General features: G+C 36.8%; 3 protein-coding genes and 1 long non-coding RNA gene across 6 annotated transcripts; 1 reads left to right on the forward strand and 3 right to left on the reverse strand.

Moving 5' to 3' along the window:
- Positions 1-3,485: 3,485 nt before the first annotated feature.
- Positions 3,486-146,454, reverse strand: KIAA1958. Of its 3 annotated transcripts, XM_081282457.1 has the most exons (5): positions 145,878-146,454; positions 74,373-75,567; positions 40,106-40,189; positions 18,135-18,307; positions 3,486-4,641 (listed from the first exon to the last, which is right to left on the reverse strand). In XM_081282457.1, exons 2-5 carry the CDS (start codon positions 75,541-75,543, stop codon positions 3,835-3,837), a joined length of 2,235 nt encoding a protein of 744 aa, XP_081138583.1. In that variant the 5' UTR covers positions 75,544-75,567; positions 145,878-146,454; the 3' UTR covers positions 3,486-3,834. The 3 variants fall into 3 exon arrangements, with proteins under 3 accessions (XP_081138583.1, XP_081138582.1, XP_081138581.1); XM_081282456.1 differs by lacking the exons at positions 3,486-4,641; positions 40,106-40,189 and adding an exon at positions 17,375-17,424; XM_081282455.1 differs by lacking the exons at positions 3,486-4,641; positions 18,135-18,307; positions 145,878-146,454 and adding an exon at positions 119,291-119,603 and having other exon boundaries at positions 36,607-40,189.
- LOC308641483 (peptidyl-prolyl cis-trans isomerase A-like) lies at positions 101,411-101,926 on the forward strand (the record flags this gene model as incomplete). Its single annotated transcript, XM_081280180.1, has 1 exon — positions 101,411-101,926. The coding sequence occupies one exon, from the start codon at positions 101,411-101,413 to the stop codon at positions 101,924-101,926; it is 516 nt and encodes a 171-aa protein (XP_081136306.1).
- A 4,807-nt stretch (positions 146,455-151,261) lies between the features above and the next one.
- Positions 151,262-221,331, reverse strand: HSDL2 (hydroxysteroid dehydrogenase like 2). Its single transcript, XM_081282460.1, has 11 exons — positions 221,175-221,331; positions 206,183-206,346; positions 205,107-205,205; positions 202,769-202,883; positions 200,116-200,219; positions 198,084-198,182; positions 179,036-179,230; positions 176,124-176,198; positions 166,836-166,985; positions 163,155-163,283; positions 151,262-152,783 (listed from the first exon to the last, which is right to left on the reverse strand). The coding sequence occupies exons 1-11, from the start codon at positions 221,189-221,191 to the stop codon at positions 152,671-152,673; spliced, it is 1,260 nt and encodes a 419-aa protein (XP_081138586.1). The 5' UTR covers positions 221,192-221,331; the 3' UTR covers positions 151,262-152,670.
- LOC308658569 lies at positions 212,325-214,159 on the reverse strand. Its single transcript, XR_014024198.1, has 2 exons — positions 214,077-214,159; positions 212,325-212,510 (listed from the first exon to the last, which is right to left on the reverse strand). It is a non-coding gene; the product is annotated as an uncharacterized lncRNA (long non-coding RNA).
- Positions 221,332-236,372: the final 15,041 nt, after the last annotated feature.

The following is a 236,372-nucleotide window of genomic DNA, read 5'->3' on the forward strand; positions in this document are numbered from 1 at the left end:
CATTTAGAGAAAAGGAAGTAACTCTTTTTCAAAATCTTCACTGTTTACATTCATTGATATCTTAAGTTAACTGGTTACTAGCTCAAAATTATTTAGTAATCCATATCTCATGAAAGCAACAAAGTGTTGCATATTTGATAAGGATAAATTTTAAATGCTGTTTATTTAAGTAATAACAATGTGGCTAGTATTAACCTAAACTGAGAAAATTAATCAACATTCTGCTTCTTAGATGGTAACATTGTTCACTGTGGAGATGATTCATTCCACTGATCGCACTTCAGAGCTAAGGACAGTGACACCAGAATTTGCCTAAATGAAGCAGTCAAGCAGCTCCCAGTAATCTTTTAACTTCATCAAGAAGCTTCAGTTTCTACACAAATAATACTTCATTTAGATTATGTTAATCACTGTGTCTATGAACATGCAGATAATGCTTGATGCTTTCAATAAGAACTGAATTAAAATAAAAATGAGAGTAACAGAGTTTCACATTTCTTCAAACACCATTTATCAGTTAGGGCAGACTAATGAATACAATCCAAGGAAAGCTGGACAATGCCACATGACCAAGAAGACCATTTTTTTTTCACAGCTTTGGTTAGATTACTTCCATAATATTCCTTTTTTGTTGTTGTTTTTGCAAACACACAAAACAATGGAAAAACTTTTCATAAAGCCTCTTAAGGCATCTCTGTTCTTTCTTGTTTTTGCTTATATGTGAGGTATCAGGGCTTGGTTGTGTGGAGGTAGAATTCATGGACATAAATGCATTAACTTGACCAGATTACTGAGTTTGATTTCCTCTTCCAAGTTTAGCAGTTTAAGAAAGAAAGAATCTCCATAATGAAAGAAGTAAGTGGCCTAATGCAGATGAGCTGGAAAATATTAATTATTGTGAGGAGTTGTAACTAAAAAAGTGACACTGCATGCTTATGATGTCTGTGTTGAATTCTTCATGTTTAATCAGATCTTACCCATCAAGTGACACCCTATCATCTCTACCAATCTATGCTCCTAGCAGGAAGGCCTACTGCATTCTGGGAATGTGGTACCCAGAGCTCCTTTTGGAGCAGACACAGAAGGTGCTACAGGTATAGGCTCTCCATAAGACTCCACAGGTCCTCTCCTACCATACCTCCATTCCCCACGCAGGGACAGAGGCAACTTGTATCTAGGCACATTTGCAAGTTCTTGACATTTATTCCAGCTGGAGAGTACAAAAACCACAAAGTGGAGAAAATGTCTTAACCTCCCACTCCTCTTGGAATCTTTCTTTCTGCCTAGGTCAAGAGCAGAAAATCAAGGTATTCAGGGGGAATGAATGGTAGAGAGCCAACTGGAAGGACAGTACAACTGCCTGAGCTGAACAGCTAGAATAAGCTCTCCTAGCCCCTGAAAGTCCCCTGAGGACAGGCATGGCCATACGCATGGATAGGTGCTTTGCCAAGTTAGCAGGCTTGCCAGGCTTTACCACATGCAAATCTGAAGCGTGTGTACACACACACACACACACACACATACACAAATACACAACAGGGAAAGTACCTCGTACAGTGGGTGGCACCTAGTAGCAACAGGTGGATGTGCTTTCTTCCTCACACCCACTCCCCAGGGAGACAGGTGATGCTGAGACAGGCCTTTCATTCCATCAGCTGTCACTGAAGATTTGCCCTCCTGACTTTTTATTATAATCCTTCACTTCAGAACTCTGGGGATTTATAATACATCAAATAAGTGATAAACAGCATATCTGGGAAGAGATGGTTATTGAGCTGACAGACACCTACAAACAGGACAATTACAACTGCTGGCTCAGTTATTGCTACTTTTGGAAATGTAAAAATCTGAAAAGATCCCAGTGATTCCTAATGGCAATTTCTTCTTGAATCTATTTGAAATAAAAATGGAGGCTTTATTTAATTGGGCTGCAGGCTCTGTCGAAAGTTCACATAGGTTAAACTTCAGTTTAAATGCAGAACTGACAAGAAAATGACCATTTGCTTTCCACCAACAAAATATCCTTTGGGTGTTTAGCAAATGAAAGGAAACCATTCCTAATGTTTTGTGTCTATTTCTTATTAATTAAAACTCTAAAATCACTATAAGAAACCATGACAGAACAGTATGTAATATCAAGCTTTAACAGTGATTATTAACTATTACCTGTTATTTATATACAGATGAAGATACACCAAAACTAATCTCAGGAAAGATAAACTAGTAAACAAATTATAAATGTGCACTAATTACAAAGGGAATAACTTTAGACCTTAAGGCAGCATTGGTTGAGTCTTCTCTGGTAAAGTATCACATATTTTAATGACCAATGAATGATTTTAAAAACAATTAAAAATACTAAGATAATGCTTTAAAAAGAAATAGGATTTTAAGACTCCTACAAAATTGGAATTTTAATTTGGAATTAGAAAGCATACACAGGAACATAATGGTATAAAGTTAGAGCAGTCTTTACTTGAATACAAATAAAGATACCTAGAACTTAATATTATTATCAATTAGCACTCTTTGGGTTCCTTTTTCACTTCTAGTTTCATTCAGAATAATTGTTAGAAATTTCTGATATTAAATAATATGTAGTCAGGCTGAATTTGACGTGAGTGAAATGGTTTCAAACTGCATTAATAACCTATCATTATGCTCTGATTTTACCACTACATCTTTTCTGTTGGGTTTGCTTACCTTGTAGGTTTCTTAAATTATAGTGTTGCGAGCATTGGTGCCAACCTAAAATGATGACATTGTGGCTGAAAAAGTCATACTTGGATTAAAATTATCTCAAACCTCTTAGTAAACACATTTGGGGATCTGTTTCCTTTGCAGCTTGTTTTGTTGAATTTTCCTAGGTGGGCCTGAATGTTACTGTTAGTTGTTTACAAATCCAGTGCTATATGCTGACAGAACAACTGTATGATAAGAAGAAGGGGTTAAAAAACACTAAATATGTTCACACAAAAAAACACTCTCATGTAGTGCTGAGAACTAAGACATAGGCACTTCTGCGTCAGGAGGTTTTCACATTTTGATCACAGGTGGCTTTTCTAAGTCATTTTCTTTCACTACTAGAAATTCCCTCAAGGTATGAACCATCTAGTTCACTGAAAACCTTGTTCTCACAAACACCCTTTTGGTGCATTAATCTTCTTTTCATAAAATTGTCTACCTTGACAGCAGAGATCGATCCTTTCACTGCATAGAGCAGCCTCCGCCTCCCTGGCAGGCACTCTGGAGTTTTCTCTAGCAAGGCTGCCTGCTTTACACAACCAAGTTATCCACCAACAAAATATAAAGGAGTGTCAGGTGCAATTTTTCTCTAATGTGTCTGTCTCTCTCTTTCTAATTCCTTACTGTGAGTGTAATTCAACAAAGTGTATAGTCTTCCTAACAATCTAAAGCTACTGGGCTACTGGGATTTTTTTTAATAACTATTTAATCAGTATCCTTTTTTTTCTTTTCCTCTTTTTTTTCTTTTCCTCTTTTTTTTCCAGAAAACCTGTGCTAAAAAGGCACTAGATAATATGAATTTCCTCATTCTCATATATAGCAATTATACACTGTGTTTTACAATTTAATAAAGGTAACACACATTTGGATAACACATCCAAATTATTCAGATTTATCTACTTTCATTCAAAAATCAAACTCCAAGTCAGAGGACTAGCAGGCCACACTGATGGAGACTAGTCTAAGCCTGGAGTTACACAGGGTCAGCAGCTGCCTCCTCAGAGCTCTGGGTTGCTACTGACTCTGGCTTGGCCACCTGGGGGAGCTCTCACCTACAAGGGGGAGTAGGGCAGTGGCCTGCACCCAGGCTCACTGGCAGCAGCTGTGGGAGCCAAGTTTCCTGGAGACCTGAGTAAATGAGACGAAGGTGAAGTTCTCACAGTTTTCCAGCTTGACTTTCTTGGCTAAGTTTGGGACAATTCCTCGAAGAGAACGCAGTCCCATCCTCTGCTCCTCATACCACACATTGCCCATGTCTGTGGCTTCCTTCCTGGCAGTAAGGTAGAAGGGGGACTTGGCCTCCATTTGGGTGGGCGGCCGGTGGATGTACATGTACTTGTAGAGGAGGCAGTAGGGGCACTGCTTGTGTCCTCTGGAATGCTCATGGTAGATCTTCCCATGACACACTCTAGTGGATCCACTCCGACTCTCCCGCTTGACACTGTCTGTCCGGGCAAAGTAGGGCTGGTTTTGTGGGTCTTTGAGCAGCTCTATATCACCGTACATCAGATCTGCATGCTCCTGCAGCGTCCGCATGTTCAGGTACTGGCTGTTGTACTTGACCACAGTGGACAGAAGAGTGATGGGGCTGTCGTCCCCCAGACACCCTGCCTGCCACATCTCCTCCTCATCAGAAAGGGAGAAGTAGACGATATTTCGAGAGCGGGCGCCCGACATCCCCGCCTTACTCAGCACCCACAGCTTCTCCTTGAGCTTCTTGGTAGAAGAGCTGAAGGTGCTGCTGGTGATGGAAAAGCCCACACCTGCATTCTTCAGGATGCGGTCCAGGCCCCGGCGAATGGCATGGAGTGAGGTAGCCAGGAAGTCTGAGCCGTCACTCTTCTTGACAGTGACATAAAAGTTCTCCAGCAGCTCATTCAACTTCACTGCAGGGATCTCAAATGAGACAAACACTGAGGTTACTCACAGAGGACACCCAAACAGCCGGACCCTTCCTCCCTTCTAATCCTCAGTGGGAGCTCTACTATGCCGAGGACACACTGTGGCCATTAGAGGGCTGACCCTAAGCATGACATGGTTGAAAGAACAGTGAATTTCAAGTTATAAGATCAGGGTTCCATATCTGGCTCCCTAATCTCTTTGAACCTCAGTGTTTCCATCTGCAGAATAGGGCAAAATAATGGAGACCACCACAAAGGACTGCAGTAATGCTTAAAGTAATGGACCATGAAAAGGTTTGTAAATAGTAATGAACATACACATACACACCTATGTCTGCAAGTGCATACATACATATAAACTATTGTTATTACTGGCCTTTAGGAACTTTTTCTATTCCTAAAAGGTACTTTTTTCTCTTTGCTGCAAATCATTTTCTTCCTTCCCCTTTACTAAAACTTAGTCATTTTCTCTGAGGGATTCCTGAACTAAAGCTCCAAATCACTCTAGCATTAACTTCCTTGATATCTACGCACACACTTGGTTATACTGTGTGCGCAGAAATGTAGTGCTGTCGGGAAGACAACTGACATGGCCATTTTGGGTCACAAATTAATGCTCCTTGATTTTCCACTCCTTGATTTATCTGAATAGGAACTGAAATATCTCTTGCTTAATACTCCACAGGGTCTCAATATCAATAATGTTAAATGATAGGAAAATCATAATGGCTATAGTGATAGAGTGGGCTTCTTATTTTAGTTTTATGGGAAGAGAAGAAAGCTTGGCTAGCAAGAAAGCTTTATTTTCAAGAGGGAACTATATAAAGAAAAAAAGAAACCTTGTTTATCATCAGGTCAGACTGAAACATACATTCCTTGGGACAAAAAAACCTCCAAACAAGGGCTGGGGTTGTGGCTCAGTGGTAGAGCGCTTGCCTAATGTGCGCAAGGCACTGGGTTCGATCCTCAGTACCACACACACAAAATAAATAAATAAATAAACAAACAAACAAACAAATAAATAACGGTTAAGTTCTTTAGGGAAAAAAAAAAAGTCCAAACAGAAAATTTTTAATGAGTAAAATTGTAGAGTTAACATTTATTTTTCTAATAGCCCTTGTGTCTGGGTCAAAGAGAAAATAAAAGGTGAATTATGCATTAAAAATGAACCCAACTAGGGCTGAGGTTGTGGCTCAGTGGCAGAGTGCTTGCCTAGCATGTGTGGGGCACTGGGTTCAATTCTCAGCACCATGTATCAATAAATAAAATAAAGGTTCATTGACAACTAAAAAAAGAATCTTTAAGAAAAAAGGCTTTAGTTTAAAAAAAATGAACTCAACTAAAGACATTACATATCAAAATGTATGATATTATTAAATATACTCCAGTACCATCATGATTTTGAATGACTTTCTTAGAAAACCTTATTCTCAATGAGCAAATTCATTATTTAGTTCCAAGAACTATAAAAAGTAAACCAAATTAAAAAATAGTAGAGTAAGCCAATATAAATAAAAATAACTTAATTAAGTAGGAAAGATAAAATTAGGATAGGTTTAAAAAAAAAAGAAAAAAGAAAATATGCCATCTTTGAAAAGAATATTTTTATAAAGTTGCCAAACTTCTAGCAGAAAAACCAAAGGCTGAATGCTCTCTCTGATATGCGGATACTAATACATAATAAGCAGGGGAGGGAAGAATAGAAGCTCGTTGGATTAGACAAAGGAGAATAAAGGGAAGGGAGGGGAATGGAAATAGGAAAGACAGTGGAAGGAACAAGATATAACTTTCCTATATTCATATATGAATACACGACCAGTAAAAATGCCACATCATGTACAACCACAAGAAGGGGAAGTCATACTCTGAGAATGTATAATATGTCAAATTCATTCTACTACCATGTTTATCTAAAAAGAACAATAACAACAACAAAAAAACAACTTCTAGCATAGACAGGGGAAAAGAAGCAGAAAGGAAGTATACATTTAAGCAATATTAGGAAAGAGACTATGGAATTAATAAAGAATATGAAAGAATATCACACATTTCTTAATTTGAAAAATCTACATAATCCAAACAATTTTCTAGCAAAATATGGATTACAAAATTCATACTATTCAATGAGAGGTAAAAGATCTAAATAACTCCAAACAAGAGAAGGGACTAAAATGATTTTGAAAAATGTATGCTACTCCTAAAGAGATGACTTTATGGAGTCAACTCAGCTTTTCTTTTGTCTTTATTTAACATTTTATTGTTATTTTTGTGGTGCTGGTGATTGAACCCAGAGTCTTGCATGTGCTTACTTCCTACTCTACAACTGAGCTTACTCCCAAGTCCTTTGAATTTAAAAAGTTTTGGGGCACATGAAAAAGATATGTTCTTCATTTTGTTTCTAACTCAAATTTGATCTATAGTATACAAAAAACAAAAGCAAAGCGTATGAATATAAATGTAAAATTTCCTAAGTAAAATACTGCAACTCTCATTTTGCATATTAACATGTCAAATATAATGTGCGTACACTGGTACCATACAAAGTGAGGAATGGCTGATATGCAAAAGTTCCAGGTAATATGGCATCTTATAACATTGACTGTATTATCAAGTCACAGTCAAGACCATAGCATGGATGGGCTGGGATTGTGGTTCAGTGGTGGAGCGCTTGCCTAGCATGTATGAGGCACTAGGTTCGATTCTTAGCACTGCACATAAATAAATGAATAAAATAAAGGTCCATCAACACCTAAAAAAAAAAAAGAAAGAAAGAAAGAAAGAAAGAAAGAAAATATATATGAATGACTACAGCATGGAAATACTCATCAAAACAGAAGGGAATGATTAAAGTACAAGGATGATTGAGCGTTAAAATATTTTAATAGAATCGACATTCATACATTATGAAGAAAGGTAATATGAACTTGATATTGAAAATTTATTTGAACAAATGTGATATCCATTTCATATTTTAAAAAATAAATTAAAAAAATAAAAAATAAATTGAGATTGGAAGGGAAAAAAACCCTTATTATAATGAAGAGTAATTTACAGACAAGAACTATAAAAATCATACCCACAATGAAAACATTAAAATCTTTCTCAGAAAGTTACACGCAGGATGAGCTAGGTGCAATAGTGCATGACTATAATGCCAGCAATTCAGGAAAGTGAGGCAGGAAAATTGCAAGTTCAAAGGCTGGACACTTAGCTCATTGGTTAAGTGCCCCAGTAAAAAAAAAAAAAAAAAAAAAGAAAAGAAAAGAAAAAAAAACAGAGGTAGGATAAGCATACTGAATATTGAATATTATTGTTCTTATACAACACATTCCTGGAAGTTCCAGGCTATCAGGTAAGACAAGAAAAATAAATATCTATGTCTACCTACCTACCTAACCCTGCCTTCTCTCTTATATACACATACACACACACACACACACACACACAAACATACACACACGTAGTATACAGAAAGGGAAAATGACAAAATATAATTATTTTCTGATAATCTGTTAGTCTAGGAAACTCAGATTCAGTTCAACAGCTATTGGAAAGAGTAGGGCAACTGTATACAAAATAAGAGAATAGTTTTCTTATATACTACCAATAATCAGTTAAAAATACTTTCCTAATGACCATTATACTCAAGTTCAGTTACTTTCAGATGTTTATATTGTCATTCAGAACTCCCTATCATAAAGATGATATAATGATATAACTTCTCTTTATATTAATTGGGACTCCTTTTGGTGCAAGAGAAATATCAAATTTGAACAAGCCTAGCCAAAGAGGGATATCAGTATTAAAGTAGACTCCAAGTTTATCGGACTCTCTCTCATCACTGCTTCTCTTAAAGACTGGCTTTCTTCATATAGCTATAAAGATAGCCCATTAACACTCCTCAGGTTTTAAAAGGAGACCAGCTCTTATTTTCATTATGGAAAAAAAAAAATCTGAAAGGATTCTATTCAACCCACTCTTAACCCAACAACTCATGAGAAGGTGTTCCACTATACTTAATGTGATGGCTTCTGCTGTAACCATGTGGACTGCAGGAGAGTATCGTTCCTAAATAAGTGGTGCTAAGCAGAAAGATCTTAAAGTTCAAAACTTAATACTCTCATACCTCTACCTCATATCACATATACAAATGTATATTACTGAGTATCCTCACACCTACTGAGTATTCTCCTCCATGCATCCTGAGGGATTTTTCAGTCTGGCTGGTGAACCACACTGCTTCCAATTCTGTGTGCCAGGTACTGTTACTGATCCTTTCAGATAGTTCTTTTCGAGTATCAAGTGGTCTCCTCACATGCACATGCTGATAGTATTCAGCTAAATATTTGATGAGATCATCTTTAAATATCTTGGGTTTTCTCTCTGTTCACCCCTCTACTTTTGAGTTCTGTCATGACAACTCTAGCCACCTTGGTCTCCCTGGACTCTCGGCTCCAATTTTTCAACTCAGTGAGTCTGTTGGGCTCTGTTTGAATTTCCCTCCATGCACCACAGACTTGTTAATCTTTGAAGTCAGAAAACTGGGGCACTCATAGGAATAACCTTGTTTGTTTCCTGTCTCTGAGATCACTGTCATTCTGTGCTTGCTATACAAAGTGCTATAAAGTTCCTTGAAAAACATCATGTTTTACTTTTATATTTTTGTTAGTTTTTTTGTTGTTAAAAGCATGAAGGTAAATCTGGCCCTTACAATTGGCTAGAAGTAAAAGATTTAGTTGGGATCTGGGGCGAACAGTCTGGGCCTCTCAGAACACACACTGAGCCCGGATCGGCTGAATTCAAGCTCACGTTCGCCTGCTTCCCGAAGACAAACAGCTGTGACTCAGCACTAATCCATCCGGCTAAAACAACTGGTCAGCCCTTCTCATCCTACAGAGGTAAATGCCTACCGAGCCTTCATAGGTAGTGGCCACAGGTTTGAAACGGGGCTTGGGAGAGACAGTAAGGACCCACCCGTTGCATTGGTCGCCCGGCAAAGGGAAACGAACTGTTGCCATTTGCAAGAGATACCACCATGGCAGAGAACTGACGTCACCAGACTGCGGCGGAGGAGATAACCTCATTGAAACCTGCGGCTACAGTTGTGTAATTCCCTAGCCTTCCCTCTCCACACATGGGGGAAACCTTAAGAACCCCTCCCAGCTCTCCCGTAAGGGCCCCTCCCAGCTCTCCCGTGAGCACGATAGCCAGACCAAGGGAATCAGAGGTGGTGCAGGACCCGTGGCGCGGAACTACCGCTCCCACCAGTGCTGACAGCTGAGGTCTCTTGCACCAGCTACCAGGGGCGTGGCTACCAGAGGGCAAGTAAAATTCGCTGAGGATTCTCAGCCCCAAGCTCTACAAACTTAGGGTCTGAGGGAATGGCAAACGGGAAGAGTGTGCCCAGTCATTCATGAAAACAGGGCTCCCGGGAGCAGCAGACCTGGCGTGTAGCCAGTATTGTGGTGAGCGGCACCCGTGAGAGGGGCCTGGCTAGAGGAAAAGTGGGAAGTGACTAGACACAAGAGGAGGCCCTCCGCACTCAGGATTGGAGACTCGCCCAGTCTGGGAGGAGCTGTTGCACAGTGATTGGTTCCCGCGTATTGACAGGAGAAACTTTGCCTGGTGGGCACAGTGCGACCTACTGGAAGAGAAGTTAATCAAACTCTAAGACTGCATTTATTAGTTTTTTTTTATTTTTTTATTTTCTTTTTTTTTTGATTTGGGTTTTTCTTTCATTTTCATTTTTCTTTCTTGTTTTTTTAAATTTTTTTTACAATTTTTTAAAAATTTTTTTTCTTCTAATTTTAATTTTTTTAAAAAAAATTTTTTTCTTTTTCTATTTCCTATTTTTTTCTTCTTTTGTCTTTTAATTTCTTTTCAATTATCTTATCCCCCCTTCCTTGAATTCTACCTGCTTACTCTCATTCTCTTTAGTGACTTCTTCCCTTCCCTTCTAATACCTTTCCTCCCAAGCATCAAATAAATTTATAGGAGTAAACAGTAACTCAGGAGTCAAACAGAACAAGAAGTAACATGAGCAGCTTCAAAAAGCAAGGAAGAAAAGGAGTACAAACAATGCAGGACAGCCTAAATATTCAGGAGGACCTAGAGTCATCAGAAAAATGGTCATATAAAGAACTCAAGGAACACCTTAGACAGATGGAATGGAACCTTAAAGAGGATACAAGACAGCAAATTCAACCAGCGAAAGAACACATTGAGAATGAATTACATAAACAGATAAAAGAAGAAGTTAAGCATTTTTATCAGGAGATAGAGATTATAAAAAATAATCAAACAATAATTCTAGAAATGAAGGAAACGATAAACCAAATTAAAAACTCACAGAGTGGAGCAAGTAGAAGCCAGAACGTCAGATAATGAAGACAAAAATATATCATCTTGAAAAGAGTCTAGCCAACTCAGAAAGGCAGGTAAAAAATCACGAGAAAAACATCCAAGAGTCATGGGATAACATTACAAAACCAAACTTATGAGTCATCAGGATAGAAGAAGGTATAGAGATTCAAACCAAGGGAATGAGTAATCTGCTGAATGAAATAATTACAGAAAACTTTTCAGAAATAAAAAAGGAAACAGATATACAAATTGAAGATGCATACAGGACACCGAGCACACAAAATCACAGTAGACCAACGCCAAGACACATTGTTATGAAGATATCCAATATACAGAACCAAGAGAAAATATTAAAAGCCACAAGAGAAAGGAGACAGATTACATTCAGGGGTAAACCAATAAGGTTAACAACGGATTTTTCATCACAGACACTGAAAGCAAAAAGGTCATGGAACAATGTATTTCAAACACTGAAAGACAATGGATGCCAACCAAGAATTCTGTATCCAGCAAAATTAAGCTTCAGGTATGACAACAAAATAAAAATCTTTCATGATAAACAAAAGTTAAAAGAATTTGCAGCCAGAAAACCAGCATTGCAAAGCATTTTGAGCAAAACACTACACGAGGAAGAAAAGAAAAACAATAACCAAAACCATCAGTAGGAAGTGCCTTGGTAAAGACAGAGGGCGAGGAAAAAGATAATCATGGAGAAACAAACTAAATTTTTTTAAAAAAGGATAAATAATCAAACATGGATGGAAGTACAAACCATATATCAATAGTAACTCTGAATGTTAATGGCTTAAACTCTCCAATAAAGCGACATAGGCTGGTATCATGGATTAAAAAAACAAATCCAACAATATGCTGCTTCCAGGAGACACATCTGATTGGAAAAGACATACACAGGCGGGCTTGGGATGTGGCTCAAGCGGTAGCGCGCTCGCCTGGCATGCGTGCGGCCCGGGTTCGAGCCTCAGCACCACATACCAACAAAGATGTTGTGTCTGCCGAAAACTAAAAAATAAATATTAAAAATTAAAAAAAAAAAAAGACATACACAGGCTGAAGGTGAAAGGATGGGAAAAAATATACCACACACATGGTCCTCGTAAGCAAGCAGGGGTGGCCATCCTCATATCGAATAAAATCGACTTCAAGACTAAGTTAATCAAAAGGGATAAAGAAGGACATTATATACTGTTAAAAGGAACCATTCACCAACAAGACATAACAATTATCAATATTTATGCACCAAATAATGGTGCTGCGACATTCATAAAACAAATTCTCCTCAAGTTCAAGAATCAAATAGACCACAACACAATAATTATGGGTGACTTCAACACACCTCTCTCACCATTGGACAGATCCTCCAAACAAAAGTTGAATAAAGAAACTATAGAACTCAATATCACAATCAATAACCTAGACTTAACTGACATATATAGAATATATCAACCATCATCAAATGGATATACTTTTTTCTCAGCAGCACATGGATCCTTCTCAAAAATAGACCATATATTATGCCATAGGGCAACCCTCAGTAAATATAAAGGGGTGGAGATAATACCATGCATTTTATCTGATCATAATGGAATGAAACTGGAAATCAATGATAAAAGAAGGAAGGAAAAATCCTACATCACATGGAAAATGAACAATATGTTACTGAATGATCAATGGGTTACAGAAGACATAAAGGAGGAAATCAAAAAATTCTTAGAGATAAATGAAAATACAGACACAACATATCGGAATCTATGGGACACAATGAAAGCAGTTTTAAGAGGAAAATTCATCGCCTGGTGGTCATTCCTCAAAAAAAGAAAAAACCAACAAATAAATGAGCTCACACTTCATCTCAAAGCCCTAGAAAAGGAAGAGCAAAACAACAGCAAATGTAGCAGAAGGCAAGAAATAATTAAAATCAGAGCGGAAATCAATGAAATTGAAACAAAAGAAACTATTGAAAAAAATTAACAAAACTAAAAGTTGGTTCTTCGAAAAAATAAATAAGATCGACAGACCTTTAGCCATGCTAACGAAGAGAAGAAGAGAGAGAACTCAAATTACTAACATACGGGATGAAAAAGGCAATATCACAACAGATGCTACAGAAATACAGAAGACAATTAGAAATTATTTTGAAAACCTATATTCCAATAAAATAGAAGATAGTGAAGACATCGATAAATTTCTTAAGTCATATGATTTGCCCAGACTGAGTCAGGAAGATACACACAATTTGAGCAGACCAATATCAATGGATGAAATTGAAGAAGCCATCAAAAGACTACCAACCAAGAAAAGCCCAGGACCGGATGGATATACAGCGGAGTTTTATAAAACCTTTAAAGAAGAATTCATACCAATACTTTTCAAGTTATTTCAGGAAATAGAAAAAGAGGGAGCTCTTCCAAATTCATTCTATGAGGCCAACATCACCCTGATTCCGAAACCAGACAAAGACACCTCAAAGAAAGAAAACTACAGACCAATATCTCTAATGAACCTAGATGCAAAAATCCTCAATAAAATTCTGGCGAATCGAATACAAAAACACATCAAAAAAATTGTGCACCATGATCAAGTAGGATTCATCCCTGGGATGCAAGGATGGTTCAATATACGGAAATCAATAAATGTTATTCACCACATCAATAGACTTAAAGATAAGAACCATATGATCATCTCGATAGACGCAGAGAAAGCATTCGACAAAGTACAGCATCCCTTTATGTTCAAAACATTAGAAAAACTAGGGATAACAGGAACTTACCTCAACATTGTAAAAGCTATCTATGCTAAGCCTCAGGCTAGCATCATTCTGAATGGACAAAAGTTAAAGGCATTCCCTCTAAAATCTGGAACAAGACAGGGATGCCCTCTATCACCACTTCTATTCAATATAGTTCTCAAAACACTGGCCAGAGCAATTAGACAGACGAAAGAAATTAAAGGCATAAAAATAGGAAAAGAAGAACTTAAATTATCACTATTTGCAGATGACATGATTCTATACCTAGAAGACCCAAAAGGGTCTACAAAGAAACTACTAGAATTAATAAATGAATTCAGCAAAGTGGCAGGATATAAAATCAACACGCATAAATCAAAGGCATTTCTGTATATCAGCGACAAAACTTCTGAAATGGAAATGAGGAAAAACACTCCATTCACAATATCCTCAAAAAAAATAAAATACTTGGGAATCAACCTAACAAAAGAGGTGAAAGATTTATACAAAGAAAACTACAGAACCCTAAAGAGAGAGATAGAAGATCTTAGAAGATGGAAAAATATACCCTGTTCATGGATAGGCAGAACCAACATCATCAAAATGGCAATATTACCCAACGTTCTCTACAGGTTCAACGCAATGCCAATCAAAATCCCAACGGCATTTCTTGTAGAAATAGATAAAGCAATCATGAAATTCATATGGAAAAATAAAAGACCCAGAATAGCAAAAGCAATTCTAAGCAGGAAGTGTGAATCAGGCGGTATAGCGATACCAGATTTCAAACTATATTACAGAGCAATAGTGACAAAAACAGCATGGTACTGGTACCAAAACAGGCGGGTGGACCAATGGTATAGAATAGAGGACACAGAGACTAATCCACAAAGTTACAACTATCTTATATTTGATAAAGGGGCTAAAAGCATGCAATGGAGGAAGGATAGCATCTTCAACAAATGGTGTTGGGAAAACTGGAAATCCATATGCAACAAAATGAAACTGAATCCCTTTCTCTCGCCATGCACAAAAGTTAACTCAAAATGGATCAAGGAGCTTGATATCAAATCAGAGACTCTGCGTCTGATAGAAGAAAAAGTTGGCTCCGATCTACATATTGTGGGGTCGGGCTCCAAATTCCTTAATAGGACACCCATAGCACAAGAGTTAATAACAAGAATCAACAAATGGGTCTTAATTAAACTTAAAAGTTTTTTCTCAGCAAGAGAAACAATAAGAGAGGTAAATAGGGAGCCTACATCCTGGGAACAAATTTTTACTCCTCACACTTCAGATAGAGCCCTAATATCCAGAGTATACAAAGAACTCAAAAAATTAGACAATAAGATAACAAATAACCCAATCAACAAATGGGCCAAGGACCTGAACAGACACTTCTCAGAGGAGGACATACAATCAATCAACAAGTACATGAAAAAATGCTCACCATCTCTAGCAGTCAGAGAAATGCAAATCAAAACCACCCTAAGATACCATCTCACTCCAGTAAGATTGGCAGCCACTATGAAGTCAAACAACAACAAGTGCTGGCGAGGATGTGGAGAAAAGGGTACACTTGTACATTGCTGGTGGGACTGCAAATTGGTGTGGCCAATTTGGAAAGCAGTTTGGAGATTCCTGGGAAAGATGGGAATGGAACCACCATTTGACCCTGCTATTGCCCTTCTTGGACTATTCCCTGAAGACCTTAAAAGAGCATGCTACAGGGATACTGCCACAACGATGTTCATAGCAGCACAATTCACAATAGCTAGACTGTGGAACCAACCCAGATGCCCTTCAATAGATGAATGGATAAAAAAAATGTGGCATCTATACACAATGGAGTACTATGCAGCAATAAAAAAATGACAAAATCATAGAATTTGCAGGGAAATGGATGGCACTAGAGCAGATTATGCTTAGTGAAGCTAGCCAATCCCTAAAAAACAAATACCAAATGTCTTCTTTGATATAATGAGAGCAACTATGAACAGAGCAGGGAGGAAGAGCAGGAAGAAAAGATTAACATTAAACAGAGACATGAGATGGGAGGGAAAGGGAGAGAAAAGGGAAATTGCATGGAAATGAAGGGAGACCCTCATTGCTATACAAAATTACATATAAGAGGTTGTGAGGGGAATGGGAAAATAAACAAGGAGAGAAATGAATTACAGTAGATGGGGTAGAGAGAGAAGATGGGAGGGGAGGGGAGGGGGATAGTAGGGGATAGGAAAGGTAGCAGAATACAACTATTACTAATAGGGCATTATGTAAAATTGTGGATGTGTAACCGACGTGATTCTGCAATCTGCATTTGGGGTAAAATTGGGGGTTCATAACCCACTTCAATCTAATGTATGAAATATGATATGTCAAGAGCTTTGTAATGTTGTGAACAACCAATAAAAAAAAAAAAGCTAAATTAAAATAAATATAGATCTCTCTTAAAAAAAAAAAAAAAGACTTAGTTGACTTTTCTCCTGGGAATAGATCAGATATTCCTATGTTTATGTCAAATCTGAATGGATGCTAGAAATTATGAAATTTACACAGTTTATATTTTATCAGTTTTTTCCAATGAATTGACATTTCTTGCTAGTGTACTCATGTCCTCAGCTTCCTCAAACTCTAATTTAGTCTCAGAAATAATGGCTCTTTTCTCAATTGTTTCCTCTGTTTTAAGGATCACATCCTGTGCTGTCTATTCTGTTTGAAAAGAATTATTTCATGTATTGTATCTAGTTTTCTAGTTGTTAAAACAGGAGGTTAATTTTGGATGCTTTTTTCTCATGGCCAGAAGTATAAATTTCAAGTCATTTTCAAATTTGCTGGATCATTTTGATTGGTATGTTGTTGAATATTTTATGCTTTCTGTTATTTGTATAAAAATTTCATACATAGTTAAACTATAATTTACTCACTGAAGTCTCTGGTATCTCAATCTGTTTGCTGTTTTTACTCATCATCATTCATCATTTATTTCCTGAGTGACTGGTGAATTTTAAAAACATGCACATATTTAAACCTGTAAAAACCCCAATTAATCTGTAGAAAGACCCAATACCTATAGGTTTTGTATGGTTCCCTTGAGAGATTATTAGCCTATAACTCTGCTAGGATCCAGGGTGTGCTACTGACATGGACCCTCTTTAGAACCCTTTCAGGGTCCTCGCCTTAATCAAGGATTCTTCAGTTCATCTACCACTCTTCCTTCCTTACCAATGTTATCAACATGCACACTCAGGAAGAACCCTCTTTCATGTGTGCTTATTGTTCCTCTTTCACCTTTTTCTCTCTCTTCTCCTGGAGGATGTTCCCTTCCTGAGGTATAAGAGAAAGGTAGCTCACACTACCAAGTGCTCAGTAGTGTCAGATAAAGAAAACTGGGTTTCCTATTTCAACTCTTGATAATTCCCCTGGTACATTACTCAAACTCTGAGATCTTGCCTGCCCTTGGGCTTCAATTATGACTCTATTTGCAAGACCTTTAAATCTATACTTGGAGCTTGAGCATCTCCAACAGGTTTTGAACCTCACAGTTCCAGCTGTTTACTGGACACATCCATCTGGACATCTGATTCAGAATCAGTATGTCTAAATCAAAACACGGTAATTTTTGCTCCATCACCACATGTCCAAGATTTTATCCTGCCATTCACAAACCTGAAATATTTCAGAGAAAAGATTTTAAGAATTTCACAAAGAGGTTAAATAACTTTTTACATATCATTTTCCAATTAATTTCTGTTTCATATACCATTTCATTATGTTCTTTCCTCAAATGACTTTAATGTTTTCCTTTTGGTCTCATTCTTAAGATGCTTGCAGCTTTGATGGTTAGACCCTACAACAGTTCTTTCAAATACAATCTGTCCTTACCAAAAATAAAATCAAGAAAGAAACTTCAGTGATTTTCCAGTGTTTAGGCCTTCAGCGTGGCACTTAAGGGCTATCACAATTGTTTATAGTCTACTATACCCATATATGAAGTCTTTGCTGTAGGCAGGTGATCCATCTCAATTTTTCTCTTCCTCACACCATTCAACCTACAAAACTCCCATCCTTGTTTAATCCTATTGAAATCCACTTCTCCCTCAAAATGCGGATTAAATACCAATTCTCTCTATATACTCTCACCAAGCTGAAATTAATTTATCTGTATTTATTTTCAGGCATTTCTTTTCTGTAAATTCATAAAAATGTACTAAATCCTGCTCTGTATTGTGTATATTTTTCTTTGTAGTTTATGTTCTTTTCAAGTTTCCCCATTAGAAAGCAACTGTTCTCTGTTTGCCACAATGCTTAATACAGTGGCCGACACTTGGAAGCTCAGTGAAGTTGGCTGGAAGACAGTAAACTCGAGAGTCCCTTACCTTGGTGATATCCGTATGATCTTTGAGCCCGTTGGTCATGCACCAATATCGCCACACATTCAGGGCGTACCGCGTGGCTTTGGTAGTGTTTGGGCTTACTGCACTGGTACACAGATCATTCAAGTCATCATTAATATTAAATACAGGAAATTTGTTGAGCTTAGTAGAATAAGCTAGAAACAAAAACAATAAAAGCATTAAAATAATTTGCCATCCCCTTCTTTAGAGAATTACATCTTGGGGTCATATTAAATAACAGAGAACTCCTAAATTATGACATTTTAAAAAGTGAAATTTCAATCAGTGTACACATATTAGAATAAATAAAGCAGGGGACAATGGAATCAAAGCCGTTGCCTTGCATTTAATCCCAACCACTTTACTATAAGTGCTAACTGACCACTGCTGCAGACATTCCAGCAACTGGAGGAAACAATGAAGGCTCTAAAACAAAGAGTATACGCGCTCATTTTCCACCAGAAACAAAACAGCTTGTCTATTCACAACAGCAAGAAAAAGAGGGTGGAAGGAAGGAGGGAAAGAGAGAAGGAAGGAAGCAAGCAAGCAAGGAAGGAGGACAGGCAGGTGGAAAGGCAGAACCAAGATCACACATCCTCAGCACAGGAAGAACACTTCTTTGTGATACACAGTCTCAGTAACTTGTGTGCTATCGTGGGCAGCCTTGAATTAGGTGGGGTTAACATATTTCTTTAATACTTTTTAGAAATAAAGAGAGAGAGATTTAAGCATTGATTCCACAACCCTTCAACAAGTTCTAAATAGAACGGAAGGTCTTCTTACTAAGGAGAGAAGCCTTAGGGGAAAGGAGGAGGAATACCACAAATGGGCTTGCCTTTGCTCAGAGGAGAGAGAACATATTTGAAATTGCCAAAAACAAAACTAAGTCTATAACTATTAGCTGGTCTTTTTTTATACTCTGTGATCTGATAAAATCTGGATTAACTTGTGCAAATTCTCATTTTTGGATAGAAGAAAAGGCCAAGGGAGACCACCTCAAAGTATAAATATTGCTAACCTGTACCTTATCTAATGGGTCTGACCCACTCTGGAATGTTAGCATATTCACTCAAGGAACTAATTGGTTAGGTCTTTGAGAAAGAGCAAAATGAAGTTCATGCAATTTCCAAGGTGGCCTGCAAAGGGATTTTGCTTCCCCTAACCTACCTCACCTTTCACAGCCTGCAGAGGGCTCCTCTCTACTGCACCACCAGGTTCCTGCTGACCCAGGACACCAGCATGTCTACATGACCTTTCCACACACTAAGCCAGCTCCTGCATCCTCCTCCTCAGGACGTGCCTCACATTTGCTTTATTCCTTAGGAGTGTGCTTCAATTGTGTCAGGACGGTGGACAATTGTCGCACTAGTTTGTATGCTCTGTAAGACTGTGCCCGCACCCTTGAAATCCTGATCCAGCCCCAAACTGTGGAATAATCTACAAGTGCTTCTATGAAGAGGGGAATGAATGAGCAAGTCTGTTGGTGCATGCCTATAATCCCAGCTATGTGGGAGGCTGAGGCAGGAAGGTCACCAAGTTCAAGGACAGTCTGGACAACATGGTGACACCCTGTCTCAAAATAAAATATAAAAGGGGCTGGGGATGAAGCTCAGTAGTAGAGCACCCCCTGAGTTTAATCTGAAAAAACAAAACAAAATGCTATCTGAAGCACCTGGACTGCACAGGTAATTCTTCTCACAGACCCCTGAACCCAGCAAACTCCTACTTATTTATAGAACTTGCTTGATATTAATAAAAGGATTCTGTACACAATTCATTTTTATCATACCTAGCACTAACTGAATGCCTACAATATGCCAAGAGGTTTTACATAAATTATCTGTAATTCATAGGTAAGCACGTTTTTATGTCTATTTTACCGATAAGGAAACCAAGCCCTGTACATTTAAGTAATTTTACATGTTCGCTTGTCCAGTATTTACCAAGGTACCTCTCTGTGCCAACCACTGGGCTGCTAGAATCCAGAAGTGAGTTAATGGTGGGGTCAGGATGTGGACTTGGGTCTGCCTCTATGTTCTGGCCACTACAGCAAAGGAAATCAGGTCCTATTGGGATAAAATTCTTTTTTTTTAATTGATCTTTTAATTAATTAATTTATTTATATGAGGTGCTGAGGATCGAACCCAAGGCCTCACACATGCCAGGCAAGTGCTCTACCACTGAGCCACAACTCCAGCTCCAGGATAAAATTCTTGAAAAAAAATACAATTCTTTAGTATGAAGAATTTGCTTATAAAAAATATCTTGATCCCTTACATCTACTTGGACTAGCTCTCACCAAGGACAAGTGATTTATTTATTTATTTATTTACAACTTGGGATTGAACCCAGGGCTTTTGGCATGCTAGCCAAGTGCCCTACCTCTGGGCTATGTTTGCCAGCTCTTATTATTATTATTATTATTATTATTATTATTATTATTTTGAGATGGTATCTTATGCCCAGGATGGCCTTTTAAACTTGTGATCCTCATGCTTTAGCCTGGGGAATAGCTGGGATTTTAAGTGTCTGTCACTGGGCCTGGTTCTAAGTAATTTATTTTTACAGTTTTCAAGCAGATAGGATGATTAATTATAACCTTAAACAATTAAATTTTTTCATTTTTACCACAAGACAGAGACTATACACTGAAAATGGAAACCAAAATTCTATTCCATCATGAAACAGATAAGGAATACTTGTGATGCTTAAAGAGAAAGAAATTATATGAAAATGACTGAATATAGTCACTGAATACAGTCCTTCATGATAGTATTTAAAAGTTAAATTATTTTAACAAACTGCTTTTCAAATATCAGAGACAGAAATGGTAGTATAATGTGGCTGAGGAAATTTTTAGGAGACTATATGGATTAGAGAAAAAGGCAAAATGAATTTAGAAAAAAAGGGGGACCTGGGTCTGCCTCTATGTTCTGGCCACTACAGCAAAGGAATCTCCAATCTCCACTAAATACAGATTTTGAGTGTTCTTTTCCCACTAGAGGACAGGACAAACTCTCAGGGCCAAGTTAGGAAGAACTGGGCATGGAAGCGGGAGTAAACAGTGGGCCATGGTAGTCTAAAGACTGCCAAATATGAACAATTATCCTGCTCTCTATACATCACTTATCAGAGCACAGGTGTAGGCAAGCAAGGTCATGTAAAGTGATGGGAGTCTGCCATGGAAGGCTACCCTCAGGGTCAGAGAAGAAAGGGGGAATTGCCTTAGGTAATTCTGGGAAGTCCCAGTGGACATAGGGGAAAAAGAAAATTGACTAAGAAAAGCAAAGAAATCCTTGAATGCACACCATCTTTCAGATGACACCTTCCCTGCATCTAAAATTGACAGAGTTCCCAGTTTCCCAGCTGGTTTCCAGTATGTACATCTTAAGGGAAGTCTACTTGTGGGCACTTCTTCAGCCACGTTACAACTGGGTGAGGTCCACTTGCCGAGCACTGTGCTCAATTACTACCTGCAGAAATGAGCTTTGCCGAAGTGGCCACCTTAGCAATGTTTAAGGAAATTCCTATCAGCTACCAATGACAATCAATCCAGACTTGAATTTTAAAATGTGAGTGCACATACATCACCTGGCAATTGGAGGAAATCAACAGTATGGAAGTCATCAATCTATATAAGCAGAACAATTAATCTCACGTTCCCTGCTTAACCTGCTAAAAAGAGTTAATTCAGAAAATCACAGAAAATTTCAAAACATCACAAATATGTCATCAGATTTGTAAGTTATAATCCATCCTTAAAATGAGAATAGCCAGGCTGGTGCTGTGGCTCAGTGGCAGAGCACTTGCCTAGCACTGGGTTCGATTCTCAGCACCACATAAAAATAAATGAATAAAGTAAAGGTCCAACAACAACTAAAAATATATATATAAACAAGCAAACAAAACAAAACAAAACAAAACAAAAAACCCCAACCAAACATCCAACCAAACAAACACAGCCATTGCTGTAAAAGGAGAAACAGGAAAACAAGAAAGACACTAGAAATCTAAAATACACTTACATAATATTGTCTATGAATATATAAACACAGTACATATAATAATAATATCTCTTTTTCTGGTCAAAAAACAAAATCCACAGGATTAGAAAATATTTCAAACTATCAGTAATGACAATACAGCATGTTAAAACTGGTGGCATTAAATGCATAGATTTAAGAATGTGGAATATGAATCACATAAGGAAATTACTAAAAGAACAACAAATATACTCAAAAAAGTGGAAAGAGGCAATTCAATTAAGAACCAAAATCAATGAGATAGGAGAGAAATTTGCAATAAAAAAGTAATGCTATTGGTGGCAGTGGGGCACAAGAGGCTGAGGGAGGACAACTGTGGCACAGAAGATCAGCCTGGGCAATAGAGTGAGTCCGTCTCAAAAAGAAAGCAAAAAGGAATTCCAAGAGAAGAATCTAAAAAGACTAACACAAACCCCGCCCCCTAGTACTAGGGATTGAACCCAAGTTCTCATGCATACGACTGGGCTACACCCCCAGCTCCAAACAAAGAAAAAAATTAACAACTAGCAAAATAAAAGGAGTGAAGGGAATAAATTATTATACCAGAAATGAAAAGGGGGTTACCATTACAGATCCTATAGATAGCAAAAAACGTATGATGAACCAATAAATTTGAAAATCTGGATAAAAGGGACAATTACCTAGAAGAGCCTAAACTTACAAAATAAAACAAGAAACATAAACTTTGAATAGACCTCCATTTATTAAATAAATCAAATCCATAATAAAATACCCACAAAGTAAACTTCAGGTTCAGATGAATTTCACTAGTAAATTCTTCTAACATTTAAGGAAAAAACAATGCCAAATCTCCAACTCTCTGCTTGTGAAAAGAGAGGAAATACTAGTCAACTTCTTTTATAAGACAGTATATTTTTCTATAAAATATAAGAACAACAAAATAAAAGAACATATAGGCCAACTCAGTTCATATACACAGACACAAAAATCTTCAAAACAATACAAGAAAAATGAATCTCTGCTTCATACCATAAACAACAACAATCTCAAATGGATCATGAACTAAATGTGAATGGTAAAACAAAAAACTTCCAAAAAAATCACAAGAGACTACCCTTTTGATCTCAGAGTAGCGAAATGTTTTTGAACAGGACATCAAAATCACTATCCCAAAAGAAAAAGATTAATAAAGTGGATTGCATGAAAAACTAAAAGCAGACATTCAAAGATCAAAACACCTCATCAAGAGGTGAAAATGCAAGCCACGTGGTGGGAAAAGACATTTGCAGTGAATTTATTGGAAAAATCAGAAAACAGTCCCATTAAAAATGGACCCCATGTAAAATTACTGATATTGTAGGAGAGAGACATTAAAATATACTCACCAAAATGTAAAAAATTAATTAATATAAGTTATGTCTAAGAAAGATAATACTGCTTGCTTATCAAGTGTTGGCGAGCAGCACTCTTACAATTTCTACAACCATCGGCAACCACTTTGGAAATTAATTGGCACTATCAAACATATGCCTATTCTGTGATCCAGTAGCCCCTACACCCAATTATATGCTCAACAGATGTACTCAAGTGTGTACATATGTGTACCATAAAGCATGTATGCATGAGTGTTCGTTCATAAAACCATAATAATAAATAGCCTCAGTGGAAATTATTCTAAGTCTATGAATAATAAAATGCACATGAAATTGTAAAACAGTAGTTTTTATTCTAAGTCTATGAATAATAAAATGCACATGAAATTGTAAAACAGTAGTTTTTATACAGTAGTGATGATGATGGAAGGGGGCTACCAGAATGAACTACAAACAAAACATAGAAGAATTCCACAATATAATATTAAAGAAAAGAAGCCAGACACCAAAGAGTATATTGAAAGGATCCATATAGAATTAAAAAACATAAAATGACTCAATAGTGGAGTCAGAACAGTGGTTGCCTCAGAGAGGTAACAACAGTTGAGAACACTAGAGGAAAGCTTCTGGCATTCAGGTACTGTTCAGCTCTTCCTCAGGGTGGTGTTGCAGCAATGTTTTCACTTCATAAAAATTTAATCAGGATGTCAAACATAGTGGTACATGCCTTAATCTCAGCAACCTAAGAGGGAGGCAGAAGGTCATGGGTTTGAGCCAGTCTGGACAACATATTGAGACCCTGACTCAAAATAAAATTGAAGAAGGACCAGGTATATATTTCAATATTAGAGTGCTGGCCAAACACACATGAGCCCTGAATTCAATCTTCAGAACTTCTCCCCCCCAAAAAAAATACACTAATGATTTGTATACTTTTCTAATTCAACAAGAAAACTTAAAAAATCCTTAAAATCAAAGATGTATTTCTGGTAAATGAACTTAGACCATGTATCTGGATGGGAAGGCTCGATATTGCAATGAATTAACTAATCTTTAATTCAATATAATTCTAATTTAAAAATCCTCCCTTTTTGTTGTTGTCAGGTTGATTCTAAATTTAGGAAAGTAAATGCATTAAAGAAAAAGGCAATTTTGAAAATAATTGGGACATACTACCCTGAAAGATATAAACATGTACTAGAAGAATGCAAATTTAAACTAAAAGTTGCTGGTGAAAAAATAGACAAATCAATGCTACAATAGAGTCCAGGAAAGGTGTGTAAATATGCAAATTGATTATATAATAAAGATTCTAATTCAAATTGTTGGGGAAAAATGGATTTTTCAACATATGGCTCAAGATAATTGGCTATTGAGTTGGAAAACAAAAACAAAAGCAAATCTAGATTCCCATTTCATATACCACACACAAAAAACATATTTCTAAATGGCACTTTAAAAAAAAAGCTATTTCCATAAGGCAGATCATTTTCATGATTTTGGGAGTGATGAAAGTAAGCATTTCTCTGCATGACACAATCCAGAAAGTATAAAAAATAAATGAATGGATCAGATGACATAAAATTTTAAAATCCCACACTGAACAAAATTTAAAAGGCAGTAAATAGAGATGGAGAAAATACTTTTAAAACATCAGTGACAAAAGACATATGAAAAGCTTCTAAAAAAATGAGAAAAAGATAACTCAGTAAAACATAGGCCCAAGATTTGACAGGCAATTTTTCACAGAAGAAATACAAATAATGAAACACATTAATAATAGTCAAGACTTTATAATTAAAACAAGATATAATTCACTTATCAGATTGGCAAAATACACAAAGGTCCCTATCTAAATATTGTCCAGGATATGAGAACTGTATTCTTAGCCAATGTTATATGATGTTTACAACTTTTTGGTTGCAATAAATATCATAACTGAAAACTGTGCTGCCTTCTACATGTGAACATGAAAATATGTCTACAATACATGATTAAAAAGAAAAGTTCATTTTAATATGCACAGCATGATTCCATTTTTATCAGAAAAATAAAATTCAATTGATCTACTTATACTTTCAGAGAAAAAAAATGTGGAAGGGTACACTTACATTAGTAATTAGTTCCAAGGGACTTTCAGTTTTAGTGATTATAGGGATATTATTTTTGCACATTATAAAAATCACTAGAACTTTGGAAATATGAAGGAAAAACAAAATGTTCTTTTTATTTGGCCCAAGAATTCTTTTAGAAATTTATCCTAAGAATTTAATCAGAGATATGTACAAAAATGTAGCTTAAAATAATTTTCTAAATTTTTTATAAAAGTGAAAAACTGGAAAGAAATCCAATGCAACAAAAGCATTTTATTGCACATTTGTACAATAAAAAATTATGTAGCAACAATAATCCATTTTCAAATATTAATTTTTTACATACAAAATAATAAATACAATTTAATAAAAAATTTTTGAAGTATATTTGTAGATGGGAAAGTTCTAAAATAAAACACCAAAACGTTAAAAGTCTTACTGATGGATAATAAGTTCTGTCTTTTTTATTACCTATTTTATATTTATTAGTATTTGCCAAATTACACTGAAAATTTGTTTTAGCATTTTTAAAACACTGTAAAAGCATTAATAAAGTAAATGCTGATTTTACTTACTTTTTTAAAACAATAGTTCATTCTGTGAAAATGTCTGCTACCAAATTCAATGTTTGCTTTTAAAATTATTCCTCCCACCCCAGTACTGGGGATTGAACCCAGTACACTCTACCACTGAACTATACCCCCAGCCCTTTTATTTTGTAACAGGGTTGCCATAGTTTCCCAGGCTGACCTTGAACTTGAGATCCTCCTTCCTGCTGCAGACTTCTTAGTCACTGGAATTTTGGACATGCATCATTGCACCTAGCTTTAAAAACTGTCTTTTAAAATAACATATCACCAACATTAAGTATTTTACACATTAACCATTTTAGTCACATGAAATTCTCTTAAAAAGATGATAATGAGCTGGGCACAGAGGTGCACATATCTAATTCCAGTTACTTGGGAGGCTGAGGCAGAAGAATTGCAAATTTGAGGCCAGACTGGGCAATATAGCAAGATGCCATCTCAAGAAAATAAAAATTATTTAAAAATGTTAGGGATGGAGCTCAGTGGTAGATCATTCTTGGGATCAATCCCTGTACTGTTAAAAAAGAGAAAGAGGGGGGAGGAAGGGAGGGGAAGGAGGAGGGGGAGAGGAGAAGGGAGAGGAGGAGTGGGGAGGAGAAGGGAGAGGAGGAGGGGGGAAGAGAGAGATTTCGAATAAATTTAAATTACAGCTTTTTAAAAAAAGAAAACATTTCTGATTTGCAGGTTATATTACTTCAATTGTAATATCCTTTCCCTATCACATACAATTTGTCACATTTTAACGTATAACTTACAAACATATTTAAAGATGGGCTCCTTGTTAAAATACTATGAAAAAATATAAGGTTTTGTGATTTTTAATGCAATCTAAATTATTATACAAAAATAGCCTTTCAATTTGGAATATTCAAAGAGTATATTGAAAGGGTGCATACAGAATTCAAAAACATAAAATGACTCAATGCTAGAGTCAGAAGAGTGGTTGCTTCAGAAAGGTAACATTAGTGAGAACACTTGAAGGAAGTATAAGGTGGATAGATTACTTGGACATGAGATATATTTACATTTCTGCAAAACTGCTGTCTATGAGAGAGGACATTCAGGTGTTTATCATGTTTTTTATTATTAAAAAATTTTAGTGACACAACAAAGATATCTGAAACTAGCCAATTTGATTATAATTATTCTAAGCACCAGTTCCTATTCTGCTTAAACACTGTTAAATGTGGTGAAGTAATGAACATGGAGAATTGTGTCTAAAAAGATTTTCCTGAAATTGGTAGTCTAGAATCCAATATCCATTTAGTTTGGTATATTTGGTATAATTGTGAACCTATTTTAAAAGTACCGGACAAGGGATTACTAGAGGTGAAGAATGACAGAACTCCACAGAGAGGATAGGGAGTTCGCTGCTTGTAGTGGAGCTTTCTGTTCCATAAGCAGGATTTTCAGGTCTTGAGCTCTGAAAGTCTGTAATTAAATCAGGAATATACTCTTTACTAAAGAATTTTATTACCCAGGGGTGGGGCTTGAACAGTCACCTACAGAAATACTTCTCCTAGCAGAACTGCCCCTCCCCAGTGACATAACACCACAGTACGTGGAATACTTGGCTCAGTGTGCACCAGCTACATCCTGGGTCCCCCACAAACAGACCAAGGCAACAATTTTTTCCCCTCAAAATATGGTTTAACTTGTGTTTTTAAAATATTTTTTCTAGTTATACATGGACACAATATCTTTATTTTGTTTATTTATTTTTATGTGGTGCTGAGGATTGAACCCAGTGCCTCACAGGTAGGAGGCAAGCACTCTGCCACTAAGCCACAACCCCAGCCCTAACTTGTTTTTAAAAATTGTTTACTATAGCTACAAAAATCAGCCAGCTTTTCAGAAAACAATTTATTAAATGAACGAAGACTGGTCATCATATGCAAATACAAACAAAATAACTGACTAAAGCATGCGCTCATCATAGAGACATTATTGACAAATCTTAGCTGATTTTTATTGGATTGCTTTCCCTATTTCCACAAATTTTAGGCTGTACCAACAAATACTGAAAACAGTAGAAAATTACACTACATTAGAAGCAAACATTATACATACAATGGAACAGACTTTAGGGACACAAAACTAGAATTTTATTTACAGCACAAGTACACAGACAAATATGAAGCAAAACCAGAGAACTGATAAAGACAAAAACAGCTTAGTGTAAACGATCAGCGAGCCACAAAATAAAAATGAAACCAATAGTACACACTCTTAGTGAGGAAGCATCTATATTATTAACATGTATCATCTGCAGAGGGTTAACTGACCAAGAGCATCACGGTCACACACCTTAACATATTCAAAGAAATTTCCTTCTATTTCAATTCACCTTTCTCTTCTTCTTTTCACAAATTATAATTGTAGCAGCTTTTTAAAGTTTAAAAATATGACTTAAGTGAAAACGACACACTTGCTTTTCTTTACATAAGTCAGTTAAAAGCTAAGCGGCCAGAAAATACATAGAAAAATAACAACCTACTAACTTGGGGAAAGTAAATGTATCCTAAATACATTCTTATGATTTATAAGAAAAAAAGAACTCATCAAAGTTGAATACAGTGTTGATTCTACCAACTCATTTTAACAGAAAGATGACCCTCACATAGTGATTCTGTTGAATCCAATGTCATCCAGTCATTCTCTCACCAGATTTCAGGCCTATGGAATTATAGTTCATTTTCATATTATAAAGTACAAACTATTACTTGGGTTAATCTGGCAAATTTATGTCTAAATTTACCACTGAAAATGTTTAAAGTCATGGGAAGATGCAATGTCTATAAATTAGAAACATAATAAACTTATATATATTATTTGGTTAAAAACTGCTCTAGGCATAAGGGCCTCAGGACAGTTAATACAAAATATAAAGACCCAAAGGTGGGAAATAAATCCAAGAGCAGGATCAAGCACATGTGCTCACTGCTATCCAGTAGATGATCATCAGGATATAATAATGCCGGAAACTTTGGTGTTCAAAATGCAAAAGGAATTCTTGATACAAAGGTTTTGCTTGAAAATCCTGGATGTAGGAATCAAGAAACACTTTTGTATGATGGATACCAATGGGCAAAGCTTCTTCAGACTACACATGATTGAATTCTTTTTATTGCTTTATCATCTTATTGAGGCAAACGTTTAAAGAATATTCTAGAGGAAAGGCTCTAAGTTAAAATTTGCCTTTCTTTTCCTCTAAAAAAAGAAGTGGTGGGGAATTTGATGAATTAGTTTTAATATTCTGAGAATTAAATCAGTAATTTCAGCAGCAATGCTTCCAAATACAGCACTGGCTGTTGCTATGTATCTGACAGCCACACAAAAAGCCTCTATATAATTCAGGAGATTATCCTTTGATTAAAGAACTCTTGCAATTACAAACCCATTGAAATGACAGAAGAAACCCTGCTAAGGGAAGAGTTTTGGCATATTGGTGCAAAAAGAGTTTTAGGAAGCAGTTTTCTTTTAATATTTTATGATGGTTTCTCCTCCATTTTAAGAGTATAAATAAAAGTATAATGATAGTTTCCCCATGTTTAATTAACAAAATACAGTAGAGATAATCTGTTGAAACACTTCTCTCTCAAATTCTAGTTTGTTTGGAGCTATTGAGGCAACACAGAAACACTAGGAACCACCAACTAGACAGGGGGGCATGAAAAGATCCTGAGGTCACAAGGCAACCAAACATTAAACATGCCTATGCAGGTAACGAATGTAAAAGTTAGCATTTGGGAACTGTGAGGTTTCAATGGTCCCTTATAAAGAAAATTACTAAATATCCTTATTAAATGTAATTCAAACAATAAATCATGATAACTAAGATAATGTATGCACTCACAGTCTTGTGCTGTTTTACTGTGTGGCCTAAAAATGTCTAGATCAAGGCAAATTATGCTGTTCCATGTCATTCTACTGTATTTTTCTGTAAGGGGCTCAGGTATCTGAAGAAGAAAAAAGTATTTAAAACTCTAGGGGAGAGAGTAGTGGAAAAGTTCATAATTTTTGCTTTCTTTTTCTTTTAGCAAATGTTTCACTTTCAAAGAACTGGGAAAACATAGAAGAAAAGCTGACCCATCCTGGAATGACACACAGGAAACAAGATTTTCAAGTTTGGCACCACTTGACAACTACAATATTTCCTTCCATAGAGGTTACTAACTGCTGGCTTGAAATATTGAACAACAAAGTACAAACTTTCTCAAGTCACACATACAAATGTTGACCGGCACAGTCTTTTAACAGTTATTCAGGTTAACTACAATATATGACAGCAGCAATGGAGAACAATTCCACATAAACACTACAAACACACATCTGAAAGAGCACCTATAACAACATGCAGAACCTCAACAGTGACATCACTGAATATTTCACAATGCATAGAAGTTGTAAATGGTTTTTGGCAAGATTTTTTTTTTTTTGTAACAAGTACTTTATAAAACAAAAGTTCTTTAGTTATAAATGCTATTTAAAAAGCTGTAATCTAATGGATTGAAGATATAAAAGTTCAGGTAATCTGAGTGGATCAATACTAAACATGGACCTGCTACTTCATCCAGTATAAATAATCAATTATAAATTAATTTCTAGTGAAATTATACTAAGTATTTGATTTATAAAATGTAAGAATTACAGAAAATAAAAAGGCATAAAAATCACTAAAATATTGTAAGCACAATTATTGTTAGGATTCTGTATTGCTGATGTTGACTTAATTTTTCTTACCACAAATAGATTATGCCAAAGCATTTTCAAAGCTCTCACTGAGATGAATGCATAATGGTAAAAATGCCAAGTCTAGTCTAATACCATGACAAACATTAGATGTCTGGCAAAATGTAATATTTTGCAAAAAGACAATATATTGTACCTTTAAAAGAAATCCTAGAATTTGACCTTTTTTCCCACTATGATCTGGTGAATATAATTTAAAAATAAAAATTTATAAACATTATTATATTTATGCTTGAATTGTTTTTCAGAAGAGAAAGCAAGACAATAAGAGAAATATTTCTACTTCTTCCTGCTATGGGCTTCTTTCATTGGCTACCATTGTTTCCTTCTCCTATCTCTAAATAAATATCCTAATAATGTTAATAGAATTGTCATCCTCCTGACTGAGGATATATCCCAAACCTTCAAGTATGGTTTTTAGAAACTTCCTATCAACTAAGAGGACATTGTAGATTGTATCCCAAACCAATTATATAGATACTATGTAACTGAATATCTAAATGATACCAAATTAAACAGAAATTTACTTTTTAGTTCATAATCTGTCATTAGAATTCAAATACTTTAAGACCATGGATCATTTGTTTCCCCTTCATAACTGAAAGTTAAATATAAATGAGGTAGGCTGAGATATACGTTAGAACAAAAGAAAACTCTTATATTAGAGATCATCCAACAAATTTTACAATGAGAAGCTGCTAAAACAAAGATAAAACACTACTTCTAATAAAAATTTGAGGGTTTAAAAAACTAAAACTTGGAAAACAAGATACTCTTTTCCAATTCAAGGTTAACCTCCATGTAGGATTCTTCTTCTTCCCTAAATACTCAGTAGATAAGAAGTCAGGAAGCCTAGGTGCCAGTCTTGGCTCTAATCCTAAGAATGTGTGAGCATCTGGGCATTCATCTCTTCTCTCTAGAGCTGTTTCCAAACTTATTTTCTAGTCAGCACACCTGCAGGATACCTAATAGAGGTAGGCACAGCTAATTAAGTTTAGTGAGCCTCAAAGAAGACTGGAGCATAGAGAACAGGAGAATTCAGGTGGGGTGGGCATTTGAGGCTGTGTCCTCTTTGTTGTTCCCATCTCCTTGCCCCCCACCCCAGAGGACATGGTAGCATCAAAAACCACTGGGCTGTATGACTCTTGGGTTCTTTCCAGGGCTAGCCTCTATGATTATAATTCAACAAAAAGACAATGGCTCACATTCATACTCTGACCCAATTAATATTCTAGTCAAATTAGGGCTCTGACCTAATTAATAACTCTGATTCTAATGCATAATGACATGGTACATTTGGGTAATGACATGGTATACATAAAAACTCAATTTAATATATGAAAATGCTATCTCTTAAAAAGTAACACAAAGTTCAATACCAAATCAGGCCTTTTGTTCAGTTTAGCAGGCCCACTTGGTCAATTTACAAACAGGTTGGATTATGAGAAATTCTATCTTCTTTTTTTCTTTAGAAGAGTGAAATCAGAGTTGTTGGTAGTTTCCCAGGAGCATGCCCCTTTCTACTGTTATATCACTAGAAATACACTAGCCATCAAAAGGATGATATCTGCTGAGAACTTCTTTATCTCAGCTCTATTTACTGGTAAGGATCTCTAAAATTATTCTAGCTCTATCACTTTGCCTTATGAAAAGCTATGCACTCACATAATCTCAATCAGAGCGAAGTGGGGAGAAAAGCAATGTTTGAATACCATGAATTAAAGGAAACACAAACAAAAATTGGGGCTGGGTGCAAAGGTACACACATGTAACCCAGGCTTTTCAGGGGGCTGAAACATAGGGATCACAAGTTCAAGGCCAGCATTGGTAACTCGTAAGTCCCTGTTTCGAAGTAAAATTTTTAATAAAGGGGCTGGGGATGTAGCTCAGTGGTAGAGTGCTTGCCTAGTATGTGGGTTCAACCATAGTGCCATTAAAAAAAAGAGAGAGAGAAAAAGGAAAGAAATTATGCCTTTGCCAGTGATCTATCTGCAACATATCTATGGTAGACGTGCAGAGATATTATCTTGTGCAAAGAAATTCTATTTGGGAAAATTTATTAAACATTGAGGGAGCCGGGTGTGATGGCACACGCCTGAAATCCTAGCTTGCGGGAGGCTGAGTCAGGAGGATCATGAGTTCAAAGCCAGCCTAAACAACAGTGAGGCACTAAGCAACTCAGTTAGACCCTGTCTCTAAATAAAATACAAAATGGGGCTGGGGAGGCAGCTCAGTGGTCAAGTGTCCCTGATTTCAACCCTTGGTACTGCACATACCCCAAAAAAGTGGAATGCAAAATGGTACCCCCCCAAAAACACTAAGAGCGAGAGAACTTCATAATTCTATAGTATTTACAACTACTTTGGGGGGGGGGGGTGTTTGAGATGGTGGGGATTGAACCCAGGGCCTTCAGCACACATTCTATCACTGAGTTATATCTCCCATGACATTTTAACAATTAGCATTGAAAAAAATTTAGTTGTAGATGGACACAATGACTTTTTAATTTATTTTTATGTGGTGCTGAGGATCAAACTCAGTGCCTCACACTTGCCAGGCAAGTGCTCTACCACTGAGCTACAAACCTAGTCCCCTATGTCTTCTTTCAAATGAATGGACCTCTAAAAAAATATCCTACTATAGGGTTGGGGTTGTAGTTCAGTGAGAGAGTGCTTTCCTAGCATGTGTGCGGCACTGGGTTCGATCCTTAAAAAGAAACCACATAAAAAGACCACATAGAAAGAAACAAATAAAATAAAGGCTTCTGTCCATCTACAACTACAAAACATTTTTTTTTAAATCTTACTGCAATAAATTATCATCTATTCACCTCAATTTTTCCTCTAGGTTTGGAAATTTGTTTTCTTGATTATATGATAGTTTATATTTATAGATGCTATGTATAACTTTATTTTGGCTAGAGACTAGGAAAATCAAAATACACCTTTCCTTTAGATAACGAAAACCAGTCAGAAGTAGGCCGAGTAAAATTAGAAGTGTTTCTGTCATATTAAATTGTGGATATAATCAAATGAGAAAGAAATCTGAATGAGTTCATAGTCTATCTCTAATTCTGGGAACAATAAGGACCATAAGTTACTTTTTCCTTAGAAAGCTTTCTGCTCTAGTAATCGTAATAACAAAAACAACAAAATGCTCTACTTAATACTGTTAATTTTCTGGCAACAAATCTTCAGGTGAGACCAACCTCCCCAGTAGACTGGCAACCACTATTTAGTACCCACTTAATGACACTACTAACTTATGGGCCTAAGAAAGGTGCCTCAACCTAGAACCTACCCCCTTCTCTGTCTGAATTATAGGATTTCTCTTGAAATTGGGTTTTTTTTTTTTTTTTTACTTGACTTGGGGGTAAAAATAAATTAGTCACTTAAATACACCATTCCTTGTGCACATACACACCTCCAGGACAAAGTTAAGTATTTTTTAAAAAGTGACACAAACTTCTGTTCTCTATTAGTGGCAAAGCAGGAAACAAACTCTGTAGAAGGTCTCATCTCAAATTAAGTACAATGATGGGACCTAAATACTGCTATGCTAATAAACATGCTAGGTGATAGCACTGATCTTAATCAATTCAGAGTTAAATGGATAGTGATTTTATTACACAAGAGATCTCATTTACAATTTATCACTTCAAAGGGTCTACTATGGAAGCACAGCAAATCACTTCTTGAACAAGTAGCTATAGCAGAAAAGCACAGGTTTAATAGAATCTGGATCTAGTTTCAGATACTGATGCTCTTATGCATTAACCATGACATGTGCAATCCATTTGACGTCTCCTGTTTCTTCATCTACATATGTGAGATAACTTACCTAAAGGAATTTTTTGGTAAGAATTAAGAAAACAATTTACAAAAGCACTGAGCACAAGGGCCCATTGTAAGTGCATAATAAGTGATAGTCTTTGACGACAGATATGTACATTCCTATGTATATGTGTACCTATATGAAAATCATGGATGGTAATAGAAATGGCTTCACCCTGATTTTTAAAACAAGTTCTAAGGAACATTCCCCACATGACATTCAAAGCAGTATTATATAAAGCAAAGCAACATACTCAATAAATAAATAATGGAGAAAACTGCAGGAGAACAAAGTTAGGAAGAAAATCCAAAATAGTGTCATCACAGAGGTTTTTGCTGGGCTCTCAAAAATGAGCTTTTCATCACAGTGTCTTTTATAAATTCTATGAGAGCAGAAACTACCTTATACATCTCTGCACCACTCCCACTGTCTAGATATCTATCCAAAAAAATTAGCTTACGTGACTATACATTTTCATCTCGTTAAGTCACTGCTTATGGAATCAGGAAGCAGCTAAGCCATGACTTAGACAAGTTAAAGCCACCAAGTTTCAGCTAACAATGATCTGAAAAACCAAAGAGATCTGATCTTTGCCAGGAACTTTTCAGCCCATTCTTTTGTAGATCAGGCAGTGACTCAACAAAAGGAGAGTGAAGAAACAAGGAAAATAAATATAAAATATTTTTAAGAATAGATATATATTTATGAAATATGTTCATACCAGCCCTAATAGCCATAATAAATGAAATCCTAAGAATAAGCTGTCTTATGGGGCTGGGGTGGTGGTAGCTCAGTGGGAGGGCATTTGCTTAGCACATGTGAGGCACTGGGTTCAATCCTTAGCACCACATAAAAATAAATAAACAAAATAAAGGTATTGTGTCCATCTGCAACTAAAAAAGTTATTTTTTAAAAAGTAAGCTGTCTTAAATAAATACCCTAGGCATCTCTAGTCTTTTCAAATATCCTGATTTTTAAAAAAATTGCTAACATCCATGGTTTTCAATAAACAGTCACTTAAATGAATAATATAGAGACTGAATATGTAACACTGTAATCCTAATGCTGATGTATAATAGGTTCATAGTTTTTTTGTTAAAGAAAATGCAAAACTTCCAGTCATATGAGGGGCACTGGAGAATTTCTTACTGACACTACACTGATCTTAAAAGTGTAAATTTTGCAAAAATTGTTTTGTTTCCATATAAATTAGGACTGTCCAAGGGAGGGCAGCACATTCAATTATATTGAACACCAGCCGCACTGTTGAATTTTTTCTAGAGTACAGTAAAATTTTGGCATCCATCTCTGCCACAGTGTGAATTATTTTTAATTAAAATTCTGAATAATAAAAATGGAATATGGCTGTGGTATGTCCTTAGTACTGTTTAGATAAAAGTACAGGGGCTGAGGATGTAGCTCTGTAGCAGAGTGCTTACCTAGCATGTGTGAGGCCAAATTTGATCCCCTGCAGAACAGGAAAAAAAAAAAAAAAAAAAAACTGAGGTAGTTGCACATTGTTTCCTAATTTAATCAACTCAAAGAGACATTATAATTTGGCTAGCACTTTCTCTAAGCCATTCTTCAGAAAACAGTTTTCTGAATCTAAATGTCACAATGTTGGGGCTGGGGATGTGGCTCAAGCGGTAGCACGCTCGCCTGGCATGCGTGCGGCCCGGGTTCGATCCTCAGCACCACATACCAACAAAGATTTGTGTCCGCCGAGAACTAAAAAATAAATATTAAAAATTCTCTCTCTCTCCTCCTCTCTCACTCTCTCAAAAAAGAAATAATAAAAATGTCACAATGTTCCTATTTGGTTTGAATTATCACTGCAAAATATAATGAAAAATAATTCTCAGTTTAATTGTGTTTGCCTAAATGAAAATGCAACACGATTAAGCAGGACAGATTTTCATTTTACCACCTCAACAAACACAAATAAGGACTACACATTTTCTAGTTCTGATTTCTCAGTGCATTCCAACTAGCCTTCTTCCCCAAGATAAACTTACTTTGCTATTAAAAATGTATCAAGAGGCTGGGAGTGTAGCTCAGTAGTAGAGGGCTTGCCCTACCATACATGGGGCCCTGAGTTCTATCCCCAGCACCACAAACATGTCAAGAATTTAGAAACTATGTCCACAAAAAGGTAAAATACAATAACATTAAGTGTTTTATAAAAAACCTTTTTAAAAAGAAGAGAGGAAGCTCATATAAAAATAACCTTATTTAATAGAGTTCCCTTAAAGTAAGCTGTCTTGTACACTTATAGACTAATTCTAGAATGAGGAGAGCAGGAAGGTTTTCTAAAGAGAACTGAGAAAGAGGTGCTGGTTTAAAATGAACTTGGGTGGAGGCAGAGGACAGAGTGTGCTGCCATGAAAACTCACTGAGACAGCCTTCATAGATGGAAAGACACTGTCCCTGTTTGTGGTTCACATCACTGAAAACTAATTACAAACTGGTACTGAAAAAGGTGATGAGAAGTGGCTCTGCAGTGAGATGACCAACACCAGCTTCCTTGGCTATGATCTGGCTGACTTATGATCTCACCATAAAATGGACACAGATAACTCATTTTCTTTTCAAAGTTGTTAGAAAGACTACAATAATGTGATAATGTGTATAGAAATATCCTCTCCTTTTTTTCCTCTTTCTGAATGTACAAAAGGATGCCTCTCCATTGGTTGGAGGAATAGTCATGAAAATGAAGTTAATCCCACTACACAAAGCCACAGCAGACTTCCAACTTCTGCACCAAATATGGGCCACAGCTCAGAGGAAGGCATCTTTATGTGCTTCTGACTTTGAGTTGGAAAGAGCTGCCAACCAGGGAAAGCTGAGCTCTGTGACAACTTAGCAGAGGGAAATCTGTCCTGGTTGTACAATAAATTAACACATAAAATGCCACATACCTTCCTAGCTAATGTGAAATATGAGGTTGCCCTGAAGAACAAATACCTCCCAATAGAATGCTCAGATCCAGCCAACCAAGATTTGGAAGTGTGCTAATGATTATACAAAAGAGGAACCTAGCTCACCTTTATTGTGGTTCTAATGTCTACACTTTAGTTTATTTTTTGAAGCATCTTAACTAATAATTCATCACATCCAGCTTTCAAAACTTGAAAACAGAGACCTTGGGAAAAAAACATAAAAAAAAGTTTGGCCAAAATTATTATTGTTATTACAATTATTGCAAGATATTACAGATATTTATATTTACTGTAGAAAAAACTTCTACATTTTCAAGAATGCTTTGAATCAGCTAAACCTAGTAACAAAATATTGTTACTTAAAATGAGTGTCAATATTCCTTTGATCTCAACTGCAGAGACTGAAGTTTAATACTTATAAATAAATAATTCATGAGCTTTGAGCTTTGAAGAGATGAGGTTTACTGTTGTTGTTGTCTTGACTAGTACTTTTAGATTTTTATTAAGACTTATGTTTTCTTCCTTCTCTTCATGTTTGATATACAATCTAATGCCTGGGATAATTTTCAAACTTTTGGTAGTTCTAAGTTTCTTGTAAATCTGATAATCAAACTTCATTTATACTAATTTCTTAGAGCCAAAAAAATTTCTAACTGGGTTCAAGCAAACCAGTAAAAATGAGCTATGTAACAGTCTTTTTTTTTTTTTGCCACATTATTAGTTTGCATATTATTTAAAAATTACATATCTTCCAAAAAGAATGGCACCTTTATTCCTTCTTTTACTCCCTTTTACCCCTAAGAAAAGTTAAATATGTGCATTTTCCTACACTGTAAAAAAACGAGGCACAGGACCTGAAATTCTAATTAAGTTAAAAAAGAATGGGTAAATAATTTGATGTCAGGTTTATACCACTCACATTCTATCTGGCTGAATACATTGTGTGAGCAGTAAAGTTAGTGTTGTCTTCTCCATAATTAATACAGAATTTTAAAAATTAAAAATATAAAGTCATTTCTGAAGGAGACTAATAAAAGTGAGAGGTGGGTAAGAAGAAAAAGCAGGAGTTAAGAACACAGTGTCTATGATGACTGTTTCTTTTCTAACAGGTTTTTTTAAAACGGAATTCTTTCTCAGTACTGCCTGAGAACCACTATGGTTTTGTAAAGTCTGTAACAGTAATTACATGTAATCACCCACAAGTACATTTATTTGTCTTAAGCCTATAAATACTATGTTAGGAATACTAAACTATCTCCATTGGCTTATTTGTAAAAAGAAAAATATATTATATATTTATATTTTTATAAAGTTAACACTGAGGGCAGAGGAAAGGAAATGAGAAACAGTGTATAATCAGTCTCTTGGGACACAGAAACCAAATTGGGGTCTTGAGGCCACCTGGGTCAAGCAGTGTCCGAGGAAGAGTCATAAGAGGCGGAGACGATGAAATTGCCGCTGTTGGAATGCCCAGCCACTGACTGGGCGGCCTGCTGGCTGAGGTTGTTACAGATAAGCACCAGCTGGTTGCTCTGGGCCTCAGACAAGGTGCTGCAGCTCTGATACACACTGAAGTTGGTTTTCCGCCCAGGGATGTTGCCCTTCTCACACATGGTCTTCACCATCTTGGCCAGCTTATTCTTGCCAAGGGCCTGGCAGTTGTACCAATGTAGAGCCGCCAAGTTCACAACTGGCTTGATGGACAAGTAGAAAGGGGCATCCTCGTAGCGCATGGCAGGGGGCCGCCTCTGGGCATACTCTTTATAGTCCTGTACAGGGCAGGTCTGTGGGGCATGCTGGGTGGCATACACCCGCGAATCTGTTCCCCCTCTCTTGGTTTTGGCATTCAGATCACCAGTGTCTTGACCCATCCACTCCAAGTACTCCAGTCCTGTTTCTGTTACTCGGAGCCGGATATCACCCCATTTCAAGGTAGATCCATGGAAGCCTGTGCAGTGACCAAAAGCTTTTGTATTATTAAGCCAGACCAGGTTGAGGAGACCCTCAGGGTTATATCGGCTTAGCAGTCCCCTTTTTCGCAGTATGAGCTCATCAGCAAAGGTGAGCTTCATGGACTTGTGTGGCTTATTTCCTTTTCCTTTGCAGCGGAGTTCAATCTGCTTCTGTTTGAGGGCCTCCTGGGAACGCTTGAATTCTTTATCCCTGGTGATACTGTAGCCATACCTGTGTTCTTTTAAGTACCGTTCCAGCCCACACTGGTAATTCGCCAAGCTGTTGGGTTCATACTCAGACCCATCCTTCTGCCTAGCATCAACAAAGAAAGAGGCAAGGTAGGCATCCAACTCCTTGCAAGGGATGACATAAATCTCTCTTGTTTCAGAAGGGTACTTCGAGATGAGGAACTCACGGAAATTGCGGAGCGCAGTCTGTGTGCTCCGGATGGTTTTCTCATTCTGCTCCCTGCTGAGCTCAGCTGCTCTTTCATCCTGGTCTGCAACAAATTGGGGAGGGGAGGGATAGAGAGGGTGTTGATGAGTTCAGACAATGCACTTTCTACTCTGAAATAAAGTTTCCTTTTATAATGAAAAGGGAAAAGAAGGAATCAATTGTACAGAGATCACTGATATAATGCCATTTACATGCCTGTCACAGTATAAAAGCCAACTTCAGTTTCACAAATGTACTACACAAGAATATAGCCCATTACAAAGTGAATATCTTGTGTCACTGGCACAGTTGTTTATGAAGGTTTGAGGCAACAGTGAGATTAGAGGTAGCCTTCTTTTTGGGAAAAAGAGGGAACAGAAATGTGCTATTTTTCCTATGCAGTATGTGTGGGCCCCATGAGAACTGATCCATTCATTCTGATGATTATCACTTCATTTGTGAAACCAGATGTTTTCCTGGTTCCATTTTACGGAATTAAACTAAAATACCCGAATTTGTTATTTTAACACATCATTAGAAATATGTATTTAAAAATGACTCAATATCTTTTATGGGCATTTGATACTTGCTCTTCTATAGCAATTCAGGTAAAATGTAAGTATTCAGTACATAACTGCAGAGTGGTTTGTAATGAGTGATTTAAAAACATTTAGCATTTTGGAGGAAAGCTTCATGACTATAAAAAAAGGAGAATTAAATAAGAATTGTCAACTAGGGGCTATGGTTGTAGTTTAGTGGTAGAGTGCTTGCCTAGCATGTATGAGGCACTGGGTTCAATCCTTAGTACCACATAAAAATAAATAAATGTGTCTATCTACAAAAAAAAAAAGAGAGAGAATTAAAATTCAAATATACAAAAGCATACTTTTTGCTTCAATGAATTTGTTTCACTTATGCCATTTTTTTTTCAGTTGAAATTATTTATATATCAAAAATAAAGCCACTCATCTTTCCATCAAAAACATGGAAGCCACAGGTTGAATGTAACCTTTCACCAGCTGGCTTCCATGACTATTTATATGTAAAGCCAAAGGGGCCAGCACATTGTTTATTTTGGCTCCTTGTTCAAATATCTATCACAGCTGTTTTCAAACTTCAAGCAAATACTTTCTAAGAAATAAACATTCACAGACAACTTTAAGGTAAAATTTTCCAGTTCCTCAACTTTCACATGGGATCTTTTCTAAAACTTACTTATCTGAGAGTCTGAGCTTGTTGTCATTGCAACCCTAAATCTTCCGTGCTGTGGGGTATCAAAGACTTTTGAGAAGCGAAGCATAATTTATATATCAATGATTAAACTCCTAGCATTTCCTGTCCTTCTCTGTCTTACACAGATTGTGATATAGATGAAATCTGCCATTAGATATTGGGTGTGGGGCCTGAATTGAGGTGCTCTGAATTCAGGACATCCGAAGAGGCTTTATAGGAGAGGCAGGGTAAAACTGGAATATTCTATACAACTACCAAATGATCAATATAATGAAGAGGCTTAAATTTTTATTTATTTCAGATTGATTGTGCTTTAATTCACAAGGTACTTAATAACTATTACCAAATCTTATGAGAGACTGACTTCTTATGCTCAATCTTCATTTTCATTTAATAAAATATTCAATAATTTCTACTTACTCTTTACAAAAATAAACATGCTGAAAATCTTTGGGTGTCAATTTAAAAATGAGTGAGTGGTATAAAAGTGTCTAAGGTTATTGGAAATAATTAAGCAGTATTGGTGGGTCTGCTGAAATGAGATATGGAAGGGGCTGGAGTGTGGGCATGGGCATATCACGAGTGACGGTACCCTGGTGTGGCAGCCAGCTATCCCACTTCTGCCTCTCTTCCACATTTATTACAATGAGCCAACCCACTCAGAGTTGATGGACACATTCACACCTCTTCTATTCATCTTAGCCTGGCCTTTTTGTCATGACTTTACCTCCTTTCTACTGGGCCTCAATCGGATTAGGAAATGTTACACTATCTTAAGTCTTTCCCAAGAGCTTGGAATGTAGAGAGGCTAGAAGGGCAAAGCTACCCTATTCATTTTACATGAATAAGGGCAAGGAAATGGTTTTAAAAATCAAGTAAAAGGGTATTTTTTTAGCTAATATCAAAATCAAACAAGATCAGAGAAAACTGATAATAAAATATACAACTATTACCATTATCTTGCATGTATCTCTACTTTTAGAAAATCTTCTGATCCATTCCTTTTAAAAAACTTTTTATTGGGTGTAACATACACATAATACAGCAGACTAGTCATTAAGAGCATGTGATTTGTTTTAACAAATGAATACACCTGTGAATTCAGGATTGAATCAACAAAAAGAACATCACCAGCACCCCCAGAAGCCTTTTATTCTTCCAGTCTTTCCCTTGCACCAAGAAAATGGCTATTCTGACTTTAAACATCACAGGTTTGTTTGGACTATTACCATAGCACATGTGAATGGAATCTTAGGAGGCTTCTTTTGCCCAACCTTGTGCTTGTGAGCTTCACTCTCACTGCTGTGTATCTGCAGGCAACACATACTCATTGCAGTGTAACATTCCATTGCATGAGTTTATCACCATTTATTTTCCATGCTGTTGTACATTATGTTTTATTCATTTTCAGTTTGGGGCTTATTTCTAATAAAACTGCTATGAACATTCTAGTAGCAATCTTTTGGTGATCCTGTGCCCTCATTTCTGTTGAGTATATAGTTAGGAAGTGGAAATTCTGAGTCATAAGCAATAATATCCTCAGCCTTAGCAGGTACCAAAAATCAATATTCCATTGGTTGTGCCAGTTTACTTTTCCCACCATGACTATGTGAGTTCAGGTTGCTCCGCATCTTCAACAATGCTAAAAAATGTCAGTCTTTTTATTTTATCCATTCTGGTGGGTGTGTAGTGGTATTGCATTGTGATTTAAATTTTTGTTTCCCTGATGACTAATGATGTTGAACACCTCTTCATATATTTACTGGCCATTTGGATAGCCTATTTTGTGAAGTGCCGGTTCCAAGTCGTTAGCCTATTTTTCTATTAGATTGCTCTTTGCTTACTGTTTGGTTATGAGTCTTTCTTAGATATATGGCTTTCAAATATATTCTGCAGTGTCTTGCTTTTTTACTTTAATTGTGTCTTTTTAAAATTATTATTATTTCTTATATACATGACAATAGTGGAGTGCATTACATTCATAATAACTGTGACTTTTAATGAACAACAGTTCTTAATGTAGTCCGATTTGTTGGTAGATATATATATGTATACATAACATTTTATATATATATATATTGTTTATTCCAAGGTCATGAAAGATCTTCTATTTCTTCCAAAAGCTTTAACTGTTTTACTTTCCACATTTTGATTTGTCATCCACCTAGAATTAATTTTCACGTTTCAATCTGTCATTTACTAGAATATCATCTACATGTTCAGAGAAATTAAGATTATTTTTTTAAAATATTTTTTATGCATTTGATTTTAATTAACGAATATTCAATCCCCAACACCAATAAATAAGCAAATAGGCAATAGAAGCTTCTGGTACAGTAGTCTAAAAGGGACAAATGGGCACAGAGTGGAGGGTAAGTTAGTTACCCTTCCAGATCAACTTCTGTTACTGTTTCCCTCTGCAATCAATATTACTAACTGATTAGGTACAAATTTTAGGTTCATCTTTTTCTTTCAAGATGGAGAAATAAATATACTATGCATCCTATTTTACACCTTGCTTTTACCATTAACAATGTATTACAGATAGCTCCACAGTATTTTATATGGATATGCCATAATACATTCATCCAACTTATTAATTCCCTGCCGAGATGCATTTGCATTATTTCCATCAGTTACTATTACATACAATGTTGTAACTGTACATAGAAGCTCCCATACATGTGTAAATACATATACAGAATGAATTTCTGAAAAGTAGAACTGCTATACTGTTATTGCACTGCAATTTATACTCTTATAAGATATGAGTATTAGGGCTGGGGTTGTGGCTCAGTGATAGAGCCTTGCCTAGCATGTGCAAGGCACTGGGTTCAAGTCTCAGCACCATATATAAATAAATTAATAAAATAAAGACCTATCAACATCTAAAAAAAAAAAACAAACTATGTGTACTAGTTTAATCACCTCTCCAGTTAATAATGCATTACCAAACTGTTTAATATTTGCTTATTTAATTGATGAACTATTCCTTGACTTATTTTCCATTTCTTTTTTTAACTTTTTTTAGTTGTAGTTGGACACAATAGCTTTATTTATTTATTTTTATGTGGTGCTGAGGATTGAACCTTGTGCCTCCCACGTGCTAGGCAAGTGCTCTACTGCCGAGCCACAACTCCAGTCCTCCATTTCTTTTTATCAGTGAGATTTAATATTTTTTCAAATATTTATCAGTTCCCTGAATTTTCTCATTGAATTTTTTGTCCTATCCATTTTCTTTTATTATATTGATTTATAGGAGCTCAACTACATTTAGAAATCTTTATATTTACATGTAAGAAGTTTTTATACCTACATAGTCTTAATTCTTTTTTAAAAAATACCTTTATTTTATGTGGTGCTGAGAATCAAACCCAGTATCTCATATGTGCCAGGCAAGTGCTCTACCACTGAGTCACAACCCCAACCCCTTAATTCTTAATATTTATTAACATATTAGCCTTATATTTTATAAAGTGGATTTAGCCCTCTGTATTACATATACAAATCAATATACATACACTATTATACATAAATACATACATGTAGAAGTTCTAGAACCATGTTACCATGCTAAATAATAATGATAGTTGTTGCTCATTACTGATACAATGAAAAAGTCATCTAGTATTTTCTCTTTACAGAATAATGTTAACTTTGGGGTTAAATGATATACATAGATTGATAGAAATCTATTAAAGACTTGTTAAAGAGCTATCTTCCAATTCATATTTTAACAGTGTTTTTTTTTTAATCAAATGGGTTTCCAGCACCTGCAACATGATGATATAATGTTTCTTTTGTGGTATTAAAAGATTTCCTACTATAGAAGCATAATTTCATGCCTGTTATGAATCCTACTTGGTCCGCCAGTTCTTCAAAAGTGACTGTTAATTTTGCCCTTTGGTGTGTATCACTTCAGTGGAAAACGGAGGTCTCTCATATCCATCATGTCTTGATATCACATCCAAATCCCCATCTGATTACTACATTCAGCAGCCCTTCTTTATATGGGATTTTGGGTTATTGAAAACTTCTAGCTTTATTTACAAAATGTTTGTTTCTATTTCTCTTTAAGGTGATTTCAAAGAGAAGTAGTTGGCTAAGACATCTTTGCTATGTGTTCTCAAAGCCAGAATTACTGAATGCTTTGTGATCAAATAATATCTACTCTATGAAGGATCAAATTCCTGAAGATTTTGACATTTACCAATAACTTAGTAGTCAAAACTTACTTAGAATTTTGTTTGAATGAATGTACAGGGTAAGAAATAATTTGTGTTTTAATAATTGTTTACTTAATGCTGGTGGATAAACAAATTTTCAATAAACCAAATAAGATACACTATAAAGACAACTCAGTTTTCTGAAGTATGTATACAGTTCAGCAGGCAAACCAAATGAGTCACTGTTATGAATGAAAAAAGTACATTATTATATTATACTAGGGAAGTTGTGATTAATAGGAAATTTTAAAAAAATATGGGCAAAATACCAAAGGCCTAGAAAACTGGATGGATACAATGTACTCAGACCTAGAATGTAATTCAGATCTTAGGATCTGCCCCCACAAATTTCCTCTTCCACCCAGTCAGTGTCGGCTCAGTTAACCATGTGCCAAAACCTGAAACCTTGACACCATCCTTGATACTTGCTCTCTCCCTTCTAAGTCTAACCCATTCAGGCATGCTTACTGAGCACCTGATCCAGGTCAGAACTGAGTGACACAATAAGTAAATTTTAGACAAAACAGCACAGGTGCTGTCAAGAAAAATAGCAAGGTGTTGTGAGAGAGAATAAGTAACCCATTTAAGAAGGGAGCTTCAGGATAGCTATCTCAAAAGACCTAAGAAAGAGGAGGCAGCCATGCAAAGAGTAGAAGGGGGAATAGCAGAGGGGCCAGAATGTGGGAAATTCTTGAAATCAAAACAAAATTTGAGAAAATGAAAGGAATCCAGTGTGCCTGGAGCAAAGTGGTCAAGAGCAAGAGTGGTGTGAGGAAGAGGTTTGAAAGCCCATGGGGCCAGATCACACCGGGCATCTTGTATTTTATCCTAAGAAAACTAGTGTGTCATACAACAACATGGTCAGATTTTCATGCTGTTATCATATAAACCTACTCATCTTTTCCTATGCTGATAAATTTTCAATAAACTGTCTTATACAAGTGGGGCTTTTTCAAGAAATAGAGTGCAGAGGCTGAGTTCATATCTGGATGACCTGTTACAAAAATATTCCCAGATAACAAAATGATTCTTAGCCTGGCTATCTCAGAAGAAGCAGGTAGCCAGGGCCAGAGGAACTAGGGCTACCCAAACCTACCTGGCACCCTTCCCCATGTAAAGGAAAGGTATCAGAGTTTGTAAACATTGTGGGATAAGGTTTGAGAGATCTTAAAGGGTCAAGAGACATCAGCTAATAAATGGATTACACTCACATTTTCCTGCGTTATCTTTTTTATTCTGCCTCCCTCATGTTAGACTGTGACTTCCTCAAAGGGAAAGGAATGCTTAGAGATGTTTCTAACTAACGTACCATATCCCAGAACGTTAATTATTTTTTGTGTACGTGTCATCTGTGAATCCTGGGAAATCAGTGTATGTCCTGGCACATCAGAGCTACACGATAAATGCATAAAGACTGACTGAATAAATTACACAGACTGCTAATCAAATTTCTAATCCACAGATGCTCAACATGTATTTCAAATAATAGAACATCCCAAGCATCGACCCAAGTATGGAAAGGAAGAACTTCCGGACATGCTTAGCTTTCAAAATGCATTTTTAAAATGTTTCTTTCCTCCAGAACATACACTGTTCACACTGGCTAGGGGTTTTAGTGATCTTTGCTGTTACTGACTGTATCACAGTATGGTTTAGGTTATAAGTAGGGAGGGCAGATGAATTCTGTGTAGAAGGAATGGGTAGCATTAATTCTTCAAAGGAATGGTCGCTCATTTCTTGACAGTACCATTCACAACAGCCATGATACTTATTACTTAAACTTTCTCTGAGCATCTCAAAAGCAGCTGTAAAACCCAGGACAGGGAAGTTCACTTTTAGTAAATGTAGCCAACAGACCAAAAGGTTTTCAATTATTGACTTTCAAGAGATCTATGTGACCTGGAGATGGGTTCCAGAAAAGCCTTGGCATTGGCTCAGGAATGCTTCCAACAGCTGGAGTCAAGTTTTTATGCAGCAGCTTTTCTGTACTTATTTACACTGTCTCTCTGCCTCATTAATCCAATTATTTCCTCCCTTGTTAGGAGATGGCATGGAAAAACACATAATTAGTGCAGTATCTTATGTTCTCATTTAATTTGAGGAGATTTATGTTAGATTTAAATTCAGATCCATTTGCTTCTATTGCTGCAGTACCCAATTTAAAATAAAAATGAACTTAGCTATCACATCCCTGTGTGATTTTATTAAAGTAATACATCTGAAGCAATAAGAAACATTCCCTGATGTTTAACTTCTCTTTTATTATTTTCATTTCAAAGAAGAGTATTTTGTCTCACTTTCCAGTTGGTAGAAAAAAGAAATGATGTTCTAATTCTCTTTATAAATCAGTGAATGATAAATCCATGAGCTTATTAAGTAAGAATATATTTTAAATTTGAAAAGCAAAAAGAAATCTGGTGAGACTTATATTTATAAAGCTGAGGTTGGAATTAATATTTAATCCACACTTGTGAGTGCCCACCATGCCCCTAGCATTTTTAAGAAGACCTATGGTGTGCTGTGAAAGACAAGTTACTGGTTATGGTTACGAAGATTATATCATAGCTAGCTAGACAGATGACTAACTCATAAAATTAATTTAAACGATGATACATGGCACTATGCAATTAGGTATTAAGTTTGTGACACAGGCTCTAGGTCCTGCAGGAATTCAGAAAGAAGAAAGACAAAGTGAGAAGTCAAATAGAGCTTAAGCTATCCTGGAGCGATAATCCACAGGCTGGGACTTGGGATGGTTTTAATGGTTGGGTGCCACTTAGTTAAGCTGAATAGGAGGTAAGGATATCCCTGGAAGGAACTGCTTGAACAAAGGGAAAGTTTGACTTGTGCTCATGAGGACTATAAACATCAATCCTGATTTTGGAGTGGAGGGGAAGGGCTGCAGCCAGACCAGTGGGGTGGCTACATGGAAGGCTTTCTATGGTAACTGCAAATGTGTAAGCAGAGAAGAGATTGACAATGTTAAATGCAAAGAATCTTCAAATTTCAGAAATTTGACAGAATTGCTTAAAAAAAATGAACCAATACCCATTTCTTCACCTCTAACATCCCTCATTCCTCTTTTACTGTTATTTTCTTCCATAAATCTATCACCACCTGACAGATTACATATTTATTTGTTTTGCATCTGTCTCCCACAGTGGACTATTTGCTCTATAAGAAACAGGACTTCAGAGCTTTATTCCCAAAACTGGAAAAGCACTTAGAAATAGTAGTATTCAATAGCTGATGGAATTAGCATCAATCTTATTTGTTACAAAAATCATATTTGCCAACAGTCATGTTTCATTTTTGAAAATAGGAATAGCTATTAATTACTGCAATTTGTTCGGGGGGAGCAAACTATATTTACATTAGAAGTGGAAAATAAATTGTGATAACTTGTAATTGCCATAAAATATAATAAAAAGTCAGTGTCTTCTCTATCCTTTAAACACCAACTCCTTGCACATTTTTATGCTTTCTCCTAGAACTTTAAAACTAGGCTATTTTCGAGGATTGTTAACATCACTAATTGAAGCCAGACATGTATGTTATTATAGCTATCTGACAAGCAAATTATTTTTATGCTCAGTTAATCTTTTCCAATAGTAGGAGTAAAGTATATTTCTCACATACATGTTCAGGAACACTAAAATTTAGAACAATAGTACCAGCTAGTCCAGTATGATTTTTTATAGTATTTTTCACTAAAGCAGAAATCACTTAAATAAACATTAGTCATCTGTCTGTTTCTCTTGGATGTATGCTCTGTGACTCCAGAGCCTCTGAAGAAATTTCTTCTTAATAAAAATTTTAAAAATAGAAATTAGAGCACAAAAAATACTAGTATTTATTAAACCAATACAAGATTGGGAAAAGGCCTACTTCTCTTTTTTTACCCACACCACTTGTTATCTCTACACATGCATTAAATCAGGCCAATGAGCAAGGTGGGGGTGAGACATCACATGCATAAAGGAGACAAAGCAAGGACCTTGCAGATCCTCACAACAGGGAATTAATTTACTGTCAATGAGGGGCAGAAATCTGCATTTTTAGATGGTTCTAATGTAGGTGTAATCTACAAGGCCACGTTTTGAGAAACAGTTCTCCCTCTCTTCCCCAGTAGGCCCAGACAATGACTTTTCTTCCTTCAGTAAGCCTCAGCCTGAGCCCTGTCCCAGTTAGAGTACCTGCCATGCTACTGAACAAATGACAGTTTTCCTGGTCTGAAAATGTTTATTTCTCAGGCAGAACAGTTGCTGAAAACAATAATGGTTATTTCAGTGATTTCTATTTAGTAAAAAATACTATCAAAAATCATACTAAACTGACTGGTTGTATGATTAGACAAAATAATGGTTGAGTTAAAAAATTATTGCCCTAGAAACCAACTAGATATACACCTTTTTTTTCATTGACACAATATCTTTATTTTTTATTTTTATGTGATGGTGAGGATCAAACCCAGCGCCCCGTGCATGCCAGGCGAGCACGCTACCGCTTGAGCCACATCCCCAGCCCTAGATACAGATCTTTTATTTTGTAACTTCTCTGAAATCATCCTTAAGTTCAACACTGTTTTCCTAATTGCCAAAGAGTATTTTTAAATCTTTGTTGACCCTTTTCACCTGACATAGGTGGTGTGGCCAATGGCGCTAGCTTTGCCAATAAGAATTCCTGGTTTCAAATCCCAGCAATACCATTCACCAGCTATGTGAATCCATGTATGTTTTTTAGCCTAATTTTTTTTTTTTAATTGTAAAGTGGGTATAAGTGCTCTTCTCTCTTAAAAGTTGTATTAGGATTGAGTAAGATGGAAAATAAACCACTTAGCTCTGTGCTGGACACACAAATCATCAAGTTAAACCTTTTAAATATACTGCTGCTTAAAAAATGTGTTCCAGGGACTGGGATTGTGGCTTAGTGGTGGAGCTCTTGCCTAGAACACAGTGTGAGGCTCTGTGTTCAATTCTCAGCACTGCATATAAAGAAATAAAGGTCCACTGACAACTAATTTTTAAAAATGTGTTCCAAATTCACTAAATCAGCCTTCCCAATTCACCTGAGCTCCTCCTCTACTGATGCCTTAATTTGTAGCAAACACTTGGTAATTCTTCCCAACTATAGTCACCCAGTTAGGCATTCATGCATAAATGAATATCCAGTCACAGACATGTGAACAACTGCAGTTAATATCTACATCTAAAACAGCTCTTCAGAGACCTCCATTCCACCAGATTGAGCGTCATATGTATTATGAGCTTACTGTGTTGCTGTAAGGGACACTGTGAATCTGCAAATTCAGTGCAGTATTAAACAAGGGTACAGCTATGGACTTCTCTCTTCTAGGACTGCTGCTTTTTTGAATTAATTAATTAATTAATTAAGAAAATAAGACAGAAAAAGGCAATCTTCTGGCAGGGGTGAAAAGAAACTAGATGGAACTCCTTAATCTCAACGTTAATTCTAAGCCACGAAAAGAAATTAAGCATTCTGCAGCAAAGTAAAGGACAAAGAAGAGTAGAACAAGAGAATAAATATTGTATTATATTCATCACAATAAGATGCATTTTGTCTTGGCCAAAATATATTCTTAAATCAACTTTAGAATGTGGCTGCATTTGCAGGCTTAGCAGCATGAAACCCACATGACGGTAATTAATGTAATAAATCATCCTGTGGACTTTTCTACACAATCTGACAGTACTCCTTGATATATTGCTTATTAGGGACTATAGAAATTTTTCCTCCACTTTTTTATTATACTGCCAGAGACACTGAATCAAGAGTACCATCTTCTGATGGGCCTGAAATATCTGCTGCTGGTATAATACATAAAATATACAGTGAGCTGCTGCCATCAGGCTTTGATATTTAAGACATCATATGTGATTTCCAAGAAGAATCCTTTTTAACTCTATGATCATATTCCTTGACTTCAGTTAGTGGTAGAAGATCATTAGAGATGTGACATTTACATTTTCCAGTTTTGATAAATAAAGCCACAGCTACACATGTCTACTCCTCCTTAGATCATTCTTTAATGATTTTATTATAGCACAGAATATTTTAAACAGACATTAATTACTTTATCAACCCATACACGCTCTTTCATTGTTTTCAACATCTGATTCTTCACATAAAAAAAATTTTATTGAACATTTAATCCTTTCCAAAATTAAAAATGAGTCCTTGCACAGTTCAGGAATATAGTTTTGACTGCCCTGCACACTCTTAAATCTGCTGTGCTTAAATTGCTTCTAATTTATAATTTATACCTGAAGTTTAAAAAACAGATAATTCAAAGGGTAACTTCACATAAGGAAAAGGTTGTTTTATATGTATTTTTCTTCTAATAAATTTGATTAGTTTTATCATAAAATAAGCTAACATAATCCTCCCCCCAAAAAAACCCCAAAGGGTACAAAGAAGGTAAAAACTGTTAAGTCCGTCATTCAAAGACCGGATACATTTTGGTACGTATCTTTCTAACTTAAATATTCCCCCTTCAGTGCTGGGGATCAAACTGAGTCTCATGCATGCTAGGCAAGCATTTTAATTAAAAATATTACTCTTGTGGGCTGGGGTTATAGCTCAGTGGTAAATGCTTGCCTAGCACGTGTGAGGCACTGGGTTCAATCTTTAGCACCACATAAAAATAAATAAATAGAATAAAAGTATTGTGTTCATCTACAACTAAAAATATATATTTTTTAAAAAATTACTCTTACCAGTGCAGTGATGCAAGCCTGTAATCCCAGTGGCTTGGGAGGCTAAGGCAGGAGGATCACGAGTTCATAGCCAACCTCAACCACTTGGCAATGCCTTAAGCAACTCAGTGAGACCCTGCATCTAAATAAAATACAAAAAGGGCTGGGGATGTGGCTCAGTGGTTGAGTGCCCCAGGTTTAATCCCCTGTGTGTGTGTGTGTGTGTGTGTGTATGTATGTATGTATGTGTGTGTGTGATCACCAAGAGTCTATTTAGGACAGAATGGACTAGATATGCCCTTCATTTTTCTTATTTTTCTCAAAAAATATAGCCTTATCATATATTTAAGAGAAAAACTGTTAACACAGTTATGCTTAAAGAAGTTATTATTTTTGACATATTCCCCCCCACACTTTTTTTGTACTGGGGATTGAACCCAGAGGTGCTTAATCACTGAGCCACATCCCCAACCCTTTTTTATATTTTATTTACAGACAAGGTCTTGCTGAGTTGCTGAACTCAAGATCCTCCTGCCTCATCCTCTTGAGCTATTGGGATTACAGGCATGTGCCAACGTGCCCAGCTTGGTATATTCCTTTTGATCATCTAAAACTATAGATTTGAAGACCTGAATAGGCTTTCACACTGAACTTAGTGACAAAGAAATTTCTTCCTTAGCTCCTGGGCATTCCCTATGTCCACTTCTGCTTCCATACCACAATCTAAGTGAACCTTTTAGATCCCCCACCTGTCCCTGCCATTCCTTTGCTCAATGTCCTTCCATGAATCCCTATGGCCCTTCCTTGGTATTTCTCACAAGGCTCTGGTATCCTAACTCGCCAATAGAATCTAAAATCAAACTGACCTGGTTTCCTTCATTCCAGTCACAGTGGCTCCCATCCAATTTTCACATGTGCTCTTCTTTCAGTATCACAGGAGTGCCTACTCTCAAAAAGTTCGCACAAGCCAACCGTCCATCAGGAATACACTGTAGGTTTCCATTTCCTAACCACTCATCCTCCATTCTCAGTTCAAGTGTCTCTTCCTTAGGGAATTTTCCAATACCCTCCCCCTACTCTAACTGATCCTTTGTTCTTTACTATCACAGCATTTCTAACAATTTATAATTATCTGTTTGCGTGATTATTTGACCAATGTCTGTAACATAAGCTCTAAGAGAAGCTGTGAGGTAAAGGACTCTCCCTCCCATGAATTCATCCATGTTTAAAGAAATGAATAGCAGGCACTCTTAATATTTGTTAAATGAGTGAATTAATTTGACTATTAGAATAAATACATTAAAACTACATAAGGAAAATATTTGACCATTAGAATAAATATTAAGCCTACATAAGAAAAATATAAAGCCAAAAGAAAACTCAGAAAAGTAAATCTTTTTGTTTTTAAAAATTTTACTGTTTGTATGTGTGCTTCAACATTCAACAAAATATAGTCACGGCCTCAACGTGGGAGGCATTGTTTTAAGTTGTCCTGTTTATGTCTTTCTCAGTTGTTAAATACATCTTTATTCCTTCCTCTGAGGACAAACAAGAGCAGCTGGAAAATGGAACTAGAAAAAGAAGAGCAATAGTAGTTTTGACAGTGAAACTGTTGGAGGAAAAAAGCAAACTGAGGGGAAGCTGGTCCTGGGCCTAGAACAGCACTTCCAATTAAGATGGAGGATGTGAAACACTCAAGAGAAGCACTGCAGTAACAAAGTGAGCCTTGTGGTTAAGAGCACAAATGAGAATCCCAGCTCTCCTGCTGCCTGAGTAACTTTAATCTTTCTGTGACTTAGTTTCTTCTTCTGTAAAATGAAAGTAATTATAGTCCTAACATCACAAAGTTGTGAGAACTGAGTTAATGTAAGTAATTAGTGAGATAATTAGCATCCAAGAAGTGGTGGCTAGTATTATTGCTATTTTGAATGCAGTAATGAAAGGGAGCTAACAACATATGACCCTGTGTCCTGAAGAGGGGTTTGGAAGTTAAATAAGAATCGTCCTTTGTTAACAGTTCATCAGTATGACAGTCAGAACTGGGTGTTTGAGAAGTGCTTTTCATGAGTTTACTGAAATTTTCTGGCTTCAATGACTGAGAACAAACACAAACAACATACAAGGTAACATCTGATGAATTCATGACATGAAATGCTATACCCACAATAGAAACAATTATTACAAAATTTTGATTAGGAACCATTTCTTCCTTTAAATTTATATTCAATTCACAATTGCATATCCTAGTAAGGATCAAAATATGGAGGCATCTTGTACTGAAAATGCAAAATGAAATAAAAAACAAAAAGGAGTTATAAATCAACTAGAAATAAAAGATATGGCACATAAAGCAAAAGGAAAACAGATAACACATAAAAATGGAAATGTACAAAACTCTAATAAATTACCTTCTTCTCTTCTGAGTTAGGCTATTAATATTCATTAAATTCTACCCAAGAAGCAATAACCTAATGGACAGGAGGATGTTCATTTCTCTAAGTGGGTCAGTGGATAATAACAAAACACATTTTTGAAAAATTAATTATAAAATAAAAATCAGAGTATTTTCCTATGTATTAGCATTCTATTACCCATTTACAAGTATAAGCAAAACAGGAAAATGAAAGCTTTTCTCTTAACAATGAGATAGTTGCTTTCCATAACACAGAATCATAATTCAGTAGCATTAATTATAATAACATACAAAGTGTTAAAAAGCCAGTGACCTATAACATAAATCCTAGTATACTCTAGAGACTAAAATTATTCAGTAAAATATAATCCCAGGCATTATTTTTAAGGAAAATATATTTATATTCATTAATCAAACCTTAAAGTCAAATTCACAGAAACAGTAGCTACTATAAGGATTCTTTATTTTCCTTGCTGATTAAAGTTCAGGGTGTAAAACTAGGTAATAAGCTTTTATTTTAAAAAAGTTCTCAACTATAATCAGTCATTTCATTTTTTGTCTTTCCAAGACTTTCTGATTTTATACCTCTAGGTAAAAATGATTTTTGAATAGCCCCCAAATACGTATATTTATTTACATGATGTATATATCCTACTGCCGATCAAGACATTTAAAGTTAGTAAAGTTTAATTTATTTCTTAGTTTAAATAAAAATATAGGAAATCTAGTATTTTCTTCTGGCACCACAATGGAGAGCACTGAGCCACATCACTCAGTGACAGCTCCCTCACTCCGTTAAGTATCATCTTGTATTTTTACCTATTTTTCTGTATTATTATACAATTATTTATACTTCTATGGAGAAATTAATAAAATTGTTTCTATCACTTTAAGAGATGAGGAAAGGAGGTCAATAACAGATTTACTTATGCATGACGGGTAGAAATGACAGCAAAAGTACTAAGATTTACTGGTCAGTCAGTGCTCAGGGAAAAAAAAAACATGCACACTCCTAACGTTTTAAAACCCTCATATTATTCTGACAGAAATACCCAAAAATGACACTAGGACTGTCAGTTCTTACATAAATGCAAATTGAGACAACAATGAGATCTACTTCTCACCCAGTTCTGATTAGGCTATAATCAAAAGGCAGATTGAAACACATGTTTGGCAATGACTTGGAGAAATTAGACCACATACACTGCTGGATGGAAAGTAAAATGGCATAGCCACTTAGGAAAACAATTTGGCTATTCCTTAAAAAGTTAAACAGAGAGGTACCATATGACCTAGCAAGTTCACTCCTTGGTATATAACGAAAATTGAAAACATATGTCTAACCCAAAATTTGTACATGAATATCCATAGCAGAGCATTTTTTCATAATGGTCAAAAAAGTGGAAAAAAACAAATGTCCATCAACTGATGAAAAAAATAAACAAAATGTAGCATGTCCATACAATAGACTTTTTTCAGCCATAAAACTGAACGAAGTACTGATAATGTGGATGTGTCTTGAAACACTATGCTAAGTGAAAGAGCTAAGTCTAAGAACTGACAAAGTTTGAAAGGAATGTTTCAATTTGGGGGCAAGACACTATATGTTTGGCCAGAGGTGAAGGAGTAAGATAGGATTCTATTTGTATAGTGAGTTAATTAAACAAGTTGTCAAAATCCAGAACCAGGCAGAAACTGAAGACTTCAAACAATTCTTGTGGCAGAAAATCTTACTGCATGATTCTTTATTGAATGTTTTCACTTATATGAGACATCTGCATAGACAAATAAACAGACACAAAAAGCAGACTGGTGGGCTGGGGATGTGGCTCAAGCGGTAGCGCGCTCACCTGGAATGCATGTGGCCCAGGTTCGATCCTCAGCACCACATACAAACAAAGATGTTGTGTCCGCCGAAAACTAAAAAATAAACATTAAAAAATTCTCTCTCTCTTAAAAAAAAAAAAAAAAAAAAAGCAGACTGGTGGCTGCCAGGGCTGAAGTTCCTGAAGGGAGTGGAGAAGCAATGGAGTAACGAAACATTCAGGAATTATAGTGTGGTGATGGATGCACAACTCTGAATGTACTAGAAACCACCAAACTGCAAACTTTAAAGGAGAGAATTTTATGATATATGCATTATGTTTCAATAAATGAGAAAAAAAAATGGCAGAAATTGCTGGCAGTCCACCAAAATCAGAACTTCTAAGCTATACTATACTGACAAATCTCACTCAAAATTGGTGCCTGGGTAAGGTTTTCTGCTCAAGAATTACCTGAAGGCTTTGGTTTCTGCCTGACTCTGGTCTTTAACCACCTGTTTAATTTGCTAACTTTACACTGTAGTGTGTCAATCTATCCCTTTACCCCGGTTAGACACATTTTATCTATCCAAATTAAAGACCACTCCTTTCAAATTCTGTCAGCTCTGAGACCAATAATCTGAGAGAATAAATGGTGGGCGTGGGGTCCAGCTACTGCTGAATCTGCCATGAACTTTTATAAAGATAATTTTCAGCTTTTGTTGATCTCTCCTTGATTTCTGAGTCTGTGGCTGGCAACTGGTGATGGGCCAAGCTGTATAAATCTCAGTCAGCGGAGTCAGGGTTCTGCAGCATACCCTCCACAGGGATAGGACTGTAGCCCTGACAATAACAGACCAGTGTAAATAAGGGATGTATAAGTACTTCCACTTTTTTCATTTAAAAATATTTTGTCATTTTTAATTTTTAAAAAACTTTTAAATGGTACAGACACAAGACCTTTTTATTTTTATTTATTGTATTTTAGTTGTTGATGGACCTTTATTTTTTATTCATTTATTTATAAGCAGTGCTGAGAATCAAACTCAGTGGCTCACACATGCCAGGCAAGCACTCTACCACTGAGCTACAACCCAGCCCTATTTTTAATTTTTAAATTCATTGTAAAATTTTAAACCAAAAAAGCACACAGAATAAACAGTAGGAAGTTGTTCCCTTCTTCTCTCACTTTGAAACTGTTTCCTTAACATCCATTCTTCAAGAATAGCTACAATAATCAGTTAGTGTGCCCTTGCCAACCTTTTTCTAAGTGTATATTAAAACACAGGATATCTTTTACAAAAGTGGTATGTTATATAGTTCTGTTACTGAAACTCAGTCCTTGTCCCCAATGTTGACCCAATAACAAGGTCGTGGTTTTGAGAAAACTGAAAAAGAAGGTTTATTGCTTTGTTAGCCAAGAAGAAACACACGAGACTCCTGTCCCAGAGGCTGCATGCAGGCTGAACATCATGGCAGAAGAGTGTGGCAGAGGGAAGTAGCTGACATGATCAGAAACAGAGGGATTTTAAAGGACCTGTTCAAAGGTGTGCCCTACCTTGGGGGGTCCCAATTGTGTCCTGATGGTATTTTGAAATTCACTTGTTAACATGGGAGATAGATAGGCACTCACTTCCTAGACCTTCTGGTGATTATCCTTCCTGTGGTGGGTGTGTGCTCAAGGATAGATAACTCAAGGTAATCTTGTTTTCTTCCCCCAACTTAGGGAGGAAGAAAGGGAGAAAAGGAAAAAGAAAAACATATCCCCTTTAAAATAAGCAGCAAGGGTTTTATTCAAAAAGTGAAGTGAACCACTATTACATTTAATTTTGTTACCAAATATTCCTTGTGAGACCAGGGCAAAGGACAGGCAGCTGATTATCAAAGAAAAGGAAATGGGTAGACAGCACTCCCCCATCAACCAGTTGCTAACACCTCAGGGAAAGGGGAAGGATCACACTTTCCAACATGAAGCAACCACCCCTGGATGCCTTTTGGTCACTAAGACCTGAAAAGAAAGGAAACCCAAAACCTATAAAGAGACCAGACACTCCTACTTCCAGGGCACCAGCTCTGGGTCCAGGCTCCTCTCTGGGGGACACACTCCCTCTCACTCACTCCCTCCCTCTCTTACCCCCTAAATAAAATTTACTTTCTACTCTTGCCTTGGCATTTCTTGGGATGTTTAATCTTGAACACTTGGGGAACAAGGATCTGATCCTGATCTTTCAAGATGGGTATCACTTGTTCCCAATGCCAACACAATGATGAGGAAATGGTTTTGAGAAAAAAGAAAAAAGAAGCTTTATTGCTTTGCTAGCAAAGGAGAACCACAGCCTCTGGGACAGGAGTCCCCGTGCTTCTCCTCTGCTAACAAAGAAATAAACCTTTTTCCTTTTTCTCAAAACCATGTCCTCATTATTGTGTCTAATCTATTTTAAAGGTTCCCAACTGTTGGCCATGGTTTGGGGGATCCTGTCTGTCTCTGTGTTTTTTTTATACCTGTTTTTTTACACCTGTTTCTGGCCCTTTAAAACATGGGCAATACTGTGTTGATTCTATAGATGGTTTTTTGGGGAAAGATCTTGGCTGAATGATATAAACCTATCTAAGAAAAAGATGATGTTTTATAGATTTACAACAATCCAGCCTTTGAATAGTTTTCTGAATTACTGTACAATCTCACAGTTGAGTTGGTCTGATAGAGATTAAAAAAAAAAAAAGGAAGGAAGAAATTCTGTAGGTACAGACATGTATGCAATTGCATAATAAGGAGCAATCAAAAACTAAGTTGGGGGTACAAAAGGGTGCTGTCTCCAAAGTGCAAAGATAACAGGATACTAGAAGAAAGGATTAAAAAAATTTTTTTGATCCTTTCAACCTAGTGCTGACAGTCCAAGTACTACTTCTCAGCCTGGCTCCAGACAGCTGTGAATTATCCTGCTGTAAGTCAGGGACACTATTCATGGGCTAAAGCAAAAGAAAAATCCCAAGAAAGCTGGGTGGAGAAATGGGCAAAGAAGATCTGGCCTCTACCCTGCTTTCCAGCCACTCTTTGCCCATGGGAATAAAATCAGAGTTTGTGGGGCTCAGTTTGCTGCTTCTGCTGACAAATGAAATTTATGTGGGCTGTAGGCCTCACTGATTTCTTTCTGGGTTCTTGTCTCATAGGTTTAAAGAATGAAATCCATGGATGGTGGCAGAGGGTTAAAGTGAAAGAAATAAAATTTATTTGAATGAGAGAAGAAAAGGTGGAACCCCAATGATGTAAGTGAGAAAACTGAATGAAAGCTTTTCCATTTGAGTATACTAGTTTGGGGCCTTATGGTTTGTGGATAAAGGCATCAATCATAGTCCATGCTGAACAGACATTAAAAAGCACTGGGGGAAGTGGGGCTGGGGATATAGCCAAGTTGATACAGTGCTTGCCTTGCATGCCCAAGGAGCTGGGTTCGATCCCCAACACCACAAAACACACACACACACATTCAGCTAATTGTTGGATCTATGCTGTATAGGTGTTGGGAGGGTATCAAGGCTACTAGCCTGGCCCATGACTTTCTAATTGGCTGTGCACTTTTTAGTCCTTAAGTCTGAGATTTTTTGTAACTTCCATTTGGGTCCACTCCCATTTGGCTGCTCTGAGAAGAAGGAGTGGACTAACACGCTTAACCTCACAGGAGGGCCTTTACATTTGAAAAAAAAAAACATAATTGGGGCCCATTATCCTGTCTAATAATTAAGGGGGTAGGAAAGGGGAGATGAAAGCTGCAGGTCTTAAAGAACACCATGAGTGTAAGCATCTGTGTTTTGGCCCTGCTGATTTCTGCAGAGAGGTCCCTAGCAGTCTCTGTATGAACAATGTGACCTTCATTGGACAGTACCCCAGAGATAGATTTTATATATAAAATCTAACATAAATATATAAAGTGGGATGTCCATCGAGAGAGAGAGAGAGAGAAAATGTGTGTGTGTGTGTGTGTGTGTGTGTGTGTGTGTGTGTCCAGGTACAATAGACAGTGGGGAACTTGCTTAAAGTTGATGGCATTTTGATAATAAGGGAGACTCGTCAAACAAAAATATCCTGTGATCCAATCCCTTGAATGAAAACTGGAAGAAAAAAAGATTAATGCACAGTTTTTTTGTACATGCCAGACATACCAATCCCTCTACTGGGATAAATTTTGTTATATAAATTAAATGTAGAGATAACATACCCCTTAAAACAACAACTTCATCTGCAAATGCATCCCAGGAAAAGGAAACAAGCCTGCTCTGCTGGAGGTCTTTGGCCTTTTAGGCTAAAGGGTCCCTAAGAAAGGTGATCGATGTTATCTTAACCAAGATTTTGTTTCAGGAGGAAATAACCTACCTCTGGAGGTCAAACAAACAAACAAACAAATAAAAATAACCCCTTGAGAGAGAGGCATTAATGGAGATCCATTCTCTTCTGGACAAATGTTTAAAACATGAATTGAGTCAGTTCAGCCAATATATAGTATATATACCCTATACTATACCTATTCTGCCTATTAAAAAACCTCACACTGGTGAGTACCAATTTGTGTAAGACTTGAGAGCTACCAATATTTATTAAAGTATGATGTCCATTACTTTTAGGATTTTTCTTTGTCAGAAAAAAGACAACTTAAAAATGTTGACCAGGACTGATTTTTTCATGAATAACCAAAATATATGTGACTCTTTATATAGCGAGTAAATTTATTTATTCATTCATTCATGTGGTTTTGCTTTCTGTTGTATTGACTTTTTTAAAAGTTTGTTCTTTATAGATATACATGACAGTAGAGTATATTTTGACATATTATATACACATGGAGTATAACTTTCCATTCCTGTGGTTGTACATGATGTGAAGTTTCGCTGGTCACGTATTCATATTTGAATACAGGAAAGGTATATCTGATTCATTCTACTGTCTTTCCTATTCCCAGCCCCCTTCCCTTCCCTTCATTTCCCTTTGTCTAATCCAATGAACTTCTATTTTCCCTCCTTTGCCCCTTATTGTGTGTTAGCATCTGCATTATCAGAGAGAACATTCAGTCTTTGGTTTTTTTGGGATCAGCTTAAGAAACAACTAATTTAATTGGGGATTTTTTTATGTCATTTACTGTTCTGTAGCTAAATAAAGTAACATGTTAATCATTAAGAATATATATATATATATATATATATATATATATATATATATATATATTGAAGAGCTATCTTAACTTCTTTGAGCAGAGATAAAAATCACATATCTTGAGCAATCTATTGTGTGATAGTTCTCAAGGTTAAACCTAAAATCTCCCTGGCTATCATACTTAAGAGAAGACCGCAAGGAATTCATGGGTGGCTTCCCACAGTTTCCTTTAGAGAGCTGGGATAATGGGGTGATGAGAATTAAGGTGAGAGATAGCTACTGTTCAGTCAAACCACTTTATGACTTGCCATGCACAAATATTACTGTGATTAAAGAAAATTTAAAAAGAATAAAATTTAATGTTTTTGTCTAAGAAATTCATCCTATATATTTTAAGCAGTGAGAAAAAAACAGATTGATATATGTCTCAGTTAACAAAACAAATAAGGTGTTTCAATCACTTGTCCTCACTTAACATAAAGCTTAAAATTCATTTGTAGCCATAGAAGCATAACTTTTCATTTTGGCCATGCTCTATAAATACTTCTCCAGGTTCTAATATGTTCTTTTAGGAACACAAGCCATCATAAATGAGAACTAGATAAGCAATTATCAGTGGGCCTAGAATGAAACAGATCATCTGTACTCTGTGCATCTCTGCCAAGACCCAAGGTAGTCAGCAGCTTGGGCCACGGGATGCTAGACTAAGACTCAGTACCTTTACTGCCTTGCCTGCCCTGGGGTTGTACATTATCTCATCTTTTCAGAACACAAGGAATGGGTAATGAGGCTAGAAAATCAAGGCCAATGCCTTTTCAGTTTTGAGCTGGCTCCTGGTTTCCTGGCAGTCTTAATCAAATCCAAATTCACTAAAAAGAAAATTACAATCTGAGATTTACATCTCTTTGTTAGTTTGCTGTGTTTGGGTATGTTTTACGTATTTGGAAGTCTCAGTAATATGTAGGTGAACTTTATATGTAAATAACAGTTTTTATTCCATTCATGTAATATTTTAAAGAAATGAGAAGCCACTTGGGAAGATTTTCTTGTGAATACTAAGATAAATGATACTAAAAAAAGGATGTATGAGCATTCAAAACAAAGCCATTACAACACAATTTCTCCAACTCTATTAGGAGTATGTACGATGCATAGCAGTTAGTTTGGATTTTCTAATTTTGCCTTTCAGAAAACTAGTAAATGATTATATTTTTAATTCTTAAAAGATAGGACACTGTCCACAAAAATAAGCAATGCTACAATTTTAACCTAAGCAAGCTTATTATTTGTAGCTGAGTAGAAAGTGTTTAAAATAAATTATGTAGAATGAGTTGCCTGTAAATTCTGCACTTCTAATTTCCAGCTAAAAAAGACTTGGCTTTCATTTATCATGGTGGCTTAATTGTTCATCTAACCACTGTTAGTCATATATCATCCTAGAAACAGTCCTAATGAATGTGTTATCTAAAGGCAACCAATTTAGTCTTACAAAGTCATGCACAGTATGATTAACAACATCTCAGTTCAAGAAATATTTGAAACATGGGTTTGCTTTTTATTAAATTGCAGTGTTTTGAGAGGGCCAGAGCTGGATATCTTTCTCCCGATTAGAGTGTGGATAGCATGAGAACAGAAACTGTATTTTTAACTTATTTGTGGCTGTATCTGCAGTACCCAACCTGAACATGGCACTTTGTAGGCTTCCAATGGATATTTGTTGAATGAGTGGGTGAATGAATGAACATGGTATTCTTTAGAACTCTTCTTTACATGGAAGACTTCACTATAGATCTTTGTGCTCTGAAGACTTTTTGGTGTTACCTAAAACAATGCTGTGTCTTTCAGACAGTGAATGTGTGGGTGGCAACAGAAATTCTCAGAGGTCTGCAAGCTCTACACTTTAAACTCCTGAAACATTTGTCTCCTCTCCAAGGTCTTCATGATGACTCACATGTACACTTATTGCCATCTCTCATGTGGATTACTGTAATGCCCTATAAATCAGCTCTTCTGTCCCAGCCTCTGCTTCTGCATCACTATGAGCATGATCTTCTACCATAACAAACTAACCGTATTCCTTTCCTTCCCACCTAGGACATTTCTGACATCACATGCTCAGTCTTTCACAGGAGGCTCCAGTCCATTTTTCCAACTGCAACTCCTCTTTGCACCCTTGAAGTCTACTATCAAGTCACACTCAATTCCTTATTTCTCTAAGCATTCTGCATATGTTCACACCGTAATGTCTTTGTTCATGTCATTTGGTCTACCCAAAACACCCCTCCATGTGTTCTCAAAGGCTGAATTAACTGCTCCTTATATATGTTCCACCACATTTTTATATATCTCTTTCTATATAGTTGGAGTTGAAGTTGTTGGTTTTTGTCTCCTCTCTAAATCATGGTATCCCAGGGCCAAGAAATTTGACATTCCTCTTTGTATTTTCACCAGCCCAGCATAGGGCTTTGTTATACAGTTGATCCTTAAAAAAAAAGTGTGATAAATTGAAGTGCAAGTGACTTGTCCAGATGCTAGTGGAAAAACACTAAGACACATGTCTCCCTGTCCCTAATACAGTCAAGTCTTTTATGAAACCCTGGGTCCTTTCAAAAATGATTCTTAGAAAAACAAATCATTTCTTTAGAATATAATCTAGCTAAACTTTGGATAAGAAGGGGGAGTGGGAATAGCAGTTTAGACTATTCCTGTAATAAGCCAAGCAGAGACAGGGACCATGGCACAAGCAGCAACCCCACCCCTCTTAGTTAGCAAGACCAGCTTTCTCCCTAATGAAACTCCAAATGAATCATCTAGTTTCTCTGTGGCTCATTTCTCATCAGCAAAATGAAGAAAAGAACCTCCTCCTTTGTGGAACTCAGGCAATGTTGATCCTGGAAATAAAAGTGCTAAATAGAGAATACAGCAGGACATTTCATATTTGTGTTTTTTTAAAAACATTCCCATGGCAGTATCCCATCAGAATAAGTAAAAAAGCCAATGATGAAATCTGTAAGAACAATCCACACAATCCGCTGGGTGCAGTGGTACTGTAATCCTCCAGAATCCAGAGGGTGAAGCAGAGAAATTGCAAATTCAAGGCCAGCCTAGGCAATTTAGTGAGATCTTGTCTCAAAATAAAAATTAAAAAGGGCTAGGGATGTAGTTCACTGGTAGAGTATTCCTGGGTTAGTCCCTAGTACTATAATTAAGTAAGTAAATAAATAAATATTTCACAATGAATTATTTGTGCTCCATGATCTATATTTTTTTTAAGGAAATATACTTTAAACCACACAGAAAAGTATACAGAATAATACTAGCTAGAGTATGTTTACCATGAACCAGTGGGCTTTGTATAACTTAATTCTTTTAGTCTATCAGCCCTATAAAATATGTTATTATCTTCATTTTACAGACAAAAAAGCTAAGCTACTTGCCAAAATCACCCAAAAATGGGCAGAGCTGGGATCTGAACCCAGGCAGTTGTACAACTGGAGTTCCAGCTGAAGCAAGAGGCTTATGCTGCCTTGTTAATATAAACTCATGTTCTTGCCTCTCAGATTTAATAAATAACACCTTGTCATCTATTTACTTTTTTTTTTTTTTAAGAAAATGTTACAAGATATAGTTCAAGTTTCCTGTGTAGCCATTCCCATTCCTTCTCCTCCCTAAAGGCAATCCCTATTACCTATCTGGGGTGTCTCCTTCCACTGTTTCTTGAGTTTGTGCATGCATGTTTGTAACAAATGTGATCATGTTCATGCTTTTTTAAAAAGGTGTAATATTCTAGCAATGTATTAATATATAATAATATTCTGCAACTTTGTTTTCCAAATTTCTCCATGTCAATAAGTACAGATGTGGCTGATTTGACCTAGTCCACTGGAAAACACATCACAAATAAATTATCTATGCATCTGTTGATAGATACTCAAGTTAACTGACTACTCCTGCCCTTGTTATAACAAAGATGTTGTAAGGTATATCTCTGTAAAATATCCCTTATATATCTATGGAAGTATGAGGAAGACGCTTAAAAACTGAATTCCTAAATTATATGATATACATACCCTTATTAGATAAACTATAAACTGCTCTCCAAAGGAATTGTGCCAATTTATATTCCCCCCAGTATGTCCCCATTTTTCCACTCCTTGGACAATACTTGGGAAAGTTAAAATAACCTTTCTGATATAAATAGAAATGTATCTCATTACTGTTTTAATATGCATTTCCCTGAATTGGGTGAAGCTGCATTTACCTGGCAAAGCTGATGGTCACAAGACTTGGTGAAATACAAACTTGGAAAACAAGTTTCTGGCCTCTCCTATAGGGACATGCAGATGCACAAAGGAAGGAATTCTCTCAGGAAGTGTTCAAAGTTACTTGGTACCTAGATGGAACAACAAGGTGGCGTATAATGTGGATCCTGCATTCCCTAGATCACTGCTTCTCAAGCTTTAATGTGCATGCAAGTCTCTTGGAGAGCTTATTAAATGCAGATTATGATTCTGCAGGTCTGGGACAGGGCTTGAGATTCTGTGTTTCCAATAAGGTGACGTTGATATTTGTCCATATACCACATTTTAGTAGATCAATGGGCATAAAATCAGAATCTACGAGAGTATTGAGAATGATCTAATAATGAAAGTAATGATGATAATGAAAACAAAATATTAACACGGGAGGAAATTATCCATGAATGTTTTACATATCAGGACTTCTCTTTAGTGTTTTACCTACCTATAGTTTTGCATTTGGTCCTCACAATAACCCTGCAAGACAGACATTATCATTACTTTACAAATGTGGAAACTGAGTCTCAGGTTACAAGATTGGCAGGAGATGGGATTGGGGGGCATCAGTTCAGATACATCTGATTCTAAACTCCAGTAGCCAGGCTCTATTCTCAATGCCCACAACTGCATGCCACACAATCCTCATATAAGCACACCTTCATGGTAAGGAGGAAAATGCTGGCACAGAACAAAACAAAAACAAAAAGAACGTAAAATTTTACTTTCTCTTAACTTTCAAAATTTACTTCTTTCCTATACTGCAAACTCCAGGAAAAGCTATAGCTAAGAAAGTAAATTTTTTTCTTGTTCATTCTTGAATGAGGATGCATACACTTCTTGTGAAATAAAGAAATACACGAATTAATGTGTATATGCACAAGTATGCATATACATACGAATATAAGAATCCAAATTTAGGCCAGGCATGGTGGCACGCCTGTACTCCCAGCGCTCAGGAGGCTGAGGCAGGAGGATAAAGAGTTCAAAGCCAGCCTCAGCAAAAGCAAGGTGCTAAGCAACTCAGTGAGTCTCTGTCTTTAAACAAACAAAATACAAAATAGGGCTGGGGGTATGGCTCAGAGGTTGAGTGTACCTGAGTTCAATCCTTGGTACTTACCCCCCAAGAAAGAATCCACATTTATACATATTTGCATCCCTCATATTAGAACATGGTTCTAGTATACTCTGTCTTTGAATGATATACACAATTCTTCCTATCAGCCCAATCAGCCCACATTAAAAAAAAAAAAAAAAACTAAATGCTCAAAACAAACTGCAAATAAATAGTAGTAAATACCTCTGGTGTGCTGCCCCTCAAGAACAAAACATAAAACAAAAACAAAACAAAAAATTAGAACTTAGAATGTTCTTGGAAGAACATCCCCCCATAACCCTCACACCCAGCTATGTGGTATTTGTAGATTAGACCTCAATGCTATTGTCAGGGTGAGGAACTGATACTCCTATGATACTCCAGGTTCAGGGGTTAATTCAAATGCTATGACACACATTCTGTCTACTGCTAGACTGGGCAGCACAATGAACTTCATTTCATGTAGGAATCAGTGAATCAAAATGTTGTACCTAGGAAGCCAAGGTGACAAATGGCAGAGAAACTAGATATCTGAACCCCAGATGAACACTTCTTGAACATCTCTCCTTGGTCTATAAAACAATTAATTCTGGGGCTAGAGTTGTGGCTCAGTGATAGAGTACTTGCCTAGCATTTGTGAGGCACTGGGTTCAATTCTCAACACTGCATATAAATAAAAAATAAAGGTCCATCAACAACTAAAACAAACAAATACATACATAAAATTTTTAAAAAATTAATTCATTACTTTTAGTTTAACTCAGGGTTTTTGCTTATGACAAAAGAAACCATTACTTATTGTGTCAACACAAACCAAACAACTAGAAATAATATATGTCTTAATAAATTTTTAAAAGCTCACTGAATTCAATTTTACATTAGTAATTTTAAATATATTAAATAATTTAGACTACATTCCGTCTCTCTACATTGTCATATAAAATATAATCAAACAGTAAAATTAGAAAAAATAAAGAGATCAATAAAAATAGAAAAGAGAAACGGATCCAATTATACACAAAAATGTGGTATATTAATAAATTCAATGTAGAATAGGAATTATTCAATAAATAATGCTGAACTCTTGCAAAAAGAACAACATGAGATTATACCCCCAAATATGTTCTAGTTGTAGAGCTAAATGTCAAAAATGAAAGAAAGAAAAGGAAAGGAATAGAAAACAGAATTATAAAAGAACCAAAAGAAAATACAGATAAGTTTAATTTTTATGATGGGATTGAATCCAGGGCCTCATGTGTGCCAGGCCAAGTATTCTACAACTCAGCTACCTCCCTACCCCCTGGATAACTCATTATTCTACCTTACGGTAGGGAAAGGACTTCCTAAAGAAAATAATGAAGGAAGAAAAAATATTATAACTAAACAGATGTTGAAAGATTAGTCTTCATAAAAATTAAGAAAATCCACACATCCAGAAATGCTACTGACAAAATTAAAAGCTAATTTATTTCCAATATACATAGCAGGCTATGAGTTACTATTTCTAACACATTCATGTACCACTATCAACATTTTGGTCAATGCCAGACTACACATGACAGTAATGGAGCTGAAAAATTCCTATTATCTACTTACTGTGTATCTATCACAATGCTGCAGCACAAGGCATCATCTATGGTGATGCTGGTGTAAGCAATGCCAGCCTACTGCTACTGGGTTACAGAACTGTACAGCATATTACTATACTGAACATGTGGGCAACTCTAACATAATAGTATCTATATAATTAAACATAGTTAAACACAGTTATTACACAGAAACGAAAAAGAATGGTCTATCTGTACAGCACATACAATTATGTACAGTACATAATACTGGAAGATACCAAACACCACCTCGGGCAGGTCCCCCCAAGAGTTTCCAGATGAAGGCACTATTGTCACAGGAGAGGACAGCTCTTCATGTGTTACTACCCCTGAAGACCTTCCAGCAAGGCAAGATATGGAAGACAGTGATACTGATGATCCTGCCTCTGTGCAGGCCTAGTTTTTGGCCAAACTAGTTAAATGTTTAAAATATATATATTTTTAAAAATAGAAGACAACTTATAGAATGAGAAAATATTTAATAAGAAAATATATTTGTACAGTGGTACAAAGTATTTGCCTTTTAAACTAAGTATTATTACAAAAGAATCAAAGTTAAAAAATATGGAATAAAAAAATGTTACACCAGGCTAAGGTTAATTTATTATTGAAGGAAGATTAAAAAAAATAAATTTAGTGTTGCCTAAGCATAGTATTTACAGTGTAAAAACAATGCAAGATAATTCCCAGGCCTTCATATCCACTCACCACTAACCACTCACTGATTCAAATGGGGCAACTTCTAATCCTGCAAGGTCCACTCATGGTAAGTGCCCCATACAGACTGTACCATTCTTTATCTTTCATATTCTATTTTTACTGTACTTTTTCTTTGTTTAACTATGCTTACATACCCAAATGTTTCCTATTGTGTCACAGTTGCCTAAAGTATTCAATGTATAAGCATTCTAGCCAGATCTGTAGCCCAGGAGCAGCAGCAGGCTATACCACACAGCCTAGGTATACAATATGCATTTCTCAGAATGTATCCCTAGCATTGTGACCTATGACTGTGTATCAAGAACACATATGAATCTATTAAAAGATTAAAAATATATATATATTCAGAAGAGGAAATATATATTACAAATCTGAAGAGCAAAAATTGATTGCTTGCTATCATAAAACTTCTGGGAAGAGATGGTTAATAAAAGGGATCCTTTGCACAAAATCTTAAAGGAGGCTATATATACATATATATGAATATATGTAAGAATTACACATACAATATGCAGAAAAACCTAACTCATGATGCAATAAGGATTCAAATTTTTAAATACCCCAATGTATATAAAAAATCAAAAGTTAATGAAAAAATGGTGAATAATTCTTCTAATCACATATCCTCTTTTTTTGTTGTTGTTGTTGTTGTTGTTACTAGAAACTGAACTTAAGGGCCATTTACCACTGGGCTATAATTCCTTGTTCTTTTTTTTTTCTGTATTTTTTGTTTTGAAACAAGGTCTTGATAAATTGCTTGGGACCTCACTAAATTACTGAGACTGGCCTCAAACTTGTGATCCTCCTGCCTCAGTTTCCCTAGTAACAGGGATTACAGGTATGCTCCATGGTGACCGACAATACATGCACATCCTCTTTACAAGTTGCTAGAAACTTAAGAGTGAGCAGTATGGCAGAGATAAAGTAAAAAGTCATTATTTTATTCACACCTTGTTTAACATTTTATAACTTTACAAACTCAGTTATAAACAGAAATAAGGATGATTTTTCATTAGGGAAAAAAATTAAGTGGCATTAGCACAATTAAGCAAAATGGATCAATTTCTCTTTATTCTGCCTCATTCAGGTCATTTGTCAAATTATTTATTTTAAAAATATCTTTTAAAGTCAGGTGCAGTGGCACATGTGTGTAATCCCAGTGGCTGAGGAGGCTGAGACAGGAGGATCAAGAGGTCAAAGCCAGCCTCAACAACAGCAAGGGGCTAAGCAACTCAATGAGACCTTGCCTGTAAATAAAATTTTAAAAAGGGCTGGGGATGTGGCTCAGTAATTGAGTGCCCTGAATTCAATCCATGGTAACCCACCACCACCAAAAAAAAAAAAAAAAAAAAAAAAAAAAAAAAAAAATCATTTAAAGATATGCAATATTTATGCAATGACCTGCTAAAGACTCAAGATTCTATGCCATCTGTTTTAAAAGAGCCTGATCAGCTTTCAGCAAGTTCTTTCAGAATCTTTGTTTGTTTAGTCTCAAGTGTGCTTTATACATTAACTGTGGAAGGTCCATTCATCAAGGCAATCACATACATTTGGGCATGCTGAATTATTTTTTTCTAAATCTCTACTTACAATGGAGATTATAAGAATACAAATGCAAATAAATAAATTAAACTTTAGAACACAGAACCTAGCTTGTGCTCTAGGAAACCAAGGGAAATTATACATTAATTTTAAATATCTCTCAAAAAGAAAAATGTCAATCAGGTTTTTATTTGTCTCATTGCTCTTTCCAATCCAAGTAGTATTTTTCTAAAGCTAATGATATGTTGGCAATATATCTTTCCACAGAACAATGGATCAAAAAATGAGAATGATTCCTTAGAAAATTCCATTACTAGTTCCTTACAAAGTTCTTGAGGGTTCAACTCCAAGACAAACCAATCCTCCTTGTTAGAATGAAGTCAAATCACAGGTCATGACTGCATGTTATGTGGTATCCTTGGTCATATCTACTTTTTAAGCTATTATAAGAAGCCTCCAAAAGTCCATAAGAATGTAAAACACACAATAATACAAGGATTTTTAAAATTACTTCTTTTGCAAATAGGCTGAATTTCTTTTTCGAATCATTATACAAGAAGTGGTTTAGAGCTCTGTGTCATGCATTTGGCTTTGCAAGGTAAGGTAGTGAAAGGGTGTGTGACACAAGTAACAGTCTTATTGAACTGCTTGAGTATACCACTTTTGTAAAACACATTTGAGAATTATATTCTCAAATGTAAACTGAGAATGTAGAAAACTTGGCCAGGCTATGTCTTCAACTTATATTTAAAAAAAGGCAGGGGTCGGGGATGGGGCTGACAAACAAACCAGATTCACAAAAGTACTACATGGATAAAGAGTAGATTTCCTAGTACAAAGATGTTACCCAGTCTAATAAAGACAATGCATCTAGTATATGAAGAATAGCCAATACACAGTATTATTCAATGATTAAAGTAAAAATATTTTTTTTAAAGAGAGAGAGGTAGAGAGAGAGAGAGAGAGAGAGAGAGAGAGAGAGAGAGAGAGAGAATTTTAATATTTATTTATTTTTAGTTATCGGCGGGCACAACATCTTTTGTTTGTATGTGGTGCTGAGGATCGAACCCGGGCCGCACGCATGCCAGGCGAGTGCGCTACCGCTTGAGCCACATCCCCAGCCCCATAAAGTAAAAATATTTTAAAAGAAAGAAAAAGACAACCCATAGAATGAGAGAAAATAGTTGCAAATCATGTATCTGATAAGGGACTTACATCCAGAATACATAAAGAACTTTTATAACTCACCAATAAACAGATGACCTAATTTAAAAATGGGCAAAAGATCTAGACAGACATTTCCCTAAAAAAGATCTATAAACAGCCCAAGCAGCACACACAAAAAAAATGCTCAATAGAACGACACAAATCAAAACCATAACGATACATATTTCACATACCCAACACTATAGCTCTAATTATTTTAAACATGGAAAATATTAAATGTTAGTGATAATGTGGAGAAATAGTAACCTTTGTGCATTACTGGTGAGACTAAAATGGTGGAGCTATTTTGAAAATGGTTTAGCAGTTCCTTAATAAGTTAAAACAGTTGCCACAGGACCCAATAATTCTACTCCTAGGTAGTTTCCCAAACAGGATAAAAACATATACCCACACAAAAATTTTTTGTATATAAATGTTCATAGTAGCAATATAATAACAATAGACTGAAACAACCCAAATGTTCATCAGCTGATGAAAAGAAATGGCATATTTGTACAATGAAATAAATACGGCATATTGTACAATGAAATACTATCTAGCAATAAAAAGAAAAGAAATGCCACAATTGGGATCAAACTGGAAAATATTATGTTAAAAGCAAGAAGGTAGTCACAAAAAGTTATATAACATGGGATTCCACTTACATATGACATCTGTAAAATAAGTAGATAAATTAGATAAAAAGCTGGTTGCCAAGAACTGGAGGGAGGAATGAGTTATACTGGTAAGCAAGAGGTTTCTTTCTGAGGTGATAAAAATGTTCTGAAATTATATAATGGTGATGGCTACACCAGGAGCATTCTAGTTATACCCCCAGCCCTTTTTAAAATTTTTGAGATAGGATCTTGCTAAAATGCCAAGGCTGGCTATAAATTGTGATCCTCTTGCTTCAGCCTCCTAAGTTGCTGGGATTACAAGTATGTACCACTACTCTCTATTTGAACTGTACACTTTTTAAAAGTGAATGTTACAGTATATGAATTATATCTCAATAAAGCTGTTATTTTAAAAAAGAAAGAAAAATGAATAAACTGAAAAGGCATAGTTTTATAATAAGGATATGAATATTTTCAGTATATATTTTATTAATAACATCATGACTATGCTAGAAAAGTAATAAATGTAAACTTCCTTTTAGGGATCTTAATGTTCACACTGAAATTGGAAAAGTGTGTTTGTAAAGGAAACGTAAAGGAAACGTAATTTGGGGAAGTTTCGGGCCAAAGGGACTGGTGCCTCAGCTTCTAGGAAGCTTTTCCCAAAATATATGACTATTTTGAGATTAAAAGAGACCAAAATGACCACAGATCTCTGCTTTCCATATTCTTTGCATGTCTATTCATTCTTGTTCATGTTTTAATTTCTGGCCTATTAGATTTAAATCATGAACTCAAACCCCTTTGTTATGTAAATAAATAACAATATTTACTGTTAAATAAATAATGAATGTTAGAACTAAAGAATATTAGGGCTGGGGTTGTGGCTCAGCAGTAGAGTGCTTGCCTTCCACATTCGAGGCCCTTGATCCCATCCTCAGAACCACATAAAAATAAACAAATAAAATAGAGGTACTGTGTCCAACTACAACTAAAAAATTTTAAAAAAAGAACATTAGAACTACAGGTGTAGAGTTCTAATATCATTCTACTCTCATCTCAATTCATTACAGTTAGGCTCATATATTGCAAAAATATATTATCTGATTCTTTTAAATTTTGAGAGAAAAGATCTAACACTTCTTTTAGAAATGTCTGTTGCTGTAAAAAAAATATTTCAAGCTATCACATCCACTAAAATGATTACCAATGTGAAGTTGGTTCAGATAAAGCTGGTTCTAATGGCTGGATCTATTTTCATCATATGCCTTATCAATATCATGTAGCCTGAAACAGCAACTAAATACCTTGATACTTAGAGGAGAGCATTTTAAAAAACTTTAAAACCAACTTCAAAAAAATTCAGCTTAAGGTCAGATATCAATCTTAAATCTAGTCACATAGAATCAATAACACATTCTCAAAACTGTCCTCTCAGCCCTGAGGTATATTAACTGGATGAATGGCCTCAATTCAGATGAACTTCCTGAATATTATCACCTGGATGAAATGTATTTCATTATTTCTAGCTTTCTGAGAATGAAAAGGACTGAAGCAATAATCTTGGACGGCGCAGAATTCTCTGATGCACATAGATGAGGGACTCACTATCGCCTCATGTGCCATACCTGGTATGCACTGCGCTGTGGCCTCAGTGGTTATAGTTGGAGCAACTGGAGGCTGCTGCTGACTGGAGCTCACTTCTGGCTCTGGGTTAACTGAGGGAGAGAGGGCTACCTCACAGGATGAGACCTGGCTGGGCAGATGAGACAGGAATTCTTCAGAAGCAACTTGATCATCCTGTCCAGGCAGCTGCAGGGCAGACAAAGGGATACTGATCTGTTTGTTAGGATGGGATGTGCTCACAGGCATCTGCATGGCCACCTGCTGGTTGGTGCCATGGGTACCAGTGGGTCCTCTGTTTGGTGAAGCCAGAGATACCCTAGCAGTCTTTGGGACAACTGGTCTGGAGATCACAGAAGGAGATGCAGACATACCATGTGGGTCTAGCTCCGTGTTGATGGCAGATGTTACATGGGAAATCAACTTAGCAGACCCCACACAGGAGGGACCAGCATGAGTCTGAGACTTGGGTTTTGCCATCTGAGTCAAGGACAGGGCTGGTCCATCTACCCCTCCAGTCAGCTCTGCATTTGCCACAATGTAATAATCTTCTGGAATTTCTTGTTTGATTTTCTTGATGATGACGTCATTGCTGCATTCATCAACCATCTGTGTCTGGGAACTTGAATGGAGGGAAGACGGAACAATTCCTGGCCTTTTGCGAGCAATGCTTTGAGGTCTTTGGGTTTGGGGTTCAAAGTCACTATCCTCATCTGTAACAGAAGACTCACAAACCATATCAAACAGGGTGTTTTCATCCTCATACTCTTCAACAGCTTCATCCAGTTCAGAGGGCTCACTGCAATAAGAGAAGTCACAAGAGTCTCTGGTCCGGTTACAGTCTAGCTTTGCTTTCACTGGTCTCCCAGGGTACCTTTCAACGGGGCTAGTTTGTGTCTCAGAAGGCACCCCAATTATACTGGGACTATCAGAGTTAAAACTTCTGTTGTCCTGGAAACAGACCCTTTCTTGGGACCCAGCTCTACAAGTAGCTGTTAGTGGCCAATGATAAGCATGGCCAGCACTACAGCCCCACATTGCGGTCAGGTTCCCATGGGAACCTTCAGAAAGCAAGTGTTTTAGGTTTGGAATGAGGCTGCAAATGGTCCCATGGCTATGGGCCCAGCTGACCAATTTGGACAGATTCTCAGATGAGGTATGAAGACAATCCTCCATGTTACAGGATCAGCAGTGTCTTTCCTAAAAGGAAATAATCAAAATAAGAAACCATTATTATCCGACATTCCCATATCTCAATTAATTTCTTCCAACTATGATCATCTGTCATAAAAAAAAGAAATGCACTTCAGAGTTGGGCATGGTGCCATATGCCTATAACTCCAGCAACTCAGGAGTCTGGGACAGGAGGATTGCAAGTCCAAGATCAGCTTTAGCTACTTAGTGAGACCCTATCTCAAAATAAAAAATAAAAAGGGCTAGAAATGTAGCTCAGTGGTAAAGTTCCTAGGTTAAATCCCCAGTACAAAATCAACATAACAAACAAAGCACTTTGAAACTGTACCTAGTTAGTATCACTGCTTTGGGGCAGCAACCGGAAAGAAATATGGAAAAAAGTAAAAACAATGACTTATGGAGACAAATTTTGCCAGTTTCCTTATAGCTATAATAATGGCTACACAAAAGAAAAAAAAAAGAGGGAAAGAAAGAAGAACTAATTAAGCAATTAAAAAGAGAGAGAGATAAGCTTCTTTATGGTACATTTCCTTTCCAAAGTGACAGAGAGGTTTAGTTAGCCCCTTAATACTGAAATGTGTGTAGTGTATTAACCAAGAAGATACCCTTCCACTGCTATCCTCTAGAAACTTCATTACTAAAAGCAGAGCCAAAAAGGTGGTTTGAATCCATTCTAGGATGGATGTCAGAGAGAGGGAATCTATGCTCTGCTGGGTACCAGAAAACAAGGGAACTGAAATTCAAGTAGAGAATAAAAATTAAACTTAATCAGCAGGAGAAGACTCTCTGACAGGGCAAGCTGTAGACCATCAGTAAGGATAGCCAGAACAGGGTCAGGCACTGGTAGAAGCAGGATTCTACCAGTCTTGGCTATCTGAAATTTCTGAAATATTCCAATTTATTACACAGAGGTAAAAGGCATGTCTGAAGTGTTCCACTATCCAAGGGTCCCGTGAACCCAAGGATAAGCAACTACCAAATAGAAATAAGTCATTTCTTATTTGGCAGGACTTGGGATCACTTATATGGGTCCTGGGCTGGGTGAGAACAGTGAAGACAACATGATGGGCAGGAAAGTGAAAGGGGTATGTGGAGTCTGCAAACACTCTGAAAAGTTAACAGGGCTCTGTCAAGAAGGAGATCCTGGAAAGCTGGGCAGGGAGGCGCAAGGATCTTTATGAAATTATCAATCTATCTGTGGTGCTAGGGATTGAACTCAGGGCACTCGACCACTGAGCCACATCCCGGCCCTATTTTGAATTTTTTTTTTAGAGACAGGGTCTCACTGAGTTGCCCAGCACCTTGCTTTTGCTGAGGCTGGCTTTGAACTTGCCATCCTCCTGCCTCAGTCTCCCAAGCTGCTGTGATTACAGGAGTGAACCACCGTACCCAGCTAAAATATTTAACAGTTTGGAAAAAAAAAAAAAAAACCTGCTTTACAGGAACAAAAAAAAGGTTCAGGTATAAAAGTATTATATCAGTTTTCCAAAACCTGACAAAGCTAGTTTGGAGCCATGTAACAGTGAATGCCTGGTTGGCTTCTACCTGAATTCAGTTCCCACAATCTGTACAACAGTCCTTAAAAGTGTTACTCCTTACAAGGTTCTGAACTTTTCAAAGGGTTTGTTTTAATACTATTAGATCTCAATTGCTGATGGATGATAAACTTTCTACAACAGAAACTGATAACAGAACAAAACAAATCAAAACAAAACTTTTCTAAAAGAAAGCTCAAATGGTTTCATGGTTAATTCTGTTAATTCACGTGGAAACAATAAAAAATAATGCAAGTATTTTCAAAAGAGAGGAGGAGGGAGCACTCAACCTGTTTGAGAGCAACATAATGCTTATACCAAAACTGTGACAAAGCCTTTACAATAAAGAAAACATTCATAAAGAATATTGATGTAGGGGTTGGAGATATAGCTCAGTTGGTAGAGTGTTTTCCTCCAATGCACAATGCCATGGGTTCAATCCTCAGTACCACAAAAAAAGCAAACTGAACCCAACAAGGTACATATAGGTAATACATTGTTTTTCTTTTATTTGTTCTTTTTAGTTTTACATGACAATAGAATGATTTGGACATGTCATACATAAATGGGGTATAGCTTCCTATTTTTTTTGGTTGTACATGATATGGAGTTATACTGGTCATATATTAATATAAGAACATAGGAAAGTTATGTCCAATTCATTCTACTGTCTTTCCCATTCCCATCCACCCTCCCTTTCTCCCAGTGAACCTCCATCTCCCCCTCTCCCATTGTCAGTTAGCTCCATATATCAGAGAGAACATCTGGACTTTAGTTTTTTGGGATTGGCTTATTTTACTTAGCATAACAGTATCTAATTTCATCATTTACTGGCAAATACCATAATTTTATACTTCTTTATGGCTGAATAATATTCCATTGTGTACAGGATAGGTAATACATTGTGACCACATAAAACTTACTCCAAGAATACAAGGCTGAATGTTCAAAAATCAGTGTAATTCAATGTGTTAACCATCCATGGGAGAAAAACTACAAGGTCATTTCAAAAGATAAAAGGCAACTCAATATTCATTTATGACAGAAACAGACACACCTGTAACCTGTAATCCCAGCTGCTGGGGAGGCTGAAGCAGGAGGATCATGAGTTCAAAGGCAGCCTCAGCAATAGCAAGGTGCTAAGCAACTTAATGAGACTATGTCTCTAATAAAATTCAAAATAGGGCTGGGGATGTGGCTCAGTGGTTGAATGACACTGAGTTCAACCCCCTTACTCCTCTCCCAAATTAAAGAAAGAAAAGAAAAGAAAAACACAACAACAACAACACTTAGCAAACTGTAACAATAGGGCAACATCCCAAATAGATAAATGGGCACCTATGAGAAATGCACAACTAATATTATACTTATATATAAGACTGAATTATTTCTAAGATTAGGAATAAGTCAAAAATATTCTTCTGTAACACTTCTTTTTTTTTTTAAAGAGAGAGTGAGAGAGGAGAGAGAGAGAGAGAGAGAGAGAGAGAGAGAGAGAGAGAGAGAGAGAGAGATTTTAATATTTATTTTTTAGTTCTCGGCAGACACAACATCTTTGTTGGTATGTGGTGCTGAGGATCGAACCGGGGCGGCACGCATGCCAGGCGAGCGCGCTACGGCTTGAGCCACATCCCCAGCCCTATCTATATTTTTTAATGTGGTGCTAAGAATCAAACTCGGTGCCTCACATGTGGGAGGCAAATGCTCTATCACTGAGCCACAACCCCAGCCCAAGATGTCAAAGACTTCTATACCAAAAATTAGAATAATGAGTGAAATTAGACTGATCAAATAGATATACTCTATTAGTGAAGAGTCAACATTGTAAGGTTGGTATTATTCCCTAATTGATCTGCAGATTTCAATACAATTCCAATCATGAAGGTCTTGCAGGTCATGCAAAATAATTTGAACTTTGTTACACAGTTAATAAAGTATATAGTTTTAAGGAAGAAGGTAACCGGAATCATTCTGATTATAGATGGAAGAGAGATGGACTAGAGGAAATTTTGGAAATTTGATACAGCAATTCAGGTAAGGTATAATAGCAACCTGCCTTGAATAGCAGCAGATGGATGGAAAGAGCACAGATCTGAAAAGAAGATAATGGAAGACTGGATATGGGAGATGGGAAGAAGGAAGATGTTGTGATGCAGCTCACCATCTCTCTGGCAAATTGACCCAGGCTATGTCCTTACTTGAAATATGCATTCATGACATACAAACTAGATATGCCTTTGCCAGGAAAACAATTGATTTTTGAAATAATTTTTAGTTAGGTTTCTACTGTCATGGAAAAAAGTTGCCTGAGTTAATTTGATACTGATATTATATTAAAAATGCTTCAAAAAATATTAATGCTTCTAAAATATTCATTCATAAATACCTCAAAATTCTCAACTCTCCCTTAATTTCTATAGCATATACTGAGTGAGTTTTTACTATATACTGTCAGAAGAGGATTAATATTAATTTTAATGGCATTCCATTCATTCAAATTGATCTAATAGCAATATTATTCAATCACGTGTAAAGTGGTATTCCCATCAATGGGCATGATTTGACATGATGATTCATGCTATAGTTCACTCAAAGAAAAACAGTAAATAGAAAACCTGAAATTTCTGTCTCAAAGTGAATGACAAAATAAATAAATAAATATATATTTTTTAGATGTAGATGGACACAATATTTTATTTATTTTTATGTGGTGCTGAAGATAGAACCCAGTGCCTCACACATGCTAGGCAACCACTCTACCACTGAGCCACAACCCCAGTTCACGATAAAATATTTTAAATTGCCTTTAAATTTATATAGCTTCAAACCAGGCATGATGGCACACACCTATAATTCCAGCAACAGAGGAGACTGAGACAGGAGGATCAAAGCCAAGCCTTAGCAACTTGGTGAGGCCCTGTCTCAAAATAAAAATTAAGGCATGCCTAGGGATGCAGCTCAGTGGTTAAGGCACCCCTAAGTTCAAACTCCAACCCACCTCACCCAAAATTTAGCTTCATTCTTTGATGGCGTTTCCCAAGATGTAACAGGATCTATAATAAAGAATCTGTATGGAGCTGGGGTTGTAGCTCAACGGTAGAGCAATCGCCTAGCGCGTGCGAGGCTGTGGGTTCAACCCTCAGCACCACATAAACATAAATAAATAAAAAATAAAATAAGGGCTGGGGATGTGGCTCAAGGGGTAGCGTGCTCGCCTGGCATGCGTGCGGCCCGGGTTCGATCCTCAGCACCACATACAAACAAAGATGTTGTGTCCACCGAAAACTAAAAAAATAAATATTAAAAAAAATAAAAAAATAAAAATAAAAAAATAAAATAAAAGTATTGTATCCAACTAGAAAAAAGAATATATTTTAAAAAATGATGTATCCTATTTGCAAAGGCACAATAAAGTTGCATCTTATACATTATAGGCAATAAACAATAAACCCAACTTAACACACACACACACACACACACACACACACACAAAGAATCTGTTGTTGGGTGAATGCCTGTAATCTCAGATACGATGCCTTGTGGTGGTGCAATGCCTCAGCCTCATTTGTTCCTCAACTCTCCAACCTGCCAGTTTCTCATAGGGTCTTAGGAGTGTACCTGGTGACTAAAACTACAAATGAACTCACATACTAAAATGAGGCACTCCTTCAAAATGCTGCCTGCAGCCAAGCTCTAAAGTAGATGATATCTGCAGAGGAGATACTACCAGCAATCACATCTGTATGTCCAAACCAGGCCTGCTGCCCTGATTTGGGGACAGTGTATTCTTTCATCCATTAATTTTTCTGGAAGTGGTGAAAGGACATTTTTCCTTGACTGGTGTTGGGTGCTCAGCATTAGATTCCTTCCTTTCTTTTTTTCCCTCTGTCTTTTGGTACCAAGGATTGACCTGAGGGGCACTTTCACTAAGCAACATTCTCGGTTCTATTTATTTTTAGACTAAATTGCTATGGCTGGACTGGAATTTGAGACCCCCTGCCTCAGCCTCCAGAGTCACTGGGATTACAGGCCTACCAATTAGCTTTCAGAGTAATCTGAAAAATCTTCCTCCCTTCTTCCTGTTGAGTGTGTGGAGATATTCTTTAATTTTTTGTAAAAAGGCGGGGATGAGGGGAGGGTCCTCTTTAGTCCTCCTTTCTTGGTTTCCCAGAGATTTTCTTTTTCCTTAGTTGGCATTTCACTTGGTTTTAAGAAATGAGTAAAACTAGCTGGGGGTGGTTGGGCACACCTATAATCCCTCCACCTTGAGGCAGGATGATCACAAGTTCAAAGCCAGACTCTGGGTTGGCTTGTAGCTCAGTGGTAGAGCACTTGCATAGCTCTGGTGAGGCCCTGGGTTCCATCCTCAGTACCACATAAAACAAAAGTTTCAATTCTTAAAAAAACCAAACAAACAAACAAATAAAAGTCAGCCTCAGCAAATCAATGTAGCTCTATGCAATTCAATAAGACCCTGACTCTAAATAAAATATTTTAAAAAGCTGGGATGTGGCTCACTGGTTAAGCGCCCCCAGGTTCAATTGCAGGTACCTAAAAGAAAAAAGAATAAAACCTTTGGCTCAGTTGACTGAGAGCCAATGCACAACTAGAGAGCCATTTGCAATAGTAGTTCTCAAATCAAGCTGTGCCCTGAAATTACCTATGGTTCTGATTAGAAAGTAGAGGATCTGCTTCTAGCTCAACCTTGGAGGTTGACCAAGAGGCTGCGTGTGGGAATCTGTATTTATATCTAGTGTTTGCAGACAGTTTCAATCTGCACTTGAGAATCATGAATCTACATGACTTTTAATGTTGTACATAGTATAATTAACCAAACCTTTACTTTTGGACACTTTGCTTAGCTTGATTCCAATTATTCATTAATATAATGGCTATAATGAACATGTTTTTATATTAACCTTTTTATCTACCTCTATATCATCCTGATAAACACCTAGACATAGAATCAAAAGTAGAACTTTAATTTTTTTTTTAGTCAAACTGTCTGTAAGGTAGGCTCTATCAGACTGCTCCCACATACAGTATACTAGAGTGTCTATTTCCTTATCTTCTGCCTACATAGGATAGTATTACTTTTAAAAAAAAATGCTAATTTTAGAGGAGAAATGATATCTTACTGCTTATTAATGGCATTTTATACCTATAAAATTACATTCAATATACATTTCTTAATAATCTACCAGGTCATTATGAACAATCTGTGCAAACCCAACGTGGTTCTTACTCTCATTTTTATAGAAAAGTAATATTAATCCAATAATCAACCAAGTAAACCCAATAAATGGTAATTAATATCAAAACTGTGATAAGTGGTACTATTAGATCTTCTAAAACAGTAATCTATTTAGAAATGTTGGTGAGGACTCCCCTGAGAATTGAAGTTAACAATAAAGATAATGAGAAGAGCAGGCGACACTGAGGCCGGATCGGCTGAATTCAAGCTCCCGTTCGCCTGCTTCCCGCAGACAAACAGCTGTGACTCAGCACTAATCCATCCCGCTGAAACAACTGGCCGGCCCTTCTGATCCTATGGAGGTAAATGCTAACCGGGCCTTCATAGGCAGTGGCCACAGGATTGAAAAGGGGCTTAGGAGAGACAGTCAGGACCCATCCTTTGCATTGATCACCCGGCAAAGGGAAACGAACTGTCGCCATTTGCAAGAGACACCACCATGGCAGAAAACTGACGTCACCAGACTGTGGCGGAGGAGATAACCTCATTGAAACCAGCGGCTACAGGTGTGTAATCCCCTAGCCTTCCTTCTCCACACATCGGGGAAACCTTAAGGGCCCCTCCCAGCTCTCCCGTGAGTGCCATAGCCAGACTGAGGGAATCAGGAGTGGCGCAGGACCCGCAGCGCGGAACTCCCGGCTACTGCTCCCACCAGTGCTGACAACTGAGGTCTCTTGCACCAGCTACCGGGGGCGTGGCTACTGGAGGGCAAGTAAAATTCCGTGAGGATTCTCAGCCCCAAGCTCTACAAACTTAGGGTCTGAGGGAATGGCAAACAGAGAGAGTGTGCCCAGTCGTTCATGAAAACAGGGCTCCTGGGAGCAGCAGACCTGGTGTGTAGCCAGTATTGTGGTGAGCGTCACTGGTGAGAGGGGCCTGGCTAGAGGAAAAGTGGGGAAGTGACTAGACACAAGAGGAGGCCCTAGGCACTCAGGATTGGAGACTTGCCCAGTCTGGGAGGAGGAGCTGCTGCACAGTGATTGGTTCCCGCGTATTGACAGGAAAAGCTTGGCCTGGTGGGCACAGCTCCACCTACTGGAAGAGAAGTTAATCAAACTCTAAGACTGCATTTATTAGTGTTTTTTTTTTAATTTGGATTTTTTTTTCATTTTCATTTTTCTTTCTTGTTGTTTTTCAAATTTTTTAAAAAATTATTTTTTATTTTTTTCTTCTAATTTTAATTTTTATTTTTTTATTATTATTTTTTTTTAATTTTTTTCCATTTTTAATTTCCTATTTTTTTTCTTCTTTTGGCTTTTCATTTCTTTTCAATTTTCTTATTCCCCCTTCCTTGAATTCTACCTGCTTACTCTCATTCTCTTTAGTGACTTCTTCCCTTCCCTTCTAATACCTTTCCTCCCAAACATCTAATAAATTTATAGGAGTAAACAGTAACTCAGCAGTCAAACAGAACAAGAAGTAACATGAGCAGCATGAAAAAGCAAGGAAGAAAAGGAGTACCAACAATGCAGGACAGCCTAAATATTCAGGAGGACCTACAGTCATCAGAAAAATGGTCATATAAAGAACTCATATAAGGAACACCTTAGACAGATGGAATGGAACCTTAAAGAGGATACAAGACAGCAAATTCAAGCAGCGAAAGAACACATTGAGAATGAATTACATAAACAGATAAAAGAAGAAGTTAAGCATCTTTATCAGGAGATAGAGATTATAAAAAAATAATCAAACAATAATTGTAGAAATGAAGGAAACGATAAACCAGACAGAGTGGACAGAGTGGAGCAAGTAGAAGCCAGAACGTCAGATAATGAAGACAAAATATATCATCTTGAAAACAGTCTAGCCAACTCAGAAAGGCAGATAAAAAATCACAAGAAAAACATCCAAGAGTTATGGGATAACATAAAAAAACCAAACTTACGAGTCATTGGGATACAAGAAGGTACAGAGATTCAAACCAAGGGAATGAGTAACCTGCTGAATGAAATAATTACAGAAAACTTTCCAGAAATAAAAAAGGAAACAGATATACAAATTGAAGATGCATACAGGACACCGAGCACACAAAATCACAGTAGACCAACACCAAGACACATTGTTATGAAGATATCCAATATACAGAACAAAGAGAAAATATTAAAACCTACAAGAGAAAGGAGGCAGATTACATTCAGGGGTAAACCAATAAGGTTCACAACGGATTTTTCATCACAGACGCTGAAAGCAAGAAGGTCCTGGAACAATGTATTTCAAACACTGAAAGACAATGGATGCCAACCAAGAATTCTGTATCCAGCAAAATTAAGCTTCAGGTATGACAACAAAATAAAAATCTTTCATGATAAACAAAAGTTAAAAGAATTTGCAGCCAGAAAACCAGCATTGCAAAGCATCTTGAGCAAAACACTACACGAAGAAGAAATGAAAAACAATAACCAAAACCATCAGTGGGAAGTGCCTCGGTAATGACAGAGGGACGGGGGAAAGATAATCATGGAGAAACAAACTAAATTAAAAAAAAAAAGGATAAATAATCAAACATGGCTGGAAGTATAAACCATATATCAATAGTAACTCTAAATGTTAATGGCTTAAACTCTCCAATAAAGCAACATAGGCTGGTATCATGGATTAAAAACACAAATCCAACAATATGCTGCCTCCAGGAGACACATCTGATTGGAAAAGACATACACAGGCTGAAGGTGAAAGGATGGGAAAAATACACCACGCACATGGTCCTCATAAGCAAGCAGGGGTGGCCATCCTCATATCGAATAAAATCGACTTCAAGACTAAGTTAATCAAAAGGGATAAGGAAGGACATTATATACTGTTAAAAGGAACCATTCACCAACAAGACATAACAATTATCAATATTTATGCACCAAATAATGGTGCTGCGACATTCATAAAACAAATTCTCAAGTTCAAGAATCAAATAGACCACAACACAATAATTATGGGTGACTTCAACACACCTCTCTCACCATTGGACAGATCCTCCATTCAGCCTTTGGTGTTTGGGGATTGACTTATTTTACTTAGCATGACAGTCTTTAGGTTCATCCATTTACCAGCAGACACCATAATTTCATTCTTCCTTTTGGCTGAGTAATATTTAATTGTGTAGATCTACCATATTTTCTTTATTCATTCATGTGTTGAAAGGCACCTAGTTGGTTCCATAGCTTAACTATTGTAAATTGAGCTGCTTTAAACATTGATGTGGCTGTGTCACTATAGTATGCTGATTTTAAGTCCTTTGGGTATATACTCAGGAGTGAGATAGCTGGGTCAAATGGTTATTCCATTCCCAGTTTTCTGAGGAATCTCCATACTGCTTTCCAGAGTGGTTGCACCAATTTGCAGTCCCACCAGCAATGATGAGTCTACCCTTTCCCCCACATCCTCATCAACATTGTTACTTGTATTCTTTTATTTATTTATTTGTTTTCAGCGGACACAACATCTTTGTTGGTATGTGGTGCTGAGGATCGAACCCGGGCCGCACGCATGCCAGGCGAGCGCGCTACCGCTTGAGCCACATCCCCAGCCCCTGTTACTTGTATTCTTGATAATTCCTATTCTGATTAGAGTGAGAATCTCAGTGTAGCTTTAATTTTCATTTCTCTAATTACTAGAGATGTTGAACATTTTTTCGTGTATTTGTTGACCATTCATATTTCTTCTGTGAAGTGTCTGTTCAGTTCCTTTGCTAATTTATTTATTGGGTTATTTGGTTTTTTAGTGTTAAGTTTTTTGAGTTGTTTATATATCTTAGAGATTAATGCTCTATCTGAGGTGCATGTGGTAAAGATTTTCTCCCATTCTGTAGGCTCTCTGTTCACATACTTGATTGTTTTCTTTGCTGAGAAGAAGCTTTTTAGTTTGATACCATCCCATTTATTGATTTTTGATTTTACTTTTTGTGCTTTAGGAGTATTGTTGAAGAATTCAGTTCCTAAGTTGACATGATGGAGAGTTGGGCCTACTTTTTCTTTTAGTGCACAGGGCCTCTGGTCTAATGCCTGGGTCCTGATCCACTTCAACCAACCTATTTTTCTTAACTCATATCCTGCTACTTTCCTGGACCTATTCTGTTCTTAAACAAATGAAATATTTGCTAATCTTTATATACTCTGAATATCTTATCTTTTTGTCTTTCCTTATTATTGTTTTCTTCCTGGACTTCTTACACTATGCATCTTAAGTCAGGTTTTTATTGAGGCTACCTTCTATGCTGGAAACTGCTAGGAACTGAGAGTGTAGTGATGAGTGAAACTATAGGCCTCATGCCCAAGGAGCAAACACTAAGTGGGGTGACATAGGGCTACTGGGTGCAAATGGGGAGTCACCTAACCATTCCTTGGATAGGGATAGGGAAGGAATTGCAGAAATTATTTTGAATTACTGGTTCTCAAGTGGGGAAGTGATGTAGGAAAACATTTGTCTGGAGACATTTTTGGTTGTCATGACCTGAGGGGGCGGTACTACTGGCATCTAATAAGGATGCTGTGAAACATCCCCCCCACAACAAAACATTATGTTGCCCATAGTGCCAGTAGTGCCAAGAGTAAGAGACCATTCTGCAAATCAAGTTGTAAAGATTGAGTAGAACGATGTTTAATCTGGCAAAAAATGGCAGCAGTGGCAAAGATCTGGAGTTGGAGATATGATAAATTGGTAAACTAGAATGAGTTTCAGGTGGCTAGAACTCAGTGTTTCAGTGGGGAGGAATTAGGATTAGGAGGTTAGCCTGGAAGAGTTCAGATTCAAAGACTTCAAAGCCATGTTGATAAATTGGGATGTTTACCTCTGACCACTTGGAGTTTATTGTGATTTGGATCTGGAACATCCCCCAAAGACTCATGCGTTGAAGGCTTGGTCCTCAGTGCAGCTATGTTTAGAAGTGGGATTTTGGGGAAGAAATTGGGTCTTACGACTCTAAACTCATCATTGGATTAATCCATTGATGGAATCATGATTTGATGGCCTTGTTGGGAGGTGGCAGAAACTGTAGAAAACCTAATTGGAGGAAGTAGTTCACTGGAGTATGTCCTTGACAGTTATATAGTGTCCCCTTTCCCTTCCTGTCTCTTACTCTTTGCTTTCTGACTGTCCTGAGGTGACTAGCTTTACCCTACTACACCCTTCTGTCATGTCTCTCTCACTACAGGCTCAGAAACAATGGAGCCAAATAACCATAGACTAAAACCATGAGCCAAAATAAATCTTCCCTGCTCTAAGTTGATTTTCTCAGGTGTTTTGTCACAGTGACAAAAAGCTAACTTAACAGAACTTTTGCTAAATAGTGCTATTTACTATAGCTAAAACCCAAATTCACACTAATGTGAATATTCCAAAAGTAAGCAGTTCAGGCACTCTAGTGCATTGTAACTAGTGATCAGTATGAGTTTATCATACTGATGCCCATCCTAAAGTACTATTCTAATAGCAAGTTTAAACTTTTGGTAACCCATTTCTTAAGGATCATAGACAAAGCTACATAAGGGAGGTCTTTTTTAGCTGTGGATAGCTGACACTGAAAGAGCTTTTAAAATGAATCCAGTAAGGTCAAAAAGTTTATGGTAGATAGTGAGGAGACTTGATTGGGGATCAGTGTAGGGTTTCCCCAAGTCTAACCCTTGCCCAATGAAGAAGGACTCACAGAACTCAGAAAGCTGTTAAAATCATGTCCACTGCTTATTACAGTAAAATATACTGATTGAAATCAGTAATGGAAGAAAAGGGAGACGGGTAAAGTCCAGGAGAAGCCAGATGTAAGGTTCTAGGTTTGCTCACCCAGGAGATTTACACAAGAATACACTTAATTCTCCTAGCAATAATGCATGATAAAATGTGAAGGCCAGCCAGAGGAGCTCTCCTGAGCTGTGGTGTCTGGGGTTTTGTCAGTCATGTCACCAGCAGTACCTGTGTGACCAGTGTTAGTCAGTGGTCAAACTGATACGTTGTGGCTGCAGGCTTCAGCTTACAAAAACACTGATCAGGCAATATATTCAATGAATTTGGAGGTTTTCTCCCAGGAACCTATCAAGGGCCTGTGTTGCTTCTTTGAATATGCCTGGTTTCAGCAACCCTGGCCTGCTGAATAACCATTTACTGCACAGGACTGTTTTTTTGTTTGTTTGTTTGTTTGTTTGTTTTAAGGTAAGGAAATTCATCTTATGACTGTTTTACTGTAAATTTATTAAATTATGGTAAAATGTACACAATGTAAAAGTTACCATTTAAATACTCATTGTGTGTGCAGTTTATTAGCACCTGTACATTCACACTGTTAAATAACCCTCACCGCTATTCATCTCCAGAACTTTTTCATTATCCCCAAACTAAAAATTTAGTGTGCCCATTAAAAAATAACTCTATTCCTGTTTCCCGCATGTATCCACTATTCTACTTTCTCTTTGAATTTGACTATTATTGGGATATCATAAAAGTAGAATCATAACTGTATTCGTCCTTTTGTATCTGGCTCATTTTACTTAGCATAATGCGTTTAAGTTTAATTTATGTTGTAGAGTATATCATAATTTTATTCCTTTTTAATACTGATTCTGCATAGATTTTAACTTAAAAATAAACTCAAAATTATGAAGTTTTCAAAAGTCTTATATTTAGAATCAAAATTTAATAAGCCTTAGGATGAACTAGAGTGTTTTGAATGCTCTTTTTAGGGATATGGTTTTTCTGACAAAATTATGTAAGAATTATGTACCATGCACTGTCCTTCACTAGGTACATTTCATTCAGCCAGGTCAAGAAAAGAGAGAAAATTTTGCAGAAATATTCATTAGTTTCTTTGGTTTTCCTAAGGACCTCTCTTAGTTCTTAGAGAATTCTATTTTTAAAAAATATTTTGTTTTAGTTGTAGTTGGACACAGTACCTTTATTTTATTTTTATGTGGTGCTGAGGATCCAACCCAGAGCCCCACATGTGCTAGGAGAGCACTCTACCACTGAGCCACAACCCCAGCCCTGAGAATTCTATTTTGAAGTACCTATTGTATCATCCTTGGGAATGCTCCATAATTGCTACTTGGTCTAACTGCTGTCTTTCCTAATCCTGCTAGGCATTCATTTGTTAAAATGAATTTGCATATGATTACATAATATTCTAGCATTTTCAACAACTTCTTCAAATTCTGCACCTTTGGCAAACTTTGTAGGTTTAGTTTACATCCATCCTACTTTTATGTAGTCTGATGTTTTCAAAACTCAGAAATCAGAGAGTAGAATAAACTGGTTCCCAGAAAGTAGACACTAGTATTTAGAGGGTGCATTTGAATGGAGACTGGTCAAACTTAGGTATGCTAGGATTGTGCCTTGGCTGTAGCTCTGGAAGTGAGAGAGATATCTATCCTAATATTCTTTGACAATTCTTAGGAGCTCCAGGTTGGCTTGGGGCTCGTGTACCATTCCTTTGAAGCAGAGCAGCACTGGGCCTGGTGTGGCACAGGGTTCAGGAGCATCACCTGAAGATGGTGCATATGGAAGTTAGTAGACTGACACTGGGGCAGATCACTTTGGTTTGAATCCTGACTCCTTTATTTGCTAGTTACATGACAGTGGAAAACCATGTTTTCTTACTATTAAATGGAGGTAACTACACTTCCCCATAAAAGTAGGTGTATTACTGTACCTAATGTGCTTAGATTAGAGCCAGCACATTGTGAGTGCTGTCAGTGCATGCTCTTCTTTTTTTATTGGTTGTTCACAACATTACAAAGCTCTTGACATATCATATTTCATACATTAGATTCAAGTGGGTTATGAACCCCCAATTTTTACCCCAAATGCAGATTGCAGAATCACGTTGGTTACACATCCACAATTTTACATAATGCCCTATTAGTAACTGTTGTATTCTGATACCTTTCCTATCCTCTACTATACCCCTCCCCTGCCCGCCCATCTTCTCTCTCTACCCCATCTACTGTAATTCATTTCTCTCCTTGTTTATTTTCCCATTCCCCTCACAACCTCTTATATGTAATTTTGTATAGCAATGAGGGTCTCCCTTCATTTCCATGCAGTTTCCCTTTTCTCTCCCTTTCCCTCCCATCTCATGTCTCTGTTTAATGTTAATCTTTTCCTCCTGCTCTTCCTCCCTGCTCTGTTCATAGTTGCTCTCATTATATCAAAGAAGACATTTGGTATTTGTTTTTTAGGGATTGGCTAGCTTCACTAAGCATAATCTGCTCTAGTGCCATCCATTTCCCTGCAAATTCTATGATTTTGTCATTTTTTAGTGCTGCATAGTACTCCATGGTGTATAAATGCCACATTTTTTTAATCCATTCATCTATTGAAGGGCATCTGGGTTGGATCCACAGTCTAGCTATTGTGAATTGTGCTGCTATGAACATCGTTGTGGCAGTATCCCTGTAGTACGCTCTTTTAAGGTCTTCAGGGAATAGTCCAAGAAGGGCAATAGCAGGGTCAAATGGTGGTTCCATTCCCATCTTTCCCAGGAATCTCCAAACTGCTTTCCAAATTGGCCACACCAATTTGCAGTCCCACCAGCAATGTACAAGTGTACCCTTTTCTCCACATCCTCGCCAGCACTTGTTGTTGTTTGACTTCATAGTGGCTGCCAATCTTACTGGAGTGAGATGGTATCTTAGGGTGGTTTTGATTTGCATTTCTCTGACTGCTAGAGATGGTGAGCATTTTTTCATGTACTTGTTGATTGATTGTATATCCTCCTGAGAAGTGTCTGTTCAGGTCCTTGGCCCATTTGTTGATTGGGTTATTTGTTATCTTATTGTCTAATTTTTTGAGTTCTTTGTATACTCTGGATATTAGGGCTCTATCTGAAGTGTGAGGAGTAAAGATTTGTTCCCAGGATGTAGGCTCCCTATTTACCTCTCTTATTGTTTCTCTTGCTGAGAAAAAACTTTTTAGTTTGAGTAAGTCCCATTTGTTGATTCTTGTTATTAACTCTTGTGCTATGGGTGTCCTATTAAGGAATTTGGAGCCCGACCCCACAATATGTAGATCGGAGCCAACTTTTTCTTCTATCAGACGCAGAGTCTCTGATTTGATATCAAGCTCCTTGATCCATTTTGAGTTAACTTTTGTGCATGGCGAGAGAAAGGGATTCAGTTTCATTTTGTTGCATATGGATTTCCAGTTTTCCCAACACCATTTGTTGAAGATGCTATCCTTCCTCCATTGCATGCTTTTAGCCCCTTTATCAAATATAAGATAGTTGTAACTTTGTGGATTAGTCTCTGTGTCCTCTATTCTATACCATTGGTCCACCCGCCTGTTTTGGTACCAGTACCATGCTGTTTTTGTCACTATTGCTCTGTAATATAGTTTGAAATCTGGTATCGCTATACCCCCTGATGCACACTTCCTGCTTAGAATTGCTTTTGCTATTCTGGGTCTTTTATTTTTCCATATGAATTTCATGATTGCTTTATCTATTTCTACAAGAAATGCCGTTGGGATTTTGATTGGCATTGCATTAAACCTATAGAGAACTTTTGGTAATATCGCCATTTTGATGATGTTAGTTCTGCCTATCCATGAACAGGGTATATTTTTCCATCTTCTAAGATCTTCATCTATTTCTCTCTTTAGGGTTCTGTAGTTTTCATTGTATAAGTCTTTCACCTCTTTTGTTAGGTTGATTCCCAAGTATTTTATTTTTTTGAGGATATTGTGAATGGAGTGGTTGTCCTCATTTCCATTTCAGAAGATTTGTCGCTGATATACAGGAATGCCTTTGATTTATTCGTGTTGATTTTATATCCTGCCACTTTGCTGAATTCATTTATTAATTCTAGTAGTTTCTTTGTAGACCCTTTTGGGTCTTCTAGGTATAGAATCATGTCATCTGCAAATAGTGATAATTTAAGTTCTTCTTTTCCTATTTTTATGCCTTTAATTTCTTTCGTCTGTCTAATTGCTCTGGCCAATGTTTCGAGAACTATATTGAATAGAAGTGGTGATAGAGAGCATCCCTGTCTTGTTCCAGATTTTAGAGGGAATGCCTTCAATTTTTCTCCATTCAGAGTGATGCTAGCCTGAGGCTTAGCATAGAGAGCTTTTACAATGTCGAGGTAAGTTCCTGTTATCCCTAGTTTTTCTAATGTTTTGAACATAAAGGGATGCTGTACTTTGTCGAATGCTTTTTCTGCATCTATCGAGATGATCATATGGTTTTTATCTTTAAGTCTTGATGTGGTGAATAACATTTATTGATTTCCGTATATTGAACCATCCTTGCATCCCAGGGATGAATCCTACTTGATCATGGTGCACAATTTTTTTGATGTGTTTTTGTATTCGATTCGCCAGAATTTTATTGAGGATTTTTGCATCTAGGTTCATTAGAGATATTGGTCTGTAGTTTTCTTTCTTTGAGGTGTCTTTGTCTGGTTTCGGAATCAGGGTGATGTTGGCCTCATAGAATGAATTTGGAAGAGCTCCCTCTTTTTCTATTTCCTGAAATAACTTGAAAAGTATTGGTATTAATTCTTCTTTAAAGGTTTTGTAAAACTCCGCTGTATACCCATCCGGTCCTGGGCTTTTCTTGGTTGGTAGTCTTTTGATTGCTTCTTCAATTCCATCCATTGATATTGGTCTGCTCAAATTGTGTGTATCTTCCTGACTCAGTCTGGGCAAATCATATGACTTAAGAAATTTATCGATATCTTCACTATCTTCTATTTTATTGGAATATAGGTTTTCAAAATAATTTCTAATTGTCTTCTGTATTTCTGTAGCATCTGTTGTGATATTGCCTTTTTCATCCCGTATGTTAGTAATTTGAGTTCTCTCTCTTCTTCTCTTCGTTAGCATGGCTAAAGGTCTGTCGATCTTATTTATTTTTTCGAAGAACCAACTTTTAGTTTTGTTAATTTTTTTCAATAGTTTCTTTTGTTTCAATTTCATTGATTTCCGCTCTGATTTTAATTATTTCTTGCCTTCTGCTACATTTGCTGTTGTTTTGCTCTTCCTTTTCTAGGGCTTTGAGATGAAGTGTGAGCTCATTTATTTGTTGGTTTTTTCTTTTTTTTGAGGAATGACCTCCAGGCGATGAATTTCCCTCTTAAAACTGCTTTCATTGTGTCCCATAGATTCCGATATGTTGTGTCTGTATTTTCATTTATCTCTAAGAATTTTTTGATTTCCTTCTTTATGTCTTCTGTAACCCATTGATCATTCAGTAACATATTGTTCATTTTCCATGTGATGTAGGATTTTTCCTTCCTTCTTTTTTTTTTTTTTTAAAGAGAGAGAGAGAGAGAGAATTTTTAATATTTATTTTTTAGTTCTCGGCGGACACAACGTCTTTGTTGGTATGTGGTGCTGAGGATCGAACCCGGGCCGCACGCATGCCAGGCGAGCGCGCTACCGCTTGAGCCACATCCCCAGCCCTTTCCTTCCTTCTTTTATCATTGATTTCCAGTTTCATTCCATTATGATCAGATAAAATGCATGGTATTATCTCCACCTCTTTATATTTACTGAGGGTTGCCCTATGGCATAATATATGGTCTATTTTTGAGAAGGATCCGTGTGCTGCTGAGAAAAAGGTATATCCACTTGATGATGGTTGATATATTGTATATATGTCAGTTAAGTCTAGGTTATTGATTGTGGTATTGAGTTCTATAGTTTCTTTTTTTTTTTTTTAAGAGAGAGTGAGAGACAGAGAGAGAGAGAGAGAGAGAGAGAGAGAGAGAGAGAGAGAATTTTTTAATCTTTATTTTTTTAGTTCTCAGCGGACACAACATCTTTGTTTGTATGTGGTGCTGAGGATCGAACCCGGGCCGCACGCATGCCAGGCAAGCGCGCTACCGCTTGAGCCACATCCCCAGCCCTGAAAATGTTTTCTTGATATCTCTAATAACACTATATAAATCTGCCATTCAGATATTTGATATCATGCTTACATTTGTCTGCCAGGGCTGTCAGAAGAAAATGCCACAGATTGGTATTGAACAACAGAAAGTTATTTTCTGGACGCTGGAGGTCAGCAAATTGTCAGCAGGGTGGGGTTCTTCTAAGGTCTTTCTCCTTAGTTCTTAGATGAACTCATGTCTTCTAAAGTCTCACCATCTGTGTGTGCATTTCTTTGTCCAAATTTCCTCTCTTATAAGCACACCAGTCATACTGAATTAGGGCCTAGCCTAAAGACCCCGTTTTAACTTAATTACCTCTTTAAAAACCCGAGACCAACAAAGAAACAAGCAAAAAACAAGTATTATCCAGAAGGAAACCCACCCATCTAATTCATCTCCACGACATGTCACAAGTAGAAAAACTCACTCCTGGCAAGTAACAGCACAAATTTCAAGTGTTAAAGTGATGTTTCAAAAGAATGAAAGCATTTTCATTTGTGTATCTCTCTGTTAAGTAAAAATGACAAAGAAAAAATGAACCTATCATTTCATACGAAATAAAATATAAAATATACACATTTTAATAGAACAACATATAGGAAATCACACTGACTTGGCAGGAGTTTCTTTCCAATCTTTTCATTCTTTTCTCCATTCTCTCTTAATATTGTTTGAATTCTGATAGCAGAGCAAATATGAGTAAGGGAAAAGCCATCATGCAATCAAAAGGTGAGTGCAGGGGCTAGAAGCGTGGCTCAGGGGCAGAGCACTTGCCTTGTACATGTGAGGTTCGATCCTCAGCACCACATAAAAATAAATAAACAAAATAAAAATATTGTGCCTAACTAAAAAAAATTTTAAAAATAAATAAATAAAAAAGATGAGTGCAGGTAACAGCGGGGAACATAGTGTAAAAGACAATGTCCCCTGAGGTTATTCTCCAAGAAAACCATCAGTAACAAGTTTCTATGAATATGCAAGCTTATCATTTTGTGCTAAACAGATTTAAGATCCCAAATGGAGGTCAAGAGATCAAAAAACTAAGGATGAAGCTGAAGGATCATGATGATTCTGGAAGATATTACTGGATGCTGTTGTTTACGGGGGTTTTTGGGGCCTCGAGCATAGTAGGTAAGCACTCTACCGCTGAGCCACATCCCTGACTCTGGAAGATACTATTTGAATTAACAAAAGTCCTTTATCAATAGTTCCTGAGGTGTTGTAAGCATCTCTTTAAGAGTCTGAGTACCTGAGGTTAATGAACCTAACCTTAAACAGAATTTTTTATTGCTAGGGCATGCAATTATTTCAGAAATATTAAATTTAAAAATAAGATTACAAATAAGACTGCAACTGCGGAAAGCTTTTTTTCCATAAATTTGATGGGTTTTTTAATCAAATAATTTCTCATTTTTCTGATTGTACAGGTTGCAGAATAAATTTGATGGTTTTTAAAAAAAAATTTTTTTTAGTTGATAGACCTTTATTTTATTCATTTATTTATATGTGATGCTGAGAATCGAACCCAGTGCCTCTCATGGGTGAGGCAAGTGATCTACCACTGAGCCACGACCCCACCCCAAATTTGATGATTTGATGCTTTTAATAGTACAAAAGTATCTTGTAAAGGACTCCTTGCAAAAATGAAGACAGCACATTTTCTGATGTTCCCCTGGTTAGCTGCTTTCTGTGTATCCCCCCCCCCCCTCTGTATATTGAAAGGCACTGTGTGAAATAGATGTCACAGAGCCTGGAATTACACTTAAGGAAAGTAATCATTGCCACAGACCTTTGCAGACTGGAGGAGTAGATAACGAAACTCTTTTAGTGTACTGAACTGGACTGAGCAGCTCCTCCCTGCGGGCTGTCTACTAAATGGCTATGTGACTTTGAGCAGTCCCCTTTGCCAATCTTGATTCATTTATTAATTTCTTCAACATCAATAAGTGAATGCCTATTTTCTTCCAAACACTGCTCAGTTCCAGAGATACAGCATTAAATAGACACATAGCCACTACTCCCACCATTTAAAGTCTTACTAGAAATACCTATAGTTGAACAGCAATTATAAAACTGTGCAGTTTTAGTTATGGTGAAGAAGTAATTACAATTCCAGGTTCTTCATCAATAAAATAGAGAAGCTGAACAGTGGTCTCTCAGGCCCTCGCAGGCTCCATGTTCATTTCAAGTCTAACAGTAGAGAAAAATTTTTAAATTTTTTCATGTCACTAAATACTTTCCCTCTAGTTTAGGAAGAAGGCTACATTAAAAAAAAAAAAAAGCCTTAAGAAATAAATCTAATACACTGTGGAACTATAGGAAGGAGGATATTAGTGCACAAACATCAGGCACACAGAAAAGAGGACATGTTTACTAGGACAAGAAAGACTGAATAGGCTTAACAGCCACATCCTTTACTAGTAAATGGGAAAAATCACAACATAAATAAGGAAAATATAAATATGATAAGAAAACTTACTTTTAATGATTTCACATTTCAATTAAAATGTCTTATAAATACTATGATAACCGAGACTAGGCGGGCGCTCTACTGCTGAGCCACAACCCCAGCCCCTTACAGAATTCTTTATACAAACAAAAATACCAAGATCTGTCTCATTAAGCATCCATTTACATTTATGGTTAATTTTTGCTTAGATTAAGTATGTCAAGTACCTATAAAATGTTAAAAGATGAGCTGGGGTTGTGCTCAGTGGTGGAGCGCCCACTTAGCATGTGCGAGGCACTGAGTTAGAGCCTCAGCATCACATAGAAATAAATAAATAGAATGAAGGTATTGTGCCCAATTACAACTAAAAAATAAATATTAAAAATGTTAAAAGAATTAATAATATTCAAATCTTTAGTTTTTTCCAAGTGCTATACCTGAAGAGAGAGAGAGAGAGAGAGAGAGAGAGAGAGAGAGAGAGAGAGAGAGAGAGAATGCATGTGTATTGTTTTGTTTTAAATAAACTGGGCTGAACAATTTGGATTGTTGCTGGCCGGAAGCACTGTTCAAGTTGCCCTGAGCCTCAACCTGCCCACAGGTGGAAACGAGTCATGAAGAATGCTTGATTTATGAGACATCAGGCTAGCAAACTGTCTGAAGGGTCAGAATTTCTTTCTAAATTACCGAAACAACATGATGAAGTGAGAAGTACATATAGCAAATCACATGGCTTACCACTTTCCCTTCATTTTGAGTAAAATTAAACTATTTTGCAGATGTAACACACAGTAGTAGAAATGCTCCTTAATATCTAGTGGGTATTTAATACACATTACATAATTTGATAGTGAAAAGATTATCATCAAAAAAGACTGAGAGGGCTGGGGTCATAGCTCAGTGGTAGAGTGCTTGCCTAGCATGTATGAAGCACAGGGTTTGATTCTCAGCACCACATGTAAATAAATAAAGATCCATTGACACCTAAAAAATATATTTAAAAAAAAAAAAAGACTGAGAAATGAGTATATGTGTCCATGGAAAGCATAAAAATTTCAATAGTAGTCTTATTCCTAATAGCCAAAATCTGGAAACAATCCTAAATCAGAAGAATAGATTAAAAATTTGTTGTATATTCATAAAATAGATAGGAATAAAAGAAAAGACAAACAGCCAGGAATAGTGGCACACACCTTTAATTCCAGCTACTCAGGAGGCTCAGACAAGGGGATTGCAAGTTTGAGGGCAGCCTTATCAACTTAGCAAGATCCTCTCTCAAAAAATAAAAAGGGCTAGGGAGGGGAACAAAGTACTGATAAACAAAACTACAAACAGTGAACCTCAAAAATTACATTCAGTGAAAGAAGACAGATATACTTAAATATACAAAGCAGAGTCCATGTACATGAATTTAAGAACAGAACTATCTATGGTGATAGGAGTCAGAAAAATGGTCACCTATACAAAGTAATGGCTAGGAGTGGGCAAAAGGAAACTCTTTGGAGTGAAAGAAATGTTCTAATTTGATCTGGGTGGTATTTATATGGGATTTATATGGGTGTATACATATATAAGAATTTATTAATCTAGGTACTTTTAAGATTTGTATTTTTTATTGTATATACACTATACTTCAATTAAAAAAAAAAGACTCAAGGTAGAGGGCAGTCTAACCCTAGAAACAATCTTCATCATGAAACCATATAAGGTTTGGAAAGTGAATCCAAATTGCATTTAAAAACCTATGCAATTTGTAAAAAAAGCAAATAGTTCCTTATAGGAGGAACAGGAACTTGAAATAAAAGTGCCTACCCACATTCACTGCCTGGCACACTTGTCTCACTAACCCAAACACTTGGCTCCTTGAAGGTCATGCAATGGCTTGAAGCTCTCCCTTCTAACAGGTACCACTACTTCTTTGGTATTATCAGTCAGTCTTTTCTGAATACACAGACAGCCCAGCTATTTCCAAAATCTCCCTCATTTTTGTATTGGTTTTCCCCAAAGTAGTTCCTGTAATAAACAGTGATTCATCTCATACTGAGAAAGGGGGGGCTCTAAATTAATTTGCCAAAGAACTATTCACTAGAAGCCAATTCATAAACAGATTGATTCACTATGACAAATTTATACATTTTCACTTTTTCAAGACGTCAGTGAAATTTTAATAGGCTCACTTTCACATTCATTCATAGTTGCATTTAAAAACCTATGCAATTTGTAAAAAAGCAAATAGTTATAGAATGATCTTACAAATATAAACTTGAATATATTCCATAAATGTGAATATATTCTTTATAATGATTATATTCATGAATATATCCTCCTTATGAATATATTCATGAATATATTCTTCTTTGCCCTGTTGGGAAAACTTTTTAATACAGTTTAAAATTAATGAATATGAATATATTCATGAACATTTTTATAACTTTATATTCATATTCATGAGCTATGTTCTTGACCATATTGGGACATTTCTGAACCTAGTTTAAAATTTAATGAATTTCAATATATTCGCTAGGAATATATTCATATTTTCATCAGCATAAATTCATATTTATGGCCTGTATTCTTGACCATACTGGAAAATTTTGAACTCAGTTTTAAATCTGATGAATATCAATAGACTCATTAAGAATCTATTTATAAGAACACATTCATAATCCTTACATATATATATATTCAAGAAAAGTACACTTTCAAAGCAACTAATTCATTCAATAATTTTAACCTTTGATAAAAGTTTTTTAGGAAAAAGCAGTGCTAAGTAGATCATATTTGGTAACACTTATTTTTGGTAAGCCAGCATACTCTCTTGAAGAAGAGTTTTTATCTTTAAGCACATACATATCAGCCAGGATTTACCCAATGAAACTAACTCATTTAGTTACATACTGGTAGTAGTTATTTCTCAGAAATCATAGGTTCCTTAAATCTTTGTTTTTCTTGTTTTTTTAACATACTAATTTGGGATGCATCTAGGACTAACACCTTCCCCACCCCATCCCCATGAACTTAGGAAATTCTGTTAGTTCCATCACATTCTTATCATGCTCTACCTTCAGCTAACATTTCTGCTGTACCTTTTTAGCATTATTTTCCATTAGATATATTTTTTCATTTAAGTCCGTTCATTACAGAAAAAGGCTGTTACCCTACTATAGACTTAATCTTTAAGTTCTCCAACTCTGTTCTTCAAGATTGCTTTCCTGGTTCTTGACCCTTTGTATACCCACAGAAATACTAGAATTAATTCATTGATTTACTGGACACAAATACATGCACACACACAATTCTCCTATAATGAATTGGGATAACAGGACCTATAGATATAAGGATAATTTCTATCTTTAAAGTAGTGATAGAGCATATCCCAAGATCTACCATTTCCTGGTCCTCACTCTGGCTTGGGGTCCAAAATATTCATGGGAGAGAAGGCCTAGTATCAGTTTCTCTTATACTCACTTCCAGTAGAGCTAAGACTTCATTTACATAAAAATGCTCCTGGAAACAAGCAGTCCATTTACAGATAGTGGAAATGAGGAAGGAAAATAACCAATTCCATTATGTTCTAATGTTTACAAATCCCTCCTTATACATAACAATTATGACACAATCTACTAAAGCCACAAATGAAGTGAGAATTGACTCTGATAATTTTGAAAATTTCTCAACAGTAAAAAAAATTGTCACAAACAGCTAACAAATATGTGTTCCAAAAATCATCAGAGAAATCCAAATTAAAAGCCCAGTAAGATATCACCTCATACCTATTGGAATGCCTATTTACCAAAAAGATGAAAGGTAACAACTGCTGGCAAGGATGTGGAGAAAAGGACACCCTTGCACACTGTTGGTGGCAGTATAAATTAGCAGTCATTATGAAAACAGTAAGGAGGTGCCTCAAAAAATTAAAAGTCTAGGGCTGGGGTTGTGGCTCCGAGGTAGAGCGCTTGCCTACCATGCATGAGGCACTGGGTTCGATCCTTAGCACCACATAAAAATAAAATAAATCTATTGTGCCCACCTATAACTAAAAAATAAATATTAAAAAAATTAAGAATCTAACTACCAGCAATTCTACATCTAGGTACATAAAAACAAACAGACAAAAAGAGTACGTTTAAGAGAATTAAGCACCATCACATTTACTACAGCACTATTCATAACAGTCAAGAAATGGAAACAACTTAAGTATCCATCAATTGATGAATGGATAAAGAAAATATCGTATATACAACCAATGGAATGTCACTCAGCTCTAAAATAGGATATACTAGCCAGGCATGGTGGTACATGCCAGTAATCCCAGCAACTCAGGGAACTGAGACAAAAGGATCTCAAGTTTAAGGACAGCCACCTCAGCACTTGGCAAGACCCGACTCAAAAAATAAGAAGGGCTGGGGATGTAGCTCAGTAGAGGAGCATACCTGGGTTATAACTTTAGGAAGTTATTCTAAAAATAAACATCAGCAACTACGGAGGATAGTGGTGAATGCCTGTAATCCCACAATTCATGAGGCTGAGGCAGGAGGATCATAAGTTTGAGGCCATTCTGGGCTACTTGGTGAGCCTCTGTCTCAAAATAAAATAGACTGGGGTGTAGCTCAGTGGTAGGGCACCCCTAGCTTCAATCCCCATACCAAAACCAAAAGCACAACCAAGAAACTTTATATAAAAACATTTATTGACACATTGTTTAAAATAGTAGTAAGTGGGCTTTCAAGACACCGCTGTTGCCTGTGGTCATTCTCTGTTAGCCATGGTCAATCTCACCGTGTATTTCAACATCACTGTCGATGGACAGCCCTTGGATCATGTCTCCTTCAAGCTGTTTGCAGACAAAGTTTCAAAGAGAGCAGAAAATTTTCATGCTTTAAGTAGTGGAGAGAAACTATTTGATCTTAAGGGTTTCTGCTTTCACAGAATTATTCCAGGATTTATGTACCAGGGTGGTGACTTCACACACCATAATGGCACTGGCAGCAAATCCATCTATGGGGAGAAGTTTGATGAGAACTTCATCCTGAAGCATACAGGCCCTGGCATCTTGTTTATGGCAAATGCTGGGCCAAATACAAATGGTTCCCAGTTTTTCATCTGCACTGCCAAGACTGAGTGGTTAGATGGCAATCATGTGGTCTTTAGGAAGGTGAAAGAGGGCATGAACGTGGCAGAAGCCATGGAGTGCTTCGGGTTCAGGAATGGCAAGACCAGCAAGAAGATCACCATTACTGACTGGATAACTCTTAACACATTTGACTTGTGTTTATCTTAACCACCAAACCATTCCTTCTGTAGCTCAGAAGAGTATCCCTCCACCCAATCTATTCACCATATCCCATATCTTTGCGTTCTCACTGCAGTTATTTGGGTTCCATATTTTCCTTATTTCCCTCCCAAATCCAGCTGGATTGCAGAGTTAAGGTCATAATTATGAATAAAAACTAAATGACAAAAAAATTAAAATTAAATAACATGGTATTAAGTAGAAACTATGTATTGTAGCATGACATAGAGAGTGAAAATGCAGGTTATATATATAAATATAGTCATATGTATAAACTATATATGTATATATAGTCATACACATATATTTCATAAATCTGGAAGGATATACTTAAATTTGGAGGTATAATGATTTGGTATTAGAAAAAAACAAAATACTCATTTAAGATTTATATTACCATGTTTCATTTTATATAACTGTTTCTCAATTTTGAAAAAGTTTTGTTATACTTGTTTTTAAGGACTACTTTGATTGCCATTATTAGGAAAAGATATTACACTTTTGCACAGTTCTTGATCATCCTTTTAGTGTACTGATAACTCCCACTATGAAGAACTCATGGGCATGCTAGAGAAAGGTACACTAGCCTAACAAAGCATACTGTGCACAGTGGCTCCAGGAACTAATTCCACTAACACCATGAAGTGAGACTGACTGAATGCCGACCCAGTTGTTAAATGTTGTAAGCCTAACTTGAGAGCAGGGCTATCAAATACTGTGGTAACCCCTGTACTGTTTATACACACATCAGAATGTTCTAATAAAACATACCACTTCCAGGAAGCAGTCAGAGAAATGATCACTCCAGTCCCTAATCTTGTGCATATCATGATACTTCCCAGTCACAGAAAGGTGAGAGGTAGGGTACTGGCCATTAGGGACAAGGACCAGTTTAGAAAAATGATTTTTTTCCTGTTTTAAAAACACAGCAATAACAACAATCACCTTTGAATATATTTTTAAATGCTCAGTTAAAAATAAAAGTGTTGTTTATTTTACTTTAAAAAAAAAAGCTTTACTAAAAGATTTAAAATACATCTGCCCAGGAGGATTACAAGTTTGAAGTCAGCCAGGGTAACTTTGCAAGACCCTTTCTCAAAATAAGAAGGGCTGAGAATGTAGCTCAGTGGTTCAGTACCCCCTTGGTTCAATCCCCCATCCCCTCACCCACAGATGCATTTGCCTTTAATTGTACTACTTTTGCAAATTATCTTAAGTCTAGAATATCTTTTTAAACTATAATTTTCTATTTATGACCCAAGGACATACTGAGACCAAAGCCTGCAAAAAGCTACTCTGCAACTTCTAAACCTGAGTCATGAATTCAATTCACCTCCCCCTTATCACCAGAAGCTCAAAAAATTAGAAGCAGCTAGACAATGCTGGGTATTTTTAATCTAAACAGGCTCCCCAAGGTATCTATTGAGGCCATCAGTCCCCTATGAGAGGAATGTGAGGCCATCCTTCAAAATGAGGTTGAAGCAGCCTTAGCACCAGGGCTTTGCTCACTGGGCTTTAGGATGCCCAGATTCCAACTCTGCCCCAGTTGGGCAGAAATTAGTGAAGTCAAGTTTTCACTACATCAACAATGAGTGGTAACTCTTTTACCGTGATCCATTTATATATATAACTGAATTGAAAATCCATTTGATACAGATTTTTTAAACTAAAAAAGGTATAAAACTTTAAGTGTTATTATAAAAATAAGAACTGGCTCACTCGTCAATAATTCAGAAAATCAATCTGAATGATGGAATTTTTTCAAAAGACCTTTTAACTTTCAATATCTAGAATGGAACAAACAAATTAGTACCTGCTGGAAAGCCCTGCAAAATATAGTTCTTTTCCCATTTAAAAAATGCCTATCTTTTCCTCACTAAACAAGTAATGGATGCCAATTTATTAGAAAATAGAAAAATATCAAAGATAATATTCATTGTTAACATTCTGGTATTTTTCTTTTTAGTCTTTTATTTGTACTTGGGACCACATGTTCCTTTTAAACAAAACTGTAATCAAATTAAATATTACTATTTACATTCTATTAGTTTATGCGTTTTCTATGTTGTTGCACAATCACGTTGCTATGTATTATTTCATCCACTGTAACTCAGAATAAATGAATATAAAATATATAATGGAATTATTGACAGTTTCCTAACAGTCTGAATATTTAGTTAGAGACAAACATATTAAGAATTCCAGGCTTCTAAAAGCTAAACTTAATTTCTGGCAAGCATGACTGGTAATTACAACCAAAAGCCAAATATTATGGAGTCCTTTTTTTAGACTAAGCAGTTTTGCCACTCAGCATGTATAATCACTGAAACACTTCCAGCATAATGATATCTGTTCAGCTACTGGCAACCATAAATGTTTCTGAAAGCTAGAGAAATGTGAAAATTCTCTAATATGACTTGCAAAGTGAAAGTACATGTGAATGAATTTCAAGTATAAAACTGTGATCATAAACACTATGGTATTCAGAGAAAATTCATAATCATATATATTTTTCACCTATGAGAAATAGCTATGCAAATCATCATAAAAACAAAACCCAATATTGAAAAAATTTTAATCCATACTAGACCTAGTTCATATAAGCACAAAGTATTTTCATATTCTATATGAAATTATTGAGGGTAAATCATTTGAATTTCAAAAATAGTTCAAGACAAAGCACCTTTGTCTTGACAATTTTAAGAACTACTAGTATGGTATTTCACAAAATAAAAGTGTCACTTAATTTGGGTTTGTCTGATATTTTTCTCACAACTAGACAGGAATTAGACAAAAATAGTACCAGAAAATAAAAAAGTACTCAAAAGGAGTATCACAAAGGGACACAGGAGTCAACAAAAGAGCTCCCAATGACTAGAGCTAGAACAATTTGAGCAACAAAATATTGGGTTCTAACCCAAAGTATATAATAAATACCTGTGAATTTTATTGATATGAATAAATGATTAATGAAATAGGGAAAAAAATCAGACCAATCCACTGAACACAAGAATTCCAATTTATGTAGACACTGCCTCCTCAAGAAGGTGGGGCACCATTCCTTATCCCTTTGGTATGGGCCGCTCCATCCAAAAAGCAAAGTGGGGGCGGAGAAAGAAAACAGTGTAAAACATCTGATAGATACCACCTCAGTCAAGTGATAAGTGCATCAGCAGTGATAATTCATGATGACATCACATACCATCACATATGCAGTGATAAGAGCATTTAGCTGGGTGCTGTGACACACACCTGTAATCCCAGCTGCTTGGTGGGAGGACACTGGAGCAGGAAGATCACAAGTTAAAGTTCAGCCACAGCAGTTTAGGAAACACTGCCTCAAAAAATAAAAAAGATCTGGGGATGTAGCTCAATGGTAGAGCACTTGCCTAGCACAAGCAAGGTCCTGGGTTCAACTTCCAGTTACCCCCAGACCGCCAAAAGGCATTTTATCACTGTATTCTTACAGTTAAGAACCCATAATCCCTGTCCAGGTATGAGAAACATATCAGACAAACCCAAATTGAGGGATGTCTTATATTCTGTGGAATACTTTACCAGTACTCCTTAAAGCTGTCAAAGTCATTTAAAAAAAAAAAAAAAGGTAAGTCTGAAAAACTGCCACTGTTCAGAGAAGCCTAGGGTATGGTGACTAAATATAAGGTGGTTTTGTGGATGAAATCCAAGACAGAACAGAGATACAAAGCAAAAATGAAAAATACATAAATAAAGACTTCAGTTGATAACAATGTATCAATATTGGTTCTTTATTTGTAACAGACATCTCACATTAATGTAATATGTTATTAAGGGAAACTGAATATGGGGCATGCAAGAACTCTGAGCTGGCCTTCCAACTTTTCTGTAAGTTGATCAAACTACTCTACAATTTGAAGTCTATACATTATATATATGTACATATATACACATATACATGCATATTAAACTGATAGATATTCAGGCATAGGTAGATCACACACACACACACACACACACACACACACACACCTCAGTTCCAAGAGGGCAGGGATACTGTTTTGTTCACTACTTTGTATTCGCAGTTAGACCATCTCCTAGAACTCAATAAACACTTTTGGCACAAACAAGCATGTTTTATGACACTGGTTTTATTTCAATACTTCCTCATTATTCCTTTATTTCTATAAATCTACCAAAAAATGTTATGAAGAAAAAGTATCATCTAATTCTGGTCAAGAAATTAGCAAACGTTTGTGTTGGTGTGTATAGCTCAGTGGTAAAGCATTGCTTAGGATGTCCAAATCCCTGGGTTTAATCCCCAGCACTGCCCCTGCAAAGGGCAAATATTGATTATCAGAGTCATTCAACCAACATTTGTTATATCTTCACCACAATCCAAAATTGACACTGGGTGCTGGGGACTCAAAAAAAATTAAAACACATTAAAACACACACACACACACACACACACACAGCTTAATTGTGAGGCAGGAAGTTGGGAGGCTGGCTAATACACAGATGATAATGATACAAAACGATTAAGTGTGAGATACTTGCTTTGGGTATCCTGGGATAGTATAGCAGGATCATCCAGCCCTGCATAGGATGGTAAATAAATACCAAGGACTCAAGAGCAAAGAAAGGCATGTGGGCCCCAAACAACTGTTGTGTGGGCAGACAGAGTAGAGCTCAGTGATGGGTGGGACTGGAGAGATGTGGTGGCATGCTGGTACACCAGGCCATCAAGAGGCCTAGAGAGTCACTGGGGAATGTTTTTTCCCCACATTCTTTTTTTATTGGCGCATTATAGTTGAACATAATGATGGGATTTATTGTTGTCTAACAATAAATACATGTTAGGCAACAATAAATCCCATCATTATGTTCAACTATAATACACCAATAAAAAAATATGTATAATTCTTTTTATAATATAACAATATAATTTGGCTAATATCACTCCCCGACACTTCCCCCACTCCAGGAATAGTTTTTAAGAGGGCAGTGGAATGGTTAAGATGGTGACTTCAATTGATCGCATCTCTGGGGCAGGGATTAGGCAGAATGATCAATATGAAGTTATGAAAGCAAAGGTGTTCAACTGCAATACTGATGAGCTAGAGATGAGAACTATTTTAGGAAGTAATAGAGGCAACTAGGCAATTATTAAATAGCCATGCCTCTTAACTCATTTTTACATTTTATCTCTTTCCCTCTTTAAACAATTTCCCTCACAGCAGACAGAATTATCTTTTTTTAAAAATACTTTTTTTAGTTATAGATGGACATGATACCTTTATTTTTATTTATTTTTATGTGGTGCCGAGGATCAAACCCAGGGCCTCACACGTGCTAGGCAAGTGCTCTACCACTGAGCCACAACCCCAGCCCTCTTTTGAAAACATAGAGCAGCCCATCTCAGCCTCAGTGAAACCTGTCAATGGCTGCTCATTATCTTCCAAAATTAAACTTAGTGTAGTCTCTTAAAAGCAATATAATCACATTCCTGCTTTCATCACCTTCATCCTGTGCTATCCTCCTCCAGCCATACTCTGTTCAATTCCTTAAAACTATCAAGCTCCTTCCTGGTTAAGAGCCTAAAATATTGTTTTTCTTATTCTACAGATCTCAGCCTACATGTTACCTCCCAGGAGGCCCAACTAAAGAAAAGGTATCTTTCCTATCACACCAATCACTCTCCATCACAGCACCCTCTTTGTACTTAAAATAATCTGCAAGCAGAGTTGATTCTTGTCATGTGGGTTAGTTATATTCCACAAAGTCACTGCAAGCCCTTTAACATTGCTCCTATGAGAAATCAGAAATACTTTACCATTACCAAGTAGTCAAATACCTCTTATCATTGCTCCTGGAGGAGGAAACCGAGGGTTAGATTCTTGCAAATCTCTGGTCATATCATGTTTTTGTTTGTTTGTTTGTTTGTTTGTTTGTTTTTTGGTAGTGCATTCTGTCTATTTTTATATGGTGCTGAGGATCGAACCCAGAGCCTCATGCATGTTAGGTGAGAACTCTACCACTAAGGCACAACCCCAGTCCCCACCCCAAGTCCATTTTTTTAAACTTTGAGATAGGTCTAACTTGCCCAGGCTAGCCTTGAACTTGGGATCCTCCTGCCTTAGCCTCCCAAGTAGCTATAGGATTACTGGCATGAACCACCACACTTGGTCACATCATTTTTTTGACAACCAATCAATATATAACCTAGTTTCGTGTGTTTCTGCTTAAAGAAGTCTTATTCAATATACTATATATTACTGGTTAACACTAAACTCACAGCCAAAAGCATTGTAACAGATGCCAGAACAGAATTTATCTAAACAAACATTTTCTACATAAGGCACATCATAATCTTCTTGTATTCAGGAACACTAGAATTCTTTAGCAGTGAAGCACTTGGGGGCCACTGTAAACAGCAGAATCACTTAAAAAAATTACTAAAATGCAAAAAACAGAGAATTCACAAAAATATTAGTTTACAATATGAGAGCTAACACAAGTGTTGTCTTGCTGTAACACAGCTGAGAATGTATGTATGAGATCAGTCAGATTTTTCAATACTTTGCCCATATCCATGAATGACTGCAGAAGTGCTGCGAGTACTGACTCTGGAGTTACAAATTAATTTTAGTGAATAGGTGGATTCATAAATAAGGACTCTGTAAATAATGAGGGTCAACTGTATTTGATAACCATTATTTGCTTTATAATTTATAAACCCACAAGTTCAGGGGACTGTCTGTCCTCTTAGCATCTGACATTCAACAAATATTTGAGAATAAATAAAAAGTATAAATGCACAACAGGAAGGTTGGTATATAAGCCTAAAGGTCAATAATGGGAGAAGTTTAAGATAAAATAAAGAAGCTAAATAATCATGGATGTGGTTAATTTCTGGAAAAGAATCTGAACAAGGTACAAAGATAAAAATTACAGGATGGTTAGGTCAGACCTTTATGAAAAGATGATTCCTAAGCTGAGAACTGAGAAATGCAAAGGAGCAAGTTATGTGAAGCAGAGTATATAGAAATTCCAGGCAAACAGAACAGCAATGTGAAAGGGCTGAAATAGGAAAGTGTTCTAAACACTGTCTATTTGAAAGTTAAAATGAAAAGCTGATATATAACATTGTCTGAGTAACTATCACAAACTCTCCTAGGCTTGTAGAAGAAGTAACTTCAACTTGTTAAGCACACAGAGTAGTCTAAGAGGGTTTACTTCTGAAAGCCTTGTTTTTAAAACAAAAACAACTTAGATAACTACCTAGACATTACTATGGTTTGAATGTCTGTTCCCTCCAAAACTTGTGTTGAAGCCTAATTGGCAATATAACATTATCAAGAGGTGGAATCTTTAACAAATGATTAGGCAAGAGGGCTCTGTGGATTGATGCCATTATAAAAGGGCAAGTTTGTCCCCCTCTTTCACCCTCTTGCTTTCCACCATGTAGTGATATAGCCAAAAAGCCCATGCCAGATGTCAATATCTTATTACTGCACTTCCCACCCTCCAATACCGTGTGCTAACAAATTTATGTTCATTGTAAATTATCCAGTTTCAGGTACCTTGTTATGGTAGTACAAAATAGACTAACAAACATACCAAGACCTGGCAGTCATGAATTTGATGGAGCTGGAGAATTCATCAATGGGGGTACACAAGAACAAAGAATGTGGGCTGGGGTTGTGGCTCAGTGCCAGAGTGCTTGCCTTGCACATGTGAGGCACTGGGTTTGATTATCAGCACTATATAAAAATAAACAAACAGTGGTACAGAATAGAGGACACAGAGACAAACCCACATAAATACAGTTATCTTATACTAAAGTGCCAAAAACATTCAAATGGTGCTGGCAAAACTGGAAACCCATATATAACAAAATGAAATTAAACCTCTGTCTCTCACCCTGCACAAAAATCAACTCAAAGTGGATCAAAGACTTGGGCACTAGAACAGAGACCCTGTATATAACAAAAGAAAAAAATAGGCCCAAATCTTCGCCACATCAGCCTAGGATCTGACTTCCTAAACAAGATTCCTAAGGCGCAAGAAGTAAAATCAAGAATCAATAAATAGGATGGCTTCAAATTAAAAAGCTTCTTCTCAGCAAAGGAAACAATAATGTGAAGAGAGAGCCTACTGAGTTGGAGAAAATCTTTACCACATGGACCTCCAATAAAGCATTAATCTCCAGGATATATAAAGAACTCAAAAAACTTAACACCAAAAAATCAAATAACCCAATCAATCAATGGGCTAAGGAACTAAACAGACACTTCACAGAAGAAGAAATACAATTGATCAAAAAAAATATGAAAAAGTGTTCAACATCTCTAGCAATTAGAGAAATGCAAATCAAAACTACTCTAAGATTTCATCTCACCGTGTCAGAATGTCAATCATCAAGAATATAGGCAACAATAAATGTTGGCGAGGATATGGTGAAAAAGGTACACTCATCTATTGCTGGTAGGACTGCCAATAGGTGCAACCACTATGGAAAGCAGTATGGAAATTTCTCAGAAAACTGGGAATGGAACCACCATTTGGCCCAGCTATCCCATTCCCTGGTTTATACCCAAAGGACTTAAAATCAGCATACTATAGTGATGCAGCCACATCAATGTTTATAGCAACTCAATTCACAATAGCTCGACTATGGAACCAACCTAGGTGTCCCTCCATAGATGAATGGATAAAAAAAAATGTGATACACACACACACACTTAATGGAATATTACTCAGCTTTAAATAAGGGATGAAATTATGGCATCTGCCATTAAATGGTTGGAGTTGGAAAATATCATACTAAGCGAAATAAGCCAATCCCACAAAACCAAAGGCCAAATGTTTTCTCTAATATGTGGATGCTAATTCTTGATAAGGCAGGGGAGCACTAGGGAAGAATAGCGTTACCTTAGATTAGGTGAGGGAAGTGATGGGAGGGGAAGGAAAGGAATGTGGGGATAGAAAAGATAGTAGAATGAAACAGACATTATTACTGTATGTATACATGTGACGACATGATCAATGATTCTGCAACATGTACACTCAGAAAAATGAAATTATATCCCATCTATGTATAATATATCAAAGTGCATAAATGTGTTCTACTGTCATGTATAACTAAAACAAATTAAAAAATTTTTTAAAAGAATTACAAGGAAAAGATGAAGAACAAAAAAATAAACAAAATAAAGATATTATGCCCGTGTGTAATTTAAAAATATTAAAAAAAAAAAGAACAAAGAACATTTAACAGGAGCTTTCTGACTTCTCCATTCACAAGGACTAGATCTTAACCCCTTTGGCCTGTTGCTTTCTTCTGTGCTCATTCACTTTCAATAAACCAAAGAGTATTCATATTTTGGTTATGCAATATAATAAATCTGCAAAGTGGTAACAGTAATCAAGGACATGACATGGCTTTTCTCACTCTGAGGAAGTAAAATTGTAGAACCCAGTGAATACTAGAAAACCACATTAAAAAAGTATCTAATAAATTTTCCTTCATATAATAGGTACTAGGCAAAATTACTTTTACATGTGAATAATTACAGTAATAAACACTGATAAAGCAGGAGGAAATTCACCATTAGAAACAGCAAAATTATTTAGGCAATGAACAGACCACCAGTGGTCCCCACCATTACTGGGAATATATTATTATGAATAATGAAACCACAGGAAAGGCTCATTTCCTCACGATATGTATACTTACAGAGAGGTCAACTACTGTGGGTTCCAGGAGAGAATATATTTCTAGTGCTTAAAGCACTGAGAGGATGGATTATGGGTGACTGATTAGAAATTAAGAGGAGAAAATAAGAAATATTTTAAATATCAACTCATGTCCAGCAGAGTAAAAGTGTTCTCTGGTTGGTCATTATGTAGAACACCTATCTAAATCTATCTAAATAAAAATAACATAGCCAACAAAAAATTTATTATTCCTATGAGAAAATGCAACCCTCGTTTACCACAGTGGCTAGCCTTGACTTCTTTGGACACCTCAAAGCACTAACACTAGAGAGCTTCAGGGCCTTACTTGGTCCTCAAAGACTTGCTGGGGAACACAGCAGACATAGCTAAAAATGGTAGGGTGCTTACCTAGCTCAAGGCCCTAGGTCTGATTGCTAATACCACCAAAAAGGGAGAAAAAAAAAAACTTACTAATCCTCTTATACAGTGGCTATTTAAAAATTCAATCTATTGAGAGTGCTTATGTTAATGACTACTATACTGGACAGTGTAAAAAAAGAGAATATTTTCACCATTGCAGAAGTCCTACTGGACAGTCCTCCTCTTTTTAAGAAAAAAGGTCTCTCACTTTCTATAGCATCATAAAAGAAAGCAATGAATGTACATAATGTCACTAAATTATATACTTAAAAATGGCTAAGACGGAGGGGCGGGTGTGTGTGCTGAGGCTGGGAATCAGTGGTAGAGGACTTGCCTAGCATGCGTGAGGCACTGGGTTCGATCCTCAGTACCACGTAAAAAAAATAATAATAAAATAAAGATATTGTGTCCACCTATAATTAAAAAATAAATATTTTTTAAAAATGGCTATGATGGTAAATTTTATGTTATGTGTTCTTTACCACACATTTTAAAGGCAGCTGTTAGACTCTCTCCATATATTTTGAGGTATGACACAAATTTAATAAGAACTTCTTCAAAAGCCAAAAGTTGTAAATAGCTGAAAGTTCACAAAAAACAGCTAATTCCTATAGGCCAGTTCTATTGCCCATGAGGTCAATAAGTAAAAGCAAGCCATCTGAATCAAAGTTAGGACTATCTTTAGGACTTCAAAAGTATAAAATAGGGAACTAGGTGTAATTCAATGTAGAGTGCCCCTTGGTTCCATCCCCAGGGTTGGGGGAAAAAGAAAAAGAAAGGAAAAAAACCCAAGGAAAACAGGTAAATCAGTGGACCCTAGGAAATGAAATTGCATGCTTTTATTTAAAAATGTCTTTAAAAGGTTGAAAAATAAACTGAGTATTAAGCTCAACAAGCTTGAAACATGATAAAAGAAACTAAAAGAAAGGACTTATAATAGGAAAAGGAGAAATTAACAAAAGACAGAAAACAAAAAGGAGAGAGCATAGACTGTACCATTAAGAAAAAAAGATAACATTATTTATTCCTCACTCCCCGCACTTATGCCAGGTGCTAGGAACAGAATGTTGAAAAGAACCAACATATGCTATCTGGATCCAAACCACAGACAGTCTTTTAGAAAGAATTCCTAGAAGGAAAACTTAGGACATCAGTATTTCTAGCTTCCATTTTTATTCTGTATATTTTGACTTTGTTCGTACTAAGAACTAAAAATTAAGATTGTATTCAGTATTTTCCTGACGATCTGAATTTTCTCTTTTAGAATCACAATACACAGTTATAGTAGAAAAATCTATATATTTCTCAGTTTCAACACCCTGTTCATTTCTCTATTTCTTTGTGTTTTTATTAGTGCTTCTCCCTCTGTCATCCTATCTGTAGTTTAAGTTTGTGGATGTTAATTTAGACAGAATACCAAAACTCTTATGGGGGCCTGTTGGGAGGGGGGGACTTAGGACCAATATACCCCCTCATATGGAATACAGGGAGTATCATATAAATGGATGGTGATAAAAGCATCAAGCATATGCTGTTGCTTTATCACATGATAAATAATTTACAACTAACGTAAGATATCAATTTCATTCTGTCTCTAGTTATTTGATACTACATCACATTCATTATCTTATCACAACTGAAGGTAGTACTTCTGCTCAAAGCCATGTGGCTAAAGACTAAATTATATTTTCTTGGTTGTAATATGCATGTAGCATGTTCATTTACTTCTATCTTTTCTATTTTCCATCTTAAGGGTTTTGAAAATATAAAAGAAACTAAATTTGCAAGTCTTCTTTCTATTAAACAGTCTAATTAATCAACCAAGTATAAAATGACAAAGAACTGTTTTCACTTTGTCATTTTCTCAAACAGAACATAAGAACTCCTTGACCTTAAATTCAGATGACATCATTGAGGGGCGGAACTCGCTCTTTCCTATTGTACTGGTCCAATTTTTGTAATATTGTATAATTAGGAAAAAGCGACAAGACATTTACATCAGCAGTTAATGAAATACTAACTAAATGCTACAATAATCTAACAATTACATAGATATAATCCACTAGTATCAAATTATTACTATATAGTTACTATTTGCTTTATCAAAATCATGTTAGTACAAAAATATCTATGAGCTTCAAAAAGAACACCAGCATTTTTCACTGCAGAAGCAACAATATGTCCCTGCTGGAAATAGCTAAAAGAACTGAAGGATTTGGAATTTAATTTCATGATCCCATGTCCACTTTGCCTCTTTTAGACAATACTGATTCATTCAATATCACTGAGTATTTATGTTCCAAGCACCAAGAAAGCCAAACTTAGGTATGGTAATATTTATCTTATTTTTTAAATACTTTTTAGTTGTCAATGGACTTTTATTATTTTTATTTATGTATATGTGGTGCTGAGAATCGAACCCAGTGCCTCACAAATGCTAGGCAAGTGTTCTACCATTGAGCCACAACCCCAGCCCTAGGTACAGTAATATTTAGAAGAGACAAAGGATAATTCAAAATTCCTAAAAGTCTAAAAATCATCTATATTTGTTTGTTTGGGGGGGATGTAATTGGGGATTGAACCTAAGGGTGCTTTACTACCGAGCTACATCCCAGTCCTTTATTTTGCCCAGGCTGGCATGCAACTTTCAATCCTCCTGCCTCAGCCTCCTGAGTCACGGCACTTATAGGAATATAACACCATGTATATATTTTTTAAATTTTTAAAAAAATTTTTTAGTTGTAGATGGACAGTCCATCTATGTATGTATGTGATGCTGAGGATCAAACCCAGAGCCTCACGTGTACGAGACAAATATTATGCCACTGAGCCACAACCTCAGCCCATGTATTTGTTTTTAATAAGGTTTTTTAGTGTAAAATTATACTTAAATACTAGAAATGTGATGTCCTGGCAATAACGTATAAAAACCAGATCACAAAACTTCTATGTAGATCCTGAAAACTGGGAAACTAAGAGCCTAAGTTTAGACATCACAAAGAAGCATTCAATTTGTGTTAAATCTCATGTTAGTACAATAGTAGCAATATGCTAGTAAAAACCATGTTTTATAGAGAAATCAATAAGGAAATGATGAACTAAAAGCAGCAAAATATTGGTTCCAAAAGTCATTCAATAGTAGGCTTTTGTTGGTTAGGTTCACTGTTCCTAGTATCTGCTTAATAATATGCTCTATTTCCCAAATATGTCTTATTACATTTAGCTATCTTCTGTCATATTTCTCTCTTCTATTTTACTTTTCAAAGAATCGCTTTATTATGACATAACTGAAATACAATGAATTGTATATTTTTTAAATGCACAATTTGGACATATGGAAAAAATAATCGAGAAACAAACTATCACCATGACCAAAAAGATAAATATATAATCACTCCCAAGTTTCCCGAAGATCTGTTGTTATAGCTCCTTCTCTTCCTACTCTTAAACCTCCTCCCAGGGCAAACACTTATGTTTCCATCTCTATAAGGAGTTTTCATTTTCTAGAACTTTAAATAAAAAGGAATCATAGGACAAGTGTTTTATAGCCTGGTTTCTTTCACTTAACATTAAGTATTGTGAGACCCATTAATATTGTTAGGTGTATCAATAGTTCATTCTTTGCACAGCTGAGAAATCTGCTATTATATGTATACATCATAATTATTTTATTCATTCACTTATTAATGGACATTAGATTATTTTCAGTTTTAGTTATTACACGTAAGGATCCTATGAACATGCATGTACATACAAGTTTTTATATATATACACACATTCCTTTTTACTAGGAAAAATACTTAACATCATATGGGTAAGTATATAATTTTGATTTTTTTTTAAAGTGAAAAATTTCCAAAGCAGTACCATTTTATATGTCTACCAGCAGAGTATGAGAACTGCAGTTACTCAATTCCTAGCCAATACTTGGTATGGTGGTTTAATTTCCATTTTTTAATAACATCAAGAATCTTATGTGCTTATATTTGGCACCTGTATATATATTCTTTAGTGATGTGTCCAAATCTTTTGCTCACCTTCTTTATTTAGAATTAAGAAGTCTAGATTCAAGTCTTTGGTCAGATATATAACATGTAAAATTTCCTTCCAGTCATTGATTTATATTTCCATTCTCAGGCATTTAAATTTTATTAAATCCAACTTACCAAATTTTACTTAGGTGGAACTTGGTTTGAATCACATCTAAGAAATCTCTACATAACTCAAGTCACCAAGATTTTGTCCCAATACTTTCCCTAGAAATTTTAGTATTAGGTTTCACATTAATTATATGATCCATTTTAAGTTAATTTTCAGATACCATAAGGTATAGAGAGAAGGTATAGACTGAAGTTCACTTTGTGCATACTGATATCCAACTACTTGAGCACTTTTTGCTGAAAATATTATCCTTTTCTCACTGAATTACTTTTCGGCCTTTGTTAAATAATGGATCGTATCTGGTAGGCTTAGTTATAAACTCTATGCTCTTCCACTAATTTACCTTATAGAAGCAAGACTGTCTTGATTACTGTGACCTTACAGTAGGTCTTAAAACAAGGAAATAAGTACTACAATTTTATTCTTTCAAAATTATTTTGCTGGGCTAAGTCCTTTTACATTTCCACACAAATTTTAGAATCGGTTTCTCAATTTCTACCAAAAAGCTTGCTGGGATATTAAATGAGATTGCACTGAAAGTATAAGAATTAATTTGGGGGGAAATGGCATCTTAATAATAATGAGTTGTCTGATCCATGAACACAAGAGTATCTCTTCATTTACTTGTTTTACATTTCTATCAGCAATGTTCTGCAATTTTTAGGGTACATCCTACATGTATTTCGTTAGCTTCATCTCTAAGTAATTTTTTATGCTATTGCAAATAGTATCTTCCAAGTTCAATGTCCAACTGTTTGTGGCTAATATACAGTTATAAAACTGATTTTTACATATTGAACTTATTCTCTGCAATCTTACCAAACTAATTATTCTAGTATTTTTTCTGTGGATTCCACAAGATATGATCCATTTTGTCAGTGAATAAGTGTTAATCCCCACCCCCCACTTTTTTGGGGCTGAAGATTTAATCCAGTGCCTTATAAATGCTAAGCAGTACCACTGAACTACATCACTGGCAATTCTTCCTTTCCAATCTGAATGTTTTTTCCTCCTCTGATCTGAATGCTTTTTTTTTTTGTTGTTATATGTAAGTTATCAAATTAATGGAATAAGATTGTTTATAATAGTCTCTTTCTATCCTTTTAACAACTGTAGAACTCATATTGTCACCTTTCTCATTCCTGATACTATTAATCTGTATCTCCTCTCCATTTTTCTGATCAGTCTAGTAGAAACCCCTGCTATTTTATTTTCAATGAGCTAGCTTCTCAAAGAACCAGATTTTTATTTCATTTATTTTTCCATTCTTTTCTATTATTTCTTTCATTTATTTTTGCTATGATTTTTTGGGGGGAGGGGTTCTTTGGTTTTAATTTTTTCTGTTCAGTATTTTTTTAATATGGTTAATTAATTAATTTATTTATTTTTATGTGGTACTGAGGATGGAACCAGGGCCTCGCCTGTGCCAGGCAAGCACTCTACCGCTGAGCCACAACCCCAGCCCTCTGTTCAGTATTCTAATTTCATAAAACAGAGACTGAGATTATTGTTTTCATTTGCTATATATAGAGTTCCCTCAAATAGGTGCTGGGATGTAGTTCAGTGGCAAGCATCTGCCTTGCATTCACAAAGCCCTGGGTTCAACTCCCAGTTCCAAAAAAGACCAAAAAATATATATATATATACACACACACACACACACACACACACACACACAGTTCCCTCAAATCACTACTAGCTGCATTTGAAAATCTTTGATGTGTTTTTTATTTAGTTCAAAACACTTCCAAACTTTATGTAATTAATCCTTAGAGAACACTTCCCTCAACAACAGCAGGATACATACCTTCAAATGCACATGGAACAGGAATAAAAATTAAAATAAACTACATATTAGTGGCTTAATATCTCAATAATTTGGAAAATTCAAATCATGCAAAAAAGATTCTATGATTACAGTGGAAAATAAAGATATCTGGGAAATCCCAAATACTTGTGAAAGCAGTAATTGTTTTGTATAATACATGAGTCAAATAATAAAAAAGGGATGGCAAATCTGCTCCCAGTCACTTGTTCTTGGCCTACAGAATACCTAATGTATTTTAAAGACAATATTATATTATAAGACAAATAATCACAATAGTCATAAATACTTTTTCCTTCCTCAGTTACAAGACTTATACTTTTGTCATATCCATGAAGTAAGTCCCACATGAATAAAATATAAGCTATAAAAGAGGAAGAAAGGTAATATGGAAAACAATGGAGGTCTCACACTACGAGAGAGAACTCCATAATTCACAAACCATTTTTTTTTTTTAGCATTTACTTATTTCATGCTCTAAAGAACTGTGAGGCTTAATTGTTAATTACTTCTAGTTCCATTATACAGATACTGAAACTGGTTCAGGGAGATTAAATACCTTACCAGAGACCAGATAAAAGTAAGTGTAGGACTCGAATGCAAAACTTTTAACTCAAAATTACTTGTTCTGATATAAAATTCTAAAGTCAAGAAACATTGGTTATGAAAAGGGGAAATAACTGAAATTTGGAATCAATCAGATCTGTGTCAAAATTTCTTTCACTAGCCTGTTCTTTAACCCAATTGATCCTTCCCTTTTTTCATTGTCCCCACAAGCCCTGACCTTATTTCTTTCTTTATGCAGCTTAGATAGTAGATCATTTTAAACAATCCCTTACACACACTCAATTCCCTAATCCTTTTCTTACTTCCACATAACATAATAATTGTTTTCACATTAAAGTTAAGACCATTAAACTCAAGTGGGTCCTCAGTGCTACCTGCTAATTATACTTAGCTCCCTAACACAAATGTTTTTGGGCCTAACCCAGAGGGACTGTTGAAACACCCCTAGAGTTTCTAATAGAGGAGCTCTAGAATGGACCCCACAAATTACATTTTCAACACATTCTCAGGTGAGGTTGGTGCTACTGCCCCAGGTTCACACTTGGCTCAAATTGACATTCACTTTCCTACTGAACATCTCTTCACATCTCCAATTCCTTCTGCCCATTCCTCACTCTCAGAGAGGAAACAGAAGCAAGCACAAGATAATGTCCATAAGCTCCCAACAAGTCACCTCTCACCTCTCTGATGTCATCCTCACTTAGTTGCTTTGCTCCATCTGCAAAATCTTCCCTGCTCTTCCTCAAAGAAACACTTGAAAATACTTGAAAAAGTACTTTGTGCTGTCTACTTGGAATGGTCTTCTCCCCAGATGTCTGCATGTTGTTTCTTCACTTTATCTGCTTAAGTCTCCATATTAGAAAGGTCCTCCAAGACAGCACTACAAAAACTAGTAAACAGGGCTGGGGATGTGGCTCAAGCGGTAGCGCGCTTGCCTGGCATGCATGCGGCCAGGGTTCGATCCTCAGCACCACATACAAACAAAGATGTTGTGTCCGCCGAAAACTAAAAAAAAAAAAAAAAAATTTTTAAATTCTCTCTCTCTCTCTCCCTCTTTAAAAACAAAATTAGTAAACATACCTGGAATCCCTATCCTCCCTACCTTGAAATACATTTCTCTCTGGCACTTACTGTCACCTCATAGTTTACTTATTTATTTTCTCACATCTATGTTCAGCTATGCAGAAACTGAGTAGAACAGAGGTAAAAGCAGTCAAAATCTCTGGGATTAGGGAGACAATGATAAGAGAATAAACAGCAACATAACCTATTTATTAGAGAAATAAGGCTGTGAAAGAAAGGAGAGAAACAGAAACAAGTAGCAGTAGGCTCAGGTAGAAGCTTCTCAAGATGCAAAGGTAGACCTAGAGACATAGGATGCAAAGAGAAAATGAAAAGAAGACGAATACTGAAGATAGGTATTGGAGACAAGATTGCTATTTGAAGGAAGTAGGCACATGGGGATTACTGCTTTTCTTTTAAAAATATATTATCTACTAAGAATTTACTAAATCCAAGGCACTATGGAGAAATAGTTCATACCTATTGTGACATCTGATTTAGTCAATTCCTCATAACAACCCTAAAAAGAAGTGAATTATCATTTAGGTCTCTTTGTACATATCAGAGTCATCCAATTGATAGACTTGCTCAAATTAAAATACTACACAGGTTTCTCTTCCCAAACAATCTTATCTTCCTTTCTCTCTTACCTTCCTTACAATTGACCATATAGTTTTCAACACCAGAGTCTCATGGAGTAAAACATCAGAGCTCAGAAGCAAACCCCTGTGGAAGGGGCTGAACCAACTCCTTTAACCACTCAAGTTGTTTACTAAGTTGCACACATACAGCTCAGGCACTGCTTATGCTCACAGAATCCAGAAGCCATCCTGACTCACAGGGACCAACCTCCTCTACTGGCTGATTCCAATGTCTTCATATTTACTCTCAGTTGAACTCTTGGAGTTATTCCAGGTAATCTTTTTTAAATATTTATTTTTTAGTTGTGGTTGGACACAATACTTTTATTTCACTTCTTTATTTTTATGTGGTGCTGAGGATCAAACCCAGGGTCTTGCACATGCGAGGCAAGCATTCTACCACTGAGCCACAGCCACAGCTCCCCCAAGTAATTTTTTAAAAATTGTAACAGCTGTTCCAAATTCTTTCCTCCCATGCCTCTTACTTGCACAATTTCATCCTCAACCTTTCCACTTTCAGCAGAAAGACATCATTCACCAAAAACATGGCAGGCACACAACAGAGAATATTTCAATCTCCCCTCCCTCCACTTTGGACTTTCATCTTATTCTCAAAAATGTTCATTTCCTCTAATCCATCACTATTTTTGCAAATGGTGATCAATATAAGGCTTTCTTTCCAATATCTGTATCTCTTTTTCTTCTCTTATCTTACCACACTGATGGGACCCCTAAAACAATGGTCATCACAGACATCTTTTCTTGTTTCAGATTTAATCTGCGGGCCTTCAATGTTTCCTTACTGGCACATATCCTCAGTGTTTCCTCATTAAGAATAGGCCTGGGGGCTGGGATTGTGGCTCAGTGGTGGAGCACTCGCCTTGCAAGGCGCTGGATTCGATTCTCAGCACCACATAAAGATAAATAAATAAAATAAAGGTATTCTGTCTAACTACAACTAGGAAAAAAAATTAAAAAAAAAAAAAGAATAGGTCTGGCTATTGGCTTCTCACAACCATGTTTATCTTAAATGTCTCAAGGAAGAAATGTCCACAAAGAGTTTGTCCCAGGTTCATCCAAAACCTCTTCTCTATGATAAAGCTTTTCTACACACTATTCTGAGGACAAAGAAGACATTAAACATCTATACTATCCTTTCTAAAAATTCTTATGAGGAGGCTGGGATGTGGCTCAGCAAGTGGTAGAACGCTCACCTTGCACATTCGAGACCCTGGGTTCAATCCTCAGCACCACATAAAAATAAGTGAAATAAAGGTATTGTGTCCAACTACAACTAAAAGATAAAAAATATTTTTAAAAAATTCTTATGAGGGTGGGTTGTAGCTCAGTGATAAAGCACTTGCCTAGCATGTGTGAAAACCTAGGTTTCATCCTCAGCACCACATGAAAATAAATAAATAAAATAAAGGTTCTGTGTCCATCTACAACTAAAAATTTTTTAAAAAATTCTTATGGCTGACTGGGCACAGTGGCACATATCTGTAATCCCAGAGGCTCAGGAGACTGAGGTAAAAAGATCACAAGTTCAAAGCCAGCCACAGCAAAAGACAGGTGCTAAGCAACTCAGTGAGACCTCTCTAAATAAAACACAAAATAAGGCTGGGAATGTGACTCAGTGTTCAAGTGCCCCCGAGTTCAATCCCCACTATCCAAAATAAAGGAGAGGGGCGCTGGGTCAAATAACTAGGAATGGAACCACCATTTAACCCAGTTATCCCACACTCCTTACTATAATTCCAAAGAATTTTAAAATCAGCATACTACTGTGATACAGCCATATCAATTAATATACTGCACAATTCACACTAACTAAGCTATGGAGCCAACCTAGATGCCCATCAACAGATGAATGGATAAAGAAATGGTGGTGTGTATATATGTATATACACAATGGAATATTACTCAGTCATAAAGAAGGATGACTTTATGATATTTGCCAGTCAATGAATTGATCTGGAGACTTAGCATGCTAAATTAAATAAGCCAGTCTCCAAAAACCAAAGGGCAAATATTTTCTCTGATATGTGAAAGCTAACCCACAATAAATGGGGGTGGAGATGAACAGATACTCAGAGGATTAGACGAAGGGAAAGGAGGGGATAGGAAAAAGAAAGACAGTGGAAAAATTGAACATATTCTCCTATGTACATATATGAATACACCACAGTGAATCCCACCATCACATATATCCACAAGACTGGGTCCTTAATCAGAATAAGATATATTACATGCATGCATACTACCAAAATGTACTCTATTGTCATGTGTAACTAAAAAGAACAAATTAAAAAAAAAAAAAAGGAAAAGGAAAAGAACAGTGGAGGCAAATCTCATGAAAATCAAAGGGAAACCAGTTGAGGAAAGGGCCCAGGGGGTGGGAGGAAGGGAGGGGGGGGGGAAAGTGTTCTGGAGTGATATTGGCCAAATTATATTTTTATATTGTGTGCATGTACAAATATGTAACAATCAACCCCATCATTCTGTATAACTATAATGTACCAGTAAAAAAAAAAAAAAAAAAAAAAAAAAAACAAAAGGGGGATGCAAGGCTGGTTCAATATACGAAAATCAATAAATGTAATTCACCCCATCAATAGACTTAAAGATAAGAACCATATGATCATCTCGATAGATGCGGAAAAAGCATTCGACAAAATACAGCATCGCTTTATGTTCAAAATACTAGAAAAATTAGGGATAACAGGAAACTACCTCAACATGGTAAAAGCTATATACGCCAAGCCTCAGGCCAGCATCATTCTAAATGGAGGAAAATTGAAGGCATTCCCTTTAAAATCTGGAACAAGACAGGGATGCCCTCTCTCACCACTTCTATTCAACATAGTTCTTGAAACACTAGCCAGAGCAATTAGACTAAAGAAATTAAAGGCATAAATATAGGAAAAGAAGAACTTAAATTAGCATTATTTGCCGATGACATGATCCTATACCTAACAGACCAAAAAGTTTAACCTAGAAACTTCTAGAACTAGTAAATGAATTCAGCAAAGTGGCAGGATATAAAATCAATACCAATAAATCAAAGGCATTCCTGTATATCAGTGACAAATTCTCTGAAATGGAAATGAGAACAACTACTCCATTCACAATATCCTCAAAAAAATAAAATAAAATACCTGGGAATCAACCTAACAAAAGAGGTGAAAGATCTATACGATGAAAACTACAGAACCCTGAAAAAAGAAATAGAAGAAGACCTTAGAAGATGGAAGGATTTACCTTGCTCATGAATTGGTAGAATTAATATTATTAAGATGGCCATATTACCAAAAGCACTTTACAGATTCAATGCAATTCCCATCAAAATCCCAATGACATTCCTTGCAGAAATAGAAAAAGCAATCATGAAATTCATCTGGAAAAATTATGGAAAAATAAGAGACCCAGAATAGCTAAAGTAATTCTAAGCAGGAAGAGTGAAATTGGTGGTATCACGATTCCAGATTTTAAACTATACTATAGAGCAATAGTAACAAAAACAGCATGGTACTGGCACCAAAACAGGCTGGTAGACCAATGGTACAGAATAGAGGACACAGAGACAAATCCACAAAATTACAACTACCTTATATTAGACAAAGGTGCTAAAACCATGCAATGGAGAAAGGATAGCATCTTCAACAAAGGGTGCTGGGAGAACTGGAAATCCATATGCAACAAAATGAAATTGAATCCCTTTCTCTCACCATGCACAAAAGCAGACTCAAAATGGATCAAGGAGCTAGGAATCAGACCAGAGATTCTGTGTCTAATAGAAGATAAAGTTGGCCCTAATCTTCATCACGTGGGGGCAGGCCCCAAATTCCTTAATAAGACACCTATAAAACAAGAATCAACAAATGGGACAAATTCAAACTAAAAACTTTTTTCTCAGCAAAAGAAATAATATGTGAGGTGAATAGGGAGCCTACATCCTGGGAACAAATTTTTACCCCTCAAACATCAGATAGAGCTCTAATCTCTAGAGTATACAAAGAACTCAAAAAGTTAAACAACAAAAAAACAAATAACCCAATCAACAAATGGGCCAAGGACTTGAACAGACACTTCTCAGAAGAGGATATACAATCAATCAATAAATACATGAAAAAATGCTCACCATCTCTAGCAATCAGAGAAATGCAAATTAAAACTACTCTAAGATACCATCTCACTCCAATAAGAATGGCAGCCATTATGAAGTCAAACAACAGTAAGTGCTGGCGAGGATGTGGGGGAAAAGGTACACTCATACGTTGCTGGTGGGGCTGCAAATTGGTGCAGCCAATTTGGAAAGCAGTATGGAGATTCCTTGGAAAGCTGGGAATGGAACCACCATTTGACCCAGCTATTCCCCTTCTCGGACTATACCAAAAGACCTAAAAAGAGCATACTACAGGGACACAGCCACATCAATGTTTATAGCGGCACAATTCACAATAGCTAGAATGTGGAACCAACCTAGATGCCCTTCAATAGATGAATGGATTAAAAAATGTGGTATTTATACACAATGGAATATTACTCAGCACTAAAAAATAACAAGATCATGGCATTTGCAGGGAAATGGATGGCATTAGAGCAGATTATGCTAAGTGAAGTTAGCCAATCCCTAAAAAACAAACACCGAATGTCTTCTCTGATATAAGGGGGGGGGGGTGACTCAAAATGGGATAGGGAGGAAGAGCATGAGAAGAAGACTACCACTAAATAGGGAAGAGAGGTGGGAGGGAAAAAGAGGGAGAAGGGGAGTTGCACGGAAGATGGAAGGAGAACTTCATCGTTATACAGAATACATATATGACGTTGTGATGAGAAAAAGAAAAAAAAGTGTGTCACATTAGAGTGGATAGAGAGAAATGATGGGAGAAGAGGGGAGGAGTAGGGGGGATAGGAAGGGCAGCAGAATAGAATAGACATTATGATTGATGTATGTATATAGGTGACTCTATGACCAGTGTGATTCCGCAATCTGTACAATTAGAAAAATGAGAAATTATACCCCAATGATACAAATGTTTGAATTGCCAAGATCATTGTAATGTCATGTGTAGATAATTTTAAAAAAAATATATAGGGGAAAAAAAAGAAAAACGGGGTGGGATATGTAGTGGGAAAATGTCTCCAGATTCAAACTCAGTACCAAATAAATAAGTATTCTTAGCACAAATTATCTTTCTCAGCACCAATTTCTGAGATTAAAAAAAAAATTAGTTGTAGAGGGATATAATACCTTAATTTTATTTATTTTTATGTGGTGCTAAAGATCGAACCCAGTGCCTCATATGTGCTAGGCAAATGTTCTACCCCTGAGCTACACACCCCGAGCCTTCTTAGCACTTTAAAGACAAGTCAGCTATCTGTTGAAATATTTATTTTAGTACCTTTTTTATGACCAAATAATGTTCTTTGTGTAAGAACTATGAATTCAGACTGTTTGCTTATTTCACAAAAGTATAGGTAAATTTTTTTTTACCAAAGTAAAATAATAATAATAATAATGGAACCATAAACACTGACTAGTGGCCAACAGAGCCAAATAATCTTATATAAAAATCTTATTAGGAAAAAAAATTAGACAATCAGCTTTATAGCGCAAACCAGCCAACATAAAACTGATTTTAAAATCAATCCATAGATGTTTAATAATGTATATTTTCATGACATGACGTTCAGCTGTTGTTTCACCTTCCAGCTACACTGAATTGGATTTTAACCACCCTTATGGCATTGTACATATGCAGGGAGCAAATGCAAGCCATTGAAGTGAAGCAGTGTGTGTAAAAGGGCTCAATTAAATAGTGGAATGCTCTTGTAAATTAAAGCCCTACTGAATAATCATCTTCCATGCAAATTATCTTTCTTGGGGTATTCTGACAATATGCCATCATCATATGTAGCTGCTTTAATACATGCTTATTTGTAATGCTTAACATAATGAATTCTCCCTCTTTATTCCCTTAGCAATGAAAATGAGAATTTAAGCTTTTTTTTTTTTTTTTTTTAAAAGAGAGTGAGAGAGGAGAGACAGAGAGAATTTTTAATATTTATTTTTTTTTTTAGTTCTCGGCGGACACAACATCTTTGTTGGTATGTGGTGCTGAGGATCGAACCCAGGCCGCACGCATGCCAGGCGAGCGCGCTACCGCTTGAGCCACAACCCCAGCCCAGAATTTAAGCTTTTTAATTTTCCCTTACTAGACCACCTTTGTGAACACACTAGTAGTGAGACTATTTTTCCATAATATACATTGCAGAAGAATGATTTAACCACACACAACACTGCAAAACAACTTCATATTTTTCCAGAAAAAAAAAATTAAATGGATTTCTGATGGAAAGATATCATGTTAATCTCTCCTCCCTCAAAAAAAATAAAATTTTCAGACACTTACTCTCCCAATTCTTACCTCAAACCTTAAAAGTATCTATCCTTGGGAAAATCATATGCTGAAATGCAAACACACAAAATAAAGACTGTTAGCATAATACATCAGGGAAGTCCTCATATTTCCTAAAATGAATACAAACCTGTATGTTATATGTACAGATGTGCATTTTCTGAGAAGAGTCAAAGATGTTACCCAATTCTCAAAGGGTAAAAGAAAAAAAAAAAACATGAAAAGATTAAGAATTACTGAGTAAAGCTAAAAGATAAAGCATCCCAGAGTCACATTTTGATCTTACGGATATAAAAAGTGTAAGTGATATCCCAATAGGTACATATTTAGTTCCCTTGGTGCTGCACATGTATAACACAGAACAAAAATTTCCATTTGAAAAAGTCAAACTGAAATAATCACAGTGATTGCTTAAAACCTTCGATTCCACATATCCTTCTTGAGCATTCTTATGTGCAGATGATGTATAACCTAAGCCTTAAAAAAGAATTACTGGCAAAGATCTTATGGGGAATCCAAGTCATATGCCACTTTTTGGACCAGAACCTGGTTTATCAGCAGAGGTGGGAAAGAGACTAATTCAGAATTTAATTCATGAGGGGCTACGAAAACAAATGGCTTTGCTTCATGTACCCCCCAAATGCTCTAAAAGTCTCCCAATTCTTACCTCAAACCTTAAAAGTATCTAAATAGCTTAGCTATTTGCTTAAATCATAAATATTGCATTGCACTTAAAAAAAAAAACTTGTCAGAGGGCTATTATACTGGAGTAGGAAAATTCCAAGTGACTTTCAGGTTCAATTAAATACCACAGTTGCTACAATATCAATAACTACTGAATATGAAAATATCTGAGACCTGTTTGTTAGGAATTTACCACCAAAACTACCACACCTCTAGTTAAGCTTAATCTCAGCTTCTATTCAGAATTAATATACACACAAAAAATCCTATATTATAAGCCATGAGTCTGCAAGGAAGGCAACAACTTTCTTATTAAGCTACTGTGGCAGAAACATGCAGACTATCTGTATTTATCCAACTATATGAAAGGGGAGGAAAAAAAGGGAAAGGGGAAAAGCTGAACAAGTAAAAATTGTAAAGGTTTAGTGCTAAATAAATAAATAACATTGTAAAAAATACTTCATTTTTCCCAACAAAAAGTAACAGAATTTTGTGCAATCCCTTAGTGGTAACAAACACAAAATACACCAGGAACACACTACAAATACAAAATTATTCGTAACTACACAAACAAAAGTAAGCTAATATTTGTTTTCACAAATTGTTAGAGTATTCTATAAGTTAAATTTCACCTTTCCCATACTTCAAATTTTAACAAAACCTTTACCATACATTTAAAAAATGAACTCATTTTATTTAAAAATTGTTCATTCTTAAGTATGTCCATTATTGTGAGTTCAGTGGTCTTTACCCTCTGAGATTAGGGGACTCAAATACCAGAATTTTGGTGGCATACTTCAAAAGATAGGGTTACACCACACTCACCCCTCTCTATTTGATCCCCCTTCATGACACTATGTGTCTGTATAAATCATGCTCTTTACCACCTGACCTAAATACTTCAAAAGCAAAGTTCCTGACTGCTCCAGGAAGCAAGTGCTCTTTCTCCTAGGGCTGCCTGGACTGGACACTGTGCTTGAGCTTTTAGTAACTCGCAAGACACTGTCTCTAAATAAAATATTTAGAAGGGATGTGCCTGAATGGTTAAGCGCCCCTGGGTTCAATTCCTGGTACCAAATAAATAAAGTACTCAATTTCTTCTGTAGCACCATTGGAAGTTTATGGAAATTTGGGGAGGTGGAGGTTGATGAGCTGATGTGCATGCATGCCTGAAGGCTGTATTTGGTCAGGGCCACCTGCGCCCCGCTGGCTTCTTAGCTACCAAGGTGAGAAGTTTTGCTCTGCCACACCCTCCTGGCCAAGATGTTATGCTTCACCACAGACCCATGCAATAGGCCATGTAACTACAGATAGAAACCTTTGAAACTAGGAGACCAAAATAAATATGTCTTCCTTTAAGTTGTTTTTCTCAGGAATTAGGTCCCCCCAGGTATTTTGTTGTGACTAACACAACAAAAGAAAATACGTGTGATTCATAACTGTAGTATATTAATACTGTTAATATTTTAGGACATTTTCTTCCAATCTTTTCCTTAGGCATGGCTTGAAATCATTTCCTGATTAGGGAGGGAAAATGGAGGACCTAAAAGTTATCCTTTTTTCTCTTCACTACTTGAAAAGTTTAGACAGGAATTTTTCATTTTGCTATAAGGTTCTACATGGTCTGGCTTCCTTACCCCATCACCAATCACCCGTCCAGCTTCTTGCTACTACTGTCCCCTTCACACTGATGTAATCCTTGACTCCCTGCTGTTTCAAGAACACATCAGGCGCATTCCTAACTGGCCCTTTGTACTTCTGTTCCCTTTGTTTCAAATGCTCTTCCTCCAGACACTTGAACATCAAGCCCTCACTCTAAAGTCACTTTCTCAGTGAGATTTTTCTTGCCAACACTATCTAAAATGTCAAGCCCTCATCCTATCCCTTTTCCCTGCCTTTTTTCTTGATCACTTATTCTTTTTTAAAATATTTTTAGTTGTAGACATACATGATACCTTTATTTTATTTATTTTTATGTGGTGCTGAGGATGGAAGCAGTGCCTCACACATGCTAGGTAAGCACTCTACCACTGAGCTACCACCCAGCCCTTATCACTTATTCTTTATATGTTATTTTACTTATTTATCTTGATTATTCTCTATTTTCCCTATTCAAACCAAAGTTCTATAAGGGCAGCTATTTTTGTCTTTGCTGATTTCCCAGTATCTAGAAAAAGTACCTAATACATGGCAATTGCCCAATATTTTCTAGCTGAATAATCTCCACAATCAACCTTTGTCAATGGCTATATCCAATTCCACAATAACTTATATAATCAGTACCCTATGGATGGGTATATTGGTTACCACCAATCTTTCAGTACAAGTAATGCTGTAGAACAGGAGGCAGCAAATGTTTTCTGGAGAGGGTCAGATATTTTCTGTTTTGCAAAGTCTCTATCATAACTGTTCAATCCTGCCATTGTAGCACAAAAGTAGCCACAGACAATGAATAGTTTGGGGTCACAGCAGGCCAGATTTAGTCCGCTTCAATAAATGTTTCCGTGCACATATCTTTCTCTATCTTTTAACTAGCAAAATTTCCAGACACACTATTATGAACATATTTATGGCCCTTGAAACATTCTGTCAAATTGCTTTTCAAAAGCATAATTGTGAGAAGTAGAACTGGAACACACACTTAACTGGTGGTGTGAATATAAACTTGGGAAACCAGGGGTACCAACTAAAACTAGTCATATACACATGGCTCAGCAATCAGCCAGGATATTTATTTTCTGTGTTAGATACTGGAAAGAGCACAGAGGTGCCAGTAATATCCTGTTTATTTATCAGAATGGTGGTCAAATATATTTCATTTGTAAAAATTAATATACAAAGGCATATGTTCATTTTTATATTATACTTCAATTTTTTAAAAGAAAAAAATAGGGTTGAGGTTATGGCTCTGTGGTAGAGTACTTGCTTAGCACATACGAGTCCCTGGGATCCCTTTTCAGCACCACCTAAAAACAAATAAAGGTACTGTATCCAACTACAACTAAAAAATAAGTATTTTTAAAAAATAGAAAAAAAAAATACCATATTCCCATCAGCAATACATATGGAGAATAATTGCCTATTCTCCTTTTTCCCCCTCACCAGCAATGAATTTTTACTTAATTTTGTATTTTTACTGATTTGATAAGGTTAAAAAAACTGTTCCTGGGTTGCCATAGTATTTTGTGTTTAATTAACAGGGGATGAACATTTTTCTTCTATAAATTGTTTTTTATTTTATCTATTATTCATTGGAGTTTTCCTGGATTTTGCAAATCATGAAAAAAAACCAGCAATACAATACCATAAAGATATCATTCTTGTCTATCATACTGCTGCCATACTTTTTCTATACTGTTCCTTCCCTTCCATTGTTTTAAGTTTAAATTTTTTTACAGTCAATTTGCTTTACCTTTGTTATCAGTGTACCTGTGTCTCAAAAACATTATACAGAACTATAATCTTTCATTTTTAGCAAAATATTGTTGTATATTACATATTATATAAAGAAATGCTTACTTCTTAGGCTAATAGTATGCTCTTACACAAAATATCTATAGCATGATTAACAGAAAGAAATCAATAAATGAAAATGCTATTAAGGCAAATTAATAAGATGAATTTTAAGGCTAAAAATAATTTTTAATAGGAAAATCTCTCAACTTTTGAGTAATTACTCCATTAGTGGAAAAATGAAGTTGTTTATTGTTGTTTTAAGCATTGGGCACTTTGCCACTCTGCTACATCCCCAGCCCTTTGCACTTTCTAGTTTGAGAAAGGGTCTCACTAATCTACCCAGGTAGGCCTCATATTTGCAATCCTCCTGCTTCAGGTTCCCATGTTGCTGGTATCACAGGCATGAGCCACTGCTCCCAGCTGAAAAATACAGATCTTCTACCTTAATGTATAAACACATCATTATCTTTATGGTCTGGGAATCCAACCTAGAGGCTCGTACATGCTAAGCAAGCGCTCTACACTGAGTTATTCCTAAGCCCTTGTATTAAGTAAGACTTGACTGTGGAAGGAAGCCAACCAGTTGACTAAAAAACAACTTAAGAACATACACATAACAGGAAGATAGTTTTATACTAAATATATTCATAAGCAAAATAGATTCATAGACAGAATATTACTTATGAGCATATACTTTTCATTTAACATATTCATATTCATTGACTATATTCAAAACAGAAATATAAGACTACAAAATTATATGATGCTTAACTTTCAAAAGTAGAATGTTCCTTAAAATGCTGCTCTGAAGGAAGAATGGGAATACTTTCAGCTAAAATTTCACAGAAATCTCTGAAAGCTGTTCAAATAAGATTTCAATAAATCAGTAAATTTCATAGATTTGTCAGTGAGGTGGATTGATCTTTTATTGAATTGGATGCAAAAAACTAGATTAAAGTTCCAAACTTCAAAGATGAAAAACTTAAAAGAGAATTTTCCTTGTAGGAAAAAAATAATCTTGAAAATTTCTCTGTTGGGTTAATCCAGATGACAGAAAAAAATTCCTTTCACAGATTTCCAAAAGCAATTGCACTGCCACATTCACTTAAACATTTGGGGACTCTTTTCACAAAAAATAATTAAAATCCATAAATATATATTAGATAAATTGGAAAAGCAGGTAGTAATCAGATTATTGCATACATTGCACATTTCTACATTTGTCCCCTTTGATTAACAGATAAAAAACAATCTTCCAAGATAAAAAAAAAGATAACAACAAAAACCTTAAGAATAAACCAAGGACTTTTCCAAGCATGCAAGAGGCAAAGCAAGCAAGATGGTGGCAAAGGCTCAGTTCTGTACTCTCCTCAAATCCAATTACATTAACAAATTAATCTAGAAATAGACCCATACAAATAGGCTCAACTGATTTTACAAAGGTGCAAAAGCAAATTCTAGAGAGGAAAGACAGCCTTTTCAACAAATAGTGCTGCAGCAATTGGACATCCACAGGCAAAGAGAGGAATCTCAACCTAAACCTCACAACTTATTTAAAAATTCGTACAAACATAATTATAGACTTAATTATAAAATGTAAACCTACAAAAGTTGTAGAAAACAAAATAGAAGAAATCTCTGAGATGTGGGGCTAGGCAGTTCTTAGACTTGATACTAAAAGCACAATCCATAAATGGAAAATTGATAAAAATAAAAAATATTTTATTCTGATGGGCTGGGGTTGTGGCTAAGTTGTAGAATGCTTGCCTAGCATGAATGAGGCACTGGGTTCAATCCTCAACACCACATAAATATAAAATATTGTGTCCACCTAAAACTAAACAATAAATATTTTTTAAAAATATTTTCTTCTGTGAAAGCCCATAAGGAAAAGATAAACTACAGAATGGGTATCTACATAGCACATAACCAATAAAGGATTAGTATCTAGAATATATAAAGAGCTCAAAACTCAACATTTTTTGGAGCTGGGGATGTGGGTCAAGTGGTAGCACTCTATCCTTGCATGCGTGAGGCACTGGATTCAATCCTCGGCACCAAATAAAAATAAAATAAAGATATTGTGTCCACCTAAAACTAAAAAATAAATATTAAAAAAACATGTTTTTAAAAATCCCATTAGAAAAGAATCAAAGAATAGGAGACATTTCTTGGAAGACACATATAGATGCCAAATAAGCACATGAAAAGATATTACACACCAGCTATTACGAGAATGCAAATTAAAACCTGGACGAGATAATACTACACACTCACTAGATAGTGTACTTAAAATAAAACAGTGACAACCCCAAATGCTGACAAGGATGTGGATAGACTATATCACATATACATTGCTAGTGAATATAATCACCCTGGAAAAGTTTGGCAGTTAATTGAAAAACTAAATATGCAATTACTAAATAAGCCAGCAATTAATACCCTTGGTATTAAAACCTATGTATCTCTGAGAAAAACTATGTTCATGCCAAAACCTGTATATAAATGTTCATAACAGCTAAATTTGTAATAGTGAAGACTAGAATTAGCCCAGATGTCATCCTTCAGAGGATAAACTATGGTTCACTCAGGAACTACTAGTCAGTAATAGAAAGAAACAAAATACCAATACATGCAATAACTTTCAAGTGTTTCCAGAGAATTATGTTACACAAAAAAAGCCAATCCCAAAAAGTAGCACACTGTATGCTCTCATTTACATAATAGTTTTAAGTTAAGAAATTTAATGGTTTTTATAGAGTTTAGCAATGGGGTGGATGGGGGCAGGGTGATAATGGAGGGACGGTAAAAGCAGGAATCTGAACAGGTGTTAGTTAAACTGTATTGAATTTAGCACATACACAAATGAGCATCAGTGAAATGGGATATTTGAACAAGTGTGGTATTAGTATCAATGTATTAGTTTGCTAGGGCTGCTGTAACAAAATACTAGACTGGATGCCTGAAAAAACATAAATTTACTTAAGTTTCTCTCCTTGGCTTGCAGATGGCCACCTTCTTGTTATGTCCTCACATAGTTTTTCCTGTGTGCATTCCCCCGATTTCTCTTTTGTCTAAATTTCCTCCTCTATAAGGACACTAGTCAAACTGGACTAGGGCTCACCCTAACAGCTTCATCTTAATCATCTTTTTAAAGGCCCTACTTACAAATACAGACATATTCTAAGGTTCTAGGAGTTAAGGATTCAACATACAAATTGGAGGAACATAATCTGGCACAGTAACAGTCAATTATCTGGTTGTGACATTTTAAGTAGTTTTGCAAAATGTTATCACTGGAGCAAAGTAAGAAAAATATGCAAAGAACTTCTCTGTATCATTATCTTACAAGTACAAGTAAATTGACAATTATCTCAATAGGAAACACATCACATGTACACATGCTCATGCACACACAGAGATGGAGCAAACAGAATAATGTTCAACAAAATTAAGTGATAAGGTAACCCCATGAATACTAAATAAGTAGACATAGCTGAAACATCCACAAAAATATCTACACATGATCAGCAATTGGGCACATAAGGGAGCAGAGAGAAAGCCTTCTAGTGGTTTTAAGAGTTAAGGGGGAAAAAAACATTTTCAAAAAACTATCCTCAAAAAGAGAGGTCCCATTTAAGAGAAACTGTGTCTAAGAACAATCAAAAAAGCTTATCAGGCTGCTGGAGGAGACCACAAGGCCATGAAGATCTACTAAGAGGTCTTCTTTGGAAGAAAACTATGGCCCTAGAATCCAAATCAACCAGAGAGGTTTACCAAGGGATAAAGGAGAGAGATATCAAAAAAGACCAACCTGGGCTGGGGATGTGGCTCAAGAGGTAGCGCGCTCGCCTGGCATGTGTGCGGCCCAGGTTCGATCCTCAGCACCACATACAAAGATGTTGTGTCCGCCGAAAACTAAAAAATAAATATTAAAAAAAGACTGCCATTCTAGAACTTACTTTATATACAAAGATATGAAAAATTGTGCTCTACATGTGTAATAAGAATTGTAATGCATTCCACCGTCATGTATTAAAAAAAAAAAAAAAGACCAACCTGAGAATACCATTGAAGAGGCTACATAAAAGGCCTTATTTTTCCTTTATCTTGAAATATACAAAAAGGTAAGGGAAGAAATAATAAATGAACAAATAGATGAACACCTTGTTGCCATTTCCCAACTTTACAAACAGAACAAATTTATGTATTTCAGGGACCAGATCAAGAAAAAGAACATTTCCAGCACCTGGGTAGCTTCCACTTTTCCCTTTCCTGTCACTAATCCTCCAGGGGTAGCCACTATTCTGACTTCTAACGGAACAGATGGATTTTCCCTATTTGGGGATATTATATATGTGGAGGCATTTATCGTGAACTGTATCTGGCTTCCTTAGCTCAACATATGTCTGAGACTTGTACACACCACTGCATGCAGATGTAGACTGTTCATTCTCGTTGCTCTACGATACCATATGTCAATATACCAACATCCATTTATTCATTTTGAGTCAGTTTAATGTTGCATAACAGGCCACCTGACATTTTGTGGCTTAAAATGACTTCTTATTTCTCACAATTCAATAGATTATTTCACAGCTACTTCCCTGACTTTATCTGGACTTATTCATGCAGCTACTTTTAACTGTTAAAGTTAGCTAAGCTATAAAATCAACGATAGCCTCACACCAATGACTTACAATAAATGCTGGTCTTCAGCTGGGGCACCTCGATTCTCTTCCATGTGACCTTTCTTACTTCAGGACTTCCTTTCATGGTAGCCTCAGGATAGGATTTTCCCCCTCAATGTGTAAGCATTTATAAAGCCTCTGTTGTATAAAACTTAACCAACTGGTCAAGTTACATGGAAAAAATCAAGACTCACTGGGAAGGGAGACAACATAAGATGCTAGGACATGTGATTAATTTGGGCCCAACAATGTAACATTTGACTACACACTATACTGATGGTCACTGGGCAGAGTTCAGTTCGGTGATATTATCAATACTGCTATGAACATTCTAGTACATTTATTTTGGTAAGTATATATTTTCAAGTGGAATTACAGAGCCATAAAATATGCATGTCTAACTTGAATAGATACTGCCAAATAGCTTTCCAAATTGCTCGTACCAATTTAGATTACCATACCAATTTACACTTCTAATAGCAGAGCAAATTAACAGTCTACATTCTCACAGCATTTGACATTTTTTAAATCTTTTTCCATTTAGCTATTTTAGAGGGCACACAATGATTCTTTTCACTTTGACTTAAACTGAGTGGCCTTTATTTCTTCCTGGTGCTAGGAATTGAACCCAGGGCCTCAGCACATGTTAAGCAAGCACTCTACCAGTGAGCTGCGCCTCCAACACTTTTTTTTTTTTTTTGAGATACAGTCTTGCTATGTGACCTTGGCTGGCCTTGATCTCCTGAATTCAAATGCTTCTCCTGCCTCCTACATGAGTATACCCCAACCCCCAAATGGCCATATTTTAAAATACTTCACATAAGCAACAAAGGAGAAAAATCTTCAAACCATGAGACTAAGAAAACTAAAATACAGGCAAATCCACCTAACTTAAATATGAAAAGAAAAAGAATTAGTTTAACCTTATGAAAAGGCACAATGAGAAGGAAGATTAAAAAAGAACCAAATAATATACCAATAACCAATGAAGGTACATCACAAAAAAAAAATTTTTAAATGGCCATAAAGCAGGGGCCAGGGTTGTGGCTCAGTGGTAAAGTGCCTGCTTGGTTATCATGCATGAGGCACTGGGTTCAATCCCTGGCACCACATAAAAATAAAAACAAAATAAAAGTATTGTGTCCATCTACAACTAAAATATATATACATATAAAATATATGTATATATTTTTAAAATGGCCATAAAGCAGATAAGGATAATAAATTAATATTTCAAAATGAATTAAAGGAATTTAGAAAATGATAAAAGTTATGAAAGAGTAGCATAAATGAGAAACAGAAGAGTTAAAAAATTAGACTAGGGGATGGGGCTGTAGCTGGGGCTGCAGCAGAATGCTTGCCTAGCACGTGTGAGGCACTGGGTTCAATCCTTAGTACCACATAAAAAATAAATAAAATAAAGCCATGCTGTCCATCTACAACTACAAATAAAAAAAAAAAAATCAGACTAGCTAGATATACAAACAGCAATGACAGAATCCAGGATACAAAAAAAAAGAAAAAAAAAAAGAAAGGTAAACAAAACTAGAAGGAACACTAGACTTAATAGATATCATGGAAAGTACACTGAAGAGTCTTAAATATAAGTAGGGGAAAGTACAAATATAAACATAAAGCAAACACAAAAACTGAGATAAAAGGAATTTGAAGAAGGTACAGATGTAAAGACAAGCACCAAAGATCCAACATACATATAATAGGATACCTGAAAAATAAAAATAATGAAACAATACTACAGAACTATAACTAAATGAAAGTATAAAAAATATATTGAGGCTAATACAATAAAATGCATTGTATATATGGGGAAATTAATAAAGAACAGTCAACATGCAGACATATTCTAGTAAAATTATTGCCTTTAAAGATAAACAAAAAAGTACTTTTGGCATCTAGGCAAAAAAGATAGTTATTTACAAAAAAAGAAAAAGAAAATCATGTTGGTTTAGAGTTTGAAACACATTTCACCACCAAAATACAATCAAATAAGACCTGATAAGACAAGTAATGCATATTTTCTTTCATATGTATGGAAACTAAAGCAAATAAGCAAAAAGGATGACTTCAAAGTAAAAGAAGGACTGTTAGTGTACAGGAAGGAGGTGGGGGGAGGAGGACACCAGCAGGATGGACATGATCAAAGCACTATGCATGTATGGAAAGGGCACAGTAAAACCCTCAACTTGTATAACAAATATGCATTTAAAATTATATTTTATTTTTTGGAAAGGTTCAGTCAACTATGACTAATGGACCAAATCCAGCCCACTGCCTGGTTCTAAAAATAAATCTTCATTTTCACACTTTCTATGGCTACTCTTGGGATGCAATGACAGTTAAATAATTGTGACAGAGATCTATAACTTGAAAACCTAATTACTGTCTGGCTTTTCTCAGAAGTTTGCCAATCCCTAGAATAAAGTACATTTTTCAAGCTACTTGATGGAAGAAAAGGTGAGTCAAGTATTTTTATTTGGCCAAACTGGCCTTTCAAGTATAAAAGATACAAATGAACAGTTTTTCATATTAAAAGGATATTTTTCACATGAGCCATTTGTGAGGATTTGATGCACTTCAGACAAGTAAATAATTATAGGAGCTTTATCATAAGGACTTGTGTTGCACAATGAATATATTTAACTGCAGAATTAAGACTTATTACAAAGGTAGCAGCTAGGGTCAAAGAGAACTGAGAAATCTTGGGGAGCAAGAACAGACTGATCTAGGAGTTTGTGAACAGAAAAAAGGATTGAGAATAACAGAGGAATCACTGAAACTCCTATGTATCTAGGGAAATGGATGGGAAAATGGATGGAAGGTGGTACCATTCACTGAACTGGGGAGTATGAGAGAAGACACAGATTTGGAGAAGAAGATATTATGTCAAGTTTGGGACATGTCAAATGTGAAATACTTGTGAACTACCAAATGAATATGCCTGGTTGGTAGTTGGAATCAAAAGATTCTGTATTTCAGGAGAGGCCCTATTAAATTCTCAAAAAAGGAATGAGTGAAATGACGAGATGAACTTATATAAAAGCAGCAAGACCAATATCTGAAATAGACAATGGAAAGAAACATGTCCTCAGAATTCACAAGAAAATAGCATTTCCATTGAATTTGACCATCATGACATTCTCTAGTGTTACAAACCAACTAAGAACCTTCAACTCTAAACCATTCAAAATATTTTAAAATAATGAATATGAAAATTGAAAAACAAAATAAAACCTTTAACCATCTACTTTAATTATTTTTAATAGCATATTATTGGGTTGATCAGATTGCTCCATTTTGGGGCCTGACAATGACAAACTGCCAAAAGAGTAATGATTTATAGGCACAGAAATGTGCCATGACTAAGGAGATGTGCCACAACTTCTACAACTGCAAGAGTTCCCACCCTGTCTAAACCATGCCAGCACCTCCCACAGGAGACGTTACAGTCAGCCATGTGCAACCAAAAGGTGGGGATCAAAAATGCAGACATGTCAGAAGTAATTCAAAGACAGTAGAGTGCACTATTCAAGTGTTGGAGAAATATAACACACTGATGCTATGGGCATAACAAGGAGTTTAACAAGTACAACCCTACCTGGCTCAAGCATCCTGGGGAGGAACTTTGGTAAGTATGTTAACACACGAACCCAAACACTTTACCAGTTTTTTTCTAGACCCAAGGTAGAATCATGAACTAAAGTTCACAATATCACACAACAGAGACTAAAATCATCAGCTTTGCTGAGGGAACACTTCAATCTTTGAATCTGTTTCCCCCCTCTCCCCCAGTATTAGAGATCAAACTCCAGGCCTTGAACATGCTACACAAGCTCTCTATCACTGAGCTACATCCCCACCCCTTTAAAAAAAAATTATTTTGAGAAAGGTCTCACTAAATTGCCAGGGCTGGCTTCCAACTTGCAATTCTCCTGTCTCAGCCTCCCAAGTAGCTAGGATTATAGGTGTGCAAAACCACACCACACCCTGCAATCTTTGAAACCTTATTTTTTTGCACAAGGCATTCTCTGAACTTGTCTGTTGTAGTTATAAAACAATGAGCAAAACAGCTATATTTTCATTTTCTATTATATACTTCTCTGCTCTGTGTTCCTTTAAAAAACAAATTTGTTGGAGATACGGGGGAAAAATACAACATAAAAGATGAAATCAGAGAAATCACACATTTGAAATGAAGTATGCATGTATATACATAAAGCAAGAAGTGGGCAGGGGACAGGTATGTTATAGAGTTCCCACCCTCAACTGCATTTTCCCCAGATTCATCTGTTCAAGTCCTAACCCCTAGCACTTCCAAATATGACATATTTGTAATAAAGGTTTTAAAAGAGGCAATTAAGGTAAGATGAAGTCACACGTGTGGAAGCTGATACACCTCTTGACTGATGTCCTTATAAAGGGAGATTAGGGCACAGCACAGGGAAACCACGTGAAGACACAGGGAAGTAATGGCATCTATTGCCGCAGTCTGGCTGGGCACAAACCACGAGCCACTGAAGCAGGAACAAACTTTATTTCTGAACTCCACCAACACACTCCACACACGCTCCCGGGAACTCTCCCGAACGCCACGCGGCTCCTCCAGGAACCACCAATCGGAAATCTCTCCTCTGGCACTTCCCCAACCAATGCGAACTCTTCAGGGAATCCCCGCGAGAGCTCAACCAGAACTCAACAGGAACTCCGCGAGAACTCAAAAGTCATCATCTTAATAGCTTAATAGCTGGCAAGTCATCATCTTAATAGCTTAATAGCTGGCGTCACCTCTCAACCACTACTTCTGGCAAAAATGCCATGTGTCATCCCGACTCCAACAATCTATAATCCAAGACTTCAGAAGAACCCAACCCTGATGAAATCTTGATCTGATGTCTAGCCTCCAGAACTGTCAGAGAATAAATTTGGGGGGCTGGGGTTCTAGCTAAGTGGTAGAATGCCTGCATAGCATGTGTGAGGCACTGGGTTCGACCCTTAGCACCCCATAAAAATAAAACAAATAAAATAAAGATATCATGTCCATCTACAACTAAAAATATTTTAAAAAGGAAAAGAAAAGAAATTTTTGTTGTTTACGCCACCCAGTGTGTGAAACTTTGGTATGGCAGCCTTACCAAATGAACGTAGGCTGGGGGAAGAAGTGTCCTAACTGGATAAGAATCCACAAATATTATTAACTCTATCCTAAAAATATGAATTCCCAAAATAAAATAGGTTGTTTTATAGGTGGTATTATGCCTTACCCAATGCAATCATAAAATCTAAAAATCATAACAAATATTTACAATGGAAAAAATAAGAAAAATGTGAAAGGATACAATATTTACAATTAGAAAAGGACAGAAATATAAGCAGTGTCAGCTTTGAGGAAAATCAAGAAGATAAAGAAAATCCAACTAAAAAATAAAGAATAATTCAAAAACAATCTGGTCAAGCGAGAGAAATTAATGGGGACAAATTTGGATAATTCTCTGGAATTAAAGAGTTGTGTTTTGGGGCTGGGGATGTGGCTCAAGTGGTAGCGCGCTTGCCGGGCATGCATGCGGCCCGGGTTGGATCCTCAGCACCACATACAAACAAAGATGTTGTGTCCGCCGAAATCTAAAGAATAAATACTATAAAAATTTTTAAAAAAGAGTTGTGTTTTAATATTTGAGCCAAGAGAATCCTTAATGATTAACAAACAAAAAAAAATTTCAGACATCAAGTCAAAAGACATTTGCAAAGGGTTTTAGTGAAATTCTGTTTTTTTTTTTTTTTAAAATATTTATTTTTTTTTTTAGTTATTGGCAGACACAACATCTTTGTTTGTATGTGGTGCTGAGGATCGAACCCGGGCCGCACGCATGCCAGGCGAGTGCACTACCACTTGAGCCACATCCCCAGCCCCAAAATTCTGTTTTTTGATAAGTTTCTTTTCTTCCTTTTTTTTTTTAAAACAAACATTTAATAGTTATTAGCAATTCCACACATACTACTTTGGACCTTCACCTAGAATGATAGAAGCTATAGATCTCAACAGAAGAGTCGGGTAGAGATGAAAGATATTCTCTAACTTGGAACTACAATAAGGGAAACCTGTCCTTGGTGCCAGGTCCATCAAAGTTCAGGCAAATCAGAAGTAAAAAAAAAAAAAAAAAAAGGCTAGAGTACAAATGTATCATTTTATGGTGAGATTTATAATGTTTTTAAAAGTTTCCTTAATGTTTTAACGTCAATATTTTTAAAGTTACATTTCACCTTAAGTTGTACAATTTTTTCCTTTTGAGACATATATTGCTTCCCTTTCAGTGTAAAAATATTACTGATATCACACCATCCCTTTGTTTTCTATAGTATTTGCATGAATGATAACATGTTTCTGAAATATATCCTCTTTGTCACTAGTGCCATTAGCATTGACAGTACAAAATATTGAAAAAGCTCTCCAACTGTTTAAGACTTTGCAAAACAAACTTGAATGCTGCTGTATAATTCTCTGGAAAAGCCTATTAAACTTTGTTGGCACTGGATACAAAATAAAATTTCAAAATTTGCATTTTCAGTACTTTTGCTTTCTTGACCTTTATTTGAATTTGAGACTAAGCTTTACCAAACAACAGAATTTACACAGTAACTAGCCAACCACAGTCCTCATTATGGAATCTATGCAGTGCATTTGTTACCTAGGAAACAGACCAGAGCCCAGGCAGAGTGCAATTTCAGTCTAGCAAAAGAATTCTCCAATCATGCTGGTAAATAAAGTCCATAAATCAACTAATCAGAAGCAAAGTCAGGAAGTATCACATAAGAGTTAAGCTCTATGGAAACTTTTTTAAAGAAAAAAGAGAAACCTGTGGGGCTTCTTTGGGCAACTATGTAGATCTCTTAAGTAAATATTATGAGCAGGTTTCTTTACAAACACAAACTGTCATAAAATAAACTGTTCAAAATAAATGGCTTCTCTCCAATCTTCAGCTTCTCTATTTTTGACAGTATTTAAAAGAAAAAGCTTCTTTGGAGCCAGCCTCATACATCTGGTACCAGAATATTAATCCAAGAATGAATTCTGCATTTTCAGCAAGCAGCCTGGGCTCTTGCTGTTTTTAAACAATGCAGGTTAAAAGAAGCTGAAATAAGAGTTGACTTCCACACCTCTCAGGTCAGACCTGCTTCCCCATCCGGCTATAAAAACAACATGAAAAAAGGACTTGAAAGTCAAAGATCTATTATAAAGAACAAAACTGTTACTTTCCAGTTTTCTATTTGATTATTACCAATACTAACACTAATCATTTGATGGTTCCAGTTATCAAAGTGGCTATTTTTAAAGTATCCTTTAATGATATCGGCAATATATTGGTAATTAACAAAGAAGAAAATGCCAGAAAGATCTATGGATTTAAAAGCTGATAAAATTTAATTGCAGGGGCTGGGGATATGGCTCAAGTGGTAGCACGCTCGCCTACCATGCATGAGGCACTGGTAGCACGCTCGCCTACCATGCACGAGGCACTGGGTTCAATTCTCGGCACCACATAAAGATATTGTGTCCACCTAAAATTGAAAAATAAATATTTTAAAAAATGTAATTGCGCACAGCTTAGTGTTGTCTTAAAAATCTGATGTCAGCTGTATTTTAAAATCCAATTTTACACAAATCCAAAATTTTCTGGAAATATTATTTATTTATAAAAATGTAAAAAGCAACAGGAAAAAAATTGACCTGTGAAAAATGGAAGATATGGCTAGGGTTGTGGCTCAGTGGTAGAGTGCTTGCCTAGCACCCATGAGGCACTGGGTTCAATCCCCAGTACCACATAAAAATAAAAAATAAAGATACTGTGTCCACCTAAAAATAAAAAATATTTTTTTAAAAAAGGAAGATAATTTATATCCCTTCCTGAACACCAATTACCAAATGGGAAATAAGTTGAATGTATGTAATATTTTCTAGAATGTTTCACACAAACACCTAAAACAGTATTTACATATCAATAAAAAAAACAAACTAAAAACTAGATATTATCTTTTAGGCCACACAAAGGCACTATAGTGCTGACCAAGAAGACTGTCAGGCGCAACTACAATTTCCCAAACCAATTCTCAATACAGGCCACACTTTGTTAATGTTTAGTTTACACAGTGACTCTTTGTTAAATCTTATCACTACCACTGACAGTCTGGTAAATGCATAAACAAGCAATTCAATTTGTTAGCTTATCTTTTCTAGTACTTCAACCAGCTTAAGAGCCAGAATTCTGAGAATGGTCTAGAACTCCCTTCCACAATTCATGATAAAGCCACACATAATTTTAGTATCTCTCCTCTTTTGACTATTCATAATGTAAAGAGGTGTGGGAAGAACATTGGTCAAGGGCCCTACCAGAGCCACTCATTAAGCTCTGTGCAGAGTTTAAGTTCATTTGCCTAATCTAGACAGAAAGTCACAGCAAGATCTATAAAATTTGATCACCTCAAAGAGGTTTGCTGGGTCATTGTTCCATGAAGCCTATTCTGGGTTTTAAGTAAAGTGTGTATAAATGTACAGTCAGGCATTTATAAAATGAGTCATGATGATAATATTAATCTATTAATGTAATTGGGGCAGAACTGAGGATAAAATTTTCTCCTAGAAAAAGATCACTATTTTAGGCATATTAAACTTTGGTATACTAACAAAAATTAGTTTGCCTAAATAAAAATGCATTAAATTGTATTTTTCTGATTAATTTCTTCACCTTACTTGATGGAAATTTAAATAACAAGTATATTTCTACTTTTTTCCCTTCAAGTTTAGATGATAATGCTTTTCTGAAAAGAAACTCCACTTGCTCCAAATGCCTATACCTATAATTGTCCAATTTTGCTCTCAAAACTGCTTTAAAAAAAAAATCTCCTTGGTAACTGTCAGATTTAAGTTTGTCGATATGAATTCTCATATAGTAAAAGAAAAAAGTTTCCAGAACTAAGCATCAGATTGAGATTAATATAAAGATAAAACTCCACACCTACATTAAAAATCTGAATCCGTCAAATTCATTTTCTGGATACTTACTGAACTTCATTTATTATTTCAGCACCTACAAATATATAGCAACTGTTTACAAAACAACTTAGCCATCTAAGAGATCAGAAATATCACCCTACGGTACTTTTCAAAATACTATACATAACAACTTCATCTTTGGTTATATTCACAGAATATATAAATGCAGTCAATAAAATAAGGGAAGTATAATCACAGGGGGAAAAACTCAATTCTAATATTCACGTTATCCCCATATGTGAAAGATCTCATATCTTCAACCAGTGAAGGGAGGATTTTTAGCCTAAACAGAAGACTAGAACCTTGCTTATTGCACTCCAATATAACCCCCACCGGAGGCTGTCACTACCTGTCTCCTCTGTAACAGTACCATATTCTCATGTTAATCCTAACTGTGTGTGTGTGTGGCGGGAAGGGGGGAAGGACAAAACTTTACTCCAAAACTTCAAAACAAAAACAGAAATGTAATCGTAAAAATCGTAATCACACTCATTTTTCCAAGTATCAATCTAACCTTTTTCAAAAAATTGGCTACAGAAAGCCAAAAGCAGTCTGTGATTTGGGTCTTATTTTGATTTGATGTTGGTCAGCCCAACCTCCTCCTACCAAGGGGACTACGTTCCTTGATATATTTGATAACAAACACAAATCACTGTGCGCAGCCTCGGATGGGGGTGGGGGACGGAAGAGCCTTTCGGAGAAAGCCCTCCTCCGTTAGAAACAATAAATAAGGGAGCGCAGCGGTGCACGTTCCTTCACACACGCCCCAAACGCACCTCGGCGAGCCTCCGCGGAGGGAAACAAGTCCGACGAAGCCCTGAACCACCTCTCTTTCTCCATGACCATCTCGGACTTGGAAAGTAGGAGGGCAGACCTCTTCTCCTCCCTCCTTCCCGCCCTCCTTCCCACCTCCTCAGACCCGCGAGCAGGAGCAGGGAGCCAGACCCCAGCAGCGCGCCCGCGGCGGCCACGGGAGATGCCAGGCGCCTGGCCCGGGAAACGCCGCCGCCCGCTCGCGAGCGTTCCCGCCCGCCCGGTCTCCGCCCCCAGATCCAGCACCCCGAGCCCGCAGCCGCCGACGTCCGGCCGCGCGGGTCTGTGCCCCCGCTCCGGCCTCGCTGCCCCAGAGGAGACAAAAGGAGGGTTCAGCCGGGTCACTGCGCGGCCGCCCCCACACAAAGGGGCTCCCTGCCCGGGTCGCCGCGTCGGCGCGCTAGTCCCCGCCCCGCGCGCGGGTTCTCACCCACCTGCAGGTGTCTGTGCGTCTGTCCATAGGAACGCGGGCGGATGGGGGCCTGCGGGAGCCGGGCAGCCCCGGCTGGACGGGGCGGGACGGAGGGGAGGGGGCAGGAGGGCGGCCGGAGGGCCGGGCACCGAAGGCAAGTGGAACGAAGAAAGCGCCCGCGGGCGGCGGAAGGCGGTGCTGGCGGGGGGTACGAGCGCCAGCCTGGCTCGGCCACCAGCGTGCGCCGCTCCTCGCGCCCCGGGCTCCGCGCGCCCGGCTCGGAGCGCGGGGGGCGGGGCGCGGGCGGGGCGGGGCCGGGCGCGGGGCGGGGGCTCGGACCCCGGGCTCCAGCCGGCACCGGAAGCGCGCCGTGGTCGGCGAGACCCACAGGAAGTGTGTAACGACACCTCCTACGACGTGCACCGCGCTCGCAGGAGTCGCTGCCCGGAGGTGGTGCGGACCGACCGTCCTGCAGCACACACGCGCGCTTGCCGCGGCGGGCGCGCTGGCCGGAAAGGTTTGGGACAACCCGTCGTACGCGCGCGGGAGTTAGTTCCCACCGCCCGGACAGGTGTGGGAGCCACGTTCCGAGGTGCCCGGCCCCGCCGCCGTCACACACCGCGGGCCTGAGGTCCCTGCTGTCTTCTAGTGCCTCACACCCCAACCTAAAGCAGGGAGCTGACAGAACCTGCCCCGTTCGTGACGTGCGTGGCACCTGTTATGAAGCACCGAGTAGAGTCCTCTCCACACCCAGGGATGTGCTGGAACACTTCTGTCCGACGTTCTACCACACAGCTTACCGTCACTGATGCCCCGTGGAGATGGCTAACATTCACCTGTGACACACCTATCCCACCGAGGGACGGGGACTGTTTAGTAGCATCTAAAGCTCACACCGACTAATGTTAGAGCACCCCAGGGACACCAGACCACTCTCACAGGACAGGGCACAAGAGAGGCAAGATTGGACCTTTATTTTATCTAACAAAACACTTCCACAGCACTTACCAAGAACTTAATATTAATTTATTTAAATCTAAGAGCTCTAGGAAGTGGGTGCTGTTAGCATTACCATTTTTTGAATAAGGAAACTGAGGCCTAGAAAAATTAAGAAATCTGTTCAAGATCATATAGAAAGTAGCTAGAGGAACCCAGATTCATCCCAAGCAGTCAGGCTCTAGAGTCTATGCTCTTAATTCCCATTATATTCACAACTCTACCTTCAAAACAATAATGTTTGCAATATGCAACATTTGCAATATGTCTGATGAACCTTATGGGATGCCCACATCTTGGCCTCACTCCATCTAGTACATACAGTAAAGCCTTAGTTACTCCTACCTTTAAGGTAGGTAATGGAAGAGTATGACTGAACAAAAGAGAAAGAATCCAAGGTCATCCCAAATCTGGACAGCTAGCTTGCACTGCCCCGTTAGTAAATTATCTTATACGTCAGCCCTTCTCAATCTAGAGCCCATTCAGGTTGATAATACCATCCCATATCAACACCCTTCCTGGGCTAGAGTGAATAAAGTTAATGTGTTAATGTTTTCGATACTTTTGAACAAAAACCAAACACAAATCTCATAGTTAATTGCTACATATTCCAAAGATGTGATCCTGTGGAGAAATTGGAACCCTTGTGTACTATTGATGAAAATGTGAGAAGGTACAGCCACTACGCAAAACAGTATGGAGGGGCCTCAAAAAAATTATAAATAGAATTACTGTATGATCCAGTGAATCTCACTTCTGAATATATCCAAAAAAACTGAAGGCAGGGCTGGGATTGTGGCTCAGGGGTAGCATGCTCACCTAGCGTGGGCGGGACCCAGGTTCAATCCTCAGCACCACATAAAAATAAAGGCATTGTGTTGTGTCCATCTACACCTAAAAAAAGTAAATATTAAACAAAAAAAGAAAAAGAACTGAAGGCAAGGTCTTAAGAGTTGTCAGCACCCTATGTTCACTGCAGCATTATATAGAATACCCAAGAGCTAGAAGCCACCCTGCCAGATGCGTGGAATGGATAAAGAAAATGTGATATATATTTACAATAAAATATTATTCAGTGCTAAAAATAGGAAATCTGTCACATGCTATAACACGGAGAACTTGGAAGACATTGAGTGAAATGTCATTATATATATGCAGCTGAGACCACACACACACATGCACCTGCCCAACTCTTGTTTTAATTTCGTTTTTTCTTTAATTTTTTCCCTGTGTGCTAGGTATGGAACCGAGGGCCTTGAGCAAGCACTCTACCACTGAGCCATATCCCCAGTCCCATGGCTTCTAATTTGGTCTTAAAGTCTCTCTATAGAGTGATCATAGCTGAAATGGCCACCTATTTTAGGAGAGTCCTGACCAGGGGAAATTTAGGTGTTAGATAAGACATAATGGGGCTGGGGATGTGGCTCAAGCGGTAGCGCGCTCGCCTTGCATGCATGTGGCTTGGGTTCCATCCTCAGCACCACATACAAACAAAGATGTTGTGTCCGCCGAAAACTAAAAAATAAATATTAAAATTCTCTATCTCTCTCTATCTTAAAAAAAAGACATAATGAGGTGAAAACAAAATGGATGAAACACAAATTTATTACTCCCAGATCCTAGGAAAGTCAGAAGTGCTGACAGATTGACATGAAGTCTGGGGGCAGGAAGCAGCTCGTTGAAGCAGGTAAAGAAGAAAAAGACAAGAAGTTGAGAAAAGTGAAATTATAGGACTACGTATTTATTAAGGACTACCGGCATTATGTCCTAGACTTTCTGAGGGAGTTATGAATTGGCTGGTTTAAAGAAAATACTTTCGGGCTGGGGATGTGGCTCAAGCGGTAGCGCGCTCGCCTTGCATGCATGTGGCTTGGGTTCGATCCTCAGCACCACATACAAACAAAGATGTTGTGTCCGCCAAAAACTAAAAAATAAATATTAAAAATTCTCTCTCTCTCCCCCCCCCTCACTCTCTCTTTAAAAAAAAAAAAAAGAAAGAAAATACTTGCAAAAAGGGAGAATTTATTTACAGAACTCTGGTATTGACTATTAAGTTTTATCGTGGCCAGCAGTTGTGGGATACGTTGGGTTTGGGGTCACTGGGATGAGGGAAAAGTTGGTTATATCACAAACTACCACACAGGGAGAGGAAGTTTTAACTAGGTCAAAGATGACAGGGTACAACTGGGTTCCAGATAACTTATACCAGGCCTAAAAATGGGTATCTAAGCAGCAACTGTATTAAATTAATGACACTGCCCCAATGCTATGACACTGTCAGCTTTTCATCACCGTGACCAAAATGCCTGACAAGAACAAGTTAGAGGGGCTGGGGATGTGGCTCAAGCGGTAGCGCGCTCACCTGGCATGCTTGAGGCCCAGGTTCGATCCTCAGCACCACAAACAAAGATGTTGTGTCCGCCGAAAACTAAAAAATAAATATTAAAAAATTCTCTCTCTCTCTCTCTCTCTCTCTCCCTCTCTCACTCTTAAAAAAAAAGAACAAGTTAAAAATTCTCTCTCTCTCTCTCTCTCTCTCTCCCTCTCTCACTCTTAAAAAAAAAAAAGAACAAGTTAGAGAAGGAAAAGTTTAATGCGTCTGATAGAAGAAAAGGTTGGCTCTGATCTACATATTGTGGGGTCGGGCTCCAAATTCTTAATAGGACACCCATAGCACAAGAGTTAATAACAAGAATCAACAAATAGGACTTACTTAAACTAAAAAGTTTTTTTCTCAGCAAGAGAAACAATAAGAGAGGTAAACAGGGAGCCGACATCATGGGAACAAATTTTTACTCCTCACACTTCAGATAGAGCCCTAATATCCAGAGTATACAAAGAACTCAAAAAATTAAATAAGAAAACAAATAACCCAATCAACAAATGGGCCAAAGACCTGAACAGACACTTCTCAGAGGACATACAATCAATCAACAAGTACATGAAAAAATGCTCACCATCTCTAGCAATCAGAGAAATGCAAATCAAAACCACCCTGAGATACCATCTCACTCCAGTAAGATTAGCAGCCATTATGAAGTCAAACAACAACAAGTGCTGGCGAGGATGTGGGGAAAAGGGTACACTTGTACATTGCTGGTGGGACTGCAAATTGGTGCGGCCAATTTGGAAAGCAGTATGGAGATTTCTTGGAAAGCTGGAAATGGAACCACCATTTGACCCAGCTATTGCCCTTCTTGGACTATTCCCTGAAGACCTTAAAAGAGCATACTACAGGGATACTGCCACATCGATGTTCATAGCAGCACAATTCACAATAGCTAGACTGTGGAACCAACCCAGATGCCCTTCAATAGATGAATGGATAAAAAAAATGTGGCATTTATACACCATGGAGTACTACGCAACACTAAAAAATGAAAAATCATGGAATTTGCAGGGAAATGGATGGTATTAGAGCAGATTATGCTAAGTGAAGCTAGCCAATCCCTAAAAAACAAATGCCAAATGTCTTCTTTGATATAATGAGAGCAACTAAGAACAGAGCAGGGAGGAAGAGCAGGAGAAAAAGATTAACATTAAACAGAGACATGAGGTGGGAGGGAAAGGGAGAGAAAAGGGAAATTGCATGGAAATGGAAGGAGACCCTCATTGTTATACAAAATTACATATAAGAGGTTGTGAGGGGAATGGGGAAAAAAAACGAGAGAAATGAATTACAGTAGATGGGTAGAGAGAGAAGATGGGAGGGGAGGGGAGGGGGATAGTAGAGGATAGGAAAGGTAGCAGAATACAACAGTTACTAATATGGCATTATGTAAAAATGTGGATGTGTAACCGATGTGATTCTGCAATCTTTGTAATGTTTTGAACAACCAATAAAAAAAAAAAAAAGAAGAAAATACAGCTGAGCCGATATAGGGTTGACCGTGAACACCAAACAGTGAATTTATTGACCAAATTATTTTTCAGAAATTAATTGAAAATTTCTTTTTTCTTTTCTTTTCTTTTTTTTTTTTTTTTTTTTGTAGAAGGCAGGCAAAGGAAGGAAGGAAGGAAGGGAGGGAGGGAGGGAGGGATGGATGGATGGATGAATAAAAAGGAAACACACAAAAACCAAAACTACCCTGAAACAAAAAGAAAAGCACTTTTATACCATTCCAGGGACTTGACTAATGACCCAAGTGTGTCATCTGAGATGGAGCGTGAAGGCTGCAGTCTCTCTGAAGGCTGTGATACAAATCGGAGGGAGCTTGCTTTAAACATCAGTGTGGATCCACAGGCACCCAGTGGTATAGGCATCCACTTCTTGCATTCTTCGTCTGACCTAAGCAATCTATAGGTGTTATTGTTTTGTGTGTGTGCGTGTGAATTCTCAAAGCTTTAGAAGGGAAAGCAATAAATTGTTTTCCAAAAATAAAATAAACTGAAGCAAAATAATACAAAAAAAAAAGAGAAGGAAAAGTTTATTTTGGCTTATGGTTTCAGAGATTCAATTCATGGTTGGTCAACTCCATTGCTGTGAGCCTGAGGTGAGGTAGAACGTCATAGCAGAAAGGTATGGCAGAAGAAAACTGCTCAGCCCATGGCAGCTGAGAAACAGGAAGAGCAAGGAGCCAGGGACAAAATGTAACCCTCAAAGGCACAACACCCCCATGACCTACTTCCTCCAACCACAACCACACCCCACCTGCCCACAGTTACCATCACATAGCCCAACCAAATTAACAATCCATCAAATGGACTGATCCACTGGTGAGTTTATAGCTCTCATAATCTACAATCATTTCACCTCTGAACATTCCTGCATTGCCTAACACCTGAGCTTTTCTAGGGACATTAAAAATCCAAACCATAAGAAACATGGATGAACCTTAAAAACATACTAAGAAAAAATTAGTCACAAAAGGTCCTACATGATTCCATTTATATGAAATATCCAGATCAGGCAAATCAATAGCAAAAGAAAGTAGGGTTTTTTTAACATATCTTAAATAGAATACATACTGCAATTAGTTGAATTACATTAATATTTTCCTGAACATTACTATATCTGAAAAGCTAGTTAACAAAATGAAAAACTTTATTCCATTAGCTTTTACAAGCAGTATTTATTAAGCAGTTTACTTGTGTGAAAAGCAGATATTTTCTATAAAATAAGCTTATAAAAATCCAAAACATTAAGATTTACATTAGTATACAATCCAAAATTTAAAATTTTAACACAAATTAGCTTCAATTTATATCAGAAGAATCTTTGTAAATGATCAATTTTACTGCTTTATCCTGATTGGTTGTTCATAATATGTACTTTTCTTACTAGAAGACAATGAAAGAGATATAAGGCTCAGAGGAAAACCCCTCAAAATATAGAAAACAGAATGTCTTGGAAATCTACTTAGTGAAGTCTATATTTGATTGGCTACCTGGTTTCGTTTTGTTTTGATTTTTAAGTATCTATACCATTTTCGTACTTTTGTTTTTTTCAGCACTGGCAATTGCACACAGGTAATGTTCTACCACTGAGCTGTATCTGCAACCCTTTTTTATTTTGGGACAGCCTCTTGCTAAATTGCCCATGCTAGCCTCAAACTTATGGTCCTCCTGCTTCAGCCTCCCAAGTCACTGGGATTATAGGCATGAGCCATTGCACCCATTAGGCTAGCGCTTTCAATTCGATTTTGAGTCTTATAGAATCTATTTTTTTCCAGAATACACATGCACATTTTTAACATACAATACGGAAGACAACAACATTAGATTTTTAATTGTTGAGGTTTTTTTTTTTTTTTTGGTTTTTTGGTTTTTTTCTTTTTTTACTTTTTATGCGTAGCAGTCAACATTTTTGTTCTTTGCCATCACAGTCTGGAATTCATCTGATTCATTAGTTTCTCCAATTTGATTGCTAGGGCCATGTTTCCTTTAATCTTCAATTTTCCTGACATGAATGCCACTGTTGGTTTTAGTTTTCCTAAAATGAGAAAATGAGAGAGGTAAGCAACTATTTAGTGCCCTTAGGGATGTATCACTTCAAGAATATGAATCATAAAAAGAATCTCTTTTGAGTTCTAAAACTCTCAGAAGCATAGAAATTTCTATTACAGCCTTTTATATCAGTATCTAGGGAATTTCAATTCCTAGATTTATATGTTAACAAAATCCTATAACACAAGAGGTAATGTAAAAATATCAACAATCAGCAAAGATTATGGCAAAAAGCTGAAGATGGAATATTTAAACATCCTCTAGTAGTTCTACACTAAAAGAAACATGGTGGGGCAGGGATTGTAGCTCTGTGATAGAGGGCTTGCCTGGCATGCATGATGCTCTGGGTTCAATCCTCAGCACCACATATAAATAAATAAAAAATAAAGTCCATCAGCAACAACAACAACAAAAAAGAAGTAAAAGAAACAGAGTCCAAGTAAATTCTGGTAAACAAATACTATCATTGTTTAATTTTCCAATCTATTATAGTTTATTACACTTTTAGCCTTTTCAACGTTTAAATTCGGGTAATTAAATAGTGTAAATGCATAAAATATTTTAAGTGACCATTAAATATAATGTATGGACACAGAAGTATGCGCTAATATTATTTCAATACTAGAAATAGAAATGACACAGTATTTTAAAAATGTGAGTGTTAAAACACATGAACAAAGGGATGAATCGTAGCTAATAAAGAAGATAACAAATATTTGCTTCATGGAGAGACGGTAAAAAAGAAGATAACAAATATTAGCTCTGTGGAGAGAAGGAGCTATCTTTTTTTTGTGGGGATGGGGACGGGATACTGGGGATTGAACTCAGGAGCACTCAACCACTAAGCCAGATCCCTAGCCCTATTTTGTATTTTATTTAAAGACAGGGTCTCACTGAATTGCTTAGGGCCTCGCCTTTGCAGAGGCTGGCTTTGAACATGCAATCCTCCTGCCTCAGTCTCTGGAGCCACTGGGATTACAAGTGTGCACCACTCCACCCGGCTAGGAGCTTTGTTTTTTATCTGCTATTTTATTCCAGTGTCACTCACAGTCTGGCATACAGTGGAATTCATGAAAAGAACTGAGGCTCAGGAGAGGATTTTGACTTGCCCAAGGTCACATATTGTGTATGTAGAACTCATTTATGATTTCCTGCCTTATTGTATGCCAGTTTATATGTTGCTCATATGTCCTAGAAGACACGCTACATGTCCATGCATTAGTTGCTCACCCCACCCTCCACCCAGGTACCACATACAGTGTACAGGTTAATGTATTTTGTACATCTATTAGTAGACGCCTTTAAATTATTCTAAATAAGGGTTACAAACCCTCATAAATTGGTTACAGAAAGAATCAAGTCCCCTTCTTTTTTGAGCTGTGCCTCTCTAAAAGAAAATGTTAAAACATCTAAACTTATAAATAATAGAAAGAATAACACTGACTTACATGGAAGATACTGAAAGGTCTTTATTCTTTAAAAAAACAAGAACAGCCCCTCCAAAAACTTACAAACTCTACCATCTGGGCAACTGTGCTCACTGCTCTGCCACTCTATAATATAGTGAAGTCTATCAGTACATAACACAGCTTCCAATCAGCTTTATAAAGCTTTGTCCATAGATGAATGGATATCATGAGACCAAAAAAAAAAAGCAAAAACATGGATAAAGCAACTGAAAGAGGAAGGATGCATGTGCAGAAGAAAGAAAACTAAAACAAGCAAAGGAGACCAGAAGCACAGGAAAGATGGGGAAAAAAAGGCGGGGATGAACAAAGGAAGGGGAAAGAGGGAGGGCAAAGAGAAAACCAAAGATAGTAAGAGATGGGAAGAGGTGAGTGGAGCAGAGTGAGGAAGAGAAAGGAGGCAGCCAAAGAAGAAAACCATTGGAAAACAAAAGTGAGGTCTTGAAAATTAAAGTTTTGATTCTTAATACTAAAATGCAATAGAAAGTAAGTTGATCTCCTGGAAAGTAAAATAAGTTATACAATAGAAGAAAATGATGATGAAATCACATCTAACCTTTTCTTCAGAAATATCAAAGAAATACTATAAGAACATTTCAAGGACCCAAGCACCCAGGAGAGTCAGAAAAAAAGACCAGGCCACCTTGAATCACTGTGAAATTTTGGAACACCACAAAGATGAATCTGATTCACTTTCAGAAAGGGCAAGATTAAGAACAAGAATAGGATCAAATTCTCAACTGTAATCTTAGAAGATGGGAGTCAAAGCTTCAAATTTCTAAGAGAAAGTGAATTTCAACTCATATGTCTCTACCCGGCCAATCAATCAAGATTGTTAGTAGAATAAAAATAGCTTCAGAGACATATAAAAAGTACCTCAAACATATCCTCTCACATAGCTAGAGGAGAACATGTGTCGCCATAATAAAAATGTAAACCTAAGAAAAAAGACATGAAATCCTGGAAATAAATTCAATGTTGAGGAGTTAACTGAACTTCTAAGACAACAGCTGTGGAACAGCTTGTAGATCTACAGTTCAGACTGGAACATGAAGACAAAGGGCTCCAGGAAAAAGTAGCCTGAAGGACAGTCTGACACATCTGACAACAGAACAACTGCATCAAGTAGTTGTGAGGGGGAAAGCCCTGGGAAGATCATAGGAAGGCTTTGCTAAGTACGTATGTGTCCCTCCAAATTCCGTATCCTGAAGCCCCAACACCAGTGGGACGGTGTCAGGAGGTGGGGTCTGTGGGAGTTAATTAGGTTTAGATGAACATTTGAGGGTAGAAATTCCATGAGAGAATTAATGCCCTTATATAAAGGGGCAACAATTCAGTAGCATTTAAATAGTCACAACATTGTACACAACCACTGTATCTTCCTAGTTCCAAAACATCTTCTTTATCCCAAAAGGAAACCCTATATGGATTTCACATCAGTAATTCCTTCTCTCTCCAGACCCTGACAAATACCAATTAACTGTTTCCAGAGACTTACCTACTCTAGATATTTTATACAAAGGATTCACACAACATGAGATCTTTAGTGTTTCACTTCTTTCACTTAGTGTAATGTTTTCAAGGTTCATCCATGTTGGATGAACTTCCTTTTTATAGTTGAAGGTTATTCCATTGTATATAGTGTATACATAGCACAAGTTGTTCATTCATCTGTTGATGGACATTCGGGTTGTTCCACCTTTTGGTTACTGTGAATGGAACCTTTGTGAGCAACACATGTGCCTTTATTTATTTATTTATTGAGTGTCTATTTTCAAATCTTTTTAAGAGTAGAAATACTGAACCACATGTTGATTATATATTTAGATTTACCTATACATTTACAGGTTTAACTAAACCCATATATCTTAAGGTCAATTGATCTTCAACAAGAGTGCCAAGACCATTCAATGAGGGAAAGAACTGCCTATTCAATGGTTTTGGGATAACTGGATATGATATTCAAAAGAATGAAACCACTGGAAGCTACTGGAAAATGTGTATCAAACCATATACGAATTTAATTCAAAATGGATTGTAGACTTAAATCAGAGTTAAAACTAAAAATTCTTAGAAGAAAATTTAGTGGTAAATATTTAACCTTGAGTTTGGCAAAGATTCTTAAATATGACACAAAAAGCATAAGCAACAAAAGAAAAAATATATAAACTGGTGTCCATCAAAATAAAAACTTTAGCTAGGTGTGGTTGGTTGTACATGCCTATTAATTCCAACTACTCAGAAGACTGAGGCAGACGGATCACAAAACCAAAATCATCCTGGGAACTTAGCAAGATCCTATCTCAAAAAATAAAATAAAAGGGCTAGGATACAGTTGAGTGGCACAGCACTAGCCACTCAACTCATGTAAAAAGCCCTAGGTTCAATCCCCAGCACTGCTAATAAATAAATAAAAATTTAAAAATATTTGATTCAAAATATTCATCAAAAAGTGAAAAGATGGGCTAGGGTTGTAGCTTAGTGGTAGAGAGCTTGCCTAGTATATTCGAGGCCCTGGGTTCAAGCACCCGCCCCCAACCTCAGGGGCAGAAACAAATACACAAATAAAGGGCTACATTTCCAATCCTAAGCCTGCCTACCCTGCCTTTCTGCAAAAGCACAATAAAGGCTCTTGCTCACATTTAAAAAGAAAAAAAAAAGAAAGTGAAAAAAAAACTACAAAAAATGGGAGAAAGTATTTGCAAATCACACTTTTGTAAATATACAAAGAATTCTTAAAACTCAAAAGAGCATGCTACAGGGACACTGCTACATCAATGTTCATAGCAGCACAATTCGCAATAGCAAGACTGTGGAACCAACCTAGATGCCCTTCAATAGATGAATGGATAATAAAAAAGTGGCATTTATACACAATGGAGTATTACTCTGCATTAAAAAAATGACAAAATCATAGAATTTGGAGGGAAATGGATGGCATTAGAACAGATTATGCTAAGTGAAGCTAGCCAATCCCTAAAAAACAAATGCCAAATGTTTTCTTTGATATAAGGAAAGTAACTAAGAACAGAGTAGGGACGAAGAGCATGAGAAGAAGATTAACATTAAACAGGGATGAGAGGTGGGAGGGAAAACGAGAGGGAAGGGAAATTGCAAGGAAATGGAAGGAGACCCTCATGGTTATACAAAATTACATACAAGAGGAAGTGAGGGGAAAGGGAAAAATAATACAAGGGGGAGAAATGAATTACAGTAGAGGGGGTAGAGAGAGAAGAGGGGAGGGGAGGGGAGGGGAGGGGGGATAGTAGAGGATAGGAAAGGCAGCAGAATACAACAGACACTAGTATGGCAATATGTAAATCAATGGAAGTGTAACTGATGTGATTCTGCAATCTGTATACGGGGTAAAAATGGGAGTTCATAACTCACTTGAATCAAAATGTGAAATATGATATGTCAAGAACTATGTAATTTTTTGAACAACCAACAATAAAAAAAGAAAAAAAAGAAAGAATTCTTAAAACTCAATAACAAAAAGATAAATAACCTGGGCTGGGATGTAGCTTGGTGGTAAAGTGCTTGCCTAGCATGTGCAAGACCTTAGGTTCAATACCCAGCACCATAAAAAGAAAAGAAACAAGATGACAACCCAATTTAAAGATGAAGATGAGAGAAAAAGAAAGTTATACATATGACCAATAAACACATGAAAAAATGGAAAACGTTAGGTATTATTAGCTACTATGTAAATGCAAATCAAAACTACCAGATGCAACTTCATATCCATTAGGATGGCAATAACAAAAAAAAAATAAACAAAAACCCCATAAAATTAAAAAATAATAGGTGCTGATGAGGGCAAGGGTATGAAGAAACAGAAACCCTTATGCATTGCTAATGGAAATGTAAATAGTGCAGCCCCTTTGAAAAACAGTTTGGCAATTCTTTGAAAACTTAATTGTAGAATTACTATATGACCCAGCAATTCCACTTTGGGGAAGAGACCTATCACAAATGTCCACACAGAAACTTGCCTATGAATGTTTGTAGGAGCATTATTCCTAACAAACAGTAGAAACAAACTAATTGTCTGTCTGCAGATTAATGGATAAACAAATTGTGTCTATTCATACAATGGAATTTTACTCAGCCATAAAAAGAAATGAAGTGCTGATGCATGCTACAGCTTGGATGAACCTCAAAAACATTATGCTAGGTGAGAGAAGCCAGATGCAAAAGATCACATATTATATGATTCTATTTATATGAAATAGCCACAAAATGTAAATCAGTAGAGAAAGAAAGCAGATTAGTGGTTGCCAGGAGGAGGCAAGAATGGGTAGTGATTACTTAAATGGTTCAAGGTGTCTTCTGGGGTGGTGAAGAAGTCCTGAAACTACAGAAGTGCTGGTAGCATTGTGAATGCTTTAAATGTCATGGATCACTTCAAAATGGTTGTTTGCATGTGTGAATTTCACTTCCTTTAAAGAGAGAGAGAGAGAGAGAGAGAGAGAGATTGAAGTACAAAAATATGCTACCTCAAGGATGAAACCTGAAAACATTGTAAAACTAAGTGAAAGAGATCAGTCACAAAAGATCCCATATTAAGTAATCCTATTCATATCTAGGGAAAGAAAGTTGATTAGTGGTTGTTTAGAGCTAGAGGTGGGAATAGAGAGATAGGGTATGAGGTGTTTTTTGTTTTGTTTTGTTTTGTTTTGTTTTGTTGGTGATGAAAGTGTTCAAAAAGCAACTGTGACAAACCACTGAATTATAAATCTTTAAATGGGTGAAATGTGTGAGTATATGAATTACACCTTGATGAAGTCATTAAAATCAAAGCTATTGACATATAACAAGATACTGAATTAGTAATTAAAAATCTTCCCACAAAATCTGAGCTCCAAATGGCTTCACAAATTAATTTACAGGATACTAAATCAATACACAAAAATTAATTATATTTATGTGCATCAGGAACAGGTAATTCAAAAATAAAATTAACAAAACAATTCTATACACAATAATATAAAAAAGAATAAAATGCTTAGGGGAAACAACAACCATACTGGAAAAAATCATATCAAAGACTTTATCAAAACAAAACACTTTTGTAATATAAAATATACTACTATGAAAATGAAAAGACAAACCACAGACTGGGAAAGAGTATTTGATAAGGAACATATATCCAGAATTTATAAACACTCCTACCACTGAAAATAAAAAGACAATCTTGATTTCTTCTAATTCAATAATAAAAAGAACTCAATTTAGAAAGGAGCAAACTGTATGGATAGTTCACCAAATATACTATAAAACAGGAAAGGATGTTCAACATAATTATTAAGGTTATCCAAGTTAAATGTAAGTTAATGCTCCCTTCGGACGCATAGATATAAAATTGGAATGATACAGAGAAGATTACCAATGGCTCCTGCACTAGGATGACATGCAAATTTATTTGTTCCATATTTAACAAATAAAAATTAAAAACCCATATGACATACTACTACATACCTACTGAAATGCCTATAATAAAAAAGATAATCATAAGTGTTGGTGAGAGGGGGGCTGGGGTCATGTGACTCAGTGGTAGAGCACTTGCCTAGCACATATGAGGCCCTGGGTTCCATCCGCAGCACCACATAAAAATAAACAAAATAAAGGTATTGTGTCCAACTACAACTAAAAAATAAATATTAGAAAAAAAAAGTGTTGGTGAGAATGTGGAGAAATTGGAACCTTCATACACTGTTGTTAGAAATGTAACAATGGTGCAGCCACTTTACCAGTTTGGTTGTTTCTTTTCTTTATTATTTTTTTTAATAACTTTGTTTATTTTTTTAGTGGTGCTGAGGATTGAACCTAGTGCTTCACACAGGCTAGGCAGGCGCTCTACTACTGAGCTACAACCCCAGCCCTTGGTTGTTTCTTAAAAAGTTAAATCAACTTACCATATTACCCAATGAAATTCACCAAAGAGGAATGAAAATATACATCCATACAAATACATGTATGATGATATTCAGAATAGCAATATTCATAACAACCAAAAACTTGAAACAATTCAAATGTCCATCAGCTGGTTAAGGGTATAAACAGTGTGAGAATAGAGATAGAGCTCTACAACAGAATGCTATGCACCCATAAGAAGGAAGTGAACTGCTGAGACATGCTACAACACAGATGGCTGACTCTCAAAAGCCTTATGCTAAGTGAAAGAAGCCAGGTGCAAAAGACTTCAACTTTCAGATTCCATTTATACAAAATATCTGTAGAGACAGAGAACCATAGTGTTTGGCTGGCTGAAGGCAGGGTGGAGTACAGTGGAAATAGGGGTCAACTTCAGAGATGATTTTTTTTTGGTATAAGGAAAATATTGTTAAATTATGTTGTGGTAATGTTTGACCAACTCTATAGAAATTTACTAAAAATCATGTACATGTAATGTAAAATGATGGATTTTATAGTATGTACATATAACTGATAATGATGAATTTTATAGTATGTAATTTTACACTTCAACAATACTATTTTTTAAAACTTTGAAAAATAGCTATTAAGTACAATATACTCCCTTCCTCCCTAACTCCCTCCCTCCCTCCCTCCTTTCTTCCTTCCCTTCCCTCCCTCCCTTCCTTCCTTCCTTCCCAGAGACTGAACCCAAGGCCAGTCAACAACTGAGCCACATCCCCAGCCTTTTTTTTATATTTTCTTTTGAGACAGGATCTCACTAAGTTATTTACAGCCTCACTAAGTTTCTGAGGCTAGCTTTGGACTCGAAATCCTCCTACCTCAGCCTCCCAAGCCTCTGGAATTATAGGTGTGCACCACCTCACCTGGCACAAACACATTTCCTTCCTTCCTTCCTCCCTCCTTCCTTCCTTTAAGAGACAGAGTCTCTCTCTGTTGCCCAAGCTAATCTCAAACTCCTGGGCTTAAGTGATTCTCCTGGCTCAGCCTCCCTAGTAGCTGGAACTACAAGCACGTACCACTATGCCTTGCTAAAATTTATTTCTATCTTATTGATTTACCACACAGTGGCCTCTGCTGGCCAAAAGAAGAGATTGTGATAATTTGTTTACTAGCTGCTTTAAGTTTTTATATTCATAATGTATCTACTATACAAAAAGGCATAGAAATGTCTATGGTTTCTAAAAGTAGAATTCTTAGGCTGTAAGGTCTAAATTGTACCCATTTAAAGAAAAGCAGATGAGATCAATAGCTAAGAATGAAAGAGCAAACTCACTTGCTCCCAGTTGAAACCACTGCTACAAAATACACCTCATAATAACTTACATCTTTTGAAAAATATTCAAAGGCTGGCCTACCTCTCTAGTCAATGCAAGAGAACATTCACAGAAATACATAAGTGAAAAGCCCATTATTTCTAGTTTATGCTATGTAAGGACAGGTAAATTAAAGAGGCCATTAATTCACCTTTGAAGATCATCAGAGCACAACAATTAAAAGAATGAGTTTTGGGGACTTGGCTTGGATTCAAATCCTGTGTCCAACATTTATCACTCCCTATCTTGGGCTTGTTATTTAATTCATCAAAGTCTCAGTCTCTATCTTCATAAAATGAAGAACATATTTTATCTCAAAGGACAGTAATTATTGGATATAATTACTGTCATTTCAGTTTACAAGTTGACAATAAATTTTTAAATGATCTTTAAGTTTAAAAAATATTCGTAAGATCCATATTCACTAAAAATATTTCAAATACTTTTGTGTCCAAAACAAGTTTAAGCTCTATGAAGAAAGTATTTAGAACCCTAAACACACACTAAACTATTTAAAATGAATAAAGAGATAACTATTAATACTGAAAGATGCTCTATAATGCACAATGTGAAGATTACCAAACAGTAGTACAATCTTATTTTTCAGTAGTATCATCTTGTTTTTATAAGCATACATTATATTATATACATTCACATGCACACACACAAATATATATGTATGATGCTACACTAAATTAATTGATGGTCATTTTTCAGTGGTGTAATAAAAAATAATTGTTTTCTTTTTTCTTAAGCATATTTTCTTATTTTTGTATGTTTAACCCTACTACAAGGAATGGGGAAAGTTAAAGAAATCTTGATCATAAAGACATCAGATTGGCTCAAACTGAATGCAGGCCACTGGCATCCTTGATTAGAATTGGAAAGCAAGACTTAGAGAGTTCAGGATACACTGTGATCCTACTTGTCAAGATTAAAACAGAACAAAATATGCATAACATTTATAATTCATTATATGAAAGACTTTGGAATATTATAATACCTTAGTTTAAAGTGCTGCTAACACTTTAGAATTTGTTAATGAATGTACCAATTGGAATAGAGTTCTAAGAATAGAAAACAGAACAAATTATCCTTTATTTTTTTCTGACATTGTTAGAAGTAAATGGACAGACAGAAAATCATGCAAAAGATTCCTGAGTTGGGGGTTCCACAGAAAGCAGTGCCACTGGGCCATGACAGAGGGCTGGCATTTTATTACTGCAACAGCTGGCAAGACTAAAGCATGACCCACTCTCAATAAATGAACTGCTGCTGAGTATAACATCTCCAGTAACCAAGGCATTACTGGAAATATTTTAATCCAGCTACCAGAATGAAGCACACCTAGGAGTCCATCTGAACTATCCCTATTTCTAACATTATATCTTATATTAGCTTCTCAGTAAAAAAAAAAAAAATTCTGCCATCTATTTTCCATTTGTTGAGTAAGACAGAAGTGACCATAGGGGCAACAGTAAGAATAGCCTTCCCCAAACTATGCTCTTCAACATAAATCGTGGCTGAGATTCCAAAACAAACATTAATGAGTCTTGATTCTTTGGAAAAGAATAACGTAAAATATTAGAACTAAATTCTCCATGAACAACAAGCGAACTAACAAAATTGAAAACTTACCTGAAAACATTTTGACAAAATCATCAGTGGACATACTCATCACCACATCCGCCTTATCAGAGGGCTCTCCGTGTCCAACATTCCCACCCCTGTTTTTCAAATCCAGAAACCATGTGCCACCATCTTCACCTATATAGAGATTAATATATAGAAATAAACAATTATTATGATTAGAATAATCTTCCAAAATGCTATTTCCTGGATTAAAATTCTCTGGCCTCTAATAATCAAACAGCAAATATTTATTGAGCACTTATTTTGTTTCAAGGTGCTAGGTTCCAAAGAGCCTTCAATAAGATAAGAGAAACACTGTTCTCTGGGCTGGGGCAAGGGCTCAGTGGTAGAGCGCTTGCCTAGCATGTGTGAGGCACTAGGTTCGATCCTCAGCACCACATATAAATAAATAAAGGTCTATCAACAACTAGTAAAATGTTAAAAAAAAAAACAAAACACTGTTCTCACAATAAGAGAGGAAATGGAAGGTGATGTATGAACATACTAATAAAAGAAGAACCGGGATTACTAAGTACCAGTAACAGGAGAGAATGGGAAGTTATTATTTCAGGAGTATAGAACTTCAGTTTGGGATGATGAAAAAGTTTTGGAGATGGTTGTAAAACAATGTGAATGTAACTGTACTCTTGAAAGGAATTAGCAACTTTTATTTGTATTTTACCATAATAACAAAAAATTGATTTAGCTGAGTATATAGCTCAGTGGTAGAAGGGCTCACCTAGCATGTTCAAGGCCCTGGTTCAATCCCCACCACCCAACACACCTAGGGGGGAAAAAAACCACTAGGGCCAGGAAAGCCCAGTTGAAGCTGAACTTTGAAAGTTAAGTAAGAATTAGTTAGTTGGACAGGGAAGAGGGAAAATACCTCAGGCAATGAAAACAGGATATGTAAAACAAAAACAAAAGGAGGGTCACACTTTTCAAAGCCAGCCTCAGTAACTTAGCGGAGTCTCTAAGAAACTCAGACAGACCCTATCTCTAAATAAAATATAAAATAGGACTGGAGATGTGGGTCAGTGGTTAAGTGCCCCTGAGTTCAATCCCCAATATATATATATAAAAAAAAAAAAGGAGGGCATGAAGCCTGTGTGAGGAACTGGACCTGAAAACTGTACTGTAGGACTGGAGGACAGTGGCATCAGACTCACTCATAAGGCACTCTCGGTGGGGGACACAGTGAGCCTCATAAAGGATTTAGTAACTTCATCCCCCATCCTTTGTCACCATGGAAGGAAAATGACACAATAAGGTTTGCATCTTAAATAGCTCACCCTACCTTCAGTGCAGGTGATACATTAGAAAGGGATGAAGAGGATGGAGAAGACTAGTAAGGACATTGGTGGGATCATTTGTGAGCTTGAAGGTGATCCCTGGATCAGGATCGTGGCCATGGGGATGAGGACAAATGGGCATATTTGAGAGAAATTTTCAAAGCAGAACCTCAAAGCCAGAAAACGGACCAAGTATGCAGAAGAAAAGGTGGGCCGTGTGCACAGGATTGATCTGCTAGTTTTCTGGCTTGGGAACTTGGGCAAAAATGGGTGTTGGGTTTACTGAGAAAGGACTAATTAGAAGAACAGCAAATGCAGGTATTGGAAATATTGTGTTGTTTTGAACATTTTCAGATAGAGGTATCTTTGGGACAGCCAAATCAAAATGTCAAATGAAGGACTGGGATTGTGGCTCAGCGATAGTGGGCTCGCTTAGCATGTGCGAGGCCCTGGGTTTGATCCTCAGCACCACATAAAAATAAATAATAAATAAAATAAAGGTATTGTGTCCAACTACAACATTAAAAAAAAAAAAGTCAAATGAAATCTGACTAAGCCAGAAATGTAAATATATGACTAATCAGTTCATATGGTCATTGAAACCAGGGGATGATTGGAGTTTCCTCAAACAAATCTGTATACAGTATAAGGAGTGCTAAGATAGCAACCTAAAGGATACAGTGTTAAGGGAAGGATAGAGGAGGAGCATCTAGCAAAGGAGATGGGGAATAAAACCAAGGAAAGGGGGCATTTCCAGAAGGAAGGAGTAGTCAACAGCCTTGGAAGCTGCAGTGTGGTCACAGGTAGGATTGACAAATGCCCACTGGTGGCATGAATGTCCATCCAGGTCCCTGGTGAAAGTCAGTCTATGGAATAGGGAGGGATAAATGATAAGAGAGCAGTGTCCAGAGTGTGAGTTGCAGATGAAAGTAAGTTTGGCTCTGAAAGGGAGAGAAAGACAGGGTGTGTGGTTTGTTACTGCTGCTATGCTCTGTTTTAAAGACAGAATAGGCTTGGAAATATTAAAATATCACTGGGAAGGAGGCTGCAGGATGAGCAGGTTGAAGAAGGCATGATGAACAACATAATTCCTGAGATGGACAGAGAAAACAAGACCTAGAATTTTGCTACTCAAAGTGACATTCATGAGGTATAATACTGTCACCACCTGTCAGAAATCACAATCTTAGACTCTACCCCAGACCAACTGGATCAGATTCTGCATTTGAGTAAGACTCTAGGCACTCAGGATAGTACAGACATTAAAGATGGAGGGATGTGCTCCATTATACAGGAGGGAAGGAGGAACCTATAATGGTTAATTTATATCTGATGGTAGGAAGTAGAGCAATTTCTGTCTGTAGCCTTCTAAAAGGGTTTAAAATAGTTGCTGTAGAAAATAAGGCAGTGGCTGAAAACAGAATTCTGAGGTGCTACTTGAAGAAGTATTACTTGAGGTACCATCTGAAGAGGGACACTGATGAACTTCTCCTGGTGCAGATCTGATTTTTTTTTCCTTTTCTTCAACAGGGCTTAGCAGCCTTGATGCAACTATGAAGCCCTCTGATAGTCTGATGATTCAACTGAGACTACAGGGCCTTTGACACATAACAACATGAAGACAAAGGGTCTGGGACAAGTTTAGGACACAGGCTAGAAAGTGACTGAAGCAATGAACCATGGATTCCAAGGACAAAAAGGAAGTGAAAACACAAAGGCAAGAATATGTTAAATAGGGCTGGGGATGTAGCTCAAGCGGTAGCGCACTCGCCTGGCATGCGTGCGGCCTGCGTTCAATCCTCAGCATCACATACAAACAAAGATGTTGTGTCCGCCAAAAACTGAAAAATAAATATTAAAAAAAAATCCTCTCTCTCTCTTTAAAAAAAAAAAAAAAAAGGAATATGTTAAATAACCCAGGAGACACGGAATGCAAAAGTTTCTATAATGGAACTGTGGTAGTTACTTCTGAGGACTACCATTAACCTGTGTTAATTTTACCATGTGGAAAAGAAAAACATTAAGAGGTTTTAAAAAGCTGACTATACTCAGACTGATCTGAGTAATATCAAAGATAAAAATACTAAGTTGCTCACGATTGATAAATTATTGCACTGCACTCCCTGTCATGATGCTTATGCCTCTCAGCATAGAATTTCTTCTCCATTATCAAGATGTTATTTAACACTGGAAGTATATGTAATAAAACTATTTTGCATGCATCCATATTCATTGATCTTAGCTTAGAAATCAACAGTATTCTTGAATGTCTACATTCAAGCATGTTAAATACAGTCAAGTATTCAGGTTATCACCATTGTAGACTGATTTTCTTCCAAAAGAAACATTCCACCTTGTTTCATAATAGCCTCAGATTATCCAACACAGTCCTTACCTGAGAGTTCAAACTGATAGATTGCTTGTGTGGCTTTAACCACATCATCACTGAGAGAGTCCTTAACAATTCTAAATGTTTCTTCCACAGCTCCAAAATGTGCTTTTGACTGTGGCTGTGGCTTCTCTTCTTTGACTTCAGGAACAGCACCTGCAGAATATTATTCATGTAAATGGCCTTAAAGCCACACACAAGATTAATTAGTAAGCAAGAGAGACATGCTACCAAATAGACCTGTTTGACCAAATAACTTTAAACACATTAAAAGTATATAAAGCATATAAAAGTATAAATCAAAGTGATAGAATAGCAGCCAAACATATGAGTTATAACTATGAATGTAGTAGCTTATACTCTCTAAGGAAAGGGCTGACTTTCAGAACAGGTTATAAAAAACAAAACAAAGTGGCCTGGGGTTGTAGCTCAGCGGTAGAGCACTCTCCTACCACATGCAAGGCGATGGGGTCGATTCTCAGCACCACAAAAATAAATAAATAAATAAATAAATAAAGGCATTGTGTCCGACTACAACTAAAAAAAAAAAAAATTAACAAAACAAAAAAACCTACTACTAAACATTACAATGTTTATAATAAACAGACCTAAACAAAACTACTGGAGTTTTAGGGGTCATAATTAGTCACTTTTTAATATTCTCTTTGAGTTTTTAAAAAATATTTCTAGTTGTCCATGGATCTTCTATTTATTTATTTATTTATTTATTTATTTATTTATTTATTTATTTATATGCAGTGCTGAGGATCAACCCCTCTACCACTGGGCCACAACTCCAGCCCTATTTGAATATTAAAACCAAATGAGAAAAAAAGACCTTGAAGTCAGAAAAATGAAGATCAAAATACCAACTATGGAATTACTGGAGTTAAAGTGGAGATTGTAGCTTTAATCAACAGCCAAGTGAACTTTGTAATCACTTTCCCTCTACATTAAATTTATTCACCCTATCCCTTTTTCCATGGATTGAACTTGCTGCATCCTCCCATTAGGGGTTAGAAATGTTGTGGGCAGGGCTGGGGATGTGGCTCAAGTGGTAGCGCGCTTGCCTGGCATGCGTGCGGCCCAGGTTCGATCCTCAGCACCACATACAAATAAAGATGTTGTGTCCGCGGAAAACTAAAAAATAAATTTAAAAAAATTTCTCTCTCTCTCTCTCTCTTTTTAAAAACAAAAAGTGTTGTGGGCAGAGCTAATGTGAACACCAAAGACAGCCTGCTCAGAAAGAGAATGCTCAGAAGGGTCAGAACTAGGCAAGAGCACTTTCTTCTCCCTATCTCACTGGCTCAGGCTAGTGCCTCCCACTAGACAAAAAGGGAGGTCAAACTGTCAATCTGGTGATGGCTCCCCTGCCTGCAAACACGAGGCTGGAGGAATAGAGACTCACCTATAAGACTTGCATCACTTAACCAACTGCTTAAAACAACTCGGCATATGATTAGCCAGGGGAGAAGGCACAGTTCATAGGACTGTTCTGCTCCCACATCATGGTGCTGTCCCCCAATGAGCTCCTTTTTTTTTTCCCCTCCTGGAATCACTTAGAGGAAATTTAGTAGTTGCCCTCAGATACAGGTAAGAACATTTCATTAATTAACTCCAAGGGAAAACTGACCTCTAGGCTAAAACTAAAATTCCCCATCTATTTCCTCATAAATTTTACTCTGCCATCTTATCCAGGACAACTCACCAAAGTTATGAAATGATGTCTAACTGACAGCATAAAGATACTGCATAAGTATACCAAATGTAAGTTACCTTCCATTATAATGTTTTCAAAGACAAATATAAAATTATTCTTCTCTTTAAAGTTCAAATCCAAGCAAAAATTAAAGATAAAATCCTTAAGATTCAATTAAGCAAATGAGATAGACTACTCTTTTTTCTTTTAGTCAGTTTTATAATTGTTTTTAAATTCACTACAATGTACTCTTTCATTGCCTGCTTCCAGGTCAAATAACTTCTAGTGCTTCTTATGGCATGGCACTGCTTTTTACTAACATACAACATAGATATAAAGAGAGAGATTGTAAGTATACAGCTAATAACTTATCAGATGGCAAAAGCCCTTAGTCGTCACCATCTAGGTCAAGAAGCAGGATACTAAAGGTACCCAAAAGCCCAATCCATGCCCTCTCCTCTGAATGGTTGATACCATTCAGTTTGCCTTATTTTTACCTTCCAAAAAATGGAAACAATCACATAGTTTCTATTCTTTTATGCCTGTCAATCCTTTCAAACCCTTCCAAAAATAAAGAGAAGGGAATACTTCCAAATTCGTTTTGTTGAGGCCATTGTTATCATGAGGCCAAACCAAAACAGGACAACTGTCTACTGAAGACAGACATTACACAAACAGGTAACACATGTACACTTAGATGAAATTAGGTCAAGAAGGGACACGTATTATTATTTTAAAAAGCAAGAATTGGGATAGGATAGATTATTTTAGACAAGGTGGCAGCCAGTCTGAATTGAATTAAATTACAAAAGGTTGAATATGTGAATACCCACATGCTTACCCTACAATTTGAAACAACATCTTGTCAATAGTTCACAGTACATTTGAAAAGTAACCTTCAGCCCAATGATTTACTTAATACTTTATAACCTTCATAATGTGTACTATGTACAATGTCTTTTCCTAGTATATCCTTGAAAATAAATTACTTTTCAAATATACTTTAGTGTAAGTGGATGAGGTATACTGCTATAAGGTACTATTATTTAGAAACCAGGTTAAAAATTGAGGCATGTATTTCAATATTTATTTATTTGTCTGTTTATTGATTGATTGATTGACTGTGGTATTGGTGATGGAGCCCAAGGCTTTTGCACATGGTAGGCAAGCTATATCCTAAGCGTTATATTCCAATATCAATAGTGCACTGACACAGTTAAGTATACATTTGACATTAGATGTATGACTCTAGAAGAATATTTGGTAAAATGTATCAGAAGCCTTAAAATGTCTTTCCTTTTGCCTAATTACCCACTTTTTGTGACTTAAGAACAAAAACTTATGTGGTAACATTTATAAAATGAAACAATTACAAACCACTAAAATAATATATTCAGGGCTGGGGTTGTGGCTCAGAGAGATAGTGTTTGCCTCGCATGAGTGAGGCACTGGGTTTGATCCTCAGCACCACATAAAAATAGAAAATAAAGATATTGCATCCACCTATATAACTAAAAAAAAAATTTAAAAATAATATATTTGGGCTGGGAATGTGGCTCAAGTGGTAGCGCGCTCACCTGGCATGCGTGAGGCCCGGGTTCAATCCTCAGCACCACATACAAACAAAGATGTAGTGTCTACCAAGAACTGAAAAATAAATATTAAAAAATTCTCTCTCTCTTTAAAAAAAAATAATAATATATTTGGGCTGGGGATGTGGCTCAAGAGGTAGCACGCTCGCCTGGCATGCATGCAGCCTGGGTTCGAGCCTCAGCACCACATACAAAGATGTTGTGTCCACCAAAAACTAAAAAATAAATATAAAAAATAAATGAATAAAGATAAAAAAATAATATATTCATGTGATATAATGCTAAGTTGTCATTTCAACAAGTTACTTTTGAAGACATGGAAAATATTCACAACATAATTATAAGTAAAAAAAAAAGAGTATATATAATTGAATATAAAATGATCCAATCTGGTGAAATATTCATTTGTGGGTATGAATTTTACATCTGTAAAGAAAAAAAGGTGATAAGAAGAACATAAACCCAAAAACAAAGCAACATTTACATTTAGGAGGTGGATTACAGGTAATTTAAAATTTTTTCTTCAAGCTTCTCATACTTTTCTATACTTGTCTATACTTCCATAGTAAGACTAATTTTAAATGCTATTAAAATTGAAAGAAGTACACAAAATCTAGTGGACATATCCAAAATTATATTAAAGAGCTAAATGCACAGTCAAAATTAAAAGGAATAAAAATAAAGACACTGACATATACATTTCTGAATGGTGAATTGAGGGTAAAGATAAATTATATCAATAGTTATTATTTAAAAAATATTTTTTTTTTTAGAGAGAACTTTTTAATATTTTTTTTTTTTTTTAGTTTTCGGCGGACACAACATCTTTGTTTGTGTGTGGTGCTGAGGATCGAACCTGGGCCGCACGCATGCCAGGCGAGCGCGCTACCGCTTGAGCCACATCCCCAGCCCAAAAAAATATTTTTTAAATTGTATTTTAAAGCAATACAATTAAAAATAAAATTTAAAGTCTGGTGTTTTGGAGAAAAAAACATTAAGATACAATAAACTCAGCAATTTTCTGGCAAACAATCAAAAAAATGAGAAAAAGAGAAAAGGGAAAATTAAACATGGATTTTTTTAAAGTTAATACTACATTTCAACTCTTAAGTAAATTTTAAACCTTAAATGGATGACTGGCTTTTTATTTTTGAAAAGCTGGTAACTGGGGGTAGGCTCAATAATGGAGCACTTACCAGAGCATGAGGCCCTGGGTTCAATCCCCAGCATCACAGAAATAATTTTAAAAAATTTAAGGCAGCACAGTGACGCATACCTGTAATCCCAGCAACTCAGGAGGCTGAGGCAGGAGAATTGCAAGTTTGAGGCCAACCTCAGCAACTTAGGGAGTCCCTATCTCTAAATAAAATACAAAATAGGGCTGGGGATGTGGCTCAGTGGTAAAGCATCTCTGGGTCCAATTCCCAGTAAACATCCAAAATTAAAGAGCTGGTAATTGAATGAGAAAATAAAAAGTTTGTTCAAAGAAATAACTTTTTACAAGTCCCAGTGATTTAGCAGGTGAGATATTTCAACCATTCAGAGAAAACAGCACAGATAAAGAAAGTTACCCAATTCATTTACCATATTCAAAATGTAACCAGCTTGTTACTCTAAAGAGTACAGACATAAAACTTTTTAGATTAAAACAAAAAAAAAATCCTCTTTTTTTCTCTTTTGTGTTCTGCAGATTGAACACTGAGAGTCTCACATGGTAATAAACACATATTGTACCACTGAGTTATACCCCAAACCAAACAAAAAAATCCATCTTACATCATGTAACACCCTACTTATGGGTAAAATCTAAAGATTTTCCCATTAAAATTAAGAATAAAGTAAGAATAGCTAAAATAAATATTTTCAATGAACCTCCTTGAAGTTCAAGTCAGTATAGTTAGACAAAAGCAGAAATAACTAGAAAAGGCATATATATAAATAGTAAGTTTGAGCACTCATAAAATTCAAGATAATTAGCTCAGTGATAATTACTACAACCAATATTTAGAGAGTGCTTACCATATCAAATGCAGAATATAATGTACCACCACACTTGATCCTCACAGTGTTTACAAAAGGAAAGCAAGAGATTAGAAAACTGCCAGGCATGGTGGCGCACACCTATAATCCCAGCGGTTCCAGAGACTGAGGCTGGAGGATCGAAAGTTCAAAGTCAGCCTCAGCAACTTAGTGAATCCCTAAGAAACTCAGTGAGGCCCTGTCTCTAGATAAAAAATTTTAAAAGCTGGGAATGTAGCTCCGTGGTAGAGTATTTGCTTAGTGTGCACAAGCCTGTGGGCTCAAGTTATTGGGTTCAATCCTCAGCAAGACAGGAGAAAGAAAAAAAAAGAATTAAAATAAGAAGTGAGAAAGGTTTTAAAATGACAACTGGAGTTACACCAGCAATTTGAACTCAGACAGTCTGACTCCAGATCCTGTAATGTTGTCCACAGAGTAATACTTCCTCCACATTTCCTTTCACATCTAACTATCTAATTTGTATAAAGCCAACAAAAGGACAAGCATTGATCCAAGATCTGAACTCACCAGAACTGGCCCAAGCAGAGACTGCCAAAGCAAGGGTAGCAAAGACACAGGCTTCCTTCATGTTTCCATGGGCAGGGAATGTGTTTAGTTTTAGTAGTTACACCAGAGAGAAGAGCATTTGTCATATAAATAACTGCTGGAACCCCTCCCTTACTAGTGAGTGACTACTCAAGGTGATTTGTATATTAATCAAGATATATCATCTGTACTGTCAGGTGCCAAAGATATTTCAGGAAAAACTTGAGTTTAGCAGCACTGAAAGACATTTTCAAGAGATAAGCTGTATTATTTATTACCTGGAACATTTAGACATATGCATAATGACTTGGCATGAAAGAATAAAACATCAGAAGGAAAAACAAACCTGTAAAGTATTTGAAATGTGCAGTCAGCAGACTGTAAACATGTAAGCTGGAATGCAAGTCACTTACAGCAATTCAATAACTTAAAAAGAAAAAGACATATGAATGACTAGCAGCCTCCTAATATAGCCTCTCCTAACTTCACTCTAAATAAATATAAGTAATGTGCTAAAAAAGCGGGGAGTGGTGGTGGCTGAGGATATAGTTCAGTGATACAGCACTTGTCTGGCATACGCACAGCCCTGGGCTCAATCCCCAGCAATGGATTAAAAAAAAAAATACAACTATCTCCTAGATTGAGACATAAATTTACTGTTAAATCTAGGAACCACGTTCAGCAACCCTAAGGTACAGAGTCAGCCGAAGAAACACAAGCCTACCGCATGAGAGATTCCCAAGGAGAACAGCCCTGGCCAACTTAAAAGAAGGAGAGAGGCACTCTTTAATTCTCTGGATTAGAGTCTGGGCTTATATCAACTTGAAAACTAGGAGTCGGTCATCTGTAAAACACAGATGTGGTTTTTCAAGAGAGACTCTATTTTTCCTCATTCTCATCTTTGCAATCCAAGTTCAAGCTTGAAGCTCCCAAATAAGAGAAGAACAGACAGCAGGGAGAGTCCTGTGGTGGTGAGTCCTGGGAAGAACACACCTCAGCGCATAGCTGATCAAGATGGGGAGGGGAAGAGCTTTGGCAGCAGGGCATACTGGAAAGAGGAGTCCTGGAAGCAGGTAAAAAAATTCCATGTCTATGTACCCAACAGGTACCACATCAGAATACCACCAGATGACCAGGATTCAAAGGCAAACTACACATCCCTGACATTTGACTACACTACCTCCTAGTAAGAGGATGGATTAATGGGGAGAAAATATAATCTGCTGCCTATGAAAAAATAATGTAGCACAAGTATAATACAAGACTATGCTGAAAAGCAAAAGTTTGTCTCTAAAAATAATTTCCTATGAAATCCACAAGAACTCCTCCACATTAAAACTTCACAATATATATTGATCTTGATTTTAAAAATTACACTACTCTGATAATGGGAAAGGCTGTGCATGTGTGAGGTATGGGGTACATGGGATTGTTCATGTTCCTTCCTCTCAATTTTGTTGTGAAACTAAAAATGCTCTAAAAAATAAAGTCTTAAAAAACACTATATGAAACAGGTACAGAAAGTCATATACAACTGGCTGAGATAGGAAGACAATATGAAATAATGAGAGGCAGTGCTAACTGCAGGAGAAAAGACGAGCCATTATTCCCATCTTTTTGTGCTTTTCTTCTGTATTCTGGGAGTCAAGTTTGTCTTCTGTATTAGAGAGAACTCCAACAAGATTTTCTGGTTTGATTTCTATTCTATATTGCCTCTAATGTTTATATTAATTTTGCTATTGTGTTTTAGCTTCTCAAGCTAATTACCTTTTTTTAAATATATGTATGCCTTTATTTTATTTATTTATATGTGGTGCTGAGTATTGAACCCAGGGCTTTACCTGTCCTAGGTGAGCACTGAGCCACAACCCCTACTTTCTTTTTAACCATATCATATTGTCTTCCTATCTCAGCCATTAATGAAGATACATGACCAATAAAGTAGTTCTTATTTTAAATATGAGATGAATTAAATAAACTCAGTTCATAAATGTCTTCCTTCAAAATATCCAATCTTAGGGTACAAGAGAAAAATCAGGATTTGGGGCTTACCTAAACTTAAGATCATACTCTTAGAGACTTTACAGGCTTTTTAGGTAATTTCTGCCATTCTGTAAGAGGACTTTTAAGAAAAAGACTGACAAGCCTGTTTTGTGTTTTTTGTCTGTTTTGTTTTTGTTTTGCTACCAGGGATTGAACCTGGGGGACTCTACCACTGAGCTACATCCCCAACCCTTTTTAATTTTTATTTTAAGATAGGACCTAAGCAACCTAGTGAAACCCTAACTAAATTGCTGAGGCTGGTTTTGAGATTCTCCTGCCTCAGCCTCCTTAGCTGCTGGGATTAGAGGTTTCCACTAAAACATCCAGCCAAAGACTTAATTTTTAAAAGAGCTGTGACTGGGTGGTAGGATTCAGAGTTAACTAATTTCCTTTCTGTTATTTTCAAATTTTCTGTTATACAAAAGAAAAATTACGCTTTTTATTACCTAAGTAATTTTTTTCAATTTCCAAAAAAAATCTGGGCAAAGAAAAGATAGTGACCAAAAAAAAAATAAGCTTAAACTGGAAATAAGGTTTGGTGATAGCCTCTAGATTCGCTAAATGTACAGAGGATATTTGTTCCTAACTGTTCTATCAGCCTTCTAAAGAAATCTAGGATCACTTAGGAGATTTACAGTACCTATAATACAAAAATAAGGTGAGGACCCAGAAGAAGCACAGCCATTCTTATTAGTAAACACAAGAGAAATTCTTCCTACGGGTATTAGTTAAAGACAGTTCCTTCTGACTTCTTTCAAGAAGCAATAGGTATAGTTTCAGAACACAAGGACTAGAACCTAAACTCTAGACCAACTCAGGGACCTATAATTTCCTAGTTACACAGACAAAGTAAAATCAAAACCTTCTTGAAATAAATACCTTCCACAAAGCAGTCACAGGGTACAAACTGTGAAAATGGTTTTAAAACAATTTTGATGTGACACATTTTTCCTCAAAATAAAATAACATATCACCTTAAAATGCCTAAGGAAAGCGTGCTAAAGAAAATGAATAAAACTTAAATAGATGTTTTTTTAAAAATGAAGAAATTTTAAAAGTCTAACACAGTGGCACAAGCCTGTAATCCCAGCAACTCAGAAGGCTGAGGCAGGAGGATCCAGTTTGAGGCCAGTCTCAGCAACTTAATGAGACCCTTAAGAGCCTTACTCATAGACAGAAAAAAAAAAAAAAAAAAAAAACACATATTTTTTCTCCTTTTTTGCCAGAATTAACTAAACTCACATAACTTGTTTAGTTTAAATTACAAAATTATTTAGAAGCAGAAGACAGAAATGTCACTATTACAGGATAAATTCTATGTTTTGGAAAAAAAAACATAAGTTACTATCAATATTTTCTCACAAAAAAATATGGACTAGATCGTACGGATCTTACCAGGTGATTCCATCTGCTTGATAACTGCAACCTCTGGGTGTTCATCTAAGAAGAAATCTGGTAATAAAGGCTGGCCTGAAAAATTGACCCCAGAATAATCATGTTAATATAACTACAAGACATTAGGATTTTCACACCTGTTTAATAAACATTATCATTTTATTTTAAAATCATTCTGGAGAAACAGTAAAGGCTTCTGGGAGAATTATTAAACTACTTATTTTCATTTTAACGTTCCCATAACCTAGATATCTTCTCCCATGACTCAATTCATTTTCAAGTAAGCGAAGCTAGCCAATCCTTAAAATACAAATGCCAAATGTCTTCTTTGATATAAGGGGAGTAACCAAGGACAGGGTAGAGATGAAGAGCTTGAGAAGAAGATTAACATTAAACAGGGATGATAGGCGGGAGGGAAAGGGAGAGAGAAGGGAAATTGCATGGAATTGGAAGGTGAGCCTCAGGGTTATACACAATTACATATAAGAGGAAAGGAGGGGTAGGAGAAAAATTATACAAGTGGAAGAAACGATTTATAGTAGAGGGGGTGGAGAGAGAGAAGGGGTGGGGAGGGGAGGGGAGGGGAGGGGGGATAGTGGAGAATAGGATAGACAGCAGAATACATCAGTCACTAGAAAGGCAATTTGTAAATCAATGGAAATGTAACTGATGTGACACAGCAATCTGTATACGGGGTAAAAATGGGAGTTCATAACCCACTTGAATCAATCTGTGAAATATGGTATATTAAGAACTATGTAACTATGTAATGTTTTGAACAACCAACAATAAAAAAAAAAAAGATCTAGTTTTAAAAAACACCTTTATGTGAAGTCTTTACCCTCTTCGTCCTTACAACTCCTTCTGTCCACAACTCAGCTCACCTGGCCCCTGAGAGCAGGGAGGCCCTCATTAAGGAGGACTTGCTTCCCAGATCAATGCACTTGGGTCTTTTCTCTCTTCCTCTTCTTCTCACTCTAACATCATGTAAACTAAGACACCTTCTTCTCCTAGGCCTTATTTTCAGTTAACAGTTGTGCTTACAAATAAATTAATTATCTTAACATCACACTGATACCTTTCATGGCACATGCATGGAGGAGATTCAAAGGTCACAAAACCTTCAAAATTGTAGGAAAATTAGATGTTAATTCTCTCACTCTCTCTCTCCCCTAACCCCTCTCTCTCTGTTTTTCTCCCTCTCTTCTCTGTCTTTGAAAATTAAACAAACTTCTGGAAAGCAAGAATTAATTGATATTTGTTATATCTTAATATCAGAATAACTGGTCATAGTAATAAGTTCTCAGTACTTGATAAGATTTTTAATTTAAACCTAACTTAAAAGTTTGTATAAAATTACATTGGGTCTTTAAAACCTGATGTGATCATCATGCTGTACCAAGACCCAGAAGACAGGAGTCTGGTTCAGGTTCTGCCACCTATTAGCCATCAGCCCTTAGACAAAGGCTTCATCTCCCTCAGCCTGTTTTTTACACTGGACAATTTTAACTACTAAATATTGTGAGTGTACTTATGCCGGGTACTGTGCCAAACACATTATATACATTATTGCACATAATTCTACAAAAAGCCTGTATGGAAAGTATCATTTGCTTCATTTTCCCAAAAAAGAAACTGGGGCACAAAGAAAGTGGGTAATATGCTTAAAGCTACACAGTAGCAAGAAGGAGAGTCAAATTTGAGCCCAAGTTGTCTTTCCCCAAATTCCACATTCTTAATCATTACATAATATTACTTCTCTCGCAGGATTGCTATGAAAGTTAATTAGATAATGTATGTGAAAGTGAACTAAAGAGACAGGTAGGCATGACACAAATCTAAAAATGTGGTTTCTGTCAGCTACAAGCTCAGTTTAATGATTTATATGCTTTAATACAAATAAATATAACCCCCATTTATGGCTTGCATTCATTCATTCATTCACTCATTTATGCATGTGTGTGAGACAGTGTCTCATTATATTGTCCAGGAGGGTCCCCAAGTGCTAGGCTCAAATGATTCTCCAGCCTCAGCCTCCCAAGCAGCTGAGACTACAGTCATGTGCCATTGCACCTGGCTTAGAATACACTTATTATATAAATTAAAAATCCATTATCATCATCTTCTGCGATTTAAGAGAAAGTTATTTTTTAATAAGGGAGCCTTCTGCAAACTTCTCAAATCAGACTGCTGTACCTAAGACAGTATGATTTCATCAATGCACCTTCACAATCCATCATTAAGGTATTAGACACTGCACTTAAAAAAATAAACACTTGGGTTGGATGTGGTGACACACCACATAATCCCTGTGGCTCAGGAGGCTGAGGCAAGAGGATCTCGAGTTTAAAGCCAGCCTCAGCAAAAGTGAAGCACTAAGCAAATCAGTGAGACCTTGTCTCTAAAATAAAATACAAAATAGGGCTGGAGATGTGGCTTAGTGGTTGAGTCCCCTGAGTTCAATCCTGGGTAACCCTCTCCCAAAAATAAACATTCAGAATGAGTCCACAGTCTTAAGTTTGTAAAAAAAACAAACAACAACAACAAAAAAAAACAAAACAAAACTACTGTACAATCTGATACATGTCCTTGAATAAAATCCTTACTCTGATTTTAACACTGACTTTAAAAACTAATTTTCATTTCTGGTTTCAAAATCTGAAAATGGCCAGTAGCTGATTAAACCCTTCTGCGTCACTTCAAAAGCCCTCAACTCACTTCTATTTGTCCTTTCTCTCTTTTTTCAAATATTGTTAGTATGGATTTTCCACTTCATTGGAAGGACAGCTTTTAAAAGAACATATTCATTTTATAATCACACACACACACACACACACACACACACACACGATGTAGTCATTGCAGAAAATATGGAAAAACACATCACTATGTCAAAAAACTACAAGTATTACCTGGTTTAACTGCATAGATGTCAAAATTTTTTATTCCTTCCTCTTTTAAGATATTTTCATCAATAACAAAATTTCCAGTAAAACTTTTTGGCTTTTTGAAAATGGAATATGCAGCATCTGCGATGATATCAACTTTTCTACATTGGCTTTCAACACCAGATCCTCCCAGCATATCCATGGCAGCTGTGTGTATGGCTGTAGAAAAAACAGACACATGTACATGTACATAACTCCAAATCAAACAAAAGGACTGTGGAAGTAACAAGCAAGCACCATCCTTCAAAATTACCAAGACTAATCTCGTTATTCCTTAGATGATAAAAACAAGGTCCAAAAGGTAAATATTCTAGAGAAAGAACAGGGTAGAAAACACATATGCTTTACCCTATACAATGCTTCCCTACAAGGAATCCCTTAGGAGAATCACAGATACAGAGATTTCTGATTTAGGATGTTCAAAAATTTATCTGGCGCCAGGCACAATGGCACATGCCTGTAATCCCAGAGGCTCAGGAAGCTGAGGGAGGAAGATCCCGAGTTCAAAGCCAGCCTCAACAATTTAGCAAGGCCCTAGGCAATTCAGTGAGATTCTGTCTTTAAATAAATATAAAAAAGGGCTAGGGATGTGGCTCAGTGGTTAAATGCCCCTGGGTTCAATCCCCAATACAAAAAAAAAAAAAAAAAAAAGGATTCACTGGCATTCCCAAGAGTCAAGAAAGCCTATACGGTATAACAGAAAATGCACTTAGCACAAGGCACATGAGGGGAATTTTAAATGAACATCTTTGGTCCTCATTTTCCATCTCTAAAATATGGAGCACCCTTTTCCTAAGTTTACTGCCTCTCTTCCCCCTGATTTGAAAATAGAGACTTTGTTTCTCTTCTTCATCACTGGATCCCCAATGTCTGAAACAATGATGAAAGCCCACAAGCATGCAATAAATACCGACAGGATTTTGGAGGGTTATTTTTAAATTCATATAATACTAGTTTATAGGGGATGGGGATGTGGCTCAAGCGGTAGCGCGCTCGCCTGGCATGCGTGCGGCCCGGGTTCGATCCTCAGCACCACATACCAACAAAGATGTTGTGTCCGCCGAGAACTGAAAAATAAATATTAAAAATTCTCTCTCTCCCCTCTCTCTCCTCTCTCACGCTCTCTTTAAAAAAAAAAATACTAGTTTATAGAAAAATTTAGAAAAGAAAATAAAAAGAAGCAAAGGAAGAATCTGTATATGTCAGGTTGAGTACTGGTGACTAAACCCAGAACCTCTACACTACCAGTCCAAAGAATTTTTAAATATAATCTGCAAGTTTTGGGCTGGGGATGTGGCTCAAGCGGTAGTACGCTCGCCTGGCATGTGTGTGGCCCAGGTTCGATCCTCAGCACCACATACCAACAAAGATGTTGTGTCCGCCAAGAACTAAAAAATAAATATTAAAAAATTCTCTCTCTCTCTCTCTCTCTCTCTCTCTCTCTCTCTCTCCCTTAAAAAAATATATATATATATAATCTGCAATTTTTTATTTTCACCATTTGGGTTTTTTTTTTTTTTTATTGAACCCATGGCATTTTACCACTGAGCTACACCCCTAATCCTTTTTATTTTTTATTTTGAGACAGGGTCTCACTAGGTTGCAGCGGCTAGCCTGGAATTTGCAGTCTTTCTGCCTCAGCCTCCTCAATAGCTGTGCAGATACTTGACCAAAGTCCATATTTCTTCTATGAAGTAATGTGTGACTCTATGATGAATGGTACATTGTTAATTATATACTGCCAAAAATTTCAACATCTCAAATTTGTTTATGTATATTTTAGTTTACACAAAGCAATGAAAATCAATTTGTTTTCATGTACTTTCTCTTTTTTTCTTTTTGGTACCAGGGATTGAACCCAGGGGCGCTTAACCACTTAGTCATATCCCCAGCCCTTTATATTTTTTATCTGAGACAGGATCTCACTAAGTTGCTTAGGGCCTTGCTAAGTTGCTGAGGCTGGCTTTGAACATGCAATTATCCTTCATCCACCTCCTGTGTTGTTGGGATGATATATGCCCCTTTGCCCAGCTTGATTCTACGCACTTTAGGCTTGAGTTTATAACAAAACTTCTCTCCATTCCATCATTAAAACAACATATAAAATTATTACACACTTGGGGCTGGAGCTGTAGCTCAGTGGTAGAGGACTTGCCTCACACGTGTGAGGAGCTGGGTTTGATCTTCAGTACCACATAAAAAATAAGCAAAGATATTGTGGCCATCTACAACCCAAAAAAATTTTGGAAAAAAATTATTACACGGGCTGGAGATGTGGCTCAAGCGGTAGCGCGCTCGCCTGACGTGCGTGCGGCCCGGGTTCGATCCTCAGCACCACATACCAACAGAGATGTTGTGTCCGCCGAGAACTAAAAAATAAATATTAAAAATTTTCCCTCTGGACACAACATCTCTGTTGGTATGTGGTGCTGAGGATCGAACCCGGGCCGCACGCACTCCAGGCGAGCGCGCTACCAGTTGAGCCACATCCCCAGCCCCACGTCTTATTAATTAAAAAAAAAAAACAGCAGCTAACATTCATCAAATATGCCTTGTGCCAGGAATGCTGCTACACACTTTTACATACATTATCTGAATTCTTAGAACCCAAGTGTTAGATACTGTTATTTCCATTTTAAGGATAGAAGCACTAAGACACAGAGGGTTGTGACTTATCCAAGGTCACAGGAGTTAGAATTCAAGTACCTGGCAGCTTGACTTCTATCTACCTCAAGTGTTAACCAAGTTCTTAGAAGTCAGTTATTGTCCCATTCCTATAAACTGCACAATTTTTCTCAAAATATTTCAAGAGGGCAAATCTGGAGACCATTATACATATTTGTATACTCCCAATTTCAACGTAGACTATATGAATGGCATGAGAATTTTTTAAAATTCTAAATTAGAAGACTAATATGTATGTCAATTTGGAGGTATAGTTCAGGAGTAGAGTGCTTGCATTGCATGTGCAAGGCCCTGAATTTGATCCCAAGCACTACCAAAAAAAGAAAAAAATATATATCAAGTACAAATATGTACATGTACACATGTACAGAACATAAGAACAAGGAATGGTTCTCGAAAACAACCTATTGTTAGGTTTAACAATCTTTCTAGAAAAAATACAAAGAAGGCACCAATAGAGGCAAACTGTGGAGCTATGGAGCTATTTTTTCCTTTCTTTTTTTTTTTTTTTTTTTTTTTTGGTCATGCTGGGAATCAAACCCAGGGCTTTACACATGCCAGACTCTCTCCCTATGAGCCACATTCTCAGAGGGAGAGAAGGCCCAAGTCTTCTCAGAATCTCAAGATTTTGCAATAACAATAGGCTAACTCAAAAGAAAATAAAAATTGATAACCAAAACAGCCTATAGGATCAATCAAATAAAACTCACTGATGACCTCTGGGAAAGAAAATGAATGAGTTTGTTATGAATACAGATAAGACTTGGATCACAAGTAACTTCAAAACTTGAGTTTTATTAAGGAATAATTGGAAAGATATTGAATAGTTTCTGATTGATTCTCCTATTAACAGCTTACGCAAAACAGTAACAAGAGTTTTAAAACCAATCAAAGATTTCTTTTTATATAAACATTGGAGTGCATATCAAGCTTAAAATATCAGCACTGCCTTCAACTCCTTCTCTGGTGAAAGAGCTTGCCTCACTTCTCAACACCTGCCAGCCCTCACTGCCCCTCACCTGTACATGTCCTCACTGACCCAATGATGTCATTGATTATAAAGAACAAAATTTAGAGCCACCCCCCACGCCTGCAAGGTAGGCGGACCTGCGACCCACCGGCAGAACAGGACCAGTGGCCCGCCAGTGTGGTAGACACATCACCCTGGTTGGGGGAGGGGCAGAGCCGCCTCGCGCCTGCAAGTTAGACAGACCTGCAACCTACAGACAGAACAGGCCCAGTGGTCCGCTCCTGCAAGGTAGGCGGAACTGTGACCACCGACAGAACAGGCCCAGCGGCCCGCAGAGGGGCAGAGCGGGCGCCCGCGCCTGCAAGGTAGGTGGACCTGCTACCTACCAACAGAAGAGGCCCAGCAGCCTGCCGGCGTGGTAGGCATATTGCCCCAATTAGAGGAGGGGCAGAGCCGCCGCCCCCACCTGCGAGGGAGACTTTGCAACTATACAAGAGCAATATAAATATATATGGGGAAAATTCAATAACACAACAGTTTCACCAAGCAGAAAGAAACGCGAACAGTATGAAAAGACAAGGAAAGAAAGGACCACAAGCAATGCAGGTCAACTCAACGTTAGAAGAGGTAATATCTGCAGCAGATGGAATGTCAGATAAAGAATTCAGGATATACGTGCTTCAGATGATCTGGAGTCTCAAGAAAGACATTAGACAGCAAAATCAGACAATGAAAGATCACTTCGACAATGAATTACATAAACAAATCCAAGAAGCAAAAGATCAACTACACAGGGAGATAGAGGTTATAAAAAACAAAGAAATAGAAATCCTAGAAATGCAGGAAGCAATAAACCAACTTAAAAACTCAATTGAGAATACTACCAGCAGAGTAGAACACTTAGAAGATAGAACATCAGACAATGAAGACAAAGTATTTCAACTTGAAAAGAACATAGACAGCTCAGCAAGACTGTTAAGAAACCATGAGCAGAACATCCAAGAAATATGGGATAACATAAAGAGACCAAACTTAAGAGTCATTGGGATACAGGAAGGCACAGAGCTCCAAACCAAAGGAATGAGCAATCTATTCAATGAAATAAAACGAGAAAACTTCCCAGACTTGAAGAATGAGACAGAATCCCAAATCCTAGAAGCCTACAGGACGCCGAATGTGCAAAATCATAAGAGATCCACATCTAGACACATTATAATGAAGATGCCCAACATACAGAATAAGGAGAGAATTTTAAAAGCTACAAGAGAAAGGAAACAGATTACATTTAGGGGTAAACCAAACAGGATAACAGCTGATCTTTCAACACAGACTCTGAAAGCTAGAAGATCCTGGAATAACATATTTCAAATACTGAAAGAAAATGGGTTCCAACCAAGAATTGTGTATCCAGCGAAATTAAGCTTCAGGATGGAAGATGAAATTAAAACCTTCCACAATAAACAAAAGTTAAAAGAATTTGCAGCTAGAAAACCATCTCTCCAAAAAATCCTCGGCAAAACATTACAGGAAGAGGAAATGGAAAATAACAATGAAAACCAACAGTGGGAGGTAGTACAGTAAAGGGGGGAAAAATAATCAAAGACGAAAACAAAAAACCATATTTAGTAACATAAAAGAACAAATATGGCTGGAAGAACAACCCATATCTCAATAATAACCCTAAATGTTAATGGCTTAAACTCACCAATTAAGAGACACAGGCTAGTAGAATGGATCACAAAACAAGATCCAACAATATGCTGCCTACAGGAGACACATTTGATAGGAAAAGACATACATAGACTGAAGGTGAAAGGATGGGAAAAATCATATCACTCATATGGACTTCGGAAACAAGCAGGAGTGTCCATACTCATATCAAATAAAATAGATTTCAACCCAAAGTTAATCAAAAGGGATAAAGAGGGACACTACATACTGCTCAAGGGAACCATACACCAACAAGACATAACAATCATAAATATATATGCCCCAAACAATGGTGCAGCTATGTTCATCAAACAAACTCTTCTCAAGTTCAAGAGTCTAAAAGACCACCATACAATAATCATGGGAAACTTCAACACACTCTCTCACCACTGGACAGATGTTCCAAACAAAAGTTGAATAAGGAAACTATAGAACTCAATAACACAATTAATAACCTAGACTTAATTGACATATATAGAATATACCACCCAACATCAAGAAGTTACACTTTTTTCTCAGCAGCACATGGATCCTTCTCAAAAACAGATCATATATTATGTCACAGGGCAACTCTTAGACAGTATAAAGGAGTAGAGATAATACCATGCATCTTATCTTATCATAATGGAATGAAACTGAAAATCAACGATAAAAGAAGGAAGGAAAAATCATGCATCACTTGGAGAATGAACAATAGGTTACTGAATGATCAATGGGTTATAGAAGACATCAAGGAAGAAATTAAAAAATTCTTAGAGATAAATGAAAACACAGACACAACATATCGGAATCTATGGGACACATTGAAAGCAGTTCTAAGAGGAAAATTCATTTCTTGGAGTTCATTCCTTAAAAAAAGAAAAAAACAACAAATAAATGATCTCATACTTCATCTCAAAATCCTAGAAAAAGAAGAGCAAAACAACAGCAAAAGAAGTAGAAGGCAAGAAATAATTAAAATCAGAGCTGAAATTAATGAAATCGAAACAAAAGAAACAATTGAAAAAATTGACAAAACTAAAAGTTGGTTCTTTGAAAAAATAAATAAGATCAACAGACCCTTAGCCATGCTAACGAAGAGAAGAAGAGAGAGAACTCAAATTACTAGCATATGGGATGAAAAAGGCAATATCACAACACACACTTCAGAAATACAGAAGATAATCAGAAATTATTTTGAATCCTTATACTCCAATAAAATAGAAGATAGTGAAGGCATCGATAAATTTCTTAAGTCATATGATCTGCCCAGATTGAGTCAGGAGGATATAGACAACCTAAACAGAGCAATATCAATTGAGGAAATAGAAGAAACCATCAAAAGACTACCAACCAAGAAAAGCCCAGGACCGGATGGGTATACAGCAGAGTTTTACAAAACCTTTAAAGAGGAACTAATACCAATACTTTTCAAGTTATTTCAGGAAATAGAAAAAGAGGGAGAACTTCCAAATTCATTCTACAAGGCCAACATCACCCTGATTCCTAAACCAGACAAAGACACTTCAAAGAAAGAAAACTACAGACCAATATCTCTAATGAACCTAGATGCAAAAATCCTCAATAAAATTCTGGCGAATCAGACACAAAAACATATCAAAAAAATTGTGCACCATGATCAAGTAGGATTCATCCCTGGGATGCAAGGCTGGTTCAATATACAGAAATCAATAAATGTTATTCACCACATCAATAGACTTAAAGATAAGAACCATATGATCATCTCGATAGATGCAGAAAAAGCATTCGACAAAGTACAGCATCCCTTTATGTTCAAAACTCTAGAAAAACTAGGGATATCAGGAACATACCTCAATATTGTAAAAGCAATCTATGCTAAGCCTCAGGCTAGCATCATTCTGAATGGACAAAAGTTGAAGGCATTCCCTCTAAAATCTGGAACAAGACAGGGATGCCCTCTCTCACCACTTCTGTTCAACATAGTTCTCGAAACACTGCCAGAGCAATTAGACAGAAAAAAGAAATTAAAGGCATAAAAATAGGAAAAGAAGAACTTAAATTATCACTATTTGCAGTTGACATGATTCTATACCTAGCAGACCCAAAAGGGTCTACAAAGAAACTATTAGAGCTAATAAATGAATTCAGCAAAGTGGCAGGATATAAAATCAACACGAATAAATCAAAGGCATTCCTGTATATCAGCGACAAATCTTCTGAAATGGAAATGAGGACAACCACTCCATTCACAATATCCTCAAAAAACAAAATAAAATACTTGGGAATCAACCTAACAAAAGAGGTGAAAGACTTATACAATGAAAACTACAGAACCCTAAAGAGAGAAATAGATGAAGATCTTAGAAGATGGAAAAATATACCCTGTTCATGGATAGGCAGAACTAACATCATCAAAATGGCGATATTACCAAAAGTTCTCTATAGGTTTAATGCAATGCCAATCAAAATTCCAAAGGCATTTCTTGTAGAAATAGATAAAGCAATTATGAAATTCATATGGAAAAATAAAAGACCCAGAATAGCAAAAACAACTCTAAGCAGGAAGTGTGAATCAGGCGGTATAGCGATACCAGACCTCAAACTATACTACAGAGCAATAGTAACAAAAACAGCATGGTACTGGTACCAAAACAGGCGGGTGGACCAATGGTACAGAATAGATGACACAGAAACCAATCCACAAAACTACAACTATCTTATATTTGATAAAGGGGCTAAAAGCATGCAATGGAGGAAGGATAGCATCTTCAACAAATGGTGCTGGGAAAACTGGAAATCCATATGCAACAAAATGAAACTGAATCCCTTTCTCTCGCCATGCACAAAACTTAACTCAAAATGGATCAAGGAGCTTGATATCAAATCAGAGGCATGGCGACTGATACAAGAAAAAGTTGGCTACGATCTACATACTGTGGGATTGGGCTCCAAATTCCTCAATAGGATACCCATAGCACAAGAGTTAATAACTAGAATCAACAAATGGGACTTACTCAAACTAAAAAGTTTTCTTCTCAGAAAAGAAACAATAAGAGAGGTAAATAGGGAGCCTACATCCTGGGAACAAATCTTTACTCCTCACACTTCAGATAGAGCCCTAATATCCAGAGTATACAAAGAACTCAAAAAATTAAACGATAGGAAAACAAATAACCCAATCAACAAATGGGTCAAGGACCTGAACAGACATTTCTCAGAGGAGGACATACAATCAATCAATAAGTACATGAAAAAATGCTCACCATCTCTAGCAGTCAGAGAAATGCAAATCAAAACCACCCTAAGATACCATCTCACTCCAGTAAGATTGGCAGCCATTATGAAGTCAAACAACAACAAGTGCTGGCGAGGATGTGGGGAAAAGGGTACACTTGTACATTGCTGGTGGGACTGCAAATTGGTGCAGCCAATTTGGAAAGCAGTATGGAGATTTCTTGGAAAGCTGGGAATGGAACCACCATTTGACCCAGCTATTCCCCTTCTCGGTCTATTCCCTAAAGACCTAAAACGAGCATGCTACAGGGACACTGCTACATCGATGTTCATAGCAGCACAATTCACAATAGCTAGACTGTGGAACCAACCTAGATGCCCTTCAATAGACGAATGGATTAAAAAAAATGTGGCATTTATACACAATGGAGTACTACTCTGCATTAAAAAATGACAAAATCATAGAATTTTCAGGGAAATGGATGGCATTAGAACAGATTATGCTAAGTGAAGCTAGCCAATCCCTAAAAAACAAATGCCAAATGTTTTCTTTGATATAAGGAGAGTAACTAAGAACAGAGTTGGGAGGAAGAGCATGAGAAGAAGATTAACATTAAACAGGGGTGAGAGGTGGGAGGGAAAAGGAAAGAGAAGGGAAATTGCATGGAAATGGAAGGAGACCCTCATGGTTATACAAAATTACATACAAGGGGCTGGGGATGTGGCTCAAGCAGTAGCGCGCTCGCCTCGCATGCGTGCGGCCCGGGTTCGATCCTCAGCACCACATACCAACAAAGATGTTGTGTCCGCCGAGAACTAAAAATAAATATTAAAAATTCTCTCTCTCTCTCTCTCTCTCTTTCTCTCTCCTCTCTCACTCTCTCTTTAAAAAAAAATTACATACAAGAGGAAGTGAGGGGAAAGGGGAAAAAAAACAAGGGGGAGAAATGAATACAGTAGATGGGGTAGAGAGAGAAGATGGGAGGGGAGGAGATGGGGGATAGTAGAGGATAGGAAAGGCAGCAGAATACAACAGACACTAGTATAGCAATATGTAAAACAGTGGATGTGTAACTGATGTGATGCTGCAATCTGTATACGGGGTAAAAATCGGAGTTCATAACCCATTTGAATCAAAGTGTGAAATATGATATGTCAAGAACTATGTAATGTTTTGAACAACCAACAATAAAAATTAAAGGAAAAAAAAGAACAAAATTTACTTTATGCACAGCTAAGGATACAAAAGAGTTGTCAATTGAACTATGGTACATCATTAACTGCAAGGTGAATATTGGTACCAGAGATGTAAAACATTTTGATATCACAAATGTAAAAGTGTAAAACGGGTATCTCAGATTCAACAAAATATAATACAAAAGCTGTTGAACTCAGTCAGTGAATAGGTCTCTGGAAAAACAGGGGGATTTGTTTTGATTTCCAGCACCAAAGTGGAGGAGGCGGCAGCTGCCATGCTGTCTCCTCACCCTCCCTGGTTAACTGAGTTCTCACATCTGTTTGTAATGTGATCCAGGTATCAGAGGCCTGCACAGAAGTGATACTTTAGTGACCTTCTTCTTTGTTGTCATTACCAGATCAGCAGTTGCTCTTCCCAAACTCCTTATCCCAGCCGACTCACATAAAATCCAACACAAAGTGGACTTTCCTGTTTCCACCACATATGTTCAGACCAGTTAGATGGAGGAGGTACACAACATTTTGAGTAGCAGCCAGCTTCCCTTGTCCCCTCACCCTACACCACAACAGAAACTATGAAATAGGCCTTATAGAAAGAAAAAAATTATAATCCTAGAGGTGATTCAAGATAGTCTATCTTGACACTATAATCATACATGCATACTCTCAGACTCAATGTAAACTATATGAATCACATGAAAATTCTTTGAAATTCTAAATTAGAAGTCTAATTAAGAGTGTATTTGCTGAAGCTGGGCATGGTGGTATATGCATATAATCTCAAGCTGTTTGGGAGGTAGAGGCAGGAGGATCACAAGTTTGAGACCAGTGAGGCCCTGTCTCAAATATGTCAAGAACTTAGTGAGGCCCTGTCTCAAGTATGTCAAGAACTTAGTGAGGCCCTGTCTCAAAACAAAATTTTAAAAAGGGTTGGGGATTATAGCTCATGGTAGAGTACTACCTCATATGCATAAGGTCCTGGGTTTAATTCCCATAACTAAATATATATATATGTATCAGAAGTGTAGAGTGCTTGCCTAAGTATGTGTATGCACCTGGGTTCCATCTCTAGCACTACAAAAGCAAATAAAGTCAAAATACATGTCATGCACATATGTGTATGTGTGTAAGTGAATGATCTTCAAGGCATGAAACCATTAGAGGCCTGCTCTCTGATTCTTCTCTGGATGTGATGATTTTAGCAGAATGAAAGTGCTAAAGCCAGGAAGAGCAATGTCACCAGTACCAAGCCAAGAGGTCAAGCAGGAGAGCAGGGCACTGCACTGATGAAAAGTAATATATGTTACATGGTATCCATTTCACTAAGTGCAATAAATCTCTTTTCCTTAAATGGCAATCATTCTGTGAGATTACTTCTAGCTGACATAGTCAGTTCCAGCTGACACAGTCTTCTACACAGCCCAGGATGAGGAAATGTGTTTTTATTTTGTTTTTTTTTTTTTTAATTAAATAGCCCAGAGCCTGGATCCCTTCTCAAATCCATTTCACTGCCTTACTCATAAATAATGTAACATTCTAGCTATCTTTCCTGTCTCCTCTATCCTATAAACCATCCAATAGCCCGATGAGGGATTAAATGTCTTAAACCCCATCAAACAACCATATCACCTTATTGCTATTTTTCTAAACTACTAATTATTACTATCCTGTTTAAAAAAAAAAAAAAAGTTATTTTTTTCCAGCACTGGGGATTGAACCCAGGGACATTTTACCACTAAAGTTACGATTCTCAGACCACCACCCCCTACTTTTTCTTAATTTTGATACAGTCTCACTAAATTGCCTTGGCCAGCCTTGAATTTGTGATCCTCCTGCCTCAGCCTCTCAAATAGCTATAATGACAAGTATAATGTGCCACCACTCCTGCCTATGGAGCTTGAATTTTAACCTATATTCAGTGAAGAACCACTTGAAGAATTTTTAAAACAGTAGAGCATTAACAAGAAGAGGGAAAATAGGAACATGAAGTGATATAGCTGTTGAAGATGTTTAAATCCCACATCTGACTATTGATTGACTTGTGAGATTACAGAGATAGGAATTAAAGATAGTTAGAATATTACTCTACTTATTAGGAAGGCAATGAGAACGGACTTTAGAGCTCCTAGGCTGGGGATGTAGGTTAGTGGTAGAATGTTTACCTACCACGTATGAGGCCCTGTTCAACACCCAGCACTGGGGGGGAAAAATCAACAGCTAAAGCTGGCAAACAAGACCTGAGGCTTAGCTCATCCATCTCCCTCCACACCCTCATCTCCACCCAACATTCCAGTGAACCTGAACTACTTGAGTTGCTCAAGTTTAGTGGGAAATAACAGCCAACGCCCTATCATACACCCCATCACACTCCTAGGAGTTCCATCATGCGCAATAGGATTTTCCCATGCTCCAGCCTTTGCATATGTAATTGGCTATGCCAAGGGATGTATCGCCCAGTTTTCCTCGCTAGCCTCACATCCCCTTGAAATCTTATTTCTACTGTATGCCTCCTTTTAAAAATCTCCATTCTTTACCCTTTAACCTGAGTTAGAAGGAACTTTTGCTATGTTTAAAAAGTACCCTGTATATAATTTATCCTTCCACGTGTCACAAGGAATATGATTATAAATTTAATTTACCATGTCATCAAGTCTCAGACCATATGATACCACTGGCACCAAGATGTCTAGTAAACCAAAAACAAGCACCTTAAAGTTATAGCAAAGAGCTGATTTCTCTTGCAGGTCCTGATGATCCCTTCTGTACGTAGTACCACACAATATTCTCCTTCATAAAAAATTGTCTACTTTTTTAAAAAAAAATTTTGTAGTTGTAGATGGATAGAATGCTTTTTGTTTGTTTGTTTTTATGTGGTGCTGAGGATCAAACTCAGTGCTTCATTCATGCTAGGCAGGCGCTCTACCACGAGCTATAGCCCCAGCCCAAGTTTTGTCTACTTTGACACTAAGCAGGAGGCAATCATACTGTACATTTGTTCATTCTTTCACTTGTTCATTCATCAAACTTTGTTTGGAGGGCAGGTACCAGGGATTGAATTTAGGGCCACTTGACCACAGAACCACATCCCCAGCCCTATTTCATATTTTATTTAGAGACAGGGTTTCACAGAGTTGCTTAGCATCTCGCTTTTTGCTGAGGCTGGTTTTAAACTGGCAATCCTCCTGCCTCAGCCTCCTGAGCTGTTGGGATTACAAATGTGAGCCACCACACCCAGCTTCATCAAACTTTTATTGAAGGTCTATAACAACTAGAAAAAAATGAACAAAGCAGACACTGTCCCTGTTGTCAAGAAGTTTTTATTCTAGCTAGGAATGCACTGAACAATCCCAATTATAAATTAATAATTAATTATAAATTAATAATTACAAATGTTTTAAGTAAAGGAAATGCACAGACTACCAAATCCAATGAATCTCCACCTTATAAGAACTATTAGCAACATATGACACAATTATTCCCCTTCCTCCTTGAAACATTTAAGTGGCTTTCAAGGCATCATACTTTGGATTTCTTCCTACCTAATGGCCTGTGCAAGTCTTCCTCTTTTTCTAATCCTTTTAATGATGCATTGGCCAATGGTCCTTTCTCCTTATACATCATCAAGTGTTATGGCTTTATACACCATTGATAAGCTACTAACCTCCAGATTCATATGCCCAGTTGTCTACTGACCAGTTCTACCTGATGCTCAAACACAATGCCTCAAACTGAATTCCTAACCTTTCTCTCCTAATCTATAGCTCTCCCCCTCTCAGTTCATGGTATGCCCACTGCTCTAGTTTGCTCAAGGCAAAAATCTTGGCATCATCTTTGATTCTTTGTCTCTCGTACCTACATACAATCTGTCAGCAGAGCCTGCTGGTTCTATCTTTAGAATATCTCAATATGTGACTATTCTCCACTACCTTTACTGTCACTGCAGTAGTGTCCAGTTTCTCTCTTGCCCCACCTCCCCAAAAATCTAGGCTCAACAGAACAGCTGGAGAGATCTCTTTAGGCATTTAAGATAAGTCAGATCATTCCTCTGCTCAAAACCCAGCAACTGCTTATTTCACTGAACTTTGACAAGGACCTATGGTATCTGACCTCTACTTCCCTTAGATATCATCTCATCATTTCCCACTACTGTCCCCTCACTCCAGAAACACTGGCCTTCTCCCTGCTCTCTGACCCCATCAGCCATGCTTGTCCATAGGACCTTTTCACTGATTACTTCCCTCTGCCTTGGATACTTTCCCTTCAGATAACTATTCCCAAGGCTCACTCTGTCACCTCCAAGTCTATGTTCAAATGCCACATTCTCAAAAAGGCCAAACCTTTCTACCTTGTTTTTCTGTTTTAATTGAAACCTTCTCTCCCCAATATATGAGATTCCCAATTCCTCTTTCTTTGTTCTATTTCTTCACAGCATTATCATCTATTTGATTGTCTATTATGTCTCTCCCAGTTAGACTGTTAAGTTCCTTGAAGGCAGAGATTCTTACCTGTTTTGTTCTCTGATGTTCCTTAAGCAAACAGAACAGAGCTTGGCAAAATTAACAGGTGTCTAATAATGTTTGTTGTATCAATAAGATCTAAAATTCTTAGTCATAGGCTTTTTCTCACTTTGTTAACTCAGGATTCCCAAAACCTACAGGTTAGAGAGTGCAGGCAAGCAGGAAGAACAAGCACAAACAATGGTAACAAACTCTTACATCTCCCACCCTAAATAGTAAACTCTGTGAGGGTGACAGACCCCCAGTTCATCTCAGTATCCAATGCCTGCATGTAACAGATGAAATATCTGTTGAATGCGTCACCAATGAATACTGCTGAGAACCATTTAAGTCTCAATGAATGTTTGGAAAACAAATGAATGGAAAGTGACAACATACAAAGATAACTTTATTAGAACTTTGTTACTTCAGAGTCCTCCCTTCTAACTACCTACCTCTATCAATTTTGGTAGCAATGACATCTGGGCTGGGGGAAGGAAGCTGAGAAAGTATGAGAGATGTTGAAAGGCTGAGGCAGCAGCTCAGGAGGAACATTTTGCAAGTTCAAAGCCAACCTTAGCAACTTAGCGAGGCCCTAAGCAACTCAGCAAGACCCTGTCTCTAATGAAAAAGGGCTGGGGATGTGACTTGGTGGTTGAGTGTCCTTGAGTTAAATCCCTGGTACCAAAAAAAAAAAAAAAGGTAAGACTATAAAGGTAGTTGTTTATAAATTTTGAAATCCAAACACATTTCTATGTCCCAGCACCAAACAGAGCTGTGGCTGCCCCAAAATAGACTGTCAGAATGCTTCTCTGTCCCCAATTCTAGGCTCATATGAGCCCTTTAGAATACAATGACTTTCCCAATTCCTAGGTTTTGAAGAGAGTTTACTGCTTTTGGTTAAAGACCAATATTAAAGTTTTCTCTTATACTCTCCTATATCAAGAATTCTTGGGCTGGGGATGTGGCTCAAGTGGTAGCATGCTTGCCTGGCATGCGAGTCGCCCGGGTTTGATCCTCAGCACCACATACAAAGATGTCGTGTCCGCCAAAAACTAAAAAATAAATATTAAAAATTCTCTCTCTCTCTCTCTCTTTAAAAAAAAAAAGAATTCTTGTTTATTACCTATATTTCTTATTCCCAGTTATTCTATCATAATCCACTTATATTTAGCCATACATACTGCAGTGTTATTTGTTTATCATTATTTTCTCTTTTCTTTTCTGAATTCTATCCTGAAAAAGTCTTTGTTCTGACAGCTTGCTGTTTAAGAGACTTTTCTAGATTTTTCTCAAGTGTGATAGCAGACTCACATATCTTCCCTTCCTTCAATAAATATTATCTTGGCTGAGTTCCTTCTTGTCAGTAATGTGCAGATGTTATTTCACAGCCTTCTTGTTTCTGGTGTTGAAGATGAAAAGAGACTACAGACCTCTTTTTGTTTTTTTTGGTAAGAAACATGCTTGACAGATTTTCTTCCTATTCATGAAATTCTGAGATTCCTTAGATGTTTTTTCCCACTCCCTATAAATTCAGACTCATATTTGATAAACCTTTCAATCCATATATGTATGTCTTTCTTCAGCCTCAGGGAATTGCTTTCTATTATTAGTTCAATTATTGTTTCTACTCTATTTGTTCTTTTTCCAGCCCTCCTTCTGGGACTCCTGATATTTGCATGTTCCCCTGGATGTGTTTTCTAAGTTTCTTCTTTTTACTCATAGTGCATTTGCTCTTTTATTTCTTGCACTTGAACTTCCAAGCTATTTATTCAGGTATTACAATAAAAATATAGTCCTTCAATTCAACTATTATACATATATTTTTAATTCACAACAATCTATTATTACTTCCAGAAAGCACTTTTTTCTGCTATAATTCAATCTCTTAATGTAGTTGTAGTTTTTAATCAAGGTATTTTCTGTTTCATTAGCAGTTTTATTCTACTGAAAGCTGCTATTCTAGATGTTTTTTTCTTTCTGTGCCTGGATATGGGTCCCCTTACCTTCACTGAATTTTTTTTAAATTATTTTTTAGTTGTAGATGGACATAATATCTTTATTTTTAAAAAATATTTTTCCTTTAGTTGTAGTTGGACACAATACCTTTTATTTTATGTATTTTTATGTGGTGCTAAGGATAAAACCTAGTGCCTTGGACATGCTAGGTGAGTATCCTACTGCTGAGCCACAGCTCCAGCCCCACACACTATCTTTACTTCATTTATCTATTTTTATGTGGTGCTGAGGATCAAACCCAGTGCTTCACATATGAGAGGTGCTTGCTCAACCCCTGAGCTACAAATCCCAGCCCTCTATCCAGGAATTTTGAGTACAGATGTTCCTCAACTTATCATGGGGTTATGCCCTCATAAACCCCTCATAAATTGAGAACATCTTAAGTCAAAAATGCATTTAAGAGCTAGGTGGGACTGAGGTTGTGGCTTAGCAGCAGAGCGCTCGCCTAGCACATGCAAGGCCCTGGGTTCGATCCTGAGCACCACATAAAAAATAAATAAATAAAATAAAGATGATATTGTGTCCAACTAAAAAATACTTAAAAAAAAAAAGCTGGGGATAGTGGTGCATGCCTCTAATCCCAGCAACTTGAGAGACTGAGGCAAGAGGGTTGCAAATTTGAGGCCAGCCTCAGCAACTCAATGAGACCCCAAGCAATTTAGAAAGACCCTGTTCTCTAAATAAATAGAATAAAGGTATTAAAAAAAAAAGTCTATCATTGCTGGGTGAGGTAGTACACATCTGTACTCCCAAGTAACTTGGGAGGCTGAAGTAGGAGAATCACAAGTTTGAAGCCGGCCTCAACAACTTAGTGAAGCTTTCTAAGCAACTTAGCAAGACCCTGTCTCAAAGCAAAAAGGACTGGCGAGATAGCTCAGAGGTAAAGGGTAAAGTACCTCTGTGTTCAATCCCCAACACCCAAAAAACAAAACAACAAAAAAAAAAAAGAATCTAATACAAAGCATATTTTGTGACAAAGTGTTAATATCTCATGTACTTACTCAGATGGGCATCTGGGTTTGTTTGTTTGTTTTAATCCAGGAGCACTTTACCACTGCGCTATAACCCCAGCTTTTTTGTTTTGAGATAGGGTCTCACTAAGTTGCTTAGGGCCTTGCTAAGTCACTGAGGCTGGCTTTGAATTTTTTTAAAAAATATTTTTATTTTAGTTGTAGATGGACACACAGTATCCTTTTTATTAATTTATTGTTTGTTTTTTTTTTAATGTGGTGCTGAGCCTCAAACCCAGTGCTTCACACATGCAAGGCAAGCACTCTACCACTGAGCTATAGCCCCAGCCCCTGGCTTTGAATTTTTGATTCTCCCACCTCAGCTCCGGAGTCACCACACTTAGCAAGATGGGCATTTTATAAATATAACAGTATGCAAAAACACAAAATACAAAATCCAAAACGATGCTGACAGCACAGTACACAGCAGAAATCAGCTGTTACCCTCATATGACTGTGGCTGACTGGAAGTGGCAACTCGTTGCTATTGTCCAGTACCATGGAATATGTGGTACTGCATATTCTTAGCCAGTGAAAGAACAAAATTCAAAATCAGAAGTATTGAAAGCTGAACTACTTTCACATCATTGAAGAGTTGGAAAATCATTAAGTCGAACCATCGTAAGTTGGGGACTGTCTATATCTAGTCTCCCTCCTCTGTTCTCTGCTGGCCCCATGTGTCCTCTCTCCCAAAAGGAATCAAAGTCCTTCTCAGTCGCTTCTCTTACATAATCATTAGACATACATTTTCAGGGATGAGACGCCCATTTAGATTGAAGAGGAAAGAAATTAAGGCTTTCATGGGCAATATCTATTAAGTATATAAAAAATATATGATGAAATAAGTTATCTTCTCTTTTTCTTTCTTTAAGCTATTTTGATATAAAAGTGGTAAGTAAAAAACCCACAAGACAGATTTTCAGCAGCCAGGAGGCCATCAATTTGTCATACCAAAACTGAAAATGTTGGGACTGGGGTTGTGGCTAAGCGGTAGAGCGCTCGCCTCGCACACAGGAGACCCTGGGTTCGATCCTCAGCACCACATAAAAATAAGTAAGTGAAGTAAAGTTATTGTGTCCTACAACTAAAAAATAAATATTGTTTTAAAAACTGTAAATTTATATACAAAGCCCAGGCATGTGAATACTCTCCTATCATCCAAGAAGGCTCTGGGCACTCTGTGAACTCACAAGAACTTATATCAAACTATACATAATGCAGCCTTTTATAAAAGCAAAGATAAAAATAGTAGGAATATAAGAAAGTTAAAAAGCATTTTGGGGGATATGTAAGGAGAAAACAAAAGCATAAGAATCTGTAGAATTTAGGAAGATACCAAAGACAAGACAGGGAAGAGGTTAGGGAAGCACTTCTCTTGTTGGCCTTATGAGAATCTCCACACGGCCCAGTGTTCAATGTTCCTAATACAGCTTCAGCTGAAGAGTCAGCCATGTAGCCCCAGTCAAAAATGAAAGGTGACAGATTAGGCTCTTATGCTGCAGAATAAAAATGTAACTTGTTTCCAAGCAGACTGATATTACTGTTGATAGTCTACCCAGGCCCACTCCAAGAAGCAGTTCAAGAGTGCCAACAAGAATAGGGCTGGGGGTGCAGCTCAGTGGTTCAGCACTTGCCTAGGGCATCCAAGAGTGAGGTTCTGGGTTCAGCACCAGGGGAAAGGGGGACAATAAATGCAAATCTAATAAAGGTACCTTTAAACAAGTACGTACCTGTTCTAGGCCATAAGGCATTGACTGCAATTTCACCTCTAAATTCTTCTGCCATTCCAAGTACACACATAGACATACCATATTTAGCAATGGTATAAGCTGCAAACAAACCACAAATAATAATAATGTAATTCAGAAACAAATTAATTTGTGAGTATACATAACCAATTTATTTCTGTTACTATTTTCTCTCTGAAAGATTGATCTATCTCCATCCCCCCACTACCCCAGTACTACTGGGGACCTTGTGCATACTAGGCTAGCATTCTACCACTGAACTATATTCCATAACTCCCTGATATATTTTTGAGAATTTTTTTTCAATAATATTAAAAGATACAAAATACAGTTTTAAATGTGCTAAGTTTTTTCGGGGCTGGGGATGTGGCTCAAGTGGTAGTGCGCTCGCCTGGCATGCATGCGGCCGGGGTTCAATCCTCAGCACCACATACAAACAAAGATGTTGTGTCCGCCGAAAACTAAAAAATAAATATCAAAAACTCTCTCTCTAAAAAAATTTAATTAATTAATTAATTTAAAAAAATAAATGTGCTAAGTTTTGAATAACAGTTTTTATGGAACTAGTTGAGCAGAGATGAACCCGTTTTAAATATTTCCTTCCTAATATTTGATTAAAAGAAAAGATGAATAAACTTTTGTTTTTCTTAATATTATAGGAATAAATTGCATTACTACTTCTTAATTTTTTTTTTCTTTTTAAAAAACAAAGGTGATTATTATTTTTTAAATATTTCTTTTAGTCATTGATGGACCTTTATTTTATTCATTTATTTATATGTGGTGCTGAGAATTGAACACAGTGCCTCACACATGTGGGACAAGCGCTCTACCACTGAGCCACAACCCCAACCCCAAAGGTGATTATTTAAAGAGAAACCACAAACCATTAAACAAGAACATGAGCTGGGGGTATGGCTCAGTAATTGAGTATGTACTTAGTATGTACAAGGCCTCAGGTTTGATCTTCAGCACCACAAAAAATAAATATTAATAACAACAAAAGGTTGCAAATTCACTTAATTGATTAAAGCAGAACTTCTTTTGTTTTGTTTTAGGGATTTCCATTCCAAGTGCCTTTCCAAATGTTAGTGAATTCTACTGCAACATGAATCAAGTATTTGACATAATGATCTTAAAACAGGCACATACTATACATAAATCTTGTTACTTAGCATATTCACCTAAAATCATTAAATCAACTTTATCTATCTATCTATCTATCTATCTATCTATCTATTTATCTATTTATCTATCTGCAGTACTAGGGATTGAGCCCAGAGGTGCTTTACCACTAAACTACATCGCCAGCCCTTTTAATTTTTTATCTTGATATATAAATTCTCACTGAGCTGCCCAGGCTCACTTTGAACTTGTGATCCTCCTGCCTCAGCCTCCCAGGTCACTAGTCTTACAGGCATGCATTACCATGTCCAGTGATTAATAAAAAATCTTAAAACTATCCCTTTATTTTTGTGTATTTAATCAACTTATTAAAGGAAAAATTACATACAGTAAAACATACCCACTGGGATGTCAAAGAGTTTCCTGGGATAATAAAAATCCATATGTTGGGCTGGGGTTGTAGCTCAGGGGTTCAGTGTTTGCCTAGCAAGTGTGAGGCACTGGGTTTGATCCTCAGCACCACATAAAAATAAATAAATAAAATAAAGGTATTGTGTCCATCTACAACTAAAAATATAAAAAAAAAAGAAAGAAAAGAAATCCATATCTTGATTTGGGTAATGGTTATACAGGTATACACATATTCAAAACTCACTGAACCACCAAGATCTGTGCACTTTCTTGAATGTATGTTATACTTCAATTTTTTAAATTATAAATTTCTAACATTATAGATAAATGATTACTAATCTACTTTCCAAAATGCTACCTATTGATTTGGAACAGAAAATTTACCACTGAGTACTATGTACAGGTTATGATTACATAATAAATACACTGAATTAATTCAAAACAAATCAGTAAACCATCCCCTGACCCTACTACCTACCACAGTGCTGTTTGAACCACATTGGATTTAGGTTCAGTGGTGGACTGAGATTGAGGATATGAGCAATTTTACTCTTTCTCAAAAAGGGAATACATGCTTTAGATCTGGAAAGTAGAAGCAAACACAAGTCAAGTTAATCGCTTTCTCACAACTTCTGCACTTTTTAAAGTTATATTTTAAATTACTCCTATAGAGAAACTCAACTTGCTTAGTTTTCTATAGTTTTCTTTGTTTTCTAGAAAGAAGATAGAAAAGCAACTAATTTTCATGCTTTGAAACTTTACTGAATAGCCTGAGTACATAATCTGCTTGATGAAAAAAAATCTTTGATACATTAGTTTTATGTCCAGCTAAGATTATCCTCAACCCCAACTGTGATAAATTCTCCCTCCCCAGCACACACACTTTTACAGAAACAGTTAATGTACTTTTCAGTTGCCACTGTGGTAAAGAACATGGGTATTCAGCTGGGTGTATAATCCCAGCTACTCTGGAGGCTAAAATAAGAGGATTACATACTCAAGGCCAGCCTCAGCAATTTAGCAAGACTCTGTCTCAAGATTAACAATAAAAAGGGCTGGGGGGAAAACTCAAGTTTAAAAATGAAGAAACAACAACATGGGTGTTGCTCAAGTCAGACAGTCTTGGGTTCAAATTCTGCTTCTGCCCCTTCCCAAATGACATAGCATTCTAATTTTTTCCCCCAAGGGGCACTCTACCACTGAGCCACATCCCCAGCCTTTTTTTGTATTTTATTTAGAGACAGAGTCTCACTGAGTTGCCTAGTGCCTTGCTTTTTGCTGAGGCTGGCTTTGAACTCATGATCATCCTGCCTCAGTCTCCTGAGCCTCTAGGATTACAGGCATGGGCCACCACACTCAGGATATTCTAATTTTTAGTTTTCCTCTATAAATGTTGGTAACACCCACCATAGTCATGACAATCTGGAACTGAACAAAGGATTAAACTTTAAGTAGTAAGTTACAATTGAAAGGACACTCACAGAGTCCACGCAAAGTCCAAAGACTATGCCACACAGCAGAATCTCACAAGAGATTTACTGTCAGTAGCACAAGGCAAACCAACAACGCTGTCCCTCCAAGGAGAGCAACAGCATGTCGGCCCTCACAGAGCAGCTTTATAGCCCGCAAGAAGAATTTCATAAGCTGCTTTATAGCCCGGAAGAGGAATTTCATAAGTTGCATCATAAGCTGGGGTGGGGTTGACTGTTTAGCAGGCACATGTTAAGCAGCATTGCCCCAGAATCGAAACTTTGGAACCTCTAGATAAAATGGTTCCTGACCTAAAATGGCAAATCTGATGCCAATATTGATCTGATGCCAATATTGATCTGATGCCAGTAAAAACATCTTATAGCTAAACAATATATTAAGCTTAATTATTATATAGTTTTATTTCATATTCAAGTCATGATGTGTTTTCAAACCTGGTCCATTCTTCTTTCAAGTCGTTTTAAAAAAAAAACTTCTAAATGTATAATACTCTTATTCCCAACTGCAACATCTTGTTAAATTTACAAACCAAATACAATCAACATGACTAAAGGGTTTTGTTAGGCCGGTTTGAGGTGCCTAAGGGGATAAAGCACCAGGCAACCCGAGGGCCAGAAAGAACAACCAATCAGGCACCGACAGATAGGCAGTGATGGTGCCTCATAACCACCTGTCAATCGGCGGGGTCTCTTGACCAATCCTGGAAGGACACAGATCCCCCAACCAACCCCAGGAGGACAAGCGACTAAAAACCTCCCTTTCCTATCTCAAGCCCTCCCTTCCTGCCCTAAACCCAATAAAATTCCAATCTGGCTGAGCCTGGGCAAGACTCTCTGAGACCGGCTCCGATGGACTGGAGGATCTCATTAGGGATCGAATCTCAATAAAGCCTTGTTCAGCAGCTTTTAATCTGCCTCCTTTGGATCACTGGTGCCTGATGTTACAGGTTTTTGTACATAAGGTTTTTCATTTCATTTCTTCTTCTTTTGTGTGTGTGTGTGGTACTAGGGATTGATCCCAGGGCCACAAGCTAGGCAAGTGCTCTACCACTGAGCTACATCCCCAGTCCCCATTTTTTGTTATTGTTATTTTTTTTTTTTAGACAGGGTCTTACTAAGTAGCTGAGTGTAGCCATGAACCTGCAATCCTCCTGCCTCAGCCTCCCAAGAAGCTGGCATTAATAGGCATAAGGTACTTCACTTTTATGGGGTGTAAAGTGATGAGGGGAAAAGAATATTATACCCTATTTTCATCAAATCATCAATAGAAACCAACTAAATCTATTTTCCAGACTATATCTTATACTCACGGGAAAGAATGCATTTCATTTACACTGTAAACATGAGCTTTCCCTTGATCTGAGACAAAACCTTTCCATCTTCCCCTTGCAGGCCTGGCACTTATTAGCATTAATCCTGTATCAAGTACATTTTTCACAGCAACAAGCCCTGTCTTTTATATTATATGAAATCTCTTAGAACCACACTTACAATACTACTACCTTCAGCTTAATAAAATAGTAAAATGTATCTGCTAGCTTAAAACTATATTGCTAATTCAGTTCACATCCGTTTGTGACGAGGTAAATTCTTTGAGAAAACACTGTGACTCTCCCCCCACAACTTTTCCTTGTGACTCACGTGAGGTAGGTGCCTCTGGTGTTCACGTTCATCATCAAGTCCACTCTCTTTGTAGGTGTTTCCAATGTGTTGGTCAAGCTAATAGCACTGGCATTATTCACCAAAATGTCAATTCCTGTTTCCAAAATAATCAGTTTCATTTTAATGGAAGGGACACTTTATCACACACATGCACACAAGCACACAAATAAAAGCATTTACTCTACATTGTTGAACTCTTGGTTGATTCACAAATATCACTTTTAGATAATAAGATTCAGTAGCTGTTTCAAAATAGCACCACATGGGGCTGGGGTCATAGGTCAGTGGTACAACACTTGCCTCGCATTTATGAGGCACTGGGTTTGATCCTCAGCACCACATAAAAAATTAAATAAATAAAGTTATTAAAAATAAACAAACAGCACCACATGATTTGTAGCAGTACAATGGAAATCCAGGCAATCACCGGCACTCCATGGAAAATTCTAGGAGGCTTAGTCCTCAATGGTTTATAGCTTCCGTCCTACTTGTTCTTTTACCTCCTGGTCTTTCCTCCCTGTCTCCATGAATCCTAAGTCAAATTCTTCTCTGGCATGTCTCCAAGGCCTGTGCCCCTACCAAGTACACTAGTCTCCCTTTTCCCCAAGACCCTATTTTTAAAGGCAAGGGCTCCTTTCTGTTCTTGAAACTGGGAAGAGAAAGACCTTAAGTTTCAATCCCATAAAAAGGATCAAAATGGATCAATTTTGTTTTAGTGACTCATATACACACATAAATAATAACTAGCAGGGTGCAGTGACAATACAAATTTGAGGACAGCCTCAGCAATTTAGTGACACCATAAGCAACTGAGTAAGACTGTCTCAAAATAAAAAATAAACAGTGCTGTGCATGTGGCTCAATGGTCAAGCGCCCGTGGGTTCAATCCCCAGGGCCGAAAAAAAAACACAAATCTTTAACTGATTTCTGTATACTGTATCTAGTTCTGTATACTCTATCCAGTTTCTACTATGTATCATTTATAGTTACATGTTTAATGAAATAATACCAAATGAAAATGGCAAAATATAAAATATGTCAAATGTTTTCCTTTGTTTCCACATGTTCTTTGCTATTCTTTTTTAAAGTTCACTTAATGACTGTTGCACAATATGAATGAACTTAATGCTACTGAACTATATATTTTAAAATGGTCAGAATGGAAAATTTTGTCTTTTGCCACAATTTTTTAAAATTAAAAAAAATGAATGCAAAAAATGGAGAGGACAGTTAATATTCCATAAAGCAGGAATACTACAATTTCTACTTCTTGGGTTAGACAGCTTCTAAGAACATCTTTTATTATTCTGCTAACTTTTCCAATCCCCTTTCTCAAAACATGTGGAAAACTATTTAAATAAGATCATTAAATTCACTAAAATACTTTAGTCATAAGCACCCTTTCTTCATAGATAGTAACATTATAAAATTTGGATCATATTCTCATTTCTCAATTTCCATACACTTCAGTACCAATTTCTGTTACTATTTTTTTTCTTTCTTTCTCACTTTATTTTTTTTTTAATAGTATTGGGGATTAAACCCATCAGTGTTTCACCACTGAGCTGCATTCCCAGACTTTTTTATTTTTTATTTGGAGATAAGGTCTTGCTAAGTTGCCAAGACTGGCATCAAACTTGTGATTCTCTTGCCTCCCAGCCTTCAAAGTGGGGTACTACCCACCCATTAGTCACCTGGTAGGCATCTTGGTTATCAAATTGACTGTCCGGGTATCACAATGCTTATGTATTAGGAATCCTTATTTTACTTAACAATGGCCCTAAAATGTAAAAGTAGTGATGGTGGCATTTCAGATAAGCAACAGAAAAGCCATAAAGTGCTTTAAGTAAGAAGGTGAAAGTTCTCAAGGAAATAAAAATTTCGTCATGTTGAGGCTGCTAAGAACTACAGTAAGAATGAATCTTCTACAGATGACACTGTGAAGAAGGATAAAGGAATGTGGGCTAGTTATGCTAACGTGCTCGGTTGAGTTATGTACCTCAAAGTTCAGGCTATGAAAGGGAGAAACCACAGTCAGACAACTTATTATAATCATATTATTATCACTGTTCTATTTTATTATTGATTATTGTTGTTAATCTCTTACTGACCTAATTTACAACTGAACTTTATCATATTGTATGTATAGGAAAAAACACAGAATTTATAGGGCTCAGTTATTATCCATGGTTTTGGGCATCCACTGGGTGTTCTGATAACTAGCTACACTTTATCAATATCCAATAATCATCCACTGGGTGTTATTATACCTATATTTTATCAATAGTCAATAATTACTTCAGAATTAAGGCACTACCTCCAAATTTCTCAACGGCTTTCTCCACTGCGTCGTTGATTTGCTGTTCATCTCTCACGTCAACGATACATGGCAAGGCTCTCCCTCCAGCTGCTTCAACTACAAAGGGCAAACAAACAGAAAAGCATCAGCACACTCAAATACTGTATACCTTCCATTCTGATATAACCGTCCAAAGAAAAAAGTACCCTATTTTCAGAAAATCAATATAAATTACTACAGTGTTATAACCACTAGTGACTCTACCACTCAGTAGGACAGACTGACTAACCCCACCCAGCTTCAGACTAACTAGGCCAACTCTATTAAAAAAAAAAAAAAAAAAAAAAAAAAGGAAGGTAATTTAAAAAAAAAAACTTTTAACATGGAAAATTTCACAAAGTACACAAAAATAACAGGCTAGTTTAAAGAATTGTCATTAATATATCACCTATTGCTCCTGTTTTGCCAGTTTATCTTCCCCTTCCCTTGTTTTGTTTGTACTTTAAAATAATCCCCTGCATCATCTCACTCATAAGCACTTCCTGCTCATTTTCTCCAACATAACCAACAATGCTATAATCTTGATCAGCAAAACTGGACTTGAATATTTAAGCCTTTTCTCCTGCTACTGGGCCTAGCACAATCCCTGAAAATAAGCACAATTATTCATCAACTGAAAACATTAAGAGAACAACTTGCAAAGTGAACAGAGAATAAGAGTTTTTTCAAAATATTCACACCATCCCCCACTCAGATGGTCTCCTCTCCATTTTCACCCCATTGCCCCCTCCCATTCAAGAATTATTGCCTGGTGGGGAGAAGGAGGGTGCTGGGGATGAAACCCAGAGCCACCCATATAGTAGGCAACTGCCCTACCACTGAGCTACATCCCCAGCCCTGAGACATGATTTTTAACTGAAATCTCTCATATGGCTTAGACGTGCTAGAGAAGAAAAACAGTCAAAACTCCTGCTTTCAGGTAACAAAATAAATATTTCCTTAAACAGATAAAATTATCTTAGGGTATTTTTCAAATAGCTTAAACTATAGAGATCACTGTGAGGGCACTTCATGAAATGGAGTGTCATACTCACTTTCTTCAGCAGCAGTATAGATTGTGCCTGAAAGTTTGGGGTGTGACTGGGTAGTCTTTGCAGCAATGACAATATTCGCTCCATCCTTTGCTGCTTTCAATGCAATAGCTTTGCCGATGCCACGGCTTGCACCTGTGATAAAAACTGTACATCCTGCTAGCTTCCTACAACAGAACAAATGTGACCTTGTTAGAAAGTGCAATATTTTATTACTAACCAGTATCAGGAGCTCATGCACATTTTCATAATATACATATTTCTTCTTCTGTGAAATTTTCTCTAAGCCCCTGCTGCCCATCTGATAGCTAATAACTCTGCTATACTCCCACTGCATAATGACTTATAAATTATTTATGACAACTGCTGTCTTACTGTGGTTTGGCAAACAAAATCTGCTCAAAGTAAATTTTAATGAGAAATTAATAAAATACTATACACAAACATGCATTATTTCACAAAAAAAGTATTAACAAGGCTTATTTTTGAATGGCAGAATTATGCATAAATTTCACCAGGTTCTTTGTATTCTCTAATACTTTTCAAATTTTCTACAATGAATACATAACAAAGAAACTATGTAAAACAAATAATGGTTCAGTGGATGTTCATAGTAGTGGAAACAGCCCTAATGTCTATCAACTAATGAATAGATAAACAATGTAGCATATATCCATACAATAAAAGAGAATAAAATGCTTACATAAATGCTACCATAACATGAATGAATCAAATGCATTTTGCTAAGTGAAAGAATGTAGTCACAAAGGACCACATGTGTTAGGACTGCATTTTGTATCCATAATAGACAAGTCTATGGAGACACAAGATCAGGGGCTGCCTAGAGCTGAGAGTAGGAGGGTTGGGAGTTGAGAGCTGAAAGTGAGTGGAAAAGTTTTTGTGTTTTGTGGTGCTAGGAATTACACCCAAGGCCTCACATATGCTAGGAAAGGATTCCACCACTGACCTACACCCTTAGCCCTTTTTATTTTCTTTTGCACAGGGTCTGGTTAAATTGCATCTTCCTTGCCTCAGTAGGTGGGATTATAGGCATGAATCATCACACCACTCAGTTATTAAAAGGTTTTTAAATTGACTGTGGTGATTTTAGTAAATATACTAAAAGCCACTGAACTACATATTTAAAACAGGTGAAATGTTTGGTGTGAAGCACATCTTAGTAAAGCTGTTAAACAAACCAACCTAGACCACAGTGCGGGGCACATGCCTGTAATCATGGTTACTAAGAAGGCTGAGGCAGGAGGACCACAAATTTAAGGCAAGATGGCAACTTAGCAAGACTGTGTCTCAAAAAAAAAAAAAAAAATGGGATCGGGGCATCATAGTTCACTGGGAGAGCACCCCTGGGTTCAATCTCCGGTATCAACAACCAAAGAGCCCCTAAAGGGCTCTCAAAGAGCTAAGTATTGATCAGAAATACTCTGATTGAATGCATTGACAGTTCCCTATGTCCACTTCATTCTTCACATCCTTCCATCTTACATTCCTAGTTGTTAATGAGAAGGAAACATCTAAAATAAAGTAGGATGACAAAGAGGGAAACCTACTTTCTTGTTTGCTTTCTAAGGACAAATAACACAGCCTGCCTAAAGATAAAGGTGAAGAGAAGACAGCAAAAGTGACAATGGCAAAGAAAAAAGTGGTCATGGACAGGCAAGCATGTTAACAAAAGAAGGTCCGGCTCCTGCCAAGCCCTGGAGGGTGGCTTGCACTCCTCAAGTAGGACAGCAGAGGTGAAAGGAGGAGAGGTTTTTAATAAGGAATAACTATTTGATAAGAAGAAAGCAGAAAATGGGAGAAGGCAAAAGTGGAGACAGTTTCTGGTAAAATACAGCAAATATACAAAAAGCACATAAAATGAATGTGCAAAGCTAAAAGAACAAAATGAAAATGAATGGTGGTATAACCAAGAAAAAAAAATATTGCCACCACCTGTCTATTTTTCTCTACTCTATCCTCCTTCCTTCTCCCACCCCACAAAGTAAAAACTACCTTAAATATTATCATTCTTCCCTGTTGTTGTTTTTGTAATCATTTCTACTATCTGTGTATCAATCTCTTAACCAAGGGTCAGCAAACTATGGCCCACAAGCCAAATATGACCACTGCTTATGTATGTCTGATCAAAGTTGAGAAAGTTTTTTTACAGATGAATATTTGTGATCAATTTGATAGAGCACTACCTTGAACACCAACTAAGCAAAACATTATTTCCCTGTTATTGACTGAATTGTGTTCCCCCAAAAGACATGATGAAGTCCTAGACTCCAATACCTCAGAATATGACCTTATTTGAAAACAGAACTAGCTGAGATGAAGTCTTACTAGAGTAGGGTGGGCCCTTGATGCAATTATTCCTGGTGTCCTCCTAAGAAGAAAGGAGACTATGTGAAGACAGCCACATGCCATGTTGTCAACACCATATGATTGGAGGGATACAGCTGCTAGAGGGGGATTACACCTGACTGCTGGCACCATCAAAAGCTAGGAAGACACGACCAAGGATTCTACTCAGCATTTCAGAAGGACAGAGCCCTGCTGACACCATGACTTCACACTTCACGATTCCTGAACAATGAGAGAATAAATTTGTTTCAAGGGCCTGGGGTTGTGGCTCAGCAATATAGTACTTGCCTAGCATGTGTGAGCCCCTGAGTTTAATCCTCAGAACCACATAAAAATAAATAAATAAAATAACGATATTGTGTCCATCTACAACTAAAAAATAAATATTTTTTTAAAAATTTGTTTCAAGGGGTGGGGATGTGACTCAAGTGGTAGCACGATCGCCTGGCATGCGTGGGGCACTGGGTTGGATCCTCAGTACCACATACAAACAAAGATGTTGTGTCCACCGAAAACTGAAAAATAAATATCTAAAAAAAAAATTTTGTTTCAAGCTACCCAGTTTATGGTAGCAGCTCTAGGAACTATATTATACCACACTACCATCTCAAAAATAGAATTCCATTTTCCCCATTAGTAGACCTTGTGAAAAAAAATGGAAATTGATATGTATATCTACATAAAGTCAAATATTTACTGTCTGGTACTTCTCAGAAAAGTTTTGCCTAACCATTATTTAAACAACACACTGTTTAGGTTTTTGTCTAATTTTGAACTTTATATAATAGATTCATATAGTATATGTTATTCTGAGATTTGCTTCTTTCAAACACTGGAGATTTAACCATGTTGATGCAAGTGACTATACTTTTTATTTTTATCAACATATGAGAGTCCACATATGAACTATATTTTTTTTATTTATCCTGCTGCTTATGGACTTAGTGGAAGGTATTTTCCAGGTATTTTGTTGTTTGGCAGTATGAACAATACTGTGACAAATACTGTTGAACCTATCTTCAGTCACACATGCAAGGGTTTCCCTAGAACACATATCTATTAGTGTAACTGTTGGCTTAAAGGATATTGTTATGAATCAAAGGTAACCACAAATTCTTTGACATTCCTTCCGTCAAGAGAAGGAGTACATTTTCCCCTCCCTTTGAGTTTGGGTTAGCCTATGGCTTTTGTTGACTAAATGAATGTGACAGAAGCAACACTCTTGAATTTCCAAACCATAAAATGGTGGGCAGCTTCTACTTTCTCTTAGAAGCCAGATGCCATGCTGCTAGTGAGTAGATTAACAAATGATGAGAGGCCATGTGAACAGACACCCTCCAGAGTGTCTCTCCACACGGCCTCTCATCATTTGTTGATGCTACTTAAGACATTTTAGCAAAATTACCAGCTAGATGCAGCCATATGTATGCACTACATGGAGAAGAACCCAGGCAACCCAAAGAATTTTGAAAAATAAGTTGTTTTTGCCAGGCATGGTGGTGCACATAATCTCAGCAATCCTGGAAGTTGAGGGTTGAGTACTACAAGTTCAAGGTCAGCCTGAGCAACTTATTGAGATACTGTCTCAAAATAAAATTAAAACAAAACAAAACAGGGGCTGGGGTTGTGGTTCAGTGGTATGGCGCTTGCCTAGCATGCGTGAGGCACTGGGTTCGATCCCCAGAACCACGTAAAAATAAAAAATAAAGGTATTATGTCCATATACAACTAAAAAATTGAAACAAAACCAAAAAGGAGCTGGGGATTGCAGCCCAGTGGGAGAGCATTGCCTAGCATTTACCCAACACTCTAAGTTGATTCCCTATTACCTTAAAAAAAAAAATTGTTTTAAAACACTAAAATTTGGAATCATTTGTTACATGGGAATAGATAAATAAACACTGAAGTTCAAGCAATACCAAATCCCTTTCCAAAGTGGTTAATATTTCTACTAGCAGTGTATGAGATGACAGTTCACACACCCCCCCCCCGCCCTGCCCCCAAGCACTTGGTAATGTCAGTCATTTAATTTTTTTTTTTTTTTGCTAATCTGGTAGTATGAAATGCTGGTTTAAAATTTACATTTCTCTGACTACTAATGAGGTTGAACATATTTTCATGTTAATGGTCACTTAATGTTCCTTCTCCCAAGAATTCCTATTAATTTGTTCTTCTATTTTTCTATATGGTTATTTTTCTTCTTATTGACTCATAAAGTCTATAAATTATATACATTCAAATATCTTCTCACTGTGTCTTGCCTTTTCACTATCTTTATATATATCTTTCAATGAAGAGAAATTCTTCATTTTTCATATAGCAGAATTTATGAACATTTACTTTTCATGGCCAATGCTTTTAGGATAAGAAATTCTTCCTTACCTACAAGCATATTAAGCTTCCATGTGTTTTATGGTTTGCCTTTTAAAGTTTTAAAGTTTAGGAAGCCAATCTATTTCTTCCCATGTATGATTAACCAACTGTCTAAAACTGAAAAACTTATCTTTCCTACAGTCTTCAATGTCAGCTTTATTAACTCCATAAATTTATAGACCTGCTTCTAAACTTTCTATTCTGTCCACTGGTCTACAGAGACCACACAGTCTTAATTATAATAGCTTTATTATTCTTGATAACTGATAGGGCAAAAAATTCCATTTGTTCTTCTTCAAGGGTTTCTTGGCTATACTTGGACCTCTGCTTTTTCACACATATTTTATCTATCTACACAGCAAAATTAGTTGGGATTTTGATAGAAATTATATTAAATTTATAACTCAGTTTGGTAAGAATTGGTGTCTTCGTAACTGTTTTACAATCCATGAACATGGTATCACTCTCCATTTATTTAGGTTTTTAATGTTTTTTCATATAATTGTATAATTCTCTTTTTTTAAAAAAAACTTTTTTTTTAGTTGTAGTTGGACATGATACTTTTATTTTATTTATTTATTTTTTGTGGTACTGAGGATTGAACCCAGTGCCTCACATGTGCTAGGTGAGCGCTCTACTGCTAAGTCACAGTCTCAGCCCCATATAATTGTATAATTTTCTACAGAAAAGTATTACTCATTTTTTACTGACTTTATTCTTGGGTACTCCATTGTTTTTAACTTTTTTTCAAGTTTGTATTTGTAAATAATTTCAAACTTAAAGTTGTAAGAATAATATGAAGAATACACAAATATCTTCCACCCAGATTAGTAGTTGACCTCATTGCTTTGTCATTTGTACTCCTGCTCATCCCCACTCTTGTCCTTCCATAGATCTTATTTTTTCCAAACCACTTAAGAGTAAGATGAATACATCAAGGCCTATCTTTTTATATATCCACAGTAGAGTTAACAACCTTAGTATATATAACATTAACACAATAACTACTTATATCTAATATAACATCAGTATTTTAATTTTGTCAATGGACCCAACAATGCCCTAGAGCAATTTTTTGCCCTGAAATACAGGACCCAGGTGAAGATCAGACTATGCCTTTACTTTCATATCTCTTTCATCTCCTTTAATCTAGAACATTTTTGCAGCCTCTTGTCTTTTATAATACTGACCTTTTGAAAAATACAGTCCCAATTCCTTTTAATTTTTAAGAATTTTTTTAGTTGTTGATGGACCTTTATTTATTTATATGTAGTACTGAGAATCAAACCCAGTACCTCGCACATGCTAGGCAAGCGCTCTACCACTGAGCCACAACCCCAAATACCCCCATTACTTTTATTTTTTTGGTACCAGGGATTGAAACTAAGGATGCTCAACCACTGAGCCACATCCACAGCTCATTTTATTTAGAGACAAGTTATCGCTGAGTTGCTTAGGACAACTTTGTGATCCTCTTGTCTCAGCCTCCTTAAGTTGCTGAGGCTGGCTTTAAACTCACAATCCTCCTGCTTCAGCTTCCCAAGCCACTGAGATTGGAGGCATGTGCCACTGCACCTGCACTCCTCCATTCCTTTAAAAAAAAAATAGAATGAATCTCATTTTATTTTATTTTATTTTTATTTCTATTTTTGAGGTTGGACACAATATCTTTATTTATTTATCTTTAAGTGGTGCTGCGGATGGAACCCAGGGCCTCGAACATACTAGGCGATCGCTCTACCTCTGAGCCACACCCTAGCCCTGTAAAGGTAAAATTTCTAAGCTGATTCTAAGCTGCAAAAGTCTGAGTTAAAGTGTAAAAGACTAGGACATTGTAAAGCTTCTAGATTACAAGGCCTGGGCTAAAAGGTAAAAGCCTATTGTTACAATTCCTCTGCTATCCCCGGAACCTGTAAGTTGTTAGGACAATGCGGGAGCTGCTCAGTAAATATCTCCATTGATTCCCTGGTTGTTTAATAGCTAAGGGCTCCAGGTAACATGGCACGTACGCATATAGGCCCCAGGACCAATCAGTTTGAATGTGTGCCCCACTTGGAAGTGACCAATCACCCCTGCCCAAACTGTTCCCTCCAATGAATGGACTAATCATGTATCAGAATTGTTGTTCAATTTCCCCGCGCCTCATGATGATTTGTTCTGATGTATGCAAAGCCCACCGCCCTCTCCAAAAAGTGTACTTAAGCTCTGCTTGACCTCTGCTCTGGGCTGCTCTCCCTTCTTGAGTGAGCACAGAGTCCCAACGCGTTGGAACGGATCCCTAATAAAAATCCCCCTTGCCATTGCATGAAGCTAGTCTCGTGTGGTCTTTCCTTCTCCGACGTTTCGCCGGACCCTTACAGCCCCTGAATCTCATTTTAGATTCATCTGGTATTTCCTCATTATCAGAGCCAGGCTATACATTCCCAGCCAGAATATGAAATACTATTTTCTTCAGTGTATCAGATCAGGAAGTACACAGTATCTACCTGGTCTTACTGATAATGCTAATTTTATCATCCAACCAATATTATCAGATTTCTCCACTGTATAGTTACTAATATTCCTTTGCAACAAAAAAACAATCAGTGTAAAGACAAAGATCACTTTTGTCAGGCACTGTGGTACATGCCTGTAATCCAGCTGCTGGGGAAGCTGAGACAAGAGGGTCACAAGTTTTAGGTCAGCCTCAACAGCAACTTAGAGTGACCCTAAGCAACTTAGTGAGACCCTCCTCAAAATAAAAAATAAAAAGGGAAGGAAATGTAGCTCAGTGGTAAAAGTGCTCCTGAGTCCAATCCTCAGTGCCAAAAAGAAAAAGGAACAAAAAAAAAAAAAAAAAAAAAAAAGGCAAAGACCATAGCTGGGGTTGTAGCTCAGTGGTAGAGCACTTGCCTAGCTTGTGTGAGGCACTGAGTTCAATCCTCAGCACCACATAAAAATAAATAAACAAAATAAAGGTTCGAAAAAAAAAAAAAGACTAAGACCATTTTAAATTATTTATTACAGAATTTTCAAATATATCTAAAAATAAAAATAGTACAATCAGTTTATTTCCTGAACAATTATCAAAAATTTGAAAGCAATTATCAGAAAACAAATCCCAAAGGTCATATAATTTCACATAAAAATACTTTAGGGGCTGGGGTGGAGCGCTCACCTAGCATGTGCGAGGACCTGGGTTCGATCCTCAGCACCACATAAGAAATAAAACAAAATAAAGGTATTGTGTCCATCTACAACTAAAAAATAAATGTTAAAAAAAAGAATACTTTAGTATTCACTTTTCTGATAAACACTTTTGATATAACATAATTATTATGCTTATGAAAATAAATAATCCCTCAATACCATCCAGTATGTGTCCATATTTAAACTTTTATTTTTATTTTTTTTTTAAAGAGAGAGTGAGAGAGGGGGAGAGAGAGAGAGAGAGAGAGAGAGAGAGAGAGAGAGAGAGAGAGAGAATTTTTAATATTTATTTTTTAGTTCTCGGAGGACACAACATCTTTGTTGGTATGTGGTGCTGAAGATGGAACCCTGGCCGCACGCATGCCAGGCAAGCGCGCTACCGCTTGAGCCACATCCCCAGCCCCCATATTTAAACTTTTATAATGTTCTCAATAATGTCTTTTTACAGTTGGTCTGATCAAATCAGGATCCATTAAGGCTCTCACATTGCATTTGTCATATCTTATAAATCTCAATCTGTACTAATTCTCCTTCCATCTATAAACCATTATTTGCTGAAGGATATAGATCATTTGTTTTATAGTAGAGTCCCTACTCAGGATTTTGAATTTTATACTTTTATAAATCTAATATATTTCTATATTTCTTGCAGATTTTTGTTCATGTATAGAAATCTAAATTATTTTTCTTCATTGACTTTTAGATCCTAAAATAGTCAAATTCTTATTAATTCTGATAATTTAGTTATACATTATTTTAGTTTTCTATGTAGGATGATATCATCTACAAATAATGGCAACAATGTTTATTTCATTGCAATCCATATACTTCTTAATTATTTAAATATTTATCTTTTAGTTATAGATGGTCACAATATCTTTATTTTATTTTTATGTGGTGCTGAGGATTGAACCCAGTGCCTCATGCATGGTAGGCGAGCGCTCTACCTGTGAGCCACAACCCCAGTCTATATACGTCTTCTTTATGTCTTACTACTTCAATTAGAAGTTTCCAGATGGAAAGTCTGAGATGCGGGCTGGGGATGTGGCTCAAGCGGTAGCGCGCTCACCTGGCATGCGTGCGGCCAGGGTTCGATCCTCAGCACCACATACCAACAAAGATGTTGTGTCTACCGATAACTAAAAAATAAATATTAAAGTTCTCTCTCTCTCTCTCTCCCCCCCTCTCTCACCTTCTCTCACTCTCTAAAAAAAAAAAAAAAAGAAAAAAGAAAGTCTGAGATGCAAGAAGATATGAAAACCAAAGATATGGGTAAATAAGTATAGAATCTAAAGATTTTAATAATAAAATAATGATTGTAGGGTTAAAAAAGACAAAATTAAAATATATTGTTGAGAATATATGTTTAGTATACATAAGACCATGGGTTCAATGCCCAGTACAGTCCAAAAAAAAAAAAAAAGCCTAAGATAAACACTTGAGATCTAAGAATCCCAGGCCTTGACAGTTTCAATAATAAGAACATGATGCTGACAGAAATGACTCTAAAAGAAAAAGGACAATGGCCCTGTGGGCCAAGTTGGAAACTACAAAAAGAATTTCTAGGATCTCTCACTCCTATCAAAGGGAAGAGGAGTAAGAATCCCATCCATTCTTCTGTTAAGGAGTCAGAGCAAGGAGAGAAAGGTATGTAGCATAAGATACAACAGTCTTCCAATAACTATGCCAATGCCAGTAATAAGTCTCCTAAGCAGAATTCAAGATTTCTTTTCGCTTCTTTTTGCCTTTAGCTCAAATCCCTTTAAAATCTATAGACAGATCATACATCAAAAATTATGAGAATTGGGGCTGGGGTTGTGGCTCAGTGGTATAGTACTTGGCTAGCATGTGCAAGGCCCTGGGTTTGATCCTCAGCACCATATAAAAATAAATAAATAAAATAAAGATATTGTGTCCAACAACAACTAAAAAATAAATATTTTTTTAAAAAATTTTAAGAATTTGTTCTTTTCCTTGTATGTTTATGTGTTAAGTTTGATATGTAGCTAAGTTTGTTTATTTTTTAATTCAATTTTAGTTTTTCTTTTTTTTTTATAATATTTATTTATTTTAGTTCTTGGCAGGCGAACACAACATCTTTGTTTGTATGTGGTGCTGAGGTTCGAACCCGGGCCGCACGCATGCCAGGCGAGCGCGCTACCACTTGAGCCACATCCCCAGCCCCTCAATTTTAGTTTTTCTATCCCCTCATCTTTGATAAGGGATATTGTAAAATATGTACATCGTTTAAAAGTCAAAATCTTGTACTAGAGGGAAAGGGAGGGAGAAGGGGAACTGCACGGAAAATGGAAGGAGACCCTCATCTTTATACAAAATACATGTATGACAATGTGAGGAAAAAAAGTGTGTCACATTAGATTGGGTAGAGAAAAGTGATGGGAGGGGAGGGGAGGGGAAGGGGGGAATGGAAGGACAGCAAAATAAAGTAGAAATAATTATTACTGTATGTATATATGTGACTGCATGACCAATGTGATTCTGCAACCTGTACACTCAGAAAAATGAGAAATTATATCCCATCTGATTCAAATGTATTGTCAAGATCATTGTACTGTCATGTGTAACTAATTAAAACAAATTTAAAAATTATAAAAAAAATCTTATACTAATATACACTCAAAGAACTCTGGTACTTTACCTGGAGGTTACATGCTTCACTGATTTCTGGTTGATCCTTTCTGTATTTATTTTTCCAGAAATATGCAAACAGACACACACACTATATGTATATATGACATTTTACATCTGCATATGTAATATTCCCTTTTCCATATATAAAAAGTAGTATACACAGATTATTAACTTGATTTAATGTAAATATTCACATGAAAATATCCCAACTATTGCTTTAAAAGGCCCATCCCTTTGCCCAGGACAGAGCTGGATTGCTTCCCACTAGGATAAAGGGCTTCTCCTCCTCACCTAGAGCCAGATGGCACTGGCAGCAAGAAAGTCAAAGGCAGCTAGACTGGTACTACAGGAAGGATCTCCTCCAGCTCCAAAGCATTAGAACCAGAATGTTAATGACAAGAGCACCTCAGAGAAAGAGTCCACATTTCTCAAATACCATGGGTAGGTAGCTAAAACTTGCAAATGTAGAGATAACCTACACCTCAACTTACTAAAATTCTCTGAGATCTGAAAATCAGGGTAAATGTGAAGAAATTTTTAACCATTTTTAAAAAGGAAAATGATTTGTTTGGTTTTGTTTTTGTTTAATTTTACACACACACACACACACACACACACACACACACACACATTTAGTTGTCAGTGGACCTTTATTTCATTAATTTATTTATATGTGGTGTTGAGAATCAAACCCAGTACCTCACATGTGCTAGGCAAGTGCTATACCACTGAGCCACAACCCCAGCCCCTTGGTTTTGGTTTTGAGACAGGGTCTTGCTATGTTGCCCAGGCTTGTCTCAAACTCTTAGGCTCAAGTGACCTCCTGCCTCAGCTTATCAAATAGCTTGGACTATGACCATGCACACCACACCCAGAAAAAAAAAAAAAGTTTTTAATTAAAAAAAAAAAACTGGGGCTGGGGATGTGGCTCAAGCGGTAGCGCGCTCGCCTGGCATGCGTGCGGCCCGGGTTCGATCCTCAGCACCACATACCAACAAAGATGTTGTGTCCGCCAAGAACTAAAAAATAAATATTAAAAAAAATTCTCTCTCTCACTCTCTTTAAAAAAAAAAAAAACTATTCAAACTATTCTAAAGTTCATTTGAAAAAATAAAGACCCAAGAATAATCAGGAAATTTTTGAAAAAAAATATTTCCAAATGAGGCAAGATCTAGCTTTTCTCAATATTAACATATTTTATAAAACTAGAGTAATTAAGTGGTTTGATACCATTGCACGAACAGAAAGACCACTATAACAGAACATAAAGTCCAGAAATAGATCCCTATACATACAAGAATTTCACATGTGATAGTAGTAGAATTTCTGACATAAGGAAAAGGATTAACTATTAGGTCAAAGCTGCTGAAACAAATGGAGGGCTATCAGAACCAAAATGAAGTGGACTTCCTCCGTGCCAAAATTAATCTTAAATGGATGAAAAACTCTGAACATGGGAAGCCATCCTACTTTCCTGACTGTAAGTTCCAGTTTTTAGGTGCTAGAAGGACTTTTCCACTCTTGAATTCACAAATTCAAATTGAACATTCCTTCTTCAGCAACTCCTCCAGTTCTAATAAAACAGTCTTTTAAAAAATCTGAATGCAAAATATACACATATATACACACACATATAAATGCTATAAAATGTAAAATATTTATAAAAATATAAAAATAAGGTTAGGGGAGTAGATCAGGGATAGAGCACTTGCCTAGCATATATAAAGCCTTAGATTTTGATCCCTTTCAAACACACACAAAAAAATTTTTTTAAAGTAGAAAACCAGGGGCTGGGGTTGTGGCTAAGTGGTAGCATGCTTGTCTAGCATGCCTGAGGCACTGGGTTTGATTTTCAGCACACATACAAATAAAATAAAGGTCCCTCGACAACTAAAAAATACTTTTAAAAAAAGTAGAGAACCATAAAAATACTATAACAATAATTTAAAGTGTGTGTGTGTGTGTGTGTGTGTGTGTGTGTGTGTATGTAAGCATGGTGTACCATCATCCCTAAAGAAAAGAGACAATAAAACATCTTGTTGCTGAATGCCCCCTTTCTGTCCCAAAAATTTAGGGAACAATGACAGTAAACCTGAGCCAGAAAGTCCAAATACATCATATATCTTGTAAGACACTGGTTTTCTCTTATGCACACTAGAAATTCAAATTGAACATTTACTAGTATTATATGAAGAAAGTGTTATATGTAGAAAGCTAGTTTCTTACATGTTCACCATAACAGCTGCTCCTTGATATGTTGGTCATGTATGCAAGCTAATGCTGATGATATCACTGCTTCTGCAACCAAACATACAAAACAAAACCTCTCTAAGTGGGAATGGGTGCCAAACTAAGAACACTGGAAAAGATATGTGTCATCTGTCCAGTTGGCTGCCACTGGACAAAATACCTGAGGGAAAGTAGACACTGCTTGCAAAGCACTTCGAAGGAAAGAGCTACCAGTTCAGTCTGTTGTCACTGAACTCTTCTTGGAGCAGTCACTGATCACTGGTAAGCTTTCCCCATAAATCACGTTTTGGACGCTGTCTCTGTGCACTTTCTTTGGCCTGGCACAACTGGGCTGTGGATGTGACACATGGCCTTTGAGCTTGTTCCAAAAACACAAAAGCCTTAAAAGATTAATAGTTCTGACTTCATAAAAACACATTTCTTCATGTTAAACAAATAACATAATCAAACCTAAGACACAATTTTAAAAAACTGAGAAAGTATTTGTAACACATATGATAAAGAATAAATTTTTAAAATATGCAAGCTCTCAAAGATCAATCAAAAATCTCACTGGGTAAGCCAGTCATTAAAAAGATATATAGTTGGCTTTAAACCACAGCTTCTCAACCTCTGCACTACTGACATTTTGGACTAGATAATGTTTTGTTGTAGAACTGTCTGTGCACTGTAAGATGTTTACCTGCATCTAGTTGACTCCACTCACTAGATGCCATTAGAATCTCCCCACAATTATGACAATCAAAAATCTCAGATATTACCAAATAGCCTCTGGGAGTCAAAAAGCTCCATGGTTTATATTTATAAAGAGATCCTCATCCTCACTTGTGATGAAACAAATACAAAGTTGAAGTATCATGAGGAGCCATTTTTTTCTCTAATTAGATTTTCATTATCAAATATTTTGTTCTGACCAAATTCAATAGGTTGGATTAGAAAACCTCATTCATCATTTTGGGTATGCAACCCTTTTGGAGACAAATATCTATATATCTTATAACAATGATCAAAATTTAAGTACATATACTCTTTGATTCAGCAATTTCGCCTCCAGGAATTTATCCTACAGATATGCTCACAAACACACACACTCACTGTGCACACAGAATTCAGGGATAATCTTGGAAGCAAAGATGGAATAACCAAAAAAAAAAAAAAAAACCCGCAAAGATCTGGTATCCAAAAATAGGGCACAAGTTAATTAAATAAAGGTAAAACTATGTAATACATTATGCAATCATTAAAAAGAGGAGGAGGATATACATGTACTTTGAAAATGTCTGTATATCCCAGGGCATGTTAAGTAAAAGAAGCAAAGCCAAAATGGAGTTTGCTACTATTTTTTCAAATAAGTGTCCCTGTTTGGATGGTATACAAAATAGTTTATAAACCCCTACAATGGAAAGATCAGAAAGTAACAGACGTTTTCAAAGATTCTTCTTTACTTCACACCTTTTTGAACTCATTAAAGCCTTTTGGCTATGTACCTGTTTCAAGATAATATAGAATGTATCGGTTGTCATTCAGCTTGAAGTACCCAGACTGCACAGAAACAAAGTAGAATGGTATTTGCCAGGGGCTTCAGGGAAAAGGAAAACTGGGAGGTACAGTTTCTGTTTTTGCGAGATGAAAAGTTCTGGAGATCAGTTGCACAACAATGTAAACATACCTAACACTACCAAACGGGTACACTTAAAATGGCCAATTTTGTAATATGTTATCTCGCTTAAAACTTTGAAAAAAAAATCACTGCCAAAAGATACCCACATTTTAAGAGCAGTTTGTTACTAAATTTAAGTATCCCAACTATCTTATAACTCTAAAATCAAATGTTCCGAACAAGTGGAAACACCAAGGTCACTAGCTTGTTCCAGTGACCTTTCACCTAGAATTTTCAGGCATTCGGCTAGTCCCACGTAACTGCTTCTAAACCCAAGGTAGGGTTACGTAGTGGGAAAACCACTCAAGACTCTTTACCTGAGGAAGAGGATTTTACACGGAGGCCCCCTGTAGTACACAACTTGGGGTTACTTTCCACGCACTACTGCACGTCCTAAGGACCCAACGCCCAGCACCTTCACTGGCCCGGGCGATTCGCAGAGACCCCACCGCGCCATGCACTCACCCAGCCCGATCTCTCCCCGCACTGTCCCCAGCCCCTTACCCGGTGTTGGGTAACATGACTTCCGCAGACCTGAGGAGGTGGCCGCAGCTGCTAGCCGGGAGCACTAGGAGCAACTTCAATGCGCATTGAGCTCCTCAACGGCCCCGCCCCCGAGGCCCCGCCCCCCGAGGCCCCGCAGGGGATGGGCGCTCGAAGAAGGCGGAGATCGCTGAGTGCGCCTGCGCACGCAGTGGGGCGCCGGAGCTCCGCGTTTGTGCCTGTCCCGCGCTCAGCCAGGGCCCTGGAAACCGGCTCTCTGCGCAAGCGCCCCGAAAGGCACCTCCGCCCCGCCCCTCTCCCGGGGTTCTACCGGGACAATGGACCTCTGCCCGCGTCTGCCGTGCGGGGTACGTCAGTAGCTACTTACGTCCTTGCTGGCGCCTGGGTTTTTTTCTAGAGCCAGTTTCGGGCCAGGCGAGTGACTGGTCCGCTGGGGATCCTGAGCTCTAGGGACTACCTGGGGTGCTTTGGCTCTCGACCTTTCAGTTCCACCTTTTCTCTCCACCCCATCCTCAAGCCTGGCTCCCGGCCCGCCGGCAGAAATGCACTTTGGGGCAGAAGCCAGCAAGCGTCGCCTTTCCACTCGCCCACCCAGTGTGGAGTAAAGCCTTCCTGACCTCACTGGTCTGTGGATAGCCTGTGGTGAGAGGGCAGTTTCTGGAACAGAGATCTTTTCAGAAGTCGCGCTGAAGAATTCATACTAAATCTCGGCAGCAAAAGCCAAATTTGGAAAAGGAAAGTTTTCCTCCTAGAATAAGGTCAATTCTGGGATTCGGTTTTCCTTTTGGAAGTTAAGCCTGGAAGTAACTCAGCCACCCTAAGTGAACCAAAGGCCATGGCATATTTGAAATGAAGAAATTGTTGTGTATTTTGTAGGGGTAGACAGAATGCTAAGGAGATTGATATAGGACGCCTACTTAAGGAAACTATCTCGCTATGGGGTATGTAACTGCCCCGTGTATTGTAGGCCTGTAATGGCTCTGTTTACTCTCGTATGTCACCTGCCCAACCTGTCAGTCTCTTATAGGTATTTCAACTTGTGAACCATTATATGGTTCTTCGAGACTTGAGGAATTTACTTATTCAGCAAATATTAGCCCCTACCACGCACAGGTCACTTGAGACACAGGACAAGATCTCCGTGTATATATGGGAGGAGATCTATCCTAAAAGTGTCTTAGAAAGAGAGTTATAAAGACGGTTGAAAAGATGAACTGTCCACTAACTCTTGGAAGCTTTTGCTGAAGGGTACGTATAGGGTGGCATCTCTTGCATAACGTCTAAAAAACTCCCTCCTTTTTGAAAGCACGTTGTCCTTGGTCTTTTAGATTCCACTTCCTTGAGTGGTGTGCTTCTGTTTCCATTTGTTAAAGAAAAGGAGAGTTCAGCTAAGTGGCAAAACTAAAAGCCTTAGCCAACTTTTCAGTCGTAATGTTGCTATTTTGTGAAACTGAACACCTGTACTTATGCTGTTTTTTATACTTTTGTAGAAGATAAATTTATTCCTAAATTATTAGAGGTAGTTTAAATTTAATCCATTGTATTCAATATTTTGTCTAGTGTTAAAGTATGATTTTGAGTTATCTATGAGCTCCTATACTATTACATTGATAAATCTAGTATTAGATTAATATTAGAGGAGGTAAATGGGATTGAGGAAGATCTGGTTTTAAAAGATGAATGTTTTTGGCTTAGAATGAACAATGTAGAAAGTGTTCTGGCTGCAATGTGAAGAATAGCTTGGGAATAGATGGAGGTACAGAAGCTCATAATAATGTAGTAAGAAAAGTGAAAGGTAACCTGACTTAAAGCAGTAAGAGTGGAAATGGAAAGAGAGGCTCTTAAGAACCGACCTGATTTAACTAATGATTAGATGTGGTGTCAAACATGACTGCTTTATTTCTAGTGTAAACTCCTGGGAGAACAGTGGTACCACAACCAAGATCGGGGATACTGGAGCAGAAATCCTGCAGCAGACCACTATTGTACTTTCATCCACAGGAAACACTTAGCTATGTTAATCTTGCAGTGACATATAGTCATGAGATTGAGTCAATGAGATGTCAGCAGAAGTGAGTTAAGCAATGTCTATTGCTTGCCTCAGCTTTCCATCCTCCTTCCTGTAAGTTGGGACATAGATATGGACTTCAGTCGGTCTAAGACAGTGGTCCTCAAACTTTACCATAAATCAGAATCACACTGTGGGGGCTGGGATTGTGGTTCAGTGTAGCACTCTTGCCTCACACATGTGAGGCACTGGGTTCGATCCTCAGCACCACATCAAAATAAATAAATAAAATAAATGTATTGTGTCCATCTGTAACTAAAAAAAAAAAAAATTAAAAAAACACTGTGCACAAGAAAGTAGTTTCTTGAAAAATTAAAAATAGCTAGACACAGGAAAATGTGCCTATAATCTCAAAGACTCAGGAGGCTGAGATAGGAGGATCACAAGTTTGAGATCAATCTTCCCAACTTAGCAAAACCAAAGAAAATGTAAAAGAAAAATCACCACATGACCCTGCACTTCCTCTTCTGTGCATAGACCCCAAGGAAAAACCAAAGAGAGATTTGCATACCCATTTTTGTAGCAGCATTCTTCAAAATAGATTACCAGTGTCCCTTGAATGAATGCATAAACTAAATGTGGAATATCCAATGTAATATTAACTCACCCTTAAAGAAAATGGTGGCTTATGTGACAACATGGATAAACTTTGAAAACATGTAAAGTTAAATAAGCCATAAAGGGAAAACACTAAATACTTCGATTTATATGAGGGATATAGAGTAGTCAAATTCAAAGAGATAGAAAGTAGAAAGGTGGTTTTGTCTGGAGCCAGTAGGAGGGGGCATGACAGAGTTTCAGTTTTAGAAGATGAAAAATGTTTTGGAGACAGATGGAGATGGATGTGTAATTGTTGTACACAGTGTGAGTGTACATACTGCCACTGACCTGTATACTTAAGAAATGGTAGAGTGCTTGCCTAGCATGCACAAGGCCCTGGCTTCCATCCCTGCACTACCAAAAAAAAAAAAAAGAAAGTTAACAATAGTAAATTTTGCAATTATTTTTTCAAAATAAAAAAAAAAATGCTGGCATATTGGTATATTCCTGTAATTTCAGCTACTTGGGAGGCTGAGGTAGTACAATTAACCAGCCTAGGCAATTTAGCGAGACCCTGTCTCAAAATGAAAATTTAAAACAAGGACTGTGGATGGCGCTGGAGTCATAGCACAGTGGTAGAGCACTTATCTAGCATGTGTGAGGTACTGGGTTCGATTCTCAGCACCCCATATAAATAAAGATTCATTGAAAACTAAAAAAAAAAGGACTGTGGATATATCTCAGGTGGAGATCACTTGCCTAACATGTACAAGTCTTAGGTTCATTGTCAAAGGAGTAAAAAATGAAGTGCTGGGTTTCAACTATAATGTTTCTGATTCAGTAGAGCTGCAATATTTGCTGAAAATTTGCTGTTGTTACTTATCCAGGGAAGCTACTTTGAAAACAACTGCCTTAGGGTATGATTGAGAAACAATGTGGAAGGTACCTGGGTCCCTGCATGTTCCTCAAAGGACAGAGTTGCCTTTTCAACCTGGACCATATACCAACCTCCATACTGTTATGAGAGAAAGAAATAAACTGCATTTTTTAAATTATTGTATTGCTTTTTTTATAGCCTCTAAACTTGTAATTTGATTAGTATAAACCCATCACAATGGAAAATGACCATTTCAAACTCAAGGTATTCAGAATTGCTATCAGACACTCAAATGAAGATGTTGGTGAGCAACTTTGAGCAAGCACATCATTTATTAAAGCTGGAAATAATACATTTCATAGCCTTTACCTTATAGGTTTCAAAGATATGTATATGAAAGTCACCAGCACATATTCCCTTGATTGCCATAACACATAACACCACAAACTTGGTGGCTTAAAATAGCAGAAAGTTGCTGAGCATGGTGGCACATACCTGTAATCCCAGCAACTCAGGAGGCTAAGGCAGGAGTATTGTTAGTTCAAAGCCAGCCTCAGAAATTTAGCAAGGCCCTAAACAACTTAATGAGACTCTGTCTCTAAATAAAATATATGTAAAATAAGAAAGGGCTGGGCTGGGGATATAGCTCAGTTGGTAGAGTGCTTGCCTCACATGTACAAGGCTCTGGATTCAATCCCCAGTACCACACACACACACACAAAAAGGTGGGGGGCAAAGGGCTGGGCATGTGGCTCAGTGGTTAAGTGGCTCTTGGTTCAAGCCTGGGTACCAAAATAAGAAGAAAAAAAATAATAGAAAGTTACTCTTGGGCTGGGGAATGTGGCTCAAGTGGTAGCGCGCTCGCCTGGCATGCGTGCGGCCCGGGTTCGATCCTCAGCACCACATACAAACAAAGATGTTGTGCCCGCCGAAAACTAAAAAATAAAGATTAAAAAATTCAAAAAAAAAAAAAAAAAGAAAGTTACTCAAGTTACTCTTTCACAGTTTTGGAGCAAGAGTCTGAAATTAGTTTCACTGGGCTATAATCAAAAGTGTCAGCAAGCCTTTAGAAGAGAATCCATTTATTGCCTCTTCCAGTTTCTACTGGCTTGATGACTACCAGCATTGTTTGGCTTCTGACTGCATCACACCAACATTCAAGGCCTACATCTTCAAATCTCTCTGTTCCATCTCCACATTGCCTTCTGTGTATGTCAGATTTCCCTCTTTTCCCCCTTAATAGTATATCTGTAATGGCATTTAGAGCCCAGCCAGAATACAATGTAGGAAAATCTCCCAATCTAAGAATCTTTAATCACATATGCAAAGATCCTTTTTCTAAATAAGGTAACATTATCAGGTTCCAGAAACTAGGACCTGAAAAAAATTTGGAAAAGAAAAAAAAAAACATTCAATGAAGAAGAAATGATTTGAAAACTAGTTATTGTGAATGCCAAATAAGTCTCACTGGTTTCACTCCAAATCTGCTTGATAAAACCAACTCAAAATACTCCATATTTCCTTGATGGGCTATTTGCTGCAACACACTGTCCCATACCAATTTCTTTCCTTTAAATGTTGGTTATACATAACAGTAATTTAATCTGGCTAGTTTAAACCAAATTAAAGGGGGAAGGTAGAGGGGAACTTACTAGGAGAATTCTGAGTTGGTTTGTATAATCAAAGGAGTTTAATGACTAACCCTAATAGTGGGAACCAGAGTAATTCGAAGAACCTATCTTCTCTGTGTATCTATTCAGTTCCAAATACTAACAAAAACACTAGTAAAATGATTCAACCTGCAAATCAGCCATGACCAGGGATAAAAATAAACATGAACAACTGGGAAGTAATGAAACATTGCCTGCCTACCAAACACAGGTCATCTCAGTTGTGTAAATGTAGAGTTAACATATTGGAATTCATGATTCAGGGAAGAAAGGGTTGGTAGGATTTTTCATTTGGAGAGCTTAATTAAGGCTTCTCTCCTTGGTATGTAGTATTCTAGGCAGGTCGAACAACTATATGCATAAAGAACCTAGGAACCTGGAGGTAGGGAAGGGATCAATGTCCGACCCATTTTCCTTGAGATCTGAGGTTAGTAAAGGAATTTTGGAGAGGTTCTGACAAATGATCAGGGGCAGAAAGAATAATAAGCCCCCGAATTAAAATTAACTTGAATACATGAGACACCTAGGCTTAGGCTCAGGGCTCTACACAGAGGCCTAACAATATGAAGAGGTATTCACATGTTTATGGCAGAGTTATTCATAATAACCAAAAGGTGGAAATAACCCAAATGTCTGTCAACTGATGAATACATAAACAAAATATGGCATATGTAATAAATGGGATGTTATTCCTCCATAAAAGGGAATGAAGTACTGATAAGTACAATGTGGATGAAACTCAAAAACTTGCACTAAGTGAAAGGAGGCAGAAACCAAAGATCACATAATGTATGATTTCATTTAAATGAAATGTCATAATAGACAAGTCTATAGGGATAGAAACCAGATTGGTGGTTGCCATAGGCTGAGGGGAAGTGAGAAATAGGGAGTAACTGCTTTACATCAACCCTTTTGGGATAATGAAAATATTTTAGAAATGTTTAGAAATATTTTGTCATAGTTGCACAACAGTAAATATGCTCAGTGTTCTGATTTGTTCACTTTAAAATGGTGAATTTCACCTCGAAAAAAGTGCTAGAAAAATATTCATGGAGGAAGGCTAACTTTGAACAGAATGTGGCTGGTAATAAATAGGAAGTTCTTCAAGACCCAGCCACCTTTGTATACTTATGTTTTGGAAAGCAGTGACTAAGCAATGAAGAATGAAGTGTAAACTAAGAAATGAAATATATTAGTGGGGGCTGGAGTTGTGTCTCAGTGGTAGAGCACTTGCCTTGCAAGTGTGAAGCACTGGGTTTGATCTTAGCACCACCCCTTTATTTAAAGAGGGCTGGGGTTGTGGCTCAGCTGTAGAGTACTTGCCTAGCACATGCAAGGCCCTGGGTTTGATCCTCAGCACCACATAAAAATAAATAAAGGTATTATTGTGTCCAACTGCAACTAAAAAATAAATATTAAAAAAAACAAAGGCATTGAGTTCATACACAACTAAAAAAATTGAAGTATAACTTTAGTTATACTTTTTTAAAAAATTAAGTATAACTTTAGTAACTAGTTTGGGGCACTAGTGGGTGAAAACTCACTAGTATTAAAAGTTTCTCAAGTTCTCATTCTCCTTGGATTTTGAAAGCAGAACTGATTGATGAATTGTGGAATCCATCAAAGTTTTAGAACAATTTGTGGAGGAAAGTACTATGTTTGTTTTGTATTCCCCAAGGTAATACCTTTATGTCTTTTCATGTCAAATACCCTCCATCTGCTTCTGCTCTTTTATTAGCTGATTGGATAGAGTTTTTATTGAGGTAGAAGCAACCAGATGTATTTTGAGTTCAGGTGAAAAATTCAACTGCAGTGAGCAGGAGCAACCCACATTTAGAAAATATGGCCACAAGTAATAGGTCAAGCGCATAAAATGAGGCAGTCGAGTAGCAGTAGACAACATGTTAGAATCCATGTGATAGGAGTATCAATCACAGAGTTTAAGGAGAATGCCATCTTTCAGAGGAGACTTGAATAAGCAGATCAGGTGCTATTCTAAAAGTGGGTGGGCAAAACAAGGATATCCACTTTGGTCACTTAGATTTAACATTATTGGGTGCTCTAGCCAGGTCAATTAAGCAAGGAAAAGAAAAGCATCCAGACAGGAAAGGAAGAAATAAAATATGTTTTATTTCTAAAATATATTTGCAGATGACATGGTCTTGTTTTACATAATCCCAAGGAACACACACACACACATACACACATGGATTAGAGCCAAGAAGTGAGTTCATTTGGGTCATAGAATATGGAATATTAAAATTCAGTCTTTGGGGCTAGGGATGTGGCTCAAGTGGTAGTGCACTCGCCTAGCATGCATGCGGCCCGGGCTCAATCCTCAGCACCACATACAAACAAAGATGTGTCCGCCGAAAAAAAACTAAACAATAAATATTAAAATTCTCTCTCTCTCTCTCAAAAAAAAAAAAAAAAAAAAAAAAAAACATGGTATCTTATCAAAGTTTCAGTTTGTATTTCTTTAAAAAAATAAATAAAAAATAAAATAAAATTCAGTCTTATTTCTGAACACTATTAATAAATAATCAGAAAGAAAATAATTTCATTTATAATAGCACCCCAAAAAATAAAATACTTAGGAATAAACTTAACCAAAGAAGTGTAAAACTTGTACATCTAAAATTACAAGACCTTGCTGAAAGAAACTAAAGAAGACCTAAACAAATGGAAAGATATTTTATATCCATGGATTATAAGATAATATCGTCAACTGATGTGATTCTGCAATTTGTATTTGGGGTAAAAATGGGAGTTCATAACCCAATTGAGTCAAATGTATGAAAGATGATATATCATGAGCTTTGTAATGTTTTGAACAACCAATAAAAAAAAAATTAAAAAAAAAAGAAGATAGGGGCTGGGGATGTGGCTCAAGCGGTAGCGCGCTCGCCTGGCATGCGTGCGGCCCAGGTTCGATCCTCAGCACCACATACCAACAAAGATGTTGTGTCCGCTGAAAACTAAAAAATAAATATTAAAAATTCTCTCTCTCTCTCTCTCTCTCTCTCTCTCTCTCTCTCTCTCTCTCTCTCTCTTTCTCTCTCTCTCTCTCTTCAAAAAAAAAAAAAAGAAGATAATATCGTCAAGATTACAATACTCTTAAAAGCAATCCTTGGGGGCTGGGGATGTGGCTCAAGCGGTAGCACGCTCGCCTAGCATGCGTGCGGCCTGGGTTCGATCCTCACCTCCACATACAAATAAGGATGTTCTGTCCACTGAAAACTAAAAAAATGAACATTAAAAATTCCCCCACTCTCTCTCTCTTTAAAAAAAAAAAAAAAAGCAATCTTTGGATTCAACATAATCCCTATCAAAATTCCAAAAGACTTATTTTTAACAGAAATGGAAAGGCCTGTCCTTAAATATGGAATTGTGAGAGATTTCCAATAGTCAGGAAAATCCTGAAAAAGAACAACAACATTGGAGGATTCACACTTCCAGATTTTAAAACTACAGAACTACAGTCATTAAAAGTGGAAGGAGGAGCTAAATGTATAGCTCAGCAATCCAGTGCCTGCCCTGCATGCACAAGGTCCTGTGTTCAATCCCCAGCACCATGGGGGTAAAAAGTAGAAGTAATGTCATCAGCAAGATAAAACTGGACTCCCAGTACCAGTGCCCTTATAGAAACCTACTTGCAAGAAATACTAATGGAAGCTCTTTAAATTGAAACAAATGCTAACAAGATGAAAAATACAAAGGCATAAAACTATCAAGGTAGTAATACAGTCAAATTCAGAATACTCTAACAATGGTATAAAATATCTTGTAATTCTAGTATGAAAGTTTAAAATGTAATTAAAAAAAAATATATGCCCAGGGGCTGGGGCTGTAGCTCAGTGGTAGAGCATGTATGAGGCACTGGGTTCAATTCTGAGCACCTCGTATAAATAAATGAATAAAATAAAGGTCCATCAATATCTAAAAAATATTAAAAAAAAAACTGTGCCACAATATATTTGGTCATGAATACATGAAATAAAAGTAAAAGGTGTAAATTGTGACATCAAGAACAAAGTGTGGGGACTGGAGATGTGGCCACATCCCCAGCCCCAGAAATGAATTGAATTAAGTAAAATAAATCAGGCACAGAAAGACAAATGCTGTGTGATCTCAATTATGTGAAATCTTTTAAAAAAATTTTCTTTAAAGCAGAGAATAGAATGAGGGTGATGGGGTGGGAGTCAAATTGGAAGATATTTGTCAAAAGGCACAGAATTCACTTAGGGTGAAGAAGTTCTAGAGATCTACTGTACAGTATGGTGATTATATATTTGAAAATTGCTAAGAGATTTAACCTTAAATGTATGATAAATACATGAATTAGCTTGATTTAATCATTTCACAATGTGTACATACATCTAAACATCATGTTATACACTGTAAATAAATAAATTGGTAGGGGCTGGGGATGTGGCTCAAGCGGTAGTGCGCTCGCCTCGCATGCATGCGGCCCGGGTTCGATCCTCAGCACCACATACCAACAAAGATGTTGTGTCCGCCGAGAACTAAAAAATAAATATTAAAAATTCTCTCTCTCTCTCACTCTCTCTCCTCTCTCACTCTCTCTTTAAAAAAAAAAAAAAGGGTTGAAGATGTAGTTCAGTGGTAAAAACACCCTTGGGTTCCAGCTCTAGTACCAAAAATAAAATAAAGATGTTGTGTCCACCGAAAACTAAAAAATAAACATAAAAAAAAAAAGAAATGAGTTCTCAAGCCACAAAGACATGCAGAAACCATAAATACACATTATTAAATGAGAGAAACCAACCTGAAAAAGGTACTGTGTTAGCTTTCTGTCTCTATAAGATACATCTGAGATTATCAATTTATAACTATATTTTGGTTCATGATTTTGGAGGTTCCAGGCCTTGATTGACTGGCCCCATTGAATCCTGTCTGTAGCAAGGCAGCACTTCCTATCAGGGGCACATGGTAGAACAAAATTGGTCATCTCACAGGCCTTGGAGCAAAAACAGCAAGCAGGAAAGATGAGTTCCACAATCCCCTTGAAGGGCATGTGCTTAATGCCCAGAAGACCTCCCTAGTCCCACCTCTTAAAGTTTCTGGTGCCTCCCACATTGGGGACCCCACCTTTCATCTTTGGAGGACCCTTAAAATCCAAACAATTGCAAGCACATACTGTATGATTCCAACTATATGATATTGTGGGAAAGGTTGAACCATGGAGACAGTGAAAAGATCATAGGTTGTCGGGAGTTAGGGGAGATGGGGGGAATCAATAGAGAACAGGGTTTTAAGGGCAGTGAAACCATTCTGTATAATACTACAATGGTGAGTTGGTACCATTATGTGATTCTCAAAAGCCATAGAATGCACAACACAAAGCTTAAACCCTAATGTAAACTGCAGGCTTTAGTTAATGAAGTGTCAACATTGGTTCATTGATCATATTAAATCTATAACATTAATTAGGGATAGTAATGGTAGGGAGAGTGATATAGGAACTCTGTGCTTTCTGTTCAATTCTTCTGTGAACATAAAACTGTTCTAAAAAATAAACCTGTCCCACTAATTTAAAAACAAAAACCATGTGGTACTAGCATAAGGATAGACACATAGACTGACATAATAGAATTGAGGGTTGGGTTTTTTTTGTTTTGGTTTGGTTTTTTTTGGTACTGGGGATTGAACCCAGGGGCCCTCAACCACTGAGCCACATCCCCAACCCTTTTTATATTTTATTTAGAGACAGGTTCTCACTGAGTTGCTTAGGGCCTTACTAAGTTGTTGAGGCTTTGACTTGCAATCCTCCTGCCTCAGCCTCCCAAACCACTGGGATTAGGCACACGCCACCATGAATTGAGTGTCAGAAATAAACCCATACATCTAGGGTGAACATGCCAAGATCTTTCAATTTGAGTAAGAACAGTCTATTTACCAGATAGTGCTGGGAAAATTGTATACCCACATGAAAAAGAATGAAGTTGGATCCCCTACCTCATACCTTATGTAAAAATTAATTCAAAATGGATCAAAGACCTTAATATAAGAGCTGAAACTATAAAACTCTTGGAAGAATACACAAAGGTAAACTTTCATTGTCCTTGAATTTGACAATGGATTCTTAAGTATGACATCAAAAGCACAAGCAACAAAAAAGAAAAAAAAGATAAATTGGACTATAGAAGAATTGAAACATTTTTGTGCATCAAAGAACACCATCAAAAAAGTGAAAGGAAACTGAGTACAGTGGTATGCATCTCTAATCCTACCTATTCGGTAGGCCAACTTGAGCAATTTGGCAAGACCCTGACTCAAATTTTTTTTTTTATTTTTTTTAAGGATTGGGGATGTAGATCAGAGGTACAATACTTGCTTAGCATGTGTGAGGCCCTGGGTTCCATCCCCAGCACTGGGGGGAAAAAAGATGAAAAAAGAAGAGGGAGGAAAAGGAGGAGGAGGGAAGGAAATGACAAAAATAAAAAGACAATTTACAGACTACGAGAAAAGATTTACAAATCATGTATCTGAGGAAGGTCAAGTATCTAGCATCTACAAAGAGCTCTTAGAGTAACAGAAAGATAAATAACCCAATGTAATAAAATGGGCAAAGAGTTGGGAGTGGTGTCCTGCACCTATATAGTCCCAACTACTTAGGTCGCTGAGGCAGGAAGATCTCCTGAGCCCAGGAGCTTGAGGCCAGACTAGGCAACGAAGGGATCTGAATAAATGTTTCTCAAAACAACCTGTAATGCTCACCAGCATTGGTTGGTAGGGAAATGCAACAAGACTAGAATGGCTACAAATCAAAAAATGGTGCATGCTGGGCTGGGGTTGTGGCTCAGGGGTAGAGTGCTCACCTAGCACATGTCCATCCACAATTGAAAAGTAAATATTAAATAAATAAATAAATAAAGGTTAAATTCTTTTAAAAAATATTTATTTTTTAGTTTTTTAGGTACAATATCTTTATTTGTTTATTTATTTGTTTTTTTATGTGGTGTTGGGGATCTAACCCAGTGCCCCGAGCATGCCAGGTGAGCGCACTATTGCTTGAGCCACATCCCCAGCCCTAAAGGTTAAATTCTTTAAAATAAAATAAAAGGTGTATTCTGTGTGTGTTGCTTGCCTGTAATCTCAGCTACTTGGGAGGTGGAGACAAAATGATCCCAGGTTCAAGGCCAGCTTGGGCAACTTTGCAAGATCCTGTCTCAAAATAAAAAATGGCTGGGGTGTATTCTAGTGGTAGAGCATTTGCCTAGCATATATAAAGCCCTGGGTTCAATTCCTAGTACAAGAAAAAAAAAAGAGAAAGATGGAAAATAACAAGTATTGGTTAGAATGTGGAGAAATTAGAACCCTCATACATTGCTGGAGTGAATGTTAAATGGTGCAGCAGTTTTTGTTAAGGGCTTGGCAATCTCTCAAGTTAAATGTAGTTACCAGCTACTAGACATCCCCATACCAAAAACCAATTCCTCTCCTAGGTATATACCCAAGGGAAATAAAAACACATGTGCAGGGGCAGGGATGGTAGCTCAGTGGTAGAGTGCTTGCCTCTATGTGTGAGGCACTGGGTTTGATCCTCAGCACCCCATAAAAATAAATAAATACATACATAAAGGTATTGTGTCTGAAAAAAAATATGTTCAGGCTGGGGTTGTGGCTCAGTGGTAGAGATCCTCAGCACCACATAAAAATAAATAAATCAAATAAAGGTTTAAAAAATGTTCAGAATAACCACCAGATGGCACTGTTATTTTAAAGTTCAAATTTTATATTTATGCAGAAAAATGTTATTTAATAGTATTATGATATAATAGTATAATTAATTTAAGAAAAAAATAGCATGAGGTTCTCTAAAGGACTAGTAAGGAAATAAGAGGATATATAAATTTGAAATACCTTAAAGAAAATAATGCTTTGTATCTTTAAAGCTGGATGTGATATTCTAATTCATTTTATACATATATATATATATATATATATATATTTTTTTTTTTAACTCAGGGATACTCAACCACCCAGTGACATCCCAACATTCATTAGTTTGTATTTTGTTTGGAGACAGGGTCTCACTGAGTTGCTTAGCAAGTCTCCCTGTTGCTGAACCTGGCTTTTTTTCTTTTCTTTCTTTCTTTTTTTTTTTTTTGTGTGTGTGCTGGCGATTGAACCCAGGGCTTGGGTAGGCGAGGCAAGCACTCTATCAACTATATATATATTATATATATATATATATATGTATATATATGTATATATATAATATATATATAATATTTTTATTAGTTATTGATGAACCTTTACTTATTTATTTATAGGTGGTGCTGAGAATTGAACCCACTGCCTCACACATGCGAAGCAAGCACTCTACCACTGAGTCACAACTCCGACTCTCATTTTATATTATTAATGTTTTTAAAATTACCATAAAAGGGCCTGGCACAGTGGCACATGCCTGTGATCCCAGCAGCTTGGGAGGCTGAGGCAGGATTGTGAGTTCAAAGCCAGCCTCAGGAAAAGTGAGGCACTAAGCAACTCAGTGAGACCCTGTCTCTAAATAAAATACAAAATAGGGCTAGAGATGTGGCTCGGTGGTTAAGTGCCACAATTCAATCCCTGGTACAAAAAAAAATTAAGAATATGATATTAAAAATAACTTTAGGAGCTGGTATTGTGGCTCAGCAGTAGAGCGCTCACCTAGCAGGGCAGGCCCCAGGTTCGATCCTCAGCACCACATAAAAATAAAAGCATTGTGTTGTGTCCATCTACACCTAAAAAAAATAAATAAATATTTTTAAAAAATATATAACTTTAAACTTAAATTATCAACTAAGGACTCTTCTAACCCTGAGCTTGTGTATTCAGATTTTTTTAAAATGTGTAATCCAGGGGCTGGGGATGTGGCTCAAGCGGTAGCGCGCTCCTCTGGCATGCGTGCGGCCCCGGTTCGATCCTCAGCACCACATACTAACAAAGATGTTGTGTCCGCCGAAAACTAAAAAATAAATATTAAAAAATTCTCTCTCTCTCCCTCTATCACTCTCTCTTTAAAAAAAAAAAATAAAAAAATAATAAAATGTGTAATCCATTAATCTTCAAATTTATTGATCACAACCCACACAAATAAATAATTTAGTTATTATCTAGACCTAGTACACAGTTTTCTATTTTATTTGAATTCAAACTGTCTTGTTTTATTTTTAAAGTAGATCATAGCCTACTAAGTAAATTAGATAACTCATTAATGAACTCAAACCTACCATTTGAAAAGCATTGCTTTAACTGTTATAACTTGCCACTGTGATGTTTTAAGATGTTTTATACTTCTCCAGTCAAATATAACTGATGGGCAGAAGCCAACAATATGTGCAACCAAGAGGAGACATTGTCTGTGGCTTTGGGAGAGTCAAAGATCTCTTCAAAACTTTCTTCCCTTCATCCACAAGACACTCATCCTGCCTCTTCACCTTCTGAGAAGAGTCTGGGGTTTTGAGTGTTTGGCAATTGCTCCTGATAACCTTCCCCATAAGACTCTTAGCCATGCCTTTTCTTGTTCATTAATTACTGTCAGTCATTATTTAATTAGTAATTGTAGGTCATTAATATCATCAGGGTATTTTGATATCTGTAATTTTTGGCCAATACATGATTTTAAAAATCAAGAAAGTGAGAGTTCTTTTCCCAATACCAGCCTTCATAGTTAATAATGATAAAGTTTAAAATATATATATATATATATATATATATATATATATATATATATATATATATTTGTAGGTGGGCACAATGCCTTTATTTTTATTTATTTTTATGTGGTACTGAGGTAGAGTGCCTCACCTGCACTAGGCGAGCACTCTACCACTGAGCCACAACCCCAGCCCCACATTTTTAAGTATTATATTAATGCTTTAAGGCTGAAATATTTATTGCATTAATTATGATGGCTTTTATAGTGAAGAGACCATGAGTGTTATATTTTTTTAAATCTTTTTTTAAACCTAGTATATTAGAGATATATTTTGCTTGGAGTTATCATAGACATCTTTCCAAATTTGCACACA

The sequence above is a fragment of the Spermophilus citellus genome, assembly GCF_964194105.1.
Source record: "Spermophilus citellus genome assembly, chromosome: 2".
In the NCBI taxonomy this organism is placed as follows: domain Eukaryota; kingdom Metazoa; phylum Chordata; class Mammalia; order Rodentia; family Sciuridae; genus Spermophilus; species Spermophilus citellus.

Bases quoted from the DNA above. Each gene is read 5' to 3' on its own strand.
- KIAA1958 (XM_081282457.1), bottom strand. From the start codon at position 75,543: ATGGAGGATTGTCTTCATACCTCATCTGAGAATCTGTCCAAATTGGTC. The intron at 40,190-74,372 runs GTATGGCACATG...AATTTGTTGCAG, and splicing joins CACAGCGCAGTGCATACCAG to ACCAGGATGAAAGAGCAGCT. The intron at 4,642-18,134 runs GTAAGGGACTCT...GTCTCATTTGAG, and splicing joins ATCATACGGATATCACCAAG to ATCCCTGCAGTGAAGTTGAA.
- HSDL2 (XM_081282460.1), bottom strand. The intron at 198,183-200,115 runs GTAGGTAGTAGG...GTTTGTTTGCAG, and splicing joins GTGGTTCAAACAGCACTGTG to CTTATACCATTGCTAAATAT. The intron at 176,199-179,035 runs GTAATACTTGTA...TCAATTTTTCAG, and splicing joins CATCTATGCAGTTAAACCAG to GCCAGCCTTTATTACCAGAT.